The 250,777-nt window shown below is 45.5% G+C and overlaps 2 protein-coding genes across 2 annotated transcripts; one reads left to right on the top strand and one right to left on the bottom strand.

Annotated features, from left to right (window-relative positions):
• The first annotated feature begins 9,183 nt into the window (after positions 1-9,183).
• On the top strand, positions 9,184-35,968 carry Txndc5 (thioredoxin domain containing 5). Its single transcript, XM_032884265.1, has 10 exons — positions 9,184-9,474; positions 13,624-13,773; positions 18,016-18,121; positions 24,253-24,349; positions 26,566-26,681; positions 28,861-28,947; positions 29,555-29,695; positions 32,336-32,418; positions 33,536-33,665; positions 34,551-35,968. The coding sequence occupies exons 1-10, from the start codon at positions 9,254-9,256 to the stop codon at positions 34,671-34,673; spliced, it is 1,254 nt and encodes a 417-aa protein (XP_032740156.1). The 5' UTR covers positions 9,184-9,253; the 3' UTR covers positions 34,674-35,968.
• A 108-nt stretch (positions 35,969-36,076) lies between these two features.
• Bmp6 (bone morphogenetic protein 6) lies at positions 36,077-188,035 on the bottom strand. The gene is made up of 7 exons (XM_032884264.1): positions 186,576-188,035; positions 67,517-67,709; positions 51,081-51,229; positions 50,157-50,354; positions 38,796-38,872; positions 37,376-37,486; positions 36,077-37,288 (listed from the first exon to the last, which is right to left on the bottom strand). Exons 1-7 carry the CDS (start codon positions 187,216-187,218, stop codon positions 37,139-37,141), a joined length of 1,521 nt encoding a protein of 506 aa, XP_032740155.1. The 5' UTR covers positions 187,219-188,035; the 3' UTR covers positions 36,077-37,138.
• Positions 188,036-250,777: the final 62,742 nt, after the last annotated feature.

The raw sequence follows: 250,777 nt of genomic DNA, 5'->3' as shown, positions 1-250,777 counted from the left end.
TGATGCGAATATTTCTATTACTCTCCACACTATTTCTATTAGTATTTCTATTATTACTATTACCATTACTATTACTATTTCTATTACTATCACCATTACTATTACTATATCTATTACTATTACCATTATTATTACTATTTCTATTACTATTATTATTACTTATATTACTATTTCTATTACTATTTCTATTACTATTTCTATTACTATTACTATTACTATTATATCATCACCATTTTACTTATTGGAGGTAAGGTCTCTTATTGAATGTTGACTTCCCCAATTTGGCAAGACTAGTTGGTCACTGAACTCCAGATTCCTCTAGTCTCTGCCTCTTCAGTGCCGTAATTACTGGCCTATACCACCATGTCTGTCTTAATCAGGGTTTCTATTCCTGCACAAACATCAAGCAAGTTGGGGAGGAAAGGGTTTATTCAGCTTACACATTCACATTGATGTTCATCACCAAAGGAAGTCAGGACTGGAACTCAAGCAGGCCAGGAAGCAGGAGCTAATGCAGAGGCCATGGAGGGATGTTACTTACTGGCTTGCTCCCCTGGCTTGCTCAGCTTGCTCTCTTATAGAACCCAGGACTACCAGCCCAGGAATGGCACCACCTACAATGGGCTGGGTCCACTCCCTTGATCACTAGTTGAGAAAATGTCTTACAGCTGGTTCTCATGAAGGCATTTCCACAACTGAGGCTCCTTTTCTGTGATAACTCCATCTTGTGTCAAATTGACACACAAAACCAGCCAGTACAATGTCCTTTATTCCTTTATACATGGGTGCTGTGGACTGGAACTGAGGCCTCATGGTGAGTATTTTCATAACTGGGCCAATTCCCCAGCCACGTGGTTAGGCTTTAATCGGCCCCTTGTAGTCTATGAGTTAATGCCTTGGTCCCCCTCCAGTAATACCACTGGGTGCGGGACAACACTAAGAAACAAAGTATCGTGGGGTCTATGCTTAGGTCCTTAAGGGTATGTACGTAAAGGGGCTGGCAGCCTCTCCTTCCTTCTTCTTCGCGTCCCAGCCATGAGATGAGTGGCACTGCTTTAGCACGTGCTCCTGCCATGACATCATGATGTATGTCACCTCAGGCCCAGAGCCAAGAGCTAATAGCAAGCCAAAGCAAACCTTACCTTTTATAATGAAATTATTTCAAGCACCTGTCATAGAAGGAAGCTGACTAATCACATCGACTATGACGTCTCAGTCGGTGAATTGACAGGTGACTCACTGAAAATTACTAACAGATCAAAGACGGGATGAACTCACACATTCTATGTTGACGGCTGGGGATTACAATTTCTAAGACATCAATCGCGGCTTTTGGCTGACTTCGATTACATAGACCAGCACTGTGTTTCTTCTCAGGTGGTCACTGTTGCCTCTCTGCCTCTGCTGCTCCATGTGGCTGCGGCACAGGATGGATAAAGCCATCTCTCTGTACACTCTGGGGATGAATCACACAGCTGAACATACCTGGGATGCCAGAGAGGTCTCAGGTGGACCCTGAAAGGCACCAGCAACAATGTTACTGCCCCATTCATTTCTAGACCTCCATGTCAGACTCTTGGCCCTCCCAAACCTCAAATGCTTCCTCCAGTCTCAGTTTCCATTCCAGATATCATTTCCCAATTAAAGCAAGAGAGTGGGTGATGCTGGAGGAGAACAGATGCGAGCTTCCACACCCATCATCACCCAGCTCTCTGGTCCCTGCTCACCACTGTGTCTGCTCACACCACAGCAACTGTCTGTGTTTGTGCAAAGCTGGACTTGCCCATTCACCTGGTGACATCCCTGTACACTCAGTCAGTTTCACGTCTTCATCCTCGTGTTGCCAAACCACATGGACCCTCTTTCGAGTTAAGAAAACCCTCCTGGTCCCCTCCTTATGTTCTTTTGCTCTACAAGGCAAGCTCTTGAGTGTGCCGTGTAACTTCATTGTCCCCCATGACTCCTTCAGCTCGCAGAGCTTCTCCTATCAGGTTTTTATTGCTGTTCTCAAGGTCACCATTGACCTGCACATCGTCTAATCCAGAGTGCTTATTCGATTTCCCCTCCTAGGATGGGCTGTCCGAGTGTTGTCCAGATTCAGACACATGTGACTGGAGGTGCTAACGCTGATTGAACTGTCCCAAGGGAACCTTCCTTAGACTGAATAAACAGAGTGGGTTTTGTTTACTTGTTGTCTCTTTATTTTTTCTCTAACAAATTTTCATATAGCCCAGGCTGCCATCATATTTGATATATAATTAAGGGTGATCTTGAATTCCTGATCTTCTTGCCTGTACTTCCCAGGTGCTTGGGGTATGTGTGTGTGTGTGTGTGTATGTATGTGTGTATGTGTGTGTATGTGTGTATATGTGTTTGTATGTATGTGTGTATGTGTGTGCACATGTGTGTGCATGTGTATGTATGTGTATGTGTGTATGTGCACATGTGTGTTTGTGTATATGTGTGTATGTGTATATGTGTGTATATGTATGTGTATTGTGTATGTGTGTGTGCACATGTGTGTGCATGTGTGCTGTGAATGCATGGTGTGTATGAGTGTGTATGTGTGTATATGTGTTTGTATGTATGTGTGTATGTGTGTGCACATGTATGTGCATGTGTGTGCATGTGTACGTATGTGTATGTATGTGTGTATGTGCACATGTATGTATGTGTATATGTGTATATGTGTGTATATGTATGTGTGTATTGTGTGCATGTGTACGTATGTGTATGTATGTGTGTATGTGCACATGTATGTATGTGTATATGTGTATATGTGTGTATATGTATGTGTGTATGTGTTGCACATGTGTGTGTGCATGTGTGCTGTGAGTGCATGGTGTGTGTATGTGTGCACATGTGTGTATGTGCACATGTGTGTGTATGTGTGTATGTAAGTGTATATGTGTGTATGTGCATATGTGTATATATGTGTGTATATTGGTGTTTATGTGTATGTGTGTTTGTGTGTATTGTGTATGTGTATCTGTGTGTGTCTGTGTTTATGTGTGTCTGTGTGTATTGTGTCTGTGTGTCTGTGTGTCTGTGTGTATGTATGTGTGTGTATATGTATGTGTGTATGTGTGTGTGTGTGTGTGTGTGTGTGTGTGTGTCCATATCCAGCTAGTAGAGTATATTCAAACAATGTAAAAACAAGAGTGATCCACAAACCAGGCAGTTAGCTGACACTGGCACCTCCAGCCAGCAACGTCATCTGACAGCATTTACAGGAGAACAGGAGTGAGGTATAGACTTCATTGGCTACAGCTTACTCAGTCAATCAGTCAATGCATTACAGCTTAATTAGATAATTGACTCCAGGGCCTCCAGCAACCAACCGAAGCTTAGTCACTGTGGCTAACTTCTATGTTGGTTTAGGCTGTTTGCCCTGTGTAGGAACCCAGTTCAAATCAATAGTCTTCTACAAAACCAACTTACTAGGCGTGAGCTGGGACCATTCACGGAACAGCAAGTTCTGCTGGTAGATTTGGAACAGCTGCTCACCTGTGTCTCCATTTGGACAACAGAGATCAGGTCTTCCTCCTGCCTCTCTGCTTGCTCTGCGTGACTTTCCCCCGACTTTTTCTCATCTACTGATCTTGACACAGTGAGAGGCCCTTCGGGCTTAGCCCTTGTACCACTCAGACTTCCATGGTGATCTCATCCTAACTCACGGCTTTAAATGCTTCCTCCACCCTAATGATTCTCAAATGGCCCAGCCCACACCTCTTCCCTGGGCTTGAATATCCATGCCCCGACTCCAGCTCTTGTATTCAGTGCTAAGTCGCTCTAACATCCAGCCGCTTCATACTTCCACTGATGACAACTCAGTTCTTCTGGTTGCTGTAGCTACACCCAGCGAGTCACCCTGAGCTCCTCTCTGTCCTTCAGCTCCCAGTCCACATCTGCTTGGTCAGCAGTCCCACTGCCAGTTCCATCAGAACAACCACGGGAGCCAACTGCGTCTTGTCACCTGGTACTGCTTCCACCCCGGCCTAAGCTATACGCATCTCCTGCAGCACAACTGTGGCAGCTCCCTCACTGGTCACCTGACGCCTGCCCTAGTGAAGCCATTGACAGGGAGGCCAGATTGTGACATGATTCAGCTGACACCCCTTCTCAGTCACGGAAGCCAAGTTCACACCGCAAACTGCCTCATCCTGTGCCCCTGGCCCCTCACTACCTCTACTGATACTTGGCCCTCCATTCATTCTATTCAGAGTTCTTTACAGTTGCTGTTCCGTGAGCTGAAGCGTTCTTCCTCCAAATACTCTCCTTCCATCTTTTGGAAGTCCAAACCCTGTCATCTTGAATCTGAACCCTTAATACCCTCTTCCCTGTTTGCTCCTTGTGTTTCCCACCCAATAAAGTGCTTCTCTCCCTCTGCCAATTCCCCTCCCCTTCCCTCTTCCTTCCTTCCTTCCTTCCTTCCTTCCTTTCTTTCTTTCTTTCTTTCTTTCTTTCTTTCTTTCTTTCTTTCTTTCTTTCTTTCTTTCTTTTCTTTCTTCCAGAGCTGGGTTTGAACATAAGTTCAAACACACGTTAGGCAAGCACTTGATCTCTTAGGCTAGAGAAATGGTATAGCCAGCTCTTGCTTGGATGAGTCTGACAGCCTGAGTTTGATACCCAGAACCATCGCAGAAGATGAGAATCTACTCCTTCAAACTGTCCTATGACCTCAAAATGCACACCTTGGCTCATTGAGTTGAGAGAGAGAGAGAGAGAGAGAGAGAGAGAGAGAGAGAAAGAGAAAGAGAGACACACAGAAAGAAAAAAACAAATTTTATATATTTTGGGGTACAAATTCAGTGTTCACCAAACATTTGAACCAGAACCTGTCTCTTAAGGAAATACCCCCCCTCCAGGTGCTCCTTCTCCAAGAGCACCAGAGGCAGCACCACTGACGTCTCAGCCTTGGGAGTTGGGCTAGGGCATCCATATTGTTTTCCAGATCCAAGAGATTCCCAGATCAGTCAAAATGGAGAACTACCCTGTTGGTCAAACCCTTTTCCTGAATTCTGAATTTGGACTAGTCTTCTGGGACTCAAGTAACCATCCCTTTAAAGCTGTCTCCTAAGCACCATGAGAGAACTGTGTCTCTATGCCAAACCAGGACATTGCAGATCCATGGAAGATGACCATCACCAATGGCTAGCAGGACCAGTGGAACCCAGGCAATGGCAGGTGAGCTTGTGTGCTGGCCTTGTGTGCAGGGACTCTGGGAGGACAGAGGAGCTTCCATGGGAGCATCCAGTTGTCAAAGAGCTGAGAGATGGTGATGGAAAGAAGAACCAGCAGCATCAGTACAGACTCAGTGAGCTAGGGGGAGATAGCCAGGCTTCAGGGGGCTTTGCCAGACAGCAGTGACTTCAGGTCCAATCAACAGGGAAACTTTCTCTATAGCCTCCCCTATGTCCATACTGATGCCACATGGATTTCAAAAGGTTTCCTCTTCCATTAGTCTCGAATCTATTACGTTATAATGTGTTTGTCCGTGCTATTAACTATTCAAGAGGCTGTGTTTTCCAAGAGCTTATGTGGGTAATGAGTAAATATTAAGTTTCTTACACCATTTTAAAACACTGAGAATAGGACTATTTTCCTGCATGATTCCAGGTTGGGAAATTATTTTGTTCTTTAGGTTTGTTTGTTTGTTTGTTTCTGTTTTTCTTTTTCTGATGATGACGACAATAATCTACTCTTTGCCCCCCCCCTCTATAATCATGTTTGTGCAACCATAAAGTCAATTATTGGGGTTGGGGATTTGGCTCAGTGGTAGAGCGCTTATTATCAATTATTTAGAAAAAGAACATATTTTCTCTTGTTAGAGGCACCTCTCAGAATATTCTGACAAAGAACAACCGGATGTATTTACTTTCGGTCCCTGCTTAAAATTAGCATTTTTCAGCCCAATAATAACTCAGGATGCACCTGTTAAAGCCATTCAAGTGGCAGCATCTCAGTTTCTGAGCTTTTTGTGGGATTTTTGTTTTCAGAGTGCTATTTTAGGGTATACGGCGCTGTGAGGCAGCGGAACACAAAAGCTGTAGCTTCTCTTGTTTGAGGGTGATTGCCCCTGCTTCAATTCTCACAGAATGCCCTGGGACACAGAGAGCGTTATAGATAGGTGGCTTCACCATGCACTGGCACTGGAAGGAGCTGCAATCTCATGAAGGCCCAAGATGTCCAGTCCCAGGATGGTGTACCAAGATGATTTGTTCAGTAATAGCCCCCATGATTATGGCTTGTTTACTTGGGACACCTCCCTGTGATTCTGAGAACCGTGTCAAGGAAGTCAGCTTCTGAGAGGAGACAGATAGGACTTCCCATTAATTCATTTCATAAACTTGAGTCAAATGCCTGCTGGGCATCAGACGTCTTCTCAACCCTCGCCTGACGGAGCCCACACACTGAGCAAGGGCTGCCACAGAAAGGAAACAGCACAACAAAAACTAATGTTCCGTTAAAGAACCCGAAGAGGATAAAGCGTCAGAGGGACACAGTGCAGGGGTTCTCTCTTTCTAGGGTCAGACAAGTTCTTCTTGGTGAATGGATTGTGGTGCTGTCTGCATAGGAAGTGTGTAGAGCTCTAAGGATGAATGAGGTCTCTAGGAGAGAGAGAGTGTAGACAAAATTGAGTTGGAGGCAAAACTCTGAGACCTTAATGTAGAGAGGTAGATAGAGGACTGAGGTATAGTGAGTAGAAAAAAACAAAAAACAAAAAAACAGAGAAGCCCAAAGGATGACAGACTCCGGTGGAGTGAGTGTCACTGTATCGACACTGCAGAGAAACCCAGACAATGGAATGTTCCTGGTCAGTCACATCGACAGAAACAGTGGCATTAACAGAGCACGTCCATGCCAGTCGGTCACTGCAGTAAATTCCTGAGACATACAAGAGGAGAAGTATTTTGACTGTCAGGCTGGGAGGTTCCGAGCAACAGTCATAGGCATATCAGTGCTTTGAGGCCTGTGCTGAGACAGCACCTCACCTCACAGAGGGAATACACCTCCTCACCTTAGGGACCAGGGAATGAATGGGTAGCTCCCGAGATCTCCTTTGATGATATACACCTCCAATGATCTTAAAAACTCCCACTCCCATCTCTAAAAGTTCCACCCCCTTCCACTAGCACCACTCTAGGGACCAGATCTCCAACACATGAACCCACAGAGGGGACATTCAATACCCAAACCATATCTTTATCCAGATATTAGAAACAGTAAACATTCGAGATTCGATTGTATAGAGGGGTTACTGATGGAAATGTCAAATTCACCAATATCACTAGAAATGACGATGGGAAAGAGTTGTTGGAAATTATATCATATGGAAGAAACCAGAGTCTTCAATGAAATAAAGAGAGTATTCTGGAAGAATGGCAAAAACTAGAAGAGCAGACGACAGTGCTCTTATAAGAGGAGCAGAAGCTCTGTGGACAGAAGGGAGCATTGGTAAAGGCATCTACCTTCCGTCTTAACTGCAAGAGACACAGAGTGAAGCAACAACCAACAGTCAGGGCTCGAGAGGCCTCCAAGAGCTATGCTCTGAGCTAGTGCTTCTTAACCTTCCTAATTATGTGACCTTCTAATACAGGTCCTCGTGTTGTGGTGACCCCCAGTCATTAAATGATTCTTGTTGCTACTTTGTAACTATGATTTTGCTACTGTTACAAATCACAATGTTAATGGCTGATATTTGACCCCAAAGGGATCTGGAACCACACAGCTCTAGGCAGGTGAAAAAGGAGTTGATATGATAAATGGATCATGGTGATCTTTTGTTGAGATGTCTCAGCAGCACCCTGACAGAGTTGGGTGGTATGAAGACTCAAGGAGCATAAAGCTTTGAGCTCGACCAATACAGATCACAGGGCAGAGTCCTTGGATTTCTAGTCACCAGTAAGTTTCACAGGACTGGAGTCATGGCAGAGCACATCACAGGAGGCCTTCAAGGACAGACTTAGGGATTTCCATTTTAGTGGAAATGCCAAGGCCACTGGGCAGGGTTGGTGTGCTGGTTCAAGTTTGAGCAACAAATTACTGTAGTTAAAATCACACGGGCAAAGGACACTCAGAATTCTCCTGCAATGGGCAAGCTTAGGTCCGTTCTGGTTAGGAAAGTGGGAAGAAGTGTTTGGCTGAGATGTGCTTACTTAGACTATGAGGGCACAAAGGAAGAGAGGGAGCAAGCCAGAGAGACTGCCTGCAAATCCCACAAGAATAAGGTTTTGAAGTTCGGTGTTTGGCTAACCATGGTTAAATCTTTACAGGTGGCTGAACGTAACATGAGGAGAATAGTTATGATGTGTGAGTTCCTCCGACGGTTTAGGGAGGCTGAGGCTAATAAAGATCAGCTGATTTTCAGAAGCATTGCTGAGCTGTCCAATAAAAGATTGCCACATACACTTCTTATGATGCCAGTTCCCCCTCCCTCACACCGTCACAGAGCATGGCTCTGGGAACCCTCTATTGCTTGTTTCACTCTCCCTAATTTAGCTCCAGGTTCTCAAAGCAGGGTGGGGAGCTTGGATTACCACCTGCCCTACCCTAAGGTTTGCATGTTGATGTGAGTAAGTTAACAAGCCTCAGCCCAGGTATTAGCTCTCGTCTTGGCCGTCCACAAGACCAGTTCAGTCAGAGTAGCTGTTGCCATTCATTTCCATAACCAGGATGAGTTAGGACACACAGGGCATCAGCCAGTGCTGGAAGGAAGGGTTGCTTTGACTGCCTTTCCTTTCCACCCGAAGTGAAGGCAGGGCTGGATGACAGTGGATGACAGTGGATGACAGTGGATGAGAGTGGAGGTGCTCTGAGGAAGTGGTTTCATCACACCCCCTGAGGCCAGGCCCTCAAATCACAGTTCAGCTTTGGCTAAGAATCTGACTTATGCAAGTGCAAACCCCATGCACTTTTGCCCAATTTTCTCCTTTCTGCTGATAGCAGCTCAACTTGGTCCTGAAGTCTAGGGGTCTGGGTGTCTGATTAGATATCAACAGAAGCTACCGCTGTTCTTTGGCTTTGCAGCTTGGCCACTTCGTCCGCATTAGGGGACGGCTGATGAGGGGGACCTCTTCCTGGTCGCTTACAGCAGGTTTGTCCAGAAGAGCTGGCGGGACAGGGGGCGTGGCTCTAAGGGCGGGGGCGTGGTCGAGGCGTGACTCTGCGGTCGTGGGAGGAGCCGGGGCCGGGAGGCGGCGCGGCGGAGGGGGACCCGCGGCCCCGGCGAGAGCTCGCCAGCCCCGCCGCGATGCCCCCGCGCCCAGGACGCCTCTTCCAGCGGCTGGCCGGGCTACCGGCCCTGGCCACGCTCCTGCTGCTGCTCGGAGCGCGTAAGGGTGCCCGGGCCCAGGAGGTGGAGGTGGACAGCGGGGTCGAGCAGGACCCGCACGCCAAGCACCTGTATACGGCCGACATGTTCACGCACGGGATCCAGAGCGCCGCGCACTTCGTCATGTTCTTCGCGCCCTGGTAACTGCAGCTCCCGCAGGCCGGCGGGGCCCGATCTGGGAACCAGGGACCGGGAGCCGAGGATCCGGGGGAGGGCGCGGGGCCGCGCAGGCTGTGCCGTGGGCGTGGGCCGCGCTGGGGCCTCGCCGCTGACGTGGCGCTAGCCGCCGGGCTGTGAGCGAGGAAGGGCGGGCCCGGAGGGGAGACCCGGAAAGGCCTTTCCGTCCCGCCACGCTGCTGGAGTCCAGGCGTCCCCCGCTTATGTCCTCTGCTCAGCTCTCCAAACTTCCTGTGCTGGCCGGACGCGGCAAGAGCCCAGCGTCCACGTGCCCTAGCCTGGAGGGTCCTCCCTGCTGGCCCTCCAATGTTGGTTTGGATTGAAAAAATCTAAGGCCCCCTCAAGATGTGATTGTCCACTCTGTGTGTTAAGGGTGGGAAGAGATAGTCTAGGTAGGGGACTGGGACTTCCTGACCCCTCGAGTCCAACATAGTGCCAGTTCTGTAGTCCCCGCTGCACGCTGGAGTGGATGTGAGCTGTATTCTTAAGGCCTTTAACTCAAGGCTGTCTGTCCTCTTTCACCTCCTATTTTTGGCTCATTTGGGGCCCGGTCATTTGGAAAGTGTGAGGTAGAACAGTTCTACATAAAAGTCCTACCTTCAGCTTTCTATTCTTCGCTTGGGGCTTCCTGGTGCATCCCACTGCTTCTCCAAAGGAACTGTACCTCAGGAGTTAGTCTAGACATAGCAGCGTTTTCCCGCTGGGGCCTAGATGTTCAGAGAAAGGACTTCTCAGGTCCACAGCAGAAAACCGCATTTAGAGCACAGGATAATGAGATGTGGGATGTGCTGGCTGTGTTTATTGCTGAGCAAAGTATTCTTCCCCTAGCTCAGTAGGGACTCATTAAGGACAGGGGGTTAAGCAGTTAAGAAAAATGTGCTCGTGGAATCCAGTGTATTCAGTGATCGTGCTTTCTAAAGTGGGAGAAACTTTGCCCATAACCCTATAGCGGGCTATTAGTGCATTTCAATTCGTTTAGTGTTAAATTAACTTCGGGTGGCGGTGGGGGGGGGTCAGTTTGGCTCACTGCCATTATCAGTTAAGAATGCAGGAATGGGAATACATTGTTTTACATTCCCAAGAACAGCCACCTGAGTCTTTAGAACTACACTGGAAGAAAAAAATACTGGTAGTCTGCAACAGTCAGTCAGCGTTAATAGTTACTCTGTGCATGAGTCGTCTCAAAGTAGTGATTCCAGTTAAGTACACCACAGGACTTAATTGGAGCTGATTTCAGTGGCATAAATCTATGGGTTTTTAGTTTTAGGAGAAAAGTTGACGTGCAGGCAGGTTTAGATTCTCTGCAGTGCTGATGGAGTTATAAGTTTAAGTTTATATTCCCAATAAATAACCCAGTTAGTCTCAGCCAGTTGGGATATACATCACGTAGTTCTTTTTTCACCGTATGGCTTACAGACATTTAGGTCGATGCTGCTTCCCAGAATAAGCTTTTAATTGTTTGCTACTCTGCTAAAAAAATATTAGAGATATGTAGATGCCCACCATGGCCTTTGAAGGCTGGGTTTTTTGTATTTTAAGGGGAAGTTGAAACAGGATCTCTCTATGTAGCCAAGCTGACCTTGAACTCATGATTTCTTTGGTCTCAGCCTGTGGAGTGCTAAGATTTCAAAATTTTAAGAATAACATGGAACTCAAAATAGACTATGGTAGGACCCCTCCCCACTTTTTTCTCAGTGTGCTTGGAATGTTAGATGTCCATGTGTGATGTGGGGGAACAGTGAGGTCAAGAGTAAGGTTAGGTGCCTTTGCTCTGCCACTTGGCTCCAGGCCACATCTGAATACAGCTGGCCATCTCAGTGGCACTATCCACAAAGGTTCCAAACCAGAAATGCCAGTTGGATAGAAGCAGTGGACTCCTTACTGCTCCTGGGTGCAGAGGGCCATGCCTGTGTTGGTAGCCACAGGGAAGTCAATCTTTTATCTTCTTTTTTAAATCTTGTACTGTTTTCATAAGAACCCTTTCAAGGGTAGAAAGGATGTGTACAACTCTAAACTGAGCACATCTGATCAAATTCCCCTAACATCAGAATAGCCCTTGAAAATTAGGGCAGCCACCCTACTATCTCCCAGCAATGTCTCATAACTGGGTTCTATAACCACCACTGGAACCAATCCTGCTGTCTTTGATCAGGCACCAGATGCCACGAGGAGCAAACAGGAGCATGGGCCAGCTGGGGAGCAGAAAGTCCACAGGCCCCATTGTGTACACACTTACGGAGCCCTTGGCTTTTTTTTTTTTTTTTTCTTCCTTGTTATCCATTCTTTCCCAACCCACCACCTGGCTGACCTCACTTTGCTGAAGCCACGGAAGTCAGATCCTCAAATACAGTTTCCCTGTGTGGGCACCCATTCATTCTGCTTAAGTTGCCAAATGCTTAGTGCGTACGAGTGTTTGGACAGGACAGTGCATTCTTGGCATGGAATGCATAAAGGAGTACTGACGATCCTTCAGGAAAACGGAGGCCATGCTGCATTTGAGCTTTTATGTGTTTTACGTATTTTATTTTTATGTATGTGCATGTGGACATCTCTGTGGGTCTGGGTGCCATGCGTGTTGAGGAGGCCAGAAGAGGGTGTCATATTCCACAGAAGTAGAGCTACAGGCATTGGGACCTGCCTGATGTGGGTGCTGGGTCCTCGGAAAGAGCAACAAGTGCCCTTAATTACTGAGCCCTCGTTAGTCCTATTTGATTTAGGCCTTCATAAAGCAGGGGTCTGTTTTAGCTGCTGAGGAAAGTCCTCCCAGAAAGACACATTAGCTTTAAGCTGACTTTTCAGTGCCACCTTTAGATGCCTGCTTTGGAAGTCAGATAAAAAAAGAAGCTTACAGATTTCATTGAGAATGTATTTGGGGGAGGACTCACAATTGTCAGTGCCTATCACTCTGGTAAGTGAACTTTAAAAAAAAAAAAAAAAAGAGGGATTCTTTTAAAAGGCAATGCAGCAATCAGTTATGTTATAAACACAAACAACTTGTTTATTAGATAAAGAAAGAAGAAAAAAAACAAAAGACAAAACCCAGTCCTGTATGTGCCATGCTGCCATGTGGTTGCAGTCCTTCAGAACTCCAATGTGGTACAGCATGCGTGTGAGCATGCAAGATCACGGTGGTCAGCCCTGCCCGTCAGATCCCGTGACAAGAGGTCCTGATGCTGTAGTGCAGTGTGAAGAGAGGCAAGACGCCACCGTATTGCTAATATTGTTTTAAATGATAGATGACTTTAAAATATTTGTATATAACTAAACTCTCACAGTTGATACCAGACATTTGATCCTACCAACTGCAGACATTCAGGTTCCCACCAACTGTTCCGTAGATGCACAGGTTGGAGCCCTGGGGATGTAACTCCCATGGTACAGTGTTTGCCCAGCATGCATAAAGCTCTGGTTTGATCGCCAGCACTCTGCATACTTATATTCCTAGCAGTCAGAAGTTCGAGGTTAGCCTCAGTTACATAGTGAGCTCAAAGCCAGCTGTGGATATCCAGGACCTGACTAAATAAATAAAATTTAAATGTACTTTTTTAAAATACAAGGGGCAAAGCTGATAGCTCTTGAAATTGGCCTGTATTTGTGTGTATGTTTGGTTAAGTAGTAGTGGAGACCTTTCCTTATAAACAAACAAACAGTTACAACAAGAGAGCAGAGCCATTTGGGAGATCAGGGGAGAAGACCAGACAAGGAGGAAGAAATGAGAAAGGACTCCAAGTCGCCTGAGAGCCAAGGGAGTCTTCTTGGAGGAAGTGATGCCAAACTAAATCTGAAGGGCAAGTAGAAATCAGCCAGGTAGAATTTAGGGAAAGTCTCAGTAGGGTGCATGAATACCTTGAGCTCCAGGAGCACAGCAAGCTCTAATTTTCAGAAAACTGAAGTCAAGGAGGCAGGGTCTGGCAGAGAGGCCACAAAAGAATACTAGGGCCAGCAGCCTGTGATTTAGATTAACGTGGAGAACAGTGTCATCTGGAGGAATTCATCCGCTGCAGAGAGAAGAGAGAGGGTGGCGGGTTGCTTACTCGCTGGAGAAGGCTGAAGTAGTAAATTTGGACGCCCTGGGAACCGAGGCTCAGTGTGCTCTTCTGGCCCCTCTGTAGGTGTGGACACTGCCAGCGGCTGCAGCCAACCTGGAACGACCTGGGAGACAAGTACAACAGCATGGAAGACGCCAAGGTCTACGTGGCCAAGGTGGACTGCACGGCCAACTCTGACGTGTGCTCTGCCCAGGGAGTTCGAGGATATCCCACGTAAGTAGGCAGGAGGAGCTGGGGTTTCTACGTGTGTGGGTCTGTGGTCAAGGGATGTCTTCCTTCATAGATCCAAGGAGCTGAGTGTAAGCAGGTGGTCCCTGCTATTGGAACAAGACTGTATTGAACACTGTTGCTTTTGTACTTTGCATGGGAAAGCTTTAATTATTGCTGGCTTTTCCCATTGCCGAGAAAGTGGGCATTTGCAGGGCGGTCATGGGGTCTGGCTGCCTGCGGTCCAGCCCCAGGTGACACTTCACACAGCCCGCCCAGATTTTGTTCTCACTTTCGGTTTGACTTTCTGCTTTGAACGGTTACCGCTGCTGAAGTTTTTCATAAATTTGCATCCCCTGCAACTGACATAAGGTCTGTTAGGAAGGAGAGTGACAAACCAGAGTGCAGCCAAGTCTCACAAGCAGCCACTCCTTTGACAGGCATGTACATAGTTTTATGACACAAATTAGGACTGTCTGTGCCAGGCTTGATGGGTCCCCTAAACCCAGTGGTGCTGTGAGGAGCTAATAGAACCTTAAGGAGCTGGGGCCAAGTGGGTGACAGTTCACTGAAACTTGAAGTCTTCACTGTGACCCTGAAGTAGATTTTGTGATGGGTTTGTTTCATGTCTGCTGTGAGGAGAGGGGCCTGTTAGATTCTGTCTTGGTGTAGAACGAAGGCAACAAGTCCAAGTTTTTCATGGCCCCAATTGTCCAAAACAGGGAGTCAAAATATAGTTTCTCTTTCTAAGCTGATGATCCCAGACCTTTGTTAAAGCAACAGAAAGCTGACAAACTGACTTCTTCAAAAGGATATCTCAGTCCTGTTTGTGTAGCTGTATTTGCGTTGTAATTTACACAGGGCTAAAGCTGAAAACAGAAAGTGATTTCCCCACAGTTCTGGACTTGGCTTGTGAAAGACAAGTTCCTTCTGAAACTGGGATTGGAAATCTTTTTGTGCTCCTTTCTGGCTTCTCCTGGTTTGCTGGTGTCTCCGTTTTCTGTTACTGTTGCAGAATACTCAAGATACTTAGAAGAAAGTTACATAGTCAGTTCACTGAACTAGAGTGAAACTTTGTTTCAACCCTTTCCCTTTCAAAAGAGGAAAGGTTTGTTTGATTGACAGCTTTGAAGGGTTCAGTCCATGGTCAGTTAGCCCTGTTGCTTTTGGGCTTGCAGCAGGGCGGCTATGGTTGTAGCAGTGTGGTAGAGCACTTACTGTTAGTCGCAAAGCAGAGACAGAAGGGAGGGGAGGCAAGCCTGTGTCTCAATAGAGTACACCCCTACCATGACCTGAGATCGCCTAGGCCCACTTCTTAAAAGTTCCATCACCTTCCAGCAGCTCTGCAAACCTTTAATGAATGGGCCCGGAGAGACTTCCGATCCAAAGTGTACTAGCTGCACTAAGTCATTACATCCTTGGACTGTGTATATGTTTTTGTGTGTTCAAACATCCCTTTCTTGTGAAGACATGTGTCTCATTGACCTCTGTGAAGGCCTGGTTCTGAGTGAGGCCTCATCTGCAGCTTGGGTTAGGCTTTTAATTGCTCTGTTTTGGAGGTTGCAATCAAACCTCTAGCACATTAGTTATGGTACACTTTGTCACATGCTGCGCACAGTAACATCCAAGTGGGGGTCTCTCTCTCTCTCTCTCTCTCTCTCTCTCTCTCTCTCTCTCTCTCTCTCTGTCTCTGTCTCTGTAGCTTCCCGGGAAGAGACACGTGTCTGTGGAAAGTTTGTAGTAGAGAAATTGGGGGCTGAACTTGGGGCCAGCAGCCTTCACTCTGCCTGCTAACCCCCTTACCTTCGTCAATCGAGAAAGAAAGCAGAGGCTGCAGACTAATGGGAGGGCCTGTCACCACTTGCCAGCTCTCCCTAGGCCCTCTCAGCTCACTAAAAAAGAATCTCCACTTAAGCAGGTTAGAAAGACTTTTTTATCCAAGAGATTTGTGTACCAAATTAGGAAAAAGAGAGTCCCCTCACCGCACAACAAACAGGGTAGATCTTATATTTTATCTTTAGCAAAGAAGCAATAACAAAAGATGAGGTTAAGCCCTGGTTCTTTCTGGCATTTTGAGAATCCATCTGTTTCCTGCACTTAGGTGTGGGGAGGCACTTAGAGGGAGAGAAATATAGTATGCTGCTCCCATGTCTCTGTGACCCCAACTTGCCTTGCTAGAGCTGCAGAGGGAGGCCCCGTGGTGTGTGTGGATAGCTTCTAATCATGACTACATACTTAAGCTTGCTTAGACTGTGTTAGTGATATATTTTCTTTTCAGACAGGTTCTCGTGCTGCCCAGATTCCCTGGGACTCTAATTGTAGGCTTTGTGCTTAAGGTTCTTCTGCTCAGTCTGCAGAGGGCTGGGCTTATGAGTGTGTGCCTCTGCCCAGTTTTCATGTTCTTCATCGGAATGCAGCATAGTGCCTAGATCTAAAGACTTAAGCTTCTCCTGGTCTTGACGGTCCTAAACTTAATGACCCTGTGATCCTTCGCCTTCATGATGGGGCAGAAGCAGCCCCATCCAGCTAAGAAACTCACTGCGTGCTGGGCAGTGAGGCACAGGCGACATTGGACACTGCTGTAGGGTCAGGTGGTTTGACACTCTTGAGACTCACGTAATGTGTTCTGAGCATGGTGTAGGCTGGATTGGATGTTTGATTAGTGATTGTTTTCACCTCGCTGTGGTGTTAACTTAGGGTGGTTGTGAGGATGTAACCCCGCTGGAAGCTGAGGGTCATTGAGATGCTGAGGAAACTGGACACATAGTTCACATGTTCTCTAAGGCCACTGTGCCCTTCTAACTGCCGGATCTAGGCAACATACTATTCCTTTCTTTTCTGATTTTGGAGAGGAGCTTAGTGTTTTGTGCATGCTGAGGAAGCAATCTACTTCTGAGTATCCACGTTCTCAAGAGTTTTACCGTGGATTCTAGTCATGCCACAGATTTGCTATCCTCCTGCCTCAGCCTTCGGAATACTCTACCATCTAGTGTCTGGTTTCCATGGATGGCCATGGAACTTTATTTTTAAGGCTTTTTTTGTTTTAAAGCCTTCATTTAAAGGGAACTTACCTGTTTCTGAATGGGCTGAATGTGTGTGTTCTGGAAGACATACCACTGTGTTGGTATTAGGAGGTGGGTACTACTCAGGGGGCTCCAGAGAGTTCTCTTGGCTTTCTTGCCACATGAGGACACAGGGAGAGGATGCCATCAGGGAACTAGAAAGCCATCATAGACTTTGGCTATATTACACTGTGAATTTGGAGTTTAGTCTCCAGAACTTTAGGATACGAATGTCTGTGTTCTATGGGCTGCCGGGCCAGTCAGTCATGGTCGATCACGGCAGACCACACTGCCTGTGACTCCCCATCTGCGTCTCTCAGTTTTGTACCTCCGAACGTAAAAATCTATTTCTGAAGATTATATCAATGCACAAAATCCAAATAATGTCAGGGAGGTGTCGGAGGGTTCCTAGGTAAGCAGGTTAGTCTGCATTGCCCTTTCTTCTGACAGGAGCCACATTTTTAGCGTAGTCTTGACAACCGATAAAGTTTTCCTCTAAGGCATGTTATGAGCCAAATGATCCAAGGCCAGAGTGTGTGAAATTCATGCCCTGGTGAAATTATCCCCTGGTGGTATTCATCCCTTGGTAATGTCTTCCGTTCACCATTATAGGACTTTCCCTCATCTCTCTGGATTCCTCAGAGGCCAGTGCATAGAAGAGTCTCTTGCCCTCTGGGGATGCAAACAGAGCTCAGGGGCCTGGAGTGGATGGAGGGAGGTGTGCATAGATGGACTGCAACAGCTTTAATGCCCTGATGATTGCGCTCCATCAGTGACTGGTGTCCATCTAGAAATAGACCTACTGCAAAACAGTGTTCTGTTTGCTGTGGGCCTGAGAGACCCACGGGCAGCAGGAGCAACAGGGGAGACCAGGAGCCTGAGGCCAGGAAGGAGAAGGAATACTAACAAGGGGAAGCCTGGGGGAAGCACTCCAGAGGTTTTTCACCTCAGTGGTATTTTCCTTGAGTAACATCAGAAACGTGCGAAAGTTTAGGATCATGCACATGTGTGTACACGTGTACAGTCTCTGGTGGCATGGTTTTTGTTTCCCATTGGAGTTTTGCTTGAGTGGCAGATAGGTGCCTGGCTGCAGCCCCTGGCAGCTCCATTCCTGGTTCACTCTCCACCAGAGCAGCTTTTAAACTTTTCAACTTCTGCTCTTTCTAATCCCTTGTTCTTCTTTCAGCCTTAAGTTTTTTAAGCCTGGACAAGAAGCAGTGAAGTACCAGGGTCCTAGAGACTTTGAAACACTGGAAAACTGGATGCTGCAGACCCTGAACGAGGAGCCGGCTGTGAGTGTCCCCTCCCTCCCTTTACCGCCCAGAGGCGAGAAGACGGGAAACATTGACATTTCATCCGCCCTCTCTACCTGTGCAGTTTCTGTTTGACCGAACGAGTTCAAATGTGCACACAGGAGCTCAAGAACATAGCATAGCACCCCAGGCAGGTTCTCTTAAGTACAAGAGTAATCAGGAATCATTCTTAAAAGAAGGAGATGATGGCATTTCCACATTGGACTCTTCAGTCGGGTACACTCCTATCGTCATGACAACTGCAGGTTTTCTGATCAGCTGTTTGGAACAGGCACTCTATCATATTGGTCCTGCAAAGACCTGGTCTTGGTTTTCTTGGTGAAGAACTAGGTACAAATTCTTCCTAATATTCTTTAGTTCCATCCTCAGTTTTCCTTTCTTGTTTACTTTACTGTATTTTTCACTGTGTAGCCCAGGCTGGCCTTGAACTCAGGATGCCCCCACCCCTTGCCTCCCATAGCTGGGATAGCAGGTATGTGTCACCACTCTTCTGTCTCTGCTCCTGTTTCTAATTTCTCCTTTTGTAGCTCAGTAGCTACCTTTCACTTGTCTACTTTTTCCTTTAAGTGGCTCACCACGATTTCCTTAGAGTTCTAGTAATTTTTTTTATATGAATGTTGTCTTAGGGTTTTATTACTATGAACAGACACCATGATCAAGGCAACTCTTAAGGACAACATTTAATTGGGGCTGGCTTACAGGTTCAGAGGTTCAGTCCATTATCATCAAGGCAGGAACATGGCAGTGTCCAGGCAGGCATGGTGCAGGAGGAGCTGAGAGATCTACATCTTCATCTGAAGGCTGCTAGGAGAAGACTGGCTTCCAGGGAGGTAGGGTGAGGGTCTTAAAGCCCACACCCACAGTGACGCACCTACTCCATTAGGGCCACACCCTCTAATAGTGTCACTCCCTGGGTCAAGCATATATAGACCACTACAGATGCTTTTAGGTTCAGATTAGAATTTCAGTGGGTTATAATAGTCTTTCCACTCTATTCTGAGTTATTTAGGTGACAGCGGGGCAAGACAGCTCACGTTCCTTGGAGGCTGTTTCAGATGGCTTAGTCGTGGAGACCATCCACCTCATTTATCTGCTTTTGTGCCGTCCTCTTATTTAGCAGACCACCTCACGGTGACCATCCTTGGCAAACAGCAGTGTCATGTCCGATTGCTTGTGGCTTCACTTTTCTTTCAGTTTTCTCTACTCCGTTCAGGGGAAAGCAGGACTACCAGGCTACGGGAAGCCTCTCCCAGGTTCCACTTCTACTTAAGCACCTTTCTTAGAACTGATGATAACTTGAAAAGTTTCTTAATATAAAAATATTCAGACACGTAGTAAGGGACAATTTTCACTGTCTTGCTGGCCTGTCTCCCCTTCCCCTCCATCCCTCGTATATCTGTCTCAGGGAGTGTCATCGGTGTATTTCACGACACATTCTCCCAGGAGTGTACTTTTTGCTTTGTCGCATAGCCACCATGTCGCTGGCCATGAGCTGCAAAGAGCAGCCACGCATTTGTAGCAGTGGCTGGGTTCTACCACCTGGAGTCACGACCAGGCCCACCCCAGAACCTCCTGTCTGAGCCAGTGCTTTCTCCCGACTCCCCAGATCCCACAGCTCGCTTGGGCTCGCTCCCACTGGCTGTCCGTAGTGTCACTCTTTCCTTCGCTTCTTGGTCTCAATTTCCCAGGCCTTCACTAGCTAGACTAATAATGTAAAACCTTGAACAAATGCTCCAGTGTTTTCCCGCATCACTCTGTGAGCAGGCACAGCCAGAACACTGTAAGAGCGACACTTACTAAGCTGAAATGGAAATCTTTATTGTTTTCTAAGTCATAATGATCATCACACGCGATTCCCTTAAGCATCCTTCTGTACGTGGATGGTTCGATTAGGACCGAGTGGACTTTGATGGTTTGTGGTGCGGTGTGGCTGGGGCTGGAGTAGCAGCCAGTCAGCATTCCCTTGTTTCACATCTCTGGGGACTGTCAAGAGCACCAGCAGTTCTGAGTACAACTGGAACTGAGTCGTACAATCTGAGTACAAAAGTTACTCGAGGCTGCTTTATTGTGTTAGAACTGTGTCCTGACTGCAAGGGGTGGGTCTATGGAGTCATGTGACCCTAGCACGTCATTTGTGCTCTGTTTCTCATTGGTGCTGTTTTTAAAGGTGTGGAACCATGTCTTTTACTCTGTAAAAGTGGGGTGGGCCTAGGTCATCAGAAACTCCCCTGCTTCTTTAGTGCTCCCATGCTCACATTTTAAACATCCATTACTGTGTTGGTAGTGTTGACGAGTTGCCTGGGGACTGCATTTATTTTAGGTAACTGGAAGCCACAAGCACAGGGTGAATTTGCATCTTTGTCCTGCTGGAAACCTGCAGGGCCAGGTGCGGTTTTCATGTAGGTTGAAACTGCGTTGTTTTCTCTGTGAAAATGTTCTTTTTTGGAAAGGTAGGTACGAGGCAAAGAAGTAAAGTTCTAAATAAGAGGTAACAGTCTCAAAAAAAAAGTTTAAAAATAAACTTTGACTAAAGATGTCTTCTTCTAGGGTGGCCTTGTCCTGCACCTGTTGGTGGCAGAGGAGACACATGTGGAGGACGCCTGCCTCCCCCCTGGGAAGTACAGGCCGGGAGGCAGTGGGCTAGCTAGGGTCAGCACAGTATCGTGACGGTTTCTGTCCTCTGTGAAGGAGGGAGGTGCCAGCATGAAATCTTCCCTTTGGCATCCCAGAACCAGAACAGTCACTAAGCTTTCTGTTCAGTGTCTCTGAACAGAGGAGACTCTCAGGTGACTACTACCAAGGAGAACAGCATGAAGTGTGCTTTCTTGTGGAAACGTTGAATCACACAGTTCTTTTAGGTTCTATGAATTAAACCCAGGGCCTTGACCCAAGGCAGCTCTGTCTCTAAGCCCAAATCCCAAATCCTATCCCAAATATGCAGTCTTTCTATAGATTATTCTTTTTATAAGTATTTTTTAATTACATGTGTTTAATTTGTGTCTGTGTGCAGGGGCTGGGTGTGGAAGTTGAGGTGGGGGGAGATTGTATCTTGAAACATTCACGTATTGGAATATGGTGGCTTGGGGATGGGCCTCAAGTCTAGACATGACATTCACTAATGTTTCATAGTCTCGTTATATGTACCTTTTACATACAGCCCAAAGGTGATTTGTGCACAATCCTCTTCAGCCTGTGTCACAAGGCCAGTGTGGGTTCAGATTTTGGAGTATTTGTGGTCAGGGTTAAGGATGTTGACTTTGTAATGTAAACAATGTGATTGTTTTTGTCATCTTGACACAAGATAGAGGTAATTTAGGAAGAGAGGTCTTTTCATCCATTAATTTATTCACTTTACATCCCAGTATCAGCCCACCTTCTCCTAGTACCTCTCACTCAAGTCCTCTCCCCATTCTACCTTCTCCTTCTCAAGAGGAAGTGCCGTTCTGGGAACCCCGCCCCCCACACACACTAACAACCCCCTTCCTCCCACCCCCAAGGAAGATAGAATTAACTGAGAAATTGTTTGCATAAAATTGGGTTGTGGACAAGCCTATGGGACATTTTCTTGATTAATGATTACTGTGGGAGGGCCCAGCTCACTGAGGGGCAGTGCCACTTCCCGGCAGGTTGTCCTGACTTGTGTAAGAAAGCAGGCTGAGCAAGTCAGTAAGCAGCGGTCCTCCATGGCCTCTGCACCCACTCCTGCCTAACTTCTTTCAGTGATGGACAGTGGATGTGAACGTAAAGCCAATGAAATCCTTCCTTCCCCATCAGTTTGGGGTCAGGTTATTTATTACAACAGAAAGCAAACCTGAACATGAACTTTTATCTAAGTTAAAAATGAAGCTCTTCAAAATCGAAGCTTGACAAGACAGGAAGCAGTTAAAACATTTGAAGGTGTATTGAGGAAAAAATGGCTTTTTACAGCAATGTTAGTCGTTATCGAAAGATAAATATACTAAAAAATGTCCATGCTGCATAGGCAGCTCAGAGGGGTCTAGAGTGTTGTCAAGGGGCAAAGAATAACTATTGAGTCTTCAGCCCTGTTTTTCTGTTCATTTCTTTTTTTTTTTAAGTGTATTTTTATTTTTCATTACGCATGCCTACGCCTGCGTGGAGGTTTCTGCACATGAGTGCAGTTGCCTTGGAGGTCAGAAGAGACTGTTGGCGCTTCCGGTGCTGGAGTCTGCAGCGGCTGTGAGCTGTCTGAGTGGGTGCTGGAGACCAAACTCTGGTCGTCTGCAAGAACAGTGCACGCTGAACTGCTGAGCCGTCTCCGTAGCTGCCTTGTTCATTTCTTGTTGCTGCTGGTGTTTTCACGTTGTCTGTGCTTGTTGGATGACTAAGCTCGTGTTGGTAGAGTCGGAAAGCCAGCATTTACTCCGCCCTGCCCTGCTTGGCCTTGGGAGCAGACGGATTCTCAGCTGGAGACCTGCTGTGTTTGTCTCGTTCTGTGGCCTCCTGTGGTAGGTTCTCCCGGCACCTGTGTTGGTAAATGAGCTTGGACTTGAGATGAGGTGGCTGCTGACGTTCTCTCCTTAGTTTTCCTTGTCCTCTTCACTGTCATCCTCTCTAGGTTGTCCGTGGTGAAGAGGGCCTTGTGGAGTTGTGGTCTGCAACGCCATATGTGTCCTGTCTTACTGGAGTCCCTTGCTCTGCTGAGCCCTGAGGGCTAGCACTTCCCCTCCCCATCACTTCTCTCTGTTACTGGAATTGTGTGTTCAGCCGACTCCACACGGTCCCCTGTGGCAGGGCTAGTGTCACGAGCGCTACATCTCTCTTCCTTTTCCCACTCAGGGTTCCGGAAATGCTGTCGGAATGGCGTGGAGGACCACAAGGCTGCTAGCATCTAAGGGCTATCGTCAGTTGCGCGTTTACTGCTTTGCCCTGAAATTCCTATAACATTTCTCCTTCCAAACATCCAGCTGCAGTTTCTGTCAGTCTCCCACACTGTGGAGGTTCTCCCCAGGCTCTCCTGTGTGGTGGTCTGCTGTGTGCTCCTGTTGGTGAAGTCATACCTGTTCTCCGGTCCTCCACTGGGACAGCGTCTGGTCCTCATGGCACGCGCTGCCGGGGAGGCTGTCTGAGCCTCTGCTGCCTGTGGTACCTGGCATGGTGTCAGTGGCATGGGCTGTGGCTCTTGGATCTCAGCCTTGGTGTTCATGGTTCTGATGACGAAGCGGCTTGGGCCGGCTGAGGCTCCTCTCTGGGTGTGATGGGAACGAGGCTGGAGTTGCCCAGGGCGCTCTCCAATTTACAAGTTTTAAATAGCTTTTGTTATAGCACACTGTTGTGGTTTCAACTTTATCAATTACTATGCAATCTCTATTGTGCTCCATGTACAAATTAAACTGTCAAAGGCGTGAGTACTCAGGAAATGAAGTAGCTATGGGGCTTGGTTCTATCCATGATTTCAGGCAGGGGCCCTTGGGATGTGTCACCTTCAGGAAGGGCTGGCCGCTCTGCTGGCAGAAGACCCTTTGCAGGGCTGTGCCCTTCTGTCCTAGACCTTGTCTCAGGAATTACCTTTTTAATGTTTATCTCACAAGGTCCACCCGATCCTTTCCTTGGCTCCTCTTGCTTGTTGAGTTCTGGGTTCTTATGTCCTTTTTGTCTGTCTGTGGTAGCTTCTCCTCCCCAGGTTCTCCTTGCCCCTTGTAAGAGCCGAGGGTCACCAGGACCTGCTCTCTTGCCATTTTTGCCTTCTGGGTTTGCCTGTTTCCCCACCTTTGTGTCTTAGCGTTTTCCGTGTAGAGAGGCTCATTGTAACTTTACCTTGAATTCTGTCTGTGGGAAATCTCAGATCAGGTCCAGGAAGAGAACATGGTTTCTGGGGTGTGCAGACTTCAGCTTGTTTCTTTGTTGGTTGAGTTTGGGGTGAGGACAACTGCCCCAGAGCTCAGGCCGGTAAGGTGGGCCTGGTGCTAAAGCACCCAGAGTTCTTGGTGGGGGTGACTCCCTGTCTGGCCTTGCTCAGCACTGGTGAGAGAGACAGGTGAGAGCAGACAGACATTTCTGGAGTCTTCTGAACAGGGCCTGGTCCTCCTCCATGCCCCAACTGCATCCTCGAGGACAAACCCACTGATGACTGTTTTTCTTCTTCCTATCAGACACCAGAGCCAGAGGCAGAACCACCCAGAGCTCCCGAGCTTAAGCAGGGCTTGTATGAGCTCTCGGCCAACAACTTTGAGCTGCATGTTTCTCAAGGTAAGGATGGAACCGCCGGCCCTGGCTCTGGGCTGGCTTTTCCTCTCGCTGTCCAAGGACTCATGCAACCTCTAGTCGCAGCTCACACTTTCTCTTCAGCACCACTGGGACTGTTGCTTAGTGAGCCTGCTCTTATGTATTTCCTCCCTTTCGCCCTGGTAGACGTAGCTGGCTCCTGCTGCAGCTGTGAGCACGCTAGGCACACACAACAGCCTCGGATAGGAGCGTCTTTATGAATGGTGTGGGCTTGCTTATTTGTCGGAGGCAGAAGGAAGCACGTCTCTTATTGTTTAAACAGCGTAGTAGGACTGTTAAAACTGTGGATCAAATCGGGTGTTCTTTATGTACTGACTGTGGAATCGGTCTCGTGAATGTCTGCCTGCGTCCCCACTGCGAGTAAGACACAAGCCTCCCTTTGTTACCACATAGACAGGCCTCAGAAGTTGGCTCCACCACACACGGGCAGAGCAGACGCCGCCTCCCTGCTGGCTCTGTTACCCAGTGCTGCCCCAGAGAGAAACCCCCCTGGAAGACTGGGGTGCGCACACTGTGACAAAAGGACTTAGAACTGCATCTGGCCTTGAAGCCTGTGCCTGCTGGGAGCCTGGTGCCCTCCTCACCACCTGCATTACTCAAAAACTACCATGGTGTCTTCATTGCTACTAGAATGAGCGATGTAATCTACACTACTGCTCCAGCAGTGGGACCTTGCTATTTCCCCTCCTGGGACATCACATTGACTGGGGCTTGTGTAGAATATGTACGTTCTGCACAAATCCCCTCACCCTAGACAGTCTCCCGCCGCCGGCCAGCCAAGCCCCACCCAGTGCGGGTGTCTCCCGAAGGGCACACCCTGAAGCCCCCACATGGCAGTGTTTCGGGGCCCACTGCTCTTTCTTTAAAAGACAGCTATGGCTTCCTGCCCTTGCTGGCTTCCCATCAGAGCTGCATGGAATTGAGTCTCCATCCTGTGGCACAGGCTCAGTACTCCACATGTCTGCACAGAGGTGGTGTTAGCCTCAAAGATCAGTTGTTCATAATTTTCAATAAGTGATTCGCCATTTCCCTGAAATGCATTATTGCCAGTCTTAGCCATCAGTGTGGCTGGTCACCACCACAGGCTGTGTGGCCACCGCCTAGCATGTACTGGGCGTCCTCTCCTGATCTGGGGTTGCCGTCAGCCTAATGTAGAAGCAGGGCAACCAGATATAAACCTGAGTCTAGAAAATCACGCTGTGACCACTTGATATTTTTTTCCTTTTTTAACTAGCCAGGAACATTATTTATTCTAAAACCTTCTGGTTTTGTTGTTGTTGTTCACCTGTTTTTGTTTGTTTTCACAAAAAATAAGCACAGAAAGCAAGAGTGAGGCTTATTGATGACAGTCTTCCATGACTACAACAGCCCTTTTTGTACCACCCATGTCCCAGGCCTCTCTCCCATTCCCTACCCAGAGGCACTCGCCCTCCGTGTGGGGCCCATGCGCAGGCCTTGTGGCCTCAGCTCAGGTGTGCAATGGTAAATCCTTGACTTCTGTTTGCTCATCTGACGTAGGATGGTTCAGTTTAATGCTCCTCCCCGCTGGGTTTATGTTGGATTTGGTGGATTTTAAATGCATGTTTGCACTCACTGAAGGCCGAGGGTGTCTGTGTAAGGTTCTGTTGATCCACACGTTCTCCAGCATTTCTTTTGGTATTCTTTGCTGAGCATGTAGGGCTTGTGGACCTGCAGAGTTCCCTGCAGTCTGGACTCAGCTGGTTGAATCGCTGGCAGTCACACACTACCTTGTTTTGGTTTTGCCATGTCTGCTTTTGGGGATGCCGGAGGGCCTACGGGTTGCTAGTGCCTCAGAAGATGTGTTGCCTGTGAGGCAGCAGCAGTCATGGCCACTGCCTGGCCCTCCCTCATCAGTGATGCTATCCCACCTCATTTATTACTCGCAGTTTTGAGGTGGCCGAAGAGCCAGGGCAACTGTACAGTCTTTCCCTTCTTGCCAGCTTTTGGCTAGTGTGAGTTGGTTCTCGGTTACCCTTCAAAGATGACAAATTTGATTTTGAACTCAGATATAAACACTTGTGGCGGTGAGTCCCTTTTACCAGAAAGACTTGAGATCTGTAAGCAAGGAGCAAAGCTGTATTTTTCAGTTCAGCATTTGGTCCCGTGACATAAACCCAATGTGTCCTTCCTCTTCCTCTCCGCCTTGGCCTTCCCTACAGGCAACCACTTTATCAAGTTCTTCGCTCCATGGTGTGGTCACTGCAAAGCTCTGGCTCCAACCTGGGAGCAGCTGGCTCTGGGCCTCGAACATTCTGAAACTGTCAAGATTGGCAAGGTAAGTCCAAGCCCTTGTTAAAGTGGAAACAGTCTGCTTTGGGCTGGATTAATTAGCAGAGTAGTCCATTATTCATTCCGTGTGCAAAGTCGCAAACTTGATTTATTAATTCCAGTTAGTGTGCCACTTGACAATTCATTTCACCTTCACAGATGGCAGCTTGGTTTTTGGCGTCTGCTGGCTTTTCCACAGAGTGGAGATAAATTATGGCCTTGGCCGATTTATTCTGAAGGGATGGCCAAATCTGAATTGGCAGCCCTGGAGCTATGCAAAGATATGGGGTAGAGCCTTGTAGACTGTTCACTGGATGTTCATGGAGCTCAGCCAAAAGCTTTCCTAAAGGGTCCTTGCTGGGTTCTGCACTCACATAGGCTTACAGCAGACCCTTCATGGCGAGCCTTCCTTTACACCGCTAGCCACAATTCCTTCCAACTGCTCAAACAGAGAAGCCAGAAGTAATGGGCAACATTTCCATGTGTCCAGGCTTGCTGGGACCATCCAGGCTCCCGGGCTTCTGGCTACTTTCAAACTCATTGATTTCTAATGCCCACCGGACACTCACTCTTTATGGAATTCCTCTAGAGAAATGTCTCCTTTTTCCACTTGCTGTAGGGCTTGTTCATACATAGAAGTGCTGTTGTGTGTCTGGGTATAATGGTCAGGAGCAGGAGCTGGGGGGAGAGGGAGGGCGTTGGTAGATCTGGCAGGCTGGCCCTGGTTGAGGTGTCTCTCCTCAGTTACTTCTTTACAGAAGGGAAACAAGGTGGATGGTGTGTAGTCCAATGTGTTTGCTGTTGAGCATGGTGATACATTGTAATTTAGCTGGGAACATTGTAATTCACACTGTGAGTTGTATGGACACCCCCCCCCCATGATTTCAATGTGGCAGTCTACCATGGACTGATAAAACAATGACTGACATAATAAATATTACTGGTTATTTCAATCATTGAACATTGTGTGGAAATACAATTGGAAAATATATCTTGCATTCATTCTGTCTTGCCACAATCTTGGTACCCTTACTTCAAATTATTTTGAGAGTTTTTATGGGAAGTAATTTGTCTTTATCCAGTAAAGGCTCTAAGCAGAGCAGACATGAGCAGACAACACAGACTGTGAAGGACCTTTATTGCTGGTCACTTGGGCTGCTTTAGACAGGACCCTGGAGAATGCTTGTTCCCCTCACAGACCTAGCTGGAAGCTCCCTGGACTTCATTTGAACACCTATGGGCTCTTGCTGCAGCCTTACAGCTTAATGGAGTTCAAACCCCTTCTCATTGATATGGTGACAGCCAGCTAAGTTCTGCTTGGCCAATTTTAATGATAAAAAGTTTTTTAAAATAATGCTTGTAAAAATATCAGGCAAGGAGGGCCTTGCTTTACATGAAGTAACCTAGGCCAGGTCTAGTCACCTGGTACAGGTCTCTAATCCCAGCTATTCCGGAGTCTGAGGCAGGAGGACCACAAATTCAAGGCCAACAGGGATAACCTATTGGGATTCTCTCCCAAAATAAAAATATTTTAAGAAAAGGGGAGGGGATGTAGTTCAGCTGTGCTTGCCTCATATGAACAGGGCCCTGGGTTCAGTTCCGACCAAAATAAATGGCTACTGACATTCTTACTTGAACAAGTTATGTAGTGCTACACTTACCAATGTTATTAAACATGGACGACTTGCTCCCGTTTATGGGGGTGCATGCACAGGAATCAGACTACGAGGACCTGTGCGTGCAGAGCACATGCTGTGTCTCTGAGCTGACACACACACACACACACACACACACACACACACACACACACACACACACACACACCTTGATTTGAAACTATATAGCAAGTTTCCCAGCACTGGGAAATGCCCCATGAATGTCTGTCATACTCTCCGAAGCCTGGCTCACAACCCTTCCCAGACTAGGGGTGGGGCTTCCTAGACCTGCCATTTTCAGTTGAATTCAAATAAATCCCATATCTCAAGACAAATCTTCTCACCGTGTTCCATTAGCGTGGGCGTGTTTGTGGGTGGCTTCTAGGCAAAGTCTTTTTAAAACGTGCAGATTGCTGCCACGGTTGCTCTGAGATCTGGATCAAAACTTCTTTTTTTAAGTATCAATTGTCTGCTAATGCCTTTGGAAGGCTCTGGAGGAGCCGACTGAGTGCGTCTGTTCTGTGTTCCCAGGTTGACTGCACGCAGCACTACGCGGTCTGCTCAGAGCACCAGGTCAGAGGCTACCCCACTCTGCTCTGGTTTCGAGATGGCAAGAAGGTATGTCTTCAGCTCCGTGTGCTGTGGTGACCCTTCTACTAGCCATTGTGGCCGAGTTACTGAGAGCGTAAGGTACAGGAAATGGCCACTGTCAGCTCTTGGAGTGATGTGTACTATAGAATGCAATGTGTGTGTTCCTCTTTACTGATAGACCTGGCAAATAAGAAAACTGGCATTTGCCAAACTCTCCCGAGGCGGTTTTGTAAGCTTGGATGTCCACGGAAATTAGACACCTGTGCAGACACCAGACGCCTGTGCTCTGGTGTGAACACAGACCTTCTAGGCCTCAGAAGGGGATTACTCCACGCTCCTGGTGGGCTTCTGTCTCCCTCCTCCTTCAGTGCCTTGCCCATGGTCAGCATTGTATCTCAGAATTCTCAAGGAAGATGGATGGATGGAATGGCTGGCCCCTGCTTTAGACTCTGATGGTATAGAGCTTGGGGTGGTGTGTGAAGTCAGTCTGATTTCCCATCTGAGTGAGAGCTCCTGCTCACAAAAGAGACACACAGCTGGAGCTGAGACTCCTGATAGGGGCCTAACTGGGCAGATGATGGGGTGGGACAGCATGTGACTGAGAATGATGACGGCGTCTGTGTGTCTTGGACAGGTGGATCAGTACAAGGGAAAGAGGGACTTGGAGTCGCTGAGAGACTATGTGCAGTCCCAGCTGCAGGGTTCGGAGGCGGCTCCGGAAACTGTTGAGCCTTCAGAGGCCCCGGTGCTGGCTGCTGAGCCTCCGGGCGACAAGGTGGGTGTTTGGAGGGAGATGGTCCTGAGTACCTACAGACTCTTCTCAAATGGGGTCTTGAGTGTGAAATTGCTTCTGGTCTACTGCTACACGTTCCTCATGGCCAAGGTCAATAGAGGTATCCCTTGAAAATCCCTGAGGTCGAGGGGAGAAGACCCTGAGAGAAGATGCTTGGTGTCGCAAGACTCAGGTCTGTCTGCTCTCAGTACTTGGGAAAGATGTACATGAGAGCTTGTTATAAGTCTTCTCTGCTGCCTGGGCCCCATTTCTGTTCCCTCCAGAGCTGGTCGCTGTCATTTCACTTTGACCATGTAGCAAAGGCTCCTGGGAGATGTGCAGCCGGAAGGGCTATGCAGAGGATTGGGTAGCCAGATCATAGAATATGTCATCTCTTTAGGCAGCTTCTGACCTTATTCACTCAAGTGGCTTCATTTTTTCGTTTTTATGATTTATTTTTGGTTCTTTGTATAGGGGCGGGGGGAGGGGGACCTGCGAGACCAGAGCATCTGATCCCTTAGACCTGGGGTGACAGGCACTTGTGAGCCGCCTAGTGTGGGTGCTGGGAACCAAATGCGAGCCTTCTGTAAGAAAACATGCACCCTTAACCACCGAGCCATTCTCCAGCCCCAAGGGATCTTGGGTTTTAGACTTTTAGTTCTGCATTTAACAAGCTGCAGGTGCATTCTAGACACCATCATGGGCTACTAGGAAAGAAGAAAAAGCTCTGGTAACTGTTCCCCAGCCTGTGAAAGAAGCTAGGTCTCTGGAGGAATCAGTGGAAAATAGATGAGCTGGGGTCACGGGGCTGTGGCCAGCATGGTAGTCAGCCTGGGGAGAAGAGAACTGAGCAAGGGTTTCCAGAACCCAAAAGTTGCCAGATGGGGGCGCATGGGAGTCAGATACCATCAGGAGAATCAGCTGGTGCAGAGCAGGGCCAGTGAGTCAGGAAGCACCGTAAGGAACCAGTAGAGGGGTGCCCAAGAGTAGCCAGGGATAGGAGAAGTTTGGAGGGTGGAGCCCCAGCAGGTCAGAGCAGGTCAGCTTCAGGAAGATGATTTGCAGCTGCTGAGGTAAGAGGGAGATGTGTATGAGAGTATACACCCCCAAAATAAGGGGGTGAGACAGTGGGGGCAGGAGGAAGGGAGCCTAAGGATCCCACTCTAGTGAGCAAGGAAAGAGGAGGTTTCTGAGGTCCCTCAGATTCCAGGAGACTCTGGCCAGTGATGGCAGATCCCCAAACACAGGTCAGAAGTGGCGGTGGGCTGTTTGCTTGCCTGGGGCTGGTTTCCAAGTTGTACGTATGAGAGGATGGAGACAAAACAGTGGGCAGTCAGTGCAGGACTCAGGACCAGGGCAGGAAGGGCCACAGTGAGCGACGGGTAGTGGTTAAAGTCTATGGGAGGATATGTGTATATTCCATGCAAACTGCCCAGTCATTTCATGTGAGCAAACCCTGGACTGTGGAGTAGAGAGGTCCTGGCTCCGGCATCATATGGGCACCACAGTATAACCGAATAGACAGTGTTGTTTCAGCTCCCACCACTGAGCTCTTCCCTTGACAGTGAGACACTAGGGTGGGGGTGTCACAGGCAGGGTTAGTGAGCTGCCTTGTCCCTGGGATGAGGGCAGTGACTCATTGGAGCCATCACTCAAGAAAACCCCGCATTTGGAAATTGGATAAATCAGTGCTGTCAGCTGCCCCTATCATGCCCCCAGTCCCAAGAGGCCTCCTCAAGCTTAGGGCCCCATTCCTTAGGTGTATTCTTACATAGGTCATGGATAGCCCGAAGTTTTGGTTTAAGAAATGAGACGACCTACAATGTTAGGGGAGCACGCGTGTTGTCCCTAACTGGGTAATTACACACTGCAAGTGCTTTCATGGTTATTTATAACAAAGTTTTCCATCTCTGGCCTCTCAGGGAACACAGCTGCCTATCTGGACATAGGGCGGTAGTGTTTGTCGGACTTAAGTCCACGCACTTACTATTAGAGATCCAGATTGTGTGGTGGCTGCTCCCCAGCACCTCTGAGGGGGCTGCTGAACATCGGCTTTTAGAGAAATACAGGCGGGATCCCATGAAGAACTGTCCAGATAGAGCTGTTTAAATGCCTGCATGACACTCTGTAGCCTGAGTCGGGCCCATATGCTCACGCTTTTCGTAGATCAGAGCACGCAGAAGCCCATTGGCGTGAGTGTAATAAAACCCACCCACGTCTGTGCTGCCAGGTCCCTGTTGGCTAGAAGAGATAAATTCTTGTAGATAGGCGGGGCAGGAGAGAAACACAGTGTGTGAGCTCATGAGACCCACAGAGGCATCTTGGGCTACAGGCCTGGGAGCTGTAGGCCTAGCCCAGAACGACTGGTCCACACTGCAGAGCCCTGGGAGACAGTAGAGCCCATGGGCTGGTTATGGGAAGAACAGGGGCCTGGGAAGTTGGGAGGTCTGTTAAGGGTCTCAGCATCCTGCTGCCCACACCCCTCAGCAGCTCTTGGACTTGGTACCCTGGTCCCTGTGCTAATGTCTGTCCATCAAGAGATCTGGCTGCCCTGCATATAACTTGTAGGCTGCTCTGGCCAGATCCATCTTCGACCCTGTTCTGCTTTGATCAGTGTGTTTAAATTGACCTTCCTCCCTGAAGGGCACTGTGCTGGCACTCACCGAGAAGAGCTTTGAGGACACTATTGCACAAGGAATAACCTTCGTCAAGTTCTATGCTCCCTGGTAAGTGGCCACCTCAGACACGGTGCCAGTGCCCCTGTGAGCATGTCTCTCAGCACATCCACGACTATTTTATAGAGAAAGATACGAATTTACTTTTAAAGCTCAGTCTACTTAGGCACAAACAAAACCAGAAGCGAACTGTGATGGGCTCAGCCTTCTCGTCAAGCCATTCAGCGTATGACCTAGTTACCCGAACCTTCCTGCCATGCAGTCCTCGGGGACTAGAATCTCAGTGGACCTCAGAAACTGAGACCTAGATAGCCTGGCCCCAGAGGACGGATGGGTTCCGAGACTTTCATGAATGGCTGCAACTCTGCATGTTCTTTGATGGCCCTGAACCTTAGCTCTAAAACCGTGACAACAGTGTGTAAGTACAATAGTCCAGTTGACCAAGCACATAGAGCAGATGATCAACCCAAACACAGCGGTCACTGTGATACCCCGATCTGCTTGCTCCTCCATGCACCCAGGAGTGCTGCTAATGAGGACGGAACCCATGACTCGGGCAGCTTTTTCCCTTGACTAGAATGGCAGCTTGGTATGGTGACTCAGGCCTGAACTCCTAGCACCGGGAAGGCTAAGGCAGGAGGACTGTGAGTTCGTGGGCAGCCTGGACTACAAAGAGAAGAAACAAAAAAAGAAATGGTGCCGTGTAATGCTACTAACTTTACTTAGAGACCCCCAAAGCTGTACAGTGTGGTGAGTTCAGAGAGAAGCCCTCCTGTAGTGGGAAGGGCAGACAGAAAGCAAACGGCAGTGAGGGAAGGTTTGAGCGTAGCACGTGCAGACTAAGCCATCCTCATCGCCGTGTGTCCTCCCTTGCACGTGTTTCCAGCTCGCCCCTGCTGCTCACGGTGATTCTGTGTCACCACTCATCACACTGTAGAAATGGGATCAGAATTGGACTTTCTTTGCAAACCTGCTCACTTCTGTCAGGCTACCAAGGGTGGCAAGACTTTCAATTCCTCCTTAGGAGAGGAAGGAAGGGCCCATAAATACCCAGTGGGAGAGTTTGGTGGTTATATAATGGATTCTGAGGGTATGGTGACTGCCATGCAGGCGAAACACAGGCTGACCTTGACCAGCTCTCAGTACAGCTGCCCCTATTCTCTTCTAGGTGTGGCCACTGCAAGAATCTGGCTCCTACCTGGGAAGAGCTCTCTAAGAAGGAATTCCCTGGCTTGGCAGACGTCACCATCGCAGAAGTGGACTGCACCGCTGAGCGTGGTGTTTGCAGCAAGTACTCGGTGGGTGTCTGAGGGGAAGCGTGCCTAGAGGGGGGAGCCCAAGATTTGGATCAGCGCCCTAGGGGACTGTCACTCAGCATCGTGGAACGAGCTCACTTACTCTGTCCAGGCCTCCTAGAGAATGGCTTGTCCTTGAGTTACTCCGTTTGAGAAGTAAAGGACCGTCTGCAGCAAAGGAGGCTGGCCTTGCAGACTGCAGCTCTGGGTTCTTGCGGGTACAGTCCTAAGAGTCGAGGTGTTGAGAGTAGAGTGCTGCCTGCTGCCTGCTGGCTGACCAGCACTCTTGTCCTAACCACCCAAGGGCTCAGCCTTCCGTTATAAACAGGTATCCTAAAGGATGGGGCCGGGAGGAATGTGTGAATCACACCACCCTAGGAAAAGGCCACGGCTGGAGAGGACAGTCTGTTTAGCTGGCGTGTTTTTTCTGAGCTCCTCATATGATCTTATGGGCCGTGTGTGTTGTTTATAATTCGCCTTCTGTATGTATGGTGCTGGGCATGGAGCCAGGGCCTCATGCACACCACAGTCATATGGTAGCTCTGATATTAGCCTCAGAATTTCCCAACCTTACCTATAGCAGTGTTTTTTTTTAGGTTTGGGGTGCTGTGTGAACTCTTAAAACACTGACATCAGATCTTTCTTAGGATCTTTCACTGAACTTAGAACTCACTCATGGGCCGGGCCGGCTCGCCAGTAAGCTCTGAGGATCCTCTAGTCTCAACACCCCCCAGCCCTGGAATTATAGATGGGCACACCAGGACCCATTTTGTACACGGGTGCTGGAGGACCAAATTCAAGCCCTCATACTTACTTTTCCCTGTGGCACTTTACTGACTGAGCCATCTCTTTGTATGCAATTTAAACTACTCTTTTCCTCCTTTAAAGGTACGAGGCTACCCCACATTGCTGCTTTTCCGAGGAGGTGAGAAAGTGGGTGAGCACAATGGAGGCAGAGACCTCGACTCTCTACACAGCTTTGTTCTGCGCCAGGCAAAGGATGAACTCTAAGAACCCCTGGTGAAGCCGTCATCCGCCCTGGCCTTATGCACCCCGTGCATAGGAGTGACCTCACATGGACATGCGTATCTCACTGTGGTTAGTCAGAACGCTGAATGTATTAAGCTTGTGTTGCTTCCTGTGTGCCCTTTGAACCACCACACACTACGGACCTTAAGTTTCTCTAATGACAGCTCACGGTCCCTGGGCAAACCAAATTATTTTCAGTGGCGATCCATCCTGTAACCTTCTCTGACAGAATTAAATCGGCTCCCTTTGCAACTAAAACACAGTCAAGGAAAACCAAATTGCTGAGCTCTCTTGGCTCCTGAGGGATGTGAGGAAAGCGTCACACAGCAGCAGTTTTTCGAATTGCCTGAGTTCTGGAGAGGAGGCCTGTGGCACTGCTGACTTAGTAACATGTCGGCCCATAGTGTGCAGATTGTAAAGCAAAAGTCCACGCAGTGCTGGAGATCCCTTCATAGCCACTGTTGGGTGTTATTACTTCTCTAGTTGAGAGAGGTAAGCCATAACAAATGGTACTTCTGATGTGTGCCCCAAACACTCGTGTTTTCAAAGGATCCTCTTGTCTGCTTTGCGTAGGGTGGAGTGGAGAGGTCTTCTGCAGAGAGTGAGGGTGTGGGATGATCACAAGGTGGGTCCTCACCTGATAAGCTTTCCCAGGTCCAAGGACCAGGAGACTCTGCAGCTCCACACTGGCCTTCCTAGACACAGCTTCTGATTCTCTTCCTAAGTAGTCCTCTTAGCGGCTTGCTCTATAATCTCCACCATCAAGGAGGCTGGCCATCTTTCTAATAATGTATGAGCAGTGGGATTCATTTGACCTCAAGACCAAAGACTGCAGTCGGCAGGAAGTCCAAGGTTGGATGTCACACAGCTCCTTCCGGTTCCGTTCCTGCCGTCCTGATTATTAGACACTGCTGCTCTTAACCCTGAAAAGATGCAGCCCGCGCCATGCCTGTCTGTCTTGTCCTCCAAACCGTATGTTTGGCCCAGCCCTTCACCCACCTCCCCATAAGCAGGGTGAAGTCAACGCCTGACACAAAATGTGTGGCAAGGAGGCTCGAAACAAGGCTACGTCCGCTTCCTAAGCATCAGGCGCAGAGGCGCCCGCCAACCATTATGAACGTTTGTTATTAACCATGTGTGGGCCATAGCTGTCCGTGAAAAGCAGCTCTATTGGCCAAGCTCACAGTGGCGTCAGCTTTGCATCATGAGTCTTGTATTAAAAGAAAACTCAAAGTGGTACAATTGGTTTATACTTTCTAAATAAACTTTTTTTTTTTTTAAAGAAAAAAAGTCTGGTCTTTGCTTAAATGTTACAGCAAAACGGATATAAAATAAGACAATAAGTTATAGTTTCTATTTACAAAAAAAGCTGTAAGTACAAACAGTTACAGATTGTAAATGCATTATTTAATCAGTTTAGTATGAAATTGGTTTCCCAGTACATGATTGTGAAAAAGACATTTAAAAAATATTCTAAGATTCCGTCTGAGTCTTACTTTCTACAAGAGGAAATGGTGGTTTTGGTTTACAAACAGCATGCTCACCTCAACAAACCCATTCTTAGAGTCAGGGCCCTTCCGTCTGTGGACTTCTGCTTTAGACTCTAGCCCTGAGCCGTGGAATGCTAACGTAGGGAAAAGGGAAAAAGCAGAGTTAGGAGAGAGAGAGCTGATATGTTGGGGCCAGTGTTCCTGATGGTAACGTACGTGTCCAGCCAGTCTGCCCGAGAGACGCAGAATCACATTCTGCTGTTCCGTGGTTTAAATGAAGGCTACTGCAGATGCTTCAGGGCTCTACCACAAAGTACAGTCCATCTACTTTGGTTCTAGTAAGGAATTCTGTGAGTAAGGGAGGAGTGTGGCGTGGGAATGCTATAGTTTGTTTTGACCGAAATTAGTACATTTTCACACCACCAAGAGTCAACATAAAACGGGTAACTAACAGTAGACAGAAGGCACCTCCACAAAGCCCTGTGATGGCCAGGCTGCAGGTTCTGCGGGAGCTGCCCTTTGCTGGGAATGGAATCTAATAGAGTGTTCTCTCCTCCATTCGGCTATCTGCAAAATCTCCCTGGGATGCGTGCTGTAGAACCACTAGGTCTTTCAACCAGGGATATTTAATATTCCTTCAAGTTTATCTCCTACTTACACCACAAACAGCTAGATCTAAAAGCTAAGGCTAGTCTGGGTGGGACTGGGGGAGGAGAACACTATGTTTCTGTAGTTTCCAGGCCTGTGCTACAAGCATTACAGCTTCCTACAGACCAGCAACTGCTCAACTGGGAAAGCCATCGACAAGGTCCTCGTAAAATCCTCCTTGGGCTAAGGCACCAGCAGGAGATGCTTTGGTTGTCATCGTCCCGCTGCACTGTGCTGCTTCCCGTGTTTTAAGGCAGATGTCGTTAGGAATCCAAGGCAAAAATCACACCCCCTGCAACTGGCTTCCACTCAATGACATCCACAAGCTCTCACAACCATGTTCCTGTATTTTTTCAAGATGACATTGGAGTTGTCGTCGAAGTAAAGAACCGAGATGGCATTCAGTTTGGTTGGTGCGCAGCATGGTTTGGGGACGTACTCGGGATTCATAAGGTGGACCTGTTCCAGAAGAGAAGCGTGGGAGGACACTGTGAGAAATGACACTGGATCTAGGCCTGGCCCCACCAGCCAAGTCAGAGCACTCACCAAGGTCTGTACAATGGCGTGGTTGGTGGCATTCATGTGTGCATTGAGAGGGAAGGAACACTCTCCGTCACAATAGTTGGCAGCGTAGCCCTTGGGTGCAATGATCCAGTCCTTGAGATGAAGCAAAAGGAAGACATGAAGGATCGACCAGACCACCCCGTACCATCTGCACTCTCAGGGGCCCCAAGAGAAGGTAGTTTATGGCGCACAATATGGGGAAATGCAGGGAGTTTAGGGAAATGCCCAAGTTCACATTCAAGTGAAGCTTCAGCCTGTTGGTCAGACCCTAGAGCTTCTGGTCTTTGCATGGGCTCTTAGCTGCTATGAACCTGTTAGGTGTGGAACTGAGTGAGTGTGATGGTTTGTATATGCTCAGCCGGGGGAGTGGCACTATTTAGAGGTGTAGCCTTGTTGGAGTGGGTGTGTCACTGTCGGTGTGGGCTTTAAGACCCTCATCCTAGCTGCCTGGAAGTCAGTACTCTGCTTGCAGCCTTCAGATGAAGATGTAGAACTCTCAGCTCCTCCTGCACCATGCCTGCCTGGACACTGCCATGCCCCTGCCTTGAGGATTACTGAACTGAACCTCTGAACCTGTAAGCCAGCCCCAATTAAATGTTGTCCTTTATATGACTTGCCTTGGTCATGGTGTCTGTTCACAGCAGTAAAACCCTAACTAAGACAGAGGGTAAATGGCTTGAAGTACAAATGCTCCTTGGTTACACCCCAATAAAGTGCCCACTGTACACCTAACATACCGAGCATCCTAGCTTAGCAGAGTACACTGTGGGGCTGATCAGGAGCCTCTGATGCCACCGATGAGAGAAGACTGTAGCCCAGAGAAAGACTCAACTTCAAAAGTCAGAGCACTAGATCTACTGAACACATACTGCCCCTAATGTCACCATACAACTGAAACACTTGTGTGGACTTGGACCCATAGGATCCTCTACAGGATTCCATTATGCTCCTGTCAAAGTCATGCTACCTACATACAAACTACTATCTCCTGTTTCTCCTCACACCTAGCTGGACTTGATATATGGGCCAAACATGTTCTTCCACACAGGGGCAGAGCCAATTTAGAGCTACTGGAAAAAGTCATCACATATTTTTGTAATCCTGTTTCAAAATAAAAGTTCTTTAAATGTACAAATAAATACACTCACCCCCTTGGACTTTGAAAGAGCGAGGTAAGGCAGAAGTAGGCCTTGGGTTTAAGGGGTCACAAAGCTTTGGGAGCCCACAAAGGGCACAGGGTGCACTGGGTGTATCAGCAGGCCAGGTTTCCCTGTCTTAACTCCAGCAGGTTGAACATTTGAGGGCTCCCCAGATTGCTATGAGAGCTCCAGGAAGCTGATGATGGCCACCAGTGGTTCGATAAGATCAAGGTACCTATCGCCCTCCTTCCCCTGAGACTCACCTGCCATCCCAGGTCCTGGAAACTCACGTAAAGCTCATGCTTCTTGCAAGCTGTTTTTAACTCACTGCTGTTGTAGTCTGTTGGAGGACATAAACAGATACACTCGTTAATCCTTTACTTAAAAACGGATATGAATGTTTTTCATCTCATACATGCCAGGCAGTGGATGAGGCTCAGGACAACTGTTAACCAGGCCACTGTTGACACACATGGTCCCCAATAGTTCAATTGAGTTCCCGGCTATCTGCCTAAATTTAGAGCCACTGAAGAAATTAATCATTATTTTTTTTCCCCTAATCATGTTTCAAAAGAAATGCTGTTAAAGTGTTCAAATCCCCTTAGGCCTTGAAAGAATGAGATAAGAAAGTTGGTACTGAGTTAGAGGGGTCATGGAGCTCTAGGACACTCTCCTCTTTGTGTCTACTTTGGGCACCCTGTTGATTTAATGAACACCTTTAAACAACAGATTGTGTTGTGTTATCTGCTTTGTATAGGGTTTGCAGAGGGGTGTGCGAAGATTTCCACTGGACTTGAAGGATGACACACATTCACAGGTGGCTGTGCTAGACAGGATTCACTCTATTTTAGATGTGAACTACCCAGACATGGCATGGGACTGGAGATAGCTTCTGACCCTCCCCCCAAAAGAATGCCCTGAAGAAGTGTTATGATCAGAGGTCAACCAGGGGACCCAGAAATAGAGAAAAGTGTGAGGCCATAATCTCCCCCAGCCTCACTGCTGGAGATGACCCCTCTACATGCGCCCCCCAATCATTCCAAAATCAGCAGTTCCCCAAAACCATCTGCTGAACTTGCCTATGCAATTCAGGAGCCACTGGCCTGGCTTAACAATCTCTGTAGGAGACATGGGAACACGTTGGTTCCTTCCAGCCCATCAGAACACCTTTGCTGTGACGTGGGGAGCAGAGAGATGAATCGCATATAGTTGTGTCCTCCAAGATTAGAGACTCAACAGGGCTGTGAGAGACATGTACTCAAGTAGTTCAAATGCAACTCAGAATATAAATGGCATGCTCAAGAGTCATGGGTCAATAGTCCTGAAGCTTGTAGAAGGGAGAGTGGGAGTGGGGACAGTTCTGTTGGAATGCATGGGAGGACTCATAAAGAACTGGGAGATACAATTGGAGAAATGAATGACTGGGAATGCCGACAATGATGTGGACTTTTATTAGAGACATGAAGGGAGTGTTCAAAGGGTTTTGAACCAGTGGGCTCAGAGCCATGGTTTTAAACAACACATGAAGACAAGGAGACAGTTTTTGGAGGAAGATTCTTCCTCTAATATGGTTGAGAAGAGAAGCAAAATCTAAATAACATGCACACCACCTCTGCCTTTATCAATCAACTACACAAACCAATGAATTACTCACGGATGTCTTTGACCTAGACAATCACACTTTACCTCTTGGAATTCCCAACCCCAAATCAGAAGAAAGCGTACAGAACTCATAATTTTGTAAAGAAGCCATATCAACTAAGGCAAGAGAGATCTGGGTCAAGTACTGGCTGGCTCTAAATGTATTCACCATCACCATCCCTGCTTGCCTACCTGACCTTGCAGAACTTCCTCCCCCATTTTAAGTCTATAGGAGAAGGAAACTCCCATGGAGGGAAGTTCAGAGCAGGGCATAGAGGATTCTCACTCTGAACCACCTTTGCACACACGCAAGCCCGTCCTGCTGGAAACAAGCCTTCAATGAGGGGGGTGGAGAGGGGGGAGGGGGACGGAGGGAGGGGAGGGGAGGGAGGGAGAGGAGAGAGGGGAGGAGGAACACAACTTAACGGGTTGTAAGTCAAAGTAACTTCTAGAGAAGGCTACAAAAGAAAAGTAAATAATGGTAAGACAGGGAATACTAAAGCAAGAACATGATGACAAAAGAGCAGGCAGATAGGGAAAGATAGGTAGATGCCAGAGAGAGGGAAGGAGAGAGGGAGGGAGGGAGGGGGAGAGAGAGACAGACAGAGAGAGAGAGAGAGAGAGAGAGAGAGAGAGAGAGAGAGAAACAAGTAGAACTTTATAAAAGCCAGTAAGCATTGGAAATAGAATGAAAGACCTAAGCACTAGATATAACCTAAGAGAGAGGTAGAGTCGTACCATTCACTTAAAGAAACCTCTTCAAATATAAATGATCAGAAACTATGACTATCTATAAAGAGACATAGAAGATAGAATAAAAGACCCAACATAATTCTATTGGGAATTCCAGACAGCTATGAGAGGGGAAAGTGATATTTGGAGACCTAAAGGCTCTGAGAATTTCCTAGAATTCGAAAAGGATTAACATTTTACATTTAAACATTTTTAAATAAAAAGGTATGATGAGCCTTAATCAGAATAAATTCCTATGATGATAAAATCTGGTGTAATTAGAGTATATTAAATAAAAAATTCTCAGAAGTAACAGAAATTTAAGGAAGATTAAGTAGGTTGATGGCAAAATTAACAAAAAAATATTTGTTCAAATATTAAATGTCAGAAGAACAATTCCACTAATCTAAAATTTTATACCCAGCTATAGGCCTTTCTCACTTTCCTTTGGGCCTTTGATTTCTCTTTCCTCTCCTGTCACCTGGGTACATGGACTCAGTCTCTTGAACATTCCAAGGCTACAGTGTCCCTGTACTCTTGCAGCTGTCCTTGTCAACTATATGATCCCCTACCTAGGGTCTCACCTGGAATGCCCCTAACAACCTACTTTTTGCTTGTCCTTTCTCCGAACTTCCTTCAAAATCTTTTAGATCAATCTTAGAATCACTGGCCATGTAAAATACAGAAATTTCTAAATAATTTTCATTTATAGGTCAAGCATAAAGCAGCAGTATGAAATAATAAAGAATGGATCAGTCAAGCATGATAGGGCATACACTTATAATCCCAGTGTTAGGAACCTGGGAAATTTAAGGCAGGAGCACTTGCCATGAGTTCAAAGCTACCCTGGACTAGTGACCTCAGGAAGTGTCAATAGAATAGAAGACAGCTTCATATTGGACCCAAGGACAGAAAATACATATAAAAGATGGCAGACAGGTGGCCTTGCTTTATAGGAATCTATCACGGTAACTGATCTATTCACTAGAAAGGCATATATAGAGTCCTATAAAACAAGGCCACCTGTCTACCCTCTTTATCACACGTAGCTGTGATACTACTTTTCAACTTTCAAACCATAAGCTAAAATGAGCATTTCCTTGCAAGTGCCTAGCTGCACATGTTTTGTTAGAGCAACACCAAATGGACTGAGCTATCAAATACAAATCCGGGACCACGAGGCTCCATGACATCTCCAGAAGTGTGTACCTTCTGATGTTGTTGAGAGAACGATGCACCCAGAGAGAGCACAGAGGTTCCATGACACTAACCCCTGACCCACCTGGTTCTAGATCACTGATTTTGCAGAATATTCTTGAGTTTTTAACAAACTGCCAATCACAAATACAGAGCCCTCTGTGGAAAACTAGTAAACATGAAAGAGTGGGCACAGAATCTCCTCAACTTGTAGGAAAGACAGACTCAAGCATGGGTGGCCTGGAGACCTCACCTCGGGGACAGTCTCTGAAATAGGGCAGGGCAACCCTGCTGGGGACCTTGCGCTAATGAGTGGGTTTATGGTAGAACTGAACTAAAGGCCACCTGGTCAGTATTTGAAAACTATTGTCAGAACACGGACAGGGCAACTTCCCCACCTCTATATTTCATTTTTTCTCTCTGTTACACACCGTGGATGAGATGGTCCCAGGACTTCATCTCCAACTTCCCAACACCCCAGCTGGCTGTGAGCGTGCTCTGGTTCTGACACCCTCAGTGCTCGCACAGAGAACTTTCTGGAAAGAGAAGCTATTTCTTTTACAGTCAGACGTTGACGTTTTTGTTAGTAAGGACTGGGGCCAGAGAGAGGAAAAGCAGGAATTCAATCCTTCTGTTTCCTTTCCTACAGATATTTGCTGGCCGAGCTTGTGTTTCCTTATAGTTCCATGGTGAGGGCTGGCAAGGAGCATATAAATATTTGTGGAGGTCAAAGACCTTTGGAATACTTGTTTCTGTAGCTCAGGGGTGGGTGCCCTGGGTTCCATGTGGGATGATGCTGACCCAATTTTTTTGTGTTTTGTTTTTACAGATTGACAGATGGCTGAGAAAAAAAAAAAAACCCAAAAACCCTATCCTTTACCCCAACCACCCTTGATATCTGTTTACAAGAGGAGTTTGAAAAAGGCCAGGTTTTTTTTTTTTAAAAAGTATGCATTTTAATAAGAACATATGCATTTAAATGGGAGAAAAGAAAAAAAAAAAAACCAAAAACCAAAAAAACCAAACCATAGTTTTGTCCAAGTTGGGCAGAGAAAGGAGAAAGTCAGAGGCAAAAACAAAACCATGAAAACAGGGAACCGCTATAGCCCCCAGGCTAGCAACAGGGCCCATGGACACAGTGTCAGACTCCTGGGTGTCCTGTACACAAACCTGGGGGATCACCAGCACTGCCACTGAGAGGGTGTGACGGCTCCTTCCAGGCCCCAGCTCAGAACCATCAGGAGGAACCAATGCTGCCCAGGTAGCTCTGAGCACAGGAGAGCCATGGAGAGCTGCCTTGGAGGATGAGAGGCAGGAATGCCACAGCTCCAAATAGAGCCAAAGATGCCCAGGCATCTTTGGGACACGCAGCCATGAACACCTAGTACCAGTGTCAAAACACACCTTTAAGAATATCTGGCTGCTATACGCTTAACGCAGCAAGCAAAATCTGGCTCTTAACCATCCCAAAATGGTTCTCTGCTTCAAGACAGGAGGGCAGGGGCAGTGAGAAGGCCTGGCAGGTAAAGGTACTTGATGCCAAACCTGATGACCCAAGTGTCTGTCTGTCTCTGTCTCTCTGTCTCTCTCTCTGTGTGTCTGCCTGTCTCTGTCTCTGTCTGTCTCTCTGTCTGTCTATGTCTCTGCCTCTCTCTCTCTCTCTGTGTCTGTCTGTCTCTGTCTGTCTCTCTCTCTCTGTGTCTGTGTCTGCCTGTCTCTGTCTCTCTCTGTCTCTGTCTCTCTGTCTCTGTCTGTGTGTGTCTGTCTCTGTCTCTGTCTCTCTCTGTCTCTGTCTGCCTGTCTCTGTCTGTCTCTGTCTCTCTCTCTCTCTGTCTGTCTCTCTCTGTGTCTGTGTCTGCCTGTCTCTGTCTCTCTCTGTGTCTGTCTTTCTCTGTCTGTCTGTCTCTCTCTGTCTGTGTGTCTGCCTGTCTCTGTCTGTCTCTGTCTGTCTCTGTCTCTCTGTCTCTCTCGCTCTTTCTCTGTGTGTGTGTGTGTCTGTCTGCCTGTCTCTGTCTGTCTCTGTCTCTGTCTCTGTCTGTGTCTCTGTCTCTCTGTCTCTCTCTCTGTCTCTCTCTCTGTCTCTCTCTCTCTCTCTCTCTCTCATATTCATGTCCTCTTCCTCCTCTTTGGCAGAAGGCATACCTCCACTTACTCCCCCTTCTCTTCAAATGTCAAGGGCAAAAGCAAAGCAGTAGCAGCTAAGGTAGCACCTCTTTTCAGAGGCCTAGCTGCCCTTGCCTTATCTCTGGCCTTCTAAGCCCTATCTTACCAAAAGAAGAAACAAGTCTCCTGCTCCCACTCGCCCTGCCTGAAGAACAACATGAGGTAGATGCAGGAGGTGCCAGCTCTTTCTGTTGCCACATTAGGCCAAGTGCAGGCGACCCTCTGGGGTTCAGAGTTCTGGTTTCAGGAGCCTCTTACCAGGCCCCAGAAGGGCTTGACTTTCTGTCTACATTTTGTTTATACGAGTACTATATCAGTATATCAGTATTAGAGGCCATAGGAAGGCCACAGATAGTTCTAGGATTTTGAGGTTACATACTCGCCACTTAATACATGACTTTCATCTGCTTTTAGCTGCATACCTTATAGACAGACAAGGTTTCCCATAAACACTGAGACTCCCTGAGTGTCACAGAACTTCCTTTCTGTCACCTCCTAGATTGAAGGATTCCCTGACTCCCAGACCCTCCCGGTGGTTGGTAACCCTGAGTTACCTGGCATTTTATACCCACTTGTTCTGCTCTATTAAGGTTCAGAATCAAAATGTTTGGGGCCAGACTGAAAGTGTTTCCGATTTTGAGGGATCCCCCAGATTTTGGAATACTTGCATTTACTTTTCCTAAGTTGAACTTCTTTGATACAGAATACCCCAAATTCGAAAGGTTTTTTTTTTTTTTTTTTTTTTTTTTTTTTTTAGTGCTGACAGGATGCTCAGATGGTTTCAGACCAAGTGTTTGCCTTTTGAATTTTAGGATTGGGGATGCTTGGTCTGGACCAACCCACAAGGAAGACCTGGGAGGAGGCTGAAGGAACTTGTTTCTCTGTTGCATCCCGACCACTCTTATCCCAAAGCAATCTCACAGGAAAAGCCAGCGTGATACAGGTAGGTTTTGATTCCAGCTTTCGAGGCACTAGCCCACACCCAGTCCTTCGTATGTATAAAAGATTAAGAACTGGTTCCATTTAACACACTCTGAACAAGGCTCTTTCAAAGCCGAGGCGTCTAGAAGAAGTTCTATCTGAGGTTCTAGAACTTTAACTGAAGCTCGAAATGACAAAGTCAACTCCCTATCTCCTTTCAGAAATAAAAAACTGATATTTTCAGACCCAGGCCACGGCCTTCTTCTGAAACATCTAATAAACCACGATGTTCATGGTAGGTTGACCCCCTCAACTTTGGCATCTCAACTTCATATCCATGGCAGCCAGAGATGAAGTACCAGGAACACTGCGAGTTGCAACCCTTGATCGGTGACTGAAGGTCCCTGAACGCTACAGCATGAGATCGAACGTTATAATGAACTAAAGACATGTTTTCTAAAACACGCGTGTTCTGGTTACCTCTCTTGTGCTCAAAGCATACAAATGGATCCTAGTGGGAAACGTGAAGGGCTGGAGAGAAGAACTATTAACAGCACATGGAACTATTGGGAACCCACGCCTCCCCAAGAGGTCTTAAGAGATGTATGTTCAGGTGGGTGGGAAAGAGATAGAAGAAGAATTTACTCCCAGGCAACAATAGAACGATTACAGACTCATCCCGAAGGATGCTCTGAGTCCTGAGGGCATTGTGCTATTTCATAGGCAGAAACAGCAGGTTCAAGAGACAACCACAATTACACATCAGCTGGTATAGTGAAGACAGGGATATAGTTCAGGGGTAAAGCAGTTACCTAACTAGCACAAAGTCCTGGTTTCAAAGCAGAGTACCACCAAAAACAAAACAAAACAAAACAAACAAAAACAAACAAACAAAACCCTCTTCCTTACAAAAAAAATTTAAAAAAATTAAATAAGCGATAGTAATAACACCATTGGTTGTCTGATAAAACAAAGGCCAGTTCACAGGCCCAGCATCAGACTCTCGAGCTGACTTGAAATGGCACAAATGGCCCTCTCCTCCCCAGATGTGTCATGCGGGATCCCAAAAAAGTAACCGGAGCAGAACCTAGAATTGCCAAAGGAAATCATCTGTCAAGGCCACCCGTTCCTGGACCTCACAATGGATTGATTGGCCAAGCGGTATCGCAGGCCCCCACAAGACAAAACAGCAAAGGCCAAGAGAAACATTATCAAAGAGGAGAATGGCAGCCAGCAGAGGCCGAGGACTATAGCTGGAGGACCTGGGGTAGGGGGCTCAGAATACACTAGACTGGCAAGAACGGGGCCTGGAAAACAAGCACCAGATTCATGAGAAGCCCCCCCAGGGCTCCATAGAGCAGCCCAGCCCAGCACTGTCCAACAGGTGTAAAAACAATAAAGACGCGTCCCGAGGCTGTACAAGCCTGTGGGAGAAGTGCGACTCAGCCAACGTCCACCACTCCCGTGGAGAGGAGGGCAGGAGAGAAGCAAGGATCTGTAGACACCATGAAGGGAGACTGGCCCCCCAAACCCACTATCTGGTGCACGTGCCTGCAGAATCCAGTCTGAAGTCAGATCAGATGTCAGAGCAGAGTGGGGTGGGCCTCGGGGACCAGGAGGCAGCGGGTGAGCTTTGGCTACTTGCTTGTGATAGGTGGGTCTGGCTGTCTCAGGAATCTACAGCCCAATTCCTAAAATAGATCCTTGTCGTGTTTCATTCTGGTGACAGGTGATTTGATGAATGATGCTAACGTCTTTACTCAGGTGCAAGATGGTGGGCTTCTCCTAGGCTGGGCCCCTTCGGGAAGAAGTATCAATGCCCAAGGAGTATACTATGGAAGAAATGGACAACCAAAGAATAGCGATCTCTTCCTCCAATCTCCCAAAAGACTTAGGAAGGCTGGACTCACACTCCTGGTGGCACCTTTTCTGAGGATGACCAAGCTCGCAAAGACCCTGGAGTCCCTGGCCACTTCAGGAGCCTGGAAGGAAAACCTAGAGAGAGGCATGTCTACTCTCTAAGCACAGGCCATATTTCTGAAAAAAAAAAAAAAAAAAAAAAACTCCCTGCTTTTCTTTCTTAGTTTTCCTGTGGTTTGCAAATTAGTTGGTTTTGGGGGGTTTTAGGTTATTTACTTCGAGACAAAGTTTTAAACTGTATCCTCGAGTCCTGGCCTCTAACTCTCTATGTAAACAAGGATGACCCTGAACTGATCCTCCTGTCTCTACCTCCCAAGTACTAGGATTATGATTATGGGCATGTGCCACCATAGCTCGTTTATGCCATCAAAACCAGGACTTTGTCCATGCTAGGTGGGTACTCTACACTGAACTGCATTTCTAGCCTTAGAATGCTTTCGTGGGTAGAAATCTGGCCCTCTGCTTGTCCACTTCCATTACAGAAGAAAGCCAAGAGCACAAAGCAGAGCTTCGAGGGGCTGCACGCGAGTGGCCTCTGATCTCACTGGAGGTTCTGAGAAGACGAGAAGCCTCTTCATCTCAATGCCTTCTTGGGGGTTTTAAATATGTGAGGCCAGAGGGATTTGGCACGGATTCCTTTGCCCTGGCTACTGAAGGAACAAAGAAACTAGGACTGGTTCAGGAGGTGGAGTGAGGAGACCAAGAGACAGCAGGGGCCCTTGGACCTCATTACGAATTAGGCCACTTTAATATCCGTAATTAATTTTAACTCATCAGACTGAAAGAAAATGTTGAAAGAGACTTGGAAAACAGTAATTGGATGACCTTGCAAAAAGCCCAAATCATGGACAACATGTTTTCTTAATTAAAAATAACTGGGTCTATATATTGGGTGGGCAGGGTGAGTGTTGAATCAATCAAGTGAAATTATAATTTTAAAAAGTAATCAACAGTGCAAGTGAAGCCTTTGCAGTCTGAGGTCCGAGGAATCAAACTGGCCACAGTTCCCAAATGCAGTCTACCCCGCTGGCTGACTTCACCATCAGGCCCCTGAGGGGAATGCAGGCTATTAATTTAATTCAACAGACTGCCTCCCAGGGGAATAAACCAAAGCAGGCTGTCCTTTCTAGTTTTTATTTATTTATTTTTATTATTTTATTATTTATTTTTTTTAAAGCCTCAATCCTGACTGGTTTTGGTGGTAAATACAGGAACACCCATGCTGTGCGGTGCTTCCAAGAAATACCATGACAAGGAGAAGCAAAATGTCATATCACACTGGGTAATGGCTACTCAAGTGTCACATCCAAGTTACTGACGTAAGAGGAGGCTTAGTAAATCGCAGCCCGAAACTTAGCAGACACTTCTTCCCAGACACGTGGGGTGCTTGGAGAAGCTAAATCCATTCTTCCCGGGTCCCCAAAATGACAGTCGTAATGAGCCGCCTCAAAAACTAAGCACAGCCTCTAGAAATTATTTTACATCCTTGGGATTGCAGCAACGTGCTCTAAGCAACTACTTCCTCCACGTGGGTTTAAGGAGGTAACCTTCGAAAGTGTGCCGGGAGGCTGCATCTCATCAAACCAGAACAATCTGTGAGGTATTCCATACCCTCACAATACAGAGGCGGGGAGGGGTGCGTGACTGAAGCTCAGATCCACCAGGTAGGTTTCTCCAAACTCACAAAGTCGCAAGAAAGAGAAAATTCTGGCAGAGCATCTCACAGCAGATAGTCAAGGTCGCACTTGTTTTCTGGGCTGTTGAGTAACGCCAGGAAAACAGGACTCAGGAGCCCTTGCACCACCGGGAGGAATGAATATTGGCACTCGAACTCAGTGTCACATAACAGCTATGGACTTGCTTCCGGGAGCCTCCACTCCCTACTCCTCCCGGTTCTAGAGAAGACGTCCGAAAGTCGGAATTAACCCTCAGACAGTGGGGGCCGTTTCCTCTCTTTGCCCTCCCGACTTGCTCGTCCACATGGATCTGAATACCCTACCTGGGCTTGGCCGATCAGAGCACTTCCTGTAGCAAGAGGATCAGAGCTGGTCACGTGGTGTGAGCCAGTCCAATGAGCATCAAGGCCTGGCTTCCAGCTCAAGTCAGCAAGGGAGAGAACTCTATATTTGAAAATGAGGTTGCCCAGGTCTCTCTGAGACTCTGGATAACCTTAATGGACATTGACAATCGTTGTGAGGATTCTACCCGTGAGAAATGCAGGAAACAGAACTATCTAGAACCATCTGTTCCCAATAGTCTAACCAAGTTGGAGCGAGAAACCCAGTTAAATGGGCCAATAAAATCCATGTTAGAGGCTCCAGCTATCTGGTAAATACAACAAGTCTATAGTACCCAATAGTACACCACTTCATGCAAGTTGAGCCCAAAAATCTGAAATGCACCAGAACTTAGACCTCAGTTGATGGTTGTTGGTCAAACCAAAGTGCAGCAAAAATACTATATAAAACTAACATATAGTTATAGGTTTGTAAGGAGAACAGGGAATATAAATTAATTCTGTCATTAGACATAGGTCTTATTATCCCCAAGAAACTTCTGAAACTTCTCTGGCCATACACATGGGACCTGGGTTTGGTTCCTAGCCATCTACATGGTGGCTCACAAACATCTATAACTACCCCTGAAGACTGGGCACATCTTCTGACCTCCATGGGCACCAGGTATGCATGTGGCACACACACACACACATACAGGCAATGCATTCACGAATAAAATAAATCCAAAAATTAAAATAATTGGGGCGTTTCCATGATTTTATGGGAAGAAAACAAAAGGACTGTAGAAATCTCATCAAACAGAAGGATGCTTGTCTGAACCAAGAGGTGGGAATGAGATGTCTACATCCCCAGAGCGCTATGCTGAGGGGTCCTGGGATCCCATACAGGTATCTACGACTGGGCATCGCCACCATTCCTAGCTCCTCCCCCTCCCCCCACTAGCCACTGGTATTTGCTGAGCAGAAGCAGTTCAGCATCTGGAGCCAGAGGTACCTTTGTCGTGATGGGAACCAAGGCCCCGTCCACACCCACCTGAAGCACTGGAGCCCCGGGACACGTCCTGCGACTGGGTGGACCGATTGCGACTCTGCTGTCGACGCCGACTGGAGGCTGACCTGGTGGTGCGCACGTGGACCTCGCTCACCTTGAAGAAGGCCACCATGAAGGGCTGCTTGTCGTAAGGGCCGTCTCTGCCCACCAGGCCCGCCGCACGGGGGTTGACGTGGAGTCCTTTAATGCAAACCAAAGCCCACCCCTCTTTACTCCACGGAACCTTACTCTCAAAGCTACATGACGCGGCGACTCTTTCTAGTCTTCCGGGTAAAGGAGTAAAGAGTGGCAAGTGTGAACAGGGCTCCATGCATCCTCCCACCCTGGCTGGCTCCCTGTACTCAAAATGTGCCTCCCAACGTACAGGATCACCCCCGAGGAGTGTTCTGGTTTCCGGTCCTCCTATCCATCTGTATTTGCACTTTCTTTCTGACTTTATTTCCCAATTGTGCAGCAGGCCCAGGAACAGGGAGCCCGTCACTAGGGGAAGTTTCCTTACAGGTCCCTTGGCAAAATCACTGGACAGTCAGATCCTAACAACCCTCATTTTCCTCCTCGTCCTTTGATGCTGGGTAGAACCCAGAGCCTCTTGCTAAGCACGTGCCCCATCACTGGACGGTATGCACCCAACCTTCCGGTCTCCCCCTCAGGATCTCCCATCTGGCTCAGCCAGGGGAAGCTCTACTTCCATTGTTATTCTTGTGGGAGATATGGCCTGAGCCTGCTTCCAAGTCCTGGCCAGGAGAAAAGTTTTGCTTTTCGGTATGGTTATGAGGGAAGAGTAAATAAGGTCACCCTGGAATCAAGGGCTGGTTAAAACACAATGGTAGCACCGTAACTGCCACAGAGGAAATGAAGGAAAAGGTCTGTGTGGCAGAGGCTGGCAGGGCGCAAATCTCGACTCACCATCCCGAGTCACCACACTCAGCTGGAGTCCCATGTTGTGCTGCGGTGTCACCACCCACAGATTGCTAGTTGCTGTGATGTCGAATTCCAGCCAGCCTTCTTCGGAGGCCCACACCACCCGGGTGTCCAACAAAAATAGGTCAGAGTCTCTGCAGGAAAGGAAGAAAAATGGCGCAGCGAATCACCTGCTGTCCCGAGGCTCATTCCTCCTGTGTCTTGTCAAGAAAGAACGCTGAGGTCAGACCGTGCCCATCTGGTGACCAGCCCCAGCTCTGCCTGGATGGCACCGTAGAGGGCACAAACACGGCATAATTAGCAAAGACACAGACCGTGAGCTCTCAGGAGGCTTCATAAATTCACCAACACCTCCTGCCTCCTACACCAAATCTTTCTTGGAATTAAGGTAAATTGTAAACATTATTTCATTTCTCTGGATACTTCGTTCATTTTTATTACTGCATTGTTTTACTCATGGTGCTTTTTATTGGCTAAGAGCATAATTATGGCTAGTGAGCCCCGAAACATAGAAGGCAGGTATAAGACTAGATTAAATCAGGATCCAAATGATATATAAAAAATTAGGTGTCTCTGGCATCAAATCTCTGTAGATACCATCAGGTTATATGTATAAGATATATATGAATCAAGAACAAATTTTACATTTAGACTTAGCAACCATTTCCAAGATATCTCATTCTATGTGTGCAAAGTACCCCCCACCGTGGAAAGCATTTCTCAGTTTCATGAAATTTACGCAGCCTCCACTGGTTTAAAATAAGCATCAGATTCTAATAGTGTCCATTTACAAAGCGCTCTCCTCTACCTTGCTTTACTCACTGCTATGATAATCATCACTGCTGGAGTACAGCTATTTCCATCCTCAGCTGGGAAACTGAGTCTCAGACATGAGGCTATGGGGCCGGATCATGTAATCAGGATGAAAGCTAAGCAAGTAGGAAAATCTAGTCAGTGGACAAAGAGAGGGGCTCAACTCCAAGTCAAAAAGCTTTCCCTACGGACAATCTTTTGAGATGATTTCCAAAGACAACTCGCGATGGTGAGAAAAGTTCATTCCTCATTCAACAGCATCTTCTGAGGGCCATGCAGCATCTGAGTTCAGAGTCTGAGATTTCTTTCGTGGGAAATACACTTTTTTTCCTGCTTCCAAGGCAGCTCGGCGTTAGCAGGGAACTCTACTGTCACTGTTTTCAAGTGTAAACAGTACGTAGAGTGACAGGCAGTTTACTCAGCTGCTTGGCAGTCTGCAGGGGTGGACTTGAGCTTGTCCTCCTTAAAGCTCTCCCCTGCGTGGATGTGTCACGTTCCCTGTGGACAGACTACCCCCGCTGTGACTGGGGCAACAGCTTTGAGCCCAGAGATGAGGGATGTTCACGGAAAACAGCAAGAGGGGACTGGGAGTCCAATGCTTTGAAGTTAAGATGCAGAAGGACATCAAGTCCACACTGCAAGGTCATAGAAGACCCTCATCCAGAAATAACACAGACGGTACAAACAGCTCTGGGGGAAAAACAGCCCCGTACGGATGCAGGCTGAGGATGTAGTCATCTAAGACTGTGGCTGGCACTCCCCAGAACCAAGATCCAGAGGGAATCAAGCAATCTAGTATCTAAGGACGTGCAATAGGACGCAGGCAGACACAGGGTGGGTGTGACAAGGCTGGCAGGCCGAGTTGGAATGGACTTATGCTTCTGTTTGTAAAGAGGGGTTCATAAGAAAGGATGGGGACCTGAGCAGGCTGGTGCCCACCTGTAACCCCAGCACTAAAAACCATTGTCTACAATGGAGACGAAGAACGAGAATGGGGAGAGAAGGGATGAGTGAATGAGGAAAGCAAACATGTGGATCTGGAAGCAAGTAGAATCTGGGGCAATTGTAAAAAAAAAAAAAAAAAGCTGGTAAGAAAGATTAATTACTACAATGTGGAAGAAATTACATTTACACCATTGTACTGGCTAGCTATATGTCAACTTGACAGAGACTAGTCATCAGAGGAGGGGAAGTCAACTGGGAAAATGTCTGCATAAAAATCTCGTTGTAGTCAAGCCTGAAGGACATTTTCTTAATTAGTGATTCAGGAAGGAGGGTCCAGCCCATTGTAGGTGGGGCCTCTCCTGGGCTGCTAGCCCTGAGTTCTTTAAGAAAGCAGCTGAGTTAGCCAGGAGGAGCAAGCCAGAAAGCAGCACTCCTCCGTGGCCTCTGCCTCAGCTCCTGCCACCAGGTTCCTGCCCTGTGGAGTTCCTTTCCTGACTTCCTTCAGGGACGCACAAGGTTATGGACGTGTAGCCCAATAAACTCTTTCCTCCTAAAGCTGCTTTGCCCATGGTGATTCATCCATCGCAGGAATAGAAACCCTGACCATGACAATGGCTCATGGCCATGAGTTTCTGTCGATAACTACTGCCGTTATCTTGGGTACCCAGAATGTGTGGTTGTTTCTGTGGTACCCATTGCTCACTATAATGAAGGCCGTGGCCGTTGTCAATGCTTGTGACACTGGCTAAGCAAGTGCAGACCAACAGCACTTGATCTGGTTCAAGATCAGAGAGGGAAATCTTGGCTTTAAGATGCCCAGGTCCTGCTCCAAGGGACAGCAGTGATTCCCTTCCTCGTGGCTGTGACAAAAGTGCTTGACAGACACAACTTAAAGAAGGAAGGATCACTTTTGCCTCGTGGGTTCAGAGACGAATCCACGGTTGCTTGGACCCATGGGTGTAGGTAGAACATCCTGATTACAAAAGCATGGGGAAGAGCTATTTACTGTGAGGAAGTCTCTTTGAAACGGAGGTGAAGGAAGGGGGGATAAGGGTACAGAGGGAAGGAAATAGGGGAGAGGAAGGGAGGGAGGAAAAGGACAATATAGCCCCAGCTAGCCTCTAGCTAGGCCTTAGACCTCGAAAATGCTACAGCCAGTTAGAGGCCAAGTGTGTAACACACCAGACTGTCTTGTTCATATTCAAAGGATAACAAGAAGTAATAACACAGAGAGACTTATGTAACAGGGTTAAATGAGATAAAACTTAAAGAAGATATCACTTTTTGCCTCATGCAGGGGTTGGGGATTTTGGACTCAGTGGTAGAGCATCTTGCCTTAGCAAAAGCATGGGGAAGGCCCTGGGTTCAGTCCTCAGTTCTGAAAAAAAGAAAAAAAAAAAAAGAAATATACATGCATACATATACACATAGTTCCACAGGCCACTGTACCAGAGGCTGCTCTCTCTCTCTCTTTCTCTCTCTCTCTCTCTCTCTCTCTCTCTCTCTCTCTCTCTCTCTCCCTCTCTTCCTCTCTCTCTCTCTCTCTGTGTGTGTGTGTGTGTGTGTCTGTCTCTGTCTCTCTCTCTGTCTCTGTGTATGTGTCTGTCTCTCTCTGTCTCTGTCTCTCTCCACCTCTCTCTCTCTCTCTCTGTATGTCTGTCTCTCTATGTCTCTCTCTCCCTCTCACCCTCTCTCTCTCTCTCTCTCTCTCTCTCTCTCTCTCTCTCTCTCTCTCTCTCTCTCTCTCTGTCTCTCTGTCTCTCTCTCTCTGTCTCTCTGTGTCTGTCTCTCTGTCTCTCTGTCTCTCTCTGTCTCTGTCTCTCTCCACTTCTCTCTCTCTCTCTCTGTATGTCTGTCTCTCTATGTCTCTCTCTCTGTATCTCTCTCTCTCTCTCTCTCTCTCTCTGTGTGTGTGTGTGTGTGTGTGTGTGTGTGTGTGTGTGTATGTGTGTGTGTGTACGCACGCTTTACTGCATACCTTTGGCTGGCCTGGCTCTCACTATGTAGACCAGGTTGGTCTCCAAATATCTGCCACCCTGATGTAAAAAAGGCACCACATAAGACCTACTGTCTCAAAGTAGATAGTAAGAACTGACACCAGAGTTACCGTCTACCTCCCACACAGATGCCCACACTCCACCTTCTGCATCTCCACAGAAGACGCTATGGCAAATGGAGACTTCAGGTAAACTGAAACTGAAAACCATTGATTGGAATGGTTTGATTGTAGGCTTTGACCAAAGTTCATTGATAGAGATGGCCACATATGCGAGTGTCCTGTGTCAAGAAGCTCATCTGGAATGTTCCATTATGAGGAACTCCTTGCCAGTGATTCTTGGCTTGGGTGCCAGAGGCTCATTCTTCATGGCCTCTGTTCCCAGCTATAAAAAGCGAAGTCTAAAATTGTTCACAGTACAGGCTGAAAATACCGAGCAAATGCTCAAATAAGTAAGAGGTCAAGACCCAGTGTGTTTAAAGACTCAAGACACAGTGAGTTGGCTTCATATAGAAAATGGGGCAGCCACGGGGTTAGAAGACATGAGTGGCCTTCCATACCAGGTCAGGGTGACTGAAGGATGCATGCAGAAAGGCACCTGGTATGGCAAATTGTGGTGGAACCCCAAGACCTTCCTGATTTTTTCCTATTCCTCCCATTTAAGAGAACACTGTGTGATTGGTGTGACAGTGTCACAAACACCTATAAAGTCTGAAGATGTCCCCTCCACAAAGTCCCAGGCTTGGAACTTATTCCCCAGTGCAGCAGTGCTGAGATGGGTCTTCAGGGTGTGATTACATTGCAAGGGCTCTCCCCAAATGAATGGATGCTAGGTATCCTTGTCACCAGCGAAGGTTCCTGATCAGAGGATAAGGTTCCCCTTCTCTCTCTTCATGGGTGCACTCTTTTTCCTTTCTTAATTTCAATCCCAGGATGATACAGGAGAGGGTCCCTATAAGCTATGGCTCCCTGATCTCAGACTGCCCATTCTCCCGAACTGTGGACTAAGAAATCATTGTTCTCTGTAAGATACCAGGCTCAGGTATTTTATTATAGTGAGACAAAATGGACGTATTTTACACAATTAGTGCAAGGAACTTTACAAAGGAATTAAACTCTAGGAATTAAGGATCTAGGAACTCACACATATGGTTCTGCTCCAACTCACACTCATTCATTTCTTCAGTGACTCATATCTTTGTCTACTGACCCCTCTGGAAAGTGTGGCCTCCCTTGAGTAGATCTAGGCCTCTTGCTCAGTGCTGGAGTACTTGTCCAACATGTACAAGGGTTCCAACCCAAGTACAGGAAAAATAAGAGTCCACCAAACCAAACAGGATGCATCTGATCCTCTTAATCATACTCTGGCAGAGTTGAGATGAGATGGCCTGGGCTGAGATTTGCCGTAAATGAAGGCTCCCTGTCTCACCACAGTTACCCCGCCTGGGTTATTTGGCCTTTCTTTCTGGCATGGCAGACTCAACTCACATATACATTCCTTCCTAAGACCTGGAATGTTCCAGTTTGTGGGCATAGCTGTCCCCATACTGTGACTCTGCTACCAAGGTACCTTCCAGGTTAGTACTACTTCATTGGGTAAAACAAGGCAGGCTTTTCCTTCACTTGTTCCAGAGAGGGACAGGAGGCTCCTGAATATCCATTCTCCTGATAGACTATAGCCAATATCCGGTACCCTGTCAGAAACTTGTGTTTATCATAACCCATTTTATTAGAAAAGGAATGTTCTTGATGAAGTAGAATTTATTCATTTGAAATAAACAGATTTGCAATACATTCCTTTGCTGTGTAAGGTCTGGATTCAGTGGTTACTTAAGATACAAAACAAAATTCAAATGCTGGTAAATTCAACTCAACAAGAAGAATCTAGCTTTTGAAGAGACTAAAAGTAAAAACAAAACAAAAGGGGAGAATATTTGACACTCAACTTTGTATAAGGTCCATATTTATATTTGTGCCACTAGAAAAGGAATTGTAAATTCGAAAATAGAATACTACAAATCAGAATGCACTGCTACATGTGTGCACATGGACATGCATACACACACACACACACACATACATACACACACACAGTGCACATACAGGCACGCAGGCAAGTATACACATGGGTTTGAGTAGCAGTGACCAATAACTACATAAATTGGTTGTTATAATTGACCTTCTAGCACTTGATTGTGCTAGGTTTTTCCCTCAGTGACTATCATATTCCAAGATGCTGTAAATACCACAGGCACCCTTCCAGATTTATCCAGTACAAACCACTTTGCTGTCAGAAGACAAAGTATTAGCAGTGTTTTCCCCATGCCTGCTCCAAGAGCTTCTGCTCCTCCTCGGCACCCTAACAGAGGAGTATGGCCAGCTCCAGCACAGGTTTGCCTATACTGTGTAAGCACCTTGGTCCTCAAGGTCAAGCAGCCAATAGCGCATGCTCCTAACTCTCTTCCCTGCAACCTCCAGTGAAGTCGGAATCGATCAGACTATGACCCCTCAACTGCCGAGCTTTGTGCTTCATAAGCCAAGGTGGGGTCTGAGCAGGTGTATATTTGACAGGCTGGAGAAAGATGCAGACACTACTGGTCTGGGGGAACACTCTATGAGGACGGGTTCAAAGCATAGCACCTCTCTTTAAAGACTTTGGTTCTCCCTTTGCCTTGACCAGTAGACTTAAGTTTGGAGGCTATCTGCTCTCAAGATGTCTCAGGGGAAGTCAGATGGAGGCTGGGCTAGGAGCTAATGTTTGGTTGTATTCTGAACTAGTTATCAAGTTAGGCCGATAAGCAGAGTCACAGAAAGAACAAGTCCAAAGCTTAGTGTTTGAGAGAACAGATAGAGATATAAAGGGAACTGATTACTTTATATACAGCCAGGGCTTTTCAACCTGTCTGCTTTAGCTACTGAACAAAACAATGATTCCATGTCCTAGCGTCTTTTCCAGCCTGCCCTGGTGACAAAGAGAGTGAAGAACCCCATACCTTTTGAATAAGAACACACCTAAATCTTACCTATTTTAATTCTCCGATCCTACATTTCTACATCTCCGTCCAATGTAGGGAAATGAAACAGTTAAATTACTGCTAATTTGGTTTGGGGTTGGGGGGGAAGATGCTTCATAAAATATCCTGACCGCTAATGTAGCCTGCCAATCCACATGTATGGGGAAGCATGCAATCAAAAGCAATCAGCTTCTAGTAATGAATAATACATAAGGCGCCGAGTACAGAAACATAAACCTTCCTATCTCATCAATCTGCGTGTGTAACCAGTACCCAAGGGCTTGCTGTCTTCTCCTACCACGCACCATGGCTTTCCTCCAAGGTGGAACACCTCCGCATTCTCCTGGGTATAGATGACATTTTTATAACTTTAATTCCACACTGTGCTTTACAATCAGACAATGGTATATGGAGCTAGGCTTGGTGACTACTCAAGCTTGGGCTTTGGTTTCCTGCTTCAGATAGGGAGCCTTCGGGGTAGAAAGGGCATAGATTTAACAGGGAAGACTTAGTGAGCTTCCTGGATGCATTTCACAGCCCCCTTCTCAAATGGAAAAGGACCAATACCAAAAGGTTTACTGCTAGCCTGAGGCCCACACTCAGCTATGAAAGCCATGCAGAAAAGAGAACATGGTGTGGCTAGGGACCAGGATAAAAGGTTTTCTTCTCCTGAAGCAACAAAAATGACTTCTCATCCTGGTTTTCTCAAATTTGCCCTTTTTAGAAAAGAAATTGTCTCCCGTGTCTGAAATGGTTGAGTTTTATCTTCTCTGAAAACCCAATAGCATTTCACAGCAGCACTTTCTATCCGTGAGTAATACTGTTCTAAAGAAATGCCTGTTCTGGGTCCTGCAGCTGAGCCAGCTACTGTAATGGGGTGTCGTTATAGATCTGTTTGATTAATAATATATGCATCAGTATTTGGGGGAAATCCATTGAGAGACTTCCCAATTCAAATGCTAGTAAGATGCTGGTCCCCATACTTCTGGTTATGAAGTGTTAACTAACACCCCACCCCCAACCCAAAACAAACAAAAAACACAACACAACACAAAACAAAACAAAAAACCCAAAAGGAATGTGTTGACAGACTCGCCTGTTTGAAAGCATATTTAAGTGGGAAGCCAGGAAACACATGAGCGGTCAAACTCTAGACCCCAGAGTGGGTCAGGGCCCTGAGGTGAGTGAGGTGTTTGCTGATGCTCATTTCAGAACATTTGTGAATTTCTGCAACCACCACACCAAAGCAGAAAGCAGAAGCTAACATACTATCACCAGCTAAGGACAAAAATGAGAGTGATGATGATGATGTGATGGTGGTAATGATGATGATGATGATGTGATGGTGGTGGTGGTGATGGTGGTGGTGATGATGAAGATGTGATGGTGGTAATGATGATGATGATGTGATGGTGGTAATGATGATGATGGTGGTAATGATGATGATGGTGGTGATGGTGATGGTGATAGTGATGATGGGTTGAAGGTATCTAGGGCAGGAAAGAGGAAGGTCTCAATGGAAGCAGCCTGCCTAGAAGTGAACACGTAGACGTGATCTCACAGAGGTTTGGGTTCAATTTTCTTCTTCAAGTCCTGGCTGCCATGAACACCAATATTTTCATTTGAGATATTTGCCAAGCATTAAGCTGTGTATACACGGGATAGGAAGTTGAGAAAACAAGCAGAAAGAAGCTGTTTAGAAGCTTCAGAGAAATAGAAGGATTTTCTGGCAGGTTCACAATGCTGGGGGAGTTAAAATGAGAGTTCAGAGCCCACCAAGGATGAGGGCCTCTGCTAAGCATCCTGGTCTCAGCTGAAACCTCCAGGGGGCTGAGCTGCAAGAGGAGGGGAAACCAGAAACAGATGAGCCTTAGCAGACCCGGAAGCCCCACCTCATCTAGGACAAAAGGATAAAGTGGTCTGCTTGCACTGCCTCTGACTTCCAGAAGAATGTTCAATTCCGTCAGCAAGGAAGCGACAATGTCTATAGCTGCTTTTATTAAATTATACACGAAATTTAATAAACAAAAAGTTGTCAGGCAAGTCAGGAAATAAAATCAAATGCAGAAAACAATCAAGGAACTAAAGAGACAACGTAAATAGACCCAGAGATGATCCAAACACCAGATCCAGACCTAGTTTCTGAATCCAAGCTTACAGAATGGTAAGAAGCCACAAATGGACCTTTTTCCAGGGTCTAAAATAGCAATATTTGAACATTTAATGTAGTGATACATATAAAGGATTAAAGACCACATAATCTGATGAAATCAGAAAAAAATATAAAATGTAACATCAATTCCTAATCTTAAAAAAAAAAGACTCTTAGAAAGTTTAGAGGATAATTTCTTCAGTCTACTTAGTTGTTTGAAATTTCTATAGAAATATTTATAACAACCATCTTTAATGGTAAAATAGTAAATCTCTCACTCACTCCCAAAGATTAGTGTGTAAGTAGATTTCAAAAGTACATTGGACTTCCTAGCCAGTAAAATTCAAAGAAAGAAAGAAAGAAAGAAGAGAGAGAGAGAGAGAGAGAGAGAGAGAGAGAGAGAGAGAGAGAGAGAGGAAAGAAGGAAGGAAAGAAGGAAGGGAAGGAAGGAAGAACGAAATGAATTGTAAAAAAGTGATATTTACAGTTGATTCGATTATACTCATAAATATTTCAAAAGTCTGAACAGAAAGGATTAGTGTTAACATAAATTGTCAAGTTTCTGGATACAAGATCAATACACAAAAATCAATTGCAGTTCTAGATGGGAGCACAAGTCAATCAACACACATACACACACCCCACACACACTAATATTTACCATTAGAATTGAACATTTTAATGCCAGGATTGGAGAGATGACTCAATGCTGTGGTGCGAACCCATGAGATAGGTGAATGAGAACCGCAATACTTGGGTAACACGCTGAGCACGGTCACACACACTGAGCACGGTCACACACATCTCCTTAACCCCAGAGCTGTGTATGGTGAAGATAGGAGAGTTTATGGGACTTGCTGGATATTAGCTTTGAACATTGTTTGAATGTTGTTGGAATTGTGATCTCTGGGAGAGACCCTGCCTCAAAGAAATAAAGTGGAGGTGGGGGCAGGGGACACTGCTGTTCTCTGTTCTGAACTCAACCTTCTCTATCTACACACTTATATATCACACACTCCTCCTCCTTCCCTCCCTCTCCTTCTCTCTCTTACACATACACATACACTTCGATGCTATATGTACCAGAAAAAAATGCATTTTAAGTTTGCTAATTCTCACTTTAAATGTCTTCCCACGAAACCTGCATGGTAGAACGCAGTGGAGGAAGGGGATCATGCATGAAGAGAATAGGCTGACACTGCCAAACAATACATTTTTGTCAGGCAGGGAGGACATGAAATTCGAGATCCAACAGGGGCAAGATGACTAACTCACGCACGGAACAGCCACACCTCAGAAAGCAAACTCTGTTGTAATGTCTGACTGGCTCTCACAAGAATCTCTTGGACTTTCAGGAACACAAAATTTACTGAATAAGAACTGTAGACAAAAACGACATTCTTTATAGACCTCAAAATTGCCTGATTTATCCAACAATGCTATGATGGTTTGAATGCTGTTTGAATAGTTGGACTCTAGCTGCTCCTGGTGTTTTGGGAGGCCGGGGAACCTTTAAGAGGGTTTTAGCCTGGCCCTGTTTCCCCTCACAGTCTCCCTTTGCTTCCCCATGTATGAAAATGTAATGGTCTGTGCCCCAACTCCTACCACAGATTAAGCCGCCATGCCTCCCTGGCCATGAATGTGTAGGGTAAAATGAATCCCTTCTTCCCTAAGCTCCTCTCAGAGCTAAACTTGGCACCATCAGGAGAAAAGTAACTAATACAGATATGCTAGAAATAAGGCATGGTGTGTGTGGAAAGCAACATGGTACCCTTTTGCTATTCTGCACGGGTATGGGAGGGTAGGGGACTCCAGAGCAGCCTGAGGTGCAGTCCAAGCGTGACAACAGCTACTGTGCACATCACACAGAAGTTCAGGAGTGCAGAGGATCACACACAAATCTATCCTACTCTTTCTTCTCCATCTCTTGCCAACTCTACAAAACAGACTGATGGGTGACGGTTGGTCAAGAGAGGGACTGAAGTATGGAAAGGTTTTCTGTAGGAAGGCCTGGATTCTAACAGACCCACTCTATCACCAGTGGGAACAGATTGGAGCATCCTTGTGATGCCTGCATCTGAGCTCAGAAGATGGAGGTATGGGGCATATCATAAGGGGGTTCTGACCTCTTCTGGGCACTTCTTGCTTATCCTAGTTTCGGGGTGCCTCCGTGTCATCAGAGTGACTTTGAGGAAATACCGCAAACAATCGTTTCAGCAATATTAGCCTTGACAAAATTCAAACGTGCCATGCTTTATTCTCTCAAATGTGAAGATTGCCTCAACTATTTGATGGTATGGGGGAAAAATCCTAATGAGAGAATATGAAGGGAAGGCATTGCTGTAAGGACGAATTGGTTTACAGTGCCAAAACTTGTTCTTATTTTAAACATATTTTATTAATCGAGAGTTTCATACAAGTAGAATGTGGTGATTTGAATGAGAATGGCCCTCATAGGCTCATAGGTTTTGAATGATTAATCCCCAGTTAGCTGAACTGTTTGAGACAGATTAGAAGGATTAGGAGGTGTGGCCTTGTTGGAGGAAGTCTATCAACTCGGGTGAGCTTTGACAGACAGTGTCTGCCTCTTTCTGCCTGCTGCCTGCAGATCAGGATGTAAGCTCAGCCCACACTTTGCCCCACCATGATGATAATGGACTGACCTCTGAAACTGTAAGTGAACCCCAATTAAATGCTTTCTTTTCAGGCATTGTCTTGGTCATGGCATCTCTTCACAGCAATAGGACAGTAACCCAGACACATTCCATGTCTTTGGTCATATTAATACCCCACGTCTCTCCCAAACTTCTCCCAGACTCACTCTTCCCTCCCAGTACTCACTCTCCTTTTTAGGTCCTGGGGATGGAACCAGTGTTCTACACAGGCTGGGCCAGTGTTCCATATATGCTGACGTATATCCAATCATCTTAAAATATAAGCGTTCACAAAATTGGCGAGTAATTTTTCAATTTCATTGCCACTCGTGTGTAGATGTGCACACAGCTACACAGGATATGCACATCTATGTGCATAGCGCCTATGTGTACCATGACATGTGTGTAGTGATAAGAAACATCTTGGTGGAGATGTTCTCTCTGTCCACCTTTATGTGGGTCCTGAGGACTGACCTGAGGTCAACAGGCCTGTGTGGTAAGCACCTTTGCCAGGGGAACCATCTTGCTAGCCTGGTGCTGAGGAAATCTTAAAAGAAGGAACATACAAAGGGTGTCCTGTATGCCTTGGACTTAGTTGTAATCAAGCTGCTCTCACTGTAGACTATAGGTTGCTTCCGGTCTTTCCTTGACTTATAGACCATGATTATCCATCTCAAGACTCCTTCTCTGGCTTTGGCACAAGTAGTATGTTTCTCTAGTAAGTACCCTCTATTCAAGGAGCCAATTGTTGTTGTAAACTTACCTGTTCTGAAGTACTTACAGGTCACAGAAACACAGTTCTATAGCCAGTATTTGCCTTCTTGCAGGCTTTTGTAACCTCCCACTCAGCTCTCCTGACTGCTTTTTATATCAGAAGCTTCAATACACCATCTCCCTGGCCCTTCAGCTGAAGTTGAGACTTAGCATTTAGAATCGCAATGTCCCTCCTTCAAGTCGGCCAACTATTTTCGTAACACAAACATTTGTTAAATTAAGTGAACACAGCAAATGCTACAAATTGCACTTCGGCACAGATTAGATAAATAAGTTTCCTCTATGCTCAGAAAAGCGTGTTCAGCCAAGACACCCCAAGATGGTACAGATGGGGAGGTCAAACCTTCTACAGAAGGAGCCCTGCAGCTAAGTCTGGAGGCCTCTGTAAGAACATTTGGAAGTAGCGGGAGGGCTGGGCTCCTGGCCCACAGATAAGAAAACCTTCCCCAGCCAACCTGGAGCCCTTCAAAAGCACGAATGCCTCCCAAATTTCTTAGTACTATGCACACAAATTAAACACATCCAACTGGAAAATGCTCCCATCCTAGAAGACAAATTGACAAGAGAGCCATCCAAGGTTGGGTCCATTCTGGTTTCTGCTTTCTAAACTCACTGCTGGCCCCCAGGAAGGATGTCACCACCATCCTGAGCACACAGCAGCTGTCCCTCCTTGGCTAGAGTTCAGTATAAACCTCACAAGGCTTCAACTAGTGCTCTCCTTAAAATAAAAATTCTTTTGAAAAATTCCACAGTCGCTATACTTCCAGCCTAGCAGTTTGGGTATGACTTCTGCAGGAGAGGGAAAAACACCCATTTCAAACAAGCATGTGAGTCCAACAAGTTCCTTTAGGTCATTCTCAGAGAGAAGTAAAATGGACTATCCAGTTGGAAAGGTTGAAAAGGCAATAGTTAAGGCAGGGCCAAAGAATCACCGAATACCAATTCTCTCCAGTACATCAAAAGAGGAAGATCCAGCAAGGAGAGATTCTGCTTCCCAAGACATCTCTGTATTGTAAAGCTATCAGATATACTTGTCTGTAAGAGGAAAATAAGATACCAGGGAACTTCCTTGTTCTGAAATTCCTGTCCATTGTCACCAGACCCCAATGGCTACATTTTACTCATTGTTTAACTGTACCAGCTAAGACCTCATCTACAGCCTTAGTGTATGTATTTGACACCTTGATGTGTTCCCAGTGCCAGGCATCTGCTGGTCTTTCTAGTGTTAGGTCTCCAGCCCAAGACAAATGGTTGAAATGTCTATTACTATATCAAAGCTGATGTTGACTGCTAGGCTCTCCCAGCATCCCTCAGTCCCTAACTGTTCTAGCTTCCTCCTGGCTGACAAACTCCTCCCCTTACCCGGAAATCTCCAGCCCAGGCACTAGACTGGGCTCCCTCAATGTCTCCTCCTCTGTCCCTATATAGCTCAGCCATTTTGGCTACACCCGTCTCTTGGCCTAGGTCATCACTTTTGCTCTGTGGTTCTTCTCTGGCTTTCCCTCCACCCTTCCCTCTCCCTCTCTCTCTCTCTCTCTCCACTTGGTCCAGTTCAGTCTGACCATGTTTATTCTGGACTCTTCCAGATGTCCCTGCCTCTGGGCATGCTCTCCCTCTTATCTACAGTAGACATTCCCCTCCCTCCACACCTAGGAGCAGCCACGCCCTCCTTTTCTTTCATTCATCTGGTGCTGAAACCCATGAGTATCATGCATGAGCTCCCATCCCAGGGACTCTGAACCAAGCTGCTAAGCCGACTCTCCTAAGGTATGGATGGATCATTTATTTCTGCTGGCTTTTGCCACCTACCAGATTTGACCCTAAATTCTAGAGTGTGATTCTAAAGCTGCTTCCCCCTCCACTTGCTACACTCCTGGTCTACCCTGAAAGTGTCTCTCCAGGCTCTTAGAGCCCTCAACACCTTCCCAAGGTCCCCAGAGGAGCACTCACTCTCAACTCCGATGCAGCTACCTGGGTGCCTCTCTACGCCCCTGTGGGCATGGGCACATCTTTAAAGACACTATCCATCTTTTCCCTCAAAGCCTCAGAGCTGCGGTCCTGCCTTCATCCCCACCTGCAACTGGTTGCAACCTTTTCCTTTTCTCCCCCCCTTCCCTCTGTCTGTCTGGTCTGTCCTGCAGCTCCTGCTCTCAGATCCCTCCTAAAGATTCCTCTTCCTTCTCAGAGGTCCATCTCTTCCTTAAGCCCTCTTCCTGGGACCCTCCTCCCTCAGGAGTAGCCCTAATACCCTGAGAGCCAGTTCTTCGTCTCTCAGCTCCCTCCTACAGTCCCATAGCCACCTACACACTCTTTCTCAGTTTCCTCTTGAAGCTAATAGTGATTCCCTCTAGCAGAGTTGCCCTGGGGCAGACCAGAGTGTGCCCAGGATGCTTTCAATGCTAAAGCAACCCTTCCCTGAGGCTAGCTCCTGTTCCTTATCCTCTCAGCAGGCACACTTGCCGCAGCCCTCCACACAGATCCATATATCTAGATATATCAGTATCATATATATATCCATATATCAGTCTGGAAGTACCTGAAACCAATGGAGATACTGGGCATGCTGTAGGTAATCCCAGGACTCAAAAGGCAGAGGCTGAAGGACGGCAAGTTCGAGGCTAGCCTGAGCTATATGGCAACCAAAAAAAAAAAAAAAAAAAAAAGAACAGAAATGTCTTTGGGACTATATGGACTCCAACCTCATAGGGCAATGAATAGCCTAGTAAGAACCAGTGGAAGGGGAAGCCCTGGGTCCTGCCAAGACTGAACACCTAAAACATAATTGTTGGGGGAGGATGGGGAGGGAAGCCCTTATAGAAGGGGAGGGAAGGGGTTAGGGGATGTTGGCCCGAAGTTCGAATGTAGATAAGAAATACTCAAGTTAATAAAGATTAAAAATAAAGAATTTTGAGGTAAAATTGTTAAAATTATTAATTATTATATCATTAATATATTGGACATTAATTAATAAACTGGACATCCAGTTTAGAATGTTGATAAATATTAATAAAATTATGACTGTTTCAGAGACACACACACACAAAAGAAATGTCTTTGGGTCCAAGGGTGTGGTGTCTCCTAGGCATTCTTCATCTCCCATGATTATGCTGACACCTGCCTTCTGATCAATATGACACTATCAGTGGCTTAAGTGGCACAGTGGGTCTGTCCCTCCCACCTCCAGCATTCTGTTCTGAGTGGTTTGCTAAACAGACTCACCCACCTGCTCGACACAACTCACAGGCATTGGCTTCCTTTCTGTTTCTTCAGATTTGAATTAAATGCTTCCTTACTACTTCTCTGCCTTACTGGGCTCCAACAGTTGCTGGGGAAGTTTTTCTTTATTGCTAGGAGGCACCATGATTATTTTTTTTAAATTTATTTATTATACATAAGTACACTGTAGCTGTCTTCAGACACACCAGAAGAGGGCATCAGATCTCATTACAGATGGTTGTGAGCCACCATGTGGTTGCTGGGAATTGAACTCAGGACCTCTGGAAGAGCAGTCAATGCTCTTAACCACTGAGCCATCTCTCTAGCACCCATGATTATTTTTTATTGCAGATTATTTTCCCCCTATAAATCACTCTGAATGCATTGCAGGAAAGAGTGGTAACACAGACATACAGAAAAAAAAAGGAGTCTGTCATTCCCTGTATCCAAATGGTAGGGTTTATATATGCTTATCCAAAGCAGACATGTATGTATATTAAATACGCGAATATATACCTTGCAGTCACCCGACTGGCAATCTCTTGTAAGTGCTATTCCATAACTTTAATGTGTGCATTAATTTAACCGCTCACACATCATCAAAACTGGGGACCAAATAATAACAGGAAAGAGTTGACCCTAATAAATCAGAGCTGGCTGGTCATAAAACATGCTTGCTAGTACCGTGCTGTTCACTTGCTTAGGAAAAGACAACTATTTGAAAAATCAACTTAACAGCAGCTCTTCCCGTTCAATAGCCCCTGACCTCCAGACCGCCTTCCGAAGATGACACCTGAGGTCGCGTGAGGGGAGAAGTGTGAGCAACCCCACCCTTGGGCTTCCTTGAGCCTCCATACCTGTGCTGATGCTCCTGTAAGACTTGGTAAATGCTGATAAGAAAAGTTTGGTTTTTAAAACTCCCCACCACACAGTCCTTGTAGACGCGGAACTCTGCAGCCGTCACTGCCTCACCCTCGGGAATCTGGGATAAGTTGAACTTGAACTCCTTGTGGTGTCGCTGGCGTGGGGAGAACTCCTTGTCGTACTCCACTATAGGGTTAAACAAGAGAGAGTGACAGCTATTGTTACTTGGCCAGGTGCCATGGGCTCATCTCATGAATGTCCCCCAGTTTTACTTCACAGATTACCAGGTACCAGCGGTTGGGTTAGTGAGACCAAGGGGTTGAAGGGACACCGGTTGAACCTGGCAGGTAGAGATTGAAATCCTCCCTTCTGCCTCAGATGAAGCCAAATGTTTGTACTGTAGTTTCAGCAGTTGGCTGAGCATGATCTGCACGAATCTTTAACTCTTGGCTTCCGGTTTCCTCATCAGAAACAAACAAACAAACAAACAAACAAAAAAGACTGTGCAGAAAAGTCTGAGAATGAATGGAATATTGAAAAAGAACTCTTGCCACCTGCTAAGCCTTCCTAAGAGTTGCTGGTCACTGAAACAATATAAGTAAATGTTGATGCGATCAATTGCCCACCAGACCCTGATGATGAGGCTTAATTGGGTGAACGTTGCCAAAGCTATTCATACAGAGCACGGAGAATTGAGAGGAAACTGAGACAGAAGAAAAACAAGCAAGCAAAAACATGTGATGCGACTGTCAAGTTACCTTCTAAACATTGATGTTTATTCCCATAGGTCAATTCTGTTGCCTGCTTTGGGAAGAGAAACTTCGATTGGCAGCAGAGAGTGGGACTACAGAGACTCATGTCATTTATCTAGTAGTGATAAATGATTACTGAATGCCCAGCACAGGTGGGACATCTGTGCCCATTGCCACCCCTCCAAGACTGAGGGAGCACTGAAGAGGAGAGGGCGGGATGTAAGAGCCCAAGATGGGATGGAATGTCATAGGACACTGTCTCTTGGACATGCCATGCCTTTGCACTGTGATAGATTACCTAAGATCCACATAAGATTTAGTCCTGTTATGGAAGGGGTAGAGACTTTTACACACACACACACACACACACACACACACACACACACACAAGGATCTACAGGATTAACAGTTATGGGATGGAGGGAAGACATCGCCTTCTGTGGTGTTGCCATTAGTGAGGTGCTTATGCTCCTATAAATAACCCTGTTGCTCAAGGAACCCTAACGATAGTCAAAAGACATGGAAGTAGGGACAGCTGGAAAGAGGAAAGAGAGTCGTGGGAGCAAGAGGGCACATGAAGATAATGAGGAATTAATATGACCAGAATATATAATATATAAGAGGTCATCATGAAGTCCATCATTATGTATAATTAGCATATGCTAATGACCTCCCCACCCTTCTAGCCTTCTCCTCCCCTTTTCCCTCCCCAGTTTTGTTCATGTGGCATCATCTGTAGCTGATATGAAAGGGGGCACCCAGTGCTGAACTTGAGAGCCGTGACATGAGTGGAGGACAGGCCATGTCCTGTCCTCTCCACCCCCATCCCCGTGCCTTGACTTTCCAGGGGCCTCTGCGCTTTGCTTGCTGTCCCTTGGAAATACTTGTAGAACATTAAATTTGATATTTGACAATTCCACATGCATGTGTGATGCATTCTTATTCTCAACCTACCCTCTCATTTCTCTTCACCTATGTCAACATGCACAAGTCCCTTTCCCACACTCATATCCTTTTATTTTGGGACCGTGGGTTCGGAACTACCCATTGCAGCTTGGTGTCAGGTTTTGTTGAGGAGTCAGGCTAGTAAAGTCTCACAGAAGATGATCCTCTCCTAATGGAAGCAAGGGCTGGAGACTGTAGGGACCAGTCTTCCTGTGTGCCAGGAAGCTGCTGGGGTGCTTTTAAATTTGACAGCAGAACCCAAACAGGATAAAAGGAATGGATGGAAAAAGCAACAACAGTGTTACTTGCTATGAATGGCTTACATTAATGAACCATACACACATATACATATATACATACATACATACATACATACATACATGAATGAATAGGCACACATGCACACACAGAGTACCTAGATCTAGTTCCCCTCCTGTGGATGAATGTATAAAAAATAAAGCATATACACACCCAGATGACTTTCTGCTATGTACAACACACAGACCCTGAGATTCCATACCAATGAGAATGGCTAAGATCACAGACCTCAGGTAACAGCAGATGATGGTGAGGATATAGAGAAAGAGGAACACTCCTCCATTGATGGTGGGATAGCAAGCTGGTAAAACCACTTTGGAAAACAATCTGGCGGTTCCTTAGAAAATTGGACATAGTACTACCTGAAAACCCAGCTATATCACTACTGGGCATATACTCAAAAGATGTCGCAATATATAACAAGGACACATGCCCCACTATGTTAATAGCAGCCTTATTTATAATAGCCAGAAGCTGAAAAGAACCCAGATGCCCTTCAACAGAGGAATGGATACAGAAAATGTGGTTCATTTACACAATGGAGTACTACTCAGCTATCAAAAACAATGACTTCAGGAAATTTACAGGCAAATGGATGGAACTAAAAAATATGCTGAATGAGGTAATCCAGTCACAAAAGGACACACTTGGTATGCACTCACTGGTAAGTGGATATTAACATGCCCAAAAGTTCAGAATATCCATGATACAACTCAGACTATACGAAGCTTAACAATAAGAAAGGCCCAAGTGTGGATGCTTCAATCCTATTTAGAAGGGGGAACAAAATAGTCATGGAAGATGAGGGAGGGAGAGACCTGGGAGTAGGAGAGGAGGGGGAGGAAAAATGGGGGGCAGGATCAGGTATGGGAAGGGACAGGAAAGACTGCAGAGGGTCAGGAAAATGAATAGAAATATATAGCAGTGGGGGGGGGGGACTGGGGAGCCACTAGAAAGTCACAGGTGGACCTGGAAGGCATAGTGCTAAGTACCATAAGCCAGGCACAGTCAGACAGAGTCACGTGATCTCATTCTTAGGCAGCATCTAGGAAGGTCAAACTCCTAGAAGCAGAGAGTAGAATGGTGGTTTCCTGAGGTCAAGGGAAAGAGCTCTTAGACAGGGATCTGGAGAAAGTCACCAAGGGGATCCCAAAGTTAAATTCTGTATGATGAATATGATTTACAGACCTGATGGGCAGCACAGTGACTAGAAGATTGCACTGCCTTGATATGAGAGCCACCGAGCATGTGATTTGGGTGGTTTCCTCTGCCACAGTGGGCAGAGAGGAGATCTGTGACACTCCATCAGCACAGGACCCTTTTATCAGTTATGTCACAAAAAATAAAAATCAGAAAAGAAAGTATATGTCACTTTTTTCTGCACGCAAAGGCAAAAGAAACTAATTGCTGGTTATTATTTGGGGGAGTTGGCTTTCAACTGTCTGTATTCATTCCTGGGTAAGAGAAATATTATCAAACCCCAGATATGCAGTTCACAGCAAAAGGACAGAGGCTCTAATTCTGCTCAAACTCCACATTTTTTGCTGACTAGAGAGCTATTCCTGGGACAGGGTGGCGGGGGGAGCTGTTTGTTTTGTTGTTTCTTTGAGACCAGGCTTGCCATGTAGCCCAGGCTAGCCTAGAATTCGCAATAATGGTCCTGCTTCTGATTTCTGAGTGCTGGGACTGTAAGTGTACACCACTGTGCCCAGCCCTTTTAGTTTGTTTGACAAAGTTCACTTTTATGTTTAATTTTATGAGTGCATGTGTATCTATATGGAGGTATATACTCTTGAGTGAAGGTGTCTTCAGTGTTCAGAAGAGAACACTGGATCCTCTAGGGCTTAAGTTACAGGCTTTTGTGAGGCGCCCAACATGGGTGCACCTCTTAGTTTTCTGAATGAAAATTCCAAAGAAATTGCAGAAACAAATTCATCTCTTACAGAAGGGCTTTTGTAGGGATTTGTGGGAAGAAAACAAAAGTCAAACTTTGCCACCTCCAATTTCCCATTTCTTTCCGTGTGCTGTTTTCTATCATCTCCCGAGAAAGGCTTTGGAGATTGGGCATCTTAGTATAAAAGAACAAACAAAGCTGACCTAATAACTCTCAGGAAGAAGGACTCATTGGTATCCCCCCAAACTAAGAAAAATTAGGTTACCTGTGTCTACAAAGTTTTCAATAAAGATTTTTTTTCAAAATTACCATATAGTTATATGACCAGCCCTCCAGATTTGAGCTATCTGTTTCCTTTTTCAGTCCAAAAAGTTTTAAAGATTTAATTTTCTATGTGTACGAGTGAGTGTTTTGCCTGAGTGCCTGTATGTGTGCCATGCACATGCCCGTTGTCCTCAGAGGTCAGAAGAGGGCATGAGATTCCCTGGAACTATGTCACAGACATATGCAGGCAAAACACCCATACACATGAAAATAATTAATGTTCTTAACTAAATAAAATATTATTCTGGGGGGAAGAGTTGGAAATGACATTGACCGTGCACCAGAAGAGACCAGGAAGAGCTTCAGATGGTTGTAAGACACCGTAGAGTGCTGGAAATCACACCTAGGTCCTCAGCAAGAGCGGCAAGCGGCCTTCATAGGTCCCTGGGCCCTCTTTTATTTTTCAGGAAAAAGTTTTAGCTTCAGTAAGAGTCAAATAAGGTCTGGGCAGAAAGCAGATGGTGGTGTGTCCTCACGGCGGCGGTAGGTCTGCCAGTCAGTGCCCGAGAATGAAAAGCAAGATTGTTGAAGGGTTCACTCAAGGACGGCCACACAGAGGGTAGATCACCTTTCCCTAAAACTGATCTGCCTTCTAAAGTTGACATGTTATCACTACTGGTTTAAACGAATCAAATCTGACTTCTCAAACAGATTTTCTTTAAAAAAAAAAAAAAGTCACACGTCCTTTCTGTAAGACTTTAGGATACTTAATTTTGATATAGCCAAGTGAAAATGGGTTCTTAAAGATTCTTTAGAGTGCATCCTAAGAATTCTTCAAAGAATTTCTTCCATCTCTTACTATGAATAGATAAAAATTATGTACATAAAATGAAATATGTGAAAGTAAGATAGTTCAGTTGCAGGAAGTAGAGGCACAGACATGATTTTCAGTAAGTGGGAAATGTGGTAACCAGGCCTTGCAGAGCACAGCACTCTCCTCACGCTGTCCCTAGGTAACTCTGTAACCTGTTTCGACTGTGGACCGCTGCACTGGTGAAACTAAAGCTGAGGTAAACTTTGAGCTTCCTCGTGTGTCTGTACAGGAAAGACGGCTACCATGAAAGGGGTCTACCTGACACTGACTGTTATGAAGAAGATCAGACACAGGCAGAGAACATGGAATTGTAGGAATAAGAGAGGGGTAGATATGATGGGAGAGAAAGGGAAGAAGGAGAACTGTCCGACCACTCCACACTTGTTTAAGAGTCAGTTTTGAGGTCTCTTTAAAGACTTAATTATTTATTCCCGGTACTTGGGAAGCAGAGGCAGGTGGATCTCTCAATTCAAGGCCAACATGGTCTACAAAGCAAATTCCAGGACAGGCAGGGCTACACATAGAAACCTTATCTCAAAAATAGTGTGTACACACACACACACACACACACACACACACACACACACACACACACACTATTTATTTATTTATTTACTTACGTACTTACTTATAGAGTGTATTAATGTATATGCAGAATGTTCATGTAGTACCAGAGGGGCCCAGAAGAAGGCATCATATTCCCTGGAACTGAAGTTATAGGTGGCTTTGAGACATCTATTGTGGGTGGCAAGGTATTGAACCTGGGTCCTCTGCAAGAGCAACAAGTGCTGAGCCATCTTTCTAGCTAAAGTTTGTTTTGTTTTGTCTTGTGAAACAAGATCTCACGAAGCCCAAGCTGGCCTTGAATTCACTATGAAGACTAGGCTGGCCTTGATTTACTAATCCTGCCTCCACCAGGACTGGAGTTATAGGCGTGTGATCACGCCTAGTTGAGGAAGCCATCTTGGACAGCTGGTCCATTGGTGCTTTGGATAAGTCTAGCCACAGCCACCAACTGACACAGGAAACCTTGAGGAAGAACCATCTTGCTGAAGGCAGTCATTACAAAGGACTGAAACATCACAGTGCATTGTTGGTTTGGGCCACTATATTTTCGGAGATTTGTATGACAGTGTCAGGACAATTAACTCAAGAAAAGGAAAATGGAAAGAGGCTAAGAGAGGAAGGAGGACGGAGGGAAATCTGATCCTACTAGGAAGTGGGTGACGGCTTTTGATTCTGAAGGTTAAAGACTGTCCAACACTGGGAGGCAACGTGCAGGAGGAGTAAGAAAGAATCCTGACACAGGCAGGTGGTGTACATCTGTAACCAGAAGGAAAAGATCAGGGGACCAAAAACTCAAGAACAGCATGGAGAGAGATGACTCAGCGGACACAGGGCAAGCAGGAGAACTTAGTCCAGTCCCCAGCACCCACATGATAAGGGTACATCTATATAATCCCAGTCCTTGGGAGACTAGGAGGGGACACCAAGTCTAGAGAATTCCTGGGGCTTGTAGGCCAGCCTGTTTAGCCAAATAAGTGAGCCCCAGATTCAGTGAGAGACCCTGCCTGGAAAAATAAGGTGGGAAACAATGGAGTAGATACCAAAGGTTGATCTCTGGTCTCTATACGCATGCACATATATGTATACATGTGTATACACTCACACCCCCATAGGCATGCATGCATGTGTGTGCGCGCATGCACACACAGACACGTGAACTAAATGCTTAGCTCAAAAAAAAGAAACAAAAAGGAAAGAAAAAAAAAGGGCAAAGAATCTGGCAAATTCTCACAGGCATAAAAAAAGATAAAGATCCTAGAAACGAGGCAGCCATTACTTTATTACAATGTGAATTACAGCCCCTTGCCATCTAAGAGAACACTGAACGTTCTTTCCTTTTATCCTCCTCAGAGGACATTCACAGTCGCCATAACTCGGGAGCCTTTGACTCGTGCCTACATTTCTTTACCCAACCCCTCCTGCCACAGCTCTCTGACCTTCTCAGGTGCCTTAGTGTGAGCCGTCCTGCCTTCCTCTTTTCCTCCCGGGGGGTGTGGCCACCAATACGTTTGCCTCTCAGGGGGTGTGGCCACCAATACGTTTGCTGGGAGCTCGCTACATCTCTGCTTCCATTGGGCATATAGCTGTGTGGACCCAAGTGTGCGCTGGTGGCTCACAGGGACAAATGACATGAATCCACTTACTTAGGTTTCTACCTCCATGTGTATCTGAAGGCCATAGAACACTACAGTTTGAGTGTTCCGTGTCCCCGCCCCGCACCCCTTGGCCTCACATGTTTTAAAGAGATGCTCTTCCGCCGACCATTCTGTTTCGGAAGGATGGAACCTTTAAGAAGTGGAGGAAGTGGGCCCCTACCATTGGACTTTAATGTTTCTCCGTCTTGTCCAACTTCCTGTTTGATTTTTGCTTCCTAACTGCAGATGTCATGGCCCCAGTTGCTTCCGATTGATTTATGCTGCCATGGACCCATCTCGGATTCCTGCCGCCGTGATTTCCCTGCCTTGATGGACTGTATCCTTTCTCAATCCTTGAGCCCAAATAAACCCCTCCTTACTGTTGTGGTGTGAAATCTCAGCTTCCCTTTGTTTTTCTTGTGTGACGTTGTTGACAATACACTCAAGTTACAGCATCAGTTGAGTGGGGATAGCATTTCCTAAGATCAGGTGAGACTATCCATTCGGCAGAGCCAAGGACATCGTGCAAATATGCACAATAAATATTGTGACAGTCCCGGGCAGTGATTTGAGAATCCAGCCCTGGGAGTTCAGAACAGGCCTGGGCCGGGTCCTCTAGATAGTGCCAATTAATACTTTCTGTGATTAGCTTTGTCTTTGGGAACAGTGTATCCTGCACTAATGAAATCACAGTCTCCTCTCTAGTAAAACAGCGCTGCCTTCTCCAAGGCAAATAATAATTCCTAGAATTTTTTACTTCAGGGACCAGTTAAAACTTCTCTTCTTAAGCAGTAATAACCTTGTACGAGGTCACCTACTTTCTGTTTGCCCTTTGTAAGGTCAGTGGAAACAAAACAACGCTCTGTGTTCTTTCAGCTGTCGCTCCAGATTTCTACAGCAGTGCATTTGTTTTAACACGAAGTAAAACAGAAAGGACAGTACTGAACAGTAGAATTCTGTCCTTTCAGTGGAAGGAACTTGGCTTGCAAAACTCACTCTACTCTCTCTGTTTGCCTCAGATTCAATCTGTTTAGACTTCAGACTGGCCCTGGATCTTGGGCCACACTACAGGGTCCATCATCACCCTAAGAACAGAGATGACAGGTTTAAGGAGGATGCAGCTCGTGGAGGCCTGCACTGAAGTAGGACAAGAACCAACCTATTCCTAGAATGTGAGCAGCATCACTGCACTCCTGCCTGGTCCATCCCCACCTCTGCCCCAAGTTTGTCATATCATGAGCAGCGTGCCTACCACATCTTGCCTCTTAGAAACAAACACATCTACTACCTATGTGTGAACCACTGCCGTTTATAGGGTTTCATTTTTCTCTTTCTCCCTTGAAGGTTTTTTTTTTTTCTCCTAGAGGCTGGGGGAGAAGAAGGATAGGCATGCTCACAGTTCCTGTGCAGACGGTGCCTGCAGATGCCCAGCTGCTTCTCAAACTGGGGAACAGGCTGCAGGTCCTGCAGGTGGGCAGAGCTATTCTGAGGGTACTCCTGACTAGTCTCATCTTCCCTTCCTCATCCTTCCCTCAGATGGGTCTATTAAACACATGGGCATTTCCTTACAAGAGTTGGTGGATGTCGTTGACCAGTCCACCTCTCTTCTTCGCCCTTACCATGAATGGATCCGTTAAAAACACAGCCTATTCCTCACAAGCCCTGGCATAGATGGGAGAAAGTGAACTCTTAGGTGTTACTGGTCAGAATGGAAGATTAGGTATGGCTGCCGTGAAGAAGGTTGTATGACAATCAACATGTTCATTGGTGGACTTACCATAGGACCAGTCATTCTCTCTCTGGATATGCTACGGCCATGACATAGAAGTGCTGTGTCTAACAGTGAAAAGCCAGGAGCCAGGCAAGTGTCTGCCCATGTACAAAACATGGTAGGTAACCACAATAAAATATTCTTCAGCCTTAAAGGGGGAAGAATGTTCTCACATGTACAACAGTACGGATGAATCTTGAGGCATTGTGCTAAGTGAAATAAGCCATACGCCAGTGGCTACACAGTGCATGGTTACATTTATATGATGTCTTAGGTCAGCATCAGAGACAGCAGAAGAATGCTGTTGCCGGGAACTGAGGAAACGGAAATTGGAAAATTCATGGTGAGTGAATTGAGTTCCAGCTTGGAAGAGAAAAATGTTCTGGGGATGGCTAGAGAGTAACATGAATATACTTGCTTCCACAGGACTACATACCCAAAAGCTTTTAAATTACAGAGCTGGAGAGATGGCTCGGTAGTTAAGAGTGACTCCTGCTCTTGCAGAGAACCTGGTTATGGTTACAGGCAGTTCACAACCACCTGTAATTCCAGTTCCCAGGGAACTGATGTCATCTCTGGCCTCTGCAGCTGCCAAGCACACACAGGTTGCACATACATGCAAGCAGACAAACACTTAAACACATTTGAAAAAAAAAGATACATCTTTTAAAATGATGAATTTAGGCTATGTATATTTTTACCACAATAAAAATAACCTACTAAATATAGACACTGTATCTATCACAGGATCATACCCAGCTAAATTAAAACCTTCTTACTCTTTCCCTAGGATAACTGATCCTCTCAAGTTTTCTCAAGTATTTCAAAAAATGATCTTTCTCTATTTGGCTTATTGGAATTGGGGTCCCAGATGAGTTCTTCCTTTTCAGTGTTTTTTGTTTTTTTTTTTTGTTTGTTTGTTTTTTTTAATCTCTTGAGTCATTTTTTTAAAGCTAGTTAACCAGACATAAGAAGAACTCCATTAGCCCAAGGATTTTTTTTTTTAAAGGACACGAATAGCAACATGAGATGCACAGCCTTAAAATCATAGAGAAGAGGACTCTCACTTTCAATGCTGTGTTAGGGGCTAAGTCAGGCCTATGACAGGGGACTGAAACACATGCCACCCATCTAACATATTGCCTAGGCTATCCTCAAGCTTGAGCTAGTGATGTTCCTGCTGCTGCTCACTAAGTGCTGGGGTCACTGGTGTAGCCCACCACACCCAGCTTTACTTGGAATGTGTGCAGCTGTGTGTGAGAGGCCTCATGATGCCCTCTCTTACAGCATGCTCCTGGATTTTGCCGGGGTAGAGCTCTCTCTTCCCAAGAACTCACCTACTTCTCAGAACTCTGGCAGATCATCTGTAGAATATCTCACTGTGGGAGTTTTTGAGGGAAGGTTTGTGTGTACATGCCTGATATTTGTGTGTGTGTGTGTTGTGTGTGTGTGTGTGTGTGTGTGTGTGTGTATGTAGATGCCAGTATGCATGCACATAAAGGCCAGATGACAATCTTGGGCATCATACCTCAAGAGCTGACTGACTACCTTGGGGATTATTTTTTGGTTTAGGGTATTTCAATGAGACCTGGTGCTCATAGATAAGCTTACTGTCTAAAACGGTGGGGGGGGGGTTAAGTTTTTCATTTTATGTGATTACTTGACTTGAGGCTCGAAGCCTGCAAAATTAGTAGAGGAGTCCCTTTGGTAAGTGCTGACCCAGTGGTGGCACCTTACTAGTAAAGTGATGCTGACGGCACACTAGCCAGGCTGCATCTATTCCAATGTCACAGTCCAATATCATTTGCTTAGGGGTAAATGTATGCAATTCTTCAACAGTGAACCATATGCACAGATTCACGCCTCCACCAACTCACAAGGACAGACAAATCTGCTGCCACAAAAGAACTTCTCTGGGCTATCCTTCTGTCCCAATGTGTTAAGGCTAGTATATATGCATGTGAGAGAAAGAGCGAGCGAGTGAGCTGTGAACGAACATTTAGTGCCTACATACCGTCACTAATAGCGAAGGCAGCCCAAGTCATTCGTTGTTAGCATCATTATTGTTATAGCTGTTTTGGAACAGGATAGGATGTAGCCATGGGTTGGCCTCAAAGATATAAAATACAAGAGATGACCTTGAACCTCTGGTTTTCCTGTCATGACCTCCTAAGTGCTAGGATTGTAGGCGTGCACTGCTATGCACAGTTTGTGCACGGCCGGGAACGGAACACAGAGCCTCACGCACACAAGGCAAGCACTCTACTGAGTGAGCTACACACACCGTGTCCTCAAGTCTCTTATTAAAAAGTCATTTTATGACCACCCTAAGTAAACAAATTTTATGAATAAATAGATAAACGACTGTAAGTAAATAAATAAGTTTTTTTTTAAAAAAAATCCCTAAGTAAGTAAATTTTACAACTCTCAGAATTTTCTATTTTCACACCCAAATATAGGTATTAATGTCATCTTAGGTTGGGAATATGCTTGGTAGCTTCAACTCTTAACCTCTCAGTAGGAAAATAAGTAGATACCAGTTTCCATCAAGGAACACATCTGGCATTTGACAAATGCGCATCAGGAAATCTCAGGGTACCATTAATATCAAGCAACTTACAAGGACTCGATAAGTAACCAGGCCACATTTAGGAAAACTTAATATACACGGTATACATTTTTTCACAAGTGATTAAAAAAAATCGCGTTTGGTCAGAACAGCTAGAACAACCTAAGAGGAAAAGCAGACATTCTCCCACACCTCCCCCCTCCACAGCAGAGCAATACCGGACATCGTGTTCCCAGGGAGGCGGGGAGGAGACTGAGCCTGGACTCAGGGCATCACAGGAGCAGTTTCTCTTCCCCGACCTGGTTTGTGCAGAGCCTCCTTCCCGGTGTTGGTTCTCACGGAGTTTGCTTCCACTGTGCTTTTTCTCTTAGCTCCCTTGGACGACACAGTGACTTACACATCTGCAGATCCTCGTTTCCCATCACTTCTCAGAAACTCCATTATCTTAGCATTGTGCTTGGGCTTCCTTCTCTTTATTGCCTCCTCCAAGATTGGCAATTGACGGAGTTTCTAACATTCCTCATCTCTTGTCTGCTCTGGGTCCTTTCTGCTTTCCATTGCTCTGTTCGTTTTTTAATCTTGTTGTAGCTGGAGTGGTTACTTTAAGTATACTTACCAATTAATCCGTAGTCCGTCCCTTGTGTTGTTTAGTAGAAGATGTTCCTTTTCATTAGTGTTGCGTCTGCCCAGCCTCCTTAGAACATCCTATATTGTTCTTACCATGTAGTTCTTGAAGCTTCTGTCTAGCCTGGGGACGATTCTCCAATAGATGGTTAAATGGATGCTCCTCTCCCGTTTCGCCGATGACCTCCGCTTTAGTAGGGTGCCTCCTTGTGTGTTTGGGGGTTTGGGTTCTTCAATATTTTCTTGGTTAAAATTCCACTGTGAGTGTTTAAATAGATATTTCTGTTGTTCCTCACAAAATGCCATTTTGCTTTTGGGAGGACTTTATTTCCCAGGCGTCCCAGCTTGCTGTGTGACCCTCAGCAATAGCTCCCTGACTTTGTTTTGAGCCCATGCTGGTCTCAGCTCTGCAGCAGTGCCAGCCTTTGCTCTTGTAGAAACCTGGCCTGTATGTGCACTTGTTCATGGGAACGAAACCTGACCCTCATGAGCACTCAGGAGAATCCCTGACACTCATGCCCACTCAGGACCATCCCTGAGCCCCTGACCTTCATGTCTCAAACCTATTTTGCCTCTCCCCCCTCCCTAAATCTCAAATCTGACAGACTCCAACAGGGAGTCCAGAGATTATGTACTCTGAAACTTCCATATTTTGAAGTCTTATCTTTCTAATTTCTTTTTTGAAAAAGGAAATTACTTGGACAGCATTTGGGACACCTCCCTCTTAAATCTCAAGGGCGTTGTAAAAACAGCTTCGTGTCTGAAGCGTTTCCAAAGCAGTTAAGCCACGCGAGTGATTACCTTGTCTGTCCTTTGAACGGTCCCTGGAGTTGGAGCTAGTCCGACTGTCACCACAAAATCAAAAGGAGTCAAAGGCCAAAGGCCACTAACAGTTACGATTTCAACCCTTCTCTGCACGGTCATCCCTGGCAGTGTCTCCTCCAGTCCACTGCTCTTCCTGAAAGCGGGTGTTTTACTCCCAGGAACATTGATTCCTCCAACTCCCCTGCACCAGGGCACCTCCTGGAGACTCTTCCGTCTCCTGTTAGAGCCTGAGGTTGACAACCAAGCCCCAGCACAGGACATTTTTCAAAGAAGCTCTTTAATGTGTATATCTTTTTCAAATTTAAACCATAGGTTGGATGGCTTTTAGACCATGGACATGTATTCCCCACAGTTACAGAGAGAGGCCAGAAGGCCAAGATCAAACCACCACATCCAGGGTTTGCTGAGGGCCCGGTTCCCAGGCAGAACCTCCTCAGTTTGTTCTCATGTGGTTCTCGGCAAGGCGGCCTCTGGGGCTCCATTTCTTCCTCTATGGCTCTGAGGGAACCGAAACCACAGCAAAAGTTATGCTAATACGAATACGCTAGTACATCGCTAAACTCTACTCTCAGCCTCTCGCAACCCTTTCCTTTAAAAATACTTTAGTTTTTAATTACATGTACATGTGTGTGCCGGGGGGATGGCATGTGCATATGTGTGAGTCCAGAAAAGGTTGCTAGATTCCTCTGGAAAAGGAGTTACCAGCAGTTGTAAACCACCTGGTGTGGGTGCTGGGAATCAAACCCGGGTCTGTGGAAGAGCAGCCATCAGTCTTAACCGCTGAGCCGTCTCCCTAGCTCTATGGGACCACATATGTAAATGCAAATACTAATTTCACTCAAGACAAGAGTCTTCATGAAGACTCTTGGCCTGATGACCAGTCACCTCCCAAGGCCCTCACTTCTCACGCTATCATGTTATCAGATCTGAACACAAGAATCTAGCTGAGAGAGGGGACACCAATGTTCAGTCTGTGAGAGCAATGTGGTACTTTTTTCTGAAGCTGCAGTTGAGGGGCTGGAGAAATGGATCTGTGGCTAAAAGCTTGTACTACTGCAGACAGCCCAAGGTTCAGATCCCAGCACCCACGTCAGGCAGCTCACGACTAGCTGTAACTCCAGCTTCAGGGGATCGGATGCCCTGTTCTGGCCTCCTTGGCCACTAATTCAGTGTATCACACACATCTGCACGTAATTAGATATAACAATAATAAATCCTTAAAGCGTCCGGTAAGACTCAATCCCAGGAAGCCTTTTGCTACAATTGGATCTTAAGAGCACCCCAAAAGTCCCTGGGCTAATGACTTGGCCCATAGCATAGTGTTACTGGAAGAAGCGTTAAGAGATGGACAGACAGGCAGTCTTAGGACGTCACTGGATATCTGACCCTGAAGAGGAGAATAGACTCCGTGTAGCTACTTTTCCCATTGCTATGACAGAAGGAGGAGACATACTTACTGTGGCTCACCATCTCAGAGGCATCTGTCCAGCAGGTCAGGAGGATGTGACAGCATCTAGCAGTTTACAACATGGTGGCCAGAGATCAGAGAGAGACCGGAAGGGCCCAGGACAAGACACTCCTAATGATCAACACCCAGTGGCCTACTTCCTTCCGCAAGATCCTGTTTTCTAATGTTTCCAGAACCTCCCAGAATAGAACTGCTAGCCGGGGACCAAGCATTCCAAGGACGAGGTTCTGGGGAAGATTTCGTATTCAGGCCATGGAAGGAATCCATGTTGTTCTGTCACACTCACGAGGTGAGCGACTGTGTTCCGCCGTGTGTTTCTCCCATGAGAAGCTGCCTTAGCACGGGTATAAAAGCAACAGAGCCAGCTGACCCTATGTGGAAGGCTTCAAAACCACAGCCAAAGGAGCCTTTCCTCTTTGTAGGTGTTCCCCCTTCGGTGTGTGTTACAGTGATTGATGGCTGCCTTCCTTCACTTACCCACCCCTGCTGGTTTTGGTGCCCTCTACTCTCAGTTCCCATAAGGTCTCATGGGAATCAGCAGAATCGAGGCTGTCACCTGCTGCACTGTAAGCTCACACATAGGGCAGCCTCCTGGCATGCTCACCTCCAAGCCTGTAAGAGATGGCTTAGGGCTGGGAGCTCAGGGGTGACGAATGCACTAGCTATGACTGGGCGCTCTGTCCTGGGCTCTGGAGTATGCTCAGGGCACGTGTGGAGTGAGAATTAAATGGCAGGCTTCTCACCTCTGCCCTAGTGACCTTTCCCCCTGAGATTCAGGAGTGATTTGAGAAGAGCTGAATTGCACGGTGGCTCTCCTGGGGTTGCTGGTTTTAAAGCAGCAGTTCCTACAGGCCAAAAGGATGCCCCAGGATTTAAACTCCAAGCATGCTAAGTTTTATAAAGCAAAAGAAGGAAATTAATCCAATCATTATTGGGTTATTTTTTCAGTTACAGTCAAGTTATAGCATGGGTGACCACGCATAAGAAGGAGGGATAAATTTCTGTATCACACCTTTCATTCACAGCAGCAGACCTGATTCACGCCTACTTTTTTTCCTCCTCCATTATTTTTATATAATCATTGTGATATTCACATCACATAAAATGCCAGCCATTTTGCAGTAAGTGATTCAGCAGTTTTTAGTGCACTGATTAACATACACCTCAACTTTAAGCCTATTCCAAAAGATTCCATCTTCCCAAAATACACTTGATTAAACGGTAGCTCCTCATTCTTTCCTATCTCAACGTAAGGTCAGCTGCGTAGTGCAACGGAGAAAGACGCCGGGAAGTTGGTGCATACTGTCATGTCAGTGTGCAGAGCCTGGTGCCCAGCACGCAGTAGGTCCACAGTGAGCATCTGTCGAGTTGGACAGAAAGGAGTTTAATCTGGAGGGGTCACAGAAGAGAGTCTGAGAGGGAGAACTGGATTGATGTTGCACACTGATTGTTAAAAAAACTGAACAGGATAGCACTGTGATCAATACCGTGAGAAGGGCAGAGAGGAGGCTGAAGACAAGCAAAGACAAGAGAAGCCTTCTCGCCAGAACAAACTCTGGCAACGTTCAAAAGCGAGGAACCCTCATCAAATGACTTTTGTGCGCTCTTCTGAAAGCCAGGTGTGCAGAAGATGTGGGTAGGAAGACGGTGCAAGTGCTTTAACCGTTCTCAGTCTTTCCGGGTAGCCATAAAACTCTAGACAGGCTTATGTTATTGTATCACATATTGGACTGTGGCTTCAAAATTCCTTTTGAGTAGATTTGCTTGTGTTTACTCTTTGGTGAGGAGACCTTTGAGGTAGAAAAAGTGACAGGATATTTTGTTGCAAAACATAATCTGTAGACTCCAACGGCCCCTGGGCCCACCAGAAAACACAACTGTTTCTTTTATCTGGAGCCTGGTTTAGCAAACTCTCCACGACCAGGGACTGTGTTAACATCTGCTTATCTGACCAATTTGGTTTTTTTTTTTTTTTGTTTTTTTTTTTTTTTGTTGTTTGTTTTTTTTTTTTTTTTTTGTTTTTGTTTTTTTTTTTTTTACCACTTCCAGGAAAAAGCCTAGAAGAGGAAAAATAAAAACCTCCAAACTAAAAAACCATCTCCTGAAGAATTGAGAGTTCACCTATGCTGGGCTGGGCAACTGTTTTTCAAACTGGGTGGCAAAAAGAAACAACAACAACAAAAACCCCAAAACATTAAATCTTGGCTTTTGCCACAGTGGACTTAACCGTAACAATGGAGCTATTTGGTTCAATGAAACATTCAAGTTTTGAAAGTGTAAAAAAAAAAAAAGAACCAATAGGCCAGTCCCCTGCTTCAGTTCCCAAGGTTGCCAAAGTTCATATTCCTATCAAATTACACCACATCAGATAACCTATTATAATCCGTGGCGTGGCACTCGGTGAACCAAACACAGGGATGTGGGTAGAGTCCTTTCTCATGATCCTTCCCAACCTCTCCCGCATGGGGTTGGCACAGGGCAGTCTAGGCTCCGAGGCTAACACATGTACCTCGCCAGGCCACCTGCACACAGCCCTCCTCAAGCTTCCTCTCTCTAACGCTCAGGCCAGTGACGAGGGAAAAAGAAAACACAGGTGTGTCCCAGAAGTGAGGACGAGGAGTTCCGTTTTGTGTTTCATCCGGCTCAAGTGCCCCTGGCAGCTTGTAGCAGGTAGCAGCATGTATTTGTCCAATGAGGGGACAACCTCTCCCCAAACCCCACCCCATCCTAAAGCCAGCAGAACTGCATTTCTCAAGCACTGGTTGGCCTGGCAACTGCAAGGTCGCACCCTGGAAGACTTTCCAGTCAAACTAAAAGCTAAGACATCATGAGAGGATGGAGGTCTTAGCAGGATTGTGTTGATGCCTTGTGGGGGGCGGAGGGTGGTAGGGGGCTCTAAACGCAAGAATGAAAAGATACCACTATGGGGGTACAAACAGCGTCCTAGCACAGCCACGTGATCTGCACACAAACAAAACGGGGCCTCTCTTTTCCTTTAATAGACGAAACTTGGATCCCAGGACCCTGCAAAAACATTAACAAAATGTTTCTCCCAACAAGGCTTGCCTTTTCTGGGGCAATGAGGTCTCCCTCTCCCCCCTGAGCCTCAGCTAAGCTGCTTCTGTCCAGCCCTGCTGGATTCTAAGTGTACTTGAAAAGGTAACATTCCCTGCTTTGCAGAAGTCATACAAACTCACTAGGGCCAAGCCTGTGACTATCTGACTGGAAACAAACAAGACAGAGACGCCCCCAGAACGCTGAAGGAAAGAAAAATTCCCAGCCATTGCTTCTGCTCTGCTGTCTAAAGAGAAACGTAACTTCTCGGCTAACCAGGTAATCCTCACCAGAACAATGCTATTGAGGAGCTGTTCTATTCACGGGGTCCCCAGAGATACCAACCTACCAAGGTATTTGGGGGTCCTTTCCCTCACACAGGGCGGCAATGATGAATAATGCAGGGCCAGGAAGACGAGTTAATCTGGGAACCTTTCGAGTGTGACAGATTTGTGGCAGGCTTTTACTTATATTTTTCATTTGGTTTTGATTTACTAATTAAAATGTGGGGGTAAGGAAAACACACTCTGGTTGAGTTGGAGGCGTGTTCTCTCACGGTGTCTCATCCCAGCTTCCTGGGGCCTTCGGTGAAATGTGACTTTTGGATCTGCTGCTCTTCAATAATGCCCGTGTCTAACGCGACTTTGTTGTGTCACTTCAGGATTGAGCTTAGGAAAAACCAGGCTGGAGAAGGAAATTCTTATCCAAGCATATATCTGAGGGGAGGGGAGCGGAACAACGGGAACAACAAAGTGGCCAGCCAAAGGTTTCTCAGTTTCTCCCTCTCTGCTCTAATTCAAAACATTATACTTTATTATTGCGGCCGCAGCAGACGGCGCATTCTTCGCTTTGGTGATTCACTTCATTTTCCTTACAACTCGCAACGGACAGAGGATCCCCGTGTGAAGTGGCTGATTTGCCTCCGGACCCAGTCCAAGCTAAACTGTTCACTTCGCATTCTGTTTTCCCAGAAGCACAGCAGGTCCTCACAGTAGGAGAGGGTCCACGGGGTGGGTGGCTCCCCACCTCCCCCTGGCTAAGTCACAAGGTCTCAGATCACAGGCCGATGAGATCAGCAAGCAGGCATTTCCGCAGGTTTGCAAAGAAGTACAGCAGAGCGGGGAAGATGGGGCGGGAGCATCGAGCATCTCGGCCTTGACTTTTGACCTAGGGTTTCTTGAGAGCAGCATTCCATGCACCAGAGCACCGAGAAAATAAAGAGCCAAGGTCCACTGGGTAGAAGGGGGACAGGCAGGGCTCGAGGGATTGGGTAGCTCACTGGCACCTGTCATGTGGAACGTGGGGAAGTCCTGAGTTCTGTCCCCAGCATTGAATATAAAAGGGCGAGAGGCGATGTAGGTGAGACAAGGTAGGGTTGTTGAGGGACGTCAGGGAGCATGAGCCAGGGGAGAATGTAAGGTACCAACAAAAGGCATTACCCACGCATACAAGCACACAGATTAAAACCCAGTCCCCATCAGCATACAATCACCCTAACTTCATATCTATAAGTGATGCGGTCCACGCACTTGGTACAATGGGATGACATGTCCTGATGCTCACACAGATGGCACTTTGCCCTGACTTGTCTCTTTCTGTCTGGTATCAGCAAGAAGCAGGTAATAGGTGGATAGGAACAAGTCACAGGCAGCCATGCAAACCGTCGCCAACCAGTTCTATTTCCCACCAATTCTTTCACCAAAGCAAGGAAGAAGCAGCAACCAGCAGCAATGATCTCTCTTCTCAGAAGCTCCACATGCCCCGAAGCTGACGAGAAGGAACCCAGGACAGGACAAACCACAGATGACAAGTCACTGTTGGGGAACTCAAACCTAGGCTGACCAAAGGTGTGAGAGCCACTCCAGGTAGACACAGTGCCTGGGATCTCTGCTGCTCCCAAGAAAACAGTTAGGAAGGATCTGCCCAAGATGGAGAGCACAAGAAAGTGAGCACAGAGCCTACACTAGAAGGGATCTGACTGGGATGGAAGGACCTGCCTGATGGAGAAGGGAAGAACAGGCCAACTTTTGAAAAGCCCCCTTTGAGCCAGAGGAGCCCACCCACCCAGGCTGGACCACGGAGAGGGAGTATTGTATGGGACAGCAACACCATGGACCACCAATCCCGGACATTGCTGACCGTGTAGTCTCAAGACCTTCATCATCTGCCTTTCCCTGCTGTGCAGGAGACCCCGTACGATTAGGCAAGGCTAAATCAGGAAGTCCAGAGCAGAGTGAGATTCGGGGACAACTGTGAGATTTTCTTGGTTTTGCTATTGCTTTACCATTGGTGTTTATGGCCTCAAACAAAACACCAATGGAAACAAAAATTAAAGATGGAAAATACTTTCTTGGACGGGCAGACATTTAATCGCAGAGGAGCCTCTGCTGTGTGGCTAAATGAAGCTGTACGCCCTTTAAGCAACACAATGGGAAAAAACCCCTTTGTCTTCGATTCACTCGAGTTTTAGCCAATGGCCAGGTTTGATTGCGCCATCCAGTCAAAAGGAAACTTGGGGCAAAAATGGATTGAGTCTTGTCTTTGGCAGGAGGCAAAAGGCTGGGTGTCCCGATAGTGATGAGTAGGGACCCGCAGGGAGGAGCATCCACAGATGGTGACGCAATGGCATAGTCTTAGTCAAGCGCCTTCCTCCTTCACCTTCTCCCTCCCAGCTTCCATGGGAAGCCTACCTACAATCGTATTGTGACTCAACGCGGGAAAGAACTGCCGTCAGCCTGCTCTGGGACGGGCTAACTCTCCACTTTCAGCCAGAACTCATCACACAAACAACAAATATTTTCTTAGCACTCACTACCGACCAGACATGCTAACGAACAACCTTCACAATCTTGAATCACACACCATGGAGCTCATGTCTGCCCGGGAAATAAACTCAAAGGGCCATCATGGGCTTTTAATGACACCAAGTATGGGCTGAATTCTGCCCTGCTATTCAATGGAACATGCAGACAAGGCTTCCCACAGATTCTTCCCCAATGTCTAGAGCTTTCTAGAAACCTCTCAGTAGCCACAGAGAGAGATACTCTGCTATTCTCTACCTACAAGATGTGTTTTGGGAAGATTCCTGGGAGATTTGGGTGTGTCAGCAGGTCCAGATCTCCCTCTTGACAACGACAACAGTATCAGGATTGTTGTGTCTTGCCTGTGTAGTGCATGTTTATACCCAAATATAGCATTATTCAGGCAACACGGTTGCTAGGCAACAATTTGTTGGACACTATTTTTTAAACGTCAGTTGCCAACAAGAGACCCCTGTCTGCCTCCTAGAGCCAAGGTTTAAATGAGGCAAGAAACACAGAAGCATGCGGGAATGTACAAAGCACAATACTGCATAAGGGGAATTAACTCCTGTCCCCTCTACCCATCTCAGAATCCAGCAGAGGTGACACTTAATCAGCATCACCTCCTACAGGTGAGCCCCACAGACATTTAGAAAAGTGCCAGTCAAGACACATCACTGGGCAGGAGGGGTACTCTCTGGCTAAGAGGGCTTGCTGCTCTTGTGGAAGACTGGAGTTCGATTCCTAGCAATGACATTAAACCAATCACAAGGGCCTGTAACTCCAGTTCCAGTGGATAAACACCCTCTTCTGGCATACATGTGCACATGCATTCACACAGAGAGAGACATACATACATACATACATACATACATACATACATACATACATACAAATAAAAATAAAATGAATCTGAACTTTTTAAAAGAGACTCACCACAGTGGTAGCTGCAGCCCTCAACTTAGACCATTGCTGTGGAAAGAGAAATCCAGTGATCCGGGAGGATCTAAGAGGCAACACTAGGGGCACAAGACCATGCTGAACAGGATGGCTGCGCTATGTAATTTCCGACTTAGAGACCTTAAAATGGCCCACTGCTAGAAAGGGGGAGCAGGGGGTGGCCTTGGAGTTGCTGGAACAAACGCACAGCACGGCCCCGCTGCACTGTGGTTAGTCAGTGGGATGGGTGAAGTGCCCGAGGGCCTCGCAGCTACGGCTTGGGATTCCATCAACTCAACGAGGCCACAGAGCCTGGCACCGTGACTTCTGAGAGTCACACCACACCCTGGGTCATTTGTAGCACTTTGCTTCACTTTGCACTGCTGTCCCAGCAGAGTGGAAACAGATGTGGGGATGGGGATTGGGGGGGTAGGGTCTATGAGGTGGGAGACGGTACTGCAGAGGGATGAACAATTGCAAGGAATGGGGGAACCTAGCATGGGGTGGGCTGCGGGGAGCAGGAAAGTGTCTCCATACAAGCTCCCAGAATGACAAACAAACAAAAACAAAAAAACCCACAGAAACAGATCAAGCCCACCACAGGCTGGGATCTGGCGCAAGATGTTGCCCTGGGAACTAGGCTAATGCACAGAATGGGAGTAGGGATCAGTTTCCAAGGCCTGACCCAACCCACAAAGCAGTTTACACAGAAAGAATGGAGGAGGAAGCGCCACCCATTTCCAGAGCCTGGAATGATATGTGGCCGGTGGCAGTCCCCTGTCCCCATGAAGTGGTTTACACTGAATCCCATTTTCAGCAGCTTTTCTCCTATGACAGCCTGAGTCCCTGTCATTTATACACTTCCAATGTGACCTATGTCAGATACATCTTGCTTCAGAACACTGAACATGAAGAGCCTGAGTGCTATGCGTGCATCGTCCTCATGATAACCACACACGGTATCTGTATCAATGTGCTGACTTCATGAAGAGGGAAACTGACTCTCAAGGAGGGGAGTAACTTACTCAAGGCCACACGGCTGACGGGAGCTTCGGGACTTAACCCCTAAACCCATGTAGGAATTGCTATGCTCCAGAGGCCATGGGCAGCCACCAGTATACCTAAGAGTTCAGAGGACAGAACACAGCAATCTCCTGTCAGTACAAGGTCCTGAGAGGAACGTTTCAGCCCTTCTACTCAGACCAGAAAGTATCCCTCCAGTGGGGACAGGGAAATCAGAACGCACAGCCACAAATCTCATGGTTTGGAGATCAAACTGCCACATCTAGATGGAAGTAAGGCCCAGTATGCACCCCAAAGTATGAACCCCACTCTGCTAAGGAAGTGTCATTTAAGTCAGACATGGGCTCCACATTAGTAATCCTAGCAGCAAGGAGTCCGGTTTCCCCAGATTCAAGGCCAGTCTGGGCTACAGAGCAAACTCTTGTCTCAAACAAAACAGAAGACAACAGAAAGTTGTCTAAGATTTCACTGGAAGAAAGCAACTGGTGGAAGAAACAGCCTGGAGCCAGCTAGATTCTCTTCTGTAGGACAAACATCTTCTGTAGGGAGAAGTCAAAAATGAAGAAGGAGTCAATTCCAGGGCTAGAGGCATGGCCTTTGGTCATCTCCCTGGGGTCTTTGCCTGTTACCTCAGGCATGAACAGACTGGCTCAACCTGCTGTCCCTTGGGACGATGTACAGAGGGGCTCAGGGTTCCCAGACTCCAAAGAAACTACAGAGCTAGAACAGCTACCACCTGGAGGAGATTTCTGCAGGGGACAAAAAGACCTGAGCAAGACAAGAAAAGCCCTTAAGAGCTGGGACATGTGCAACCAAAGCTATAAACCCCGCTGCTTCCAATGGCTTCCCCATCCACCACAAACTCACAGGGACTGATCTACTATCTGCAGATGAGAGCTTCCTTTTGGTAGTAGTAGTAGGACACACCCAAAGCCACTGAACACAACAGGAAAGTGTCCATACAACTACGGATACCCCCTTCCCACCCTTGGGTGTTCTAGAACATTCCTTCAGACACCAAACTCCATGCACACCCAAGTCTCTTACACAAAAGGAAGATAGCCTGGTGGTTGGGCGCTTGCCTTGTTTTCATGATGCTCTGGTTCAATTCCCAGGACCACAATAAATTAATAAATACGCCTGAACTCATCTATAGGTTAATTTTAATACTGAACGGGACACAGCACTATGCAAATGCCTACACATGTTCAGTAGGAAACAAGTTTTTGTTTTCATTTTTTTCTTAGGTTTTTTTTCATTCATTTATGAGACAAGTTCTCTCAAACTCACTTTGTAGCCAAGGCTAGCCAAGGCTAGGCTTGAACACCTGATCCTCCTACCTCTGCCTCTTGAGTGTTGGGATGATGGGTATACACAACACCCATTTGTCTCCCTATTTGATTGACTCCTTCAGCACAAACTCCTCAGATACTGGGGTTTGCTGTATCTATAGAACTACATATAGTTCTATAATATCATTTGTGTGTACACATATGTATTACAGTCTACACACAAAACAATTCACAAAAACACTCCATTTATTTGGAGTGATAGTTACCATGGATGAGTCCTCTTGCCTTTTGTTGTTGAGTTTTATAAATGATTCCCAAGAAATAGATTCTGTCTGTAATAAAATACATGTGCTATTTAAAAACAAAAAAATTAGACAAGCATCATTTAAATGGCCCATCGATGGCCCTGATTTCACTGCCTCTTACTTTGCTTCCTTAATTGGTTGAGTGTTCTCAGATGACCAGGGACATTGTAATGCCTTTCTGCAGTGGACGAGAAGATTACTTAATGTACAAAAACTGTTACAAAAAAAAAAAACCCAACCAAAAACCAAAAACCAAACTCAGGCTTGTGATTCTGGTTGAAAACTCACAGGATCCCCCTCGACTTCAGTTGGAAGAGGGAAAGCAGCACTTGGGATGAAAACGCTTTTTCCATTGACTGTGAGGCTTTGGGAATATTTTGGGATGGGAGCAGGGGAGACTAAAGACAGAAGCAAAGTGCTTCAGAGCAGTCTTGGTCCCCTGAACTTGGGTTCACTGGGACTTTTCAGATAGGCCCTAGGGCTCTTCTCTCAATCAATATCTCTCTCTCTCTCTCTCTCTCTCTCTCTCTCTCTCTCTCTCTCTCTCTCTGTGTGTGTGTGTGTGTGTGTGTGTGTGTGTGTGTGTGTCTCTCTCTCTGTGTGTCTATCTGTGTGTCTCTCTCTGTCTCTCTGTGTCTCTCTCTCTGTGCCTTTCTTTATGTGCATCTCTCTGTGTATGTGTTTCTTTGTGTATGTGTGTCTCTGTCTCTCTTTGTGTATATCTCTCTGTGTGCCTCTGTGTCTCTCTCTCTTTATGTGTGTGTCTCTCTCTGTGTGCCTCTCTCTCTCTCCCTCTCTCCCTCCCTCACTTCCTGTTCCCTCTACCTCTGCTGACTTCAGATTGCCAAATTCAAATGTAAACAACTGTTTTCTGAATCTTACAGTTCAGAGTTCTGTTAGCAGACTCACAGTCCCTAAGACCTCAGGACATAAACTGACTTGGATGAACTCCAGCAAGCTCAACTGTGGGGACTGGGACAATGACATACATGTGCCACTAGCACTGTGCACTCCAGCTTCAACTTCCTCAGGATCCTTTCCACAAGATTCCTCCCAAGAATGGCTTGAAATCAGGTCCAGGCAACCAGTCATCCTTCTGGGTCCAGGAATGAGGGCTTTCAGGACACAACCCAGGCCCACTAATGTAAAAGCTGGATCAATCCAGGCAGCCTAGCATGGGCTGGTCATCCTACTGCCGTAGAACATGTGCTGTGATAACATCTTAGACTCTGAAGAGCCCTGGGTTAGAGATGACACACATGTACAACCACAATTCGCACATGTGTTCACACATGTCTGCAATCAAAGCCTCCTCGTGCTGCAGCTGACCTTTTCCTCCAATTTTCTTCTCCAGACAGTTCCCACAATCCACCTTGTCACTGTGAACATGCCTTCTGCCTCTATATTCAGATCCATGGAGTCTACAAAGACAGTCTTGCTATGTTAATATGTTAACATATGTTTCATATGTCAATAAAATGCAACAAGCAGTTCAAAAGGGTGTCCTTTCCCCAGATCCTGATGACCTTGTTCTTGCTGTAACCTTGCTATAGTGTGGATAACCATCCCCCAAGGACCCCAGTATCAAACATTTGGGTGGCTAGCCCATGATCTAGAGGGAAAAGATAGAACATTAAAGAAGAGAGGCATCATGGAAGGAAGACCATGCTGTGAAGGTGCCCTTGAAAGACAAGCGGGGACCCTGCTTGTTCTTCTCTCTGTTTCTGGCTTCAGGGAGGTGAACAGGCTTTGACCTGGAGCTTCTGAAGCCACACTCTTAAATTATTAGCTATCCCCTATCACTGGAGACTAATCCCAGGATCTTACACGTGATGGGCAAGGAATCTGTGAGACACCTTCTCCTTTGTCATTCATTCATTCATTCATTCATTCATTCATTCATTCATTCATTTTGAGCAGAGTTTCACTAAGTTGGCTGAGCTGGGCCTTGAACTCGTGGTCCCTTTGCCTCAGCCTCCCACCTGCAGACTCTGATGAGGGGTGATGAGCAGGGTTCCAGGGGTCCAGGCTCCCAATGCAGCCCTTCGGCTGGAGCCAATACTCTGGCATTCGTGACTGAGACAGTAGAATCACCTCCCTTTGGAAGCTAGTTTGTGGTTAAAGGCCGTCTACTAGAAAGGAATCTTTGCGAGTTGTGCATGTTGATGACATAGAACTCCATATAAAGTGTCCAGCCACGATCCACAGCTGCCATAGGTTCAGGTGGGGAGGAACTTTCCAAATCTGAATGATAAGGGCTGAAATACGTTACACGTTGTGGTACTCAGTTAAATAACATAATTCCATGGAGGAATTATTATGATTATCATTATTATTATTATATTTACTGTAACTAAATTATAATTTATGATAATTTTAATTGTTTATTGTATATTTAATGTGGGATATGATTAAATATTTGTTTAATGTTTAATAAATATAACTAATTAATTACAATTATTATTAAAGATAATAAAACCTGTTTTTAATCTCAAGTCCACTTCAGCAAAGAATACAATGTGTGCCATGACCTTGGTGTGGGAGTGCACAATCCTCCTGTTCAAGAGGGCTGCTTTCCATTTAGGGATAGCCTTGGCTATCCAGAGAGAGACCCTGTCTCAATAAAACAAATGTCCCGTGGGTATACAACAAGCACATCAGAGTGACTCTTCCATGTGTCCTGGAAAAAGGACTGTTGGAAGAACATTCTTTTATATCCCAGAGCAGTGAGATTAGGAGATCTGGAATGCTTCCCAGGCTCTAATTTGTACATTTTTGTCTTGTTTTTGATCTACTGAAATTCTTTGTAAATTATGAGAAAAATCAGCAGAACAAAACTGTCTCGGCCATGGATTTGGTCTATTTTATGCTTTTTAAATGTCTTTAAGGAAGCAATCCAATTGTAACATGAGGGCATGGAGACACATTGAGTCTATTCACCTGTTAGATCCAAAGCACAAGTGCCCCACACAGATGGGACTGGCCCGGCTGGAGGACACTGGGCGATTCATTTCCAGTCCCTATTTTTTCCCTTTGCAAATTGGGACCCAACAAGATGGGTCCCAGAGCGCATCCCAGCATCCCATTTCTACAGTGCCAGAGGTGACTCTTACAATCCACTTAGATGAAGGTGAAAAGAAAACACACACATATGCAAAACTCTTACTCCAGATTTAAAACAAGCAGCTTGCTGACTTTGTGAACACATAACCTCATTACTCACAAATGACGGAGCGTGAGTGTCCTGAGGACCTCCACATTAACACTCACCAGAAAGAAGTAAGAAGTCAGTAATGCCGAGTCCCAGAGGACATTCACACACACCGCACATACACATACCACACATACACACACATACCACACATACACATACCACACATACACATACACACATACACACACATACACACACACACACACACACACACATATACATATATACACACACACCACGCACATACACACACATATACACACACCACACACCACACCACACACACACACAAAGCAAAAGAGAGCTCACAACTGGCATGTTCAAAAACAAGGTGTGCTTCGGTTGTGGAGATGGCCTACCTATTCTAAGCTTTGCTTAAGAGTTCAATATCTACAATCCACATGAAAACAAAACAAACAAACAAAAAAGCAAAAGAATACTAGGGGGTGGTACACACCCTTGTCAACCCAGTCCTGGGGAAACGAAAGCAGGCAGATCCCTGGGGCTTACTGGCCAACTAGCCTAACCTACTTGGTGAGCTCCAGGCTAGTAAGAAACTCACACACACACACAAAGCAGCACCTCCTTATGCACGAATATATATATATATATATATATATATATATATATATATATATACACACATACACATTCTTCAGTACATGAGCCCACATTCTTAATCACACACACAAAAACAAAGCACTGTTTTCTTGATGAAATCAGAAAGTTGGTTTCTCCGGAGCCTAAATTTGATGAGGAATTGGTGCTTGTATCTGTTTGCCTCTTTTTCTGGCTCATCTCCCTTTAAAAGTGGTGTTTAAGATAACTGATACTCCTGGTTAACTGAAGAACTTGAGTGTAAGGGGTTGAAGTTTGCCCTGATAAGTATGTTCAAGCAACCACAGGGTCCCATCAGAAATAGTAGGGTAACGAGTTTTGCTAATACACCAGTCTAGAGTATTTTCCCTAGTGTTATTTTCTTTAACCTATGATAGTTTTCTATCCCAATAACAAAATGCCTGGAATAATCAACTTATAAAGAAAAAAGGTTTTCTTCGCTCATCGTTTTGGAGGTTTCTGAGCACGACATGTCACGGCAAGGCAAGACAACACGTGAAAAGGAATGGCTGATTTGATGGTAGAGATGAAAGAGAACAGAGCACACGCAGTCCTCCCACTCATGCCACCTCTTGAAGGCTCCACCTCTCTCAGTGGTGCCAACCTGTGGATCAAGTGTAATCCCTGGGCCTTACAGAGATACTTTGATATCCAAACTCCAGAGTCAGTCACATTCTGATGCACTGGTGAAAAGGACAATTATGGTCAGTGCTTTGAGAAGTTTTCCCTCTGGAGAGAAGATTTCTCTCGATGCCTGCTTTCGTCTTGTGTGTTGCCCTCAGTGACTCAATGGCCACATGTTCTGAGAATGGCTTCCTGGCTGAAATCTTAACCTAGGTCAGAACCCAAGGGCACTCCAGCAGCTAATATGTGGGTTTTGAGATCACAAAGACTTCAATACTGGTGCTTCCACCCAATTTGTGTGAACGAGAAGAGCCACCCAACAGTGGGCTAGCCTGTAGGTCTTTAGAATTGGGGAGAAGATCCGTTCTAAGTATTCCGGAATGGAGTGTGAATGTGCCCAAAGCATCCTTGACATTCTCCATCTGACTAACTGCTGGCTTCACCACCTAGAGGGTTGGACTCCACAGGCCACTGACTACTGAGACAGTCTAACACAGATGCTTAACCCATGCTCAAGCGTCAGGATCAGACCCTAATTTAAACTGCACCAATACACAAGAGATTAGCAAGATGTCCCTGCCAACTATTTGGTTTCCGGTCTCCACTAGTGTTTCTACGGCTCTTCTGTGTTCTGTTTCCTCTGGTTCTATTTTTGGACACAAAGATTGTGTTAGGAAGTCCACCAACCAGAGACAAAGGAAAGCCTTAATATCAAACACATTGCCCTGTACAGGACTCAGTGTTAAGTTATAACACGAACCAATCGAGACATTGTCTTCCCTCCATCTTTAATCTTTTAGGGCCAGGAGATGTAACTCAAGGGTAGTGCATGTGCCTGAAATGCTACAATTACCAGCAACACCACACACACACACACACACACACACACACACACACACACACACACCAATCCAAACTGATGAGCATGGATGCCAGTTGCAGGGGCAGTAGGTACTAGACATTAATTTTGCTAGGTGCCCAGCAGAGCTCAGCTCTACCCACATGAACTCCTTTCTCACCTCTCTACTTCATCCTGACCGATGACAAACTTTCCCCAGTTCCTGAAGCCTATCCACAGCAGGGCCTGTGTCTCTAATTTGAGCCCACAGAGTTTATTCTCAAGTTCTTGCTGTTAATCAGCCTGCCTCCACACATCCAACACAATTCCTTTGTCCACCGGCCCATACCTTCCAGGAAGGAGGTGGTGATGGTTACAGTTCAATGCTAAAAACCAGGACTGACTTCTTCATTAAGTCCCAGGAGTTTTTGTGGTGGCCGTGAGAGAGAAGGGACCTGAGTAGCTGACTCAGGGTCTCACACAATATGATTTTGAAAGACGTGTAGATAAGCCTATTTTATAACAGGCTAACAAGGACATGTGTGAGTCACCAACAAGGAAACAGCAATGCCAGGAGGTCAGATGGTATGCAGAATTTGGGGACTGAGCTGCATCTCGTATATGGGACTCCTGCCTCTTGGACCACATCTCCCCACATTGGCCTGATAAAGTGAGATACAGAGGAGAGAAGAGAACAACAGAGAGAGAATTCAAGTCTTTAGTGAAGAATTCAGAGATGGGGATGGAGGATAAAATAAAGAGAATACGAACATTTTATGTGGAAGGAAGAAGCCCTGAAGTAAGAACAAGAACATTAGAAGCTAGTGACTAAGTACATCATGTGTCCTGGACTTCATCCAGCTAATTCTCCTTGGCAAGCATCTCTACAGGTCTGGTCGATTTGGGAGAGAAGACACTGGTTTGATATTCCATTGTTGGTATGGCTGTGATGAGGTCTATACTTCCTTTGTTAGTTCAAGATAGACCCTTGAGGAGGATTTGGAAAGTCTCACCAGTGAACAATGTAAAGACCAATATGCACAATCTTAAGGTTGGAGGAATTCTAATAGTCTGGGGGTTCTAGCTGTGTTCAGTACCTTCCCAGAGCCCCCTGAATAGGACTTCTTAGTGTAACTACTGTTGATACCACCCCCCCATTATGGTATATGATGTGACAAGGGGATATTAAAGTTATGATTAAGATTACTAATCGGCAAATTTTGAGCTAACCAGGGTTGGAGTGAGTGATTCTCTTGGGCCAAATCTAATCTTAGGGACCCTTAAAGGCCCAGAGTTTTATCCAACTGTGCTATGCCTTGGCCATATCATAGAGGGTCTCCCTGAGGGCCCATGTCTTCGAGGCCTATTGTCTTTAGAGAGGTTTGGGGGGGGGCTTAGCAGGTGGGGTATAGTGGAAGGAAGTTTGGTCACTTGGGAATGTGCCCCTGAAGGCATTCTAGGACTCTGGGCTTTTCCATTCTCAGTCCCCTTAGTGGGGCAGTCTGCTCTACCCTCTATCCCCACACCGTGACACTCTGCCTACCACTTGTATAAAGGCAACAGTGTAAAATGTGACCGCAGACTGAAACCTCCAACCTCTCTTCCTTTTAAGTAGTTTTCCTTCGGCATTTCTGTCACAGCAACTGAAAGCCCGTATGACAGGGTAGCAGAGAGACACCAGGTGTGATGAGCGGGAAGGGGCTCTGTGGAAGATAGGCGGCGTCTGGACCACAAGAACTCCGATCAACAGCCGTCAAGGGAATGGGGACCCCCAGTCCTACAACCACAACTAATTGAATTATTGCCACATCCAAGATCGGACCAGCTGCAGTTTCCCAGGGTTACCACGAGGGGGAGGCACCACTTAAGAGCGGTGGGTTTTCATCCTGAACCTCTCTGGTGGCGTTCTAGAGAAAAGGGAGCTGCAGAAAAGGTGGGAGGGGCAAAGAAGTGTTCCTTATACCAGTGACTATTTCCATTCAGAATCTGGGGAATTCCCAAGATAATCTCAGGGGGAATAGTGGGGAATTTCTGTCCTCAAATGCGGACATTCAAACTGAAGATTATTTTTACTTCATGTCAATACAAGAGTGTACGGAAGGAAGCCCCATGACACCAGTGTAGGGAAGCCCCGTGACACCAGTCTTTCTATTCGGATGCTGATTTGCCCTGGACTGGTGATAGCACCACAGTCGTCTCTGGAGCTGCTGAGCAGCGGCACTGAAGAGCTGGTCAACCCTCATGACGCTACCCCGTTGACTGTGTGGCTGAACTAGGGTGCCCCTTAAGTTTGGGAGGTGTACTCCACGCACTTTTCAACTTCCGGTGAGCTTCCCGAGATGTAACCGCACTGTAAGTGATGGGAGCACCTGAAACCCACACCACTCCACAATGGTGGAAGTATTTTACAAGAATCCAATCGGGCATCAGGATAAAATTCAGTGAGAAAACCAGAGAAGAGGTAAGAACATGGAACCAGGGACATTAATGACAAACTGTGTATCATTAAGACCCTCAACCCATGCTAAGGATGGTTTTCTGTACTTGGGAATTAATGAGGGGGGAAAAAGGACTACAATTAGTTACACAACCCACATGGAAAAGTTGCCCAAGGAAAGCTGGGGCCTAAGTAGGCCCCTGTAGGGATGGCTTTATAGTTGGACTGGGTGTTAAAACTGTAAACGAAGTCTTTTCTGCTCTTTGATATCCAGCAATGAAACAGAAGTTGAAAGAGCACCATAAACATTTACTTTCCCTTCTCGGTTTTGAATATTTTAAGTATAATTCAACATTTTCTTCTTTGGGCTCTTCATATAACAATAACTTTGGAGGTTGGAGGGATGGCTCAGAGGTTAAAAGCACTGACTGCTATTCCAGAGGACCCTGGTTCAATTCCCAACACCCACATGGTGGCTTACGAGTGTAACTCTAGTTCCAGGAGATAGGACGATTTCTTCTGGCCTCTAAGGGCACTGCAGAGACATGGTGGCATGTAGATGTACATGCAGGCAAAACAGCCAAACACATACATAAAAACAGAAGACCCGAGTTCGATTTCCAGAACCCACATTTAAAAAGCCAAGTGTTGGGCTGGAGAGATGGCTCAGTGGTTAAGAGCACTGACTGCTCTTCCAGAGGTCCTGAGTTCAATTCCCAGCAACCACATGGTGGCTCACAACCATCTGTAAATGAGATCTGATGCCCTCTGCTGGTGTGTCTGAAGATAGCTACAGTGTACTCATATAAATAAAAAAAATAAATCTTTTTTTTAAGAAACCAAATGTAGTAGCATAAGCTTAGAGTCCCAGCACTGGGGAGGCAGAAACAGATCTCTGGGTTTCTCTGGCCATCCATCATAGTCTAATTACCGAGTAAGTCCTGGGTCCCAGGTCACAACCATGTCTCAAAAAAAAAAAAAAGGAAAAAAGTGTGTAGCCATCTTGAGGGCAATGCCAGAGACTGACCTCAAGCCCCCACATGCTGCTCCTCACAAGTGTACACACGAGTAAGAATGACTCTGGCAATCAGTTCCAGCCAATATGCTAGTGTGTTTCTGAGTACGTTAGGGGGAGAGGGGGGCTCCTGTGTGCTAGGCAAATGCTTTGCTACTGAGCTCCACCCCGGCCTAACTCTGTTTATTTTGTGACTTAAGGGAATTTGAGCTTTTCCTCTGTTCTAAAGCATGCGTATGTTTATTCCTTATGATAGGTCTCTGATTACTTTTATAGCTTGAATTCATAATCACTTTTATTTGCTCTCCAGTTATAATAGATTAATTTTGTAAATTTCGGTTGCCTTGAGGCTACTGCATTTCAAAATCTATCTGAAGTCTAAGCCAACTTTCATTTGCCCCAAAATGGAGAGTACTTTATGGAAACCTAGTGAGACTTTTCCTAAGATTTGAGGGTTTAAAATAGTCATGTGAGAGAATATTCTGTCCCTCCAGATGGACTCGCTTACCCGTCCCTCCCTGAAATCCTCCAGTTTTCTCCATCCAAATTTAACATGACCTTCTCCAAGCATACAAAACGGACAAGCCATACTCTAACTCGGCCCTCACCCAGAAGAACCATACCACTGTTAAATCTGGAAGCTCCATCGGGTTGGGCACCCTTTTCTGTGTAACCTCCGTGTCAACACCTGCCAACTCGGACGCCGGGCTCTGAGGGAGACACTGTCCTGTGCTCTCAGAACGATCACAATCCTCTTCACAGATCTATTTCTTCATTTTGCTAAGATTCCAAGACCAGAGAGGTAGCTCAGCGGGTAAATATGCTTGCCTTCAAGATCGATGACCTGGGGTCCACCCCTAGGGCCCTTGTGGTAGATGGAGGGAACGGACGCCTACAGGTAATTCTCTGTCCTGCCCCTCATATAAATAAATGTAATTTTAAAACTTCTTAAAAAAGTGCAAAGAGTCCAGTTATAAAAGGGCAACACACGTGCACACAATGCACATATGGCCGATTGTGCTCGCTTCTTCCCCACATACGGAAGATTTTCATTGTCAGGGGCTCTCACTACCCAAAGAGAAGAATGGGTGATTCCAAGATAAGAGGCATCTGTAAGATGAATTGTCACCACTGCAGTGTCACTAGAAAAGTCTAAACAAGGGACAAGAGCCCATGTCAACATAACAAAGGGGTTGGGGATCGCTGAGAGACAGATGCGGTCTGGAATCAAATGGGTCAAATTACACTGGGTTACAGTCAAGGGGGACAGCAGTGAGGATGAGCCCTGGTTTGGCTCCACTTCAGATCAGTGTGTACCACTAAAACTACCTCCTCAGTACACTCAGCCAGATGGGGAGGCAGAAACAGCCAGCCGCAAGGACTTCTCCCTGGAGAGTACCCATTTGCCCTACTAGGGGCCTAGTTCCCATGACTCCAAGTGGACAAGACAGATGTATCAGTGAGTTACTATGCCAACAGTATATTCCTAGAAGTCGTACCGTCTTGAAAGTTCTTTGCTATTTCTTCTCTGCCATTGATTCCTCTCCCCTGTCACTTCATCTGAGAATAGCATTGTCTGGCTTCAAGAAAGCTTTGAACCCAGCCCTCATGGCGCCTATCTGGACTTTTGCTCTTAGAACCTAACCCTTGATACCAACTTCATACCTGTAGATGGAGCTGAGGATGCCATGCATCTAGGTGGGTGCTCTCAGCCTCTATGACCAGAAGAGAAGGGGTGTGGATGGAGAGTAAGCCTATTCTCTTAGACACAACTTAGACAAACCAAGGATGCTGTAACAGCCATTTATTACTGACCTTTGACACCATTTAGCATGCTCTTTAGAATTACTCAACTGTTTAGACTCTTAAGTGAGCCACTCTGAGGTAACTACGCACTTTGGCAGAAGCATGGCATTTTCCATTGTGTAGGGGCTGAGGGTGAATGGGGAGGGTATTGTTCAAAGGGACCCACTGTCCAACCTGGGTGTCCAAGTGTAGCAGGGACAGGGTTATCTCTGGTTTCCTGACTCCACACTGTTGCTTTTCCTATTCGTTCACAGTCTAAGAACTGTTCTCAAATATCCAGTCGTCAAGAATCGGTGCTCCCTGCAGAAGTCACACTGGGAACCTTGCCCCTCTCACTCTCGGAGCTTCTCCTCATCTTAAGAACCAATGATTGGTTTTTTTTTAACCCAGGGCCTGTAAACACCTAGAAACACAAACACAACATAACAGTGCAAGTACTTCCTAGATGAAGCCCCTGGGAATTCATCTCAGGGACACTAACAGATCTACTGGTTGGATTTCATACTTCATGATTCTAGTTTGTAACACAAGAGGAAATGCGTAAGACAAAAATACAGAGAGCACCTCAGGGACCAGAGATCTCGCTTTACTTAGTCCTTCAGTTCTTAATGTAGCACAGTGCCTGAGACCAAGCCAGCACCTCGGTACGAGGTTTCTGCAAGTCAGCCATAGTGGTGTGTGCGGTAATCTCAGCGCACCAGAGCCTGAGGCAGGGAGATCAAGCATTAAAGCCAATAAAGTCCTGGAATTGGCTACCTGTCAGCCTCTGTGGCAGCGGGGGCCTTCCTGGACTCAGGATGTTCTTATTAAGTTTGGGATACTGAACTGAGAGTTCTCTGACTCATTGGACATTTAAGCTTTCTTTGGTCCTTTGTAGCTATTACCCCTTGGGGGAGGTTCACACAGTATGAGGGCCGCCATTTTGCTGTCTGTAGATGACAGTAAGACGTTGGCCTGAAGGAAATGTATAATTCTTATTTTTAAGTAGGCCAAATAAATATACTTGAGTATAATACCATTAAAGATTTTTTCCTCTATCAGCATATACAATTAACTAGTGAAGAGCCAATTTCAGGGATTTAGAAAGGATATAGTAATTTACTTAATTGTTTTCAAAATAATTTCAAAACTTTGGGCTTACTCCCTAGCTCTGTATGCAGGAGGTGGCTAATAGTCTCGAGCTCTGTACAGAGTAGGTGGTCAGACAACTCGGTGACAAATGCTGAACTGAAAGGCCTCTTGGTATGAGGGGTTGTGGAGAGAGGACATGTTCCCATGGTGAAATCCAGTTCCCCAGATCCTGCCATCGCACAGATACCTGGTTCCCTGGAAGGCTTCCTAAACGTTCAACCCCACATGGCTGTTATCCCTCCAGCTCAACACAGTACCGAGTTCAAGCACAAGCACACGCTGGGCTGTCAACTGAGATCATCCAACAGCACCGACAGTTTCAACTCTGCCAGTCGGCCTCAGAGGGACCGGGGGGTTTCTTTTGAGTCACGGCGGGTGGAATGTGGTCAGCTGCTCAGGGCATCCCCCAGACTGAATGTTTTCTGGCATTAATCAGGAGAGGAGCAGTTAAGTCTGCACTTGATTTTCAAACCTCATCTCCTCCCTTTCCATCCCTCCGTAGCCACACACAGGGGGGAAAAATCCTGTTGTCCATGCTACGCATTCTTTTTCCAATTCTTCTGGGCTGTTCTTCTATTTCTGTGTAGAACAGCTAATCTTCCATAAACCTGGACTGAGTGCAAGAGGCCCATTTTGCACACCCCAATCCCACAAACATAAATAAGGCCTGGATGCCATTAACCCTTGAATGACAACGTTTCCCCTCCACAGATCCAAGGAAGATGATATCTATTCCTCACTAACGCCTATGAGTTTATTGCAAGTTGCAGAAAACTACCAGGAATTTCCATTTATAGAAACTCAAGCCAAAGATTTTGAAAGGATGAATGTTTAAGCAATCACTTAAAAAATTTTTTTATCAACATAGACATAAAAAGGCTATACACTCTGGTGCCATATACTGACTAAAATAAGAGGAATCATTACCAAAGCCTGGAATGTTCTTGATGGCCACAAGTTTCAAGGACCCTTAGAACACAGATGGGAAATAGGAAACAGAGCCTGTTTGATCTTTCAAAACAAATCAAATGATCTTGAAATCTATTTTAGTGCCCACTGTTGGGAAGGAAAAGAGGGAGGGGTTATAAAAACCATCTAAATCTTTGTTAACAAATGTCTAAAGAATAAAAGAAAAATTTAAAACTGATAATTCAGAACTTTTTCTTGTATTGATGAGATGGTAATTACAGTGGAGAAATTTGGGGCGGTTTCTCCAAGAGCTTCTGAGTGGATTCTGGTGAAAAGCATCTGCCCGGTTCACAGGAAGATTTCAGTAAATGTTCAATATTTAAGAACTTTATCTTAAATTCTTAAAAACAAAACTCATAGAGTCATTCATAGGCTCCAAGGGGTCCCTGATCATACCTGCCCACCGCAAGAGTCTTCAAGATGAATTTCAAGTATTAGATGTGTGGCATGGGCAGACTTCTTCCTTGTGACTGGTCTTGTCAACTGCCTACACACCAAACATACATCACACTCGGCACACATCCTGGACAGCCAATGAAAAGTCAAATTTCTTGGTCCCCCCACCCAACACTGTAGCTTAGCAGATCTGGCATAGGCTTCCAGAGGCACATTTAGAAGGTCCTCTGGGGAAGCTAAAGTTGATGAATTATAGACCACACTTGGAGACTCAAAAGGCTGGAGATTGAACATGAGGTTAAGCATCCCGTAGGATACCACTCTGTTAACTATAATCATTAGGAGACTATATAGGAGCATTGCCCACTGGTTTCTACTTCTTTTCTAATATGGTGTTTTTACTAATTTGTCAAGAGTTTCATACATGCTTACAATTTATTTTTGGTCATATTTATCCCTACTCCTGCCCCTAACTCCTCCTGGGCCTACCTCCCATATCCCCAACTGCATCCCAATTTTATCTCCTTTTGTATTCTTCTAATAAGGTTATCTAATTTCTACTGTCCTTACATGCACAGGTGTGGGGCCATGCACTGGAACACAGCTGACCTACCAAAGGCAACAACATTCTTGATTAAAAACCCTAGAGGCCATCAAATATCAACAGCTCCTCGGCTGTGGGGGAGAGGCACGCATGAGCCCCTCCCTCCTACATGCCGTAATGTGGACTGGCTTCATCTTGTGTCTTGTACAGGTAATCACAGTGGCTATGAGGTCATCAGTGAAGCAGCCTTGCTATATTCAGAAGATTCCATTTTGCCCCAGTCTTCCCTGACTCCCGTTTCTTAGGATCTTTTTATTGCCTTTTCTGTGACAATCTCTCAGCCTTGTGGAGAAGGAATATGACATAAATGTCCCAATTTATGGCTGAGCACTCTATAGATAGTTCTCATCCGTATCAGTTCCAACTGGACCAGTTGTAAGTAGACTGCCATCTACTGTACAGAGAAGCCTCTCTGGGGAGGACTGATAATGTCACTTATGAATAGTGATCTGTGAATTTAGAGGGCAGTTTAATACCATGTCCATTTAGTAAACAGCAGTAGTAGGGTCACCCTGAGCTCCCCGCCATGGGTTCTTGATTAGATTTACTCTACCATGTGTGTAGATCAGGCCTTAAATCGGATCAGAAAGTGGCTAGTGACTCCCATAACATCTGTGCCGCTATTACTCCTACTGGCCTATCTTGTCATGTAGGGCAGTACTGTAGCTCACAAACCCACAAACTACAGATGATTTCCTCCTCAGGAGTCTACACAGCACCTTCCAATACTATGAAAGCTAGCCAGTATTGAGGAAGCCCCTTAGTCAATACCAGCTTGACTTTTCCATATTCTATGGCTCAGTTGTCTTAAGCAATAGCATCTTATCATAAAGTTCTGGTAGGCAACCAAGAAAAATGGTCACAGCCTGTATTGTTTTGAGGTGTCTTTGGGACACACCTGACCAACAACTCAAAGGGAAGGTTTCCCACAATTTGAACTGGGCTCTTTGTTCAGTAATCTGTGGTTTCCAGGTGTGCTATTCTCCTATGTTAACTCCAATTAAACATGCGGGTTTTGTTGTTGTTGTTGTTGTTGTTGTTGTTGTTGTTGTTGTCGTTGTTGTTGGTATTGTTTTGGTGTGTGTGTGTGTGTGTGTGTGTGAGTGTGTGTGAGTGTGTGTGTGTGAGAGAGAGAGAGAGAGAGAGAAGATTAAAATGCAGCTGATTTCCATGACATTTTCAAATATTCCCCCCAACCTTCTCCTCTCTCCTACCAGTCAACATATTTTTAAAATTTATTACATTAATCATTTTTAGTATGTGTTGAAAAACCCAAGTGAATGAAGATCAGAGGATATGCTCGAGAGTCAGTTCTTTCTTTCTGCCATGCTGGCTCTGGGAATTGAACTCAGTTTTTCAGGCTTGACAACAGGCACCTTTACTCAGAGAACCATCTGGCTTGCTCACTGATTTCTATTTTCAAGAGTAAAAAGAAAAATGACACAAACTGAATCAAGAGATGTTCAGATTAGAACTGCGAGGGTTGTTAAGGATTGGGATGGGGTAATGGGTAGACAGTAGAGTCCTTTCATCAGAAGGATAATACTGGGGACAATTTACAATTCAATACTATGACTCACACTGGACGGAAGGGTTAACATATTCCCTTTCATCCCAGGTTAGATAGATTATTTATTTATTGTCTCCTCACTATACCTCTTATAATGTGGAACTTTAATTCTAAACTATATTTTTCTTTAAAATAATTAGTAATCCAATTCCCACTCATAGAAGATAAACTAATTTTAGCCTTAAGTGGAAGGCATTAATTCCATCGGGATATAAAACACTGAAATGGCAGCAAAGCCATGGAGGCAAACGACTAAGGGAAGACACCAGCAGCAGAAGTCTCTATTCACCACTTGGCTAACTTAAGTGAGGATGTCGTCCTTAGAATCACAGAAAACATCAGGAGCCAAGAGAATGCATTCTTATGACAGAAGTCAAGTATCCCTGTAAGGAAAGGTAGGAAGGAAGGGAGGAAAGAAGGAAAGAAGGAAGTCACAGTCCACATAGCTACAAGACGAGAACCGTAAAGGGTTAAGGCTGCCTGGAAGTCCTGGGAATGGGACATGAGAGGTTAACAGATAGCCATCCCTACAAAGTGATTGCCAACAAAGAAAACACCCTTACAAGATAGGTTGGATTACAAAATATGTCATCCTCCATTGAGGGCCTTGATCTCTGAAACAGGAGGTCCAGGTGCTAGGAACCCAAGGGACCGCTCACCCTGGGAGGGCAGTTGCAACTGGTCAGTTTAGTAAGTTGAGTGTGCTCTGTGGAAATGTCCGGCGCTCATTTTCTGAAGCACACTGCTGCTGACACGTGTCTCCGAATGCAGCAGTGCTTGTGTGTGAAAGGGCACATTCTTTCCAAGTGGACCCTTCACACTTGAGCAGTAATGAGGCTGGATGTGACTGGAGTTGTGTTGTCAGTCCAACCAGAGATAAGCAGACTCCAATGTGCCTTCCGTGCAGACCTCGGTCAGCCTCCCTGGGCCACTTTGCACATTGTATTTTTTTTTTTAGCTTTTAATGGCCCTCTGACTTCTGTGCTAGAATAATTTATGGTCTCGCTGACCCTTAACATGCTCTTCATGGGGTTTTGTTTTGCTTTACGTGGTCCTATTTAGGCCCTTAGAAAACTGCAAAGCTCTTGAGCCAGTCAGTGACGCTGTTTTCTGTAGTTGTCACAAGATACATACTCACTGATTCCTGCTCACTTCTGTTATGTGACACCTCTCCAAAAGGCCAACAGGGCTAGACCCGGTTTCCCTCCTATGTGTCCCATGCAGCTATCCAATTCATATTCCACCCTAGATCACTCCAACATGAGGTCAGAGCAAGCTTGCTTCTTTGAATGAATATGACAGAAAACAGGAATGCCAGCCTTCCAGGGTCTCGAGTTAAAAGAATGCATGTTTTATTCGACATTTAAAAATGCCTATGACCAAGACCATAACTATACATACACTGAGAAGATATGGGACACATAACACACCTGTATGTCAGCATTTAGCATTACCCAAAAGACAGCATTTATGAACTCCACGATGTATAAAGCATTGTCCATGAACTTGGAAATTATTCTAGGCTCTCCTAAAAGGATGGCAGATGAGAGGGGGGGCCAACTTTCACTTGGCAAGGGTGCCAGACGAGACTGATGGCCCTTGTTAGACGTAACAGAAAATCTAGATGTGAGAAAAATTCAAACTAGACAAGGGAATTTTCACCTGTTCAAAAATATTCTATCCATAGGGCTGAAGTAGAGCGATACAAGTACTTAGAATGTAATAATAATTAATTAGAGTAAATGTAATACTAATTAATTAGAGTTTAGAATGGAATAATAATTAGAGTTCTGTGAAAGGCTTTTTTAAAAATCACCCTGGTGAAGTTTGGCAATGAGTTTACAAGCACCAGATTGAAGTGGGGAAAAGTAAAGAGTTTATATAATATGTATGTGCATGTCTATATGTACAGTTTAAATAAGTGAAAGCTAATACTTAGATACCTAGTTTGGTTATGGAATCAGAAATAAAGTCAGGAAAAATGGCAGTTTGTCTACGCTCAGTAATAGGTCCTCTTCTCAGACTAAACGGCTTTCAAGCAGACTCTTCATACACAGAACAGACATTGATGGAAGGGAGGGGGCACCCCTGTTTCTTGAACCGAAGAATGTGACTAATACATAAAAAATACTAGGTTTGCAAGGCTGTATAGCTTGACTTTGGCTACTTCATGGGTTCTTCTTTCTTCCACCCTTCTCCACCTTCTTCCACCCTTTCAACCCCCTCCCACTAGACAAGAGAAAAAGGGTTAGAAAGGAATGCAGAGAGATCCCTGAATAAAGTTGTTAGACTGCTTTCTACTGTTTAGGACACTCGAGATCCTTGGGGCGAATTTGATCTTCATGGCCAGGATATCTAATTTCTTCTTTGCACATGACTACTTAACAAACCTCGACCAACAACAACCAACCAACAGCCCAACCAACAGCCCCAGTGCCTACCCCCACCATCTTTGGGCTCTAGCATTTATATTTTTGGTTTTGAGCCTAGCTTTTAACAGCTGAGCCATCTCTCCAGCTCTCTAGTGTTTATATACCCTTGAAAAGTCCCCAGAATTCTAAAAAAAAATCACACAATCACAGAGAAACTATCTGTAGCTGGCAAAATCAAGTCCCTGCTAGAGCACAAGGCAAATCACAATCAGCTACTATGGACAGCCCCATAGCGCACAGCCCACACCTAGGATTGAAAAAACAAAACAAAACATATCCTTATAATATCCTCCCTCTCTCTGCTGTCTGTGTATGTTTTATTTATATTCTTCTTTTAAAAAGATGTATTTATTTATTGTATATGAGTGCTCTATTGGCATGTAAACCTGCATGCCAGAATTGGTCAACAGATCTCATTACAGATGATTGTGAGCCATCATGTGGTTGCTAAGGACTGAACTCAGAGCCTCTGGAAGAGCAGCTGGTGCTCTTAACCACTGAGCCATCTCTCCAGTCCCTCTGTGTGTTTTAAACAAACAAACAAACAAACAAACAAACAACCTCCAAAATTGTCACTACCGGGCTCAAAGGAAGACTGTGTGGCACCCTAAGTTCAATCCTCAGTGTCATAGGCCTACACATAAATGCATACACAGACTCACACACACACACACACACACACACACACACACACACACACTCACACAGACATACATGCACAGACATACGCAGAGAGACACACACACATAAACTCACACAGAAATGCACAGACACACACAAACAGACACACAGAGACACATATACACAGATACAGAGACACAGAGAGAGACACACACACATAAACATACAGATAAAGACACACACAGAGACTCACACAGACATAGACTCACACACACACACACACACACAGAGAGAGAGAGAGAGAGAGAGAGAGAGAGAGAGAGAGAGACACACAGAGAGACACACACACAAAGACCAACACAGAGATGCACAGACACACCACACACACACACACAGACACATACACACAGATACAGAGACACAGAGAGAGACACACACATATAAACACACAGATAAAGACACACACACAGAGACTCACACAGACATACACACACACAGAGACAGAGACACACACACAGACATACACACAGACATATACACACAGAGAGACAGAGACACAGAGAGACACACAAGAGATACACACAGAGAAGCACAGACATACACAGAGATACATGCACACACATACACACACACTCAGAGACACAGACAGACAGACAGACACACACACACACACACACACAAACACACAAAATACACCTGAAGACAGTAGACACTCATTGAATGAATGGATTTTCTAGTTGTAGAGGAGGAAGACACTCCTCCATTATATACTCACATGTCTTTATGATCTAAATGTTTATCTCCATTAACGTCCAGGGGTAAGATAAAATTTTTCACTTAAATAAAAAACTTTGGTATAGGTTCCAGTAGTTAACAGAGATACCTAAAAACTTCGAATCACTAAATCAAATAACAAACAAAAAGGGCAGAGGGAGGTGAGGAAAAAGAAAGGGAATGTTGGAACCCTGGGAAGCCATGGGAAAATACAGATAAGCGAATGTTAGGGTTTAACCTTCAAATGTCCTCTACTGGCTTGAATACTTAGGCCCAACTTGCTGGTGCCGTTTTAGGAAGTTGTGAACTTTCTGGGCAGGAGGCATGGCTGACGGAGTCAGATCCCTGGAGCCAGACCTTCGGGTGGTTATGGTATAGCATGGCCCCCTTTGCACCTACGTTCTTTATGTTCTAATCTGTGAAAATGTAAGCCAGCCATTACCCAGGCTCTACCATAACCTGAAATACTTCAGTCAGCACGCTATGAGAGACCGCGCTCTCTAGAAGCATGAGCCACAGATAACCTCTCTGCTTTAAGTTGCTAAAAGAAAAAGGCTAGCTAACATGGTGGCAGATGGAGGCAGGGTCTTTCTTTTTGTTTAAATCTAAGTGGCAAGAATAAAAGAAGAATTATCCAAGATGAAAACTAAGAAATGTCCCGGTTAGATTTGTCAAATTGACAAAACGGTCATTTGGGAAAAGGGAACCTCATTGGCCCAGAGGCAAACCTATGGGGGCCCTTTCTTGATTAGTGATTGATGTGGGTGATGGCACACCCAGGCTGGTGCTCTTGGGTTATATAAGACAGCAGGCTAAGCAAATCATGACTGGACAAACCAGCATTCCTCCATGGTCTCTGCTTCAGTTTCTGCCTCCAGGTTCATGCCCTGACTTCCTTCAGTGGTAGTACATTATCTGAGGTGTTACCTGAGAATTGCAAGATGAAGCAAACCCTTTCTTCCTCGAGTTGCTCTTGGTCATGATTTGTCAGAGCAATGGAAGGCAAAGAAGGACAGGAACATTCTATTTTCTTTGTGTTCGCCTCTAACTTATGGTCTGGAGTAATTCGAAAGAGATCAGAATTCCTTAGCATGACATTGGGCCCTCCTACTACTTGAATGTTCTATCTACACTAAACATCTGCATGTTTTACAATGAACATAGAAAGGGATACCACGTGGTCCCCAAGCTCAGGGTTTTCAATGCAGAAAAACTGAAACTACATTGACATTTCACAGGCTGAAATTGATGGCTGTATTTTGTCTAGTTTATGATGTCACACTCAGTGAAATATATCATTCACTTATGTAACTATTAAGAAAGGGCAAAGCTTCCTAAGTCAAACTTTATACCATGTGACTGTTATGCTCCCCTTGAATTTCAGACTAGCTTTGAGAAGATGAACGGTTATGGATCAGCAAGTTTAATGCTTGGCCTTGAACACTCAAAAGAAAACTGTTCATCCTTTCTAGTCATCGGACAGATATTTTATTTGAACACATATGTGTTAAAGACATTGATCAATCAGAAAGCATATAATCGCAAATAGGTGTCCCAGTTGAGGCCAGGCTCCAATCCCTTTCTCGAGTAAATAACTCCTATTTAGAGCTTGCATATCCTCTCAGAGCAAACCTCTGTGTGTACAGACACAAATACGCATGCGTCTATATCTTACTCTCAATAGAAATGGCAGGTTCTTTTAAAAAAAAACACACGTTGAAGTTAATGAAATAAAATATAATTTCCTAAACGACAAAGGGCTAGCACTGAAATCCTGTCTGCACCGAGAAGCAAAGGGAAGATCGGCCTGCTCGAAGACTCGCCATGCGAATGGAGCCCTGACAGGCAGGGGTGAGGAGGAGCTTCCTGTAAGTCTAGCTAATCACACAAACGAACGTTTGAGGAGGAGCATGTGGAAGGAGAGCAGACTTTGACATCAGATTGGAGCTTCCTTTGTATATCAGGAAGAAACAGAAGATAAAAATCGAAGGACAGCAACGGCCAGGTGGAAGGCGAAGACCTCAAGGTTGTAGTGCACCGTCAACCCATGGAGACCATTCATCTGAAAGTGTTATCTAGGACTATGTCCCAGCTGTATTCAAACCACTCAGTGAATTCTACTGAGACCTCCCAAAGTCTTTCCCAAGAACGTGAAAGTTCTTGATAGTCCATCTGGCCACCTACTCCCTTTCCCACCTAGTCCACCTCTTTGCCCCTTGACCATTTAGTGAACCATCTGTGTCTGAGCTGGCCAAGGTCTCTCAGCCTTGGGTGTTTTGTGTGTACCACTCCTTTCAACTAGGCCAGCATTTCATAGCCTGTGGGTCATGACCCCTTTGGGGTCGACCCACACTTTCACAGGGGTCCCATATCAGATATCCTGCATGTCAGATATCTACATGATGATTCATAAGAGTAGCAAAATTACAGTTATGGAGTAGCAATAAAATAAATGTATGGATGGGGTTCACCACAACACGAGGGACTGTATTGAAGGAGCACAGTATTAGGAAGGTTGAGAACCACTGTCCTAGGCTGTTCTTCTTTTCTCCTCACATAACAATCTCTCTCATGCTTCAGTGTACTCTCCTGTGCAGGAGACCTGCCCTAGCCAGCCACACAGGGTCTATTAGTTTCCTATCTAGCATATATGTTCTTTCTTAGCTTCTGTCACAGGTTGAATTGATTTCATCTCTACTCTCCTATTTATATGTTAAGTCCTCAGTATAGCATCTGGAACTCACCTATCTTGTGATTCATCCCACGTACTGAACAGTGTACTTATAGTAACGACACTTATGCCTGCCCCTACCTCCCTATGGCAAGCTCTGTGCCAGAACTTCACTCGGTCCCCCAGACCGCCTTGGTCTTGCCATCTGGAACTAAGACATCGTCTAAGAGTGTCTCTAGGATAGAGAAATCCATGACAATAGAGAAACATTGAACAATCAGGACATATACTTATCAGGTGACAATCAAAAGAAGTTCCAGTTCATCCAAAGGCACTGCCACCACCTCCTCCTCCTCCTAGTGGGCTGTTCTTTGGTGTCACTGTGATAGTGGCAGCATCTTTCTCTCCTGGGCTGATGATTGCCTGTTCTGCTCTGTTACCAACAGCTTACTGTAAAAGCTGATGGGAGTGTTCTCCTAACTTCCTGCCACCAATCCAGGGTCACTGTGCCTGGATACAGACTCAGAATGACTCCGTGAAACCTATATCACAACTGTGTCCAACAGATTAGGGGGACACGATGACACTTGGGGCTATCCAAAGTCTCCAGGCACAGGCCCATCACAGGACACTGCCAGCTGCACCTGTTTTGTTCAGCACCGAATAACCATGGCTAAGAGCACAGAGAGGTCTGATACTTTTCCTACTTGACTCAGTAACATGATTACTCATACTTCCCTTTTCGATCTCAGCTATCAATAAACAAGGGTGCTTTCTCCCTCCTGGCTGATGGACAGGGATAATGTGAATTAGAGTACTAAATAACTGGCTTATATCAGGGTTGTGCCCACACGACAGCTCTGAGAAAGCCCCTTAAACACTTTCTCATAGCCCATGTGTCGAGAAGCCAATGCAGAATTTGCCCTCTGAATCTCAGCCTGGTGAAGGACATTCCACGTCACCCTAACAGAAAGGGTCTTCTACACATTTTGGGGCAGGATGCATATGTCTCTCTAGCCAAGATCAAGAAGACCATATCCATCACCTTCAATATCCAACCATCACCACCTCACAATACTTGATTATCCAGCAAGCAGACAACTCTGTTAAGAAACAGCCCAGAAGCCCAGGAGGTCATGACAGGCACCCCATGCTTAAGGCTCCCTACAAAACTCACAGAGGCACAGAAGGTGTCTCTGTTCACCCTGCCTCCTCCCACCCACCCCAGTTTGGCTCACATTTTCTTGGTCCAGAGGCAAAAACCCTCCTCTGACACTGCTCTGTTATCTGGACAGACCTCTTCAATCCCTGCGCTGTGTCTGAGGAGCCCTGAGGTCACTGGGGATAGAAAGGCAGGCTGAGAAGCATGACTTGGCAGTGTGCAATTGTCCTGGGCCACACTAGTTGGTCCCTATGGATCTCAGAGTTCCGTGCTGACCAAACAGAGAGCACTTCCGCTTCGCCTGAGTTCGCTTTCATGGGTTTATTCAGATTTAGCCTGATAGAGCTCTCCCGAGGTATCAAGTGAGTGGCACTCCACACAGGTGCTTCTCTATCGAGTGTCTCTGTGCCTCTCCGCCCAGCCATGAAGGGCTGGGTTGAAGTCCAATAGTATCAGGCAATGCCAAAAAGGAGAGAGCTGGTCTTCAAACGAGCCATAGGTAGAGCCATTTGGAAAATTTGCAAGGTTTCAAGAGGGAACAGCCGCAATTAATAAATACTCTTAGAATGCTAATTCTGGGAGGCCGAAGGAGTATCTAACACTCGTGTACACGGGAGGAATCATCCAGTTAGAAATATTTTGCTTCATCATCTTTGACTCGATCTCTACATTCCAGAAGGGTGACACATTTTCTGCTTCCAAAGTAAGTGGCCAGATGAGAACAGTCTCGATTCTCAGCCATTCACAGACAGCTCCGGCCCGCCGGCCAGCGCTTACCCTTCTCCACAGAGTTGGAGGAGAGCTGGGGACTGACCAACACAGCTGAGTGTAGCCGGGGTCAAGGACTTGTAGCCTTTTTCTCTTTTGCTTTGTTTTATAGCCACCTAGAAGGACTGATCCTGTCTCAGCTAGAGAATCATTGAAACTAGAAAATGGTCTTTGCTTTAAGTAATAGTTATTAATCAGTGTTGTGAATGGGTTTGGAGAATGAGCCACTTCAATGGGCATTCCCTCTATGCTCCTGCACATAAAAAATGGAAGGGTAATGAAATAGAATGTTTTATAATGTAGTTCCTAAAAGGAAATACACAACTGAACCTCTAGAGCAGGCTTCTCAACCTGTGGGTCATGACCTCTTTGGTGGTCAAATGACCTTTACACAGGGGTTACCTCAGACCATCAGGAACACAGACATTAGGATTCATGACAGTAGCAAATTTACAGTTATGAAGTAGCAGCAAAAATAATTTTATGGTTGAGGGTCACCACAACATGAGGAACTGTATTAAAGGGTTATAGCATTAGGAAAAGGTCTTCTTCTGCCCTAGAAGAAGAAAAAAATGGCTGTAAGTAGTAAGAGAAGCTAAGCTAGGGCATAATACGGTCAGTCAAAGCAGGGATCCTGCCTCCCTAAACCAACACGTTTCAGACCTGGCTTCTAACCTCTTGTGAGCAAGGGAGGAGAAATGTTTGATTGTAGAGGCTGTGTGAGCTACAGAGACAGAAGCTAAGCCACAGGGAAACGTGAGACCAAGTGAGACATTTTATGGCCATTGTTGACTATATACAAAGCTTTCTACTGGAAACCCTTGGCTCTCTACAGGGCAAATTTTCAAATGTATATTTAAACTTTCTCTCCTTAAAAATTCAAGGAATATTCACATTTATTATCTCAGGGAATATCTGTTACTCAAGATGAGGTAAGGGGAGGGTTGTCCCATTTTACAGCCCAACACCTAAGATAAAAGGTCCCAGTAAATCTGTGTATGACTGACGATGGGGACCCAGAGGAGTGAAGCTCCCTGCAAAGAGGGAGCTTTAAATAAAACTCACTTCCACCAGCATGCTCTCACACACCCTTGCCTTCATTGCAATCACGTCCACCTCTTGGTTAGAAGAAGATGTACCATCCAGGGTTGGGGATTTAGCTCAATGGTACAGTGCTTGCCTAGCAAGCGCAAGGCCCTGGGTTCGGTCCCCAGCTCCGAAAAAAAGAAAAAAAAAAAGATGTACCATCCAAATGGTAACAGAAAAATGATGACCTTATGTAAAGACTTACAAAGCATCTGTTACGTGCTATGTGCTAATCAGCTGTTTGTTGCTACGATAAAATAACCGAGACAAATAACTCACGAATAGAAAAGGACAGTTTGGGCTCACGGTTTGGGGAGGGGGCGGTTTCTACGGAGCCATTGCTTTGAGGCTCTGTTGGATGTCATCAGATAGGTATGACTGTGTGTATAGGATCCAGGAGGCAGAATGAGGACAGGAAGAGGACAGGGCCGCACTATCCCAAAGGACTTCCACTAATAACTACCTAAAGGCCTCCCACAAGACCCTGTCTTCAAAGGATCCATCATGTCCAGCCTTCAACATACAGGCTTTAGGGTACATTCAAGGTCCAAACTTTAACACACCAGTTTCATTGATTTAACGACTGTTTATCAACACCAGACCCTTCACCATGAATCAGTAAACAATCAATCCCTTAAGCAAACAAATGTCTATGTAAAAGAAAAAAACTCAACTGCTAACAAGTCTGGAGACTAAAATCAAAGATTTGTCTAGTTCAAAGATTCTAGGATGACATGATTTTAAATATTATAGATTCCTAAAAAACAATAAAAGCGGACCCCCCCCCCCCCCAAAAAAAAAAAAAACAAAAAAACAGCGGTATAGACTTAACAGAAGTTAGAATAGATTTGGGCTGATGGTACTTTAATTTTTGAGATCACAATTGCCCGCTCCTTTTTGTTTTTTTTTTTGTCTTTTTTTTTTTTTTTTTTTTTTTTTTTTTTTGGAGCTGGGGACCAACCCAGAGCCTTGTGCTTGCTAGGCAAGCGCTCTACCACTGAGCTAAATCCCCAACCCTGGTTTTGTCTTTTCAAGACAGGGTTTCTCTATGCAATAACCTTGGCTGTCCTAGAACTCAGGTTTGTAGACCAGGCTGGCCTCAAACTCACAGATATCTGCCTGCCTCTGCCTCCCAAGTGCTGGGATTGAAAGGCATGAGTCACCACACCAGGCTTCATGGTTGCTTGTTTGTTAAGCTACACTGGTCGAGATTACTTGACCATTTCATTCCATTAGCCTTGGCCTTTTAAAATAACAGCCCTATGTTTATAGGATGCCAGCATTAGCAACCCTAAGTTCTCTCTTGGTACAGCACTAACTTAAAGGGAGATTCGGAGGCTCAGAAAACGCAGGTCACTTGCACAGTAATGCCCATCTGGAACCAAACAGCCTTATTTTCATCTTATTAATCCCTTCAATAATTCCAACAGGCCTTCCCTGTTGAATAATCCAAGTTATTAGCCGTTCTCTGAATCCTACTTTGTTTTATACACAATTACTGATTTAGCGTCTGACTCCATCCCCTGCTTTAGTTGGCTGAAGCAGGGTGATCATTGACAATCCACAACATAAATAATCCTTGAAATGCATAATTGAGAACGGAGTGTAGTAATTTTAGCAAATGAACTTGGCTCTTGGGTCTTTAAAATGAGGTTATTCTGTTGAACAAGCCGCCCTCTCCTCTCTGCCTACTTTGGAGTCCTTGCCAGGTTCTGCCATCCAAAACCTTGGAATCCGCAGTAGCCCAAGTTTTCTTGAGCTGTGTTGGAAAGTTCGAGTAAGCTTGTTACTCTTCGGCTACTGACCAATTAAAGTCGGTACATGATGTGGTAAGGGAGAGTGAGTGAATGAGGTCAAGAGGTAATAATTAAAAATGAGGTAATGATATGATTCAATCCCCTCCGCCTGCCAAAAGGGCCCACTGGTGACCAGGTTCCCAGTTTCCCTGTGTTTCCCAGGCATCTAGCCACAGAGTCTGTGGAACAAAGTCACCTCTAACCCTAGCATAGATTCCTCTGGTTGTTTTGTGGGTTACTATAAAGTCTGAATAGAAGGAAATTCATTTGTAGGATTTTTTTAATAGCCCAAGGACTATGTTGAAGTATTTCTCATGAACAGGTAGATGGTCTATCTGTCCTGTGACTGTCCATGTGATACGAGGCAGTGCCCAGCGGCTGGGTGTGGGACACATAAGAAGCACTTTCAAGATGACTGGGAGAATGTTATTGGCTTAAGGAATAGAAAATATGAGTCCTAGCGCGGTCTGCTCATTTATGACAATAATGTGGGATGTTTGTAGACACAACCATTCACACTATACCAGAAGGAACACTGTGCAGAGGTGTGCACTTCCAACACAAACTACACAAGGTAGTGGGCTTCCCATGGACTTGACCATGTAAGGCCTCAGTTCAGCAAGGAAAGTGCTCCAGGTCATCTAGGAGATCCTTACTGGTTTGTAACTGGTTCTATTCTATGACTTATGACAAGGATATATATGACTACTTAACCTACAGGTATACGTGGACTTTGACCCTCAAATGCTATGACTCTACAAAAATAATAAATTCTGCAGTGATATGTTCTTAGGTTAAATTTTTTTTTTTTTTGCATCAGTAAATCCAAGTTTTGGACTCTTCAGTCCTTCACTCAAACAAGTCAACTAGTTAACAGACTAAGACATAAGTGCTAAAGAATTCCATATGCACATTAGTTTGGGGGGAGGAGGAAGCAAACAACAGACACAGAAGATCCACAACACGATTACAAGCAGAAGATACCCCACCTCACAAGAAAGATGAACGTGGGCCTCTACTCAGCTGCTAATGTCTGTGCTTCTCGTCCCATCATGGTGAGACTAATCCTCACAGAGAAGGCCCATTAGTAAAAAAGAAACACGCATAAAACTAAGCAAGACCCTAAAATACCTTTTTATGTTGCTGTCACTAACATTTTGTTGCCATATTTATTGAAGTTGCAGTCTAAGAGATGGACCAAGCCATCTCTGCGCACATGGAACTTACTGCTCATGCAATCTTCAATCCAAGAAAGAGATTTACAGACCCATGGAGAAAAATAAATCAAAGGTGCAGTGGTGAATAATGTCCAAGAAGAACGGTTTTGTGATGAAATGTCCCCATTTGCCGGGCGGTGGTTTACGTCCCTTCTTCCTCAACTCGTGTTCCTCAATGACAATCCAATTTCACATTGACAGAATTTATAAGCCTCCGTTTGCCAGGGTCAGCTGCTAACCTTAACGTCTTAGTCAATGAATTCTTAGGTGCTTATTAAGATTAAAATACATCACCTATTAGAATATCCGCTCCTTGGCACCGGATGCCAAGACAAGGCTGGAATGATTATAACCCTTGGCTGCTTGGGATTTCAAACAGCCCACGTTCTGCAAGGCGGATGGAAGATGGGGTGCTGCCCACACTGGATTTATTTTGGAGACTGAGAACTTAGGGACACATTAAATAGAGCATACATTTAAAAATAAGCACCACCTGGAATTTCCAGTATGTCACCTCACAAAGAGTGTGACGATGTATATTTGTTGTAGTTACGGCAAAATTTCCTATTGCTTTACCAAAACCTCCTCGTCTTTGGATTGGTTCTTCTACACTAAAGCATACCGTGAGGAGGTGGTACCTAGTAAAGGGGCTTACTTTCAGAATTTTAAAGTTGGCAAATAATAAACCCCAAACCACATTACAAAAAAAAAAACATTAAAACAAACAAACAAAACCTTCTGGTTTTTTTTTTTTAAATGAGCCTAAGGCTGGGCTGATACATTTAAGATAGAACCAAGTGTCCAGACAGATTTGTACCTCTGGATAAAACCACTCAACTTATTTCACTAATTTAAAAATGTAAAGATTTGATTCTATGGAGTCTGGAAATTGTATATATTTCTTTAAAGAGTTGGCATTAATTTCTTTATAGATTAAATATTGCTGTAAGGTAGAACTAAGATTCTGTGCATTGACATTACTAAACAGTATAGGGTTTGTGACACTAAAACAATAGAGAAGGAAAAATCACATTATTTGGTAAGTGTCGCCTTTTCTAACAAAATAACTTCATCACAAGGAAGTGGAGATTTTTCTAAGAATCAAGACACTGGAGACATATAGAAATTTTTTTCTCTACCTAGAATATCCATTTTCTATCTGGTAAGGACTTGAGTTAGGATTGGTTCAATCTCCCTGCATCAAAGAGTAATCTTAGTTCTAGCCCTCTTGTACATAAGGAAGAAGAGGTGCCATTTAGCAGGCCTTTGAGCAACAATGAGGAGAGTGGGATGGAGAACTAATCATGTATCCATCCATCTGGCCCAAAAGGGACTTTCCTAAACACCACCAACCTTTCTCAGCCACTGTGGCCACTTCTGGCTTCACCCTCACTAACTCTGCCAAGACATCCCTCCCCTGTGCCACCATGGTTGGATGGATGAATGAAGCTTGAACTCCATTTTTTTCTCCTCCTTCTCATCTCCCCATCTCTCTGTCTCTCTGTCTTTCCACCTCCCTATCTCCCCTTCTCTGCCCCTGCCCCTCCTCCCTCTAGAAACACAGAAGGAGTTCTTCTCTGCTTTTTAAGATTTCTCTGTAGAATTGCATATCAACTCCTCTGGCCTTCACTCTTGGCACTCCATATCTTGCTGTCTGTCTCACCTCCTCTCCAGAGTCCTCTCACTACCTACCTGCTTCTTAGCCTATCCCAGAAACTACCTCATTTTAAATCTCAGGTACTCTTCTGGGCAATGCCATTCGTGTTTATTAAGTTATGTATCAATCTAGGCTGTAGTCTCTCAACTCTAGTCCTGGCCTTTCTCGAAAATTCTAGTTGTCTATCTGATGGGTTCAAAAGGTTCCTCTAACTCAGCATATGTCAAACTGTCTCTCCTACAAATCTACTGTTTCCCCTCATTCTCTAACTTATTAAGAGTCACCCATCCAACAAAGTTCTTAAGACCTGTGCCTGGGAGTCACCTTTGACAGCTCACACTCTTGACCATCATTCTCCAATTCTGGCTCAGCTCAAAGTAACTGGAATTGAATTCCCCTCCTATACTTTTACTATGCCTCCAGATCTCCACCCATGCCTTCATCCCTTTGCTATATTATAGGATGGCTTCCAACCTCCAGGTTCTATTTCATCTACTTGCCTTACACCAAGTGTGCATTGTGGGGTACCTTAAGATCACACAGGCTGACCACATTATTCCTGATTAGATCAATTCAGTGTATTGTCATCAACAAGAGGGTCATGCCTAAATGGCTTCCAACTAGCCTCGTGTCCGGCCTCTTTGGCCACATCCCTCTGTGGTAAAGATCTCTGAGTGATGCCAATTTGTATTCTGTGACTCCCTTTCTCCATCTACCCAGCCTGGAGCAGCCCCTAGCTTTGCCAATCATGTCCTCTAGCTCAGTGGTTCTTAACCTGTGGCTGTAACCATTGGAAAACACATACTTCTGGTAGTCTTGGAAACTGAGAAAAATCACAAAGTAGCTTTGCGGTTGGAAGGTCCTAAGACCATTGGAAATGTGTGTTTTCCAATGGCCATGAAGCACAGGTTGAAAGCGACTGCTCTAGACTATCTACTGAAATTGACTCTTTTTTTAAATTAGGATTTGCCTCCAAATCTGAGCATCTAAGCCATCGCCTCAAATGAAGCTGGGGTCCCTCCTTGGGGACCTGTGCAACTACCCTATAAGTTTCTTTCAAAATCACAGGCTAGGTATGAAATAAAACCCCACATCTCTCTCATGTCTCCTCATGCAAAATTAAAGACATGGAGACAAAGTTTCAGTCTCACTGGGTCCCCCAATCCCAACACACAGTAGGCACTTTATAGTGACTAACAAAAAAGAGATGGTTCCATGTGCCTTTTCCCCCCTTTAACATAGTAACTATCACTAGTTTGAGCAAACAAAAACAAACAAACAAAACAAAACCCCACAAGCAAGTGTGTTTCCCAAAGGGACCTTATAATTTCCTAGACACTAAGGTGATCCTGAGATAGAGAAAACTTTCTTTGTGGAGTAGGGAAGGCCTTGCCTAAGTTAAATACTGCAGCTGGCTCTTTTCACACCATGACAAGTATTCCTCAGAGAATAGCCTTTAAAAAAAAAACAAAAAACAAAAAACAAAAAACAAAAAAAAAACAGCATCGATATCAAGTGAGCCCATGTCTAAGCCCTTGTCCCTCCCTAGACTTTGGGTAAGTGTAATGGATGCTGCCACGTTATGTCTCATTTCTTTGTCTTCTCTTGGCAGTGACAGTATGATCTGGGGCTGTAGCATATTTTCTGCAAATTATCAATGATGCATTCATTTCCCAGGCCCCTGATATTCTCCTCTTTGTCTTTGACTAACATGAGGATGGGGCCCAGGAGATGAGTCCCATCCTCAGGCAGAGCTTATGATCCAAAGAGACAGTGCACAGTGTATTTTCAGATCCTGTGTGAGAATGCGGAGAGGCGTCAGCATCCCACAGCACTCAGGGGCAGACGGGCAGATGTAGGGACTTGCATAACTCCAACAAACTTGTGGAGAGTAAGGACCCCAGAGGATGGAGGGGAATGTTGGTCAGTACAGCGTGTGCTCAAGAATGAAACCAACTGTTACACAGCTGCATGATCTTGACACGTTGGCCTGGACTCGGTGCCTGAAAGTCCTGGAGAGCTATGGTTCTGAGGTGGTTTCTCCTAGAAGGTTAATGTGTTGGCCAAGGGTCTTCAGCATGAAAATGTAGACAGGTGAGAGGACCTGGAAGGGGCAGGTTCCTTCCTGGCAGGAAGTAGTTGCATCGATGGTCTTCAGGAGGAATAGGGGGGGTTCTTCTGGGATCGATTAGTCCTCCTGAGAGGAAGTTACAATACAACGAGGCTGTCTTTTTATTTTTTCTGTGTTCTGTGTTCTTTCCTTCCCAGGTGATCACTTTCCTACAAGTTCCTACAATGGTTATGCTACCCAGCCTGGGAGGCCCTCACTGCAGACTGACTCAATGAAATCACCCAACCCTTGACTCTCACTCTAAAATGTGAGCTAATCAAGCTTTTATTATTTGGAAAGAATCTGGCATCAGTCATTTTGTCACAGTATTACAAAACGGACTGATACACAGCAAATATCAAAGTGGGAAGTGACAGGAATAGAAAATGTAAAAGCTGCATCTAGTGGATTTGCCTGGAAAATATGATACCCAAGGATACGCATATCCTTGGCACGTACTTTCTGAAGCCATACAAACTCAGTAACGGAGATCCAACCCTGTGATGAAAAGCTCATCAGTAAGATTTCTAACCTAGAGGATAGAGTGGGAAACAGGCTAGAGAGAGGCATTTGGAAAAAGAAAGAACCAAGCTTATTTTGGTGCCCTGAGGAGGAGTCTGCAAACAGGCATATTTGAACATAAAAGTGGGACAGGATGGGTAGATTTGTGAGGGGTGAAGGAGGAATTGGGTGGACACCCATTCTTCAATGGTAACTGGCGGGAAGCAACCCTGGACAACTAGGTAATGTCACACAGTGGTGACAGAAGTTGGTGGGTTGTGTCTCATTCAGTTCTGTTAGTACTACTAATGTCCCAAGAACCACAATGGCCAACTGCCCTACAGGCGCTCCCTGCCACTCCCTATATAAAGTCTCACCAAGTGGAATAGGCAGAAAGACAGGGACATGGTCTCAGATACACAATGCTATCTAGTCCCGCAGTCCTTTCCCTTGGTGGGTGGAAAGTGTGAAAAGCAGCCACTCTCCCTGGACTTGTGGGTTGTTCAGGCTCAAAGCCCACCAAGATCCTTCATCTTTAAAAGATAGGGTGGTCATTTATTTGTAAAAGGCTACATGGAGAGAGTTGTCTCCCACAAGATAGACAATGAAGTCTGATCCCATGTATGTTGGTCAGAACATTTTGGAACTGACTGCTTAGGAACAAGTGGCCCATTCCCAGGAGACTCAGGCATCCGCCATCTCTGTCTGCCTGCTTGTCTCTCAGCACTAGCACAGTTTCCACAGTTTCAACTCACAGATCTGTGTGAATCACAGTCTGGGGGAGGGGGAGAGGAGGCTCATTCTTCCCTCCATTGTCTTTCTATGTCTGTATCTGGTCTTTTATAAGTAGTCAAATAGTACAGTTTTTTTTAAATCTATTACAACAACACTTTAAGAAGTTTTCTCTTCATATGCCTGATAAGAGTCCTCTCCCAATTGGGGTTCACCGTGGGGTGGTGTTTACACTCTAGCTGAGGAGCAGACATGAGCGTGGGTGGTTTTCAAAGGTTGACTTAAGTTCCCAGAAGTTCAGCGTCAAAATGAACCCTTTCCCTGTAGTAGGGCTCAAACAATGACACCCCTAAGTAGAGACCTTAGAAGCAAAGATTCTAAAGTTCTGTCCTCATGTCCTTCATCTCACATTCTCTCCCCAAGGCGGGTCAGAACAACCCTCTTCCACAAAGCTAGCTGCGAAGCCTAAACACCCGGAAACTTCCCGTTGTCTTTCTGTGGAGCGAGTGTCGTGGAGATACTCTCTGTCGACCTTGTCAGCTTACAGGACAGACAGGGGGATGCAGAACAAGATGTACAAGGCTCAGCTCTAGAAAGCTTCCGGTTGCTCACATACAATGGTGAGAACGGCGAATAGCATGTGCCGCACACTTGAATCTGCCAAGAAGGTAGACCGGAAGTTCACCCATCTCACCCAAAAAGAAGAGGAAGCCAAGGAACAGAGCTGCGGGACTGGATAGCATTGTGTGTCTGAGACCCATGTCCCTGTCTTTCTGCCTCAGCCTCTTCAGTACTGAGATAGGGAGAGGCATAAGCACACACCACCATACAGGGGACACCCCCTTTTTATCTAAAAACAGGGTGCACATGTGGATTCCTAGTCCTGGCAGGTTGGGGCAAGAGAGGTAGGAGTTAAGGCCAGCGAGGCTCACATGGTGGACTTCTGCCTCGAAAACAAAAAGAAACACCAACAAACATCTACCAGCCAGAAACCCAGGAGGTGTGGCAGTCTTGCCAGATATAAATGAGAATTTGCTTATCAGCAAAAAACAGAAGGCTAGCTTTGGAAGGAAAATGCCAAGGGCAGGTCATCGTGGGCTTCTGAGGGTTTTCTCAACAAGAAAAAAAAATCTTACTGCTATAATGAAAGTAATAAGCATTCCATAGGAATTAAGAAATACAAATTCCAGAAGACTTATACCACTGTCCAGGATTTAGCAAACAGAGGGCTCATTCCAGCCTAACACATACACACATCGGCCCCCCAGTGGGACTGAGACCTCTCTAGACAGAGCAGCTAAGGCTGAGAAGGGGCCAAGGGGCACATGACTCAGAGCGCGGGGCACCTGGGTTTGCTAGCCGGAAGGCTGCGAGCAGATGGAGCCCTGCTCAGAGGGGGGGGGGCGGGGGACAGAATGGATTCCTTGCAGAGCTTTTTCACAGTCTGCAACAATTCATCTGTCAAAAAAATGTGCATGAATGGGAAAAAAATCCAGCACCAGAGCCAAGGACTGTGTTGCAACTGTCTAAGATTTTTGAGAGCTGGCCAAGCCGGCCTTTATAGATTGTTCTCACTCTCGTGGCTTTGCCGCACTTCATCCCTAAATACTTGATAGTCGCTTGAGAGGTGTAACTCCGCCATCCCAGCAGCTGACTCACTGTGGTGCTTCCCCCGGTCCGCGTTTGCAGCGCAGATGGTGAGCTTGTACAACTGGCAAGGGGACACGCAGACACATTCCTCCCTTTCTAAGACTTGACAGACAGTTATCCAAGGTCTCCACCTCGCTTCAGCTCTCCCTCCCTGGATGGACTATTTTTTTTTTTCTGCCTCCCACCACCCCTGACCCTTTAGCAGAGGATTAGCCGGGCAGAAACAAGTGGAGACTGCATTTAAACTAGCCATTTAGCTCCATGGGGCAGCTCTGGGGAAAATGATCCTAGGTAAGGATGCAAAAGCCATTAACAAGATTTAAGGATTATCTGTGGGTCTTAAATTCCTCCTCCTGTCCATACCGCCTAAAGGTCAGGGACAGCTAGCCCCTGGCGAAGGCTGAAGGGGCAGGGCATCCCAAAGCAGGGTACCTTTAAGAAACTACTTCCTCTAAACCCAGGACCCAAAACCTACACAGGGGGCTTTCTTACCTGATTCTCTGAGTGAGGTGTCCATCAATCACGAGTGCAGCCCCTGTAATCTCCCCTTGCTACACTGCCTCATGAAATGGCAGGGAGGGGCTGCTCATCGCTGAGGGCTGCTGTGTTGTAGGGTGGCTGACTCTACGGTGTTGACACGCATGCATTGAACCTCTCTAGCTTTCCAAACAGCAACCTGCTAAATCACGTGGTCACAGCGACAGGTGCTGGTGTGTGAGTAGGCCACAACAGGGAACCTGAAGGCTTCCGGCAAAGCACTTCGCCAAGGATGTGAGCTGAACGGTTTCCCGAAGGATTTTATTGAGAAGGGGGGGAAGGGGGGTAAATAAAAGAAAAACAGACTAAAGAGGGGAAAAACAGCTGTTTGGAAATAAACTATAAAACATCTGTAGCGCGCAACAAGATTCTCTGAGTGTGACCTGGAAGCATTAGACCGACTTCATACTTCAGAAATGAGACCCCAGCCCACACAAGATACCTCAGGCGATGTACTGTCCCAGGTGCTCCTAACAGTGTACAGGAGAGGGGAGGCTAGGGGTGTTCTCTAGGGGACAGCGCAGAGATTTCCTGAATGTCACTGAGCAGCGTCCCCACTACAGCTGGTCAAGGAAGGAAGAGTGAGAAGAAGCTAGTGATTGTTTCTCATGGTACGTAGAGTCTGGAGAACCGAATCTCTCATCTGGAATCCTTGACTTCTACCTTGAGCAGTTTTTTTTGTTTTGTTTTGTTTTTTTGTTTTGTTTTGTTTTTGTTTTTGTTTTTTTGGGGGGGGACACTCTCTGGGGCATACAGTTAATCAAAGAGCAAACACACATTGCGCAAATCTCTTTGCCTCCTTGTGCATTGTTGCAATAGAAATCAGAATTGTTTGTTTGTTGCTTTTTTTTTTCAATGAAGGTTTGAGGATCTAAGTAGCTCTCGGTATTTCTCAGTAACTAAGTTACCAAAAACTTGCAGGGGTTGTATTTATTCTCCAAAGGAGGTTCCAAGTTGCTAAAAGGGTCCTCAGAAGAACATATTTCTTCACATTCTCTTGATCTCTGTGTGTGGAGATGTGCTTAACAGCTGTTTTATGTACAAGTGTTTTTTCCCCCAGCCATGTCCTCCCCCTCCATAAAGAGACTTTTTTTTTTTTTTTGGAAAGGCAAAAGACATAACTAAAAGTTAAAGTTCTCCTCACAGAGCTGCCAGCAGCAGACACAGTAGGTCACAAGAAGACAGTTAAGGAAAATCAGCCTGCCCATGACCTTAATCACTTAAGAGAAAACTGGAGTTGAAAGCAAAAGAAAACTTTACATGTAAAGTCAGCATGGCCTTCTCCCCAGTCCAGCCCAGCAGAAAAAGGCAAGCTTTGCATAGCAAGGCAACCAATTTTACTAAGTGCCTGGCAATTCGAATCCCACACGCCTCTCTCCTCATTCACCATGACAGCTAATAGTAAAGATGCCAGTTATGGTATAGGAGAAGAGAATCCGGAAGCTACCACAATCCACGAATGAATGAATTTCATTCATTAGCAACGTGCATGCATTTACCCCATCACTTCTATACCCTCTCTTCTTCTGGCAGCATCAATGGAGAAACCACAAGTGCCTATCACTATGTCATAGTTGCTGAGAGAGGATCTCTTGCGTGGGGGGGGGGAGGACCCTAGCTGGCACAGCACTATGTCCACCTGTAAGCCTCAACTGACCCCACAAGCTACCTAGACAGGTGTTTGGCATGGGAGTGGGGATCAGTTTTCTCCAGGAGTGACCTACATTTCTCATCACCATGACAACTTTTCTTGGTTCGTAAGCAGAGTTGAGCATTCCTGGTCTGAAACACTGCAAAATCCGAAGCTGTGAGTGCTGATGTGATACCACAAGTAAGAAATTCCACGCTGTGAAACTTGGTCTCACGCGCGGAACTATTTAAAACACTGCCTACGTCACTAGCAGGCTATGCACATTAGGTGGATACAAAACATAATTGGATTTTGTTTAGACTTAGGTCTCATCCCAAAGATAGCTCATTATGTCTGTGTAAATACTCCAGCGTTGGAAAAAATCCAAACGTTGAAGTACATCTGGTCCCAAGCATTTGGATAAGGGATATTCCATGTGTGCTATACCTACTAAGTAGCGAGGGTCCTAGGAGCACCCCCATCCTGGAGTAAAGAGCACATTTCAGCATGTGATCTCCACAGAACACTCTGGAGTCCCAGGAAAGAGAAAGCAATCATATGACTACCCCTCCACCCCTCAAACAGGAAGTAGCCAAGCAATTCTGGGACAACCGTCCCCCCACTTCCCTTGCTGCTCTTAAAACTCTGGGTTAGCATTCAACTGAGGAGAGGAATGACTTCCAGTGTGGACCAAGAGCAAACTACTGCATCTTTTTAACTTACGTGTTTGATCTCCTGCGCTAGCATCAAGCACAGCCATTTAAAATCCAAAGGATTTTGCAAGGCAAACTAAATGCCATCAGATACATTTTTAAAAGAAAATAAATAAACAAAAGATGCTCTGGGGGAAAACTGCTTAAGTTTGAGACTCAAATTTGAAAACTTTACTCTAACAAAGAAAAGCCTCATTTTCTAAGAGCACACGCAATAACAAGAGGGACAAGGTCACTTTCAGAAGATATGACATAAAAATGGATCCACTGAGCTCTAGAGACAGCAGGTTTATTGACAGAAACTAACACTAGAGAAATAAAGAAAAAGGATTTGGGTTTTAAGCAGAGGAGATCCGAGAAGACATATCAGACACTTTAGTTTTCAAAATGTCAACAACCACAGAGGGGCTGGGGAAGAGGGGCCGGTTGTGCAGTCTGATGTGAGACATGGAAAAAGCAGATGATACATAGATAAGTAGCACCTCATGCCTGTGTAACATACATGACGATTTAACCAAGGTACAGTGAATTTAACTGTATTAGAATGTTGGGAGAAAGGCACTGTTTTCTACGTAAAGAAAACAACTGGCAAAGAGGCTTCTAATACAATGAGAAGGTTTTTCAGACCGGAAAGATAGGACCTTAGGACCTACTTATCTTAGGGTCACTGGTTCTGTGATGAAACACCATGACCAACACAACTTGAGAAGGAAAATCTCTATGTGGTCTATGCTTCCACCATCACTGTTCATCTCTGAAGGAAGTCAGAACAGGAACTCAAACAGCAGGAACCTGAAGGCAGGAGCTGATGCAGAGGCCATGGAGGGGTGCTGCCTACTGGCTTTCTCCACATGATTCACTCAGCCAGATTTCTTATAAAACCCAAAACTACCAATCCAAGATCGGTCCCACTTATAATGGGCTGGGTTCTCCCTCATAAATCAATAATTTTAATAATGCCCCACAGGCTTGCCCTCAGCCCAAATGGAAGCATGTTCTCAACGGAGGCTCCCTCTTCTCTGATGACTCTAACTTATGTCAAGTTGATATAAAACTAGACAGGACACTACCCCATTCAAATTTGCTCAGCTCTCTCCACAGTGGCTCCCCCAAATAGCCCAATAGCCTCTGGGATGCCAACTTCAAGAATCAATTCAAGTTCTCATACTTCTGAGGTTCTCATACAGGTGGTACATCCTTGATTCAAACATTTCTGATGTTCCGTAACCAAGGACTTACTTAAGTCATGACAAGGGGAAAATGCCTGATCACATGTGATAGGTCAGTCAAAATATGTATCTAGGCATGCTTTGTTCCATTAACACTTTCTGAATACTGCATAACACAGGGCTGAGAGATGAGTCAGTCACTAAAGTGCTACCCTAGAAGTATGAGGGCCCAAGTTTAGGTTCCCAGCACTAACATAAAAGCCAGAACCCCAGGTGTACCTGCAACCCTAGCATTGGAGGACAGGAGCAAACAGACAAGTCACTGGAGTGCAGTGGCCAGCCAGCATGGCTGAATCAATGACACCTCATCCCGGAGAGACTTTGACTCAAAAACTACAAGAGGATAGCTAGTATTGATCTGTGGTCTACACATACATGCGGGCGCGCGCGCACACACACACACACAAACTCACATACACACACATACACACATGAACATATACATATATCATAAACATACAATTTTATGACATGACCTTTGGACAATGTGCAAAAACAGATTAATTTTATGTTTAGATTTGGGTGCCACACCCAAAGTGCCCCTATATATACAAATGAGCTTTCCAATTCTCCACAAAAAAAAACTCAAAGCCAAAACACTTCTGGTGAAAACATTTCCAGTAAGGGATGTTCAAGGTTTCGACATCCCTGGCTCTTGACGCTGGACAGGTGCTGTGTCAATCTACTTCCTGTTACCGTGACAAAATACCTGAAGAAGTTTACTTGAATGAAGAAAGGTCTGTTTTGGCTCATGGTTTCAAAAATGCACAAGACGGGACATTTTTTGAGCCTCAAGGCTGTCCTCATAATTAGAGATGCCCAGTTTGTACTGAGAAAAACAAACTGGATAAAGATGAAGTAGAATCCAAATAGCCTTGACTATTGAATACCACACGTTCTCATGAGAAAGGGTGAGAAGAAGTTGTGGAAACAGCTCTAATGCTAGTGTCAGGGCCAGCAAAAGATGTCAACACATAGCATTGTTCTGTTCGAGAATTAGCAAGATCCAAGGAGATGTGTGCAAAATAAATAAATAAATAAATAAAATAAAATAAAATCACCTTGTTCACAGTAGACAGAATGCTATACCTAGAAGATGTTTGGACCATAAAAGAATGTTGATTCAAGAAGGTATCCTTTACTTTTAAGAATTAGACATGCTACCATGATGTGTGAACACTGTGGAAGCTCCAAAACACACCAGCAAATGTGGAACTAAACCGGTCTCAGAAACACAAGACAAGTGGGAGAAAACCATGCTTCCTTAGAATAACCCATGGCAAATTAACGGTACAGTTGGGTGGAAGAAAAGCAGAAATAAATCCCCGGGTATGTGCTATCTAGAGTCTCCTTGGATGCGAATATGCACTCAACCAAACATGGCCTGTGGAATGAGGTGAAAATGGTGAACCAGAGCCACATGGTTTGGTTTCCTTAAAGCCGACTGTGGCTCCGGAAGAAAGGACATATACACCCACGCAAGGTCACCAGGTGCCACAAGACACCGGAAACCCAAGGAGATGCCAGCAAAGCGCTGTTTCTCCCAATCCCTTCTTGACCTCAGATGGCTTCCCTTGGCTACTTAGCTTCCGCCTTTGCCTACTTCAATTTCTCTCTCATAAGAGTATGGTTCAAATGAATTGAGTAGTGTGTTTGAGACTTGAGTCCTACGGGAGAGCATAGCTTTCCCATCACCGGGCTTAACACAAGGCTGGCTGCTTAGATGTGAACATCTGAGATGGAAACTACCCGAATGAGAGTGAAGGTAACAATCTGAGCGGGCACCATGGTCACATGGTCTGGAGGAAACCCATTTCTTGGGCATCCATATCTGGTTGGCTGTCACCTAAAGTTTCAGGCACTAAGCAACTAAACTGTGGTTCTCCAGGTGGTCAGAGAAGGAAGTGGGTGGCTCAAGTCTTCCTGAGCAAAGGTCTGGGAATGCCTTATCACATGATGGCTCCTGGTACCTGTCCCTCACCATTACCAAGGCAACGGTGGAATCATGCCTCTCCATCAATGCTCTGCAAGTGCCTTTGACTTGGGGGTGACTTTCAGTTGAACTCAGTTCAGCAGGGGAGGATGCATTATCCTTTCAACATACTCTATTTGGATAGAAATCCCAGACAGTATGATTCAGGTAGATCCAGTCATCCATGTTTACTACAGGACTGTTCACAATAACCAAATTAAAGAATCAACCTAAGTGTCCATCAAGAGGAAAATATAAAACTGTGGTTTGTATTCATAATGGCACCATCGAGAAGAAGACAAATATGTCACTCGCAGGAACATGGATGGAACGAGATCAAGGTAAACAAAGGTAGACAGGCCTAGAAAGGCAAAAATAGTTCATGGTTTCTCGTGTGTGCACACACATACAGCACAGTAGAAGGAAGAAGGAAGTAGAGAGAAGAAAGGGTACGTATGACAGAAAAGGAGACAGGAGAGGGCAATGGGAAGGAAAATAGTCAAAGCCCATGACATTCCTGAATAAAATGTCACTGGGACCACATTGCTTTGTATGATGAGTGGCACGTGAAAAGCTAAGAGAAAACTAAGAGTAAAAATGGGAAGTAAAGGAAAAAGAAAGGTAAAGGAGCAGGAGCTTCTCTGCTCCAGCTTCAGGCCCCAGGGACTGGCCTCTCCAGTGAGCCCTAGCACTACACCCAGCATGCAAATGTGGGAATGCCTTATCACGTGATGGCGCTCCTGTATCTGCAGAATATAGCAGTGAACCAATAAATCAATGAGCAAAAGCACGGAGCAGCCCTCGATGCACTGCGGTATTCCACACTGTGAACTTGGTCCTACGTGTGCCCTCTAGCAATCCTGGTAAGGACCCGTTATAGAAGGGGCTCTTTCAGCGGAGCCCATGCTTGACTCGTGGCAGTGACAAGGGCAAAATGTGCTCCTAGGATCAGAGGCGCACACAGAACATCCCGCACATTATTCTTTGGGGACAACGCAATGGATTTATGCCAATTTAAACACTTCAATAGTACAACCCGAACTTGAACTCCATAAGGTTTCTTCTGTCTTCAGCTGGAGGAGGGAGGAGGAATGACATCAGAAAACAACACACACACACACACACACACACATACACACACACACACACCACAAACACCACCACACACACTCACTCTCTCTCTCTCTCTCTCTCTCTCTCTCTCTCTCTCTCCTACTGTGCACAATGAAGCTACCTTGTTTACCTGCCCAGGAAGAAGACAGGCAGCCCATACCACCAGGATAGCAACCTCAACAGTCAGTGATAAATACAGACAGAAGACATCTAAAGCCAGAAAGAACTCATGACTGATCCACCTCATCCTCCATCATTCTACAAATGAGGACGCCAAGGCCAAGAGTTGCTAAATAACCCACTGACAAGGCTCTCAGAGCTGGGACTTCTGTGGAACAAGAGTCTAGTTGGTTTCCTAAGATACCACTTGGCCTGGCCTTTGCACAAGCCTTCAACCTGCTGCTTAGGCGTTCACACGAATGTTGTGAAACCATTTCAAGAAATTCTTGGACTCGTACACTTGCATTCCTTCAAGTTGTCCGAGCGTCCAGCAGGGAACAACAGCCGACTTCTGTGCAGCCCACAAAGTCACTGAGTTTTCAAGTCCTATTAGAACTACTCATCAGTTATCGGTGCATCGCTGCTGCTGCTGCTGCTGCTGCTGCTGCTGCTGCTGCTGCTGCTGCTGCTGCACCATAAAAAAAAAACACCTCCTCTCTCTCTGCACATAAAATTACTGCTGACATGCATTGCTGGGGCTCGAAGGAGACAAAGGAACGGAACAGAAGGAGCGCAAGCCTGGGATTTCTACTCTATACCCACCACAGCATAAAGGCAGGGTCTTCGGTGTCGGATTCTATTTTTGCTTCCAATATCTGGGAGGGACTTTCTCGTGATGGGAAGTTTCAGCTTTGCTATGGCAAAACATGGACACGCTATAAAGTCACCCACCCAGTGAGTTCAAACCATTCTGAACATGTGATCCCAAATCTTTTATAACTCTAAACTTAGCAGGGCTTGGGGGTGCTCTTGGGAGGAAAAAAGGCAGGTGGATCTCTGAGTCCAAGGCCAGCATGATCTGCATGGTGAGTTCCAGAAGAGTCAGGGCTGGGTAGAAAGACCCTGTCTCAAAAAAATAAAAAATTAACAAAAATAAATTTATTTCTTATAGACATGTATATACGTTTTACGCTGTGTGTGTGTGTGCATATGTGAGTATGTGTGCATTCGGGTATGTGAGTGGGCGTGTGTGTGTGTGTGTGTGTGTGTGTGTGTGTGTGTGTGTGTGTGTGTGTGAGTGATATCATGTTGGAAGAAAGAAGAGAAGCAGAGAGATGGCTGAAACAGTCCCATGAGAGTCAGCATCCTGCTTGTCATGTGATCCAGGCAGTGAGACTTTGGGGGCCAGCGTGTACTCGCTCGTCTACATCAGGAGTTCAGAACGCAGACACTAGAATTCAACCGAGTGAGAGAAGATGTAGCTCAGTGACAAAGCATTGGCCCAATACATACAACAGGGCCCCGGGTTCAAATCCCCAGACTTGCAAAAGACAGCAACTTGAAAGGGTTTTCATATATAAATACACACGCATATAAACGCGAACATATTTGTCTTGTGTATCATGGTGAACGCCTTGAGGCAAGGCTGCAAGCTCCTCAAATCTCCATCCCAGCAGCACACTTCTGAAGTTTGGGGGTTGCCTCTTCCTGTTGCATAACCTTGGGAACTCCCAGAGGATGCAGCAGTAGGAACCAATGTCCTGATGCATAATGGCTCTCAAAGCACAAATCCTAATTCCCTTCCCTTCTTCAATAAGCCACTATTCGGACTGTCTAGAAAACATTTTACTCTTCCCTCAGAACCTTAAACTGCACAGACAGTCGTAAGGGGACCCACCCTAGTTCTCCACAGTAGCTAAGGACCCACCAATAAACGTGGTGACCATTCCTCCAGTATGTATAAAGGATTGAGTTGGGCCACTGGGTGCTTGCTGGACCCCAGGAAATGCCAGAGGATGGTCATCAACAATGAAGCCCTGAAACAGGGGTTCTCACCCTTCCTAATGCTGCAACTGTTTAATACAGCCCCTCGTGTGGTGGTAGTGACCACCAACCATAAAATTATTTTTGTTGCCACTTCATAACTATAATTTTCCTACTGTTATATATCGTCTTGTAAGTATCTGATATGCAGGCATCTGATGGGCGACCCCTGTGCAAAGGTCATTCAACCCCCAAAGGGATCATGACCCACAGATTGAGAACCACTGCCCTAGAACAACATTCCAGAAGTGGTTTTCTTAAAAGAGCTGTTACTCCCAATTCCAGACAGTCTGGAATCCAATGCTGTAGCCCTGGCCCCAGGACCACACATCATCTTAGGCACAAGCAGGGGAAAAAAATAAAAAGAAGCTGCTGGTGGACCAGATAGATCATGCCAGGCTTTAAAGCCCCACGAACCAGCAAATGCCTACTCCACCTTCGCCTTGCTCCCACCTCCTAAGGTGATTCCGAAATCAAGTTGTCCACAAGCACAGCCAAGTGGGGAAATGAGAAGCATGAGGAGAGCTGAGGCTGGCTGCATCTGGGCCTGAGTGATGCCGAGCAGAACAAGAGGGTGGAGCAATGCTGAGGAACCAGCCTGCTGTCCTCACAGGCCACAGGAAGGGCCAGCCTTGCTCTGAATCATCCCCGTTCTAGCAGATAATAACCAGGGCAAGCCCAGGCCCTCAAGTGATCCAAGTCTCCACCCTAACAGCCATGCATCGGCTCCCTTGCTGGAGAGTCGGCCGAAACCAAATGCTGAGACGTCTGTCCATCCACTACACACTCTCTGGACACAGATGCCTCCCCTCTCACTGTTTGCGAGACAGCCTGGCTGCTCTCTCTGTAGTCTTCCTTGACTAGGTGAACTGGAACTGGCACCTCTGCTGAGCGAGCCCGCAGTTCTGATGGCATGAAAGGACCCAGGATTTCGGTCAAAGAAATGGTTGGCCATCATGCCCTGCGGCTGACTGCCTGGGAAATCTACAGCACTGAGGAGAAGCAACTTAAGGGGCTGGGAAGATGGCTTGGTGGCTGAGGGTTGGGGGAGGCAGGGCTCTATAACCCTAGTGGTGGAGGATGGGAAATGGGGGATGGGAAATGAAAACAGGCAAATCCCTTGGGTTCACTGGCGGGCCAGCCAGCCCAGTCAAGTCAAATGAGCTGCTCCAGGTTCAGTGAGAGAGGATAGAGAGCAATAGAAGAAGACACAGAAGAACATCAGCCTCCAGTCTACACACACATACACATATACACACATGCATATGTGCACACACGGGCACACACATTTGCACACATGCAATTAAGGCACATTTATTTGGGCTCACGGCTTGACAGGATACAATCCAACATGGCTGGAGTAGGCATGGTAGCAAGCAGGCAGGCAGGAAGCATCCTGGGGGTGGGAATATGCAGTCGCCCTTACTCTTTGCCTCCTCATATCTCAACAGAACAGAAAGTAGAGAGACAAGGCAGAGCCCACCTCCAGCAGCCCACTTCCCCCAGTGGGGCTTCACCTCCTCAAAGGGAGGTTCCACAACCCCTGAGACACCACCACTAGCTGGAGGTCAGGTGCTCAAACACAGGAGGGATTCCCCTCGGAATACGGGCATTATGTCATTCACCAATACGTGCGACAGAATGGGCTGTGGTTTTCCTATTCACAATGTAGCAGCACCAGAGGTGTTAATAGATCACGTGAGAGAGGTCTAGCTCCAGGTAGTCCAGGGTCATGGTAAGTATTCAAGTGTTCTTTCATGCTTTGACTGAGGTTCCTGCCATTATGTGCCTATTTTCCTGCAAAATATTTACACTGTAGTTAAATGAGTTGAAAGAGGTTGCCTCTAATCAGCGTCAATCTCACATCTTGGTGCTACTTTTGTGGGGTGTGCTGTCTGGCTTCCCTACCTCTCTATTCCAATCCTGTCTGAAGGATGCTCTCTGTGGTACGTCCATTTTCCTGCTATCCCATGGAGTCTGCCCGCCCAGCCACCTTCTCTAGGAAAATGTATTGTGGTGAGTGAACCCGATTAATTCCAGATGTTCTCTGGTCTCCTGTTCCCTCCGGATTCCCCTCAGAATATGGGAACTCCTCTGGCTTTGCCTGAGACACCGCAATCAAGCATAAACCTGGTTTTCTGGGCCATGTCCACATGTGTGCAGAGGGGCAGGGTAGAAGGAGGACCGTGCCAGGACTTTATATGTACACTGGGGAGCACTCACACACAGAAACTGTGGAAATGCCATGAGTTGGTCAAAGTCCTATGGAGACAGAATCTACTAAGTACTTCTATGTACTTCTCTTTAGTTATTTTCCTAACTACATCATAGGAGGCTATAGTGAGAAATCTCCTCTGAGAATCCGGACATAAAATTGCCCTTGGAAAATTAAATTTTGGAAATCAACCCATAATGAATCCAATTAAGACAAGTTAAGCCACCATAAAGAGACAGATTAGCTCCCAGGCCTGCAAGGCATGAGAGTAATCAGATCAAGTATTTCACAAACCATCGAAAGAAAGAACATAAGAATGTGGTAATCGGCTGGGGAAGGGGGTGTTCCTGTCACCTGTCAGCCACCGGACCTTAGAAAACAAGATCTGAAGCCAGGCATGGTGGCTCATGTCTATAATCCCAGCACTTGGGAAGCTGAGGAGAACAGAATGTGTGCTCTAGATCATTTTAGGCTATATAAGGCAACCCCAACTCTTTAGGGAGGGAGCGGGGATTTAGAGAGGAAGAGGGGGAGGAGGGAGGGAAGGAGGGAGGAATGAGGGAGGGAGGCGGGAATAGCAAAAAGTAGGATCCAGAGATAAGATAGACACGGGTCCTACTCAATTACTGTCCAGAATTAGGGGAGACAGCCTCAGGACTTTTTAGATAAAAGTCACAATGTGAAGGGTCTAACTCAGTCTAGCATTCCGGTTCCTGTTTTATGTAAGCACTTTCCAGTTATTATGTGGTTCTGTATTATCAGTCCTCAGGGAGAGGACGGATTGGCCAAAGGACACAGTGCTTGGTCTCACTGGTAGCCATCATTCCCACTGTATGTTAATAAACCAGAGTAAGTTTGGACTGTGGCTTGCTTCGGCAACATCTACAGGGAGGGAAGGTTCCCACATTGACCTGGGGCTGTCTGCTGCCTTCTGTTATTGGAATTCCATTCTTAGTCCGTAAGCTCACACACAATAAGTCAGACTATGGACCTTTGATTCACCCAAGGAAAGGACAAGAACATCATTCCATTAGCTAGAGGCCATCCTGCGAGTCTAGGATCTTGCCTTAGTTTGGGTTCTATTGTCGTGAAGAGACATGGCAATGCTGAAAAGCATTTCATTGAGGCTGGCCTACAATTTCAGAGGTTCAGCCCATTCTTATTAGGGTCAGAAGCATGGCAGTGACCAAGCAGACACGGTACTAGAAAAAGACCTGAGAGTTCTACATCTTAATCCAAAGGCAGTATAAGGAGACTCTTTTCTCCAGGCATCCAGGAGGAGATTAAATTCTACACTGGGAGGAGCTTGAGTATAGGAGACCTCAAAGTGGGTCTACCAACTCCCTCCAACAAGGCCACACCTCCTCCAATAAGACCACGCCTTCTCCAGTAAATTCATGCCTTTTCCAATATGGCCACACCTCCTCCAATATGCTCACACCTCCTCCAATATGGCCACACCTCCTCCAATAAGACCACGCCTTCTCCAATAAAATTATGCCTTTTCCAATATGGCCACACCTCCTCCAATATGCTCACACCTCCTCCAATATAGTTATACCTCCTAAAATAAGGCCATGCCTTCGCCAATAAGGCCACGCCTTCTCCAATGAGACCACACCTACTCCAATATGGCCTTTCACTCTCCAATGAGGCCACACCTCTTCCTATAAGGCCATTCCTCCTCGTAGTGCTACTCGCTAAGGCCAAGCATTCAAACATATGAGTCTATGGGGGCCAAATCTGTTCAAACCACCACAGACCTAGATAATCCTGGTTATTCCAAAGTAAAAACACCAAGTGCTCTGTTAAAAACACAAGACAGAGAGCATGGTGTTCCCAGGGGGCATCTCAGCAGGAGACAAGTTGGCACACCCAAGTACACAAACTAAGTAGCATGCTCCCGAATCACATGACAGCAAAGAAAAATATGGGAGGAAAAGGAACAGTTTCAGATCGATACAATTTGCTCTGCTATGGCCCCCAGGGGACACCCTCTCCCATGCTAGGCCAGTCTTCAGTAAATCTGACCAGTGAGAATGCAGTGTGAAGGGGACTTGGCAGATCTCGGAATGGGATGCTCTCACTCCGTGTCCCAGTCCATCACCCACTCTCAGAAGCATTCTGCAATTTCTCTGCCTCGGTTTCCTCATTTGAGAAAGGTTAGAATAGCAGTGATGTTGCTATAGAAGACAGATGGTCAGGAAGTTCTATGGATGGGAGAAATGCTTGCCTGCACACCGAAGTCCACGCTGTGCAGAAGACAGCTTGGAGATGAAAGTAGCAGAACCCACAACGCTAACTAACTTGGCGCTGTCTCCAGGCATGAAAGAACAATCCCACACAATCAGGCCTCAAGCCCAGGGAGCTGGATGGGCCTGCATGACACCTGGAATCTACCAGCAGTAATCAGTGTATATTGAGCATTTACTATGTTTTGGGTACACATCTGTTTCTCCGAAAAGGTTTAACTTGGTTGACCAGGAGGATTTTGAGTAGAATTAGATCCAAGAAATACAATGAGGTACCATAAAAATCAGAACAGAATGAAAGTTCAGTGTCATTCACATTAGACAAAGGCACATCACGCTCTGTTATCCTCAGTCTCGGTCTTTCCAAGGAGCCAAAGAGTCGTCAGTCATCTCAGAGGACATCAGCTGGGTCTCAGGAATGCTCAGAGTCCATGTCTCGATGCTGGCAGAACACACTGAAAATCCTGATGCCCAAGGCTCCTTTCCAGAGATGAATTTCACTTAGCAGGGGAGGCCAGGACATTGGGATTTAAGCTCCCCCACGGATTCTAGACAAAACTTAACAGGAAAACCATAATGGATTTTAAATTATTTCCACCAAGACAGGGTCTTCCAAGTTCTTCTCAGAACAGAGGTCACCTGGGGTAACTTGACTACCACACACCCAGCCCCCTTTCTTAGAATTTCTGAATGCTCCAATATAGAGTGGCATCCACAGGCTGGATGCTTGCTAGCACCTTGGGTGATACATCTAATCAACGAGGTTCAGAAATCAAGGAGGATTTATTAGAAAAGAGTGGAGTGTTTCCATAAAATCAACAGGAGGCTGAAAGAAATGATTGATACAAGGTTATTATATTTACATCCACAACCCAGAGTATCTCCTTTTGGGATTTTGTTCCAGCTCTAACCTATGTCCTGGACCCTGATGACAGAGAAAAGAAACAAGGGGAAAAAAATTCAGGGCTGGAGAGATAGCTCAGGGGTTAAGAGCACCGACTGCTCTTCCTGAGGTCCTGAGTTCAAATCCCAGCAAGCCACATGGTGGCTCACAACCATCTGTAATGAGATCTGATGCCCTCTTCTGGTGTGTCTGAAGGCAGCTACAGTATACTCATACAATAAAATAAAATCTTTAAAAAAAAAATTCTGAGACTTCTCCATCCTTACTCATAGACCCCAAGGCCCAGAGAGGAGAATCAATCCTTACTTGTGGTTTCCATTGCCCCTCATGGGATTTCCCCGTCCCCCGATATTATTTGAACAAACTACCAGGACGCAGTGTGCACCCATGAAGTCAGCGGCATTCGCACCACTGAATAAGTACTTAGATACCGAGTCAAGTCAGAGTGTGCTCAGCTGCTTCAAAACAGGATGTGGCTTATTTCCCTATTTTAAATAAGTTTAATACTGTGTTGTTTAGACTAGCCCAGGACATTAAACAACAACAACAAAAGCAGAAACCTTACAAGCCCATTAAGTTGACTCTATAAATAGATATGCGACCCAATGCCAAAATTTAAGAAACAAGGAAAAAATGTAAAACGAACTCATGTGATGATATATGAAGATACTAAGATAGCAGTCTGTTAAAATACTTATAGACAACCGGTAGAGGTTCACTGCACGACGCCACAGTGATTCGACCATAGGAAATCTGCATGTAAACGTTACCATTTTCCAGTGATTTCAATAGTGTCCTTGAAGACACAAGAGATCAAGTCGTGATTGTTGGGGGGAGGGGAGGGAACCATTTTTTTTTTCCTGAGTAGCTGTGATGATAAACCACAGGTCTCGAAGGAAATCTAATGTGTCTTTAAAGAACTGCAAATCACAATTCATGACTGACCCCAAGAACTCTTTTCCAAATGCTTGTTTTTCCCTGATGGTCTAAAACTCCTGTGGAAACCACCATACATGCTTTTCCATGCTGGTTTGACTCTACTGGTCAGGTCTCAAGTGTTTAAACTGAAAAAGTAGAAAATGCAGAAAACGCTGCCCCACAGCAGGTTAACAAAGGCAAGGGCACTCCAATACATTCATACTGAGTTTGATCTCGGCCTCATACATCTGATATGTAAAGCCAGTGGCTCAGAACTCTGCTAGACACAGGGGATCACCTGGACATCTCTTAACGATGCCTAACTCCTACAGACATTGACATTGAAGGGGTACAAACTGCAGGACACTTTTCAAGCCTCCCAAAGAGATTCTAACGTCCAATAGGATCTGGGACCCACTCACTTAAATAACTTGCAAAATGCCCACCTGATGGGCAACAAACTTGCTGACCAGCTTGGACACCTCGATCCTTCTCAGCAGCTAGCCCACAGCCTTGGCTCATAGGCAGCTTCTGCTCTTAATACGGAAGTTACTTGGGACTTCTGAATCGCTTGCTTTGGATTTTTGTTTTACGGCACTAACACATCACACACTTGACAACTTTTGGGCTGGGGTGGGTGGGAAGAAGCATGTAAACCCCCTCCCCGCCCCCAGTACTATCTTACCTACTCAGAAAAGGGAAGCTGCTATACACCGTTCCTAACAGCAATACACTTTTTTGGTCACTGAATAACACAGCAAGAAAGTTTCCATCTCTGACCTCCTGGGTGTATAAGACAGTGGAGAGGAACAGAAATAACCACAGTATTTGATGGACCACAATGAACATACAAATCAAACATAGAGGGAATTCAAGGAAGGGAAACTTTTTCTTACCCCTCCAACTACTAATGTGGGATATAATAGACTCTTCTGTTGAGGGAGTGATATAACTAAGAAAAATCTCCCTTGGGTCCCCAGACAGGTGACCTGGTAAAGCGGCAAGGTGATGTCAGACAGGCTGAGGTGATTCATTTCCAGAGGAACTACTACAGTCAGTCAGAGCAGGAATGTGCATGTGTGAAGGAAGCTGAGGCCTCAGTCACGTTAAAGACCAGCCTATGCTCAGGAGCACACATCAAAATAACAGACCCCAGGGCACCCAGGTCTGAAAGGCAAGGCGGAAAAACACAGTTAACACTGGCAACTTCAGTGACTTCTGGTTCCCAGTCCGGCATGGGACACCCTTGTAGGCATCCGGGCTATAAGCTAAACAACCCCAAACTCAACAACTCAACCCAGGTTCCCAGGAAACGGCCAATGACACTGACGGCAGGGTGTGGAAGGGAACAATTGACCAGAACAGAAGAGGCCAAGCAGAAAACGTTACAGGAACCAGAACCAAGTTTGGGGAAACTGATGCATTGCTAAAGGCTTCCTGTAGAAAAGTCTTGAGGGTTAAAAAAAAAAACAAAAAAACAAAAACAACAAAGAACAAAACAAAAAACAAACAAACAAAAAAAAACAGAGAGCCCAGCAAGGTAAGGACACTTTTACCAGCTTTGCCCCCAGGGGTTAGAAGAATTCTCACAGTGAGTTAAAAAACACAGAATTTCCTTCAACTTCCAACCAGGGGCAGGAAAGGGAACCATTTCAAGGAGTCCAAGTGCTGCTGTTATCTATAGGTGCCTACAGGAGGACCTACTCCACCAGAGCCAATGGCTTCAGCTAAGCCTCATCAACCAGGGAGAAGGCAAACATCCAATTATAGCCACTCCCAGCCGCCTGCCCCACCTAAGGAAGAAAGGAGACAAAGAGAACTTTGTGAAGATCACAGCATCACTAAAGGCTAAGACCTAAGGAGAACTTCAGACTGTCTCCCCTCCCTTGCCTGCCATGTCACCGTGGAGCAGCCCAAGTAACTGACAGCCAGAGATTGGAAGCCCAGCTCGACAGGAATGACAAGGCTTACTAAGAGGCAAGAAACAAAGCTCAAAGGACAGAGCAAGCATCGAGACGGACTCAGGTGGAGACTTTTAAAGAGGCCGAAAAGATCAGATTGGGCATTAGAAATAACGACGGCCAAGCGCCAGGGGCAAGAGATTTGCCAGCTAGCTCCTGAATAAGGATTGTCTTTGGCCCGAAAGAGCTGACTGTATTAAGGTTTCACCTAGGATAATAAATACAGAAAAAGACAGCTTTGTGTCTGGGAGGAAAAATAGCTGAGAAGTGAGTTTCTTTACCATCCACCCCCACACCCACTGGACTCGAATCTCCAGGGTGGGGCTGAGAAATCTACATTTTGCAAAGTACCAGGTTCTCTGATGATCGGGCAGTTTGGGGAAAACTGTTCTGGGCCAAAAGAACCTTAAAGACCCAGAGACATACTCTCTACCTCCCCAAATAGAACGAATGACCTTCGGGAAATGTTTTCGCTGCCTTCTACAAGAAGCACAAGAAACACTAAAGTCTCTTCAAAATATTATGATGTTCCATACCTGTTGGTTCATGTACCGAAGTATTTTTTTTTCAACTATCTGAATGTTTCTGCCATGGCTGGAATGTCTCCTCCAAAACTCAGGTTAAAATTTAATTGCCAATGTAAAAATATTAAGAAGTGGGACTTGTAAAAGCTGATCAAGTCCTGGGGGCTGTGCTGAAGGGGATAAGATGGGTTGATGCCTGCCCTTCCCATATACTCACTCCATATAGTCTTCATCTTTTGCATGTTAGGATATTGCAAGATGGCTGACCTTGAACCTCCCAGCCTCCTGATCTCTCAAGCAATATATGTATGTCTCTAGTGTTTATAAAATTGTCCGATTTTATACTATAAAAAGAATAGATGAGGATAATATTTTTCTTTGACTTTTTTTTTGTTTTCTGAGACATAGCCTTGTCTGACCTCAAATTCCCCACATAGCTAAGGGCAGCCTTGAACTTCAGATCTTCCAGCCTCTACCAATCAAGTGCTCAAATTATAGATGAGTACTACCATGCCCAGGCTTCTTGGACTTTTTAAGACCATTATGCAATAGAGTTGCAAATTGACCTTGAAAATAGGGGTGACAAAAGGAATGTTCTTACCTATACCATGATGTTATAAAGGACATACCTTCAAATTATGCATTAAATTGATTCTATCATTCAGGTAATCCTCAGAAATATCAGCCTGTGATCACATACCTTTTAATTAATGACTTCTAAAAATGCATTTTATTTAACTTATCATTAAGGATAAATTAAAAAAAAATCTACAGACATGATCTAAGTTTCAGAAGTCCACAGCTGTGCTTCTCAACCTGTGGGGTCATGACCCCTTTGGGGGTGGAACAACTTTTTTTTTTACAGGGATTGCCTACAATCATTTGCATGTTAGGTATTTACATTGTGATTTATGATAGTAGAAAAATTACAGTTATGAAGTAGCAACAAAAATAATCTTATGGTTGGGGGTCACCACAATATGAGAAACGCATTAAGGGGTCGAGTGTTGGAACGGATGAGGACCACTGTGCTACAGGGTCTTCCTACAACTTGCTAACACACTAAATACAGAGAGATCCTTCCGTTTAGAAGTGATGAGAACCAGAAAAACATCAAGTCTACTATGAGAGGCAGAAAAACACAGTCCTCCGTCCTTTCACTGAGAGGTCCACATTGTAAACCCTGGAACCTGTAAGTAGGTTTACCTTCTAGGAGAACCAGAGAGACTTCATACCAGCCCAGTTAAGTGAAGGACCAGTGGAAAGCTGCAGAGGTTACGTAAGTAAACCCAGTTACCACACAGGCTCTTACAAAGGGAAGAAAATGGCAGAGGAGTCTAAAGGGGATGTGATGGCCGAGGGAGAGTGGAAAGAGTCAGGGGGGTTAGAAGAAGCCTACGGTTGGATTTTTTTCTCATAATGAGGGTTGAACTGGGGGCCTCATGCATTTGAGGTAAACACTCCTCCCATGAGCTACATCCCCAGAAGGAACAGAACCTGGTGCAACCTTGATCTTAATACATTAAGACCAATGAACCCCATGTACTGAACTAAAAAAGAATACACTTGAGTGTCTTAGCCACAGAGTCTCTGATAATCTGTTCCAACTGCTACTCACTGTGTGCTTTTAGCCAGGCAAGCTGAGCAGTCAACAGGGAAACCCACAAATCGGGGTGTTTCCTTGGCAGATGCTGTGGACATGAGGTAAGAAATGCATGTTGGCTGATGTGTGCTCTTATGACTCTTGTGACCTTAGTCAAGGTAACCTGACTGAAGAAGCCCAGAGAGGACAGGTTTTGTGTCTGTTGTTTTCTTAGACTGGTGGCCAGATTATTGGTGTTAATCCTGTATTGTTACATACTGTTCTTCCTTTGGTCCTGAGGTTAGGAAGCAAGATGGGCCTTGGGTGCATGCCCATACTCCTCAATCCTAAGGAGGCTAAGTAAGGCTGGACAAAAGCTTGACTAAGAGTTGACTCGCAGCCTAACACAGCATAACCCTGATTCCACAAGGAGGGCAACTAAGGGCATCCATTGCTCAGTGTTGGAAGTTTTGAATATGCACAAAGCCCTAATTCTGTCCCCAGCCTTGCAGTAATCAACATATCACCATCGTCATCAACATCGTCATCCTGAGGTGACAGGTGATGAGAATGGCCAAATAAACAGAGTTCACTCTCAAGGAAACTTAAACTTTCTGAGAAGGACCCTCACAGCCTTGAGCTCACAAGCATCCTCTAGGGAAGCCAACTGTTTTAACCAATGGCAGGTGGAGATGGGATAAACCCTAATCATTGGGAAAACTGAAACCTTCGAGTCTCAAGAGTGGTCCATGCCAGAGTTGCGCATTTATGGAATACAGTGTAATGCTTCAATATATTTTAAAGGGGACAATGGCCACATGAGGCTAAGTAGACTTTCCATCTCTAACCATCACTGAAAACGATGTCACAAGAGGGGAACAGGGAGTTAGATGACAAAGAGAGAGAGAGAGAGAGAGAGAGAGAGAGAGAGAGAGAGAGAGAGAGAACTAAAAATTTTCTTTTGGGTTGGGTTTTTTTTTTTTTTTTGAGATAGGGTTTAGGGTTTCTCTAATTTAACACAAGCTTTGAAATACTGAGAGCAGACATGGCCATGGGGTAAATGAACTACCCGTATTCAGTAAGTGCTTCATAAGTGCCCACTAAATGAAGGTACAAATGGAAGCCCCCAGCCATCAGCTGCCGAAGTCATAGTTCTGTCTGTGCACAAAGTCAACCAGCATGGTCCCTCTATGCTATCAAGATCGTACCATAAGCATTACGGATGGCATACAATATACTGTGTTCTCACAGCAGAGACAGGAAGGGGATAGGAGACCCAAAACTTACTCTAGGCAGAAGTTGGCATACCCCACAGGCTGCTTGGTTCATGATTTTCTCATGTTCTTACTCGAGATCATGGATTATTTTAAAATCAGAGAAGGTAGGAAAGAGGAAAGTTCTCTCATCGACTCCAGAAAAAGGCAGCTGCAGCCTTGTAGATGGGGAGGAGGTTTAAAATGAAGAAGGCAGATGTAATTTGAGACTCCTTTTCCACACCAGATCACTCTGACCCTTCCATCTGCCTCAGCTGGACACACAGAACTGGCCCTGCTCACGCCCAGCTTGCTCTGAAGACAGAGAAGTCACGTGGACACAGCTTGTCGAGCCTCGCCTGTGCCGCCAAAGCCCTGGAAGAACACTCTCCCCGCTGCGAGCTCCCTGGCAGGGGCAAGGGCTGTTTTGCACCAGTTCTGAAGTCGGCCCTTCACTCAACAGCTGTGTTTGTTTACAGGCCCAGAAATGAGCACAAGACGCATGGGCTTGATCCAGCAGAGTTTCTCTTCTGTCATCTTCCCCTCTAGACTACACAATGTATTGGTCTATGTAGCCCAGTTATAACTTGCCATCAATAGGAGCCAAGAGGGTTGATAGACAGAAGGCCGACATGCCTAGGAATCTGGTATTATTTACTTAAAACGCTATAGACAAACAGACCTTTTTTTCCCTCTTAGCAGGGCCAACAGCCATACCTACAGTCACCATCCACACCTGTTCTTTGTTTACTAGTGATGGGCGCCCCACTTCTCACACACCAGGGACAGCCTAGTAAGTCATGCTGTGAAGTCTATCCAAGAGAACCTGGATATCGGTGACCACAAACCGTGTTTCTATATCCCACACAAGATTCCTAGTGGCCAATAGCTTTAGACATGAAGCCAACTACCCTCTCTGTCTTTTATGGTGACATAGGATGAGGTGATGGCAGGAACCATGAGAAAGTGAGGCTGCTTCCCTGGAGTCTCTGTTTGGAAAAATACTTGTGCTTGGTTTTGGTTTTGGTACCTCTGATTCCCCCAAGGATGCTTTCTCCCCAACACTTTAAAATGAACACAAGAGAATTATTATTCTTTATTAAAACAAAAAGTTTAACTTTGGGTTTTTTTTAATGCCTTCATTTTAAGGGGTTGGGGAGACAAGATTTTCCTGTGTACCCTGGCTGTCCTGGAGCTTGCTCTGTAGCCCAGGCTAGCCTCCAATTCTGAGCTCTACCTGTCACTGCCTCCCGAATGCTGGGATTATGGGCATGCGCTACCACTGCTAGGAGACTTAGGGTTTTTTTAAAGGACTACTAAGAGTCCTCTTGTAAAACTTCTGAGATCTCTTTTGTGTTATTCCTCCCCTGGAGCTGACCACAAACACCAGAGAACACATGAACACACACACACACACACACACACACACACACACACACACACACACACGAAAACTTTTTCCAGGTACAAAACTCACTTTAAAGAAGAATGCTTTGTACTTCGACACACGTGCTTCTAAAACTTGGACCTATGCACCCAAGGCTCCCAGAATTCTCAAGTGTCTCTCCTGAGGAAGAAGGTGGATTTGTGCAAAAGTTATAGCACTTCAGGAGGCAGAACACAGGACTAAGCTGCAGGTACACTGGGTGGGCAGGGTAGAAGACTCCCTAAGTTCAAAGTGAACCTTAGCTCTGTGTACTTCTGTGTCACACGGGGCTTCTTCACCTGTCTGACTCTCAAGATCCAGCCAGCATCCCATTTCCTAATCCCCTAAGGATTAAAGAGACTACGTGGATGGCAGCCCCTGTGTTGATAGGACAAATGACTGACTATGCCTTATCCGAAACATTTGGGACCAAGTTTGGATTTTTCCCAGTTGTGCAATATGCACAGATAGACAGCTAAATATCCTAGGGGTGAGACCCAGCTCTACACATGGGACTTACTTATGTTTCCTGTACACGTGACACACACACTGCTGAAGGTGCAGTCGTCCAGTGTTTTGAGTGTGCCTTTGTTTTGAGCCTGCCTTTCACACCAGGCCACGTATGGAATTTTCCACTTGTGTCTCCATGTGGATTGTCAAAACATTTTGGGTTTTGGAAGAATTTGGATTTCTGATTTTCAGATTAGGGGATGTTCAACCTGTAGGGCCACTGGAAAAATACTTAAAACGTGTGGACAGACACACTAGGACATGCACCCTGTCACATCTTCTAAGTAATCCGGGAATCCAAGCAGAGATGACTCCATGTCCAGAGCTAGAAGGAAATTCAGGAAACTGTGAAATGCGATGGAGGTCTATATTTCTATGGAATGTATTAACTGTTTTATTAGCTAGTATTTAGAAAACAATGATGTCGTTCATTTTTCTTTTGCTTTTCTTATTGCCCCCAATATGCCGTAAAACTCTAGGAGGGCACTACTTACTACAAAAAAGTTTAACTCCATGCTGTGTCTTAGCCATAGCGGGTGGGTGAGATAATTCAGTTTTGAGGCAAAGGTCTACCCAGGAAGTCTCTGGCTGGACTTGGATGTTTCCTTGGAAAAATAACATTGACACACAGACAGTCTCATCTTAAGAAAGAGAAACTTCTCCCTATGACAAACCCAAGCTAAGCAAGACACAGGCCTCACCCAGAGGAAAAAAAATGCTACAGACCAACAGAAAGCAAACAAATAGGACTCGAATGATAAAAGGGCCCCAAACAGAGCACTAGAAAGACTTGAGGAAACAGGAAGCCGGAGTCTGTTGTGAGGATGTAAAGGTTTGAGGTGGGAGGTTGGCCGAGAGCCAGTGTGCAAACGCACCTTAGACAGGGAGACAGCCGCACACGGGCAGTGTGCTCGACTTGCTATTTCAGTGTCTCTTCGAGAACTGCTGACTGTGAGAAGGATGGGTGGGCCTACTTCTCTAGTCCCCTACTGTATGGATGTCGATTGGTCACACTGAGGCTATTAGAAGATATCCGGTGCCCTCCTCGACCTCACGGGAGGAGGTGCACTTGGAATTCTATGCTAAGATAAGAACTTGTGCTCTTTCCATCCGACTGCCCACCAAGATAGTACGCCACTTGACTGGAAACTTACTATCGAGACCAGCCAAGAGCCTACTACGGTTGGAGTGTTTTGATTGATACGCGGTGCAAATACATGACGTCAGAGGCGATTTCACAAACATTTCGGTAACAGTAATCTGACTCATAAACTCCAACACAGTCTAATGAAACAGCTGTGCATATAAGTCACCCGAAGATAGCTCTGGAGAAGGGTCACACAGGAAAGTATGAAATCAGAGTCTGAAGGCCGAGCCTTGAAGAGAATACCGCCTCATACTCATACCGCTTTATGTTCAATATAAGGCAATCCACTTTTCGAACAAGCTGTGCCATTGCTGGTTAGACTGGGCGTGGAGGGATTTAACCATGAGAAAACAAATGTAGAACGGCTTGTATTTTACAAAGTTAACTGGAAATATTCTGCTCACTGTAGCACTGGGCAAAGGGAAGACACTTGGGAGACCTCACAAGAGAACTTTATTTCAGATAACTCTGTGTGTGTGTGTGTGTGTGTGTGTGTGTGTGTGTGTAGAGAGACATATACACACATATATATTGTGTATGTATATATATGTATATATGTAGTATGTGAGAGATATGTGCACTTGTGTTCATGTGCATGCATGTATGTGCATGTGCATATATGTATGTACATGTGTGTGTTTCTCTCTCTCTCAGTGTGTGTGTGTGTGTGTGTGTGTGTGTGTGTGTGTGTGTGTGCATATGTCTTCCTTGATTACCCCCTAACCTACCTTTTGAGAGACAGGGTCTCTCACAAACACGGAAATCATTAGCTGGCTAGACTGTTTGGCCAGCAATGAAGAGATCCTCCTGTCAGCCTCCCCAGGGCTGGGACTAAAGGTATTCACAGCTATGCCCAGCTTCATAGGATGAATGCTGGAAATCAGAACCCAGGTCTTCGTGTTCGTGTGAGGGCTTCACTGACCAGCATCTCCCCAGGCTATTCAGAGAACTTCTTGAAACACTCAAGACTTTTTGATTTTGATTTTTACTTGCCAGAGAAGTCACATAGTCCAGAACAATGAAGCAACTTGCCCAATGTCAACCAGCAACAAAGACGGAGTAGAAAATGGTCTTCCTTACTCACTGGCATTTCTTATATCGTGGAAGAGGGGTAAAATAAGTTTTATTTCTACATTTTTTTTTCAATTTCTTGAGTTTATCATACCAGATATTTTAAAGGTTTCATTTTTTTTAATTAATTGAAAGCTGAGAGAAGTTGTCAACATCTCAAGTTCTAGCACTCCAGAAGCTGAGACAGGAGGAATGCCAAAAGTTTAGGCTAGCTTGGGACACATATAAGACGATAGATAGATAGATAGATAGATAGATAGATAGATAGATAGATAGATAGATAGATAGACAGACAGACAGATAGATAGATGATAGATAGATATAAATTTAGTTTATAAATTTTACTTATTTCTTAAAAGCAGTCAAAAGGTTATTTTATTTTACTCAAGCTTTTTACTTGCTTTTATTTTGTTTTCAATTTTTTAAAAGAGTTTTATTATGTATTCCATGACTGCCTGAAACTTTCTATGTTGTATAGGCGGGCCTCAAATTTGAGAGCCTCCTGCCTCAGCTCTTCTAAGTGCTGGGGTTACAGGTATACATAGTTTGCATGCACCCAGCCATGAAAGCCTCTGAAATCTGATTGAAGCCAAGGATAGGAGCACACACTTATAGTGACAGCTATTCAGAAGCAAATAGTTTCCTGGAGGCCAGGAAGTCAGGTCCAGCCTGGCCAACATAGCAAGATCTTGTCTCTAAAAGAAATGAAAAGGCTGGGCTGGGGATGTAGATCCGTAATAGAGTGCTCGCCCAACAGTGCTGAGCCACCGGTATCAATCCCCAGCACTACAGAAAACAATGACGCAATGAAGTAAGTGATCTGCTTAGCTCTACCTGTGTCCATTACTTAAAACTTCAAAGCAGAAGCTAGGCGAGAGTTGGAAGGTTCCAGAAGAGTATAGCTCCACTGACAAAGCAACCGGGATCCAGGAATGTCACGTGACTCTAAGGTCACCGGTTCATTAATAACAAAACCAGGACTAACCAGTAAGCTTGGGCTTTCAGGATACTTGGCAGTGGGTGAGTGGTGAGACACAAGGTTTAACCAGCCCCAGTGTCAGTCAAATGTTTTTCTTCCATACCTTCACAGGTCTCTCCACAGTCATTCAAGGGAGGCACAATTCTGTCTTCTCAGGGACACTGAGCTCCTGATATGATTTGATGGTATCACAACTGTCAAGCACAGTTACATGACGTGTGGTCCTTGCAGGACAGAAAACTGCAGGGACTACCTAGTGGCTCATTAAATTCAAGTCTCCAACCGGCATCTAGAAAGACACCCAAGGCCAGCTTTCTTGTACCACACTTAGCCATTCATAAGACAATTCTGAGGGGGCTGTTCCAGCACCATGTAGACATGACAGAGAGGGACAGGAGTAAGAAGACCTCTGGCCTTAGAAGCTCTCGGGCTGTGGGAAACCCAGTGGAGAACATGAACTGTCCACATTAGTCTTACGTGGGCATTTCAGTTCCATTCTGGCCATCTCCCCTCAATCAAGGGCAGCTGTATATGAGGTGAGCACACAGAGAGGAGGACCCTTCCTCACCCCAGGTATACATGAGCACATGAAAGGAGTGGGGAGAGGAGGGATGGCATTTGTGGTCATGTCCAAGAAAAGTCGGGATGGCTCAGTAGTGAGGGTTGGCCTGAAACCAGGCATCCTCTCATGGTGTCATATTTGGCCAAGTACCCCTGTAACTGACCTCTCTAAAGCATTGTTAAGCTTTCCTCTTTAGCCTCCACCATTACAGCTACATGACAGAAGTTAAAGTGAACATACAAGGTGCCACAAGGTACTGCAGGGAAGAGAGCAGCTCTGCTAGCTTGTTTTAAATAGTCTTCGGTTGCAAACCCTAGTTGGCAGTATGTGATTTTCTAAGACATGGTTCTAGTAAGGTCTTGCAAGGGTTTAATAATAGAAGCCTGGATGAATGTCTCTGGGTTGTGTGTGTGTTTGTTTTGTTTTATTTTGTTTTGTTTTGAGACAAGGTTTCTCTGTGCAGTCCTGCCCGTCCTGGCACTCGCCCTGTATGTAGACCAGGCTGGTCTTGAACTAGAGATCCTCCTACCTCTGCCTCCCAAGTGCTGGGACTAAAGGTGTGTAGCACCACTCCCAGCCGAGCATCTTCGGTCTTTAAGAAAGTGCCTGGTATTGGATAGTAAGCCAAGATCTGCTGAATCTATTCCTGGTACGGCTCCCTAGTTTAACCTCGCTCGAGGGAGGATCTTTATTCACAGTTCTGCCTACGGAGCTGGCACGTTGCTTATCAAAGCGTGGCGGCCACTCAACTTGAACTCACATTTTCAGTAACTTCAAGAAGACACTAGACCACTGGGGATGGGGTGTGGCTCAGGAGGGGGAGTCCTGGACTCCATCCCAGCACCAGATAAAAAGGAAAAGGGGGAGGGGATAAAGGAGGGACAGGTTCTGGATCTTGTGTAGACGATGCCAGGCATGCTGAGCTGTAACTCGCTCCAGTAAGGAATGAAACGCTCATGAAAATGGCATCTATCTACCTGGTTCTCTTCCCGGGCAATGGTGCCCTTCTCCTCTGGCAGGAGTGTAATATGCCATGATTCATTATTCTAAAACTTTGATCTAGAAAAGGAGTCAGAGCTGGGGAGGGCACCACAAAGAAAAACTGCAGATCGTCTAAGGCAGGATTCTAACATCTGTGTGCTTTTGACAGAGTCTACATTGGCGGGGTTAAGGAGGCAACAGGCAGTTACAACTAAGGACCATGAAGAGAAAACAGAGGAATGCTAAATGTGATATCCACCCTGCTCTGAAGTTCAGGGATATCTGGGGGCCTGCAAAAATCCAACATTCCTGCTGTGGGGAGATGAAGCTTAGGGTACATTGTGTAACAGAAAACACTAACCGATTACTGGGCAGGGTGTGGAGACACGGGGGGGGGTGTTGCGGTGGGGGTTTGGGGGGAGGGAGCTGGAAATGAAGCAAGCCCACATTATCTGAAGCTAGCCTTGTGTCAGCATGAGAAGTTTCCTTATCAAAGGATCAAATGAAGGCTGGGACTTACAGGCACCATGTGTGCTGGGTTAAATCGTGTCTTTCCGTGATTCATGTCCTTTCCGGAATCTCAGAATGTGGCATGATATAGAGGCATGATACAGTGTCCTCATGGATATAATCGGTTAGGATAAGGCCATATCAGAATGGGGTGGAGCCTTAATCCAATATCATAAAGATCCTTTTATGAAAAGAGACAAGGAAATGGACCCAGGGAAGGCAGTGACAAGAGAGGTGGAGGCTGAAGTGATGTGCCCACAAACAGGCAAATGCCAAGGATTGACGGCCTCACGGGAGGCAAGGAGAATGTTCTGTTGTCTGTATCTCTAACTGGAACCCTTCTTCATTCACACAGCCCTCGTGGCAAATAGACTTCAACTAAGTTTTTTTTTTCTTCCTCTTGTGCCCTAGCTCCTCCATCTCAGAAAGTGATGAACAGAGAGGTCAGTGGGTCACTGGGGTAAAGTTCCCTTCAGAGAGACAGGAATCACCAGTGACCATCAGATCAATTAAATAGCAGGCATCTGACTGAGGTCTGGACTGACTTTAATAACTGCTGCTTATTGTTGGTGGGATTGCAGACTGGTGCAACCATTCTGGACATCAGTTTGGAGGTTCCTCAGAAAATTGGACATTCCACTACCTGAGGACCCAGCTATACCTCTCTTGGGCATATACCCAAAAGATGCCCCAACATATAAAAAAGACACGTGCTCCACTATATTCATAGCAGCCTTATTTATAATAGCCAGAAGCTGGAAAGAACCCAGATGCCCTTCAACAGAGGAATGGATATAGAAAATGTGGTACATCTACACAATGGAATACTACTCAGCTATCAAAAACAATGACTTCATGAAATTCATAGGCAAATGGATGTAACTGGAAAATATCATCCTGAGTGAGGTAACCCAATCACAGAAAAACACACTTGGTATGCACTCATTGATAAGTGGATATTAGCCCAAAAGCTCAAATTACCCAAGATGCAATCTACAGACCACAGGAAGCTCAAGAAGAAGGATGACCAAAAATGCGGATGCTCCCACTCCTTCTTAAAAGGGGAAAAAATATCCATAGGAGGGAATATGGAAGCAAAGTTTAGAGAAGCGATTGAAGAAACGGCCATTCAGAGCCTGACACACATGTGGCCCATATATATACAGCCACCAAAACTAGATAAGATTGATGAAGCTAAAAAATGCATGCTGAAAGGGACCGGATATAGATCTTTCCTGAGAGACACATCCAGAGTATGTCCATTACAGAGGTCAAACCACATTACAGCAAACCACTGAACTGAGAACAGGACCCCCTTGGGGGGAATTCAAGGAAGTATTGAAAGAGTTGAAGGAGCTTGCAACCCCATAAAAACAACAATGCCAACCAACCAGAGCTTCCAAGGACTAAACCACTACCGAAAGACTAAACATGGACTGACCCAGAGCTCCGACTGCATATGTAGCAGAGAATAGGGGCACTAGTGGAAGGGGAAGTCCTTGGTCCTGCCAAGTTGGACCCCCAGTGCAGGGGAATATGGGGGGGCAGTAAGGGGGGTGGATGGGGGAATACCCATATTGGGGTGGGGATGGGGGCTTATGAACAGGAAACCAGGAAAGGGAATACCATTTGAAGTGTAAGTAAAGAAATATATCTAATAAAAAAAAGATTGTGAAATTAAAAAAGAATGCCCTGAAAGCGTTTTAAAATCTAAAACTACTTTGGACTCAAACCAGAAATTTTCTAAGATCAGTAGTACTCTTACCATATGTCATGGGGAACGGTGCTGGTTTTGTGCTTGCCTGTGTCTGCTGTACCATCGATGCTGACTCTTGGCTGATCCAACCAGCCGGAGCTGTCTGCTGTGCACAGAGACTAATACTCTGGCAGTCCTTGGGTACTACAGTCTGTGCCACTCTGTGTAAAGAAGAAGGTATGAGGCGGGATGGTGGGGAGAACACATGTGTGGGAAGAACTGTGGTGGTTTAAATAGGCTTGCCCTGGGGAGTGGCTTGTTGAAGTGGGTGTGGCCTTATTGAAGGCTGTATGTCACTGTGGGCATGGACTTTAAGACCCTGTCCTAGCTGCCTGGGAGTCAGTCTTCTCTTGTTCGCCTTTAGAATGAGATGTAGAACTCTCAGCTCCTCCTGCACCATGCCTGCCTGAATGTTGCCATGTTCCTGCCTTAATGATAATGGAGTGAACCTCTGAACCTGTAAGCCAGCCCTGATTAAATGTCCTTATAAGAGTTGCCTTGGTCATGGTGCCTGTTCACACAGTAAACCCTAACTAAGACAGCTGCATTCCAGGTAAGTATTCTATGCTGCTGTTCTGCGTCCACATTCAAATCGCCATCACGGTCCTGCAAGGATGTGCAGGATCGCATCCACAGCCGGCCTGGGCTTGTTTGCAGCTTCCTCTACTCCACAGCGCCAACTCCTCATCCATGAGTACTACAAGCACTTTCTTGAAGCTATAGATCCCTTACCTGAAAATTTAAATAGCATCTCAATTACTCTTTTACCAAGAAAAAGACTAGGGCTAGCTGGCAAGGTGGCCCCAGGGGTAGAAGTATCTGATTATCAAGCCTGAGAGCCTGAGATCAATCCTCAGGACCCATACGATAGAAAGACTGAATTGACTCCTACAATTTGTCCTCTGATTTCCAAACACGCTGTGACACACAGACATAGACACATAAACACATACAACATAAATAAAAATGTAATTTAAGAATGTCTCGGATTCCAAAATCAAAAACACACATGTTTAGGACCGTCAGATAATTCTACTTACAAATTTGTCTATTAGGATTTGCTGTGGCTTGAATGTAGCTTGACCCAGCAAAACTCACATTTGGAGCCTCGACTGCCCACAGTAATAGCAATGAATTCGAAGGACCTTTAAAAGATAGTTTGGAGGCACTGAGAATCCACCCTATGAGTGGACCCACGTTCTTTTTCAGAGTCAGGGCTGGTATTCTTAAGATTGGGTTAGACAAATAAATCAAACATTTTTTGATAACGTATCATAAAAAATTTACTTTAAAATAATTCTTTAGTATACACATACCTTTATAATTTACTAAAGACAAAAGCAATTTGCCTACAAATGCAAGATGTAAGCATTTGTTTTTACATAATGAGCTAAATCTCCAGCAGAGGGGGAAGTTGAAAGGGAAGGGAAGTCTATAAAACTTACTTTGATAATGCCAGAATTATATCTAATACTTTGTGTGCTATTTTAAAATTTAAAGAATTTACATAAACAAAGAACCCTTGGCTGAATGTTTGATGCCTCAGGACCCCGGAGCCTTGTCAAGATGTATCAATATTTTGATTTTTATACTTATACTTTGATTACATCCGAGAATGACACTTCACATAAACACATAGTACAAAACGGCAGAAATACGTTTAGGGCCACTTCAGAAACATTTGGAGATTTTTCTTGATTCCTAGCCAAAATTAATTTCACTTTTTCTTTTAAGTGAATCTCAAGTCAGCAGCCTGAGACAGCAATTTTTAAAATCAAGCATTCTAACGCAACTGTGTACTAATTTGGTACTCCCATGCTGAGGACTGATGGGAGAAGGACATGAAATATTGTCTCTGTTTCATATAATCAAATCCTTATGTTGCTATAAAACCAGAAAACTTGATGTGCACAGAAAAGACACTGCAATTCACAATAGACAGGAGGCAAGAATAGGAGCTGGTAGGCACCCGGCAGCTTCACTGATGTCATGATGGCAAGTGCAATATACCCTGGGGTGTGCTGTGTGTCCAGCACCCGGTCTACAGTGAAGTCGCACAGCACAACATGGATGGGTTTCATTACACACTTGGTTTTAAATTTTGTTTGCTGCACTTTCAGAAACCTTTCATCTTTGTCAAATTTTCTGTGACTCCCACGTTAAGTTTGTGACCCTGAAGAGATTCTCAACTGAGCAGAAAACAATGAAATATCACAGTACAAAAATGTGCTGTGTCTTTGTCAAGCACTAAGCCTTACATACCTGGGATTGTCCGAATGGCTGACATATACCATCATCCCCCTAAGACCTGGGGTGAGGTCTTGGGGAAAGAAAAGGTGAGGTGAGGTGAAAGATGTATCATTCAAAGAGAGTCATCCTGAGTCTCTCTGCACCACTGCCTTGCTATCACTTGCTCAGGGATCCGCATGGGCCTTCCTGAAAAGCAGTCTCGCTTGAGGAACCAAGAAAAACATCTTACATTATAGTTTTACAAAGTCAAAAAGAAAACTTGCATCTTCCAAAGGAGAAGCCTGAGTAACTCCTGGTGGCCAGCTTCCTCAGTAACTGGTCACTGAAGTAACTCTTTTGGACAGAAGCCATGTCTAATTCTGTGACCATTGAAGCTCTTAGCATGCTACGATTGCTCCACAGAGATCTGTAAACATGATTTAATAATGTATCTATGTAATCGAGAGTGCCAGATCCTTCTAGCCTTCCCAAGGATGTAGAGGCAAAGAACACATGCATCAAACCAAACAGACACTCTGAAGGATCTGCCATTCTGCTCATCTTTTAAGATAAAGTACTATTTTCTAGAAGTAACCGATGAGGAAAGGAATGCTTAAGTTGCCAAAGGTTCGTTTCTTAAGATTTTTTTTTTGTGTGTCTTTTGGAAGTTTCCAATTAAAATGTTCATCGTGTCTACTCTATTTTAGTTAGGGAGCCCCACGAGGCTGATCCGAGCTCTGTGTCTTGGCCAAAGGAATGGACTTTGCAATTCTCAAGCCAATTTCTTCTTTGACCAATTTGGCAGTGTGACTATTCGAGCCTGCAGGTAGTCCAGTAAGCACTCTTGGTAAAAACGTTCGTTTTTATGGTGTTGGCTTCTACCTAAGCATCAGGGGGAGGGAGGCGATACCACTTGGTCAAGTCTGCCTTTCAGCTACATCAAAGGCTGGAGCTTAACATGGCTGTGAAGTGTAATCCAGCCACAGTCACAGCTTTGGATTGAAGTCAGCAAGAAGTAGGTTGCAAACGTCAGCCCTCCTCTAGGCTCAGGGGCATCCCATGTGGCTCCTCCGCCCTCCCGGCTAAGGCAGCTCAGAGAGAGGGAAGGTGGGGGGAACTCTATCCGGCCCCCTCAGAACTGGGGCAGAGGCAGAGCTCAGTGAGGAGGTTACCTGACACTTCACCTCAAAGTATTTGATGGCCATGGAAACCAGACTTGAAAAGAAACAGTAGCCAAGTTATTAGAAAATTTGCCATTTTTAATCTTTCAAATAAAGAATGTTCGCTTTGTATTCTTAAAACAGGGGAATGAAATGTCAAAGAGGCTTTTGATTTAAAAAATAAAAAAATTCATGTTCCAGAATCCACTGGAAAAAAAATCTCAAATATAACTAGTCAAAACCAGTATACTTTACAGTTCATTACATTTTTAAAAGGCAGGTAAAACATAAGTGAACTGTTCAAGAAAAATTAAAAAAAATTATTGTTATAAAAGCTACTGTGGGAATCCCAAGCTTAATTATTGCATTGTATGACTTTGAGACACTCAAAAAAAAAAAAAAAAAAGCAAAAGACCAGCTCAACTTTTAGTTTCGGAACTCTGCTTCCTCATCCTGCCCTTATCATTTCCGGTTGATATATGTCCAAATCTATTTCTGTCCTGGTACCTGCTACAGCACCGAGACCCTGTGTCTCAGCAGAGCAGCCTGTTATTTTTAAAGCAAAAATCTCAGTGCTTTGATTTTACCAATGAAGACTCAGGAGTCAGATCCTGGGGTAAAAACCTGCTAGTTCAGAGAGGCAGAGAAAGTACCCAGCTGACTTTCCTCCTCAGCTGATGTCCCAGAAGGAAAAAGCCCCTTCTTGCTCTGCTTACTGTCTTAAATACCCTTCAACTCCATGTCCTTCCACTCTACGTCCCTTTGTTCTACACGCCCTCTCATCTTCCCGCTCATCCGGTTGCTTGCTCCGCCTCTTGACCTGTCCTTGACCTTATAGCTTTGTTTACAGAAAGCTCTCAGGTTAGTGTGTGCTGAGGCTGAGCCACACCACAACAAGAAACAGATTTTTTTTTTCTAGTTCACAATCTCAGGGTTCACAATTCGATCAAATATTCTGCAAGAGCAGCCCCTCCCTACTAAACCACATGCTTACAGAAGAATGTGGCCCTGCGATTTAGTATCATTGGGACCCATCTGAGCAGCTAGCACATAGTAGGCCCTCAATATTTAAGTGAAACAGGGCATAATATTAACTATTTAAAGTGGTAGCTGGGTTTGGATCTGGAATGTTCTCCAAAGGCCTGTCAGAAGCTTGGGAAGAAATAAGACATATATACAGAAGGAACACTGAAGAGACAGCATGGCGTGTATGTATGTGTGTGGGGAGTACATTTAAATGTATTACTATATATACTTTCAACATATACTTGTAACAATAATAAAGAAAAAGATGTCATGATTTTGAGAGGGGCACATGGGAGGGGTTGGATAGAGGAGAGAGTAGAAATGATTATATTTTAATTGTTTTTAAATACATGTTACATTGTACTCCCATGTATGACCCAGTTATCACATGTAGAAATGAGAACAAGAAAGGCTAAATGTTAAGGGATGAGGAAGGAAGGACGGAGTGCAGGTGATTGGTGTCAGTTATAAAGAAGTTGTGAAGAAATGGCTCTCTCATTGTAACTCTGTCATAGACATTTTGGGTGATGGATGAATGCATAAAAATATATTTGAAGCTGAGCTTGGTAATGTATGCCCTCACTTCCAGCACTAGGTGGGGCAACGACAGGCAAGATTTCGTGAGTTCAAGGCCAGCCTGGAGACGCTGTCTCAGAACTAATATATTCAGTGGTAGAAATGTAACTCCACTGGGAAGCTCAACAGTTTCTGTTCCAAAGGCCTTTCTACCCTGTATAGATGTCCAAGGAAATGAATAGACTGCCATTCTGGTTAATTTGGGTGTGGGGTTTTTTGTTTTGTTTTGCAATGTTTTAACAAAAAAATTATAAAATTTAATAAAAATTGAAATAAATAAAAATTTAAACAACAAAAAGTAGTAAGACCTAGTGGGAGGAAGTTACATAGATGGGGTGTGCTCTTGTGATGTGTACTGGGTCCCTTCCCCTCTCTTTTCAACTTCCAGGTAACCATGAGATGAACATGCTGCCTCCTTACACCCCAAAGCAAACGGTAACTGACTAGAACCGACCCCCAGAACTGTGAGGCAAAATAACTCTTTCATACAGTATGGATGCCAGGGACATTGCAAACAGTTGCGTTCTCTGGAGTCTTCCCTAGGAGATGAGAGAGGCTATTGTGGCGTTGCAGCAATGAGAAGAGAAATGACAAATGTCAAGCAGATGTAGAAACAAGAACAAAAAGGAAAGAGAACGAGAAAATAAGATGTGGTTAAGATGGGTACACCACTTTATTTTTTACTGCTACAATCAAATAGCTACAAGAAGCAACTGAAGAGGAGAATTATTCTGGCTCACTTTGAGGGGGTGGAAATCTACCAGGGCAAGGAAGGAATGGATGTGGGAGCACAAGGCAGCTGGTCACATGTATGCACATCCAGAACGAAGGAAAAGGCACCACTGGTGTTCTCTTTTTCATTTTTCCCCTCCATCTGGGACCCTAGCCCATGTGGTGATGCTACCCACATTCCTCTCCCAGGGCATTCCTGAGATACAACTCTGGAAACACCTTCACGGACATGTATACTGTTGGACCTCAGGAATGCCCTAGGCATGTCTTAATCTAATCAGGTTGGCAAAATCAATGATCAAGTAGGCAGATGCACATCAGATGATAAGTGAGATTTTTATACCCTGCAGAAGTATGCCATCCAGCAAGGGTGACATCCTCCATTAGGGTAAACAAAAGCTGGTTAGGAAAAACTCCTGAGCTTCGAGTTTCAAAGAGCACACAGCACTGCAGATTACCTACCCCATCTATGCAGGGATTTTGTCTGGCTTGATCTCAGGCAGATAACCACAGGTGCTATTAATTCACAATACAGGGTAGATATGATCCTATTTTAGTGTTTGTATGTGTTTGTGTGTGTGTGTGTGTGTGTGTGTGTGTGTGTGTGTGTGTGTGTGTATGAAAGTGTCAAAAATAAAGAAAAGTTCCTGGTGTATCTCCACTAACAAAACAATCATCTAGTTTGTCCCTTGTATCCTAGAAATTGTTGGATTCTGTTTGTCACTAATAAGAGCATACCAGGTCCTATTAAATAATCTAAAAAAAGTACTAACTGCATCACTCCAATAGAGATGGAGATTCAGTGGGTCCTCACTGGTTGCTTCACAGGTGAAGTGTGCAGTAGATGATGAACAGCAATAGAAAGTTCTAGACCCTCATACTGAAATGTAGCATTCACAAGCGTGTCAATGTGATAGTACAAATCGTGGTTCAGGATGAGCATTCATACTCTGAAATCCAATGTCTCTTCTGCCCTGTCCCCACCAGAGAGGGAGGGAAGGAGACAGACAGACAGACAGACAGACAGACAGTGTGTGTGTGTGTGTGTGTGTGTGTGTGTGTGTGTGTGTGTGTGTGTGTGTAGGGTGGGGAAGACTGGAAGTTAAATCCAGAGCCAAAGCATGCTAGAAAGTTCTCTACTACTGAACTGTACACCAAGACTGATCATTTGAAACCTGTAGGCAGGAATATGAGACTACAAGAGGGAAGCTGTATATCACGTTAATCTGCTCCACCCGCCACACACACACACAAAATCATTTCAAATACTGCAACTGCTGAGGCAGGCTGAGGCAGGGAGATTGGGAGTTTGAGGCCAGTTTGGCTATATAACAAGGCCCTACTTTTAAAGAGAAGGAGAAATAAAATGTTGCATAAGATGACCTTCAGTATATGTGTATAGGTATATATGAAACACACTAATGAATTTTGTCTTTAAACTTGGACCTATGCTTATGGAAATAGTGCCCCCCCCAAAAAAATTCTAATGTCCAAAGCGCTTTCCATCCCACGTATCTTGGCCAATGGATAGGCAATGGTAGAGGTATTTCAGTCTAAGATTGCTGATAATCTAAAAGAACATTCAGGAACATAGGGAGTCTCAGAACTCTCTTAAATTCCTCCTCAACTGATTCCAGGATGGAGGGAGGCATCCTGAAAACAGAGTAGCACTCTAGAAACAGACTGTGAGATGCAGGGAAGCCGGGAACTGTGGAACTGCGGGAGTGTGGAATTCCAAACTTCCAGGTCACTGGCATGGTTCTCAGTGCATGATGACTATTCAGACATTAGCAGTGAATGTTGGTGGTTCCATGTGGGTCGGCTCAATAATTGCAACCCAGGTTTAAGCCTGCTGTAGGCTCTGACCTAACTCACGGGGTCTTCATGGTACCCACAGCTAGCACGCGCTGTCCAAACAGTCTGCTCTATTTTATGGCACACTGACATAGCCCTTGAACTTAGAAGTGGCTTTCATTATCTGCTTGCATTCCAGAAATTACAAAATGTGAAGTCTTCCAGAAGAACTTTAAGACAAACAGGGACCACTTGAGGTTTTCCGGTTTTCTGTTGGATGTTTCCCCGCCCTCAGCATGAGATGATGATGTGCTAAATGATTTAACCACGAAGCATGAAGACTTTGCTTTATGTGTCCCTTTATTGCAAACAAATTTAATAATACTTTATAACTATTGAGTGCTTGAAATGTACTATGCATAGTGATAACCTTACATGTACTATCTTTCTCTTTCCTTTTAGGAAGTGACGAGATTGAGGCGGGATCTAACTATGTAGCCCAAGCTAACCTTGAACTCAAAATCGGCCTCAGCCTGTAAGTGCTGGGACAACAGGCATGCACCACCATCGCTGACTCTATGTAGCACTTCAATCGACCTTGACGGCTGCCTTGACAACCACATGCATTTTCCATTTTATGGCTAATACATGGAAGCCCAAAGAAGACAACTTGCCTCAAGCCATATCGCCTTAAGAGCTAAGTTCATGTTCTTGCTATTAGTTTAATTTCATTAACATCAGCTGAGTTTGGCAATTCTAGCTAGACTTCAAAGTCAGGAAACAAAAGGACGACAGCAAGAATGAAGGCAAGCACGTGGGACAGTCGCACTCTCCAGTACAATGGAAGGAGTGATCTGATTAAAAAAAAAAAAAAAAAAAAAAAGGACACAGAGGAATTGCAGAGGACAGTGGGGGACAGGAAATCACAAAGCAAAGGATGCATGGGTTCAACTATCAAAATGAGATCATTTCTTTGTGTGCTAACTAAGAACTTAACCTAAAGAGGGGTTGGGGATTTAGCGCAGTGGTAGAGCGCTTGCCTAGCAAGCACAAGGCCCTGGGTTCAGTCCCCAGCTCCGAAAAAAAAAAAAAAGAATTTAACCTAAAAAGTGAGTAGAGTATACAGGAAGGAAGAGATAAAATGGAAGTCAGATATATTAGCACTTTCCAGTTGGCAACGGTGACCTGCACCAGATGGTGTCTGTCACATGCACACTCTCCTCCACTGTCCCAATGAGCACATGCCCATCCACCCACGGAGTGTTGTTGCAAATGAAGACATGAGACTTTTGTGTTCATCTCTTCAGCGTTTGCCTTGGGCATTACAGAATGACGTCCTCCCCATCAAATTTTGTACCGTTAGGCGCCATTTTGGTACCTGAAGTCACCACCAGAGAACACTCACCCTGGAATGTTTCTGCAGAAGCAGGGTCCCTGGCGACCAAATCTTATACTCCAGTCTTCAGGACCCAAAGGTTTCTGCTGTCTTTGAAACTTGGCAAACTTATCAAAGGAGAAGCTACCAAAGAGTTCACAACCAATGCCAATGTTGAAAACATGGCGGCATTGGCCATAGCTGATAGTAGGCAGTCTCAGGGATGGCAGCTTATTCAAAGCCCAGTGAGCAGGCTAATTCAAGGACCTTCACTCCAACAGCTGCAGCCCCTCCAGAAACATCTACCCGCTTAGATGACCCCAATGAAGCAATGGCACGAGAACATACTCTGTCGCGATGACACCACTGTCCGTTTTCATTGCTGTCTTCACAAACCTAGCAACTCAGGGTGACACAAATCTATCCTCTCCCACTTCTGTAAGAGAGAAGCCCAACGGGTCTACTACTGGGCTGAAGTCAAGATGTCAGACATCTCTGCAGTCCGTCCCCTCCCACCATGGGGAGAATCTGTTTTTCATTCATATTTATCCTACAAGGAGAATTGAGCCCCCTTGTGGCTACAAGACTGTGACCCCCATCTTTGCTAGCTGTCAGCTCAAGGCTACTCTCAGCTTCTTGAGGTCGCAGCGTTTGGCACATAGCCCATGCCTATCTTGTCTCTTCTTTCATAGAAGCTGACTCTTCTGACTTCCTCCTCTGTTTGGAAGGGCCCCTGTGAAGGATAGTTCAGGAAAACATGGCTGTTTGGGTGTCAGCTGTTCAGTAAGCCTAACTTGCTTTGCCATGTAAGGTAACACAGTCACAGATATTGATACCAGGAATCAATATCAATATCAAGAGATCAAAATCCTGCCTGCAGAAAACACCCCCCTCTGCTGTTGTTATGGTTGGGTTATGAAGTGTCCTGTTAAGAGGCACTAATGTTGAAGGTTTGGTTTCCAACTCAGCAGGGTTCAGAGACCGGGAGAGCTTTGAGTTTAGTAATGCGTTATCCTTTCATGGAGTCACATGACTGCCTCACTGGAAGAAGGTGGAAAGCAGGAAATAAGGCCTGCATGGAGGAAGTAACTCACTGGAGGTGTATCTCAGGAAAACGTTATCTTGTCACCAGCCCCTTCCTGTTTTCCTTCCTTCTGCTTCCTTGTGGCCATGAAGTGAGCAGTCTCTGCCACCTGCTTCAGCTGCCGTAACACACCTTACCTCAGAGCCAAGCCAGTGAGCCCAGCAACCACTGAATGAAACCCCTAAGACTGACGGTGTGCCAGAATAAATCTCTCCTCCCCATATGTTGATTTTTCTCAGGTAGTTGTCACAGCAATAAAATGCCTAACGTAAATATCGAGATTCCTCTACACCATTTCTTTCCTACATATGTGGTTGTCCTTAGTTTTGTATGCCGAAGTAATGAAGGTTTGGGAACTGCCCCCTGTAAACAAACCTGCAGAGGAGTGAATGAGCCCATGCGCCGTGGGTGTGATTAATTGGGGAGGTGCAAATGAATGTTCTCTGTTGTCATTTCACATCGCCTTGCTTCGGTTGGCACTGGTGGATCCCAGTCCTTGGAGACAGTACCAGCCTTTCACCATACCTCGGGCAGGTGTGAACTGGGTAACAGAATGGGGGCAAGCCAGGCAGAAAATGAGGCTCAACCTCGGCAGTGCCAATTAGCAGCCCTTGAAAGAGTCCCAGCGCACTAAAGTCTCCTTGTGGGCCAATTAGCTTCGCGATGAGAATAACCTCTGCACCTTGACCACGGGTGCCAATTCTAAGCAACCAGCTCCCAAGTGGGTCTTTTTAATAGTAAGGAGAAATGAAGGGAAAAGTGCCAGGAAGACAGGTCGATTTAAATAAGAACTCACCAGATATCACTTACTGGGATGACAACTTTTTCCACAGGTTCCAATCTCCTGGGTGTTAGTCACAAATTCATCACCTAATTTCACCTGCTTGATTAACACATTCTAAATGTAGTTACAGGAAGGTAAAAATGCAAACTAGTTTAAACTTTCAAAGGGATGCAGTCGAACATTGCAAATGAAGTTTTAAACTGGGGATGGAGCGGGGAAGCAATCTAGAGCAGTGCAAAAATATGTCCTAGCTAATGTCTCCAGTTCCTGGCTTTCCTCGCTCTGCTTCCAGAGCACTCTTCTACCTTCACGCGCCCATCGTCTCAGTCTGACTGAGGGGTCACAGTTCCTCCCCGTCTACAGAGTAGTATCTAGGATGCTCAGGCTTGCTTGCACATTCCCCAACTTGTCTCAGCTTGCCTTTGCAATCCTTTCCCCCACCTGCCTCGTGCCACCACCAGCAACAGCTCACCCTGGGAACCAGGCCCCTGAGATTGCTCGTCATTCCCAAATCCCTACTGCCATAGTCGGTCCCTGGTGCCATTCCTGAGGCAGCCTTCGTCCTGGGCCCTCATCCAACAGCAGAAACCCATCTTTTCTTCCCACACTCGGCCTGAATGTCATGTGCCACCCCACCTCCTCCATTAAGTAACCACACCCTCTGGATGCTCCTGGAACATTCCAGCCTCACCTCAATAAACACCAACATGTGTCTCTGAGGTCAGAGTTAGTTCAATTTATCTGCCGCCTTCTCTCAAACCAGTGATTTTGCATCCTCAACTTGATCCCTCCCTAAATAGCTAAGGCCAACCCAATAAGAATAGACAGAATACAACCAGAATAGAGCTATGATTAACAATATATAAGCTACTCCATGAACTAGAGAAATACTTTCTTCACACTATAACTGTGGTTCCATTTGGCTAGAGAAACACTGATATTACGTCTTCTGGTCAAATAAGCTTTATAACAGGGTCTATGTACTGCCTTCCTCATTGGTACTTGACATCCTTCTCTATGGGTACCACTGACTTCTGATGGTTGATATATACACAACTTGATAAATACATCTTTAAGTGTAAACATCCTAAACTGAAAATCCACTGAACACATGTCACCTCCCAACTCAGCTGAGCAGCACAGCACACCTGTAGGTTGTCACCCTTCAGATCATGAAGCGGTGAGGAGCAGAAGTCTGTCATTGCCACGGGCATTAGCAAATGCACACTGCCGGCTTGGGTGATAATCCAAAACCAATATCCCTGGTATGACTTCAACAGAGTATGAACTGCTTTTTGCACCAGTATAAGGTAGAAAACTTTGAAGTCAACCATCCTGGATCCTATGAGACCTTTCGTGCATTAGATCCACAATAACTGTAAAAGAAATTAATACCAGTGTAATACAGTTCCTCATGTTGGAGTAACCTCCGACCATAAAATTATTTTTGTTGCTACTTTAGTACTGTGATTTTGCTACCATTGTGAATCATAATGTAAATATCTGATGGTCTTAGGTGACCTCTGTGAAAGGGTCCTTTGACCCCAAAGGGATCTTGACCCACAGGGTCCACTGTTCTAGAGGCTGACAAAAAGCTGCGATGTTCTAGGGTTGGTACTTGCAAGTGGGATGGCTTTCCCTCTCTCTATTCTGTGACATTTGAGGTAAAGCCAAGCCCAGGTTGACCCTAGCTGGATCACCAACAGGAGATCCCAGAAGAATCACAGGATAGACACAGTCCACCCCTGCAATTAAAGGGGCCTCAGAAGGGGAAGGCAAGGAGGTGAAATCCCAAATTCAGTGACCCCTAAACCATCCACACCCAAGACAGCAAGTTGCCTCAAGGAACCTTCTAGGGAATAGTAGTGCTGTGTGTCTTAATAGCAATATGGGTTGCACAGGTGTGTGTGTACATCAAACTCCATCAAATGACAAACAAAACAAAAAGCAAAACAAACCCCTCGTGTTCCATGTAAGCACTGAATCTTAAGGACACACAAAGAGCAGTTCTGCAAAGACCCTAGACTAGTGTCTGTAAATTTATCAACAAATAAAAGATGGGTTGACATGAAGAAACGCATGAATGAACAGATTGGAACGGGTGTGGTCACTGGTGATGGTAGACCCTACGTGCTAGAGAGAATTCCTATCTTCCTGTCTGCTTAAGACTTTTCATGATCGAAATAAATGCTGGGAAAAATTAAAAGATGCATCCCAACTCGGAATTTGGTCCCTCCCCCCCCCAAAAAAAACTGTGGAAGCCCCACATTTGCAGGAGTCACTATGAAGGAAGCCAGGAATTTATTACAGAGTTGTAAACAAAAAGCACTTAGGTAAGAGTTTGGTGAAACACGTTTGCCGTCCAGTAGGAACAAGCGTGTCCTCGAGGTGACCTTCGAGAGTCATGGAAAGAACTTCCTCATCCCAGCGAAATGATCTGGTGACATACTTTATTTTTGTAGTGTCAACAGAGCTATCCGGGTAGTCTGTGTGGTTTAGTGGCAATAGGTGGCACCTCAGGATAAGCTTCCATTCTGAGTTCAACTTTCTTGTGAGCCAGAGCCGAAACTCCTGAAGTGCTGGGAAAATACTACACTGGATGAGAGGAGAAGACACTTGCACGCCTGCTGAGGGGCAAGCATTTAAATTAGCCTGAAATGGCTGTGGGTGGGGCACGGTGTTGGAGCACTGGTTCATTTCTCCGGGATTGGGTTAAAAGGCCATAGGGATGATCGATCCTTTTGTTCTAGGAGGGACCATCCCCCATCTCCCAACACTGAAGGGTGCCATGGCTAGATTGCATCCTACAGACACAAGACAAATGGTTCTAATAAGAGCCGGCCAGCTAGAAAAAGAAGCCACACATAGTCAAAGGCCAGGACAAGTGAGCCTCGAAATCAGCGAATGATACAGCACCACCCGTCAGCAGTTGTTGTGAAGTGCAGACAAGAATTAAAAATGAAAAACAACAGTCAAAGCTACTGATTCGGGGTGTGGGGAGGATATATCATCCAGAACCTTCCCTCTGTGTATCACACATTCTAAAAGCGTGAATTGCTGGGACAGTCTGGAGGTGTAGCTCAGTGGCAGAGCACACACTCGGCTTGTGTAAAGTCCTAGGGCCCATGCCTGGCACCAAAACCAGTCAAAATAGACAAGGTAATCACCTGAGATTAACTTGCTTTCATATCTCCCTTCCCTTCCATTTCTAAATCAAACTGTAGAAGGCATCTGGGTTTACTCCATCTCTCTGCCTCTTCCTTCTCTCCACCCTAAGGCTAACACCTGTCCTAGAGATGTGAGTGCTTACACTGTACAGACTCTGGTAGAAAGAGGACAAGGCTAAGTGGGATGAGGAGGAGGAGGAGGAGGAAGAGGAAGAGGAAGAAGAAGAGAAGAGGAAGTAGTAGTAGTAGTAGTAGTAGTAGTCATCTCCCTCCCAAGACCTATGTGTCTCATTAGAGATCATTTAAGTACTGAAAAGTTGGTTAATTTTAAACACCTTATAACAGCCTATAAAAAGAAGCATCCCATCTTGCCTGGGCTTACTCTCATTCGACATATTTTTCCAACCTATTTGGACAAGCTCGCACTCACTGAAGCTCTGTCTCTGGACTGGCTTCTGTGAGCTCAGATTCTGCCGATTCATTTCTGCAACGGTCTGGAAATAGCACAGAGGCAGTAATGCACATGCTCCCAACCAAGAGACCACCATCCTCCGCCTGAGTAGGGACATCTCAACGCTGCTCAAGGCTTTGATGTTTTCAGGTTTTAAATGTCCCCTGATGCCTGGTGGAGAGCTAAGCGACTGTGCTGTAATAGACAGTATGTCGCCCCTCAACCCCTTACGTAAACAGAATGTCTAACACCTTCACAACACAAGCCAAGAGAGCCTAAAGCTGAAGCTGACAAGGTAAGCATCGTTATCTACTCCTGCGGGAGCCATGCCTGCTTGCCTGTGAACTTTCTGCCTGGCACAAGCAGAGAATTTCAAGTCAGACTTACTGGCAACCTCTAACTCCTATGAACACTTAACTAAAGTCACAATGATATCAGTTGGAAGAAAAATAGTATTTCTTCTTCCTGAAGACTGTTCTTTCAACCATGTAGACAGTTCTTGAAAAGAGGCAACTTTTTTTTAATGTAGCAATTGCTGGGCTCAGAATCTAACCAGTACTCCCCCTCTCTCTGCACAGAGACTGCACTCTCCACTTAAACTTTTGCCATTAAAGTTTGGTTTTATTAGGGAAGAGAGAAAAGACGGTAACACATACCACTGCATTGTTAGCCTAACCTTCTGTGTTCATAGTTACCACCACGCTAAGTATGTGAGAAGAGAGGCATGCCAAAGACGGGCAAAACTTAGAGGACATGGCTGGGGATTGGGCTCAGAGGCACTTCTGTGGATGCCCAAGGCCCTGAGACTGGTCCCCAGCAACCACAAAACAAACCAAGCTTAGAAGATGGTCATCAGAGGACTTCATCTTGAAGGATCGGACCGATGAGTGGCAGAGACTAGAACTCCGGGCTGCCAGCTCCTCACCCACAAGCAGGAATCCAAATCTCAATGCTACTCAGCGGTTCCCAGCACTAAGAAAATCCTCTTTCTTCTGGCCCCAGATGTTCTCCTAGAGAATCTTGGCATAGGGATTACACAGGCTGAGGCGGCATCTGAGCTGTGTTTAAAGAACCGGGTGGGACAGAGAGTGTGAGGGCAGATAGATAGGTGTGCAGTGGAAATGGGTAATGTCACGGAGCAGAGTGAGGGAAGGGGAGAGTGTTTACAAAGACAGACCGGTGAGTGGAGGAGAAACAGATGGGGTTGGGGGAGCCAGGGTTTTGGCTTCCTTCAGTGGACCATAAGGATCCAATGAAGGTGCTGGGGTGTGGGGGGCTGGAGGGGAAACAGATCACATCTGTGTTACAGAGAAGCTGAGCTGGCAGGGATGCAGGGGCGAATTAGCAACAGGGAGGCCAGGGCAGAAGTCAGGCCGAGGATCATAAAGGCTTCATCTGGGGGACTCGGGGAACAATGGGTAGAGGATGGGCAGATGATGGGAGGGAGAGATTTCTGAATCAGAAACAGCAGAGCTGGCAGCCATGCGGAAGTGAGGGCAGATTAAACTTAAACCTGAAAACTGTGGTTCTCAACCTGCACTTGGCTCCCATCGCCAAGAGTTTGCTGAGCAGTGGGGAGATACAGACCTGCAGTCTCCCCGAGGCTCAGGTCAAGGGCAGAGGACGCTCCACCTTGCCGAAAATCTTAGACGATTCCTAACCCTCTGTCACTGCCTGCTAAGACATCTGAATAGAGAATGCAGACAGGTCAATGGGAATCTAACTAAAAACCTTATAGGAATGGAATCTAGTAATTCATAACTGAGGCTTGATGCTGTACACATTTGGTTTCTCTTAGTTGATTTTCTAGTAATTAATTTTTTCATGAATTTTGCAAAAATGTAGGCCCACAGCTCTTCCTATCCGTTAAGCAGATTTGATTCCATTCTTGTACCAAAGCAGTATGATGCTTCGCCGATTCTGGCCCAGAAGTAGATTGGGTCATTCCCAGAAGAGATGGGTCAGTCAAGAAGGAGGGTAAGGGACCTCTTCGTCCTATGCTTCTGTTCATGCCAAGGCAAGGAGGGAGACCTCTCTGTTGCTGATGTGAGTTTCCTGAATGCACTGACTGCCACAGCCTCTACAGTGGGTCACCCAAGAGCTCTATGTCTGACCATCACAGGACCCAGTGGCCATTTCTCCTCATTCCCACACCCGGGGATGATCCCCCTCTATCCTTCCCTTACACAGTTTTCCTGCCATATGTCAACCTTCTGAATCTCTGCTGTGTTTCACAAATAGTCAAAGAATGCAGCGAGCTGGACTGCAGAGCACCAATGCCATCAGGTCTCGGGGAGAAGGGGATGGGGACTCAGGACAGCTACAGTCATCAATAAGGCCATTTCCGTAAAGGAACTAAGACAGAAACCAGGTTAGAAGGGATATGCAGCCTCCCCGAATGGCAGGCAAATGGAAGGGGTCAAGTGACTTCTAAAATGCACACATGAACCAGGCATGGTGGCACATGTCTGTAATCCCAACACCAGGGAGGCTAAGGCAGAAGGATGGTGAGATTAAGACCAGCACTAACCACAACACAAGATGCCGCCGCCACCACGACACCACCAAAAAAGCACAGGGCTGCAGAGTTGCCTCAGTTGGCAAAGTGACTGCTGCCCAAACATGAGGGCCTGAATTCACATCTCCAACACCAGGAGTGTGGGGAAGAGTCACGTGGATCTCCAGAGCCCACTAAACAGCCAGTCTAATGGAAACAGCGGCTTCCGGGCTCAGTGAGAGATGCTTGACAAATCAGGTTGAGGCTGTGCCACAACCATGGGGAGCGGAGGTGGGGGGAGTGGGGGGGTGTCTTCACCATCTCTGATGGCCATAAACTAATTTAATTCCAGAAATACTTAGCTTTTGTACTTCTGTGAGCTTTTGGATTGGAAGAACCACAGAGCTGGGTTTTGCATTCAACTTACCATGATCTGAGGAAGGACCAAAGGAAAGTCTGCCATCCACAGAACAAACTCCCTGGCCAAATTCACCTGTGTTGGAAGGAGTAACTAGAGTCGCTGACTTTGCCAGGAGGGTTTACATGTTATTTGTCGCTCACTGATTCAATGCTATTTTTGATAAATTATTTAACAAAGGATACATTTTCTAGATTATAACCTTCCTATTGGCTTTGGCTGATTTTCTGAGATTTTTAAGATTTTGTATTGCTGCAGCTTTATGTATGTTCTATGCAAAAAAAAAAAAAAACAAAAAAACAAAAAACTGTTGTCCTTAGGGATGCAGCTTGGGGGTAGAGCCCTTGTCAGGCACATCCTTGGCCCTGATTTTGATCCTCAGCACTTCAAAATTTAAATTAAAGAAAAAAATGACCTCTAAAAAAATAAATAAAAACAATACAGAACACTCATCAGAACACCTCTGGTCTCTGCACTATGCATCACACACACACACACACACACACACACACACACACACACACACACACACACACACACACACACACCAGGACTGAATGCTGTTTGGTTACTGTTGCCTTAAGTATCATTTTCTCCCAAGCCTTCCAAATTCTTGCCTTACTCTGTGTATGCACAGCTAATCAAGTCTAGATTTCAGCGTTACTGAGATAATAGGATAAAAAGTAGCATTAACTATTCTGTACAGCATAAGATCATAACAAAATACAATATTTATATTGTCTCACAAAAAAAAAAAAAAAAAAAAAAAAACCTGAGAGGAGGAGTATCTGCTTGTGCTTCCAGACCCTTGGAGAGGGGTGGGCATGGAGAGAAAGTTGGGAGGTGATTGAAGCCTGCTTTCTTAAGATTTTGGACTCATGCCCTCCCTAAATTGCCCGAATTTAAAACAGAAACCCATAGAAACATCTTTGTGCTGTTTTCCAGCAGGATCCAATCTTTTAAACGCGACTCTGTAGAAACAAGATGCTAACGGGGTCACTAACAACCCCAAAGTACCCCAGCTGTTTGCTCTCAAGTTTTTAAAAAGAAATGTGCCTACTTTTATCACTATTTTCAAACATAAATAGAAAAAGTGAAATACCAGACTAAGGCCAAACACCGTCGCAAAGAGCCAGCTTGATCCCATGCAAACCTGGTCCCACGCGGACCCAAGCCCACGGTTTTCTGATCTAAGAAAACCATTCACAAACATCTTCAACATATTTCACACATATGGACAGCTAGCATCCTCTAGATAAAAACGAATGAAATGGTGTGGACAAAGAACGGGACTTTGACGGTCACTTCTTGTGTGCTGGGATTGGTCATTCCATGCCCTCGGGCAGAAAATTATTTAGAATAACTCAAAGCACATTACTCTTTATGACTCTTGTGACAATTTCACTAGTACTGTCTATGCTAAAGTTGATTATAGCTCAGTAGAGCTATTTGAGGGGAGGGATATTTCAGGGAACACATTAGGGATCAACCCTAGAACGAGGTGGGTTCTAGGCTAGTGTAGGATTTCTGAACTGCATTCCAAGTCATTAAGAGCCATTGGGGAGCTGAAGAGATGGGTCAGTGGGAAAGGCTCTCTGGGCAAATACAAGGACCTGAGTTAGGATCCCCATAACATATAAGCTAGATAGGGTAGCACACGTCTGCAATTCTGTTGATCTACAATAGAACCTACTTAGTCTGCAGTTGCCTGAATGAAAGATGGAAAGATGGAGTTATCCTCCAAGATCATGGCATATGCCAGCCCACTCTTATACATGAACATACACACCACACACACACACACACACACACACACACACACACACACACACACACGCACAGGTTTCCTTTTTAAGAAAAGTCATTAGTGTGTGAAATAGCTTAGAACTAAAATGTTCCCAATAGCCTATGCCTTAGAGGTATCGTCTTCAGCTTAGAGCTCTTGGCAGATGGTAGAACCTTTAAGAGGCAGAGCCTGGTTGGAAGGCTTTAGTTCAGTGTGAGGAAAACATTGGAGGAGCTAACAGGACCCTCCCCCATCCCCTCTTGTTTGTGTTCTGGCAATGGGGTGAGCAGTTTCCCTCTGTCACACGCTTCCATCAGGGTGAGCTGCCTCATTACAGATCCAAACAAACTAGGGATCACAGGTTCGACCCTTCAGAATGGTGATAAACCCGTTCTCTCCGGAAATGTATCATCTCGGGTATCTGTCACAGTAACAGAAATAGGCTGACACAAGATAGAGTTGAAATCTGGACTGTCCACCAAAGGCTGTGTTGAGAAATTCTCAATGCAACAGTATTCAGCAATGGGATTTGAGGGATGTCTCTACCTCAAAGGATTAATCAACTGAAGGGTTCACAATGGAATGAACTATTATTGGGAGGTGGTCCAATCTGTAAAAGATGAGGACTAATCCAAGGAAGAAGGTCTGAGGGTATATCTTAGAAGAGTATATATATATATATTTTCGGAGCTGAGGACCGAACCCAGGGCCTTGCGCTTGCTAGGCAAGCGCTCTACCACTGAGCTAAATCCCCAACCCCAGAAGAGTATATTTTAATCCTAGACTCGTCCCCTCATTCCACCAGACAGTAAGTGGCTTTCTTCTACATATTCTCCTTGGTAGGATGGCCTTCTTAGGCAGAGCCCAAAACACTAGTGAAGTCACCACAGACCAAAACCTCTGAAAGTATAAGCTAAATACACACACACACACACACACACACACACACACACACACACACACACACACTTTCTATTAAGTTGTTTGAGGTATTTTGTTACAACAATGGAAAACTGACCACCAGCACAGAGGCCAACCAGGAAAAGCAAATGTTTCCATCCAGGGTAACTATAGAGGCTTGAAAGAAAATGGCCCCCATAGGCCCACAAGGAGTGGCACTATTAGGAGGTGAGGCCCTGTTGGAGGAAGTGTGTCTTAGTCACTTCCTGGTGCCTGCCCATCTGGATGTAGAACTCTCAGAGACTTCTTCAACACCGTGTCTGCCTGCTATGACAATAATGGATGAAACCTGTAAGCCAGCCCCAGGAAAATGTCTCCCTTTAGAAGAGTTGCTGTGGTCATGGTGTCTTCACAACAATGAAACTGTAAGATGGGGATTTAAGGGAGGCAGGGGAGGTACAGGGGTAGGAAAGCTCAGAAGGATAACAGGTCACAGAATGGCACTGAAGAGACAAGCAACAGTGAGAAGCCGCTTCCTCTAGGAGGAGGAAAGAAAGCCCCACAGGTCACCTATGCAAGATGGGACAAGGTAGTTTGCTCAGAGCTGAAGTCCCAGAAGGCCGTGGGCCACTGGACATAGAGCTTCCAGGGTTCCCTGCCTTCCTCTACCATAATCACTAGAAGAACAGGAACAGGCATGGCGGTGAGTAACCCAGGTTCAACACAAGAGAGATTCCATCGAAAGTGGGTTCTATATAACAAAGGCAGGCTCAGGGAGTAGGCTAGTTCCCGGTTAGCCTTGTCGCAGTTTTGAACCCGGGTGGGCACATACATCTTAGAAAGAGGGACTCTAATCGCCTCCACGATTGTTTTTTGCACAGACCATTTTGGAAAACGGGGGGAGGGTCCCATGAAATACTTCTTGGAAAATGCTGATCTGGCCCAGTATTCAAATTCTACAGGCAAGGAAAAAACCCTAGACATTTGGTTAAGAGGCTTGAACAAGACAGAGTAAAAGGATACTAAACAAAAGGAATCTAAATTCAAGGCTCCCAAGTCTTTTTTTTTTTTTTTTCCTTTTCTTTTTTTCGGAGCTGGGGGGACCGAACCCAGGGCCTTGCACTTGCTAGGCAAGCACTCTACCACTGAGCTAAATCCCCAACCCCAAGGCTCCCAAGTCTTAACCAAGGGTTCTTCTAATCTGTAAGAAAAGGTACCTTAGCACCATCAAGAAACCAACCACTTAACTGTAATAGTCTGAAGTGACTCACAAAACTTTATGGACATGTGTGTTATCTGCCCTCTTGGGTCAATGGCAAATGCACCCAAACTATGTCTAGAAAAGCATACATGACAGTGAGAATAAATGCACTGACGTTGCTAGTGCTATTAGTGAAGAGAAGGAGGAGGAGGGAGTTTGGCACAGCGGGACACAACTGTAATTCCAACACTCTGGAGACTGAGGCAGGAAGGTTGGGAGTCCGAGATCATCCTCGGGTACATATCAAGTTCAAGGCCAGCCTGGTTACATGAAACACTGTACAAAATTAAAAGTAAAAGAGAGAGAGAGAGACAAAAAAAAAAAAAACCTAAATTCCACTGCATTTTACCTGCATCCCAGCCATGATGTTATCGCATCTATACCAATGATTCACATTTTTATATAATAATAGAATCAAAAAGCTTTCATTAAGTAGATAATATCACTAAGGAGTTAAAAAGGTACCCCACCACCTTTGTACAATCTCCTGAACAATCTTTTTGTCCAATTAAGTATCTATCCTATCACTCAAAACACACCCTAAGTCACATATTATGGAACAACAGGTGAATTTCTTGAACCTAACTATACAGCCATGACCCCCAAGTACTTCCTTATTTGGGGAGGTTTCCTCTATGCAGGTGGGAGGTAAAATGGGAAATAAGGGGTGGGCAATTTGGCTATAATTTGATGAGGAAATATCCCTGCCTATAATGAGTCCTCATAAAAGAATACTCAAAACTCCAGACAAACCTCAGACAAACGACTATGAATTCAAAGCCACTCTTTAGGGTTCCCATACTCCTTAGTCACAGTCATCTGGACAGCCCTTCCTCCGAGAAAACAAAAAACCCTACTCAGTGTATTATTTACAAAGCCCTCAGGATTTATGGAGTCTCAATTAATTAGATTTACTACAGTCTAAGTAGTTTCTACTAAGGTAGGCTGTGATCTCCTCTCTAGATCCAGTATATCCTGGGGGGGAGGGGAGTTTAAGGAGGAGTTTCTCAATCCCAAATTCACACTGTTTTATTATAAATTTTCAGAAAGGAAGAAAAAATATTTCCCTCCTCTCATAACCAGCCCCGACTTCAACAGTTTACAAGCACCGAATCCCAATAACTCTTGCTCATTCCTCAGGATATTCATTCATTCTCTCTCTCTCTCTCTCTCTCTCTCTCTCTCTCTCTCTCTCTCCCTCCCTCCTCCCTCTCCCTCTCCCTCTCCCCTCTCCCTCTCCCCTCCCCTCTCCCTCCCTCTCCTTCGAATCCTGCCGAGCATGGATCAAACAGAGTACAAGCCAGGGAGAAATTTAATCACTCATGTCTCTCTCTGCCTGAGGGATTGTCTAGGTACTATGGTGACAGACACCTCAGTGCAAGTATGCAGAAGGGGGGAAAAATAGCTCCTAGAATTTAAAAAAAAAAAAAAAAAGGAAGAAAAGATTTCTGATAGGTTTGTCGACAACACGTTAAAACACTACGAGACCCACGCTGTTAGACGCAGTCAAGAGTTTTTATATAACACCAGGATGGAACCATGAAGACAAAGTAGGCCCTCAACAACAGAGTTTAATTCTTCTTTTCTCCCAAACTGCGTATTTTGATTGCGTATGTATCCACGGTGTTTTCCTCCCCATTCAGTGAGACAGCTTTTCCCTAGAGGGCAATGAGCTGTTCCGTGTGACACTATGATGGAGCTACTAACGTTATGCATTTGTCCAAGCTCACAGGAGGTACACCAGAGGAGTGAACCCAAATGGAAACTGTGGGTGCTGCCTAACAATGCTGTGTCCTCTATGATAACAGATGGACCCCTCCTGAAGTTCATGGGAAGATGTGAGCATGGTGGGGTAGGGGATGCATAGGAAATTGCTGGACCTTTCTGCTCAATTTTGTTATGAAACTAAAGTTTCTCTAAATACACCTACACACATTCTCATTCTCTCTCTCTCTCTCTCTGACATACACACACACACACACACACACACACAGTCTTTTCAGCACACTGCCTCTGTTGTTAACATACTCTGATATGAGAATGTACAAATAAAACCTGGAAGGAAAATTAAGCCAAGTAAAAATCTGTCATTTTGTAGCTGAGGAGAAAAAAAAAAAAAAAAAAGCAGCCTTCGGACAATTTAAATGCAATTCACAGACTTTTTAAAATAACTAGTCTCGGAGAGTAAGCAAAGCCAATTTGTAAAAATATCCCCCGGCCTCATCCGCACAGACGGTTTGCACCAATGAGAGACCAAGCTCCTCCTCTTTGGAAACGCGAGTCGGAATATTTTCCCCAGCCCACGTTCATGAACAGGAAACCAACAAGACTGTAAACACAGGACCAACAATCAAGACGCACAGATGTTTGGGGCTGGAAGTCACATTCTGGGCAAGGTGAAAGGGTGAAACGGCACGAGGGAGACGAGGACCATGGTGGGTAGCAAAGGTCAGGTCCGAGTGGGTCCTCAAGGGACACGGTCGGTCACTGCCTGCTCTCAGTCCGCTCTCCTCCTCCCAGACAACATTTGCAATGATGAGAAAACAATCTGAACATAAAGTCGGCCCTGGTAAGCACAGACGGTTCAGGCCTAGGGCAGTCCCACGATATCTATCTAGCATGACCCGTCGTTGTCAAGGGCGTGTGCTGGTGAACTTGAAAGTCAGGAAAGTCAGGAAGGCGACTCTGACTCCGGCTCGGAACCAAGAGCCTCTTCTCTGCAAAACTATTTGAAGGAGGTTCTTCAACGCTGTCATCTGGGCTTGTGTGATAACAGGACCGTGGGGACCCGTCAAGGAATTACCTGATGTCATTTAGATACCATCTCCATTATGGGCCTGGTCTGGGGATAACGGAGTTGGGAAGGGCAGGAAGAGGATCGCCTGGCGCGTATCAGAGGAACAATGCAGCTTCGGGCAGCATGGTTTTCAATTCAGTTTCTGAGAGAAAACAAGTCTTTGTAGGGTCAACAGTCCTGCAGCATACCAAACAAGACACACTTTATATTTATATTATTTATAGACACACTTAGCATTTTCTTTTCAGAAAAGCAGAGTTCCAGAGGGAAATGTTACTGGCCATGGGGGGGGGGGAGGCTCCAAGAAAAATCCAGATCTGTGCCTCCCTCTCATCTTAGCCGGAAGTGTTTCAGGTCGCTTTGCCGTTTCTATATCGTTTTGTCTCTCTGCCTACAGCCGGACTGCTCTAACGCACTGAGAATGGCTTCTTGGGTCTAGGGAGTCCCCCTTAACTTTGTCATCTAGCACCAAACAGCCGAGAAAGTAATGCTGACTAAAATCTAACAAGTGAAACTTTCAACAGGGGGGGCCAGGTGGCATGGGAGACCTTTCCAAGCTCGAAGTTCTTCAGCTTTATAGTAATTTGCCAAATAAATCCCAAACGAGGTTTAATCAATAAACTCGGAGCCGGTTATCTGTTGCAAGGCATGCATCCTCAGAAAAACCATGTTGTAGATGTTTTCCAAACCAGGCTGGAGATCCCAACTTTAGTCACAGGAGGCTAGAAGACTATATATTCATATTAAACAAACATCTTAGAGAACATCCTCACAACATGTAACTAATTTAAATATCTATAAATGCCCATGATCAACCATTATATAATAAATTATTATTATTATTATTATTATTATTATTATTATTATTATTATTATTATCTATATAGGTGTAGTAGTGAGCGCTTGTAACCCCAGCAATCAGGAAGCAGAGACAGGATTCTGAGTTTGAGGCAGAATGGGTTCCATAGTGAGATCCTTTCTCAAACAAACATTGATCCACCAATAGGGAAAAAAAAAGCCACACACACACACACACACACACACACACACACACACACACACAGTTAATTTCTACTGTTAATAGTAAAAGATGGGCAGGCGGAACTTAGCTCAGATCCCAGAGTTTGCTAGCACTAGTTATTTAGGAATTGAATTTCATTACAATGCTAGTCCTCACTCCCTTCTTAATAACAAAAAACTAACAGTTGTTACTTTTTTTTTCATTCATTCCAGGTGAGACTGCATTTGTTTTCTGGCTCTGGAATTCTATGTGGACAGGAGACCGGCCGCGAGTGAGTGAGTATCTGTGGAAAGTGAGGGCTTGAGCACAGGCCAGTGTGTCGGAATGAGAGTAACTCAGCTGTCTGGGTGGTAAGAGAGAAACAGGAGTGACAGCATACACTGGTGCTTTGATAGTGACACAAAAGAAAGACACCAGCCTCTACCATTCCCCTCCTCAGCTCCTGGGTGACAGCCTGTGGCCAGGGAAGCTGGGCTGGATTGGTGGCACGTGGTTGGGCTATCCTGCAGGCCCTTGGAGGGTGGGACAGTTAGTGTGTAAGTTAATGGCTAACAGCTGTGTACATGCACGGGCCCTTGTAAACTGACGACTGCTATCGTCCTCTTGGTTTCTACTGCTCTAATTTCTACTGCTTTAAACTAGATATTCATGACAGCTTCTAATCAGAAACAAAATTACCTCATTAAAATACCGCTGGAAGCCAAATGACAGTGAGACAGACAAAAGAGAAAGCAGAGGGAGTTCAAAATGAATATTAAAAAAACTCCATAACTTTCTATCAAGTTATGAAATATGCGCTCCCTACAATGGTGCCTGTTCTGATTTGGCTGGGAAGCAGAGCCTAGGACTGATTTGTGCAAAGTTAACACAAATGGGATTTACCCTCCACTTTCCTAACTGCACTTCCTCAGTAAGACCAGGTTGGACAAATCGATCAGTGGTCATTAGAGTTCCTTCCACCATTCTTGACAGCAAGTATTCAAAGACTTCACCCATATTCATATGCACCATACCACTTTGTGGCTGTGTGTAGCTCAATGGCTGAATGTGGGCTTAGCATGTGTTGGGCCACGAGTTCTATTCCCAGCCCTAGAAAATGAAACTCAGCAGGTGAGGCAGTGGGACTCTGAAGATGAAAAGCAGACAAATGCGATTACAAGTTGTAAAGAAAATGCTGAATTATCACTTTTCCTCACTTAACTCCGAGATTCCCACAGTCTGAGGAAAACCTTCTCCAAGCTAATCAGGGGCAAGCTTAAACAGAGGAACTAAGCATGATTCAGCACATTTAAAAAAGGACTTATACCCATTCTTAGAAGGACAACCAGAGGAAGCAGCATCTAAGGGTGAAACAATGGTATCTTCTTGCCCTTTGATCTCAGCTGAAGAACACTTTGTCCAGCTTTCTTGTTGAAAAGCCACTGAATTTCACATTTAAAACTCTGGGGAGAAAACATCTACTTCTTCCCTGGACCACGTTCTTTCAAATTCTCTCAGCTCCTTTGGCTGAGGATAGCTTATAGGCAATAAATTTAGTTTCTGTTGCAAAAATTTTTAAATGATTGTAAAAAATTCTCAATAAGTACAAGCAGCCCAAAGGAAAGGCTGTAGTACCAATCCTCTGTTTATAAGAGAAAGGCAGTACAGTGTCTCTGGTTACAGATACAAGCAGGGAGTATTCCATTTTCCTTCTAATTTATGTTTCCCAAGAGTAATTCTGTTGAGAAGACTGCCAATATTTTCAGTACAATAAGTTACTTGTTTCTTGTACTAACACTTACTGATTCCCTTTTCCCAGCATGATGAGAGCCCTTTATTTCATTTAATCCTAGCATCCGGAGATCAACACCTTATTAATTCAAGATAAGCCCAAAAAGTACAGAGATTTCAAGAGGCATTGTTTCTACTCCCACAAACGTAAAGATATTACAAATTGATACACATTCAGATAACTTTTAAAAGGCCTAGTAATAAAACATGGACATAAAATGCCTCAAATCCGGGTCCTAAATATCCCCAAGAATTTTATGCTAAACACAAATCAAGAATTATCTTTTCCAAAGAATCAACATGTGCAGATCAGTGGGAATTATTACAGGGTATTGTTTATATTTTTGTTAATTCGATCTTTATGAAGCTTGGTCAGAATGCTCAGCATTTTGTTAGGCTACCATGGTGGACGCATGTGATGATAGCCTTTAAAGGCTGACATCCCAAACAGCACATACACAATGAGTAAGCAATTTTAAAACCAGTGACAGACAGAGGGAGAAATTCTGTGTGATCAGCACAAGGAAGGAAAGGACCAGGGCGCTGTGCTGATAAAGAAGAGGATGGGGCATAGAGTAAGAAAGTGTTTGCGGAGGAGGGTGGAATTTTAACCTAACACCTAAAGACTGTATCAGGATATCTCTCCAACGTCACCAAATTGGCAGGCGTGCTTAGTCAAGAGTCAAGACATTTTGAGCAGTAGAAAAACAAGTAGCAAATGACATCTATGACCCTGATGGGATGGGTAAATCCACAAGCTCACCCAGGCACTTAGCTGACACAGTGCATCCACAGCAGACAGCCCTGTTTCCAAGACAGGACTTTACACAGTCAACACCAACAACAATGAGCTGGACTGAACGACCAGCATTCACACTGGGAGATTCGTCCTGTTGATTCATACTTCCTGACAGTCAGGCCGGATGACAAAGCTTGGGTGTTGCAAATGTATTTCATGAGCAAACTATTCCTCTAGTCCTAGGGAAGAGGCACATTAACAGAGATGGGTAACTTCCCTTTATGCCTTTAGTGTGTAACCTCGGCGCAGTGGACACCGCCGTACAAACATGGTGGTGTAAGATTTATCTTTCTATAGGTTCTCTAATAGATGGGTCAGGTTCTCCTACATTGGTCAAAATGACATTGATGTCAATGAGACAATCTGCAGAATTCTCCTAACATTTTCAGCGTATCATCATTGTTGGGCTTCCTACCCTTTTTCTACAGGTAAATTCCCCCTTACATTCACAGCCACAGTCCTCAGATTTTATCACACTCCAGCCTCTGGTGAAATCTGTCTTTTCCACTGCTACATGGATTAAGATGAGCACGGCTGCTTCTCCTGGTCGCTGCTTGCAGCCCGTCTACCTAGAAGAGGTTTTCTCCTTTCTCCCGAGTGGAGCCTAGAACTGGACCTACATTAAGGGCAACTGCAAGAAGCACCCATGATGAGATAGAAACAGCTCGGGGCAAAGAGTAGTATCTTCCGGTTCCACGTCAGCCTGTCTAGGAGTCCGCTTGTCCTACTGGTGCGCTGCTCCCTTGGAGCTTTCAGTCTTCAAAAATCGTTTATGAGAAATAAAAGTCAGATAGGACCTAGTGAGCCCATAATTCCAGCACTCTGGAATTTTAGGCAGGAAGATTTCCAGCTCCGATGCATGTTGGGCTACATATCATAGGCCTATATCCCAAAAAGGGAAGATGGGATAGAGAGAAGGAAAGGAAAAGGAAGTGGAAAGAATGACAGGGAGGGGGACTGAGGGAGAGTAGAGGGAGGGAGGAGGGTGAAGGAAGAGAGGGGGGAAGGAGGGGGGGAGGGAGAGAAGGAGGTGGAGGGAGGGACAGGTTGGAGGGAAGAGTAGGTTGGAGGGAAGGAGGGAGGGAGGGAGGGAGAGAGGGAGAGTTACAAACATACCTAGGGAGATAGGATGCTGAACTCTATAGCCATAACAAAATGAGTTGGCAACCACCTTCAAACAGTGTGACTCAGAAGCTGTGTTACTTGTAAACCACAGAAGGTCAGAAAAGCAAGGAAAGAGAAGACTATGAAAGTCAACACACACACACACACACACACACACACACACACACACACACACACACACACACACACATCTGCCCCAAACCAGATCTTTACATTTCAATTACGATCAAAAACAATGGTTTCTGAACCCTAGAATCATTGGGACAGCACTTTAAAAAAAAAATACTGTTTCTGAACTCTGCCCAAACCGCCACTTGCTGACTGAACTGAAACGGAGTGCCACCGGGGATTCCTAAAAGCCCACAGATTATTCTAATAGGCCACAGCATTCAGAAGCCTTTGGGGTTTTTGTTTTGTTTTGTTTTTTGGGGTTTTTGTTTTGTTTTCTTCGTTTTGTTTTGGTTTTTTGGTTTTTTTTTTCCTTCCAAAGATGATAAACGATGATTTCCTTCAGACATCTTCACCAGGGTAGCACACTTTAAAAAAAAATCTAAGGAACGTTTTAAAAAATTAAAATCTGTTGGAGCTCACCCACAGGATTCTGCCAATCTCTGAGTCTGAGGAGGACCAGACCCAGCACCCTAGTACTTTATAGGTCCAAAGTGACACTAAGGTCAGCCAGGGCTGGGACCTAGGGAATCAAAAGAATCAGCCCATGCTAGAATAAAACAGCGCTGGTCCTCTAAATCCCTAACCACCCCACCATCACCAAGTTTCAGCGAGTGGCATGAGAGACAATTTCCTTAGAACGCTTCCTGGGGGTAGCTCAGCCTTGAACTCCATTCCAATACACTGTGAGAATCCTTGTCCAATCAGATCCCCTGGAGGTGCAAGTAGCAGGGATTGGCAGGCCCTGAGCCTCCACTCCCTGTGAGATTCTGTTTCGTGCATTTCCCAGGAGGATTTCAGCACTGCTTGGATACTGGTCATTCTGCCTCCACACTTTCCTGCTCCTGCTCCACTCGGTTGCTACTCTTATTTCGTTTTTCTTCCTCATACCCGGTTCCACCTCAGCGGAACTAAGAATCCTAGCTACACTCGCAAAGAACTCAATTAGATACTTAACACTGGGTCATCACTCTCTAACTACTGGCTTGAAAGTGACGGACGCCTCTGACAAGCCTTTTGGCAAGCACATGCTAACCCATTCTGAGGCCTGGGCACAGGCATGGGTCTCCCCAGGGAGAGAAAGCCCACAGAAACCCAGAAGCGGCTGCAGCCACTCTGGGTGTGTCGACTTCCCCAGGTCTACCCACTGGGGACATGACTCCTAAATCCCTGGTCTATACTAAGTTATGAATAAAAACTAGCAAGGATCGGAAGCACTGACTCGGCAGTCTTCCTTACCCCACCTCCCTTTTCTGTTTACAGATGAGAGAAAACTTCAAGGGGGAGGGGGACGTGACTCTCTGTCCGGGTTTGCCACAGAACATTAGTGGCAGAGCCCAATTTAGCAGCCCTCGACTTTCCATTCTGTTGCCTAGCAACGGAGTTCAGTAGAGCTCAGCGACCAACCCTGGCCCCTACCCCCGCACCCTTTCTCTCCCCCCAGGAGCTTGGACAGCATTGATTAAAGGGTCAACCTTTTGGGACAATGGCCAAGGGCATGAGAGCGCAGGCACTGGGTGGATTACCCCAATTGCGCTGGAATCTCGCCCCACACTGACGCAAGCCCCGCCTGGCTGGGATTGGCACACCTTCCAAGGTCCCTTGGGACCTTCTTCAGCCACCGAAGCCCTCCTTCCTCAACACCTGTGAGTTTCTCTAAAGCACTCAGATCAGGTTCTTGTAGTTCTTAACTGCTAGTGGACTCCCTGACAGTCAATATGGGTAAAGCGGCACTCCAAACGTCCAGGGGGCAAAGGAGGACAGTTCAGAGGGGAAAGAGTGCAGAGGGCCTTCCTTATCTTACCAACATTGGCCAAACTCACTTGAATTGAGGTGGCCTGGGCTCGGCAGAAATAAGAATACGGGAAAAGGTATCCCCAGCTCACTCTCCGCGGGCACCCCTGCGAGCTCCAGCCCCTCCCACTGCAGCGGAGCGCGGGCGAGCCCTGGGCTGCGCAGGTGTCAGGAGCGCCTGCTGTCCCTCATCCCCGCCGCGCGCGCGCTCCTCCACCTCTTCCCACCAGCTGAGCCCAGAAGACTGCAGAGGGATCGGTCCTCCGCGCGATGCTACCCCTAAAAACCTTACCCAGGTTCACAAAGCTCATGACCATGTCCGCGTCGTTGAGGAAGGCGCTGTCCTGCGCGCTGGTCAGTGGGGACGCACTGCCGCCGGGTCCTGGGGCCAGGAGACTCTTGCGGTTCAGGGAGTGTGCAGCGCCGGGAGATGGCTGTCTGAGCTGGGACGAGCTGGCCCTTCCGTGGGACTCGGGCTCCAGTCCCTCTCCCTCTGACACCCCATCCTCTTCGTCGTCATTGGACAGGGCGTTGTAGAGATCCAGCATGAAGAGCGGAGCGGACTTCAGCCGCCCTGGAGGGGGCTCCTCGCGGGCCGTCTGTTGCGGTTGTTGCTGCTGCGGGAGCTCGGGGGATTGAGGCTGCTGGAGACCGTGCAGGGGCCGCGGCCTGTGCGGCAGCCCCAACACCGACAGGATCTCCTTTTGCATCTCCCGCTTCTCGTGGGTCTTGAGCCGCCGATAGAGGAAGCCCGAAGAGGAGGATTGCGGCGGTGGCTGCTCGGCGCGCACAGGGCTCCCGCCGGCTCCCAGCAGCTGCCCCCCGGCGGCGGCCGCGGCTACCGGCAGAGGGGGCCGCAGTGGCGGGGGGCCGCAGCTGCACAGTAACCCCCACCACCAGCACAGCCACTGCGCCCTCCGCCCCAGCCCGGGCATCGCCGCCCGGCCCCGCTGTCCCCGCGGGCCCCGCGAGGCGTCGAGCGGCGGAGCGAGGCCCGAGCGCGGCGGCTGTGGCCCTTGGAGTGGGCAGCCCCCGCCACCTCTCGGCGGGCTCTCTTCCCGGTCCTGGCACTCAGTCCTTATCTCTCATGGTCATCCGCGGCGCCCCCAGAAGCCCGGGCGGAGAAGAGACGACGGGGTGACGGCCAGGATCCCCCACTCTCCCGCAGGTCTCTGGAGGCGCACGGGCTGAGCCAGGTGTGTCCGAGACAGGACTGCGCTGCAGCCGGCGTCCCCTGGCGGGTCACGGCACGGTCACTTGCTGTCTGCACACGTGCGCTGCCCTGAGACCCCGCAGGAGGCTGGCCGAGGGGAATCGGAGACGACAGATCAAGAGATGGGGTCGATGCCTGGCACCATGCTCGGACACTCCTCTCCTGGCTTGTAGGACAATCGTGGAGTTTACTCCTCTCCGGGTCCCGGGCAGTGGCGACCCCGCGTCCTAAAAAGCCAATTTTCTTCGCGTCGCTTTAAACTTCCCTCTGGCCCGAAACTCAGCGCCCCTCCGCCCTCGGGCACCGTCGCTCCCCCTCGCAATCTCCGCGCGCCTCCCCAAGTGGAGGCGGCCACGATCTGACTTTCCTCTCGGCCGTCTCTCGGGTTCCCGAAGGATCCCGCTCTCCGGGGCGATGGGAGAGCCGAGGAGCCGAGCGCGGAACACAGGCTGCGGCGTCGGCTCGGGAATTCGCAGTCTCCCGCCTGTGCGTGCTGCGCTCCCGGCCGCCGCCAACGTGGGCTTTCTGCTGCGCGTCTCGCTCAGGTACCGCACTCAAGCCCTGGAACGCCCTGCCCTACTCGGTGACGGACAGGCTACCAGCCAATGGAGAGGTGACTCTTGCGAGCTATTTACATAGGCCCACCCCCTTCTTTCACCCTCCCTTCTCCCAAGGCCTTGCCTCTGCTGAGCGTAGGTTTCTAGCACACAGAATTCTTGGAGGCACCAGGAGCTGTTTGGGCGGGTAAGAACGGCAAAGAGGTCATTGCTAGGAAGACAGATCAGATCATGACCCCGATCTAAACTTCCCTCTTCCTCCGCTAAATAAAAGTAAACACAGCTATTAAATCCACACCGTTACCGAAGGAGAAAATAATATGACAGTTTTCTCCTTCCCTGCTTAGTTTCTCTTATTGATGGAATGTAGGCGTTTAGCAGACACGTGGCTCTCAAAGGCAGCTGCTGTAAGTTAAGACACACCCTGCGAGGAAGCTGCTCACACACTAGCTGCAAAGAGGGCAGGACTAAGCTAAATCAGAGTCCTGGAGGTTTCCCTTTGGATATTTCAAGTTATCTCTTCATTTGGGCTGCATTTGAGTAATTAAACTAAAACCCAAACGAAAGAGGCCCCAGTCTGCTAGTGTTGCAAGAAAACCCTCTCCCATGCTCTTGCTAGGCTGTCAATGCAGTTGGCAATTGCATTTTAACGAGCTGAAATACAATTATAAGTTACACGGTGCCAAGTAAGACGTAAAGACGGTGGTAAAGACAGTCTCAGCACCAGCAGCCTGAAAAACGTAGAAAATGGTCAGGATAATAAACAGGGTCCTTGAACGCAGGTTGCTTCAATCCCTGAACAAACTGGGACCCCGTCCAACACCACCTTCTGCCAATAAAGATGCCAATTCATTTCCTTCTGCACTACTCAAATGGTCACTCATCTGTAGATGGTAGAAGCGAATGCCCTTTAAACATTTGACTCTTTCACCTGGAGAGAACACTAAGGATTAGGAAACAAGGGTTGGAGAGATGGCTCAGTGGTTAAGAGCACCGACTGCTCTTCCAGAGGTCCTGAGTTCAAATCCCAGCAACCACATGGTGGCTCACAACCATCCGTAATGGGATCTGATGTCCTCTTCTGGTGTGTCTGAAGACAGCTACAGTGTACTTACATAATAAATAAATAAATAAATAAATAAATAAATAAATAAATAAATAAATAAATCAAAACAGACACCTACTTTCAGTATTGGTTTACAGGGTCTGAAACGTTTTAGATCCTTGATAATTGGTTCATGGATGCCAGAGACATAAAGGCACGCACCATTTCTCCTGTCTAGGACACCGGACAAGTAGGAAATCACTACTCTGCTCCCCAAGAGGCCAGGGACTCCACTCAGAAGGTAGGAAGTCCCAACAAACGCTCATGAGCTTCGAACCGGGGACCTCCTCTTCGCACACACTCACTCAGCTACACTTTCTTTGAAGGAAGTCTGACAGGACACATGTGGAATAAAAGGAGCTCACGTTATAAGGGCAGTGAAGACAGTGCTGAAATCTACAAAAATAAACAGAGGAACAAATTAACCCCGAAGGTACTCCATTAGGCAGTGCCATTTAAAACACAAAAGTGGCCTTGTGACTCATCTGGGGTATATGACTCTATGAAAATAAGCCTCGTGGAGAACAGACATGTGGGCTACACTACCGTTCCGCCCCTCTAAGCCACCCCCAACCCCCCATGGTGTGAGTCTAAAATGTCACTTACTGAAGCATTATCAACCACATCATCTCAACAGCAGCTCTCATTCAGGTCTGTCATGGACTCCACACCCCTACCGAGAGGAAGTCTGTTCTCGTAGAATAGTGCCAGAATAAGGGGGTGTTTGGGGGTGCCTTCAGGTGGTGTGTATGAGAGTCTGAGGATGTGAGGTAGGATGTCATAAGGACAGTGATATTCAGCCAAGGGTCACAAAAGATGTGCTCTACTTGTCTATGGCGTGTTCTTAACGTGGCCATGTCATATTTACAGGAAGCAGGCAGGCAAGCACTTGGGCACACCTGAGTTGGAAGAGATGACTAAAAAGGGATAATCCTAAGGGTTCAGTGACGTCAGACTTGGACCACAGCTTCTCTATGTATGTCAAGTGAAACTCGGGGTGGAAAGAGAACCTTAATCGGTGTCCCTCCCCACCTCCTACCTTCCGGACCACATCCCATTAGAGACTCCATGTGACCCGGAGGTGTCAGATCAGAGGACGAGACAAAGCACACAGGGTGACTGGTTCCAAGTGGATGCAGAATGATGGCACTGACGTGACTCGATTGAGCAGGCCTGCCTCTGGAGTTCCCTGGAACCTGTGAACACTCGGAGAAAAGCAGAGGTCACTTCGCCCCCTGCAGGACACTAAAATATTACTGCCCCTTCCTCTGCAAACCCAGACAAGGTTCCTTCAGTTCTCTCTGAGCATATGGGGGAAAGAGGAGGAACCCCGTCAGGAAGCCAGATGTCCGAGCCAACCCATAGCAAACATCTGGCTGCTTGGCTGACATTTCGTGCAGATGGCCTCAGCCTCTGGAAATAGGTTGTCTGTCCCACCCTTGCCCCACTTCATGATGTGAAGATGGCCTCACCATAAAGCACAAATTTGTTCCACACGTTCGGCGATACCAGAGACAGGGTGGGAATCCTCCCTGGGACACAGAACTCACAGAAAATTCTTAAAAATGCCTGTCTTCAAAACTGTTCCTTACACATTATGGGGAGTTGTATGTTTACAACGTGCTTGGCCTAATAAATTCTGACTTGAAAAGATACTGCTCATTAATTTAATATGCCAAATATTCTTGCTTCCAAATGATACTGCTTATTCATTTAATATGCAAAGTACTCTATTCTTCTGTGTGGACTACCTCATTAACAATACACTACAAGTAGCCCAGCGGTAGTGGCGCACATCTATAATTCCAGGAATTCGAGGCCAGCTTGGTCTACAGAGCGATTTCCAGGACAGCCAGGACTACACAGAGAAACCCTGTCTCAACAAAACCAAAAGCAAAACAAAACAAAAACAAAGCCTCAAGCATGCGCTTTGATTTTGTATTAAATCAGGCCCACTCATCTGCCTTACCCAAAGCCGTAAGCCCTGGCCTTCAAAATTCAACATAAAAGTCCTATAATATGCCGCGATGGTGCTTCAAAGCCCAAACTCTGCCCTCCCCAAGGCCTTGGGACACTACACTCAAAATACTAAGCTCTCATCACTGTAATTAGCACAAGGTTGGAGGAGCTCAACATTAATTCCAAAATATAATAACTTGCTCACTCATATTTTAAAAATACCAGTTGGGGAATTAATGAGAAGGAACTATGTTAAGTAAATGTTTGCTGAGGACGAGGAACGAACATCTGAGTGTTGAATAAATATTGCTCCTGAAAGTTACACCTGTAAGACAAACTTCAAAATATGTGTCTCATCGCAAAGTCTGCGGTCACATGTACAGTCCCTCACACCTTCCCGTCACTGTCTGTTCAAAAACGCTGGGCATTCACACTTCAAAATGTCACTCAGGCCATCATGTTTTCCTACTCGGAGGACATCTGGTGGCAGAGTGAAAAACTAATACATAAATCTGTTTCCAGAGATCTTTTTTTTCCACACTGTAACCCAAATAGCAAATCTGTTATTTATTGAGTCTCACTTGTCACATGCACTCAGATCTCGTGCTCCTAGAACCCAAACTGTCTATAGAACACCAAACAATGAAGTATTAGTGGAATCCAGATGCTCCATTTGGTCATTTCTGAATTTTTCATCGGCTAACTGGCATATGTAAATGAAGTCACTTTTTTTGTGTTTAAATCGAATACCAAATTTCCATTTCTTGTTTTACTATCCCTGAGGAGGTTTGTTGTGAGAGAGCACTGGACATGTGTTTGTTGGGTAGGGCAGGGTTCCCTGACCCATCAGCCTCTGGGGTTCATGGCGTTCTATTAGCCAGTATTCCAAGTGTGTCTCTATTAGCTACATGAAAATATGACACATAATGCTATCAATCCTTTTTAAGAAGCAAAACCATATTGGAGTCATGTGGAGGCCAGAACACACGCGCGCGCACACACACACACACACACACACACACACACACACACACACACAGAATAAATGCAGATTAGAAGGATAATGCATACAAGCCATGGTGGTCGTGAGTTCCAAATCATCCTGGCCACATAGTAATCTCTGTATCAATAAAATAAAAATCAGTGCCATTGACCTTTAGCTTTGAAAGAAGAACAAGACTATACACATACCGAGTCTATCTACACAGTCACTCCTTTATTTAACAAATAGTGAAATGTCTGCTGTGTGGTGAGCAGGGCTCTACATTGAAGACACCAAACAGAGGACTGTGCCTACCTGTCATCTAGACCGGAGAATAGACAATCAGAAGCTACAGTGGGGTGAGTAGTGTACCACAAATTGGCTGGGGATTTTCCTCACTCCAGGTGACGATACACCTATGAAAATGGTGTTTTACAGTGTGTTACGAAGGGGATGTTAATGATAGAAATAAAACTGTTAAACAGGCGCCCTAAAGACGAGACTGGTCCTGGATAATTCAAGGGCCCCAATAGAATCCCAGGAGTCTTTAAAAAAAAAAAAAAAAGACATCAAGAGAAAGGCATAGCCCAAGAGAGACTTGACTTCCCTCGCTGGCTTTGGAAGTGAAGTGGCAATGAGTTAGGGAATGTAAGGGGCACAGTTAACAGGTATCAAGTTAACGGCAACCCCAGCTTTGATTGGGAATCATGTCAACAACCCAGATGAACGTACAAGTGGGTTATCAGTCAGAGCCCACAGAGAAGAGCCCAGGACAGGGACCTCTTGTCCTCAGCCTACTAGGACCTTTCCACCGAGAGAGGATCCACATGAACCAGACTTCACACTCCCAGAACCATGAGAAGGACATGTGTGTTGTTTTCAACCACTAAATGCATGATGTTCCAGCAAACAAACAAACCAAACACGTATTTATACGAATGGTAAGTATTATGGGGGAGGCGTAGACAGGACAAAGGGCAGAAGCAAAAGGATGCTTAGGAGAAGCTTCCTGAAGAAAGCCGCTTTGTGTGAAGATCTGGTAGAGCAAAGGAAGCCAGCTAGGAGGGTGTGTATCTTGAGAAGAGGCTTTCAGACCATGGAAGCAGTGCGTGCAAAACTCCCCTGCCAGGAACATGCCTGATGCGCTTGATAAACAGCAAGAAGACCCATGAGGCTACAGCAGGGTGCATCAGAAGGAAAAGCAATGGAAGTTCTGTCAGAAAGTTGGTATACCAAGAACTATGGATACCCTGGGAAGGACGTCAGCGTTCATACACTAAAATAAACAAGTAAACAAATTAAAATTAAAGACTTGAGACAGCACAGCATAGACACATCTTGCCATCATGCACGTGTGAAAGAACACATCCCGTCATTGCATGTATGTAGCGTTCAACATAACATCTCAGGGCAGAGCCAGGAAGACCAGCAAGGAACCCCTCATTTATGATCAGGAGGGAAAGGGCAGTGGTTCACAGCAACCCTTGGTAGGAAGCAGAATGCAGGGGGAAGGAGATGGGTCTGAACAGGTTCTCAAGCCAGAGCCCAATGCCAAGGAGATGTGCTAAGTTCACACAAAAACGACTCATTACAACCTCTATTCCTTGCATGAAGCCCAGGGTGATAGATAAATTTGCTGAGAGTCAAAGTCAAGCTCCCTAAAGGTTATCACCGTGCCTAGGAGCTGTGGAAAGAGTAGAACCATCTGCCCCTGGAGTACAAAATATGCCCCAAATGAACAAAAGTTTACCATGCAAACACAGCTTCAAGACAAGTCCCCGAATAGCCTTTCAAGGAGCTCTGCTACTACCATTCCTCCATTTGTGAATCACTCCCAAGACTGGAGGAGGAAGTAGTTTTATACAAACTCCTGTAAGCCACACACTGGTCCACTTTAATGGGATCCAAGCCTCTCTTCTGATGTGTCTGAAAATAGCAACAGTGTACTCATATACATAAAATAAATAAATCTTTTTTTAAAAAAATAATGCTGTATTCATAGTCGTTTATGGAATATAGCAAATCTGTTATTATAATGTTAAGTTGATATATTACAATCACATGTGTGTATGGAGACCCCTGATATCCCTTGGCTTAGTGTTGATGAAGGAATTTTAAGGCTCAGGGAAATTGCAATGCTAGAGTGGATACATTGTGTAAAACCCAATCCTCCACAATGGGAAGGCCCAGAAAATAACGCCCTTCATGAATCCTATGAGAAGCAAACTGATGGGCGGGGCATCAACACATTTGAAGAGTTTTATTCTTGCCCTTTTTCTTGTGCCAGGCCTTAGGGTTGAAGATGCTTCTGCTCAATTAGATGAATTAAATGCAATGGGTTTAATGGGCCCTGAGGTAGCAAGGGCCAGGTGGCACCATTGAATTTCCAGAGACAAGGTGATCAGAGTCATTATAATGGACAGCGTAGACAAACCAACGTTTCTAATGACCTAGCCCATAATGGTCAGTACAGGAGAGGGAAAATTTTCTAATGGCTTGACTTGTTCGGACTTTTGGTACTGGCTAATAAGTCATGGCATTTCCAGCCATGAAATAAATTCGTAGAAACACTACTGCCTATCTGTTTGATCTGTATAAGCAGAAAACTTCTCAAACAAATCAAAGAAAGGCCACATTGGATCGAAAAGGCAAAAGGCAATCTCAGCCAGTGAATCAATTTCCAGACTTGAGCCAGCTGCAGACCCAGAACCCCTTGAATGAAGGGGCAGCCAAGATTCCCCTGAGGAAGAACCTTAATAAGACACCTAAAAGCTTTGCTGTTGGCCTTTCTCTAGTTCTTCCCCAGAAGGACCTATGGGCCTTTTTTGCCAGAACCACATAAACTGCATGATGGTGCAGGACTATAATTCCAGTACCAGGAGGTAGAGGGGAGAATATCAATTCAAGGTCATTCTTCTTCACATAGAGTTCAAGGCCAGTCTGGGGTACTTGAGACTCTGTAAGAATGAAGGAAGAAAGCAAAGGAGGGAGGAGGATGGGAAAGGAGGAGAGAGGGAGGAGGGAAGAAGGAAAATTGGAGAGCTTTCTCTTCCTCCTGGGGCCAGACAATGCCACATCTTTCACGATTACACCACAGGTATGTAGGGCTCTGCTGATTCGTTCCCCTATTTGATGTGGGTTATCAGAGCGTGTGGATTCTACTGCTACCTCTAAAGATCCCCTGACATCTATGATGTTCAGCCTAATTAGCAAGTTTTAATTTTTTTCTGCACCAGATCAGCATAAAATATAAAACTACTGTTTTGTTGCCAAGATCTGCGACTCTTCCCTTGGTTTAGGATGTGTAGTTGACAAGGAGAGTGTTCTGTCTGTGACAACTAGTTAAAAAGGCTTTGATTTGGATGATGTCGGATAATTTCTACATCTGCTTGATTGCTGTTCTGTTGTCAATTTGTAAAAAAAAAAAATACAAAGTAACAATGAAAAAATACAAAAAACAAAAACAGAAAACCTTGAGAGCATTTTCAGGTTTACACCAAAACTGAAAGATACAAGTTTCCCACATGCCCTCCACGCTACTTTTTGAACTCCCCACCAGAGTGATACATGTGTTACAACTGATACACCTCCTTGACACAACATTTTATTACGGAAAGTCTCCAGATAACATCACTCATTCTTGGTGGTGGGCTTCCAAATGCATATTCCCACCCCCATATTCTTACATAAAACACAGTCACTCCCCCTAACCTCCTGGACTCCACTCATCCCCTCACCTGCATCCCCAGATGACTGTGCATTGTATTAGTTAGGGTTTCCATTGCTAGGAAGAGACACCAGGACCAAGGCAACTCTTATACAGAGCATTGTTTAATTGGGGCTGGCTTCCTGGTCCTGAGGTTCAGCCCACTATCATCAAGGCGGGAAGCATGGCAGCATCCAGGCAGGCATGGTGCGGGAGGAGCTGAGAGTTCTCCATCTTGAACCAAAGGTAAACAGAAGACTGGCACCCTCAGGCAGCTAGGAGAAAGGTCTATAAAGCTTACCCCAGTAGTGACAAACTTCTTCCAACAAGACCACACCTCCCTCCAACAAGGCCGCACCCCTAATAGTGCCACTCCCTGGGCCAAGCATCTTCAAACCACCATGTGTGATGTTGTTTTGCTTGCTTTTACTGTCTTCATGGCATCACCTTCTTCAGAATCATACAGAAGTGGAATGACAAACTCTAGGTTTTTTGTTGTTATTGTTGTTTTACTCTAACGATACACTTCTGTTTACTTTGGGCCTTGTTTTTGTTGTAGTTTTGTATCGGTGTTTGTTTTTAGCACTGAATGATGATTGTTTCACTCTTTGGCTGAATCATGCTTCCTCTATCCCAGTGGTTCTCAGCCTGTAGATCAAGACCCCTTAGAGGTCGAATGACTCTTTCACAGAAGTCACCTAAGACCATTGGAAAACACAGATGTTTACATTAAGATTCATAACAGTAGCAAAATTACAGTTATGAAGTAGCTATGAAGTAATTTTATCTTTGGGGTCAACACAGCATGAGGAACTGCATTAAAGGGTCACAGCATTAGGAAGGATGAAAATCACTGGGCTACCCATTCACCTCCTGAAGCAGGTTTTGTTGGCCCCTTCTGGGTTTTAAAAATTACAAAGAGAGAGCTGCTTTAAACATCCAGGCCAGTTTTCTGTGTGCATGCAAGTTTTCAATTCCTTTGAGTAAGTCATTCTTAGGCAAAGGTATATTTCTGTTGCAAGGGAACTTGCCTTTAAAGAATGGACAAAGGAAGTTGTTTTCTTTTCTTTTTTTTTTCCAACAGAAGGAAAGTGATAGAAATAATCAAGGAGCATCAGGAAGGAAGAACACGAGGATGAGAGACGTGGGGAGAGTTCACAGGCTGTCCTTTTCCTTGCGGGATTCTGATACTGGATTTGATGTCAGCAACCGATTAAGACCGTGAGATGTGAAGCTTACAATTGGGAAGGTTGAGGAGGCTACATAGACGTGGGGTTTCCATTTAAAGAGGACTGAGGCAGGATCCTCAGAGAAAGAGAGGCTTCCCAGAGCCAGCTTCCCAACAACCAGACACTTGACTGTCTGCAGTGACTCGGGCTTGACTTCTAGGATTCCTCTGATAAGCACCAGAGTGCTGACGCCCTTTCCTTTAACTGACAAGCGCATGCTAATTTCCCCCTCTTACTTGAATAAATGTATTAAACATGCAGGAGCGTCTCCAGTCAGAGCCAGATGGTGTAGTTCATCAAGGAATGGAAGCCACAGTTGGATGCTTTAAAAACAAACAAACACACAGTTAAAGTGGAGTGCTTTCACCTGATGGCAACGCACAACACCACTTGGGGACACTCACAGCTTTGAGAGTTTCTTGCTAGGTGTGGTGGTTTGGAAGAGATTGGTTTCCTAGGTTCCTATATTTGAATTCTCCATTCCCAGCTGATGAACTCTTTAGGAAGGATTAGGAGATGTGGGCTCATTGGAGACGGTGGACCACTGGGGTGGGCTTTTCAAAATCCCATGCCAGTCTAGTCCTTTACCAGCTGCCTATGGATAAGACATAAGCTCTTAGCTACCACTCCAGCACCATGCCTGCCTGGCTGTTGCCACACTCCCTGTTGTGATGAGCGTGGACTAGCCCTAAGAAATGGAAACAAGCCCCCAATTAATCGCTTTATCCTAGGCCAGACAATGGTGGCACATGCCTTTAATCCCAGCATTTAGGAGGCAGAGGCTGATGGATCTCTGTGAGTTCAAGACCAGGCAGCTGTAGAGAGACAGTACTAGGACAACTGAGGCCATGCGGAGACTCCCATCTCAAAACCAACAACAAAATGCTTTATTTGATAACTTTCCTTGTTCACAGTGTCTCTCCACAGCAGCAGAACAGTAACTGGAACACCAGATTATAAAGGGGTTTGAGAAATAGATTTATTACAGTCTCTTGCTCTGCACGTGGAAATGGAGAGGTGAGGTGGGTAAATTAAGGCAGCCTGCCATTTCCTCAGGCTGAAACCACAAGTTTATCTTCTTGTGCTCTCCGTGGATGGCTGCCATGATGATCCTAATGGCTTGGATACAAGTCTCCAGAAATGGTCCTGGGCTTGTAATCCACAGGGCTGATCTCCCCAAGCATCGCCCAGCCTGTCTGTATAACAGTTCGTCCCTCCCAGACTGTGGTAACCACTAGGCCTGGGTGTGTGTGTTTTACCAGGCAGGTCAAAAACCTTCTGGTTGATGCAATACTCCTTGAGATGGTCTCCCGGAAACTGCATCAATTTCAGATCAGCAAGGAATTCCTTCTGTCCAAAATGCTCGGTGACCTCTCCCACAACCCCCCAATGAACCCCATGTGGCTTGACAGCAATAAATGTATAATCATTGCTGGCCGTGGTCCCCAACAGATACTTGAACCTTAATGTGTTTGACTTTTATATGGGGTTATTTGTCCAATCCTTATATGGAGGCTAGCAAAATGGACTCTATTAACAAGTGACCTGAAGGGACAGAACAGGTAATACATAGCCACCTCTTAGTTACTCCCAACAGCCATCCTGACGCTTACAGGTAAGAAACCCACTCCTCCCTCTTCTGCCTACTTACCAGCAAGTCCAGACTATATAGGCTCCGTTGTTTCTCACTACTTAGCACAGTGCCTGGCACACGGTAAGCTGCTCAGATAAATATTTGTTCAATGATGGAATTTTCTTGGGTGAGTCCTTGGGTGGGGGGAAAATATATATAGGATGCCTCCTTCGTCGTTGTCTACCCTCTGTGAGAAGATAACCTTAAAACACAGATGAGCAGGCCTGTTTACAATGCTTAAAATAAGCTCCAGTCTGTGATGACAAACAGCAAGCCATTCCGGTAAACATTACAAGAATGTCAGGGCTTTTAAGTCACATTGCCCTCCTTCTGTGTGAGCATCAAAACGGGATGATAGAAGCTAATTTTAACACTCCCTTCGACTACCTAAATGTGTACAAATCACACTTCTAAAAATGAGACTTTCCTACAGAAATAAAACTAAAATTTGCCAATACACCTCAGAGTAAAATGTTATTTAAGGATTAGTAAAACATTTATTTTCCTAGCCTGTGAATAGGACACTTGTTCTCACAACTTTCCTTCACGTCCCTCACCAGAACCAAATCTCCTGGCATGTGAAGCAGATTCCTTCACACGCCCGCTGGATGGACACTCACACCTGCCTCCCAGGCCACCTCCCAGCACAGGCAGCAGAAAGGACTTCCTGGCAATGCCAGTTGGACAAGGCTGCTGTCACCGGGGACACTCGGCTAAATGAAGAGTGGGATTTGCCACATGCCCTTAGCTGGGAACTGAGGAGAAAAAGCTGTTTATATTCAGCTAATAAAATGAACATGTTATCACACTCCAGAGCAGGGAAGTGCTGGCACCGGGTTAAGCTGTGTTAATGTAACCACTGTGTCGTTTTCTCTTATTTTTGAGCAGACGGACTGAGTGACCACCCTATTCAAGATGGCTACCGTCCCTCCTACAGCAAGCACGTTTCCTCCAGCTAAATCCCAAGGCCTGGAAGGAACGCCTCCCAGAGAGGTTCCGGTGTCACTTCAGGTTACTACAGGTCCCAGGGGGAAGGAGGCTGGCAGAGCAGCAAGGGAACCAGGTTTTGTGCCTGAGCCAGGAGAATACCTGCCATCTTCCCTCTACCCCGTAGCTGGGTCGGGCTGGAGAACACACGCAGTCTCACAGCATTGCCAGGCACACGTGTCAGAAGCAAACGGCATAAAGAAGGCTAGGGCTTTGTCTGAGGAAAAGACGACAACCACTTTTCATGAGTGTGTGGACTGCTGTGGGTGAGACGGCTGAACAGCCAACACCTCACAGCAGCTGCTACAGAGAATGTGTGTAGGGGCAGAAAGGTCTAGGTGAACCCAAAGGAATCTGGTTAGGCTTCCCTGGATTTAAAAAAAAAAAATGTGAGAACAGGGTTTCTCTGTGTCAGTGTGGCTATCCTGGAACACACTCTTGTAGACCAGGCTGGCCTCAAACTCTCAGAGATCTCTGCCTGCCTTGCCTTCCGCGTGCTGGGATTAAAAACATGTGCCACCACTGCCAGGCAAGGGAGGTAGATTTTAATCGAGACTTAGAACGTGGCTAGAGGTTATTCCTTCTAATAAGGGTCCCGCAAGGTGACCGGTGGTAGGTTGAACAGAGAACAAAGCAGGTTTGGTCTCTGTCCTTAGACAGCTTCTAGTCTAATTCGGTGGCCATAGCTGAACGAAATGAATAGGATTGTGACTAATCATTTTGGGATAAATGCACGAACTGTCACTGCAAGACACTGAAGGAACAGAATGTGCAAAGGACCCAGAGAAACTGCCTTGGAGAACGTGGCGTTCTTCGGAGCCTGGAGGCGACCGCTGACATTTAGTAAGTCCAGGTGGACCGCACGGTCTGAGCTTAGAAGGACAATCAGGGGACACGTTACGCATGAGTCTGAGAAACTGGAACTCCCAGAGGATAAAGGGAAGGCAGAATGCAGTCTAACACATGATTTTGAGCTATTTAACTGGCTGTTGTGCACAGTATAAAAGCCAGATGCTCGGCAATGAATCAGGTGACAGAGAGATAAAGATGGACAGACAAGTGGACAGGCGCTATGCAGGTGGGGGACTCTACAGAAAACAAGCTTGGAAAAGGGCAAAAGTGGAATTTCTATTACAGGCACTTCATTGGCGTTCCCTCTGAGATATCCAAACAGGATCCCCAAGTGAACAGAAGAACGACCCCTTAGATTATAGGTACTGCTTACTGGTAATTTCCTAAGTCATGGTGATGGATACCCACAATCCCAGCCCTCAGAAGGCTGAGGCAGAAGAATTACAAGTCTAAGATCGCATCTAAAAACCCAAACCAGGTCAGTGGTAAAGACACTTGTCACACAAACCTGGCAACTGGACTTTGATCCCTAGAGCTCAGGTGAGGATAAGAGAGACTCAAATCTCACAAAGTTATTTCCACATGTGCTAGGTGACACTGACACGCGCACAGTAAAATTTTAAAAGAAAGGAAAAAACAAATCTCATTTATAAAAACAAAATTCATGTACATAAAAGTGGTGCCATTGTTCCCTTTCTGGTGTTTTTCTGTCATTTCAGTTGCCTGTTGACAGACAGAATTAAATTGGAAATTCCATAATTAGATAATTACTAAGTTTTTTACTGTGTGTCATTCTTCACAGTAGGGTGAACTCTTTCACCACCCTGTCCTGTCTGGCCCAGCACAAGAAGATAAAGGACAACGTTATCAACTATTTTCTTAAAGAATTTGAGGCCATGTTACTAGGTGGGACTAGGAAATGTAGAGGGAAGAGAACACAAGAAACAGAGAATTGTGGGATTAAACAGCTAGAAAGATAGCTGCTGGTGATCCCCATATTTCCTGCAAGTTACCTCTTAGGTAAAGAAGTCCCTTTTGTGGTTTGGTTATGAAAAACACAAAAACAAAAATAAAATGTAGTTTCCCCTTATCCCATCTTTTTGCTCTGAGGAAAACCAGCTGCCGTGTTAGAGACTCTTCTGTGGAGACGCCTACCCGTGGAGAAACAGATGAAGGCCTCTGACCAGCTAGCTTCAGTCCCACAGACCAAGAACTAACGCCTGCCAACAGCCACACAAAGGAGTTTGGAAAAGATCTTCTTCAGCAAAGCCTTCAGGTGAGTCTGCGGTGAAGCTGACAGCTTGACAGCCAACTCAGAGACCCAGAGTCCAAGACTCTCAGCCGAGCTGCTCAACCCTCAGAAACCAGGACATAGAAAGCCTGTGTGTTCTAAGATGCTATTCTTAGGGTGAGTCATCAAACAGCGATAGAAACAAATTAAAAATTCAAACAAGAAGGAATCAAGTAATTATTCCATTCTTTCTCAGTTCCATATGACCAATATGTAAAACCCTATACATTTTTTTTTAAATCTCAGCATTCAATTATGTACTCTCAAATCCCCCTCTCACACCTGTTAGCAGTATTGGGGAAGGTTTAATGATTGGGTAGTCCATTCAGAATAGCCATCCAATGTCTTCATCAAATGCCTAATACTTTGAAGGAAGACGCCTACAAGCCCTTCAGTCCCCGGTTTCAATTAAAAGTAGTTTAAAATCTTATCATAATATCCCACAAAGTGGATCTCACAGAATAGCATTGCCCCTCAGTAAGATCCTCTCAGTTCTGCCTGAGGTCCCAGGAAGAAAGAAGCAGCTATAACCGTAAGAAGACCGGCTCACTGTCATGAGGAAACTGTATGTCTCTTGAGTCATGATCATCTGCCTTTTAAATATGGTGCTCAGAGTAAGAGAAAAGGTCCCGGGGAGCCCATGAACATGATTACCTTGCTTGTGAACACGTGACACATGGCCTGCCTACTGATGTCTGTCTTTGATGTGATGATCATTTATTTATACACCTTTTTGAAGTCTCTACTTTTCATACTTTGTCCTTCATCCTTTAATAACCCTAACATTTAAAGGGATGTTATGTTTGGGATGGTTTCATGGAAGAACTGATTCATCGGTGATGCAATGTTTTATTTCAGGTTTGCTAAAGACTACACGCACCTCGTGCGTTGTTTGGTTGTGTGGTTTAGTTACATTGCACGGCCGAGAGACCCAGGGGTAGGCTTGCCCACAGGAACCTTCGAGCACTGGAATTATTGGGTCTTCTTCTAAATATATTTTCTTAACTACTCTAATTCTGTATGCCTTGAGTACATGTATACTTTTGTTTTTGTGTTGTTTGTCCTGCTGGAAAGAACAAGACAAACAACGTCGGTCCTCCTCACCAAGACTACAGACACAACTGCTCCTCCTGCCCCATTACAGTAATGGACCATCCCAAACAAAATATCCATCTCAATGTTAGGGTTATTAAAAGATGAAGGACAAAGTATTAAAACCTAGAGACTTCTAAAAGGTATATAAACAAGTGGTTATCACATCAAAGACAGACATGAGGAGGCAGACCAAACGTCACATGTTCACATACAAGGTAATCATGCTCAGAGTAAAATCACATTAAAGGCTTCCGTGTGTACTCTGGCCACATCCTGTGACTGCCCAGGTCTTTTGGGGGGCTGTTTGTATTTGGGGGTTGTTGTTGTTGTTGTTGCTGTTTTGATGAGCCAAAAGTGTGTGCCTATATGACATTTTCTCACACACATATCACCACCACCACTGATCTCTTCCTCTGTAATACATGACACTCAACCTCTTCCAAGTGCCTTAGTTTGAGATTTTTCACTGTTGGGGGTCTTCCTTTTAATCCCTTGATGAATACAAACTCTGGGTCAGTCTGCTTCCGATGCCAAAGCAAAATGAGTGGTTTATAAACAATGGAATTTAACTCTCACAGTTCTGGAGGCTGAGAAATCCCAGATCAAGGGACCAGTGTACTCTGTGTCTGGTGGGAAATTTCTGGTTCATGGATGTTCTTGCTGTGTCCTCACATGGTGGGAAGGATGAAAAACAAGCTTCTTCTCTAAGGGCGCTAATAGTATTCATGAGGCGCCATCCCTGAGACCTAATCATTTTCCAGCTTCATCTCTTAATATGTCACTTCAGGGGTTAGGATTCCAAATGTGTTGGGGACAGAAATGTTCAGAGCACAGCATGCTCTCGCAAGCTTCCTCTTCCTCTTTTCCTTTCCCATGAAGAATGGTCTGCATGTGCTGTCTCCACTTTAACCTCTTCAAACTGGCTTCTACCATCATGGACCAAAAGTAGCCTTAGCCCGTGAAAGCCAAGAGCTTAGCAACTTTCTCATAGAAACTAACACATACGACCCACCCCCTTCTTAAAACACTCTTGCCTCCTGACTTGAATGAAGCCCTCTTCTTCTGGTCCCTTTCCCTCTCCTCTTTCCAGAGCATCCATTCTTCTAGCAGCAGGGACAACAGACTTGAAATCCAAATTGTATCTCTGTTCAACATCTTCCAATGCTCTCCTAAAGCACTACCAATCTTCATGGCCTCAACAACCATGCTACAACACTGTCATTCACTGTGGGCTTGTTACCCTTAGGCTCCTTCTACCTCCTCAGGTCCCAGGATCCTGCCTCAGGAACTAGGCTTTTACTCTGTTCTTTCCTTCTGAAATAACCACCCCAATCCCTACCTTAATGTCTCTGTCACTCCCTCCAAAAAGCTTTGCCTAACTCTGGATAACTCTCTAGTAACAATTGCTCACCACGCCCTCTACAGTTTTCCCCATAGTGTTGAGCATAGTTTAACCAGCTGATGCCACATGTCTATCGGTCCTCTACCTATGGATTCAACCACTTGCGAATCAAAAATATTCAGGAAAAAACCCTGTGTATGTACTGAACATGTACAGATGATTTTTAATCATAATTTCCTAGGTAACACAATACAGGTTGTATTAGGTGTTGAAGTCATGAAACACAGTTTCAATACACAAGAGGGTATGAACAGGTTCTCTGAAAATACTATACCATTTTACAGAAGGGTTTTGTGCATGGAGGGATCTGGTATCCAAGGGGAGTCTTGGTACCAACTCCCTATGGATACCAATGGACCACTGCATTTATTATGTGTGTATAACTAAAACGTTAAAAACTAAAATGTTTACTATTTGCAAACAACTTTGTAATTGTCAAGAAGTCAAGGTCCATGTGTATTCTCCCCAGAACCCAGTATCCTTTGTGACTCTCAGGAGATGCTCAACGTATCTGTCAACTAAAGTGTTGATAGAGGTATTATGGCTCAATGGGTAGAGCATTTTGCATGATGTGCTAAGACCTTGGGGTCCATCTCTAGTACCACAGGGGAGCAGGGGAAATAATGAATTTTTTTTTTCTGAGCTGGGGACCGAACCCAGGGCCTTGTGCTTGCTAGGCAAGCGCTCTAACCCTGAGCTAAATCCCCAACCCCTGAATATTTTTAAATAAAATGTATCTGCTGAGTATAGTGACTCATTCTCTTGGAAAACAGGTTCTCCAATTTGAAAACAATTCATTCATATTTTTGAAATTTTTTCTTCAAAGAAAATGTTTGTTTTTAATAATTTTGAGGAGAGAATAATTACACTTAATTAACACTAAGAGAATTCCTATGAGGATTGAATAGGAAAAGAAATAGTACATAGGCTGTACACTGTAACATGCTACATAAATCTAGTTATGGGACTGGGTTTGATTCATTAGCATCTTGTAAAAAGAAATAGACCAATTGACTCCTCACTGCAAACACACAGAGGGCAGACACTTTCATTTGAAGCTCACACGTTCCACTGAGGGCAGATTCTGAAAGAATCTGCTTGGAGAGGGGGGGTATTTATTTATGCAATGATTGGATTCATTTATTGAGAGCCTCCCATTGGGATGCGAACCCACGGACATCTTAACTTTCATTGATACATGCAAGACACCAAAGACCATCAAATGCAGAATGAACATATCTCCTAGACAAACGGATTCCTTTGTTGCTGCTACACTAGAAGGACAGCTAGCTCAAGCTCATTCCTGTCTGTGACTCCAGTTCCAAGGGATTTGACACCCTCACCAGTTCATATTAAAGTGCAGGGCATTTGAGTTAAGGAGCCAGGCTCTATTTCCTTTCGAGGCTTTTGAAATTGTCGGCTTTTTAAAAACCACACTGTCCTCATCAGAAGAGATGAGGTGGGAAATTGATAAAAAATCTACCCAAGAGAGGTTTCAGCTCAGCTCCTGATAATCCAAGTATCACCCTGGGTGTCAGCTATTTCTCTCTTTTAAAATAAGGTGCTTGATGCTCCTGCTGGACACACTATAGTAAGTACATCTAGGGCTATATATTCCTTCTAAACAGGCAGTCATCGGGATGCAATTTTCTAAAACTAGCTTGCTAATTTAAAAGATTATCCCTCACAGTTGTGTATTTATGAAATCACACTAAAAGTACATCCATAAAACTGGCAACCCAGGTCAACTGAGTGGCACTGTGGGTTATTTTCTGCCAAGACATTTTCAGTTTACAGATCCTGCACTTACAGGCATCACCGAGTGTCATCCTGATGTCTAACATGTGCTTCGTAACTGTCAAAAATGTGATAAACCTGTCAGAAGTCCACAGAGGGAGCTGCAAAAGCCGTGAGGCTTTCCAACGTCAGCGTAGCCAGTGGCAGTCTGAACGCTGCAAAAGCTGAGCATAAAGAAAGTAAGAACTCCACCTGGTATCACTCTGTAAATGTACAGAATTATTCTCCAGGCAGTAAATAACTGCTAACCCTTTCTGTTCTTATTTTGAAATTGTATATATCTACCTATAAAACTGCATAATAAATATATATACATATATATACATATATGCAATTTAAAATGAAAAACTAAGGAGACTTATGCTTCCTTTTGTGTTGTTCTCGCTCTCTCTCTTCCTCCCCCGCCCCCTCTCTGGAACTGTCCTGGAACTCACTCTGTAGACCAAGCAGGCCTTGAACTCAGAGAGACCTGCCTGCTTCTGCCTCCCAAGTGCTGAGACGAAAGGCATGTGCCACCACTGCCCGTGTGTGTGTGTGTGTGTGTGTGTGTGTGTGTGTGTGTGTGTGTGTGTGTGACATTCAAATCTCAATACACTTTCACAAACTGAATATTCATAAATAACCAGCACTGGGTCTAGAAAATATGGTGAACCCCTCTCCCCAAGTTCCCTTCCAGCAACTCCTAACAAGTTCTAGAAATCTATCCCATGAATGACCAATGACTTGACTTCTAATATTCTAAACTAACTTTACCTGGTTTCGTGCTTTATATACAAAGAGTAAAGCCAGCAGTGGTAGCTCATGTCTGTAAGCGTGGCTTAGCCTTTGGGAGGCTGAAATAGGAGGATTGCCGTGAATTCAAGGCCAGCCTGGGCTATAGAGTACATGAGTCTCACTCAGGTTAGTCTGGATTAGAGTCAGACCTTGTCTCTAAAGAAATGAAATTAGATAGATAGACAGACGGATGGACAGTATGCTAATTTGTATCTGGCTGTATTCCTAAACTGCACGGTTTATACATCTTATTAATATGTCTACAATCAAAAACTCTGCCATTTCCATTTGATAATCCAACAAATATTTACTGAGCTCATACATGCCAGGAACAAGTGAATCCTTCTCACAGATAACATTTTACTGTCCATCTGTTTATAGAAACTCAACAAGTAAAATTTTAGTTTATCAACATGTCTTTCAAAGTTAACTGCTTTTCCAAACCAAACGTCAACAATTTAAAAGATAATCTAAAAATCATTATCTACATAAGGACAGAGGAAGCATTTCTTTCTTTAAATAAACACAATTTCCATTTACTCCAAAATCCCCAGTTTGCTTAATGGTCTCCGTGTTACTGCCCTGACATTTAGCGATTGGAATAATGTTTTTAGGATTCAAGAATCCAAATTTCTTGGAGCAGTCATTTCTGTGATCTGATTTGTTCTTCATAGCATGGTGACTCAAAGGAAATATTGAATCTAGGTTCGAATCCCGGTTCTGCCATTAATCTGCCATGTGACCTTAGCTTCCTTGGACTGTGTACTTTCTTCATCTACAAATAAGATGGTGAACCTACACTACGAGGTTTCTGCAGGGTCTCCCTCAAACCCTGCTGGAGAGATGGCCCAGTGGTTAGGAGTCCTTGAAACTCTTCCATTCCCAACACCCCTATCTGGTGGCTCACAACTTCGAGAGACCATGACTCTTGAATCTCGATATCCCTTTTAAGTGTGCCACGTGACCTGCTTTCCTCCCACTGGGTTCTGCCTCTTGAAGGTACCACCACCTCTCAGTGCTATGGCCTAAAAACGGAGATTAAGGGCCTTAACTAAACTGAGACACTAAACTAAAATGGTGCCACATTTTCAGTTATCCTCAAGTGAGAATAGAAGACCGGTGTCTGGCCTCAGCGGTGCTCAGTAACAAACAATGGGCAGACTTAACAGAGCACAGACTGCAGCTGTGTTCCCAGGGAGAGACTGATCCATCAGAAACGTCCTCTCTCTCTCTCTCTCTCTCTCTCTCTCTCTCTCTCTCTCTCTCGCCTCTCGCCTCTCGCTGCCTCTCTCTCTCTCTGGCTCCTCTCGCCTCTCTAGTTCTCTCTCTCGCCTCTCACTCTGTCTCGCTCTCTGTCTCTGTCTCTCGCTCTCTGAGACAGGGCCTCATGTAGCCCATGTTGGCCTTAAACTCACTTTGTAGCCAAGGATGGCCTTGGATTCCTGCTCCTCCGGGAGAGATGGTTAAGAGCACTTACTGGTTCGATTCCCAGCACCTCTATGGCAGCTCACTACCGTCTAACTCCACTTCCAGGGGATCTGACGCCCTCTTCTGGTACCCACAGGCACTGCATGCATGAGTTGCGGGACATAGGGGCAGGCAAAACACCCATACACATTTAAAAACATAAACTTCTACTTAGTACAGATGAAAAGCTTTTTTTTTCCCTGTATCCTCCTTCCTATTGCTCCTGTATGGGAAGGCTGGAGTGTTTGTTAAATTTAAGCAATAAATAATAAAATGAGAGAGGGCTAAGGATACAACTCATTAGGGTGTTTATCTAGGTTCTACTCCCGCGGCATTGTAATGTGTAAGTAAATGACAGGGAAAAATGAAGGTAAAATTCCAGAGGATGTTTATAATGCTAATAAACAAACGACAAGATTCCCTGCTGAAGCCCGGGCCTACTTTCCATTTGGTCTGAACTCCTAGACTCATTTTAGGAACAGCAAGGGGGGGGGGGGCCAAAACAGACATAGAAGCAGTTGACGGAGCTCCTGTCTTTATCACGTGGGGAGGTGCAAACATTTAAATCAACCCCTATCCTATTTTTGGGTTTATTTGAGGGAGAAATATATCAACACAGATTTTTTTTTTTTTTTAAAGTCTGAAAAGGCAGTCACTACTTACGTAAAATAAACATCCAAGAAGGAAAGCTCCCAGCCTGAGCCTTGCAGCGGGCTCTGAGGAAGGTGTTGACGTAACTCAGAGATTCCATCTGCCAAGTGACAGCCCGGCTCGTGTGCGTGTGCAGGGAAGACTGGAAAGGTAACCAACAAGACACATTGCGTAATGACCCACGGGGGAGAAAAGGTGCTTTCTGGGGCTGAGGTCTTTCAACTCCGAATTCTTGCTTCAGTGGTTCTGTTGAGTCACAGCTGTGCTCCGCGTTGGCATGAACCAAAAGAACATGACTAACTGCAAAAGGTGACAGGGTTTTGGCCAGTTTTTTATGGCCACACAGCAGTACCTTTCTGTCGAGTGGAAATGTAACATTTAGCTTGTAGGAGAAACCTTTCTCGGGCGGGTTCAGATTCAACGCTGTCTGAGGCGCGTGCGTCCTTTCGACTCTGCTGCGAGCCAGAGGGGGGACGTTGCTGGGTATAAAGAAACCCCGGGCAAAGAGCTTGCCTATCTTAGAGGGGGTCCGGACATCCTAGGCCGGACACAACCTCTAACGGAGAGAATGAAACACTCCGAGGCAGCGATGTAAATGAGCCCCACATCTGATTTCCATTAGAAAACATAAACCCTTTTCAGAATCTTTTCCTTGTCTGCCCTCTCCTTCCCCCCAAATGGCACTACAGAGCACTTCACTTTTTCCAATCATACAGTGATATTTGGAAAGTTCCATTTGCTTCCATTAAGAAAAATACAGAGAAGGAAAAAAATACATAATAAGCATCTATCATTCTGTACGTGAGGCTTGCTTGGTTATGGGATTTCCCCTCTCTTCCCCACGAAAACAAAAAAACAGAAAAGGTCCTGTGTGTTACATGAGTAATTTGGGTATCATAAGGGGCCAGCCTGCTTTCCCCTAAACAAATGATTTCTATGCTCAAATATTGCTTCTCTTTGCAATGGCTCAACCAGGGTCCATTTTTGTCTCTATCTTTCTTTTATTCTCTCTTGTCATTTAATTCAGTTTATCTTATAGTGAGGATATAGATTAACTTTTGATTAGCTTACAGTCAGTGGAGAGGCAAAAGCAGGTGGCACCAGATGTCGTTCGAGCCCCATTAGAAAATCTAGGAAGAGTAACCATAGGAATCGGAGAATCGCAGACTAAGTCTGACAACTACCTTGGCTTCTGCAGTACGCGGGGGGGGCGTGCTTCTCTGCCTCAGGTCGCTCACGTAACAGCGTGGCCTCCAGCTCTGTCACGGTCCTGTTAATGGCCTGACTTCATTTGTTTCTTTTCTTCGTTCATTCGTTTTTAATCTTTGAGAGGTTGGTGAACCCGTTCTCAACACACAGAGCCTGGGCTGTCCCAGACTCCTGAATGGTAGGACTATAGCACGCAACACCATGCCAAGTTTTATTTTATTGTCTCTGTTGTTGTTGTTATGAATATGAATGTTCTGCCAACATGTATGTCTGTGCTCTGTGTGTGCCTGGTGCCTTTAGAGGCCAGATATGGGCCTTGGATCCCTTGGAACTGGAGTTATAGATAACCGTGAGCCACTATGTCGGTGCTGGGAATCAAACCTGTGTTCTCTGGAAGATCAGCCGGTGTTTTTAATTGCTGACTCCTCTGTCTAGCCGCTTTTATTCTTTTAATGGATAAACAATGGTCTTATATATACACAGTTGTATATAATATTTATCTGTCACTCCTGTACCTTAAATGGCGCATTCGGCTGTCCTAAAGAAAATCTATATTGAACATGCAGTGCATACCTGGAATCCCAGTAAATGGGAAGCTGAGACAGGAGGATTAATGAGGCTACACAAAAGGAAACCAAAGTATTTATAGTAGTATAGTATAGTAGGTTGTATATGTGAGATAATACAATAATACTATATATATATATATCAATTTCTTTTAAACCTCTAGTAAAATAACTGGTATTAGTATCTCAAAGGGAATCTCAATGTTTCTAAAGAGTACTGTTGAGACAGGATTGGGCTAGCTGAGGTCAGAAATGCCATCTTGAGTAAGTATTCAAATCAAATACCTAAAGGGGATGGCGGAGTTAATTGGCACTGCTCTGTTTACAGTCTGCTCTTTCTGAGGCAAAGACCCCATGCAGGAGAGTGCATTGAACATTGAAGATCTAAATTCTAGACTATCCAAGTGTAAAGCAGGTACTAAAAGGCAGAGAGAAGACTGGGGAACCAGGAAGGCCAGAGACGATACAAGGCCTAAACCTATATGTTAGTCATTCTTCAAGAGAATTAAGAAACCATTGAAGGTGCTGTAAGCAGTGGGTAGCAATCACACTTTGGTTTTACATTTGTCATATGAGCTAATGGTTACATATAAATAAATAAATAAATAAATAAATAAATAAATAAATAAATAGCTACTCAAGGGTACCCCCCAAATGAGTTATTGCCTGAGTTACTAATTACTACATGAAAACCCCTAGCAACATATGTTGAGAATAAACTTGGTCCATGCCAGATTCTTAGCAAAGGCAGACAATGATTCTTGTCTTCATGGTTACAGAAAACTGACCAAACCCTGGTAACGTTCTTCATTAGTCATGTTGGTTTGAGCCAATTCTGACCCACCTGTTTCCAAAACACTGGGGTGGTGCTCTAGCCAGACTGGAGCAAAGCCCTCAATGAGCCAAGGAGCCCAAAGGAGCCCTGGATGCTCCACACAGAAGCCCTGGATGCCCCACAAAGGAAAACACAAAGGCAGAAGACAAATCCCCAAGGCTAGAGGCCAGTTCCCAATATGCTACTTGGAGACAGTCTCTCTGAAGGTTGTGTCTGTTCTCCTTTTTCTTGGACAGAAGGGCTTCAGCTCCTCCAGAGTTACAGGGCATGTCATTCTCAAATGGAGTTCCTCATGAGCTTCCACTATTAACCCTTCCCATATCCCTGCCCAACACCTTGAAGTTTTGACTTCTAGTGTCTCTGCATTTCTTGTTCAATTCCTTCTGACTAAAGCCTCCTGAGTCAGCCCCATAACATATCCTGCCATTGGAGGGGGTAAATAAAATTAGAAGGGCAAAGTGCTTCTAAAGAGTTTCACTTTTTTCCCCTCAAGAGCCAGTGAGATTGCTCAGCAGGAAAAGCTACTTGCTACCAAGCCTAGCAACCTGAGAAGGAACTCTGGGACTGACAAGGTAGAAGAGAGAACCACTCTGGCAAGTTGTCCTCTAACCTCCACATATGTGCATGTGCCCCCTGCCCAGATACACACATGACAGATAGGTAGATGGATAGATGGATGGATGGATGGATGGATGGATGGATGGATAGATAGATAGATAGATAGATAGATAGATAGATAGATAGATAGATAGATGTGAAAACATTTCTAAGAATGAAAAGGAATAAGCAAGGCCCTCCTTCCTAAGTCTAAACACAAAAGGAGTCCCTATAGAAATGTCCAGTGTCTCTGTGAACATTCACACACACACACACACACACACACACACACACACACACACACACACACACACTCTCCATCAAAGCAAGCATGTACTCAAGAGATATCAAAGAGAACACTCTTGGCACGGTGTTGGGAGCCACAATCGTGCTTACAACTGCTGCTATTAAAATAATCCCTCGGGGCTGGCGAGATGGCTCAGCAGAAACAGGAGACTGCCTCCAAGATTGATGATTCAAGTTCTAGCCTCAGGATCCACATGACGGAAGGAAAGAATCAACTTCTTCAAATTGTCCTCCGACCTCTACTTGCATGCCATGGTGCATGTGTCCACACATACACACACAAAGTAAATGTGACTTAAAAAAAATAAACCTTTTCAGCCCAGCTCTCTGCCTCCCTGGTTAGAAGTTAGTTTGTCTCCCACATCACCTGGCTCACAATAGAACGAGGCCCAAGACTTATCCAGAATTGTTGCCTTTATGAGGATCTTTGTCTTATAATAGATTACTACAGTCGGGGTTGGGGATTTAGCTCAGTGGTAGAGCGCTTGCCTAGCAAACGCAAGGCCCTGGGTTCCCAGCTCCGAAAAAAAAAGAAAAAGAAAAAAATAGATTACTACAGTCATAATAAAATAGATTACTACTAGGTCCCACACTACACTTGTGGGACCTAGGCATTATTGATCTCCTGAGCCCCCTAAATAAAAAGAGAAAACACATGTATTCATTTCATAAATGTTTATTGAGTCCATCTAGAGGGCCGGGCACCTCATGGATGAGAAAACAAACCTCAAAGACGCTGTCGCTCTTGAGAGTTTTCGAGATTGTAGGGAAGTGTGGTGATGGTGCTCATGGTCCATGCATGGCAAAGGTGTATGAATTACACATACATGTGTATATCTGTCCATCCTTCAATAGACACAGTGGATAGCCAAGTCTGTGTTAGTTGTGGGTATGTTGCTATGAAGAGACGTGATAACCAAGGTGACTCTTATGGAAGAAAGCATTTAATGGAGGGGTTGCTTATAGTGTCAGAGGCTTAGCCCATCATCGTGGTGGAAAGCATGGACGGACACAGGCAGACATGGTGCTGAAGAAGTAGCTGAGAGTTCTACACCCTGATCCACAGGCAACAGGGAGAGAGACTCTGGGCTTGGCATGGGCTTTTGAAACCTCAAAGCCCACCCTACAGTGGCACACTTCCTCCAACGAGGTCACACCTTGTAATCCTTCTAATCCTTTCAAACAGTTCCACTCCCTGTGACTTAGCATTCAAATATATGAGCCTATGGGAACCATTTTTTCTTCAAACCACCACAAAGTCCCTTACTGGAAATTGCATAGTATTACAAATGTGCTTAACACCTACGCACATCTTCCGGTACGTCTTGTAATTTAAAAATTCTTACTTATTCAGCTATTTATTTATTTATTTGTGTGTGTATGTGTGTGTGTATGTGTGTGTGCACAAAAGAGTGCGTGCACACAGGCACCAGCGTGCCACTGACTGCGTGTGGTGGTCAGAGGATGTGTTTCAGGAGCCAATTTTCTCTTCCGCCTCATTTTGAGTCAGGGTCTCGGTTGTTTCGGTAGTGGTGCTTCATACTGGCCTGAGCACTTATCCTGCCTCCGATCTTGCCATACAGGGCCAGAGACTTCGGAAACCCATCTGCATCTGACCTTTTATGTAGATCCTGGTGACAACTCATATTGTCAGTCTTGCATGGCAAAGCCCTTTTGCCTACTGAGCTATCGCTCCAGCCCCTCCTGTCTTCAATCAGCTGTAGAGGACTCCCCTAATGGAAGTTGAGCACTACATAAATAGTTGCCACACTGTATTTCCTAGGAAATAATGACAAGAAAAAAATCTGTATATATTAGGAACAATGAAGCTTTTTCTTTAATATTTTGTATCTTTTAAAAAAAAATGTAGACCGTGCAGGGGCAGGGGTGCTTCTGTATCTATAAATTACATCTTGCAACTGTATCAGTATGAGACAAATGCTACATATATGAAGACAACCTTTGATCCTAAATTTCATCTTTCTCTTCAGTTTTAAAAGAAATGAAAAGATCTCTCTGGAACCCAAAGAAAACAGAGACCTCCTGGAGTGTACCTACTCTATAAGATCCCATTACTGCAATGCCTTGTCTCACACAAACATATGTTCAGCAATGCTTAGTCCAAGCATGCAGGTGGCCTGCACATGCAGAGCTCTGAGTGCAACTTTGTTATACACTTAGATGATGCTTCATTGTGCAAATAGCACGGTCACACCTCACATCACCCTATGAGCTCTCAAAGAAAGGGCTTCGTCGGTGCAGGTTTTTCTCCTCGCCCTGAGAAAGGTGCTTAGCACTCAAGAGGGTCTCTGAACGCTGCCGAGCTGATGACAGGGCTCAGCTGTGATACAGCTACACTCTCTGAGGTAGATGTGTCTGGGCTCCACACTCAGAGCCATCCCATGTGGATGTCATTAGGCAGACTGAGGAAGAACAACAGGGCTGGATCTGGACTCTCCATGTGATGCCATGCAAGTTGTGCAGAAGGGAGAGTCTCCTCGCCTTTCAAGTTTCTGTTTCCCCACCATAAAATAGAGGGTGACAGAACTGTGGTAAAAGCCAAAGAAGACACCACAGGGAACTTAGGCTGGAGCCTGGTACATAACCCGTCTGTCCATAACTGCATTTATGGCGTGTCTCCTCATCTGCAACCAGAAATAAGCCAGTTTGTACTGTCATTGTGGAAACAGGGTGAGGTGATAATGACTGGTGTGCTTTCTTGAGATACAGCAAGAGAGTGTCAAGACAGCGTAAAACACAGATGACCTAAGTCTGTGTCCCAGCTCCAAAACTCACTAGACGAATGCTATGGTTTAGATCTTGGGGTACCTTCAAAAGAGCCATGCACTGACGGCTTGGTCCCCATAGTAGAAGCACTGGAAGGTGGTAGAAGCTCGAAGATGTGCGACCTACTCTCCACAAGATGGAACCCATATCTGGCACTGTTATCAGGGCCAAGAACCTGTTGCTGGACCGGTCATAGTCCCTAGGGAAAAGCTAATACTATTACTCTGCTTAATGGGCACACCATTAAAATGATTCTTCACGATATACCTGTAGACTGGAGCATCTCTCAACCCTCACAGAGAAGCTTCTTCTTCCAATAGATGATAATCAGCACAGAGACACACTGTCAAGATGCAGAGAATAAAAGAGTGCAGGGCTCATCCTTAAAGGGGGACATCTATGCCATACCCCTACCCCCCGCCAAGCCTCAGTATCTTTGAGGAAGAGGGAGAAGAAAGATGGCAAGTTCCAAAGATGTTAGATGACCTCAAGGAAATGGTATTTTCTAAATACAACAGGGCAGTTGCAAATATAAACTCACAGAGGTGGTGAAAGCCCAACAAGAGCTGCGCAAACTCGAGCCAGATCAAATCTTAGTGGGCAGCAAGCAGTAAGTTCCACCCTACCTGAGATGCTATTGGCATTTGCTAGCTACTGAGGGAAAGAAAGTCAGTGTTCTTTAAGGGTGTGACCCCTGGTAGGTTACCCATGCTCTGGGGGCAGGCTTCACACTAAGAATATTTGGACAATACAAATTGGACTGGAGAGTTTCATTTTGGTTTGTTGTTGTCATTGTTTTTCTTCAAGAGAGAGAGCATGGGGTTGGGGATTTAGCTCAGTGGTAGAGCGCTTGCCTAGGAAGCGCAAGGCCCTGGGTTCGGGTCCCCAGCTCCGGAAAAAAAAAAAAAAAAAAAACCAAAAAAAAGAGAGAGCATGAACCATAGAGTGGGGTGAATCTGGGAGGAGCTGGGAATGAATATGATGAAAAACGCATTGTATGGAAGTATCAAATAATAAGAATATTATATTCTAAAAGACCAGACCTTCAAGAATGACAGGGAGCAGGGAGGGGAAGAGATGGGGCTTATCGGGTGGGTGCCGAGTCATCAAAGGAGATTGTAGGACACCTTCCTATCTCTCCTTTTGCCTCTTGGCTATCATGAGGTGCAAACACCGGGTCTGCCATGTGCTCTAGCTATGATGGACCGTGATACCACAGACCCAGAGCAGCAGGGCTTATTAACCATGGGTTGAAACCTCTGAAGCCAAGAGCCGGAAGAAGCCTTTCTTCCTCAAGAGTTGATAATTTCAGGGTTGTTTCTCTCCAGTCTTAGAAAGCTGACTCACCCAATGGGATGTTTAGACTATTCACCGGATCAAGCCTCACTTTAGTCATTCAAAATGGAGATGATGGCTGCCCCCAGAACATGTGGTTGGGGTGCGGTGACGTCTAGAGTGTGAGTAAGGAGCTCTGTCAAATTCAAGGTGCTTTAAGGAAAAAATGGCGGCTCGGCTTCAGCGGCTGTGAACGAGCGTCCAAACCAATCAGATTGCAGTGTCAGCTTGGCAGCGCCCGTGAGTAGTCTCATCTCCCCGCTTCCCAGTCCTCTGGGTCTCCCCATCTTTGTCTTCTGCTTCTATCAGGTCGCTCTTGGTTCTGGCATTGTTTCTTTACTGAGGTGGACCTTCAGTTTGGCTAACCCGGACCCCTTCCTGTACATCCCCTTCGCTAGCCTAAACCTTTGCTAGCTTTAGAAATGTGACTTCACCTGGCAGTATGAGACTATCCTAATGTTCCTCAGTGCCCAGACACTGGCAATCCAGGGCAGTGACTCACCCTCCCAGAGGAGAGGGTGAGGCTGCCGAATGTAAACAGAAAGCTAGCAGCACCTGAGTTGTCTCGGGGAGGAGCTCTGGGCTCCTTAAAGGTACTGTGGAGTCAGGGTTAAGAAAGAGATCATTGTAGGCTGCCTCTCGCTACCTCATCAGCTGCAGCATGAAACACTGAAAGCTGTGGTTCAGCAGCCGGCTCCTTCCAGTTCCGTGGCTATGCAGGGAGCTTTCCCCTTATTTTAACGGCAGCCATTTAGAAGTGAGATTTCTCTTGGAGCCCACTGCCATCTGCCTCTTTCCCTTCCCAGCACACCTTTCTCCACATTCCGCACCTGCAAACTGGGAAAGGGAGCAATGGATCAACCCACAGATGTCTCATTCATTATTAACAACATCCTCGTTCTGTCCTGAAGGACAGCCACTATGAAAAGCTTCAAGTCCCTGTCTAATGGTGCCCTTGTGGGGGTGAGGGGGTGCTGCTTTAGCCTTGAAGTGCCTTAGGCGATTGTAACAGTAAGTTCCCACCGTCCTACCCCACCCACACCCCCTGAGACACACATGTAACCCAGCAATGGATGTGGTAGGCTTATCTCTACTTAATGCTCAGCTCACATCCAAGATAAGGCATCCAAACAGATTCTCTCAAAGAAGAGTTAAAATCAGAGATGGCCAATGGGTGTAGAAAGGAAGGAAAGGGGAATGGGAGAGAAAGACAGGAGGCAGAGGGAAGGGGAAAGGGTGACAGGGAGGGAGGGGTGGGAGAGGGAGATGGAAAGAGAGGAAGGGAGAGGGGGGAAAGAAAGGATGGGGGAGGGGATGTCAGAATGGAGAAAGAAAATGAGAGGAGGGAAAAGCCAGGGAAGAGAAGAATGAGAGTGAAGCCATGATCTTGGCCAAGGCTCTCCGGTTCCTGATTCCCACGCCTCCTTTTTGCTGCATACACGCCTCCTTCTTGCTGCATACACGCCTCCTTTTTGCTGCATAGCTTCGACTGAATTCCACAAGACCAGCCTATTCCTGTAAACAAAGTCCTACCCGTTGTTTAAACAAATTCTGGTTGATTTTTTGATAGTGTAGCTAGAGTGGGCTTTGGCTCACCCCTTCCCACGTATCTCCCCTTTCTTGGCAACTACGTCTATAGTCTATTCTGCTAACTGTGCTTTCTCTTCAGGACATGTGATTCCAGGATGGAACCTATGATGCAGGTATACACCTACATATTAACCCTGTATAATCCAACCACAGTTGAAGGCTCGTGATGGACCTATCATCCACCAAAACCAGTATAGTATAAAGAGGTTTTAACAGAGCTTCTGGAACTTTCTAGAACAAACGCTCTCATGTCTTGAGTCTTGAGGAGGAAGCTTATTGATAGCCGTATTATAAACACCAAGAATAACATCATGGAATGCTTACTGGAAGGTTGGAAGAGAAGCGTTATCATATCAAGCGTCACCTAACTGTCAAATTAAAGCACTGTTAAAGTCTACCTTCCTCAGATTCTGCAGTGGATCCCTGTAAGAAATGTTTAACTATGTTCTTGAGATGCTGCTCAAACATGCCTACTCTCAATTGCCTTGAGTCAACCTAATCAGTGTGTTTGGAGAGCATGCAAACAACATAGGAAAAGAGGCTTTGACCGGAAAGTGGGAGCTTCCAAGATGTTAGTTTTCTTTGCCACTAATTACCTAAGGAACCCCAGATAAGTGATGGGCCCTCAAGCCCTGACATTTGCTTACAGAAGTGTTCCCTTCCGGCACTAACATTCTAGACTTCTGTAGGTCTCGAGTGCCAACATTTATCAAATCCCATGGGGGTGATTTTTAATCATGTAGGTGAATTATATCAGCTTCTCACTTAGAACACATCAGCAAAAATAGAAACACTTATTTCCATTCAAACTCTGTGAGGTAAGAAACTCAAAGTTGTAGCTACGGCAGGCAGAAGGGAAATGAATATATTTGAAGAATCGTCCAGCTGAACCCTCTTTATAAAAGCCAATGCACAAAAATCACCCCTGTGTAGTAACCAAGAAATCCTTGTTTTGGTGGCCCCGCTGGCCACACCCAGCTGAGGAATATCCTTCCCCTGACTGGTGTGGTTGTGGTTGGCTCTAACAATGGAAGGAGCGGCTGGGCCGTCAGGCTCTCTGAAAGGATCTCAGGCTGTGATATCCAATTCTGGCAGAGTTAGCTGGAGAATGCATGCCCTCTTTAGAGTTAGGATTTGTTACTGATATCATTCTTCAAGACATCTTTAATTGTTAGGGATTGTTTTGTTTATTTCTGTTGTGGCTTGGTTACTGCTAAGAAACTAAAACCTGCTCCAGCCCTGAAACCCAGAGCTGAGACTCCAGGTTCTCTCAATGGAAAGAATAACAAAACCCACACCAGTATAATTGACTTGTACCACAAAGAGCACATAGAAGTGTGTGTGTGTGTGTGTGTGTGTGTGTGTGTGTAAGTCTGTGTGTGGTGTGGGGGGAGAATGTGGTGTTTGTGTGTGATATGTGAGAGTATCTGTGTATGTGTATGTGTGTACACTGTGTGGTGTGTGAAAGAGTGTGTGTAAAAATCTGTGTGAGTGTGTGTGAGTCTGTGGGTGTGAGTGTGTGTAAGTCTGTGTGTGTGAGTGTGAGTGTATGTAAGTGAGTGTGTATGTAAGTCTGTGGGGGTTGTTATATGTGGTCTGTGAGTTTGTGTGTATAAGTCTGTATTGTAGCACATGAGTGTGTGCTAAGTCTGTGTCTGTGTAAGTCTGTGGTGTGTGTGTGTGTGTGTGTGTGTGTGTGTGTGTGTGTGAGAGAGAGAGAGAGAGAGAGAGAGAGAGAGAGAGAGAGAGGAAAGAGAGTTGGAACCACCATACAGGAGTCAAGCTAAGACAAGCCCAGGCATACAGATTTACTTTTACCAGAAATTTCGAAATAGTCAAGTGTAGAGCAGGTTTCAGTACACACTCTTCAAAAAGCCTCTCCCCCACACTGAAACATCACTGGTCAACCATGAGCTCAAGAGAACAAAGCAGGAAAAACCCCTAGATTATTATTTGGCCACTTACCAAGGATATATCATCTGACAGCATCGGTGTATCGGGCCTAAGTTCAAGACCGACATCTAGCCTCTAGCCGTGCTGGGAAAATAACCCTGGAGAAAAATATAATGTAAAGAAGCAATGTTACGTACATTTCTTAACTACTTGCAATTCTCTTAATGTTCATATGCAAATTTAAGCCCTAGAAGAGACTGGAGCATTAGCCAGGCTATGATAATCTTTGTTGCTACTTGGCATATCTATACAAAGTTATACAGAAAAGTAACTTGAAGGCTTACTTAATAAAAAGCTCTTTCAGTGCTTACCTAGGAAGCGCAAGGCCCTGGGTTCGGTCCCCAGCTCCGAAAAAAAGAACCAAAAAAAAAATAAATAAATAAATTAAAAAAAGCTCTTAAAAAAAAAAAGAAAAGAAAAGAAAAGTAACTTGAAATAGAACTATATCTCCCACTAGGGATGCAGGATTTATTGAGACATGGTTCTAGCCACACACAAGTTCAGAACCAAGTATAAGTACATGGGCCCTTGTGCTGGCCAGGTTTATGTCTACTTGACACAAGCTAAAATCACCTGAGAGGAGGAAGCCCTGGGTGAGAAAATGCCTCCATGAGCTTGTGCAGTAGGCAAACCCTCAGAGTTAGCATTTTCTTAGTGATTGATGGAGAAGGGTCCAGCCACCATGGATGGTTCCAACCCTGGGCTGAGCGAGCCAGTAAGCAGCATCCCTCCATGGCCTCTGCATCGGCTCCTTCCTCCAGGTACCTGCCCTGTGTGAATTCCTGTCCTGACTTCCTATGGTGGTGAGCAGTGCTGTGGAAGTGTAAGCTGAATAAACCCTTTCCTCTTCAACTTGCCTTGGTAGTGGTGTTTTATAACAGCAATAGTAGCCTTCATTTTGAAGGAGAAAAGGGCTGTTGAGGGGTTTCTGGAAGGTTCTACCTTACTACCTACCTGTTGAAGGGTTATATTACTGTGAAGAGGCACCAAGACCAAAGCAACTGTTATAAAGTTAAACATTTAATCGGGCTGGCTTGCAGCTTCGGAATTTCAGTCGATTATCATCATGGTGGGAAGCATGCTATGTGCTGGAGGAGCAGAGAGTCCTACATCTTGGTATATGGGCAGCAAAAGGAGTCTGTGTCTTCTACACTGAACATTGGAGCTTGAACACACGAGATCTCAAAGCCCACCCGCACTGTGCCACACTTCCTCCAAGGTCACACATCCTATTAATGCCACTCCCCATGGGCCAAGCATTTAAACAAATGCATCTGTGGAGGCCATTCTTATTCAAGCCACCACACCACTTGAGTGGGGACAGTGAAACTTATGGCAGCAGTGATGTCCACATGCTCTGCCAGTGTCCTTCTTCTCAGCGTCCATTCTCATACACCAAGATATACTGAGTTTGTTTTGAAGAGGAAAAAAAAAAGGAAGGTCCCTGTTTGTTTTTCAAAAGGTGAGGGGTGGTACGACAGCTGCATGCGCCTGCAATCCTAGCACTTGAGTGGTGGGGGGCAGGAAAATTAGGAGTTCAAGGTCATCCTACACAGTGATGGTCAGCATAGGCCAGCAGTTCTCAGCCTGTGGGTCTTGAACTCTTTGAGAAATCTCTGTCTCTGAAAGTATTTACATGACAATTCATTACAATAGCAAAATTACAGTTATAAAGTAGTTATGAAAATAATTCTATCATTGGGGGTAACCACAACATGAGGAACTGTATTAAAGGGTGACCACATTAGGAAGGTTAAGAACATCTGGCATAGGCTATAAGACTCTTGAAGTGGAAGCCTAAGGGTTCTTTGGAAAAATCAGTTGTGTTAGATGGTGCTTTACTGGGGCAAACACATGAAGGCATGTTTTCTTGAAGCAGACACAGGTAAAGGATGTTCTGCTAAAGCAAGCATGTGAAAAGACACACGATGAAAGATTCTTCAATCAGGGCTCTCATGTATGCATGTATTGGTCGGCCTTACATTGCTTAGTTGAGCTCCATTTGTTGGGATGCCATAAAGAGAATTACACCAAAAATCTTCTGGTGGTGTGCTGTGGCTTCTTGCCACTTTCGTGGGCTCAGGCTGAGTGTCAGGGTATGTCAGCTGAGACAAACTTACAAGCTGAGGCAAGACTCATGGAGGACATTGGAGAGAGTATAAATAGGGCCCAACGAACAGTGATGGAGGCTGAGCTTGGCTTGCTGGTAGAGCTAGCTGTGCAATGCTTGTTAGTCTCCAGTCTTCACTGATCTTTACTTAGTTGAGAAAGGCACAGCCGAGAACTGCTCCTGGGTTCCTTGTAATCTGAATCCATCCTGCTGACTCGTGCTGATTTGGCTGAGTCCTGCTAGGTCATGCCACTGCTGCTGCTATCCTGACACTACTGAACTGAACGGCTGGTGTATCCATGAGGTGCTTTCAAGTAGATAGAGCTGCCCCTGCTAACCTGTGAACTGAACTGCTGACTTCCTGACAACGCAGATAGGATTTGCTCCAAAGAACCATTTCTAAACAGGTCCACTTCCCCCAAAATCTTTCTTTTCCACTACCTCTGGTGGATGGTGGGATAGAAGTGAGGTTAAAGCATTAAAGAATCATCATTAAGAGTAGTCTTAGAAAAATTAAAGTCACAGACTCTTGTTGAAAAAAAGGGATAGGATTGCTGGCAAGATGGCTTATTCAGTAAAGTGCTTGTTATGTGACTCTAAGGACTTCCAAGATAAAAACAACAACAAAACCCCCAACAGTGCAGCTGTGAGTGCCTATAACTCCAGTACTGAGGAGGCAGAAGAATTAGTGAGCTCCAGGTTCTGTGAGAGACACTTGCTGCCACTCCTAATGACCTGAATTCAAGCCACAGCATAGAAGGAGAAAAATGACTCTCACGAGCTGACCTTCACATGCATACTGAGGCAAGCATGTACCCACACACATACACACAGACAAAAGAAAAGGAAAATGATGATGATGGTGGTGGTGGTGGTGGTGGTGGTGGTGGTGATGATGATGATGATGATGATGATATGAGTATATATTAAGGATGACTCAACAGTTACCTCTGGCCTCCTCTGCCCATGCAATCACATGTACATATACGCATAACCTCCATACACAATAATAAATAAATAACAAAAAATATTTTTCAATTTAATATATATTTTATTGATACTCTGAATTAATTTCATATCATGCACCCCAACCCCACACATCTCCCCATCCCTTCATATCACCCTTCACTTTTCCTCTGTCTCAGTTAGGGTTCTACTGCTATGAAGCTTTACACTATTACCAAGGCAACTCTTCAAAAGGGCAAGATTTGATCAGGGCTGGCTTACAGGTTCAGAGGCTCAGTCCATTATTATCAAGGCAGGAGCATGGCAGCGTCCAGGCAGATGTGGTGCAGGAGCTGCTGAGGGTTCTACATCTTCATCTGAAGGCAAACCCAAAAGACTGACTTCCAGACAGCTAGGACAAGTGTCTTAAAGCCAACACCCACAGTGACACACCTCCTCCAACAAGGCCATACCTCCAAAGAATGCCACTCCCTAGGCCAAGCATATTCACTCCCCCAAAATAAGATTTGATGATGATGATGATGATGATGATGACGACGACGACGATGACGACAAGGACGATGACAACCACGTCAATAAAAGATCTTGTCGTGGAAGCTGTAGTGTGTCACGCACTGTGACACACTATATCCTTTTGTTCCCACATCTTTACTTGCAAATGTTCACTACAATGAGTCTGGTTCCAGGCCTCTGGCTTCTGCTGCACTACCTATATTGGATCCTCAGGGGGACTCCTCCTGATAGCCCGTTGTTGCCCTGCCTGTTCCTTGGGCTTTCAATCTGCATGACAAGCCCTTTCACATGCTCCAGCAGATCATAAGAAGGGTAGATGATGGAGCGGACCAACTCACAGCCCCAGATCTGGACTGAGAGGTAGCTGAGTTGGTCAGCCTGCCAGCTCTCCTGTACCATCATCAGAGCGAGCTCTCCAGCACTGGCCCCTGCTAGCTCACCCAGTGCCACAACTGACAGTTGGCAGGGCCAGTTCTCCAGCTCTCAAGTCCTCAGGGCCAGCTCTCCCACCTGTCAGAGGCAACACCTGCACCACCAACACCCTGGCTTAATCAGCCAATGCTGCATCCGGTGAGGGGCAGGGCTAGCTCTTCCTCTCTCATGTCCTTGAGGACAGCTCTCCCACCTGCCACAGGTGGCAAAGGGCAGGGGGGGCATCTCTCTCCCTTACCCAAGCTACCCCAGGGCAGACTAGGTGCAGGGCCAGCTCTCCTGCACTCCTGCCCTTGGAGATGGCTTTCCTGCTCTCTACCTTCAGGGTCCCCAGGTATGGGATGGCGCCAGTTCAGCCCAGTGCCTAAGATAGCAGTCCAGATCAGGGACATCTGTACGGTCTTTGATGGTAACATGGGCCTGGGACATCAACACAAAACCCAGCTGCCATAGGGCCATTTACCCAGACATGGTCCCTGGCAGCAGACCATGGACCCAGACCAGACATGACCCATGGAGGCAGCCTGGGTCCAGGACCTCACCATGGCTTCCCACGGCTGCCTGATCCTCAGTGCCATTGAGTCTCCAGCTCCACCTCTCTCCACAGTGCTTGAGCTCCTCAGCTTCCCTTTCTCTTTCCACTGTGCTCTCTTCCCATCTCTCCATCACACGTTTGTCCGTTGTGACACCTGCAGTCGGTGCTTGAGTATCTTTCTTTCAGTCTCCCCCGGCTGGCGTGGCTGAGGTACAGGCTTGGGTGTGTTTCTTTTGGCCGGTGCAAGATGGACCAGAGCAAGTGCCTTAATCTAATATTTATAAGGAGATTAATCTTTTATTCCTATTTAATCAGCATACAATAAAATTGACTTTGGGACTGGTGAGATAACTCAGCAGGTAAGAGTGTTTGCTGCCAAACCTGACAACCTGAGTTCAATCTTTACAACCCGCACAGTAGAAAGTATTGACCTTTTCAAGTTGTCCCATGACCTCCACACAGGTGTCATGGCATGCACACACACACAGAGAGAGAGAGAGAGAGAGAGAGAGAGAGAGAGAGAGAGAGAGAGAGAGAGAGACTTAAAAAATAAGTGACATTTTGGGGTATAGACTTCTAGGAATCAGAATGCTGACTCATCAAGATTCAGAACCAGACAATCCCAAGAGAACCATGACCTCCTGAGCAGTCTGGACTATGCAGTAAGATCCTTAAAACAATGACAACCAAGATTTAGAACCATCCAGCATCCCCAGTGCCCCATCTGTCCTCCATGGCAGTCATCACCTCCCCGACATTGAACCTCGGGCAACCACTGATCTACTCCTACAAGTCCATGTCACGTAAGAGAAATTACACAAAACATGGTCTTTTGGGGTTGCTTCTTTTACTTAACACTGTACATTCGACAGCAACACATGTTGTTACACGAATCAGTGACTTGTTCCCTTCGCTTGCAGAATGGTACCCTGGTCGATGACTACACTGTTCTATTGATACATCTGCAGTTGGGAAGATATCTGGGTATTTCCTGTTGTAGAATGATTTTGAATCAACATGCTACCAGCATTCACATATAAATTTTATATGAAAGGAAGTTCCCTGGTCTCTTGGCTAAAAACCTAGGCATGGCTTTGCCAGACTGGAAGGTTTATTGGTTTCCCTCCTTTTTTCTGCGTGGTGGGTTTTAAGCTAAGGAAGAGATGATGCTACCAATGTCGTTCTGCAAGCCGGTAAAGTATCCTTAAAAACAAAGCACTCTCAGGTGCCACAGCACGCATGCGGGAGCTAAAGGACAGTTTGCAGGGATACATTCTTTCCTTCTAATAGGATTTTAAGAACCAACTCCAAGGAAACCTTGGTAGCGGTTGCCGCTCTGTTTTAAGCAAATTTGTTTAGCTTTTACTTTATAAAGTTTGCCACTATACAAACATTTTTAAATATAGAATAAAATTTGTGAGTTATTTAATGAGTCTTGATCTCAGGATTATGACTGAAAAATCTCCTTTCTACTGAAAAATTATAAAACAAGCTCTCGCCATAAGATGACGTGTCCAATTATTTTATTATTGCTTTATTGGGTTTCAACGCTGATTTGCCTGGAAGAATTTTTTAATTAATTAATTAATTAACTAATTAATTTCATGTATGTGAGTACACTGTCCCTCTCTTCAGATACACCAGAAGAGGGCATCAGATCCCCATTACAGATGGTTGTGAGCCACCATGTAGTTGCTGGGAATTGAACTCAGGACCTCTGGAAGAGCAGTCAGTGCTCTTAACCACTGAGTCATCTCTCCAGCCCTGCCTGAAAGAACTTAAGATGAGGCTAAAATTAAAAGAATTTGAAAATGGCACATGAAAATCCTAAACGAGAATGAACTAACTTTTACATTTATTTATTGCATACATGTGGACGCACAGGTAGCATGCTATTCTTGCGGTCAGAAGACGACTTTCTAAGAATCGGTTCCTGTACCACATGAGTTCTAGATAGAGGCAGGTTAATGGATTTGACAGAAAGTGCCCTCACCCACAGCAGCATCTCACTAGCCCCATTTAATAAACTTTTTAAAAGTCGTTTTATTCAATTATTTTTGTTTGTTGTGGAAACAGGGTCTTGCTATCTCTGGCTGATCTGAAACCACCCACTATGTAGCCCCAGTTGGCCATAAACCTGTGTCAATCCTCCTGCCTCCGCTTCGGATCACAGTCATGAGGCCTAGTTGGTAGCTGTTATTTAAATTTAGATTTCTTCTTGTTTGTTTGACTCATAGGTTGGTTTTACAGAGGTGGGCATTGCTGCCGTGTAGTTTATATATTCAATATTTGTGATTTCCCCCCCCAGGCAGATCTTGAACTCATTTTTAAATTTTTGAATCTATCTATTGTGTATATGTGTGCTCAGTTCAGTGATAGAGTTCACCTAGGTTCCATTCCCAGCCCCAGGGACAGGAGTCGGGTGTTGCTTCTCAGTAAAATGTGGTATCAATGTCATTTCCTGACCTAGAATTTCAGAATATAAATTCAAACAGCATGTTTGATTTTGGACAATTAAACTGGATCCTGATATCACATACCCACCTCAAAAACGAGTTGGAAGGAAAGAGCTTACTCCTTTAAAGTTGTCCTCTGACCTCTACGTGAAAATGACATGTGGGCCCAGCCAGTCATGCCCACACCCCATCCACACCTACACACATATTCACAATAAGTAAATTTTTAAAAAAATTTAAGTGAGTTTAAGATCTTCCTGGGTCTCGGACAAAATAAAAACATAACAAGTTTTTTTTAAAAAAAGATTTATTTATTATGTATAAGTACATTTATTTATTATGTGCTGTCTGTCTTCAGATACACCAGAAGAGGGCATTGGATCCCATTACAGATGGTTGTGAGCCACCATGTGGTTGCTGGGATTTGAACTCAGGACCTCTGGGAGAACAGTCAGTGCTCTAACCACTGAGACATCTCTCCAGCTGCCACAAGTTTTTTTTTTTTCTTTTTTTCTTTTTCGTTTTTTTTTTCCCGGAGCTGGGGACTGAACCCAGGGCCTTGTGCTTGCTAGGCAAGCGCTCTACCACTGAGCTAAATCCCCAACCCCCACAAGTTTTGTATATATGAACTACACAGCCGTGGTTCTCAATCTTCCTAATGCTGCAACCCTTTACCACCCTCAAATATAAAATTACTTTCATTGCTACTTCAAAACGGTTACTCTGCTATAAATCATAATGTAAATACCTGGGTTTCCCCAGTGACCCCTGGGAAAGGGACATTTGACCCCCAAAGGTACAAAGACCCACAAGTGGAGAACCACTGCTATACAGTAAATCAAAAACAGCAAAAAGAAGAGAGTATGAGATAGAAGAAACATACAAGGAACTGATGATCTGAAACTTTATTTTATTTATTTTATTTAAGCAAGGCTAAAACCAAGGTTTAATGGCTCTTACAGTTTCCCCTTAGGCAAAAATGCTGGTTTCTGGCAATAATATTTGACAACACGATATTATAGTACACTTAACACAGGCTAAACATCCCTAATCCAAAATTTCCAACCCACTAGTTAAGTCTTTGCAGATATGCTCAAACCTGAAAGACTTTGAAATTTAAATGCTTCTGGTCCTAAGCATTTCAGATCAGGGACTCAGGCTACATCCACATAACCTGTGGGTGGCTGGACTGTCAAGGTAGCTTCCGCTGTCCTTAAGCAACCATGGAAGCTGGCACAGCAAACCGTTAGCAAGCATCACTAGCAAGCAGTAAGGATGTCACTGGTGGTTCTGTGAGACAAAAAGGACAATATAATCACAGACCACATAAGACAGTGGTTCTCAGAGGGTCAAATGACCCTTTCACAGGTGTCACCTAAGACTATCAGAAAATGCAGAAATTTACATTATAATTCATAACAATAGCAAAATTGCAGTTATGAATTAATAACAAAATTTTACGGTTGGGGTCACCACAACCTGAGGAACTGTATTACAGAGTCACAGTGTTAGGAAGGTTGAGAGCCATTGACATAGGGCAAAGCTCCATCCAACTTCGTGGTGTAGATCTGTTCTCCATCAGGAGGGCTCTTCACTGGTCTCCTTCCTAAGTTTCCCATCCTCTTTCTCACGGCTCTCCCCGTCACATAACCTCTAAAAAACCTACAACCAACTCTTAGCACACCTCAGTGGAACCAGAGCTCAGTGAGGAGCCATATGGTCCCATCAACAACTTCTCTGGTCAACATCATTTCAGGTTAACAGGCCACATAGGAACTGCTGAACTGCCATTTTGAATCATTGATAACAATAATGCTAAAGAAAAAAATCATTAAGTTATAATATAGTTAAAATAATCTGTTTCTAGCTTGTTTCAGACATTTTACCTTCTGTAGTGGCAGCAGGGGTGAACAAGTAGACATGTTACTTCCCTTCTTGCCATAACAATGAGAACCTGTCAAGAACCTGACAAGAAGAACTTAAAGGGGGAAAGCTTCCTATTGGCTCGCAGTTTGATGGGCTCACAGTTTGATGGGCTCACAGTTTGATGGGCTCACAGTTTGATGGGCTCACAGTTTGATTGACTCACAGTTTGATTGGCTCACAGTTTGATGGGCTCACAGTTTGATGGGCTCACAGTTTGATTGGCTCACAGTTCGAATCAATACTGTCCTTCACAGTGGGGAAGGCCTGGCATCAGGAGTATGAGGCACCTGGTCACAGTCCAAAATCAGAAAGCATCTGTAAACCGGAAATGGAGCCAGACAGGGAAACCTCAAAGTCCAGTACTAGTAGTCTATTTCTTCCAGCAAGACTCCACCCCCTAAGGATGCCACAATGTTCCATAGCAACACCACCAGCTGAGGACTAAACACTCAAATACAAGAGCCAACCCAATGTGGGGAGTGGAGTATATTTCAACAACTGTGTCATCATACACACTTCTCTACTGGCAAGGAGAGTTTCCAAGTTCTTTCCAGAGGATATTCCAGCTCTACAGCTGGTGACATCTGGTACCCAGGGAAAAGGATGTCCCTATTCGCAGAGATCACTAACTGATTCATGACCCCAGCATGAATCTGTCTGGGCTATTCCATTAACCCACATCTCTCCTGATCACGGGCTTGGGAGAAAGGGACGGGAATGAAAGGTTATTTCAGTAACTCCAAACCTGGTCCCTTTTCTTTGATTACAATTAGGTCAGTATGAGACACCAAATGAATTTCTATGCAGTGGTTCTCAACCTACCTAACGCTGTGACCCTTTAATGCTGTTCCTCATGTTGTGGTGACCCACACCCCCCCCAAGATAAAATTACTTTTTTAAATTATTTTATTGGATATTTTTATTTACATTTCAAATGTTATTCATTTTCCCAGTAAAATTACGTTTGTTGCTACTTCATAAGTGTAATTTTGCTACTGCTAGGAATCATAATGTAAATATTTGTGTTTTGCAATGGTCTTAGGTAATCCCTGTGAAAGGGTCATTTGACCCCTACTAAATGGGTTGTGACCTACAGGTTGAGAACCACTGCTATGGAATGCCAGGGCTCTATATGTTTTGGAGAAAGGAGCAGAGAAGATAACAGTCATCAGACTCTACAACCCTGGCAGAAGGAAGAAAATTAGAAGCTTATTTAGATACCAAAATCACAGGACTGGGGAAAACTCCAGCATCCATGCTGAATAGCTCTTCATGATAGATGGGGCACTGTGGTCCAAGGAAGTTAAGTCATTTTCCTGACATCACCAACAGGTTCAGAGCAGAGTCAAAAACCCAAAGTTACCTGCAGGAGTGATTATTTCAACCAGAGGCCACCAAACTACTGGTATGCTCTTCCTTTCAACTTTAAATTGCTTGCTAAAAAGATCTTTGAATTATGCTATCTTACTGTTATAAGCCTTCATTTCTGATTTTATTTCAAGGCAAAATGACTTGTAACATCATATTGCTATACCACAGATCAGGGCTTTCCTGAAGCAAGCTCTCCCTTGCAGTAGATGGTAATTAGCACAAAGCCCCACAACTGGACAGTGGGCAGAGATTGAGAGTTTGGAACACGTGGTCCTAAATGGACGTCTGTACCTCGCCCCTCCCCTCGAGGCTCAGGGATCTACGTGGAAGAGGAGGTGGGAAGACTCTGAGAACCAGAACTGATGGATGACTCCAAGAAAATGGTGGAGACACATCTGATGCACACATGAACTCACAGAGCACGTGCATAAGCCAGACAAAATCTCAGCACACAGAAGGAAATTCCACCCCTAACCAAGAAACTGCAATTGACAGCACTAGGAGAAAGAAAATCAGTTTAATGTTCCGAGTGACACTGGGCAAATCATCCCAGGGTAGGCTGCCTGATCATAATAGGCTAACGCAAAACAGATTTTGTGTGTGTGTGTGTGTGTGTGTGTGTGTGTGTGTGTGTGTGTGTGTGTGGTGCTGTTTTGTTTTTTGGTTGTTTTTTCAAGAGAAAAATGATTATGAAATTGGGGAGTATATGGGAGGAGTTAGGGGAGGAGAAAAATATCACCAAAATATAGTGTATGGAAATAATTTTAATGAATAAATAAAAGAAAAAGATTTGGGGCTGAGAGATGGTTCAGCATTAAGAGTACCTCCTGCTTTTCTGACAACCTGAGTTCAGTTCCCAATACCCATACTAGGTGGCTCACAACTGCCTATGAATCCAGTTCCAGGGGATCCAGTGCCCTATTTTGGCCTCCAAGGACACAAACATGCAACTGTCATATACTTACACACACATACATGCACACGCACACACACACACACATACTTACATGCACACACAAATACACACACATGCGCACATGCACACACACATGCACACGCACATGCACACACACACACACACACACACACACACACACACACACACTGATCTGCCAACATGGAACAATGGCTGCATCCATTAGGTGAACTCTGAACTTCCCAGACCCCCACGGTCCTCAGACATTCCCAGCACATCATGCCTGTTGGCTTCCCCTTCCCCACGACTCTGCATCTCCATGAGCTATCAAGGTTGGATTGAGATAGCTGATAGAAAACATCGACTCCAATCAGAAACATGGCTCCTTTGTTTTTTTTAACTCCAGCAACTCACAGCATCTGCTGCATGATTGGCACTTAAGGCACACTGACTGTTTAAATGAGTGTTAAGTTGAATGGATTATTGTCATAATCTATTTTATGTTGCTTTAACAGAATACTACAGACGGGCCACTTTACAAGCCATATGGGTTTCAGCAGCTCGTATCCTCGAAGGCTAAGAAATCCATTATCAAAGTAACAGCTTCTGCCAAGGGTCTCTTTGCTGACTCCTGTGTGCATACCAAATCCAGAAAGTACAACAACATATGAACCTCAAGTCTCCCTTTTCTCAGAAAGCCACCAATGTCACCATGGGGCTTATCCTCATGACCTCATCTAACCATAATTGTTGGAGAGGCTACTTTCAAAAGCCATCAACGCGCTAACAGGAGAATTCATTTCCAGAGCTTAAACTTTTGGAAGAGGCACACAACAAAACAGAGCTTTTCAACAGATACCAATGAGAAGGCTCTTTCTTTGGCTCAATTTTGGTCACTGGTCTGTTTGGGTCATTAGCAGTTTCCATATAAACTATCTAGAAGCCTGTCTGTCGCTGATCTGAATGAGAATATTTAAAAATTCATATATTTGCGTGCTTAGCCATGAAGAAGTGGCACTATTTGAAGGGGTTAGAAGGAGTAGGAGGTATGGCCTTGTTGGAGAAGATGCAGCCTTGGAGGAAGTGCATCACCGGATGTGGGGTTTATACCAGAACCAGACTTTCTCTCTACCTACAGATCAGGATGTAGATCTCAGCTACTGCCCCAGCACCATGTGTGCCCCATGCTTCCTGCCGGGATGGTAATAGACTAAGTCTCTGAGACCGCAGTCAAGCCCCCAGTTAAATGCCTTCCTGTATAAGAGTTGCCTTGGTCACGGTGTCTCTTCACGGCAATAGAATGAAGACTAATCCACTCTCTGCCTCCAAGAATCTCAGCTTAGCAAAGGTCCACCTTAGTCACAGTTCATTCTCCTGTGCTCCTGGTTATACCAGAGCCTTACAATTCCTCTGAGGTACCAAAGGGCTAACATTTCTTTCTAATAAGAGCCCCGTATTTTTAACTCTGTCAACTCTTGCTTCTAAGACAGGCAACATACAGAATTCCTTAGCAGTGTAGAAGGAACTCCACTTGGCTTGGGCTATATAATTACCCCTTTCCTGGCAATGTACCTAGCAACTGAGTACCCTCCTACCTTCACCAAGCTGCCCATATTCTACACTCTGAAAAATGGAATACATTTCTCTTTCCTTGTAATCATCAACAGTTTTTATAAAAATGTATTCTAGAACATGTCAGACACAGAAATGAGGGCAACAATCTGGCCTAGACTGGTTTGAGATGCATATACAATAAAGCAAACTCTGTCTTCTGAGTGGACTTTCAAAGAAAAATTCCCATATATCACCTTATGCATATCACAACTAGACATGCATCTGATTAAGGTCAGATAGATGCATTATAGGAAAGGTCACTCACAGTAGAGAAAAGCTTACATAATCCAAGCCTGTTGATCATAACAGAAAACTATCCATGCCACACTCATAGCAGTCAAATCCCTCCTCCTCCTAAATATCAGAAAGGAAGCCCTATGCAATAACCCAGGGTCCTTGTGCACTCTGAAATCCAGGGATCTGCTGCTCTATTCAGCAGTGGATCAGGGATCGCATAAATAAAATGTCCTTGCTACTTTGCAATCCATGTGTGCTTCCCCAATGCTTTGAATAAGAAGCCAAGAATCTAGAAATACCTGATGCAGACCATGACTCCCAGAAACACTTCTGCTGTGCCATTCTTTAAGCTAACAAGGAACACCCTGGATGTTTTGTCCCTTTCTCTCATCTCCTGCCTGACTGTATTTCCTCTGATCAGAACCTTCCACTGCTTTTCAGACTTTAAAAAAAAAAAAAAAACTGTTTGATGATTTCACAGCTCTGTTCACAGAACAAACATTTTAGAGTCCAGCGTGGATCGTTTGGCAGCCTGTAACAAATACCCTAGGTCAGAGAGGTTTTTACTTTTCCTTTGATGGTGTGTGTTATGAATGATGTGATATGTGTCCCACCATTTAAAGATATATGTCAACATTTACTAGAAATGTCAAATGTCGCTTCTAGAGCAAGTGTCAAGAGGAGCGTAGCTACCAGACACTGAGCTTTCCTGCCTGATGCTTAAGCTTCACACTCAAGCCTACTGAAAACGTAAGTCAGCTCTAAATTGCACACACTTCTACAATGTACCCAGTCCTGAGTGTCTAAAGTGAAACGCCACTGGCAGGTAATTTTTAAGATGAGAGAAAACAACAACAACAATAGCAACAACAACAACAGCAACAGCAACAGCAGCAACAACAACCCTGCTAGTCTTATTAAAATAGCAGTTGCAAATAAAGTTGAACTATCTTTGAAAGTTGGACTTCCCTGGACATCTGCCCTTCTGCGTGTACTGACGCTGCCAAACACCCAAAACCGAAGTATAAATTGTGTGTTGCTTAATCTGCAAAATCTGCTCATGGAGCGTAAAGTACAGAGTGGAGAGGCGGGGGCTGACTAAAGCTCAAATGTGGAATCCTTACCACGGACGGAAAAATGTGAAGAAAACAGAAAGATGCGATCAACTTCGACGGCCTGAAGATAAAAACAGAGAGAGAGAAGCAAGCGGTGGGGGAAGTAGATGGAACTGACGGCTGCTTTGAGCTCAGAAATGAACAAGAATTAATGTTCCATCCTGACCTCCCTTAATCTCATCCTAGAGTTTGTCCCCAAAACACCCACTATCTTCAGGACTCTTGTCCTTATGCCCTGCTGGATGAAAATTCTGAGGCTATGATGTAAAGAAGGCATACAAAATGATAAAATAAAAAAAAAAAAGAGGGAAGTGCTTTATGAAGTAAAGAACGATGACAGTGAATGGACTGGCATCAGAATGAACTGTGGAGAATGGATATTATAATCCCATTTGCAAAAAGAAAGAAAAAAAAAACCCATCAACAATGAAAGCCAGAAGGTATCCTGGCTTTCTCATTCCCGCCCCTGCCTTGTATCCTGAAGGAAGTAAAGTAAGGACCATTGAGAACCACACCCTTCAGAACTATTGCACTCAGACATGTACCAAGCTGCTGCTGGACTGACCCCCCCTCAAAAAAAGTGGGGGGCATTAGGAGATGCGTGGGAGAAAAGCCAAACTTCCCCACCATGGGCTGCGTCAATGACAGGCTTAAAAAACAAAACTATTTCCGGGAGATACCCTAGAAAATAAGCAGACACCTTCAGAGGCACGTAGTCAACACCCGTGACGGTGACATTCTTCTACCACATTCGTTTACCATATGTCATTTTTATGGTGCGATCCGCCCGCTGAACCAGGTCACACAGGTTAGCAAGCTGCCCTATCCCTGCCGTCTCTGAAGTCTGTCTTACTCAGTGGGTGTGCCCCTCGTCCTCTCTCCCTGTCTATTTTCTGACTGATCTATTACATAATATCCTCTAGTGCCTTTCCTCAGAAATGTTTAGTCAGTCAAGTACAGTCCCCGTGCTCTGCATCCAAGGCCATCTGCAAGCTGCCTACATTCACTAGTTCCGTCCTGTCTCCTCCTTCTGTACATACTCGGAAATCCTCTTGTCTTACTCCATCAGGCTCAACTGCTGTGACCAAATAGCTGAGTCTAGTTACTTTGTACAAAAGAGGGGAGGGAAGGAGAGATATTTTGTCTCACCATTCTGGAGCCAAATTACACTACTGTATCTGGTTAGGAGTGAGTCATTCTACATTGTAACAAGGTAAAAGGTATTAGAACATGTCCCAAGGTGGTTGCAGGCTTTAAGCCAACCTGTTCTTATACCAACCAACTCGGTCCCTCCAAACTGGCCTACCCCCAAAGAAAAGATATCAGTGCTCTCCCGAGTGTGACGACACTAAGGTCCTAGTTTCTATCCTCTAGCTGAACCTCTTGGAGGTTCCGTCCCATCAACACTACTGCCATGCCCAGCCTCTACCACATGAACCTTTGTGAGACGACCTGAATCCAAACCACGGCATGCCTCAAGAGGTTTACTGTTCCTTCCCAAGTATTTCTTGAGTCTCCTACCTTAATGGCTCTGGCAGTGTGAGTCCTGTGCTCTGGGCCCCTGTTAAAGTTTCCTTCTTTTAGGGTAGAGAGCCTAACTCGGGGCACAGGAATGCCACCATCCCAATGGGGAGAGCAAGGCACTTCCCTCAATGAGTTCTGAGTTTTCTCTTGGCTTACCTTATGCTTGCTTCAAGCACTTGTGACAAAGCTTTAATTTGCTTCACACGTCAGGCAAACAAGTATACTCTTATGCACCCTAGGTAGTCCATAAATGGCTCCTTGAATATTTGAGATAAAATCGGGCTTAACTTCAAGGGTAAAGTTTATGTGTTAAATTTTAGGACCTCTCAAATTAGTTTTACAGAATCAAAGAATATTAATATGAGAGAGAGAGAGAGAGAGAGAGAGAGAGAGAGAGAGAGAGAGAGAGAGAGAATAGTTCTCCCCTGTACAGATAGAGGCCTGGACAAATTATTGACTTACCCCCCAAAGATACAAAATTAGAACAACAAAAAACCAAAACAAGCAAACACCGAGAACAAGCCTCCATATGCAGTGCTAAGACCTAATATTAAAATGCTGATTTCAGGATATCTCTCAAGAAAATGCTCATGTTTCTTAGCAAAACATGAGAAGGTCCCAGAGCTTAGTCTGCAGATGTGAAGACTGCCTAGAACTCCTAACAGCTCCGGCATGGCATGCGTGTATGTCTAAAGCTATTGTCCTTGGTAAGCAGGGAATAGTCCACGAAGATCCTTGGTCTTGAACTCATAGAGATCCCCCTGCCCCAGCTTCCTGTGCTTTTTGTCTTCTTTCTTTCTTTCTCTTCTTCTCTTCTCCTTTCTTTTCTTCCTGCCTGAGATGACACTCACTATGGAAACCAGGCTGGCCTTGAACCCATGACGATGCCGTCATCTGCCTCTGAGGAGAGGGATTACTGAAGTATAGCATGAGGCTCAGGAGAAGGCTGAGCTTTAAATCACTGCCTATCTTCATTTGGCTTTCGCTTTCAACTTCTCTAACAGCAGCCCAGGCAGCAGCTGGCTTCTGCTTTTCCTTTCATGTGGATGACTGATCACACTCGCATTGCTAAGATTATGAGGTTTATGACAGGAATTTCAATCTAAAAGATATACACTCCTACCTCGGCTTCCAAAGAAGGCAGAAATACACACACAAAGGGATTTTAACTCCTAACCTTCCGTTTCTCCTCTCCCCCACCGTTCCTTCTTCATCTTTTCAGATTTACTGTCTGCTAACATAATAAGGAAAAGAGCAAGATGCCTCTGAAAATGTCTCCTAGATTGGACATTGCCCTCTGTGCCCTTCCTTGCTGCCTCTTCCCTGTGCTTCGGCTGAGCATCTTCCAGACACGGATCCCTCCTGACAGCACAAGGCTGCCATGCAGGCAACCCTCCCGCTTTACAGGCTGGACTGGGGTTCTTCTGTTCCTGTACCTGTAATCCTCACAGAGGACAAATCACCTCCATAAAGCTGACACTTTCTTCTTTGTGCAGCCGACCAGCTCAAATGTGCAGCCGTCCTTGCAGAGCATCACCGTGCACTCAGGACTCCAGCAAGCCTGAGCTCAGAGAGGCGGGCTGGAGACAACCTCCATCATATTTACATTTTCATTTCTTCCACCGGCTTGTGCCCACATGCTATTTAATACTGGTTAGTGCCGATTCCTTTTGTTTTGGGGACTGTACCTAATGTACATTAACACTAACTTAATTTGTTATCGCAGGTGGGATGAACAGTTCAGAGAAAGAAGAGCTCTGTCCATGGACTGAATGAAGAGCAAACGGTTCTGGGTGTATAGGCCTGAACCCAAGAGCGATTAGAAGAAGCAGAAGTTTGGAGAGGTCCAAAGGATTAGAGAAGACAGGAAAGCCAGACAATGGCCTAAGCTGTGGGAAAAGGTGCTCCAGTTTGCTTTCTGTTGCTAAGATAAACACCACGACCCAAAGCCACCTAGGGGAGGAAAAGGTTTATTTTAGTTTATACTTCCAGATGACAAGTCCATCATGGAGGGAAGTAAAATATCAACCAGAAGCAGAGGCGGGAACCATGGGAGGAGGCTGCTTACTGCCTCTCTCCCTGGCTTCTACTTAGCTAGCTAGCTTCCTCACATAGCCTGGACTCCTTGCTTGGTCCTGCCCAAGTGGGCTGGGTCCTCTTATGTCAATCAGCAATCAAGAAAAGGCTCCTCCCACAGACCCACCTACAGGCCAATCTGATCAGGACAGTTGCCCTAATGGAGACTCTCTGTAACTGGGCTGTGTTGAGTTGACGGGTGAAGCTAACCAGAATAGGAACCCTCAGAATTCTAAGTGGATTCTTGTTCCCCAACCAATATTTTATAGGTGTGAAATTCTAAATGGCTTAATGCAAATGAATGGATACTGTTTCTTTGTGAAGAAAGGAAGGAAGGAAGGAGGAAGGAAGAAGGAAGGAAGGGAAGGAGGGAGGAAGGAGAAGAAGGAAGGAAGGGAAGGAGGGAGGGAGGGAGGGAGGGAGGGAGGAAGGAAGGAAATGTTTCTATGAGTCAGGATTATTCAGAGAAACAAATCCATTAGAATGGAGATGGATCAAGAGTGCTGCCTCAAGTATGTAATCCCAACATTCAGGAGGTTGAGGCAGGAGGATTGCCATGAGATTAAAGCCACTTGGGTTACATAGCGACTTCTAGGGCAGTTTGGGATACAGTAAGATCTTATCTTCCAAATAATGGCTGCAGATAGATAAACGATGGATCAGTTTTAAGGAAGTCAACTGATTTGCAGTTTGTGAGGGGTCACCTACTTTACTCAATCTAATGATTTAAATTATTAAATCAAAGTTAATATTAAATCTAAAAAATAGCTTCATGGCAATATCTAGAGTGATGTTTCGTCAGTTATCTCAGTATCTTACTCTAGTCAGGTTGACATATAAAATCACCCACTGCAGTGTTATTTGTTCCACCCAATGCTCTCAGGAGGGAAGTAATGCATTATTGTATTTTTGTGTAATTTTCTTGTTTCAAGCATCGTTTTGACTCTGAGACATCATAAGAAAATTTACTGTATACACTTTTTAGACATTGGAAAGGTCATTACTGCAGAAGTTTTGGCCCCTTGCCTTGCCTTTATAACACAACATGTGTGGCGGCTGATATCATAGTTTGATTTCTCCTCCTTGATCTATCCTGGGCTGGAAAAAGTGCAGGACTGATGGTTTTCTCTGGGATAGATCTCACCACTGGGTGTAACACTCTGTCTGTGGAGAAAGATATCCTAGACCTCAAAATAACTGTTAGAGTGAGGGAGGGCTGTCACGAAGTTGACCAGTGTACACTACTTTACAGTTAGATAGGGTTCAGAAGCCTTGGTGGTACTGTATTGCACAACTCGTAGTTTCTAGATGACAGACACTTAGTGTGCGTCTCCAGAAGAAAGAGTCGGAGATGTTTTCACTGGGAGGAAAGGATAGTTGAGGAACGTGTCTAACACATTATGTATATAGTACACAGATACACGTGTGGAGAATTCTGAGTATATATAATCTTTATGATTCTGTATAGCAGATTAAGAGACAGGATAAGCCCTGTGATATTCTGCCTGTGGCAGCCTCCCTATTGATTAGTGGGACTCTGAAGGACCAAAATGACCAGAACTGGGAATCACTCGTGGGCTTGATCACCACAACCCTGTGTTCCTACTTTCGAAATCAGAGAAAGTAGCTACTCCAGCCTGGTGTGGAGGTGCACACCTTCAATCCCAGCCCTTGGGATGCAGAGGCAGGTAGATTTCTGAGTTCAAAGACATCTTTGTCTTTGTGGTGAGTTCCACGGCTGTTGAGGCTACATAAAGAAACCGTGTCTCAACACAAATAAGCAAACAGTAAGTAACCGCTCTTCGTCTTCATTGGCCAACATTAACCATTTAGCACTAGAGGGTGAGCTCACGCACTGATTTCCTATTGTGGGTATTTATTACCAAGGACTGGCTGGTCCAGGTAGAAGCAGAGGACTGTGGGCCCTGGCTTTAGATGACTCAAATGGACAATTTTTTCAATTTTATGAGGGTGTGAAATTGATATACATTCATTAGAACCTGAATTTGGAATTTGGGTCTTTTCCTGGGCTGGTAATATGTGGGCTGTGTTGGCCCTTCCTCCTCCTTGAGGCTGAGGGGAAAACACAGCCTTGAAAGCATAAGAGGAGACAGTCAATCCTGCACAGTGCGCTGTGTGAGGGCTGAACTCTTTGTTCAAATGTAATAGACTGGGTGCATCACCAACTCAAGGGTTTCATTTCCAATGGTGGGAGCAGCTATGATAGAAAATGTTCTCCACATCTGTGGTGGTTTGTCTATGCTTGGCCCAGGGAGTGGCACTATTAGAAGGTGTGACCCTGTTGAAGTAGGTGTGGCATTGTTGGAGCAGGTGTGCCACTGTGGGCATGGGCTTAAAACCCTCACCCTAGCTGCCTGGGAGCCAGTCTTCTCCTAGCAGCCTTCAAATGAAGATGTAGAACTCTCAGCTCCTCCTGCACCATGCCTGCCTGGTTGCTGCCATGCTCCCGCCTTGATGATAATGGACTGAACCTCTGAACCTGTAAGCCAGCCCCAGTTAAATGTTGTCCTTGTAAGACTTGCACTGGTCATGGTGTCTGTTCACCGCAGTAACTAAAACGACATCCCGTCATGCGTGAACAGTTTCTCTGTCACTGCAACCGAGCTGTAAATGACAGCTCCTGATTTGCCAGCAGCCGCAGAGACAATACTATGCATCCATCGAATCCCACTTTCCCTTGCCTTTTCAGACCCACACTTTCCAGCCTGCTAGCAGTTAGGGAAGCATACTATGGGGCTGGTAGAACTTATCTAAGATCCATCTAGGCCTGACCGATGACCCACCCCATCCTCACCAGCAGAATGGCCTATCATGGTGACCTTTCTCTTGGCAATGTCTTAGATCACATAGAGAGTATTTCAATGTCAGGAAGAGACAGAATAGAGGAGGTGTAGCTCAGGGGTAGTGCATGCTCAAATTCCTGTGTTCAATCTCCAGCAACACACACTCACACTCACACACACACACTCACGTACACACACACACGCATTCACACACGCATTCACACACATGCATTCACACATACACACATTCACACATACACATTCCCACACACATTCCCACACACACACACACACACATGCATTTCACACACTCACTTACATTCACACACACTCACACACACACACACACACACACACACACTCACACACACACACACACACATACACACATACACATCACACACACACACACACACATATGCATTCACACACACACACACCACTCACACACACACACCACTCACACACACACACAAACACACACCACTCACACACACACACATGCATTCACACACACACACACACACACACACACACACACACACACACACACACACTGAGATGAGCATATGGGAGCATCATGGTCCTGGTCCTGGTGATCAGAAAACCAAAGTAGGAGCATCAGAACTTACAGGCCAGCCTTAGTTTCATGAGAGAGCGATAGCGAGAGTGAGAGAGAGAGCGAGAGCGAGAGAGAGAGCGAGAGAGAGCAGTGAAAATACCCATGGAAAGTTTCTTTGTGAACTTTTGTGAGAAAAACCATTGAAATAAGTAGTTTGCTTGTTGCTCTTAGCTTGTCTGGCCCCATCAGTCACTTGTTCCATGATGACATTTTAGTTAAGGACAGACTCATATAATGATGAAGGAAATAAGGGAACTAAAATATTCCCGTCATCTAAAGCTACTGAAGTCAGTAATCCATAGTGCAGCACTCATTGTGTGTCCATAGTGAGGCTGTGTACTAAAGTGAAACACACGCAGGCGTGCACGGCCCACAGCAGCCATGAGTGACGGCATTACCGTTGTTCTCTCAGACTTGCACATCTTGTAAAAACGTTGTAAAGTCACCAGCCCTGTGACACTGAGGACAGCCTTGTCCACGCTACGGTTATTATTTCTAGGCTGTCTCAAGTGGCTACAAGAAGCGACTGGCTTGTTCCGTGCAGGTTTGTGTACCACCACCCCGTACCAGAAATACCCTCCTTAGAGTGAGTACTCACGGGTAAGCAATGCAAGGATCTCCTAATCCTTGTCAGATGCCAGCAGGAAACAGCATTGCTTAAAGAGAGCATGGCGTGGAGCCTTATTCAGAGAACAGCAACAGTGTAACAAATCTTGTCAGCTATTCACAGCATCTTTCCCAAAAGTGTAGATGCGTCTTTCGTACAGGTGTCCCTTGTACTGCCTAAGCATTTGCATGGCCTTCAATGCTCCACATCTCCTTGCCACTCTCTGCCTCTGTGCCCTGTCTTCCTCTCCCAGCCATTCCTTTCATTTCTAGGGATACCAGGCCTCTACATAACCCCACCATCTCCTGAATGCGCTATGCCATTCCCACTTCCTGGCTTGTTTTGTCCGGGCTGTCTTTAGCTGCCCTAGCCAACAAAGACTATTGAGCTTGAAGATACTAAGCAAGGGGTTTATCCCACGAAGTAGGAAGTGCTCATAGGAGATGGGTAAGCAGCTTATGTGGCTGTTTTTGCATCTGGGGCCATGAATGCAGTCAGCAGGCTGGGCAAATCAGAAGGGAAGTTGCTTCAAGCCGGGGAGAACAGACAAAGGAAAAGCCACCTGCATACCTTGGAAGCCAGGAGGAGGAAATGGGACATGGAGTGGGCACTCATAGCTCTTGCAGGGGAAGCTGGCAGCTTGGATCATGCCAGGAGTCAGAAACTGAAGGAGGAAGCCCAGCCTGGGCTGAGGCAGCTGCAAACTAGGCTTTGGCATCACACTAACAAGAGGAATCCCAAGGGCTCCAACAGCAAGCTCCAGCTTAGAGCCTATTTAAAAACAAGGCCAAGTGGGGTGTTGTTGGCACTTGCCACTAACCCTAGCACTCACGGCAGAGGCAAGGGGATCTCTGTGAGTTCAAGGCCAGGTCTGCTTACCAGGATAACTAACTACCCTTATCTGCTTTGCAGTTCTACTGTAGTAGCTGCTTTGCCTGTGTTTTGGTTGTTGGTTGGTTGGTTGGTTTGGGGTTTTTTGTTTGTTTTATTGTTGTTTTGTTTTGTTTTTTTGAGGCAGGTTTTGTGTAGCTCTGGCTGTCCTGAAACTGGCCTTATAGACTAGGCTGGACTTGAACTCACAGAATCTAAGAGCCACCCCGAGAAACAAAGGGCTGTGTTTTATTTATTTTTCTATTCTAAGTACTCTGTCTGGGCACATAGTAGGGCTATAGTAAAAGAGAAACAGAACCAATGGCATGCATGTTTTCAAAGACTATCACCACTCCTTAACAGGATAGTCTGTAGAAACACGGGCAGAAACCGGCAAAGACAATCCCTTTCTCTTTTTTGCTTTTTTTTTTTTTTTTTTTTTTTAGAACTCAGAAAATAACAGTATCTGAGCCTTTCTTGGGGGCCAGACATTATTTCTAAACGCTGGACGGGGCTGGACCAGAATTGCATAAGATGGGTATCATAAGCCCCCAAGGAGGATGCCGAGCTCATAAGCAATCTGCCCACAGTTGGTCCACATCACAGCTGGACACCCAACCCTCTGCTCCCTGGCTTTGCTGCATTTCCTACAGAGGGGCAGGCTAGGGACTGCAGGTGGCTGGAAGGGCCCCGTGAGTCACTGGAGATTTCAAGTAGAAGTGAAGGAGGTGGCGCCATCCGCTGGTGCTTTAAAAAGGCCAGGGGTGCTTATAAACAATCCTGCCTTAGGACCGCACCCTCCTCCCACGCGGCCATAGGCCCTTCCCAGCTGGGTCTAGCCTCCCAGCTCCCTCCCTGGCCTGCTCGCCCTGGGGCTTCCAACTGGACCCGCATCCACGCCTCCTCCACGCACCCTCTTTCTTCTTCCCACGCCCCCTAGGCTGACTGGGGACTGCCACTTGAGCTTCAGTGTTGTTACGCCCCACCCCCAGTGAAGTCAGGCAGGGAGCGGTCGTAAACTGTGACTGAGGCAGGACTCCAGGGACCCCTCAACTTGGTCTGATTTCCCGCCTGCACTCTTCCATTGTGACCTTCGGCATCTGGTATGGGCTCGCTCATGCGAGGGAAGTGTTCTTTGGACTCAGTGAAGCTTGGGTGTGAGCCCTTTTACTGTACATTAAAATGCTCCCGCTGCTTAATCCCCCTGGGCCAAGTATCCCTCATCCCTAAAAAAACCACTCCTTGGTTGGTAAATTAAATGGAGACAAAGCAGACAACACTTGGAAAAAAAAACTCCCAGTCCAGCGCACTTACAACTTTCAGCTCCCGTGCCCACAGTACCACAAGACCAGTTCATCCCCAGAACCCAGAACATGAAGCTTATCTAATGAAGCTTCATTCTGAGACCACATACAATTCACAAATGAGTGCACCACGCCTGGCCCCCTGGAGGTGAGACAGCCTCTACCATTCCCTGCTTCTCTTCTCGGTGTCCCAAAGATTTTTCATTAGAGGACTTTGTGGGCAGGTCTCTACAGACCCGGGAGACCCAGTTCCTAACCTTAAGGGGTTTCCAAAGTTTTCCTTACAATGCAGGCATTTGAGCTGCGTGGCTAAGGGGTTAATGTCTCCCTTTTCTGCCTTGATTCAGTGGCTGCCTCAGGCAGTAAATTCTCCTCTGACCTATAGCTGACCCCAGCACACAATCATGTTATTCATATTCTTATAAACAGAGGGGACAGTATGTATAATTTCCTAGATTTCTGGGAGATGGATCATAACTGAACTCCCAACTTTTCCTTTGGAGAAACGATCCCATTTGTTTCTGGTTAGCTTCAAAGCAGAAACTCATTTTTTCCTTGAATGTGTCAGTAACTTGAGTGAAATTTGTCACTTGTTTTTATGAAATATTCTTTGCCATTGCCTTCATTTGCCTGAAAAAAAAAAAAAAAGAAAGAAAGAAAGAAGAAGAAAACCACCCATAACAACTCGAAGTCCCTACTCGGTTCAGGAAGGGCAGTGACAGAATGGTGGTGTCATTTATGGTCATGGAAACTAACAGGAGTCCCCAAGAATGGCCTAAAAACGTATCCATCTGACAATCTACTTTCAAGAGCCCACTATGGGAGCAAGACCACGGGTGACATCTTGTTCCAATTTAAGCAAGGTTGAGCTGTGGGCCAGCTCCTTCAAATCATAACCAGCACAGAAATTACCTCCTACCAAAAAACCACAAGGTTTAGAGTCTGTAAGAATGAGGCCCACTAAAGTTGGAACTCCAGAGGCCAGGCATTTTTTTTTTTTTCTGAAGCCACCCCGTCATGAACAGCGATTTCATTTTCTTTAAATGGGGGGTGACTTGTTTGTCCTGGGATGAAGTTGAAGCAAGCGTGGTCGGAGAGGATGAAGAACCGCTTTATTCCGCCTTGAAAAGAACTAATAACTCCCTTACCACTTTACCTCGAGCCAGGGTTATTTAGAAAACCTTCCACCTATTTATACCTTTCTATATACATACTTAACAGAGAGCATTTCATTAGCAAGTTACCAGAAGACTCTAGCTGACACACTCTCACAAGTGACTCACGGTAAACAGGATGTCTCTCTAAGAGTGAGGGCTTCCCAGGAGACCTCTTCCCTGCAGGCTGCAGTTCCTAATTGGGGCATGCCTTAGTTCACCTAAGACTAGCAATACTGTGGTGCTTTAGAGAAGTTCTTTGCCTGAGTTTGAAACCCCAGATCGTATAATTGGCACAGTCACTTTGAACCCTGCTTGATCTCTAGGTTCAAGAGACCAGTGAGCAAGGGCCTGAGATGACGCCAGCACAGCAGGTACACTCAGGATGACCAAGGAGTGTAGTCAGGATCCCACAGAGGAGTGTATGTGTCACTGTCAGAGATGACCTAAGGGCGGAGGAGGGAGGGTGCTGAGGGCAGTGGTCAGTGGCGGCCATTTTGGTTGGGACTACCTTGTGGGACTCTTTCGATGGAGGTGGGAAGTTTTGGTGGTAGGGATACATGGCTCTACCGTCCCTCTGAGATGGTCACTAATATCACAGGTTGACTTGGGTTCCCTTTGTTCATATGTGGAAGTCTTGACCTTAAAGTGTGGCATATTCCTGAAGGGGCCTCAGAGAGGCAATCAAATTAAAACAGGGCCATTAGAGTTGGCCTTCATCCAATTATAAGAAGAGGAAGTTAGAACACAGACATACCCTGAAGCCAGACAAGGACACAGGAGAAGACACCATCGAACACCACAGAGAGAGGCCTCAGGAGAAACGAGCCACGCCACACCTTGACTTCAGATTTCAGGGTTTCTCACTGTAGCCCTTGCTGGCCTTGAACTCACAGAGATCCCCCAGCCTCTGCCTCTGGGGTGTAGAGTGCTAGGATTAAAAGCATGCACCCCCACTGCGTGGCTACTTCTGACTTTTTTTTTCTGCCCTCCCCTTGTCTGATGCTGGACCTCCTCAGCCTTGACTTCATCTTTCCCGTGGCCCTTTTAAACCCCCAGACACACAGACTCACTTACCCAGCAATCCCTGAACACACCTACAGGTCATCAGCAGCATCCCTAACCACTTGTAAATAAATACCTTCCCAGTTCACTTTCTCTTTGAGGCATTGGACAGTCCTGAATCTTGATGCATGATTCCCCCCACCCCATCTTTTTGTTTTGTTTTGCACAGAGGAAATGCTTTCTGTGACAGTTTTACACTACAAAAACTTGTGGAGATAAACCTAGGGTCTATTTAAGCCAGCAAGATGCCTCAGGAGATATAAATGCTCGCTGCCAAGCCTAATGCTAAGTACAATCCCCAGGATACCACACACGGGCAAAGGGGAAAGAATGGACTTTTATGTGTCGTCCTCTAACTCCCACGTCTGTGTTGAAGCAAACTCCCCCCGTACACTCGAATACTAGTGACTTACTCAAAACCACTAGCCATTTTGTCTTCCTCCTCGTCCTTGGGACATTGAGTAGGGCATTATGAGTTGCAATGTCTTAGTGGGTCTGGTGGTACATGATCCTGGCACCTGGTATGTAGAGACAAGAAAGCATCCGATAGGGCAGAAGCAGTGTCGGCCCAGATGTCAATCATTAAAAGGCCCCACCCTGCAGTAGGATGAAAGTGTGTTCTACTGGAGAGATGGTTCATGGGTAAGGATGAGAACCAGAGTTGGGATGACAGCACCTATGTACAAAGCTGGGTGTGGCCACCACCCGTAACCCAGTGCCGGTAATGGGAACCAATGAAAGAACCTCTGGGATTTGCTGAAAAACAGCTAGCTAAAGATTCAGGACAAGATCCTGTCTCGAGGAGATAAGGTAGAGAGCAGTGGAACAAGACACCCCAGGTCTTCCTCAGGCCTTCACAGGCATGTACACCCCCCACCTCACCCCCCACACACAGGCGCCTTAGTCTTTCTTCTATAATTTGAATGTGAAATATCTTTGTACCTCCACTGAGGGTTCTGCTTAGGGAGGGTTTCATTGCTGGGAAGAGACACCATGACCAAAGCAACTCACATAAAGGCAAACATTTAGTTGGGGCTGGCTTATCCTTTCAGAGGTTCAGTCCATTATCATCATGGTGGGCAGCATGGCATTGTGCAGGCCCACTTGGTGCTGGAGGAGCCAAGAGTTCTACATCTTGACCTGAAGGTAGCCAAGAAGAGACAGTCTTACCCACAGGCAGCCAGGAGGGGACTGAAATCCCACACTGGGCGGAGCTTCAGCATAGAGACCTCAAAGCCCACCCTCACAGTGACACACTTCCTCCAACAAGGTCACACCTCCTAATAGTGCCACTCCCTATGGCCAAGCATTCAAATGAATGAACCACCACAGGGAGGTTGTGGGACCTTTAGAAGGTAGCATCTCCATGGGTCACAGAGGGAAGATCTTTGACGTTTATAGCTCTCCACAAATCCTGTCCAGTCTTTGATTCCTGTTCCTCCAAGATGTGAGGATGTGAGGAGTCCCGGGTGTATGCTTTTGTCACCATGGAGTTACCCACCACCATGCCTTCCTCACCATAAGGGATTGCGACCCTTCAAACCGTGAGCCAAGCCAAAACTCTCAAGTTTTTTCTTATCTGGTATCTGATCACAGCAATGAGAAAAGTCACCATTACACTGCCTCTCCTGATCCTGCACTGGTGTTTCCTGATGCACATGCATTCATTCATCAGAATATACCTGTTAGTCACTGGCGAGGTGTCTAGGTTTTAGGAGCACCACGGTCATTTTAGAAGGAGAGAAAGGGAGGAGTGAGATCTGATCTTTGTGGAGATTGGAGCTGGGTAAGGAATAGAGACAAGATTACACTTAGAGAACTATGCAAAACTGTCCAGGGTGAACATACAGGGAAAGAGCCGTTGGTGTTTAGTAAGAATATAACCAAAAGGACTTCATCTAGGTTGGGGGTATCAGGGAGGCAATGTCTAAGATCCAGCTTGTAGGATGAACAGAGGAAAGGCAAGCACAGAGTAGAATGTTATAGACAGGAAACAGCTTGTGTAAAGAGCCCAAAGAAGGCAGAAGAAAAGGTCCCTGTAAAGGAGTGGTTCTCAACCTTCCTAATGCTGAGACCCTTTAAATCCTTCTTATGGTGGTGATCCCCCAACCATAAATTTATTGCTACTTTATAACTGTAATTTTGCTACTGTTATGAACCATAATGTAAATATCTGGTATGCAGGATGTCTGCTATGTGACCCCTGTGAAAAGGTCATTTGACCCCTGAAGGGGTGGCGACCCACAGGTTGAGAACCAGTACTGTAGGTGGCTCCAGATGAGCAAAGGACACGAGTTCTCTGAAAGGTTGGCCTTTCTCACAGGCTTTGCTTATAACCTAATAGTGAGCCAATTTGTGGAATGAGCAGGACTCACACAAAGCAAAACCTCGTCTCCCGATAAGCTTTTTAATCAGTTAAATTCTTTCCTAGTCCCATGGATAAAATTTGGGATGGGCCTCAGGGGTTTTTCTGTTCATTCTCTAGTCAAGGCACAATGCAGATTGGATCTGTTCCTGTCATGAAAGGTGTCCAATGCTCTAAACTCCATTAGAACACAGCTTCCACCCCAGTCCAGCTTGCTGCAGCTGAAGTCAGCACTGAGCAAGGACACTCTGAGGAGGAACTGAGTCCCCACAGTACTTCCACATTCCTCCCCTGCTCTCTTGGGGAATAGGAATGGAGATGGAAGGGGAAAGACAGGGATGGTTCACTTGTCATTGGTCACAAACTAGTGTGGGATCCTCCATGCCTGGCAGAAGTGACCACACACACACACACACACACACACACACACACACACACACACACACACACTCCTCTTCCCTCATAGAACATAACTGTTGACTCTTCAGGGACTACCTCATCCCTTCCACTTCTGAGCATTCCCCACCCACACACAGCCTTATATGTGATGAATGCCTGTTTTGCTTCATATGGTCTCAGCCTTCCTTAGCCCTTAGAACACTTCCAGCAGGCTAGAGAGATGGCTCAGTGGTTAAGAGCACTGACTGCTCTTCAAGAGGTCCTGAGTTCAATTCCCAGCAACCACATGGTGGCTCGCAACCATCTATAATGGGATCTGATGCCCTCTTCTGGTGTGTCTGAAGACAGAGACAGTGTACTTATATATAATAAACAAATATTTTTTTTAAAAAATTATATAAGAAAAAGAATAGTTCCAGCTTCTGTCGGTCACACCCACCAGGTTAATTGACCACTTTCCTCTCTCACTTTCCAGACAAATAAGGGCTATTCCTTTCCTTCTGGTCCTGAATAGCCATGAAACACTTTGCTGGTTGGTCTTCACTGGTCTTCAATTCATAGAGAGAAACACACCAAAGAACTTCCTGTGGTATTCCAGCTGATTCTTTCTGCTTCTGCTGACTGGTGCCAATTCAGGGGAGCATTGTAGTTTCTGCCTGCAGTTTCTGACAGACAGAATCACTGCTACTAATTCGTGTTTGGTGTTTGCTATCGAACTAGACTGCTGATATCCTGACAATAAAGATTGGAATCGCCCCCAAAGAACTACTTCTAAACAGGTCCATAACCCGCTTGTCCCATTAATCATTTTCCCCTACCTTTGGTTGGTTGGCTAGAAGGGAGGTTGAAGTGTTTAAGAACCCTAATTAAAGTAGGTTTGTGAAAAATCTAAGCCCACACGAGGGAAAAGAGGGCAGACAACTCTGTCACTTCCCCGGAAGGTAAGGCTAGGAGTCAGAACAGCAACCACTCTCTCCAAAGGCCTTCTTTTTCATCACAACCCTCTTGGATGCCTGCCTCCCTTCTGATATGCTCTTGGATAGATGATGCAGGGCCAAAGGTTATAACCAAAAGAGTTCTGGAAATCTTTTCTTTTCAAGTCCAGACTAAGTGATCTCTCTTAGCATGTCAAAATAACTGATGTTAACCGCCTTGATGCCTTGACTGAATCTGAAACAGAAATTATAAGCACCAAAACACTTAGGATGCTATTAACGATGAGGGATACGGAAACTCAACTAATAATCATACAAATGATGGACCTAGCTGGACCTGCTGACTCACACATTTAGTACCAACTACCCAGTAGGCTGAGCAGGCTGACTTGAGCTCAGAGGTTCGAGACAAGGCAAAGACAAACATTAAGTCAATGTAATAATAATTGATGTGACCTCTCATATAAGAAATACCCAAAAGGATCAGACCCCAAGACCCATTGTTCGGCCAATGTTATAAATTGGAATCCAGAAGAAATACAGTAGGTATTTGAGTGACATATTTGGACTTTGTCCTCCCTTGACTTATTTGACAACAACTAAGGCCCATTATCTTATGTGCTAACTTAAAGTCTTGCCCAACAATTCAGAAGTTGAGAATCAGTGGTCTCACTCCTGAATGTTGAAAAGTAGACCCCAT

This window comes from Rattus rattus, chromosome 14 (genome assembly GCF_011064425.1).
Source record: "Rattus rattus isolate New Zealand chromosome 14, Rrattus_CSIRO_v1, whole genome shotgun sequence".
NCBI lineage: Eukaryota > Metazoa > Chordata > Mammalia > Rodentia > Muridae > Rattus > Rattus rattus.
Note: the sequence above shows the minus strand (reverse complement) of the source record. Positions and strands in the feature narration are given on the sequence as shown.

Excerpts from the sequence above, each read along its gene's own strand:
- Txndc5 (XM_032884265.1), top strand. The coding sequence starts at position 9,254 with ATGCCCCCGCGCCCAGGACGCCTCTTCCAGCGGCTGGCCGGGCTACCG. Across the intron at positions 26,682-28,860 it reads AAACTGTCAAGATTGGCAAG|GTTGACTGCACGCAGCACTA; the intron begins GTAAGTCCAAGC and ends CTGTGTTCCCAG. Across the intron at positions 28,948-29,554 it reads GGTTTCGAGATGGCAAGAAG|GTGGATCAGTACAAGGGAAA; the intron begins GTATGTCTTCAG and ends TGTCTTGGACAG.
- Bmp6 (XM_032884264.1), bottom strand. The coding sequence starts at position 187,218 with ATGCCCGGGCTGGGGCGGAGGGCGCAGTGGCTGTGCTGGTGGTGGGGG. Across the intron at positions 51,230-67,516 it reads TTACAGGAGCATCAGCACAG|AGACTCTGACCTATTTTTGT; the intron begins GTATGGAGGCTC and ends CCTTTCCTGCAG. Across the intron at positions 37,487-38,795 it reads TCCAGGACCTGGGATGGCAG|GACTGGATCATTGCACCCAA; the intron begins GTGAGTCTCAGG and ends CTTCATCTCAAG.